The sequence below is a fragment of the Schistocerca nitens genome, chromosome 4, assembly GCF_023898315.1.
Source record: "Schistocerca nitens isolate TAMUIC-IGC-003100 chromosome 4, iqSchNite1.1, whole genome shotgun sequence".
Lineage (NCBI taxonomy): Eukaryota > Metazoa > Arthropoda > Insecta > Orthoptera > Acrididae > Schistocerca > Schistocerca nitens.
The window spans coordinates 83783819-84072176 of NC_064617.1; the positions used below are offsets into that span (position 1 = coordinate 83783819).

General features: G+C 42.3%; 3 protein-coding genes across 3 annotated transcripts; 1 reads left to right on the forward strand and 2 right to left on the reverse strand.

Moving 5' to 3' along the window:
• Window positions 1-33671: 33671 nt before the first annotated feature.
• On the reverse strand, window positions 33672-110243 carry LOC126253057 (UDP-glucosyltransferase 2-like). Its single transcript, XM_049954144.1, has 7 exons — window positions 110128-110243; window positions 95286-95474; window positions 75561-75742; window positions 65759-66218; window positions 62838-63057; window positions 36468-36687; window positions 33672-35099 (listed from the first exon to the last, which is right to left on the reverse strand). The coding sequence occupies exons 2-7, from the start codon at window positions 95463-95465 to the stop codon at window positions 34823-34825; spliced, it is 1539 nt and encodes a 512-aa protein (XP_049810101.1). The 5' UTR covers window positions 95466-95474; window positions 110128-110243; the 3' UTR covers window positions 33672-34822.
• An 18643-nt stretch (window positions 110244-128886) lies between these two features.
• LOC126252608 (UDP-glycosyltransferase UGT5-like) lies at window positions 128887-166582 on the reverse strand. Its single transcript, XM_049953509.1, has 7 exons — window positions 166527-166582; window positions 155280-155467; window positions 145375-145562; window positions 144804-145263; window positions 141256-141478; window positions 132876-133095; window positions 128887-129419 (listed from the first exon to the last, which is right to left on the reverse strand). The coding sequence occupies exons 2-7, from the start codon at window positions 155454-155456 to the stop codon at window positions 129143-129145; spliced, it is 1545 nt and encodes a 514-aa protein (XP_049809466.1). The 5' UTR covers window positions 155457-155467; window positions 166527-166582; the 3' UTR covers window positions 128887-129142.
• A 38917-nt stretch (window positions 166583-205499) lies between these two features.
• Window positions 205500-265648, forward strand: LOC126252609 (UDP-glucosyltransferase 2-like). The gene is made up of 7 exons (XM_049953510.1): window positions 205500-205609; window positions 222801-222986; window positions 234329-234510; window positions 241014-241473; window positions 246944-247163; window positions 260214-260433; window positions 265002-265648. The coding sequence occupies exons 2-7, from the start codon at window positions 222807-222809 to the stop codon at window positions 265276-265278; spliced, it is 1539 nt and encodes a 512-aa protein (XP_049809467.1). The 5' UTR covers window positions 205500-205609; window positions 222801-222806; the 3' UTR covers window positions 265279-265648.
• The last annotated feature ends 22710 nt before the right edge of the window (window positions 265649-288358 follow it).

Here is a 288358-nt window from a genome sequence, read left to right on the forward strand (position 1 = left end):
ACTATAGGGGAAAGATAAATGGAAAAGGGTAGAGAAATCTTTGCTGTTTTTATAGATTTAGAAAAGGGTTTTGACAGAGCTCAGTGGAACAAGCTGATGGATATATTGAAGAGGAAAGGAGTAGATTGGAAAGAGAGACGACTGATACAGAATCTATATTTACACCAGAAAGTAAGGATAAGGATTGGAAATGAAATGTCAGAAGGAAGCAGCATTGGACGTGTTGTTAGACAAGGTTGTTGCCTTTTCCCACTGTTGTTTAACGTATACCTTGAAGAGATTATTGCGAAAAGCTTAGATGGGAAAAGAGGAATATGTATTGGTGGAAACAGAATAGAATGTATAAGATTTGCTGACGACATGGTATTAGTGGCAGAAAGTGAGCGGACAGTGAATAACATGCTCAGAGATCTGAATGAAGCTTGTGTGGAATATGGGATGCAAATAAACACAGCAAAAACAAAGAGTATGGTCATCAGTACAAGATGCAGACTATCCAATATTAAAATAGGACACTGTACCATTAGCCAAGTAAGTGAATTTAAATATCTCGGAAGCACAATAACTGAAGACTTGAGATGTCACCAGGAGGTGAAAACTCGAATTGCCATATCGAAGGAGGCATTCAACAGAAAGAGGAGACTCTTATGTGGCAAATTAGATAAAGGACTAAGGAAAAGGCTTGGCAAATGATTTGTCTAGAGTGTGGCACTATATGCGGTAGAAACATGGACACTGAGACGAGAGGATGAAAAAAGGTTAGAAGCATTTGAGATGTGGATGTGGAGGAGAATGGAGAGAATAAGCTGGATGGAAAGAGTGAGTAATGAAAGAGTATTGGAAAGTGTTGGTGAGAGAAGATGTCTGCTGAAGGTTGTAAGAGAAAGGAAAAAGAACTGGTTGGGACATTCATTGAGAAGGGAGTGCTTGCTAGTAGATGCTTTGGAAGGATTGGTTTGTGGGAGAAGACTGAGAGGAAGAAGGAGATACAAGATGATAGACGACATAAAGGGAAGAGGAAATTATGCAGACCTGAAGAGGATGGCAGAAGACGGGACAGCCTGGAGGACTACCATGCGAAAACCTGCCTTTTGGCAGAACACATGATGATGATGATTCCCGGGTTCGATTCCCGGCGGGGTTAGGGATTTTCTCTGCCTCGTGATGACTGGGTGTTGTGTGCTGTCCTTAGGTTAGTTAGGTTTAAGTAGTTCTAAGTTCTAGGGGACTGATGACCATAGATGTTAAGTCCCATAGTGCTCAGAGCCATTTTTTTTATGATGATGATGATGTGGGCCTGCGCGGAGACGAGCGTGCGCGAAGTGTGGCGGACAATCCGACTAGTGCGACGTCGTAAGTTCAATGAGGGGTCCGTGTTTTTCGTGGGCTCTTGAGACGCGTAGCGTTACTTTATCACTGTTCACTCGCAGTTATCATAACAAGCAACATAGCCGAGATACTGGGACGTGAAGATACCGCGTGAGTTACGGTCGATGACCGGATGCTACGATAATGTTTTCCGGAACAAACAGTAAAAAGCCCGGTGAGATGATATCACATGCTCCAGTGAATTAGAAATCACTAAATGGAAAGAATACAACTCTAATAAGTGTTGCTCTATTGAAATTTGAATAAAGTTTGCATTTCCTAAGCAACCTGTGATATGCTGAGTGAAGATCAGTTTGGTTTTTAGAAAGGGATTGGGAACAAGAGAGGCGATTCTGGCACTGAGACTCTGTAATGTCCCCACAGAAAATACCCTCTATCACGCACCAATTAATCATTGTCAATCAAACCATCCACATTCATTCACTTTGGAAAAGTATCTGATCTGATTTTCTCGTAACATATGCGGCGACAGCTAGACGACGCCAAAGTATTTTCTAGCGCGATTATTCTTTGAAATAACAGAGATGCATATATGCATTCTCCATGGTTGTTAGAGTGATAACTAGGACAGCTTCTGGAGTAGGGATTGAGGGATTGACGTGTTTCTGAGAGATACATATTCTGATTTTCTTCTCGCTAAATCGAGCGAATTAACTTTTGTGCCACTGATGGTTTGTTTGAATAGAAAGAGAGTGTAAACGGAAAATAATTAAGACGTGGAATCACCGGAGATCTGGACATGTAATGGAGATGGATTTAATACACAATTTCCTTCATAAATAAGGTTTGTGACTTTTTGTTCCGGAGTGAATGAACGAATGTTTTTTCTGAACCATTTGATGATCACGTTGGCCCTGTAATTAGTGGGGAAGTTTCAGCTGTGTCGAAGAGAGCCTGCAATCACTGAGTCTGTGTTAAATCGGCCAAAAAGGCTTCGTACACATCTGGAATTCGCAGTCTTTCGTAAAAGGAACAAATTGTCCACACGACTGATTCTCCCGACTGAATACAGTGTTTAACAGTAATAATAAATGTAAAGATTTCTTATAGCAAGCCAGCCGCTGATTACCAAGACGAAGGACTCCACCAAAGATCCTATTTGGCTGATTTCACGTAATGAAATATTATATTAAAAACTGTACATAGATAAAGGAGAGAAAGAGAGAGAGCGAATGAAAATAGAGATAATACTAATAATCCTCCATTAGTCTAACTTTTCGCCTGTCTTATCACGGATCAGGCAAGACACGGGAGGCCCTTACATTACTGTATAGATTGTGAAGGTGAAAGGGTCTTAAAGGCAACAGATACACGTCTATACAGACAAGACATTACACAAAGTTAGCGGCTAGCTGCATTCATCATCTATTCATAGAGGAAGAGACGACAACTTATTATTCTTGTTAAAACTCGTTATCGAAAAGCAAGTACAGAAAAATAAACCAACTTATATTGCCTTTGTAGACATGGTAAAGGTATTTGATAACGTTATCTGGCAAGAGATGTTCAGAGTGCAGATGTTCAGAGTGCTGAGGAAAAGTGGAATAAAGTACAAAGACATCCGTGTGATACTCAGCTTCTATAAGAATGAGGTGGCAGTGATTAGGAACTGTCAGCAGGAACAAGAAGCAAATATTAGAAAAGGGGTAAGGCAATGATGTGCTCTCTCTCCTCTTATATTCAAAGCTTACATCCAGGAAGCTATAGACCAAGTTCGAGAAACTACTGAGGTGGGGATCAAAATTAATGGGCAGAGGATAGACATGCTACGTTATGCAGATGATATTGCTATAGTTACGGAGACAAAAGAAGATCTAGAGGATGTCATCAGAACAATGGAAAAAATTCTATGCAATCAGTATGGAATGAGAATAAACAAGAAAAAGACTAAAGTGATGGTATGCAGTACAGGAGCAGAATATGAACCTCTGAGAATGAGAATTGGAAGAGAGGAGCTGGAAGTGATAGAGGAATTTACTTACCTGGGAAGCAAAATCACAAGAGATGGTAGAAGTCGGAAAGAAATCACGACCAGAATACAAAAGGCCAAAATTGCACTTAATCGGAGAAGGAACTTACTCACCAGCCACATCAGTCTGAAAATAAGGAAACGTATCATGAAAGGTTTCGTTTGGAGTGTGGCCCTATACGGATGTGAAACTTGGACAATTGGAAGAGAAGAGAAAAGACGGCTAGAGGCCCTGGAAATGTGGTGCTATAGAAGGATGATGAAGATCAGCTGGAGAGACAAAGTAACAAATGAAGAGGTGCTTAGAAGAGTACAGGAAACCAGATCTCTGTGGAGGCACGTCCAAACAAGAAGAGACAAACTTGTAGGGCACATCCTACGACACAACATCATTGGAACAATAGCAGAAGGAGCTATTGAGGGAAGGAATCGGCGGGGGCGACCAAGGATATCATACATGCAACAGATCAAGAGTGACGTTGGATGTAAGACATACGTGGAAATGAAGAGGAAAGCTGACAGAAGAGAGGAATGGCGCTCTGCTGCAAACCAACCTCAGGGTTGAACACTAAAAGAAGAAGAAGCAACCTGTGTGACAGGGATAACGAACGCAAGCCAGATTTTTAATGTTGAGACTCAGACTCATTCGTTTCGAAGTGTGACTGATTGCACCTCTGTGGATGAGTTGAGTAAAATATTATATTCAATCCCAATACACACATACTTTACACCTAGTGCTATACATTATAGTATCACTTCATAGCATGTACTACACACAGTCTCATAAATCTAAATACTGAGTGGAGCGACGGCTCTAAAGACTTCTCCAATTATAAATACTGTAAAAGAGTCTATTTGGAATAGCAAGTCTGTTTCGTGAATGAAACATTACAAAAAACATTCAACGTTAAAACTCTCATTTATAAATAACCTGAGTTGTCTCTTCCGCCTTCGAGAGCGCAGCATTGTGAATAAAATCGTTGGCTTGTAGCGTTCCGTGATTTTTAAAAAACTTGTGTATTCCGTAACTTTACTGACGATTTTTTCCTCCTAAGAGTGACTTGACTAAGGAAGGGAATATTTGCGAAGGAGATGTACTTCTACTACAAGAAACAACAGCCGCCATTGCTTAGAGATATAAGAAAATATTAATTTTTGTCAATATACGCTCTTGTAAGAAGCTGAATACGTAACAGTTGAGCACTGAGAAGAACGTTTTTATGAAATAAAAATTGTTATCGGAAAAGATAAGATTTTTTCTTATTTCTGAAGTGAATATTATGGCCATTTTTCCTCTCCTCGTAATTACGATACAAAGTGCAAGCAAACAGAAGACAGGATTCTGAATGCTAGGTAGTATTGTACGATCCCTGTTTAATAACACGACCTTTTGGAATGAACAGTTTCTCTTTTGTGAAAAGCGAAAATTGCCCTACCGACACAGTCTATCATAGTTGTTGAGAATCATATCCGTCTGACTTGCTCTTCAATAACAGCGTCAAGAATTTTTCAGAGCTACATTACGACACAGATCTTGAAAAGCTGTTTCTTACGCTGGCTACTAAGAAGAGCTTTATTTAACCTTGGGTGCGCTCGACTGAACTCCGGAGACGCCACGCATTATTGCAAAGTTAATAATTTAATATTTTTCAGCCAAGAAGACAGTAATTAAAATCCACATCACTAAATATTTTGCCGGCCGGAGTGGCAGAGCGGTTCTAGGCGCTACAGTCTGGAAGCACGCGACCGCTACGGTCGGAGGTTCGAATCCTGCCTCGTGCATGGATGTGTGTGATGTTCTTAGTTAGTTAGGTTTAAGTAGTTCTAAGTTCTAGGGGGACTGATGACCTCAGAAGTCAAGTCCCACAGTGCTCAGAGCCATTTGAACCCTTTTGAACTAAATATTTTATTTTTGATGAAAAAGTCAGTTTCAATTTTCACATTCAAAAGTAACACCAAAGGACAGATTTATTTAAATCATTTAACACTAGGAAGGAAAGAAGACCTGCTAAGAGTAGGGCACAGTAGTGATAATCAATTTTGTAGTGGAAAACTTCGAGGCTGCCAGTCTATTTGTTCTTTTTGCTCTTATCAGGAATACTTCATAATTTTTCTAGTGTCCAAGGGAGGGTCATTAGGACCTCCATTTTCAAGTCATAGCGCCAGAATTTATAACAAGATTAGTGCATCAAATTTCACCGTTCGTCAACACATTATGCCGTGCCATAAGACCTCTCCTTTTAATTGTTTCTCTGGCAATGAAGTCAGGCGTTATGACGCGAAACTGGACATACACCACCTGATCGAGAGTATCTGGACACCTGTTAGCGGACATTACTAAGGAGTGTCTCCATCCTTCGTCTTTATAATGGCTTGAACTCTGCTGAGGACACTTTCAGTGAGAAGTCTAAATGCCTGTGGTGGAATAACAGCCCGTTCCTCCTCAAGGGGCAAAACAGAGAAAGTCCGGAGAGAAACTGATCTTTTAGCTCATCCCAAAGGTGTTCCATTGGGCTTGGGTCAGAAATCTGGGCAGGCCAGTCCATTCTGGGAATGTCACTTTCCACAAGCGATTGCCTCACAGATGCTGCTTTATGGCAGGGCGCGTTGTCATGTTGATACAAACAACCCTCGTTTCCAAAATGTTACTCTATTGTACGCAGTACAGAATGGTGTAAAATGTATTCACATCCTTCCGCATCAGCCTTGTCTTAATCGCAGTAAGGGAACCACACCCCAGCCACGAAAAACACCCCGATACTGTAACACCATCTCCTCCATAATTCACTGTTGGCACTACACAGGATAACAGGCAAAATTCTCGAGACATTCGTGAAACTCAAACCCTACCATGGAATTGCCATAGATTATAGGGTGGTTCATCATTGCAAATCACTTGGCTCCACTCATCCATTGTCCAGTAGCGTTACCCTTACAGTACCTCAAGCGTCGCTTGCATTAACTACATAGATGGGTGGTTCATGGTGACTCGACCACTGTATCATTCTTTTTAACTCCCTACGCCCAGTCATGGTGACGCGACCACTGTATCATTCTTTTTAACTCCCTATGCACAGTCATTGTGCTACCTGGGGTGCTGGTAGTGTTTTGGACCTCACATGTAATTCCGTCCTCTGATTTCATACGATTTTGCACAACTACTCTCCACAATGTTCGACGGTCCCTATCCGTCGTTACATGACTTCTTCCTGGCTTTGGATTAGCTGTGGTCGTTCCTTCACGTTTCCACTTACGTCACCAGCAGTCGACCTAGGCAGGTTTGGAAGGGCTAAAATGTCCCTGGTGGATTTGTTCTCAGATGACATCCAACGATTACTCCACATTAGAAGTTACTGAGCTATCGTGACCGACCCATTCTTCTACTAGTGATTATCTACCTGACGGTACAGTACTCCCCGCTACCTTTTATACAGGTGCGGCCGCCTCTTGTGGTCTCTAGTAGTCAATTCCGCATCGCATGGGGGAGTTCAGATACTTTTGATAAGATGATGTTTAGTTTTCAGATACTTTGGTAAGACGGAACCTACTGTCCAAAACTAGTTGTTACACTAGAGTATAATGCGACTTTGTCAGAAAAGACAACTTGTGACGAACCTCACAGCACTTCTTGGATTGCAATAATGATAAAGAAATATCCTTCTTTAAAACCAATCGGAAACAAAATTGTGTAGCTATGTTGATTAATTTTAACTAGTTTGCCAAATTTGTTATTAATTATGACACTGTAGTTAATGAATGAAAGTGAGACCAAAAAAATGGTTCAAATGGCTCTGAGCACTGCGGGACTTAACATCTGAGTTCATCAGTCCCCTAGAACTTAGAACTACTTGAACCTAACTAACCTAAGGACGACACACACATCCATGCCCGAGGCAGGATTCGAACCTGCGACCGTCGCGGTCGTGCGGTTCCAGACTGTAGCGCCTAGAGCCGCTCGGCCACTCTGGCCGGTAAAGTGAGATCCAGGCAATACTAAATCATATGGAAAATTTCAAGGCATCAAGGGAAAACCAGATAACAGCTGAATTATGGAAGTATGCTAGCAAAAATGCAATTGTCTTACTCTAGAACCGTTTTGAGGAGTTATGGAAGAAATCTGATGCCAACAACGATAGAGGGATTTCCCTGATGGATGTGACCTACAAGATATTGTCCAGAGCTTTACTAAAAAGAGCAGAATACCGGTTGTATTGCCAGATAGGGGAGGATCAAGCAGGGTTTAGGAAAGGAAGATCCTACCCTGAACAGATCTTAAACCTCAGAAACATTTTAGCATATCAGAAGCAGAGGGCGAAACTGTATATAGTCACTTTTGCAGATTTACAAAACGCTTACGATTCCATATTCCATAGACAGAGAGTCGCTGTTCAATAATTTGGAGGAGTTTAGCTTAGATGGGAACACTCTAAACATCATCAAGGAGACAATCACGAATACGTCAGATGCATGGGTGAACTATCGGAACCTTTTGAGATCAGAACAGGGGTCCGATAAGGGGATGATCTCTCTTCCCTGCTGTTTAACTGTGAGGGAATGGAATGCAAGAACGAGAGGGGGAATAAGACAAGGAACAAAAACAAAGGAATCACGATTAAGTATTTGGCATTTGCTGACGACACGGCCCTGCTCGCGGAAACGTGGGAAGAGGCTAAAGAACAAATCGCCGAGTAGCAAGAGCTGGCAAGGAAGATAGGACTTAAGGTTTCTTACGAGAAAACGAAGATTATGACGAATATCTAGATACTCCTACTAGAATTAAAGTAGGAGCTCAAAAAATAGAGGTGGTTAGGAGTTTCAAGTACCTAGGGAAATGGATTGAATGGAACAACCTAAAGGAAAGCAATGGAGGCAAGAACGAGCAAAATGGAACTAGCTTTTCAGAAAACCAAAAACACATACAAGAAGAAAGCCCTCTCTTAGAGCACCAAAATAAGGCATTATAGCGCAATAATTAAACCGGAAGCACTCTATGCAGTAGAGACACTAGTCATGGGGAGGAAAGGGCAAATGGAGCAATTGGAAATCAAGGAGAGGAAATTTTGAGGAAGACCATGGGTTCCAAATTCCAAAATAACAAACAAGTTTTCTGTAGAAACGAAGCTCTCTATGTGAAGTCGGAGAGTCTCTCGGAAACCATGAGGAAAAGGAGGATTGATTTACATGGACACACACTCCGAATGAATCCCGACAGACTAACTAAAGAAATCTTTGACTTCTTTTACAAAAAAAAGAGGACTAAACCCAATTGGTTTAGAGAAGTGGAAAAGGATTTGAGAGAACTCAAGATTACTGAAGTCATGTTAAAGAATGGTACAGCCAAGACCGTGACCAAAGACAAAACAAAGAGGTTCCAATTTAACATCAACACCAGGAAACCGATTCAGATATCAGAGGAGTAAAGAAATAAGAGATCAGATAGAATGAAGAACTATTGGGAGAAAAAGAGAGCACAAGAAGTGATTGATCTGACATACCCCAAAGATGGGTGATTCGAAGTGAAAAGAAAAAAGAAATATTACGGCCGCCAGTTTGTTTAAGGAAACTAATTATGAAACTGATGTTCAAAAATGTTTAGATGTGTGTGAAATCTTATGGCACTTAACTGCTAAGGTCATCAGTCCCTAAGCACACTACTTAAGCTAAATTATCCTATGGACAAACACACACATCCATGCCCGAGGGAGGACTTGAACCTCCGCCGGGACCAGCCGCACAGTCCATAGCTGCAGCGCCTGTGACCGCTCGGCTAACCCCGCGCGGCATGACACTGATTGTGTTGGATTGAAATTGAACTTACGTAACAATTAATGAAGCGTACATGGGCCACAGCAGACATTACACACCCGGAAACTCAAATAAATTTGCAAGCGATATGATTTTTATCAATTAATTAGCATTACACCGAACAGTTTAGAATCATTTACATAAAAAAAGTTTACTAATTGGGGCACATGATGCGGTAATGGTTGAGAAATGTGACATCACAATTATGTGTACGGTCACTGTATTTTACTAAGCGCTTTTTTGTAATGGTCAAAATTGATTGCCAGGAAATACAATAGTGACGCACAAAACACGTCACAAGTAGCAGCAATTCAAGGCCACGCCGAAAACACTACTGCCAAGATCGTCGCAGATATCAGTAACAGATTATTTTTGATATCTGCGTAATTTTCACTGTTCCTGAACTACTTTCCTGCCTTAATTTCATATCTGTTACTAGTTTTTTTCCAAATCATGTACAGTTTTTATCGCAAATCAACTAAAAGTCGTATTTCAATCAAAATCTAAGCTCCAAAAAGAGAAATTTTATTCCAGGTTATGAAAATTTTATTCTAGTAAGATGGAGTAACTGGCCATACTTGTCACACCCATGTGCCTGTTAGGCGGGAAACTTCATTGTTGACATGCTCTAGTGTTGTGTGGCTTTATTTGTGCTATTAAATGTAGTTTTGCAGTTTTTTAGAAATGTCTTCTCCCAAGTGTTTGGCTAACCCAAACGTATATTTGTGGTAGCTACGTTATTACTAAGCCACTAAGCCAAGACAGGAACATTAAGTACGCCATGAAGAGAAATATGAAAACTTCACAGCTGTGTTGAAATACTTGAAACATGAAAAACATTCTGGGGCAATAAGAGGAGATTTGAAAGTTATTAGCATGTTACTTGGTCAATAATGTGGGCACACAAAAATTGCGTGTTTCATTTGTGAGTGGGACAGCCGAGCCGAAGACAAGCATTGGAAAGTAACTAATGGGGCCGAAAGAAACACCCTCCAGCCCGATGCACAGAATATAATAAATGAACCAATTGCTCAACCAAGCAAGATGCTATTATCTCCTCTTCACATCAAGCTTGGATGAATGAAACAGTTCACAAAGCACTACCAGAAGATGGTGACTGCTTCCTGCATTTGATAACAAGATTTCCAATAATATATTATGAGAAACTCAAAGAAAGGATCTTTGAGGGACTGCAGATAAGAAATTTAATGAAATACAGTTTGTTTGAGAGTATACTGAATCCAGTGCAAAAAGGGCTTGGGTTTCGTTTACAGTGATGGGCACCTTTCTGGTTAACAACAAACATCCAAATTATAAAACAATGGTTAAAACAATGTTCCATATTTTAACATGAGTGTGAAGCTTCATTTTCTACCTTCACATACTGTCTTTTTTTGTGCAAACCTTTGTAATGTCAGTGAAGAAAAAAGAGAACGGTTCCAACAAGACACTAGTGAGACTAGAAAGAAGTACTAGGAAGATGGAATGCTAACATTATGAGTCACTACTGTTTTATGCAAAAAGGAGATGCTACTTGTGAAGGGAGAACGTAAGAGAAGATTCGCCCTTTGTCAGAAAGAACTTGATGCAGTGAAATCAGTGAAGGTAAATTAAATTGTGTTTTTATAATAATTATTAACATTTTTAAGTAAACATATATTATTGCTTAGTCTAATGAAGTGTGCAGTGATTCTATACAAGGTCACAGAATAAATATTTTTTATTGTAATTTTAAAAAATTCTTGTTAGAGGAAAAATTTGATTTCAGGTAAAACTTCAGACATAATTTGTGTGAGAAACTGATACAGGAAAACCATCAAATTTGAAATCAGAATGAAAAATACTTTAAAGATGACCTTATATTCATATAGCATCACTTCAGAAGTTTTAGGATGCAGCATAACGTACCTGAGTAACTCTTTTGAATCCATATGTAAAGTTTTCCATAGTTCGGCAGAATTAATAATTTAATTACTTAATGAAGTTCCTTCTAAAAAAATGAATATTGTTAGAATATAGAATGAACGTAATACTTTCAGTCAACTATTAAAATTGATCTTAGCATTGGGAGAGCAAAATTTAAGTTTTAGTTTCTGGCATACTCAAGATTTTTTATGTAAAAATCTCTTTCTCTTCTGTTAATGTGACACTCGATTGTAATAGTGATAGGAAAACAATTCTACTGTTGGTAATAATTACGTGGGAAAATTGTTGATACAAGAGAAAATAAAAGTTTTACATGCGCAGTATATTGTTTGAGAAAATCATTGTACGACTTCGGCAAGGCTTCTACGTTTCTAAACGTCTGAAATGGTACAATTACTGTAGGACTGTCTTACTGTGAGGCGGGGCTGCTGTTGGCACAAAATAACAGTTTTGTGGCAATATTAATTTCGGCAAAGGCTCTTCTTCGAGTTATAGCCAAGTCTTAATAAACTCGGCCACACAGAACCCTTCTTTTCGTAATCCTCTTGAAAATGCTTCTTGAATAAACGTACGACTCTACGCCCATAAAATCCACACTACCTTTGTGTAAATTACCGTGTACATACACTCAGTTTGGACGAGCTCTCGCAGTCACTTTGGGTCGGACCTCCTTCACTGTTAACTTCAGACTCATAACTCCTCTATCGCTTGCCACAGATGAAGCTCCGCTTGAGACGCGGCAGTGTGTGGACGTGATGTGTATTCCGGCTTCTAGAGTTGTTGACAAGTTTATCTATCTTCCATGTTTACTTTTCGTATGTGTCTGTGTATGTACGTGTGTTTGTTTGCGTGTGTGTGTGTGTGTGTGCGTGCGTGTGTGTGTGTGTGTGCGTGTGTGTATGTGTGTGTGTAATAGTTTCATTCTGTCTACAGTATAGCTGAGAGTTCATTCGCTATTAATCTCTAGGGTTAAGTAGCAAAATGTCTGTAAAGAGTTCAAGTACCTTGCAAGTTCACTGGAAGTACACGCTTGGATAGTAGTTACACTAGGAATTACAAATAATCAAATTCACACGGCGTTTTATAACCTCGACGAATTTTTCGTGGAACTGCCGAATCCTCTATTACTGAACTGGCTATTGATGAAACGCGGAGGCGGAATTGCATTTCACCATCGCGATGAAACTGTAAATACTGTTTCTGTTAGCAGCGCGGACGTTGTTCGTGTATTTAACCTTCCGCCTGAAGTCGAAAACTGTAATGTTAAAGAAGTCCTGTGACGTATGGTGAAGTCAGAAACATTAAAAATGAACGCTGTTCCAGTCAACTTACGTTGTAAGTTTTCAGTGACGAGCGGTCTGCAGAAATGCAGGTAAAAGTCAATATTTTCTTCACGTATGATAATTCGAGGATAAAAGTTGCAGGTATCATACTCAGGCCAAGTTTTTACGTGTGTTATATACAATGAAAGCGGCCACCTTCGTAAAAACTGCCCTAAACTGTTTTCAGCAATGGGAGAAACTGTGCTTTGCAGATCTCGTAACTGAAAATCAGTCACCTGACGATGTTCCACCAGTTCCATCAGGAATTGAGTAAAAATCTGACTTACTGCGTGACAAACATTTTCCGACGCTAGCAAGCAAACCCGACTTTGAACGATCGATATCCATAACCGTTGCTGTAGTGACAGGTACTAATTGACGACGAAGGTAGTAAAATGGCTCTGAGCACTATGGGACTTAACTTCTGAGGTCATCAGTCCCCTAGAACTTAGAACTACTTAAACCTAACTAACCTAAGGACATCACACACATCCATGCCCGAGGCAGGATTCGAATCTGCGACTGTAGCGGTCGCGCGGTTCCAGACTGTAGCGCCTAGAACCGCATGGCCACTCCGGCCGGCCACGAAGGTAGTAGCTGCGACGATATTATCGAACCGGGACAGACGTCTAAAAGGGACACGCAGGACCTGCATCTGACGTAGTATTGAGTAATCCATTCGCCAGGAGTTAAATCAGTTACCGGAACCACTAGTCTATACGGAGTCCCGGTCTCGTCTTCTGCCGCTAGGTGCCGCAGCGCGTCGAACTGGGTCACGCGAGGCAGCAAAACAAGCTCGGAACGGAACCTAATGGCAGTACACAAACATCCTCGTACCAGCCTACCGTCGACAACATTCCGAACAAGCAGCCGGTATACACAAACAGGAGGAAAGTGTCAGTCTTAATGTACTGAGTGATCAAAAAGTATAAATTTGAAAACTGAATAAATCACGGAATAATGTAGATAGAGAGGTACAAATTAACACACAGGCTTGGAATGACATGAAGTTTTATTAGAACCAAAAAAAAAAAAAAAATACAAACGTTCAAAAAATGTCCGACAGATGGCGCTTCATCTGATCAGAATAGCAATAATTAGCATAACAAAGTAAGACAAAGCAAAGATGATGTTCTTTACAGGAAATGCTCAATATGTTCACCATCATTCCTCAGCGAATTTTTTTTGACACAGCTTCGTGCAATGCTGGCGTATATTTGTTTGATTCTTGGAAGCAATGATAATGCATTGGAAAAATTCTTTAAATTGAAATGAATGCTTTTCTTTAAAAGCTGTAGCAAGGTTATGAAATAAGTAGAGTATATGTGATCTCATTCATAAACGACGTAGGTTTAATAAACAACTGCTTATAGCACATTAATTTCATGAATAATTTCTCCCGCAAAATATACATAATGGATTACGAAACTGAAAGAAGAAACGCATATTATGCTGAAAAGTAGTGAACTTCGAATTAACAGGTAGTGAAATGTGTATAAAAATATATATGTTCTCTAGCTGTCCTTTCCAAAACCTTCAGTCATCATACCATGCAATATAAGACATACTGTCAAAACGAACTGCAACAAATACTTAAATAACTACATAGCATCTCTTAATTAACAGCAAATATATAAACTTCATCACTATTTTCATCTGCAAAGAAAAACTTCATTATCCATATTATCATAACTCCATTATTATCATCACCTGTAAAGAAAAAACTTCATTACCCATAGTAGCATATTCTTCATCATTATTCATCACCATTCATTATCATCTGCAAAAAAATCACTTCATTATTCATTATACAACTATTCCTTATTTCTAGCATATTTCATCACTAAAACTAAGATGTGTAGTTCTCTCTGACAGCCTCCATCAATCGCCTCGTATTCTGAAAGAAAAAATTAGTTAAGACTGCTATCATACGATGTGTATAGTGTATTCTTGTTAATGCTATCATACGATGTGTATAGTGTATTCTTGTTAATGCTTGTTAATTATGATCCATTTACTCTTCATCACGAGGTATTGCATCCTCTTTCATTCATTCCGAAGCTGAAATTCCCATTTCTGTTTAATTTATTTCGTTTACACGTTATTTCTTTCTGAAAATGATGAACAAAGATTAATGTCTTGCATTTAATTCATATACCCATTAGATAAAAACTTGTTTATAGTAACATAATTGAGCATACAGCATAGCATGACAGAAAACGTAATATGTCAAAAACATCGACAGTGTTCAGAAGCAAAAATGTACACAGTGTATCACAATGTAGCAGCAAAAAAAAAAAATAAAGTAGTCACGATGTTGAGATATCATATGGCAAACTGGTGTTTGTTATATCTTAACTATTTCATAGTGCATACAAACAAAACAGGAAAACAATCATATGTACATAAAAAAATGGAAAATATGCATGGTCTGATATATATATATATATATATATATATATATATATATATATATATATATATCGACAAGAAATGTGCCCTTCTTTGTGTTCAGTTTGTATGTTGTGTAGTTAATAGAGGCGAGAATTGAAGACTTTAATGGAGAGAGAATTTAATAAAATTAATATGTCACTAGATAAAATTGCATAATTATTCATAAGATACGTAAATTTATCTGGAAAAATGTGCACGGTCTGATGTGTAACGACAAGAAGAGCGACCTGCTAACCTTACCTTGCCGGGCACTTGCCAAGAAAAATACGACAATCATCAGTAAGTAGTCACATAAATATAATTGCATAAGTGGTCATAAAATGTGTAAGTTCATTTGGAAAAATATGCACGGTCTGATGTGTAACGACAAGAAGAGAGACCTGCGAACCTTACCTTGCCGGGCACTTGCCAAGAAAAAATGCGATAATCATAAGTGTTCATGTGAATATAATTGCATAAGTGGTCATAAAAATTAGGAAATGGCATTACAGTGTGGTAAATCATAAAGTATGTTCGTTCAATAAAAGGTTTGATGTTGGATATGTGGTGGTTCCCTTTGGTTTTTCTGGTTCTCAAAGTTTCGACGTGTACTACATTGGGGTGAGGAATGCTGCGAATCCGATATGGAGCTGCGTATAGAAGTTCAAATTTACCACACCTACCTTTTCCTCTATTCAATAAATAGTGTGTACGTACTAATATCTTCTGTCCAATGTGAAAGTCACGGCGTGTACAAACCTGCTATTGCTGTCTTCTCCGACGCTCTGCGGCACGTTTGATGTTGTTCGGCGCAGTGTCTATTATTTCATGGTGTCGAAGTCGACGAGATGTAGGAAAGGTTACTAATTCTTTAATTTTGTTAGGTGGTTCAACATTTTTCAGTATAACAGACGGAAATAGCATAGTAGATTCATTTGGTATGAAATTAATTACATCTTGGAATGAGAGTATGTGTGTGTCCCAATCAATATGTTTTTTATGGCAGTATATTCTACACAGTTTACCAATTTCTTTCATTAATCGTTCACAAGGGTTCGAAGAAGCATGGTACCTGGGTATATAGATCGGAGAAATGTTTCTAGCTCGTAACATACGTGTCCATATAGCAGATCGAAACTGTGGTCCATTGTCGGATATTACTCGTATTTTCAACACATGCCCTACATGAAATAGAAAATGTTTTACAAATGCTTTCGAAACGGTTTTAGCAGTAGCTTTGCGTAACGGAGTGAAGGTAACAAATTTTGAAGTGAGTTCAACAGCGACAAAGATGTAGCAAAAACCTCTATTAGTTCTGGGAATTGGACCAAAAATGTCTACAGCGGCCATATGTCTCAATTTAACAGGTACAGTGGGATATAATGGAGGAATAAGTGAAGTCGTGTCTGATTTAGCTTTCTGGCAGATTTTACATGACGCTAAAACTCGTCGTAACCGTTTCTCCATGTTGGTAAAATAACAGTTCTGTCTCAGTATAAGAAAACATTTTCTGGCTCCGTAATGTGCGTAACTTAAATGAGTATACCAGAGTAATTTGTTAACAAGTTCGTCAGGAATGCATAATAACCAATTGTTGCTGTCAGGATGAAAGCGGCGAAACAGAATGTCATTGCGTACAGTGTAATGGTTTCTAATGGTAACATTATTCCTATCTTGCCAAAGGTGTTTAATTTCTTTCCACACGTTGTCTTTATTCTGCTCTTGTGCTATGTCTTGTAATGACGACGAAATAAAATTTTCAAATGCAACTCGTTGAATGTACATGACGCTGAAATTTGCTTTGCAGAAGTTGGTTGCGATGTCTTGCTGATTGTTGTTAAGAGAACGGGATAGTGCGTCTGCTACAATATTTTGTGTGCCGGGAATGTAAACAATTGTAAAATTAAATTCCTGTAGATAAAGTTTCCATCTACTTAATCTGTCGTGTGTAAATTTAGCCGAAAGTAAAAATTGTATCGCTCTATGATCTGTGTAAACTGTAGTGTGTCTTCCATAAAGAAAGTGCCTAAATCTGGTAAAAGCCCATACAACACATAATGTTTCAAGTTCTGTAACAGAATAATTTCGTTCAGCAGGTGACAGAATGCGACTTGCAAAAGCGATGTTTTTAATTACTGTACAACCATCTTCTTCAATTTCCTGAAAAATATGTGCGCCTAAAGCGGTGTTAGAACTGTCGGTGGCAATGGAAAAATTTCTGGTAAGATCTGGGTGCGATAAAAGTGGTGCATTCAACAAAACATGTTTCAAATAACATTCTCGTGAACAAGATTCTGCGTGTCAAAAGTATTGCTTGTGTTACTGAAATATGCAACCTGTACTGTATCTAGTCAAATTCTATCTGACGTGTTATTATTTTCGGGAGGATGCTGTGGCATTTCGACTATTTGAACTGTTCTATTGTTTCTTCCTGACGTATTACGTTCTGGATGATACCTACTGTCTGGTTGATTCATGATAATATGTTGTTGCTGATGTTCTTGCTGCTCATAAGATCGACTGTTATTAAATGTACGATGAAAATTGTGCTCATTATTTTTACGTCTGTCATGATAGTCATTTCTATACGGCGCATTGCGATAGGAATTGAGATAGTGTGTTTTCTGTACGTAGTTATTTCCTTGTTGCTGTGCGTTACTATTTGTTGGGGCCGACGCTATATGCGAACGCAGCGAAACATTAAAGCTTGGTTGACCTTGTGCATTACATTGTTGGTTAGGTATGCTAACCGGCTGGTTTTGTTGCTGTTGCGGTGAAAAACCTATATTGTTACCATAATGCGTTCGCTGTTGTTGATAATTTTACACATACTGATGATTACAATTTCATCTGTTATTAAAGTCACGGCGATAGTTGTCATTTCGGGAGTGTCTAAAGAGAACTGTCACTTTCGGTAAAATTTGTCTTGTCGGGTTTTCTTTACACTTTTCTTAATTCTAGATAGATCAATAGTTGAAGAGCTGTTTTAATAGATATAAAGGATAGTAGAAGAGAAGGCAACAGTGCAGAAAACTAAGGATGAAACAGCACTACTACGGCTCGGGGCCCTGTGCACGCTACGACACATATTCATTAAAGCGTAATGAATCCCCTGAGGTCAATTACGAGCTGCAAATAAATTTTAGCTTTTGCGTTACAGGCAATGGCGGTAAAAATTCAGAAGCGAATTGCTGTATCCAGTCCAATGCTAGTTTCTGCATTACAGGCAATGCTATTGAAAACACAAAAACAAATTGTCGTATCCAGTTCAATGCGTGTACCTGTGCTCTGTCATTTTTAAATACCTTAGATTTTCTTACGGATAGAAAATGCTTATAATCAAAATTATCGTCTCTGTATGTCTGAACAGGTTCACGATTGTATGAGAATCTATTTGTCTGTGACTGTTCGGAATCTAAGTCACGTACTCTCTGTAAATTACCCAAATTATACCGACTGTGTAAGTGTGAAAATGATCGGAATGTGCCGTATGCTGTGACGTGTTATTAACTGAAACATTTTTCATCTCTGTCACTTCTTGCTGTAAAGTTGACAATTTTCTACGTAATGTATTATTAGACGAATCTATCTCACTGATTGTCTGCTGTGAATTTTGGAATTCAGGTGTTTGATTAAACGAAATCGGTGAAGTATCGTCTGATTTGCTGTCATTATTACTTTCAATAACGTCAATACGACTGGCCAATTCATCATATTTTTCAGTCAGTATTTTTACCTGATCATCGTTTTTAGTGTCACAAGCATTAATTTGTTTTTGTATTTTACGTGTGGTTTCGTTCAATTTTTTAACGTCAGCTTTGATGACATCGGAATCCTGTGTTAGTTCTAATTGTTCGAGTCTGTCTGTCTCTGTCTGAAAGTCTACTGTGTGTGTATCTGTTTTTGATTTTAGATCGGAAATTTCATCACGCAATTCGGTGTTCAACTGTTTGATAGTGTTAATTTCGTCTGATGCAGTAGCAATATTGTTGTCTACGTATGTTTTTGCTTTCGTAAACAATTTACGTTTATCTTCCTGTCTTTGTGCGGTAATTGTTTCCATAACTTGTCGTTTTACTTTATCTTGTTCCTGTATGAATTTACGGTAACGCATTTCACTGTTTTGTAGGTGGTGATTAAAGCGTTCGTCAATTTGACTGTTCTGTTGCTCGAATTTCGCGTCTACCTTTGCATCCAGTGTGCGCGAAAGTTCTGCTGACATTAATTTAAGCTCGTCGCGTAACTGTGTTGCGTTTTCAGAGCATTGTTTACCGACTGCACTAATTTCGTCTCTAAGTGATTCTGTTGTAGCTGTTTGCATATCCCTTAATTCTTGAGCAACAGATCTAATTTCTTCACCATTTTTCCTAGCACAAGCCTCAATTTCCTCACGTAATTGTTCTTTAGTATCATGACATTGCGCGGCAACGGCTGTAATCTGTTCACTAAGCTGTCTGGAATTGTTGTCTAATTTTTCATTAAGGTTGTCTTGTTTTTCATTAAGTTGTTTGTTCTGTTCACTAAGTTGACTGAAATTTTCATTAAGGTTGTCTTGTTTTTCATTAAGTTGTTTGTTCTGTTCACTAAGTTGTTTGAAATTTTCATTAAGTTTGTCTTGTGTTTCATTAATTTGTTTATTCGATTCAGTAACTTGTTTGACATTTTCATTAGTTTGCAGTAGTAATGCCATAATTTGATCCAAGCTAAAATTAGCAACTCTATTCTCTGTGCTATTTGATGGCGTACCTGCAATTGTCACGTTTTGTGTATCCATTTGGATATTCTGTGATTCTTGAAAATGTTTGCTAATCGGATGTGCACTGTTAGTCACTACGTCGGAATTAAATAAATCTGTCCTACTTTGAGTATACTGTTCATTTTCGTTGGAAACAATTATCTGTTCGCTACGTAAATTTTGCAAATCGGGTGTGTCAAGCTGGGCAGCGTTCATTGTAACAGAACGTCCCGCGTCATCAACTGTCGTTAAATTAACAAAGGACACAATTGAATTCGTTTGTTCATCATTAGGATAAAAATCATTACAAGTGGTCGGTACGCACTGATTGTCTGTAAATCGAGGATTGTCATCATTACACTGCATGTGGCAAGTACTATCGGTCAAATTATTTGAGTCGGCTATTTCACTCATTGTACATCGCGATGTACTGTTAACAGTTTTTCGCGGCATTTTTACACAAATCAGAATTATTCACAAATGAATCAAAGACAATGCAAAATGCAACAAACACAAATACAACAGAGAGCAACAAATTGCCGATGATCTGTGGAAGAAAGAGTGACAAATTAGTAAATGCGTTGCGCCAAATGCTAATTACATTTAAGTAAATAAGAGCAGATATATGACTACTTATCAGAAGATTCACAAAGAAATACGATCCTGGTCGGATGTCGCCAAGTGTAACCTCCCCGCAGAAATATTTTACGTATATGTTAAATAAAAAATGAAAAATGTGAGCCAAGTGTAAACTCCCCACAAAAATTAAGTTAAATATAATGGAAATGAAGCCAAGCGTAACCTCCCCTCAGAATTTATGGAATGATAATTGACCATGAAGCACACAATAATATTAATTAAATAATGAACCATGAACCAAATGTAACCTCCCAACAGAAATAATAATGTCTGGTAAATTTTATAAGGACAGCAGCGCTGACCTTCGGCCCTGTATTCTGAATAAAACAAGTAAAAGATCTTACCTCAATAAAACTGCAATTATATCTGCTCTTAATTAGTCATTTTTTTTGACACTGCTTCGTGCAATGCTGGCGTATATTTTTTTGATTCTTGGAAGCAATGATAATGCATTGGAAAAATTCTTTAAATTGAAATGAATGCTTTTCTTTAAAAGAGTTGCTTTATATTATAAAAATTATTATTGGGGCATTTTTTGAACAAATTAAATTACAATTAACATACATTATTAAATATGCGCAATGCTGCTTCTTTACCTTCTACAACAATACTCATCGTCCAGAATCCTGACCAGAGTCGCGAGCAGAGCATACCGCCGACGCATGCCGACTCCCGCAGACTACAACTGTCCACTCACTACTCAAGCCGACCGACTACTACTGTATCCGACTGACTACTACTGGAGACTGACTACTACTGTCGACTCGCTACTAAAGACTCGCGCAGACTCGCGACAAGCAACAACTAACAATAAACTACTCTCTGGTCAGAGATTCTGTCATGCTTCGCCCATCGCCGGCGAAGCATACGCCTTACACCTTCACCGAGGAGTCAAGCAGTATATTGCTCCCTCCTACGTATATCTCGTGAAGAGACCATGAGGATAAAATCAGAGAGATTAGAGCCCACACAGAGGCATACCGACAATCTTTCTTTCGACGAACAATACGAGACTGGAATAGAAGGGAGAACCGATAGAGGTACTCGAGGTACCCTCTGCCATACACCGTCTGGTGGCTTGCGGAGTATGGATGTAGATGTAGACTGTGAGGATGAGAATCAGTTTTGCTTTAAATACACGCTGAAAGGGTGGTAAACATTAGTTACCTTCGAGATTGGACATGATGGGTTGATGTTAATCAACGCTTCTAACGTGACCCAAGATGCAATTATCAACACCTCACTGAGTTTAAACTGGGTCATGTAATAGGGCTACAAGAGGCTGGGTGTTCCTTCCACGATACTGCAGAACGATCTGGCAGGAATATAGCAACTGTACATGATTGCTGACAGCCACGATAATGTACGGTTGCAAGAAGATCGGGCTCCCGATGGTCACGTGGCTCTACGAGAGGGAAGAGCATCTTGTTCGGTGTATGGCTATGGCGCATCTGCATCTGCAGCAACAATGTGAGCAGCAACAATTTGAGCAGCATTTTGCACCACAGTGACACAACTAGCTGTTACAAATCGGTTACTTCAAGGTTAGCTCAGAACCAGACGCCCTGTAGCGTGCATTCCGTTGACCCCAAACTACCGTCACTTGAGACTTCAGTGGTGTCAGGCGAGAGCTCATTGAAGGGCAGGCTGGAGGTCTTCCAATGAAAGCTGGTTCTGCCCCAGTGCCAGTGATGGCAGTGTGTTGGTTAGAAGGAGGCCAGCTGTGGGCGTGCAACCAACCTGTCTGCGTGCTAGACACACTGGACCTACACCTGGACTTACGGTCTGGGTGTGATTTCGTACGACAGCATGAGCACTCCCGTGGTTATCCCATGCACCCTGACCTGTTGTGAACCCATTCATGAACAGCATTCCAGGGGGTGTTTTCCAACAGGATATCGACACACCGCTGTTGTAACCCAACATGCTCTAGAGAATATCGACATTTTGTCTTGGCCTGAACGAGCACCACATCTGTCTCCAATCGCCGGTCGGTGTGGCCGAACGGTTCTAGGTGCTTCAGTCTGGAACCACGCGACCGCTACGGTCGCAGGCTCGAATCCTGCCTCGGGCATGGGTGTGTGTGATGTCCTTAGGCTAGTTAGGTTTAAGTCGTTCTAAGTTCTATGGGATGTTAAGTCCAATAGTGCTCAGAGCCATTTGAACAATTTCTTGTCTCCAATCGAGCACAGTTTCTGCATCGACCGACGAAGGGCAACAGGCATGGAATTCCACGGCACGAACTGACGTCTGGCATTTGTACAAAACAATGCAAGCACGTTTGCATGTTTGCATTCAACATTCTGATGGTTACACCGATTATTAATGTAACAGCATTTCACACTTGCAGCTGCTTATCTCGCACGTGTTCCCGCAATTTCATTACTCTCCATAAATTACACTATTGGCCATTAAAATTGCTTCACCACGAATATGACGTGCTACAGACGCGAAATTTAACCGACAGGAAGAACACGCTGTGATATGCAAATGATTAGCTTTTCAGAGCATTCACACAAGGTTGGCGCCTGTGGCGACGCCTACAACGAGCTGACATGAGGAAAGTTTCCAACCGATTTCTCACACACAAACAGCAGTTGACCGGCGTTGCCTGGTGAAACGTTCTTGTGATGCCTCGTGTAAGGAGGAGAATGCGTACCATCACGTTTCCGACTTTGATAAAGGTCGCATTGTAGCCTATCGCGATTTCGGTTTATCGTATAGCGACATTGCTGCTCGCGTTGGTCGAGATCCAATGACTGTTAGAAGAATATGGAATCAGTGGGTTCAGGAGGGTAATACGGAACGCCGTGCTGGATCCCAACGGCCTCGTATCACTAGCAGTCGAGATGACAGGCATCTTATCCGCATGGCTGTAACGGATCGTGCAGCCACGTCTCGATCCCTGAGTGAACAGATGGGGACGTTTGCAAGACAACAACCATCTGCACGAACAGTTCGACGACGTTTGCAGCAGCATGGACTATCAGCTCAGAGACCATGGCTGCGGTTACCCTTGAAGCTGCATCACAGACAGGAGCGCCTGTGACGATGAACTCAACGACGAACCTGGGGAACACGAATGGCAAAACGTCATTTTTTCGGATGAATCCAGGTTCTGTTTACAGCATCATGATGGTCGCATCCGTGTTTGGCGACATCGCGGTGAACGCACCTTGGAAGCGTGTATTCGTCATCGCCATACTGGATTATCATCCGACGTGATGGTATGGGGTGCCATTGGTTACACGTCTGGGTCACCTCTTGTTCGCATTGACGGCACTTTGAACAGTGGACGTTACATTTCAGATTTGTTACGACCCGTGGCTCTACCCTTCATTCGATCCCTGCGAAACCCTACATTTCAGCAGGATAATGCACGGCCGCATGTTCCAGGTCCTCTACGGACCTTTCTGGATACAGAAAATGTTCGACTGCTGCCCTGGACAGCATATTCTCCCGATCTCTCACCAATTTAAAACGTCTGGTCAATGGTGGCCGAGCACCTGGCTCGTCACAATACCCTAGTCAATACTCTTGATGAACTGTGGTATCGTATTGAAGCTGCATGGGCAGCTGTATCTCTACACGCCGTCCAAGCTCTGTGTGACTCATTGCCCAGTCGTATCAAGGTCGTTATTACGGCCAGAGGTGGTTGTTCTGGGTACTGATTTCTCTGGACCTATGCACCCAAATTGCGTGAAAATTTAATCACATGTCAGTTCTAGCATAATATATTTGTCCAATGAATACCCGTTTATCATCTGCATTCCTTCTTAGTGCAGCAATTTTAATGGCCAGTAGTGTATTTTTTGGTGTTGCGATTTTTTCCATCAGTCTCATTACTCGGCCTTGTGAAGACTTAGCGGCTCAATGATTCATGGGATTTGAAATACATCACATTTGTTAACTATACTTTCCTAAAGTCGACTTCGGACAGCCTAACTGATAGAATGTTCACAACCCAGAACATGCGGCAACGAGTGCCCACTACTGATGTCAACGCTGCTCCATTTTCAGATTACTGTGGAGTATCTGTAACGTTAACTTAGGCAAACGGCCCGCGAAAGGGCATCCAGGCCAGTGGATGTTAATCGTTTCCCGCCTAGCCGACGAAGGCTTACGTGACACTGTCAGAGTAACATGGAACTACCGCCTACGCTCAGGCGATTATTTCACGTCAAAAGCCGACTGTGGGACCCGAATGGCTTAAAACACCCTTACGAACATGTCTAATAACTCATGGAAGACGTAAAACCAATGACGTAAAGGAAACCAACGAATTTTACTTCACCGTCCCTTGAGAACTGCACCAAAAACCCAAGCTTACAAACGAGCACATGCATCTGATAAAGGGAATTGAAGCGAAACTGATTACCATAAAAAAATTGTTAGATTGCCTGAAGATCAAATCAAAAGCGAGATCCATAACTGACCAGCGTTCATGTATCATCTCATCTAACATCCAACCAACAGCAGACGCACATTCCTAGAGGAGCTGCAGAGCATGGGAATAAACTCACTCACCAAAACGAGATGATGAATCAAATACAACGGCATGGTCAGAAGCTCTACTCTGTGAATCACACAGATGAAGATTTGATAGCTGAAGCCACACCCGCTAAGCAGATAAATCACTGAAGAATACAATACAGAGTTGGTAGCTCATTTTAGTGTGGCTGAAGTTTTTGAGTTCATTGTTAAATCATCAGCCCGCAAAGCAGCAGAACCGAATGGAATTCCCAAAGAGTTTCGTCACAAATTCTGGGATATTACCACCGCTGCTTTGACTGCCATTTTAAATGGCCTACTTCGTGGCTGGGTTGTACCCAATGAGATGAAAGAAAGCAAAATTGTTCTCGTACCAAAGAAGAGCGGACTGAACACTTCTAAAATCTGCAGTCTTTTACACTGCTGAATTTTAACTACAAAATTCTCTCCAAAGATGTTAACAGCACTATGACCCAGTCGCTTAAAAAAGTAGTCAACATCATCAGGTTTGCATGCCTGGAAGGACTACAATGTCAGCTGTTTCTGAAATTAGAGAGGTTGTTTCAGTGTGTGCTATGATCAACATCAAATGCGCTTTTTTGACCAATTTCCATAAATCCTTTGGCCTTGTTGGCCATCAATGCATCATGAAGATACTGGAGAAACTGGATCCGGAAAAGAATGTGGTAAAAGTCATGCGCAATTGTTGTCACTGCCATATCCGCTACGGTACAAGTTAATGGCAGTTAACAGTTTCAGTATTCAGCGGGACATGCCAGAGAAGAGTCCGCTCTCTACGCTTGTTTTCGTGCTGTCACTGAAACCGTAGCTACGACTTTTTTTAAAAAAAAAACGTTATCAGTTATTTCAATATCTGATCAAACGCTAGCCGTAAGAGCGTACGCTGATGACGTTGGTAGTATCGGGTGTACGGCTCAACGACCAAAATGTAAAATCGTAAACATTTGGAGATTCAACATACTAGATATACAGTGGTCACGGAGCACAAAATGCTAGGAGTCATCTTGGATAATCATAAATATTTACCTATTTTCCAAAGCATACCTCATCGCACAACTCATTCCAATTCCAAAAAAAGTACCAGGCAACAGGATAATGCTCTAACTAGCAGATGCACATGAAAGGAAAACATATTTAGGCTGTCGTATCGTATGCTAGCCAGATCGAATAGGTCCGACGGGCTGGAACTTGTTCACATCAATACAAAGAGAACGGCTTTGCTCTGCATCTACATCCATACTCCGCAAGCCACCTGACGGTGTGTGGCGGAGGTACCTTGAGTACCTCTATCGGTTCTCCCTTCTATTCCAGCCTCGTATTGTTCGTGGAAAGAAAGATTGTCGGTATGCCTCTGTGTGGGCTCTAATCTCTCTGATTTTATCCTCATGGTCTCTTCGCTAGATATACGTAGGAGGGAGCAATATACTGCTTGACTCCTCGGTGAAGATATGTTCTCGAAACTTCAACAAAAGCCCGTACCGAGCTACTGAGCGTCTCTCTTGCAGAGTCTTCCACTGGAGTTTATCTATCATCTTCGCAACGCTTTCGCGATTACTAAATGATCCTGTAACGAAGCGCGCTGCTCTCCGTTGGAGCTTTTCTATCTCTTCTATCAACCCTATCTGGTACGGATCCCACATTGGTGAGCAGTATTCAAGCAGTGGGCGAACAAGTGTACTGTATCCTACTTCCTTTGTTTTCGGACTGAATTTTCTAAGGATTCTTCCAATGAATCTGAGTCTGGCATCTGCTTTACCGACGATTAATTTTATATGGTTATTGCATTTTAAATCACTCCCAATGCGTACTCCCAGATAATTTATGGATTTACTGCTTCCAGTTGCTGACCTGCTATATTGTAGCTAAATGATAAAGGTTCTTTCTTTCTATGTATTCGCAGCACATTACACTTGTCTACATTGAGATTCAATTGCCATTACCTGCACCATGCGTCAATTCGTTGCAGATGCTCCTGCATTTCAGTACAATTTTCCATTGTTACAAACTCTCGATATACTACAGCATCATCCGCAAAAAGCCTCAGTGAACTTCCGATGTTATCCACAAGGTCATTTGTATATATTGTGAATAGCAACGGTCCTACGAGACTCCCCTGCGTCACATCTGAAATCACTCTTACTTCGGAAGACTTCTCTCTGTTGAGAATGACATGCTGTGTTCTGTTATCTAGGAACTCATCAATCCAGTCACACAATTGGTCTGATAGTCCATATGCTCTTACTTTGTTCATTAAACGACTGTGGGGAACTGTATCGAACGCCTTGCGGAAGTCAAGAAGCACGGCACCTACCTGGGAACCCGTGTCTGAGGCCCTCTGTCTCTCGTGGTCGAATAGCGCGAGCTGGGTTTCACACGATCGTCTTTTCCGAAACCCATGCTAATTCCTACAGAGTAGATTTCTAGTCGCCAGAAAAGTCATTATACTCGAACATAATATATCTATACTCTGCAAACCACAGTGAGGTGCACGGCAGAGCATACGTCCCACAGCACCAGTTATTGGGGTTTCTTCCTGTTCCATTCCCGTATGGAGCGCGGGAAGAATGATTGTATAAACGCCTCTGTGCGTGCAGTAATTATTCTGATCTTATCCTCACGATCCCTATGTGAGCGACACATAGGGGGTAGTAGTATATTCCTAGAATAATCATTAAAAGCCAGTTCTTGAAACTTTGTTAATAGAGTTTCTTGGGGTTTCCGTCCATCTTCAAGAGTCTTCCAGTACAGTTCCTCCAGTATCTCTGTGACACTCACCCACGGATTAAACAAACCTGTGACGAAGAAGAGCGGCGCGTTTCGTCACAGGGTTATTTGGTAAGCGTGATAGCGTTACGGAGATGTTTAATAAACTCAAGTGGCAGACTCTGCAAGAGAGGCGCTCTGCATCGCGGTGTAGCTTGCTCGCCAGGTTTCGAGAAGGTGCGTTTCTGGATGAGGTATCGAATATATTGCTTCCCCCTACTTATACCTCCCGAGGAGATCACGAATGTAAAATTAGGGAGATTAGAGAGCGCACGGAGGCTTTCAGACAGTCATTCTTCCCGCGAACCATACGCGACTGGAACAGGAAAGGGAGGTAATGACAGTGGCACGTAAAGTGCCCTCCGCCACACACCGTTGGGTGGCTTGCGGAGTATAAATGTAGATGTAGATGTAGATGTAGATTCGTGCTGCCCTTCCGTCTTCAGTATCTCCTGTTAATCATGTCTGGTTGGGATCCCACACACTTCAGCAATATTGTAGAACCGGTCGCACGAGTGATTTGTAAGCAATCTCTTTTGTAGACTGATGGATCTTCCCCAGTATTCTATGGATAAACCGAATCTACATACTTCATAACCTAAGCTAAACACAAGTTGAATTATAGCTCGTTGTGGAACCTAGGAATGATAGTGTTTTCTCTGGACATGTGAGTAGATTGCGTAAAACAGGCTGTGATGATCAAATTGCTTACAAAACTAGAACCCAAGAATCTGCCGTATGATGAGAAACTTTACAGACATGTCGGTGGAGAGGAGTTACGAAGCAAAAATGTCAAATGTACGTACGCAGACGGTAACTGGTTTCGATGTAGTGGAAGAGAGGGAGACGCAGTAAAATCGTATAGGAGGTCCTATTACAAGACAAGCTCTCACATTTGTTTCGTAAACGCAGGTGCGATATAGCTTCACATTGGTAGAACGGGACTTTGTCACAGTGCACAAAACAGAACGTTCTCTCGGATTATAGCATCTTGATGTCGAACGTAAAATGATTGTGTTTTTTTCGACATATGAGCCAATGGCGTGGAAGATGGTATTCTCTAATGTTATTTCACGTGAGTGAAATGTTTGTAACACACATGTGAATGACAGTTTATTTGCAGATACTGATTTGAACGCGAGAGACGCTCTAAGGTTGTGTAATTTGTCCATCAAGCTGAAAGAAATTGCTTAACATGGATGTTTTTTCTTCGGAGCTTAAGTTCTCGCTTTTTCTTTACTTTGATGACAGTTTCGAAATAACGACTATATTCTGCGATGATCGGTAGTTTTCGCAGCAAAATACTGTAAGTTTTTTTTTCCCCTGGTGGACGTGTACAGGGGGTGTATAGCCTGATCATTTGTAATCGGTGGTGGTGCACTTCGTTGGTTGCCGCAAAATGAGATGGAATTGTATCTTGCAGTCGATTGTAAAAACCATACCGATTTTGCTTATAAACTAAAACAAAGAGGACTGCACCTTTTTTTGTGTAAGAGAACATTTATTGTCTTCGCGATTGTGTTCTTCTTTTTAATAGATGCTCGATTATAAGAGATGCGTTGACATTAAATGAAAGTGTTCTCAGTCACAAAACTGTGATCACTTGTGGGGGGGCGTTGTTGTGGACTGTCCAGTGTGTGTGAGGACGCCGGCGAGGGTGTAGCGTGTGGGGGCGGTGCTTTGTCGCTGTATTTTAGATGAACAACTTGCATTTGGGCCGGCATTCCATTCATCTCCTATTGTTTTTGTGTTGGCGAACGAGCATCAAGTCGCGTCAAGGCGGTTAACGTCTGTGGCGAGCTCATCTGCCGGTAGAGCGGTAGTAGACCGCAGAAAAACCTCGGGGCGCTCAGTAGTAGCATCGGGCCATTTGAAGAAGCGAACTGGAGTATTCTCCGGAATTCCGTTTAGCAGATTTCGAAAAGCGTTCTAAATGGTTCAAATGGCTCTGAGCACTATGGGACTTAACATCTTATGTCATCACTGCCCTAGAACTTAGAACTACTTAAACCCAACTAACCTAAAGACATCACACACATCCATGCCCGAAGCAGGATTCGAACCTGTGACCGTAGCGAGAAAAGTTCTATTCTTGCCTTTTGTCTGTCTGTGACTGATTTCTACAGACTGGAGACAGTATATGAATGCCACGAGAAGGATCTCTTTGTAGACCACCAGCAGCACAGCAGCAAGATAAAACAGGCCTCTATCCCTGCGTGGGAGGAAGGGATTAGGAGTGGAAGAGGGTTGGGGGGGGGGGGTAAGACTACCTCCAAGTTGGTTAGTTTGTGAGCGCCCATTGAGGAGGACACAGCTGCAACTGCTGCCCTCTGCAATCTTCTGGGGTCGGTTTTTGCGATATTTGCGTTATCATGGTGATTTTTTTTTTCAATTCCTACATTACTGGCCATTAAAATTAAAATTGCTACACCAAGAAGAAATGCAGATAATGAACGGGTATTCATTGGACAAATATATTATACTAGAACTGACATGTGATTACATTTTCACGCAATTTGGGTGCATAGATCCTGAGAAATCAGTACCCAGAACAACCATCTCTGGCCGTAATAACGGCCTAGATACGCCTGGGCATGAGTCAAACAGAGCTTGGATGGCGTGCACAGGTACAGCTGCCCATGCAGCTTCAACATGATACCACAGTTCATCAAGAGTAGTGACTGGCGTATTGTGACGAGCCAGTTGCTCGGCCACCATTGAACAGACGATCTGGACAATGTGCTGGCCAGGGCAGCAGTCCAACATTTTCTGTGTCCAGAAAGGCCCGTACAGGATCTGCAAGATGTGGTCGTGCATCATCCTGCTGAAATGTAGGGTTTCGCAGGGATCGAATGAAGGGTAGAGCCACGGGTCGTAACACATCTGAAATGTAACGTCCACTGTTCAAAGTGCCGTCAATGCGAACAAGAGGTGACCCAGACGTGTAACCAATGGCACACCATACCATCACGTCGGATGATAATCCAGTATGGCGATGACGAATACACGCTTCCAATGTGCGTTCACCGCGATGTCGCCAAACACGGATGCGACCATCATGATGCTGTAAACAGAACCTGGATTCATCCGAAAAAATGACGTTTTGCCATTCGTGTTCCCCAGGTTCGTCGTTGAGTTCATCGTCACAGGCGCTCCTGTGTGTGATGCAGCTTCAAGGGTAACCGCAGCCATGGTCTCTGAGCTGATAGTCCATGCTGCTGCAAACGTCGTCGAACTGTTCGTGCAGATGGTTGTTGTCTTGCAAACGTCCCCATCTGTTGACTCAGCGATCGAGACGTGGCTGCACGATCCGTTACAGCCATGCGGATAAGATGCCTGTCATCTCGACTGCTAGTGATACGAGGCCGTTGGGATCCAGCACGGCGTTCCGTATTACCCTCCTGAACCCACTGAGTCCATCTTCTGCTAACAGTGATTGGATCTCGACCAACGCGAGCAGCAATGTCGCTATACGATAAACCGCAATCGCGATAGGCTACAATCCGACTTTTATCAGAGTCGTATGCGTGATGGTACGCATTTCTCCTCCTTACACGAGGCATCACAAGAACGTTTCACCAGGCAACGCCGGTCAACTTCTGTTTGTATATAAGAAATCAGTTGGAAACGTTCCTCATGTCAGCACGTTGCAGGTGTCGCCAGCGGCGCCAACCTTGTGTGAATGCTCTGAAAAGCTAATCATTTGCATATCACAGCATCTTCTTCCTGTCGGTTAAATTTCGCGTCTGTAGCACGTCATCTTCGTGGTGTAGCGACTTTAATGGCCAGTAGCGTAGTGCATGTGTTGCATTATGACCCATTTTTAATGAATGCTGTTTTTTTTCACGACAATTTCAAAGTATAATTAGAACAGTGGTGCATTTTTTCCATCAGTTGTGGTAGTGTGTGTTGGCTTCAATTGCCTGGGCTGCAGGGTGATCGTCGAGCAGGCATCCGTAGCGAACTTTGTTATCAAACAGTGGAAGATACAGTCCTCAGCTGTATCCTTGCAGGTAATACACTTATTAAACTCCTCTCTGTACAACGCCGGCATCTCAGCAGTTGAATATATTTCCCTGCAAAAATATAAAGATAGTACCTTACACCACAGCCCTTTCCCAGTCAGCTTGTAGGTGAATGGTAGAGTTTGAATGCTGCCACTAGTTTCGAGTGGTATTGTGAAATTTTTTTCCCAGCGGAATAACACCTGCCGTATGGTGTCATCACGTTTCGAGCTGTATTGCGATTTTAGCCAGTCCTGGTGGAGCGCTATGCGAACAGTTGTGTAATTAGGCCAGATCTTTATGACTAATTATGTAATTAGCCCCAATCTTTACTTCAGTTTCCTAACCAGAATAAATAAAGTACACTAACCTAACCTTTGTCTCCTTCACCTGGGCAATTTCCATGTGTTGGGGGGTGCACTAGGCTTTCCGTCCAGAAGAATCAGGGTTCGAATCCCTGGAAGGCCACTGCCGTTTATAAATACCTTCCAGTTCCTGGGTGGGGAATGGGGTGACACGTGAGCATGGCCTGGGACAAAATTCGAAATTCGCGCCAAAGTTCGAAATTCGCGCCAAAATTCGAAATTTCAGCTCAAATTCGAAATTTCAGCTCAAATTCGAAATTCGTGCCAACAGGGAAGTTGGGCAAGGGGACGGAGAGCGTGGGGAGGTGGAAGGGTCATGGGACCCACGTGCAGGCTGAGAAAAACACATGAAATCATCCAGAGGCGGGGGTGAGTGTGGGTGGGGTAATTAAGTGATCAATTTATTTAAATTCATATCAGTCTGATACCAATGTGATACCAAAGTTGGTGTCGTGCCGCCATCTCCCTATTGCTCGACCGCTGTAACCTATTCCTTTCAAATACCCACACACTGAGTGCTAGATCGACTCCTGGTAGCACATTCATTCTTAGGTCTGATTCCATGCGATTTCTTGCAGCCACTCTCTACTAAGCTTGGCTTTCTCTGTGAGTCAAGCATATGATGTCTGTCTGCTGTTCATTTAGCTATGGTGGTTGCCTTTGTGTTTTCATTTTACAATCGCGTTAGCGACTGTCTTCTTGGGCTGCTTTAGAAGGGTTGAAGTGTTTCTGATGGATCTGTTACTGAGATGACATCTGTTGACCAGTACACGTGCGAAGTCAGTGTGGTCTGCTGGCCGACCCTTTCTGTTGTTACTGCTTCTCTGCTTACAGTTTAACTCTCCTCATCTCCTTCTATACCTACGGGTTCGCTTCTCTTAATATCTAGTGGTCAATTTTGTATTAATAAGGGTTTCCAGAGAGTTTTGATCGATTGTGTTGCAATAACGGACAAAGGAAGAGAATATGAAGATGAAGGAAACAGTCAATGCTATGATCAAGGATTAAATATTGTAAGCGGGGAAGCAAATCATTAACACAAAAACTTATTAACAATGTTCCTCCTCTGTTATTGGTATCTTTACAGTAACCCGCCAGGGTAGCCGAGAGCGCTATCGCGCTGCTTCCTGGATTCGGGTAGGCGCACCGGCCCCGGAGCGAAACTGCCCGGCGGATTAACGACGTGGGCCGGTGTGCCGGCCAGCGTGGATGTGGTTTTTAGGCGGTTTTCCACATCCCGCTAGGTGAATACTGGGCTGGTCCCCACGCTCCGCATCAGTTACATGCGTCACAGACATTTGAAACACGTTCGCACTATTTCACGATTTACACTAGACGCAGACAGTTGGGGTACACTCATTCCGTCCTGGGGGGTACGAGGTGGCGGCAGGAAGGGCATCCGGCCATCCCTAACACTAACCTTGCCAAATATGTTGTAACCACGCCCACGCTGCGATCGCTGCGGGGCTATGGCGTAGGCGAAAGAAAGAAGGAAAGAAAGAAAGAAAATTGATATCTTTACTGTGTTGGCAAACTTAAGCTGTGTTCGTGAATTTTCTAGAATGTAGATGAGAAGAAAAGAACTTTTACCAAAGTGAAATGATAATTAAATAGACACCCTAGCTGCAAACAGGCGTTGATACACCAAAGTGTAAAGTGTAAAGTATTTCTGTGTTCAGACGACAACCAGAAAATATGACATACTTACCTTATTAAACGCAATCTGATAATATCTTAACTTGAGAAGTTACATTGAAACAATTTATTAATACTGTATATGAACTATAACATTTTGTCTTTTGTTGTTTATACGATACATGGACATACAACAGCTTTCGCACAGGTACAGTTATTGTATTTTGTTTTGGTCTCATTCTTGGGAGATATGATTACACTTAATTCAACTAACTATCTATTCGATTAGTTTAAAAACAAAAAAATTATTCAGGTAATAAGCTAATTACTGTTTTGTAGGGAATAGATTTCATTCAGTTGAAAGAACACGAAGAAAACTACTACACATTTCGAAATGTTCAGAATGTTTTTATTTAATGAAGTATCCTGAAAAGGATGAAGTATTTCATTTAGATTTAGTATCTAAAAATATATACAGTGTGTCCTTTCTAAGACTCGTCAGCGGAATTTCCTCTGGTATTTCGGTAGATATTTGCTGTTTCGTTTTTCATATGTGTTGGTGGAGTCAGCCAAAACAAATACTGCTCATCATGTCTTTTGCGAGACACCCAGTGTCGACGGAGAGTGTCGCTTTGTTTCATATTACAAAGTCACTTTTCAAGCTAAATTGTAATGCCCATTCGATAGAGCAGTCCCAAATTAGCCTACTGCAATCTTCGTTTCATTGATATTAACACGGACAGTAAAACCCGAAGATTAACTTTTACTCCAGCAGAGAAACAGTAGTGCTGCTACATGGCAGTAGCAGTCAGCATGGGCCAGGGTGGCGTGCCAGTCGCTGATAAGACTACCGTGCTGTTTTACTGACCTTTTTAATGTACGTCGATGAAAAAAAAAAACGAAAATTGCACTAGACTAATATGGGATAGCTCTCTGGAATGGAGTCGTAAAATTCGGCTTTAAAATCATTTTGTTTGTAACAGGAGGCAAACCGACGCTTTCCGTTGACGCTGAGAGCCGCGTGAAAGACATAATAGGGAGTATTTGTTTGCGTCGACATCAGCTACACGTTACAAGTACGAAATTGAAAAAAAATCTTTCGAAATCCCAGAGGAAATGCGCTTGATGCCTCTTACGAGAGATAGTTTTCCCAATTATAACATTATGCAAATGAGAGCAAAACGTTGTATACATTGTATTTCAGGTGACACAATCTCAAGAAATGTTTTACAAATCATTGTCCATGTACCAGTTCCACCATTTCATTCAAGACACTCAATAAATTAGTGTGCAAAGAGACTTCTGTATAACAGAAGATTAGGTTCTCAATTACTTTTCACTTTCTTTGATTTAAACAGTTTGGAGATGAGAAACCTAGCAATAAAGTATAGAGCTATACAAAAGGACACTACAACAGCCAGCACGAAGGCAATGACATCTAGCAGCAGGTATTGGTACCAGGTCAGGTCTCTTGCAGCACTGCGCAGATGTGGAGCCCCGTTATGTCGAAGTACATACTCGATCCACCACATGGCTTTAGGAAGGCTCTCTTCCTTATGCTCACGGTAGACGGCTGAGAACTGCTTCATGTTTTCGCTGAACCTGTTGAAAGAAGGAAGATTGATGATAAAGTATTCCTGCGATGCTTAAAAGTGACAATATGTCACACTTGGGTCCTCAAGAGTGACTAGAAAAATCAAGAAAACTAACTTTTGGTAAGTCGCATGGAGAAATTATGTGAATCAATGAGACTAAAAGTGTGATCGTTGCGGGGCAAGTGGAAAATATGAAAACGTAGGTGAGTGGGATAAAGTTTGGTGCATTAGGGATTTATGATTGGAACAGTGAAAGAACCTGGTCATGTTGCGATCAACTGTGTAACAGAAGATGGAAACCCTATGAAGACATAATTACTTTTTAGAGTGAGTTCCTCCTTCCTCATCCATGGACGCAGTTTTCTAGAAACTGAACAGAAAACAATATTTTTTAGAAGCAAGAAAAATTAGCAAGTATAAAAAATATGCCCATTTTATTTACCCTTTTATAATAATGTATGTGATTAGCTGTGCTCATAATAATTCAGGGAGCATGTGGACAGTTTCATATAAGACGATACGATATCTGACGTAATATAGAGCAAGAAACTTTTCGGCTTTGACTTCTGTGTAAGTCTCTTGGTATCGAGCCTACTGAACGATATAAATGCCAGTGAAAATGATTTAGCGTCGTCAAATATAAACTGTGTGAGATTGTTCAGAATATGGTACGAGACACAGTACATTGATTTTGTGTCTATGTCAAAGTGCAGCTAGAGATTACAAAAAAAGAGCTGTCGTAGCATTACTGGTGTTTATCTGTCCACCTTAGTGGCCTTGGAGGAAACCAACGTCTTGAGTGACGTGGCAACCCTCCTATTACCCAACCTGCCAATTTTCAATTCTCGAAATGGTAGCTAACTGGTTATCAAACCAATAAAACAATTTTGTTTCTTAGTGTCAAACAAAAACTTTAAAGATATTGTAGTATACAAATTGCATCACGTCAAATCACCAACCAAAGTACCTCCCATATAAAACACCAAAGCTGTGTGAAATTCTAGACAGATTGTCCAGTCATCTCAACTCTACTGTAAACGAGTAGAGTGCTGATTATGGTTTATTAGCTTAACAAGTGCATTGCCTCTGATTGTCCTAACTGCGATTGTACTATATAAAGATGTCAAGCCTCTTATTCTCATTTCCTTTCCCATCCATTAAGACTACTGCAGATTTAAAAGCTTTCAGTAACGTCATTTCTCAACAAAAACTCACCATATGTCGTACTTATGAAAAGTATTCTACAGAGCTGCATCGTCCGAACACCAGCAACTGTCACGAAATTCACTTCAGCGTTTTTATGTAAATAATAAAACATTAGTGAGCTTAGGAATCTACTAATAATAACACAATTTCAGAGGGATATTGTTTTTACCTTTTGTCCCCAATAAGCCTTAGAATGGCGTCCGAAATGGTGTCTTTCGTGACGTCCCAGAATTTCAGCTCAATGCCAATGCCAGCGTCGACCATTTTCGCCACGTTATGTTGCTGGTCGCCGAAAAAGGGAATCCCCAGTAGAGGAACCCCGTGATAGGCAGCCTCGTTAAAGCTCTGCAGACCGCCCTGAGTGATGAACACGCGGACACTGGGATGTGCTGGAAAGCAAAAAAACAGCAACAAAAGATTATTGAAGTTGCACAAGCAGTCAGATTTTATAATGGTTTCAACGTCGTCCGCCAACAGATGGCCTAGTGGCACAGCTATCAGAGTACCATCTGTGTCTACCCCATAATGGGGAATGCTCACAGCCAGACGGCTCATTGTTGTGCAAACGTGTGGATCAAGCAGGCTACCATGCCACGGAGATGCACTCGTACTTCCTCTAGCGAACTGTGCAAGCTTGAAAGGAGTCACATTGTGGCCTTCGTAGTGCTGGGATGGTCCTTTCAGAGAACTACCACACAAAATGGAGGTGCTAAGTCAGTTGTCCAAAGATGCTGGCGTCAATGATCACGTGAACATTCTCACACCAATAGACGAGTTCTACGCACCACACATGCCCACCAAGATCGCCATATTGTAAGGGTAGGAGTAGCAGATCGTACAACTACCAGAGCACGAATACGAGGGCTTGTGAACCCAACGCGAACGGTTATGAACTGGTTATTAGCAGTGGGACTACTGCCATGCACACGTCTAGCCCATTTTCCACTCACTTCACAGAATCGATGCGCACGACTCGACTGGCGCCATCAGAGATCACTTGGTCTTCAGTGATGAAGACCAAGTGGGGATTCTGAATGCGTGCAAGTGTCTGTCGTTTGTGCGTACAATGTAGACCTGGTGAGCACTGTCTCGTAGAGTGCATTTGTAAAACACACACTAGCCCCACCCCAGGCCTTATGGTCTGTGGTGCGATGAGCTACAACACTCGTTGAATTTTGATGTTCCTGTAGGTGACGCCAACACTCGTTGAATGTTGGTGTTTCCGGAGGGGACGCTAACCAGGGCTCAATACATGCAAAATGTTGTTAGACCTGTTCTTTTGCTGTTCTTGCAATAGGAAGGACATGCGTTGTTCCAACAGAATAATGCTCCGCCACACACTGCTTGTGAAACTCAACTTGGTCTGCAAGACATGCACCACCTTTTCCGGCCAGCACAAACTCCGGGCTTTTCTCCAATCGAGCACGTGTGGGATATGATGGGATGAGAAGTCATTCGTGCGACTCGTCATCCTGCAACTCTTGCAGAACTACATGAACAAGTGGAGCAGGTGTGGCATAACGTATCCCAGGACAGTATCTATATCTGTACGATCGACTGGTTACCAGAGTGAGCGCCTGCATTGCTGCCCATGGAGGCTACACAACATACTAATACAGGTGTTTCAGCATGGGTTGATAGCTGGGTACCTCAGAACCGCGTGTGCTACTGATCTGTAAATGTAATCATTTCATATACTACATATACATTGTTGCATCATTATCTCTTCAGTCAATTGGAAACCTCTAAACTGGTGTACAATTTTTCTTGCACTGTATATTTATACATACACCAATAATCTGCAAGCCACAGTGGACGAATATCATTACAAAAGTTCACTGCCAGTTCTAATTCTGTTAGTGAAAGGGGAAAGGCAAGAATTGCAGTCGATAACCATCTGCATAGTGGTGAATTTCTCCAACATTACTGCTAGAGATGTTGAAAGGTGGCTACACTGAGCCACAGCGCCAGAGATCGCGCTAGAGAGTATTGTTCCGCCGCCTCCACTGGCAGTGATTATTGAGAACTCGTAGTGGGCAGTGCTTTGGGAGAACTCGTGGTAGTCAGTGCTAAGATGTCGTAGTGAGTAGTGTTTGTTGAGATGAGCTAGTAGGCAGTGCTTTGGGAGAACTCGTGGTAGTCAGTGCTGAGATGTCGTAGTGAGGAGTGTTTGTTGAGATGAGCTAGTAGGCAGTGCTTGCTGAGATGTGATACTGAAAAGTTCTTGTTGAGATGTGATAGTAGCGAGTCGGTGTGGAGAGATTGTAATGTCTAGAGTGCTTTTCATCAATATAAATTAAGGTAACAAACTACTTTTCTTTTCTTTCTCATTATTTCAATGTCCTGAATAATGCGTCATTACAGGTTCAGTCAACAAAGCATCTGGCTTGTGTTCTTGTATTAGAGTGTAATTCTGGTTTTCTTGAGTAATTATGGTATTTCTATTTTCTTTAATTAATTCAGTATAAATGATATTTAAAATTTCTTGTGTTGTTGGAGAAGAACCGTGCCAGATGCGTACGTTGAGTCATACTTCCACACACAGAACAGTTACACTTGTGCTTTGGTTTCGCAGGTTTTGTAGTTGCTGGGGACTTAATTAATTAATTGTGTTAATGAAAATTTCCATTTCATTCTTTGTTGTTGTTCTATGCAGTCAGATTGCGTAATAATACTAGTCAGGGCCAACCGTTACGAGACTTCGTAATCGAACAGACAGCTACTAAAGAAAAAAATTAAAAAAGTATTTGCATTTTATTTTAATTAAGCCCCCATGCACGTGGCGACCGCTGCTTCGGATCGTCCCTTGGAATTCTTCTGATTGTAAAAATAGTAGACAGTAGTATTGTTGTAGTACTTTGTAGTTTAGTAATTGTAGTCTATTTTGCATGTGTAGATTTGGTAATTGTCACTCTTCTAATGGTATTTTTTTTTTGCAGAATTTAATTTTGTTATCTTGTATACGGGTTTGACAATTTTGTGCAGTTAGGAAGATTTCAATTGTTCGTTAATCGTGGTTGAGGGAAGCATTTCGTGTTAATGGTATTGTTGGAAATAAAGAGGCATTGTGTGTAATTTTCGTACAGTAACGAGTTTTGTATGTTTTGTAAATTATTACGCGATCAATGAAAAAGGCGAAAATGATGAATAGTGAGAATGACGAAATTGTCGACATGGCGAACTCGCCAACACAGGACAACAGTATGATGAATAATGGAGTTTAAAACAATTTAATAAGTCGGGAAGACAGTCCGGAACCATTTCAAAATTTTTCTCAATCAGAAAATTCACAGAATACGAGATTAACGATAGAAAATTCTGGAATAGCATCGAACACAGGTAGCTTTACAGCTATGACGAATGAAACTGGTTTTGCGGGAAATGTTAGGGGCGAAAGGAATTTCGAACCGGCTATTATGGAGCAGTTGATGGGTGCAATATTAAATTTGGGATCACAAATAGGAACAATTAAAACAGAGATAGGAACTTTGGCAACACGCTTAGACTCACAAGGATCTGAATTAAAAACAGAAATAGGAACAATTAAAACCGAGATGGGAACTTTGGGATCTGAATTAAAAACTGATATGGGAACACTGGAAACACGGTTAGATTTACGAATAGGGACATGTTTCAAAAATATGAAAGATGAATTAAAGAAAGAAATTAGGGAAGAAGTACAACCGATTTTGAATTCTCACAATAATAGATTAATTGAAGTGGAGATTAGACAAAGGGAACAAGATAGAGAACAGGAAGAAAGAGATCGCGTGATAGTACAAAAATTTTCAGAGTTAAATTTACAACGTGTACACGATAAGGAAGAAATATTTGAGAGAATCGAGGAATCCGTACCAAATGACAGAATAAATAATCTAACACAACAATACGAACAGTTAACTACCAAATGTGTCAACACTGAAACCCTAGTCGGGACACTTACGGAAGACGTAAATAAACAGAAAGAAAAAATAGGTGACTTATCGGAAAGAGTTGAGGAGATTTCAGATAAATTGACAAATCTTAGTTTACATGGGGACAGAGAGTCGGATGATACAGCTCCATTACCATTTGCAGAAACCGAAGAGTACCAGAACATAAATAAGCATGTTGAAAATCAGGGAAAATTTAATGAACGTGTTAAAAGGGAAGTTGAGGCATTACGAAAGCAAGTCAAACAAATTGAAGGGGAAATTGTAGGAAAAGACAGCAAAAGAAATTTGGAATCACAGATAGCAGAGGGGTTTGAAGAAAATAATTTGTTTCATTTACGGGATGCAACAAGAGAGCGCCAGGCGCGCGAACTTGACAATAATCGACATTCAAACTGGGACAGACGCGGTAGGTCTTTGTCGCCACGAGGCGAAAACTTTGACTATAAACACTTTTTGACTGTTCGGAAATTTAAGATCTTCCGCAATTCTAAGAATGACATATGTATGCACTCCCGCCAGATTTGCCACTGAGTCACAAACTGAAATTTATGTGCAGCTATTAAAGTCCTCAGGGGATTCACTACACTAAGTGAATATGTGCCGTAGCGCTCACAGGACCCCGAGCTGTAGTGGTGCTATTTCCCTTTTAGTTTTCTGCACCGCTGCCTACTCTTTCACTATTCTTTGCATCTATAAAAACAATTCTTCTACTATCCATCTACCTAGACAGTAGGTAAAGAATAACCGGATTTGACTGTTTTACCCAAAAGTGACTTCGGAAATTACCGTTTGGACTTACTATATTTTCTGCAGCATTAATTCGTAGTTTAAACGAAATCTTACCTGTTTATCTTCGTGACAATATTACTTCATATGTTGACGATATTCTTATCGCTAAACGTACTTGGAGTGAGCATAACAAAATTTTGGATTCATTATTACGTATCTTTGCAAGAGTTGGCATTACAGTGAACTTGAAAAAATCTGAATTTGATCGTTCTCAGGTGAAATTTCTCGGTCACATTATTTCTACAGACGGTATTCTTCCTGATCCAGAGAAACTAGACGCTGTTCGTAATTATGCTGTTCCTTCCACAAAACGTGCTGTTCGTAGTTTCCTTGGTGTCTGTAATTTTCTTAGACGCTTTGTTAGATTGGATGATTTGGCCACACCTCGTTTACACATTTCAGTTATGCGCACTTTGGTCCCAGAAAATGCTTTCATAAATTGCGAGAAAATTGCTACTTCAGTAATATGGAAAAACGTATTCGATCTGTTCTTGCTAAATGCAAATTATGTGAACAGGCTAAGCCGCCAACTGTTTCTCACAGAGCACCGTTGTTTCCTATCATTCCAGCGAAATTAAAGGACATGGCTGCAGTCGATTTGTTCGGTCCAGTGGTTCGTTCTACTAATGGTTTTGCGTACATTTTCGTAGCAGTGGAATTGACATCAAAATATGTGTGTTTTACACCTTTACGCAAAGCAACAGCTCGTTCAGTATCTAACGCTTTCATCAAACATTTTCTTAAAGAAGTTGGTCATGTTGATAAGGTTATATCAGATAATGGATCACAGTTTCGTTCTAAAATTTGGCTTCGTACTCTACGGCGTCGTAAGACTAAACCAATTTTTATTTCACTTTTTCACCCTCAATCTAATGCTTCAGAGAGATGGATGAAGGAAATCAATAAATTGTGCCGTCTTTATTGTCATCAGAATCACAGAACTTGGGATCAGTATCTTCATATTTTTCAAAACATTCTGAATGAACTTCCTAATGACTCAACTTCTTTACCGCCTCTATTGATATTAAAAAATAAAGTACCAACAAATCGCATTTCTGAAATCGTTCCTTTTCCGCCTTCACGGAAACTGCGGCATTCTGAAGTTGTGAACCCGGCTCTACGAAATATTGCGTCTGCGGCTGCAAGAAGAGAGAAATCAGCTAAACGTCCTGGTCGTTTAAAAACTTTGTCTGTTGGTCAAAAGGTATTAATTAAGTCTCACCGTTTGTTTCACAAAGGAAAAGGCTTGTGTCGCAAATTTTTTCTGCTTTATAACGGTCCATATAGGATTCGCAAAATTATACATGATAATACTGTTGAAGTAGAAACTCTTAAATCTCGGCGCTCTAAGGGAATACATCATATATCGAACGTAAAAATTTTTGTGGAATGACATACTTTTGAGAAACCAACAGTTATACGTAAACAGGTGGAGAATGCAAGGATACCGCGCCGTGTTCCGGCGGCGGCAGATACTCAAAGCAACAGTGAAGTCTGCGCGCCGCAAAAGGCAGTCGTTGACCGCAAACAATTACTTCATACGTCACGCGCCTACAGCTGATCGAGCGCACAGTGTGAATGCACTGACAGCCGTAAACAAATACACAGTCTAATTTCTCCGACTAAATTCTGTATAAAGCTATGGTGACTTTATAAATTATGTTATTAACGTTCAGTATTTTTCAGGATACGGTTGTATAAAATATTTAAGACCTTCAGGTAAATTCTGTGCGTGTCCGACGTTAAGACGACTTGCTATGGAGAAAATTTCAGGAAGAATGTAATTTCGAAGAAAAAAAAGTAATAAATTAAAAAGGGTAACTGTTAATTGAGTTTATTTTTCAGGTAACATAATTCCACTTAGGTACGTATTTTAGATGTAATTTGCAGCTCGTGATTACGTGATTCATACTTTGTGCTAAATTTCATGTTCTATGAATTTACTTGTGAAGCGACGTGCTTGTGTACATTTACTGATTTTGACAATGTTTTATTAATGAACAGTGTTGTTAATTGCGTATATTATGCATCGCTTGGCTGCTATGCTTTTTATCACTGGTGTCATATTTTTTTATTATGTGCCTGCTGTGCTTATTTATTTAAATTGTAATTGTCAACTGATTAATTGTGCTGACTGTGGTTATGTATGTAAGTTATACTTTGTGATTTATCTGCTTGCTCCTTCATGTTTACTTATTAAGATTACGTATGAACATTTATTTGCTTATGCTGATATGATGATAATGACCTGTTTATTATGTAAGATACATATTTGCTGCTTTGCGTATGGATTGCATATTTACACATTTCTGTTTGTTGTCATAACTATTCTTTAATTTGCTATATATAGAAATGCTGATATGAGGTGTACGTACATGGAGTTTAGGCCACACTATGGTATTAATTATAGATTGTTCGCTTGACGGAGACTCGTTATAGGGATTGTGCTGCATCCACTTGTTGACATTCTGTTCGCTACTGGTATATTGTCGCGATATTGCATGTATTGCTTACGCTCAGTGCCTGATATTTTTAAGATAAGAAAATGAACTGCTATAATTCTACGAACGACATTGGTACAAGAAACTGCTTAGAAGTCACATGAGCTGGAGGTTTTATGGAAGCTGTATAAATTTATGCTAATAGGAAGGAAGCTAACGACATGACATACCAACACTAGGTTTAGACCATTGACAGTTATTACACTGCATTCTTCGTGAGCAATTGAAATAGGAAGTGACACTTGACACGAGAAATACTCCACATGTTTGCTTCTGTTTGCCATAATTTTTGAAGTGGTGTACACACTGAAATATCACGATCATTAACACTTCGTAATCGTACTTGATTACTGAGAGTTATTCGAACTAAGTCTGTTAGAGGTCATGTATGCATTTCTTTTATTTAATGATGGACAAGGGACCAAAATGTATCTTATAATTTATAATGAGTAGAAAATTTGTGTCAGATGGATTACACAGAGGTTGTGTGTGGACACTGTGTCTTCGGATTGTATGGGATGCTGAATTGAAGTTGCACTAGGATTTTGTCTGTACTTGTTCGAGGAGACTGACTACAGGAAAGAGTTGTTATGGAAGTGAAATGATATTGGTGCTGAGGTTTATATATATCGACGTATTATTGAGGTATTGAGATTATGTGAAGTTGATGATTATTGGAGTTTCGTGGACAAGAGGTAAGGTAAATGAGGTATTATTGAAGTATTGAGACTATGTAATGCTGATGATTATTGGAGTTTGGTGGATAAGAGGTGAAGTAAGTGAGGAGCATATTTTTTTTGTTGGTCTATATGGAACAAGGAGGATGAAGATGGCAGACTAGAACACTCAAGTAGAAGGAAGATTGTCTACACACACACTTTGTTAAATCACTAAGCAGTATATACTTTTTTTTGGAGAGAGGAAGTAATTGCATATCTTGGCTCACTGACAGTTGTTCAGCAACTGTACATTTTGATCTGGCTTGGCAAACATTGGTCTTGACATGATGACTATGACGTTGACTAACTATTATTGACTGTTATACATTGCTGCCACTACCACTTGATACACATGATGAACATAAAATTTTGACAGAATTGCATTTACACAGTTAACACTATTCAACTACACAGTAGCACTAAATGTGGATGAAAGATGAGTGAGTGTGTTTTGTGTGGGTTTTCCTTTTATAATCCCAGAGAAGTGATCTCAACCTATCTCCTAAATATTATTTTACTTGTTTGTTGTGGCTTGCACTGACACCCATAAATATTATAGGTTTATTGGTATTTGTGTATTGTAATAGTTAATAGGACAATTATCTGATATCATTTGTGTGTTTGTTATGATTTGTATGTTTAGTGTAAAAGCATTGTATGTGTATTCAAACTATTGTTCATGCCTGAACTGTCTGATTAGTGATGGTGCTGCACTTTTCAACATGGTGGATGCCACCTGGACATGTTTAATTGCTGCTGATGAACTGTGTGATAGGGAATATTATGGACTGTTATTTGCACTTTTTCTACATGATTGGTGCCACTAGAACATGTTTAATTTCTGCTGATGAACAGTGTGATTAGTGAAAGTGAATATTATGGACTGCGGTCTGCCCCTGCTCAACATTGCTGGGTGCCACTGATGGACTGCTTCTACTGAAAAGATGTCACCTGTTGCTGTGTGCACCTGCTCAACATTGCTGGTGCCACTAATGGAACTGCTTATACTGAAATGGTGTTACTTGTTGATGTCTGCACGTGCTCAACATTGCTGGGTGCCACTGATGGACTGCTTCTACTGAAAAGATGTCACCTGTTGATGTCTGCACCTGCTCAACATTGCTGGGTGCTACTGATGGACTGCTTCTACTGAAATGGTGTTACTTGTTGCTGTCTGCACCTGCTCAACATTGCTGGGTGCCACTGATGGACTGCTTCTACTGAAATGATGTCACTTGTTGGTGTCTGCACCTGCTCAACATTGCTGGGTGCCACTGATGGACTGTTTCTACTGAAAAAATGTCACTTGTTGGTTTTTGCACCTGTTGACCATTGCTGGGTGCTACTGCTGGAACTGTCAACTACTTGTTTCTTGAGCTATGGAAAGCGTTTATGTGAATATTTGTATAAACTGATTTTTTGTGTATTACTGTTTGTGAAAAGTTATGATACTCTTAACTGCACATATTCGTCATTGCTGACGCTATTGATTGAACTGTTTAACCACATAATACTTGTGTAAACTGTTATGTAAAGTCACATGTATGAAAGAATTTGTATTGCTTACTGTATTTTATATATTAGGTTATTGAAAGGTCAGTGCAAAGTCAAAATTTTATCTAGTTATATGATATTTACGCATTAATATTATCTTTTATTTTTGACTGTATTTTTTTGACGAATTTGGTGGTATTTTCACCACCAATGCTGGCAAAAATACCATCAAATTCTAGCCCGTGGAGCAAGGGCATATGAAAGGTAGCTACACTGAGCCACAGCGCCAGACATCGCGCTAGAGAGTATTGTTCCGCCGCCTCCACTGGCAGTGATTATTGAGAACTCGTAGTGGGCAGTGCTTTGGGAGAACTCGTGGTAGTCAGTGCTGAGATGTCGTAGTGAGGAGTGTTTGTTGAGATGAGCTAGTAGGCAGTGCTTGCTGAGATGTGATACTGAAAAGTTCTTGTTGAGATGTGATAGTAGCGAGTCGGTGTGGAGAGATTGTAATGTCTAGAGTGCTTTTCATCAATATAAATTAAGGTAACAAACTACTTTTCTTTTCTTTCTCATTATTTCAATGTCCTGAATAATGCGTCATTACAGGTTCAGTCAACAAAGCATCTGGCTTGTGTTCTTGTATTAGAGTGTAATTCTGGTTTTCTTGAGTAATTATGGTATTTCTATTTTCTTTAATTAATTCAGTATAAATGATATTTAAAATTTCTTGTGTTGTTGAAGAAGAACCGTGCCAGATGCGTACGTTGAGTCATACTTCCACACACAGAACAGTTACACTTGTGCTTTGGTTTCGTAGGTTTTATAGTTGCTGGGGACTTAATTAATTAATTGTGTTAATGAAAATTTCCATTTCATTCTTTGTTGTTGTTCTATGCAGTCAGATTGCGTAATAATACTAGTCAGGGCCAACCGTTACGAGACTTCGCAATCGGACAAACTACTAAATCAAAAAATTAAAATTATTTGCATTATATTTTAATTAAACCCCCATGCAATGTTTATACAGTAGTGGCCATTAAAATTGCTACACCACGAAGATGACGTGTTGCAGACACGAAATTTAATGACAGGAAGAAGATGCTGTGATATGTAAATTATTACCTTTTCAGAGCATTCACACAAGGTTGGCGCCGTTGGCGATACCTACAACGTGCTGACATGAGGAAAGTTTCCAACCGATTTCTCATACACAAACAGCAATTGACAGGCGCTGCACGGTGAAACTTTGTTGTGATGCCTCGTGTAGGGAGGAGAAATGCGTACCATCACGTTTCTGACTTTGATGAAGGTCATATTGTAGGCTATCGCGAAAGCGGTTTATCATATCGCGACATTGCTGCTCGCAGAATATGGAATCAGTGGGTTCAGGAGGGTAATACAGAACGCCGTGCTGGATCCCAACGGCCTCGTAACACTAGCAGTCGAGAAGACAGGCATCTTATCCGCATGGCTGTAACGGATCGTGCAGCGACGTCTCGATCCCTTAGTCGACAGATGGGGTCGTTTGCAAGACAACGACCATCTGAACGAACAGTTCGACGACGTTTGCAGCAGCATGGACTATCAGCTCGGAGGCCATGGCTGCGGTTACCCTGGACGCTGCATCACAGACAGGAGCGTCTGCGGTGGTGTACTCGACGACGAACCTGGGTGCACGGATGGCAAAACGTCATTTTTTCGGATAAATCCAGGTTCTGTTTATAGCATCATGATGGTAGCATCCGAACCACCATGGCTACCTGATGCTCTTTTAGTTTATGTACATTTTATGGACATCAGCTAGCACTCCATCCGTTTTATTACGAATCTGATTCAATTCTTGTTCATACTCATCATCGTATGTTCAAGAGACAATGAAGAGAGTAACGGACTATCTCGAGGTAAATACATTACTGGCCATTAAAATTGCTACACCAAGAAGAAATGCAGATGATAAACGGGTATTCATTGGACAAATATATTATACTAGAACTGACATGTGATTACATTTTCACGCAATTTGGATGCATAGATCCTGAGAAATCAGTACCCAGAACAACCACCTCTGGCCCTCATAACGGCCTTGATACACCTGGGCATTCAGTCAAACTGAGCTTGGATGGCATGTACAGGTACAGCTGCCCATGCAGCTTCAACACGATACCACAGTTCATCAAGAGTAGTGACTGGCGTATTGTGATGAGCCAGTTGCTCGGCCACCATTGACCAGACGTTTTCAGTTTGTGAGAGATCTGGAGAATGTACTGGCCAGGGCAGCAGTCGAACATTTTCTGTATCCAGAAAGGCCCGTACAGGACCTGCAACATGCGGTCGTGCATTATCCTGCTGAAATGTAGGGTTTCGTAGGGATCGAATAAAGGGTAGACCCACTGGTCGCAACACGTCTGAAATGTAACATCCACTGTTCAAAGTGCCGTTAATGCGAACAAGAGGTGACCGAGACGTGTAACCAATGACACGCGATACCGTCACGCCGGGTGATACGCCAGTATGGCGATGACGAATATACGCTTCCAATGTGCGTTCACCGCGATGTCGCCAAACACGGATGCGACCATCATGATGCTGTAAACAGAACCTGGATTCATCCGAAAAAATGACGTTTTGCCATCCGTGCACCCAGGTTCGTCGTTGAGTACACCATCGCAGGCGTTCCTGTCTGTGATGCAGCGTCAAGGGTAACCGCAGCCATAGTCTCCGAGCTGATAGTCCATGCTGCTGCAAACGTCGTCGAACTGTTCGTGCAGATGGTTGTTGTCTTGCAAATGTCCCTATCTGTTGACTCAGAGATCGAGACGTGGCTGCACGATCCGTTACAGCCATGCGGATAAGATGGCTGTCATCTCGACTGCTAGTGATACGAGGCCGTTGGGATCCAGTACGGCGTTCCGTATTACCTTCCTGAACCCAACGATTCCATATTCTGCTAACAGTCATTGGATCTCGACCTACGCGTGCAGCAATGTCGCGATACGATAAACCGCAATCGCGATAGGCTAAAATCCGACCTTTATCAAAGTCGGAAACGTGATAGTACGCATTTCTCCTCAAGGCATCACAACAACGTATCATCAGGCAACGCCGGTCAACTGCTGTTTGTGTAAGAGAAATCGGTTGGAGACTTTTCTCATGTCAGCACGTTGTAGGTGTCGCCACCGGCGCCAACCTTGTGTGAATGCTCTTAAAAGCTAATCATTTGCATATCACAGCATCTTCTTCCTGTCGGTTAAATTTCACGACTGTAGCACGTCATCTTCGTGGTGTAGAAATTTTAATGGCCTGTAGTGTATCAGTAGCGAGACTGAGTGACCCTATCGTGCTTTACACGTATCCTTGTTCCAGGCTCTTGGTCCACTCCCTCAATTCCGACTAATACTGTCTGCCAGAACGGTAGAGCACTTTCCTGCGAAAGTCAAAATCCTGAGTTTGAGTCACGGTCAAGCACACAATTTTAATCTGCCAGGAAGTTTGATTTCAGCGCACACTTCGCTGCAGAGTGAAAATCTAATTCTGGAAACATCCCTCAGGCTATGGCAAAGGCACCCCTCTGCAGTATCATTTCTCTCTGAATTGCTAGTCTTGCATGTTTCGCAGGAGGGCTTCTGTGAAGTTTGGTAGGTAGAACATGAGATATTGGCGGGGATAAAGCTGCGAGGGGGGGGGGGGGGGGGGGGTGGGTGGTGAGCCGTGCTTTGGTTGCTCAGTTGGTAGAGCCATGTAGTTTTAATCTGCCGGGAAGTTTTACTGCAGTCTGCGTTGCACAAAGAGGATGCGTAAGACTACTGTCCCAGTAGTTGATAATAAAATGCCTGAAAACGATTCCAAATAACGAAAACTCTTCTCCAGTCTACAAATGCAAGATATGCATCCTTGTTTTTCCTGAATTTGCCCTCCATTACTAACCGCAGTGCTAAATTGCTTCTCGAGTACGCCTGATTTCCCTAAATCGAACTGTTCGTGATGACTACACTGTGTGTAGCTCACGTTAATACCACTGTAAATTATTGCCTTAATGTCATTACTAAAACATAAGTTTTCTTAAGTGCGATTTAATGGTATTCGTACTTTTGCATCGTTAATCATGTTGTTGTTGTTGTGGTCTTCAGTCCTGAGACTGGTTTGATGCAGCTCTCCACGCTACTCTATCCTGTGCAAGTTTCTTCATCTCCCAGTACTTACTGCAACCTACATCCTTCTGAATCTGCTTAGTGTATTCATCTCTTGGTCTCCCTCTAGGATTTTTGCCCTCCACGCTGCCCTCCAATACCAAATTTGTGATCCCTTGATGCCTCAGAACATGTCCTACCAACTGGTCCCTTCTTCTTGTCAAGTTGTGCCACAAACTCCTCTTCTCCCCAATTCTATTCAATACCTCCTCATTAGTTAGGTGATCTACAAATCTAATTTTCAGCATTCTTCTGTAGCACCACATTTCGAAAACTTCTATTCTCTTCTTGTCCAAACTGTTTATCCTCCATGTTTCACTTCCATACATCGCTACACTCCATACAAATACTTTCAGAAACGACTTCCTGACACTTAAATCTAGACTCGATGTTAACAAATTTATCTTCTTCAGAAACGATTTCCTTGCCATTGCCAGTCTACATTTTATATCCTCTCTACTTCGACCATCATCAGTTATTTTACTCCCTAAATAGCAAAACTCCTTTACTACTTTAAGTGTCTCATTTCCTTATCTAATTCCCTCAGCATCACCCGACTTAATTCGACTACATCCCATTATCCTCGTTTTGCTTTTGTTGATGTTCATCATATACCCTCCTTTCAAGACACTGTCCATTCCGTTCAACTGCCCTTCCAGGTCCTTTGCTGTCTCTGACAGAATTACAATGTCATCGGCGAACCTCAAAGTTTTTATTACTTCTCCATGGATTTTAATACCTACTGCAAATTTGTCTTTTGTTTCCTTTACTGCTTGCTCAATATACAGATTGAATTACATCGGGGAGAGGCTACAACCCTGTCTCACTCCCTTCCCAACCGCTGCTTCCCTTTCATGCCCCTCGACTCTTATAACTGCATATCTGGTTTCTGTACAAATTGTAAATAGCCTTTCGCTCACTGTGTTTTACCCCTGCCCCCCTGCCACCTTTAGAATTTGAAAGAGGGTATTCCAATCAACATTGTCAAACGCTTTCTCTAAGTCTACAAATGCTAGAAACGTAGGTTTGCCTTTCCTTAATCTTTCTTCTAAGATAAGTCTACGGAATCCAAACTGATCTTTCCCAAGGTTGGCTTCTACTAGTTTTTCCATTCGTCTGTAAAGAATTCGCGTTAGTATTTTGCAGCTGTGGCTTATTAAACTGATTGTTCGGTAATTTTCACATCTGTCAACACCTGCTTTCTTTGGGATTGGAATTATTATATTCTTCTTGAAGTCTGTGGGTATTTCGCCTGTCTCATACATCTTGCTCACCAGATGGTAGAGTTTTGTCAGGACTGGCTCTCCCAAGGCCATCAGTAGTTCTAATGGAATGTTGTCTACTCCAAGGGCCTTGTTACGACTCAGGTCTTTCAGTGCTCTATCAAACTCTTCACGCAGTATTGTATCTCCCATTTCGTCTTCATCTACATTCTCTTCCATTTCCAGAATGTTGTCCTCAAGTACATCGCCCTTGTATAGACCCTCTCCACCTTTCCACCTTTCTGCTTTCCCTTCTTTACTTAGAACTGGGTTTCCATCTGAGCTCTTGATATTCATACAAGTGGTTCTCTTTTCTCCAAAGGTCTCTTTAATTTTCCTGTAGGCAGTATCTATCTTACCCCTAGTGAGACAAGCCTCTACATCCTTACATTTGTCCTCTAGCCATCCCTGCTTCGCCATTTTGCACTTCCTGTAGATCTCATTTTTGAGACATTTGTATTCCTTTTTGCCTGCTTCATTTACTGCATTTTTATATTTTCTCCTTTCATCAATTACATTCAATATTTCTTCTGTTACCCAAGGATTTCTACTAGCCCTCGTCTTTTTACCTACTTGATCCTCTGCTGCCTTCAATACTTCATCCCTCAGAGCTACCCATTCTTCTTCTACTGTATTTCTTTCCCCCATTCCTGTCAATTGTTCCCTTATGCTCTCCCTGAAACTCTGTAAAACCTCTGGTTACTCAGGATATCCAGGTCCCATCTTCTTAAATTCTCATCTTTTTACAGTTTCTTCAGTTTTAATCTACAATTCATAATCAATCGATTGCGGTCAGAGTCCACATCTGCCCCTGGAGATGTCTTACAATTTAATACCTGGTTCCTAAATCACTGTCTTACCATTATATAATCTATCTGATACCTTCTAATATTTCCAGGATTTTTCCATGTGTATAACTTTCTTTCATGATTCTTGAACCAAGTGTTAGTTATGATTAAGTTATGCTGTGTGCAAAATTCTACCAGACGGCTTCCTCTTTCATTTCTTTCCCCCAATCCATATTCACCTACTATGTTTCCTTCTCTCCCTTTTCCTACTCTCGAATTCCAGTCACCCATGACTATTAAATTTTCGTCTCCCTTCACTACCTGAATAATTTCTTTTATCTCGTCATACATTTAATCAATTTCTTCATCATCTGCAGAGCTAGTTGGCATATAAACTTGTACTACTGTGGAAGGCGTGGGCTTCGTGTCTATCTTGGCCACAATAATGCGTTCACTATGCTGTTTGTAGTAGCTTAGCCTCACTCATTATTAAACCTGCTCCTGCATTACCCCTATTTGATTTTGTATTTATAACCCTGTGTTCACCTGACCAAAAGTCTTGTTCCTCCTGCCACCGAACTAATTCCTACTATATCGAACTTTAACCTATCCATTTCCCTTTTTAAGTTTTCTAACCCACCTGCCCGATTAAGGGATCTGACATTCCACGCTCCGATCCGCAGAACGCCAGTTTTCTTTCTCCTGATAACGACGTCCTCTTGAGTAGTCCCCGCTCGGAGATCCGAATGGGGGACTATTTTACCTCCGGAATATTTTACCCAAGAGGACGCCATCATCATTTAACCGTACAGTAAAGCTGCATGCCCTCGGGAAAAATTACGGCTGTAGTTTCCCCTTGCTTTCAGCCGTTCGCAGTACCAGCACAGCAAGGCCGTTTGGGTTACAAGGCCAGATCAGTCAATCATCCAGACTGTTAATCATACTCATTCATAAGTCTCCATTCATTTTACATTACTATACTGAAACGCCAAAGAAACTGGTATAGGCATGCATATTCAAGTACAGAGATATGTAAACAGGCAGAATACGGCGCTGCGGTCGGCATCGTCTATATAAAACAAGTGTCTGGCGCAGTTGTTGGATCTGTTACTGCTGCTACAATGGCGGATTATTAAGATTTAAATGAGTTAGAACGTGGTATTATGGTCGGCGCACGAGCGATGGGACACAGCATCTCCGTGGTAGCGATGAAGTGGGGATTTTCCCCTACGACTATTTCAAGATTGTACCGTGAATATCAGAAATGCAGTAAAACATCAAATCTGCGACATCGCTGCGGCCAGAAAAAGATCGTGCAAGAACGGGACCAACGACGACTGAAGAGACTCGTTCAGCGTTACAGAAGTGTAAGCCTTCTGCAAATTGTTGCAGATCTCAACGGTGGGCCATCAATAAGTGTCAGCGTGCGAACCATTCAACGGAACATCATCGAAATGGGCTATCGGAGCTGCAGGCCCACTTGTGTAAACTCGACGACTGCACGACACAAAGCTTTACGCCTCGCCTGGGCCCGTCAGCACCGGCATAGGACTGATGACGGCCGGCCGCAATGGCCGAGCGGTTCTAGGCGCTTCAGTCCGGAACCGCGCGACTGCTACGGTCGCAGGTTCGCATCCTGCCTCGGGCATGGAAGTGTGTGATGTCCTTAGGTTAGTTAGGTTTAAGTAGTTCTCAGTTCCAGGGAACTGATGACCTCAGATGTTATGTCCCATAGTGCTCAGAGCCATTTGAACCATTTTTGGACGTATGATGGCTGGAAACATGTTGCCTGGTCGGACGAGCCACGTTTCAAATTATATCGAGCGGATGGACGTGTACGGGTATGGAGACCTCATCAATCCGTGGATCCTGCATGTTAGCAGCTAGTGGCGGCTCTGTAATGGTGTGGGGGGGAGGGGGGGTGCAGTTGGAGTGATATGGGATCCCTAATATGTCTAGATACGACTCTGATAGGTGGCACGTATGTAAGCATTCTGTCGGATCACCTGCATCAATTAATGTCCATTGAATGTGATTGGAGACTTTCTCGGCGTATTGTATACAATTCACCATGGAGGTGGAAGAAAACGGAAGCTTGCCCTTCCTTGACATTCTAATCAAGAGGCACCCTGATGGCACCTTGGGTCACGCTGTGTATAGGAAGAAGACACATACGGATTTATACCTTCATGCACAGAGTTGCCACCACCCAGCACAACGCAACTCAGTGCTTAACACACTTGTGCACAGGGCCAAGTCTATCTGTGATGATGATAGCCTACCTGCAGAGTTACAACACCTAAGGAAGACCTTCCGCAGCAACGGTTATAATGAGACGCAAATCTCGCGCGCCCTACACAAGAGCAGGAAGGTAGACACACCAGAAGAAGAAGATGAGACCAGATGCCTGGCATTTCTACCATACGCGGGACCGCCAACAGCCAAGATTGCCCGCATTCTGGAGAAGCACAACATCAAGACAATTTTTCATGCCCCAAGTAAAATTAAGGACATACTTGGCTCAGTCAAAGACCACCTAGGACTGCAGACTCCGGGCGTATACAGTATTGAATGTGAATGTGGTACGAAATACATCGGACAAACGCAGCGCTGCATCACGCAGAGGCGCGCGGAACACATTAGAAATGTACGCCTTGGTCAGACAGAAAAATCGGCGGTAGCGGAACATAGCCTTAACGAAGGACACACCTTCCTCTTTGAGGGTACGAAGAAGCTGTGTGACGCTAAAGGATTGTGGGACTCAGTTTTCAAAGAGGCTGTAGAAATTCGGTTGAACAGCAACCTGATCAATCGAGACACTGGTTTCCAACTTAGTACAGCCTGGAATCCCGCAATAACTAAAATTAGAAGAGAACGCTCCGGCACGAAGACGGCAGCGGCCACAGACGTATTAGGAACCGACAGGGACTCGACGCCCGGTCCGCGCCGCGAACCCCCCACCACTGGCGCGGCGGCCGATTCCGCAGGTACCTGATTGGTCGGCGCCCGGAATTAGTCACTGGTCCAGGAGCCTTTATAGGACCGCGCAACACAGCATCTCGACACTTCGCTTGAAGATGATGGGTACGAAACCCTTCGAAACGTTGCGAGAAGACGACGCCTTTACTCGGCTGATCACCCGAGAAGATTTCACGAATGTCCATTGTACATTCCGCCGGACTTGGGCAATTCTAGGAGGACAATGCAACATCCCACACGTCCAGAAGTGCTTCAGAGTGGCTCCAGGAGTTTAAACACTTCCGTTGGCCACCAGAACCCCATACATGATCAAATGATCGCTATTGAGCATATCAGGGATGCTTTGCAACTTTCTGTTCAGAAAAGATCTCGACCCCCTCGTACCCTTAATGGTTTATGGTGTGCGTTACCTCCAGCATTACTTCTGACATTAGTCGAGTCCATGCTACGTGGTGTTGTGACACTTCTGCGTGCTCGCGGGGTCCCTGCACGATATTAAGCAGCTCTTCAGTGTATTAGAAGGTGTACGAAAACTGAATGTAAGTTTGTGAATATTTTAGAATATAAGGCAATGTTGCAAGTTGACTCGAACGAATAAGCTAGCGTCACAAAAAGCGAAATGTAACCGCGGCACAGGCGAGAGAGTGAAGACGTCGCTGGTATAAAGGGACTTTGTCGTTGGCTGATGTGAGGAGTGGACGTGTCCCGAGGTTGTTCCACTGGTCTGGCGCTGACCATAAATTGCGACGTGGTACACCGAGAATGGTGCTGTCTCTAATGAGTCTCTAATGACTTCGTCGTCAACGGCACATTAAGCCCTGATCTTCCCTCCTTTCATGTGCGTTTGGACGATACTGCTCTCACTGCATGAAATTTATATTATGTTATGCTGATTAATTATGCACCACTCTAATGATACCGAACACCAGGTCAGCAACTGGAAGCAGTTAATTCCATAAATTATCTGGGAGTACGCATTAGGAGTGATTTAAAATGGAATGATCGTATAAAGTTGATCGTCGGTAAAGCAGATGCCAGACTGAGATTCATTGGAAGAATCCTAAGGAAATGCAATCTGAAAACAAAGGAAGTAGTTTACAGTACGCTTTTTCGCCCACTGTTTGAATACTGCTCAGCAGTGTGGGATCCGTACCAGATAGGGTTGATAGAAGAGATAGAGAAGATCCAACGGAGAGCAGCGCGCTTCGTTACAGGATCATTTTGTAATCGCGAAAGCGTTACGGAGATGATAGATAATCTCCAGTGGAAGACTCTGCAGGAGAGACGCTCAGTAGCTCGGTACGGGCTTTTGTTAAAGTTTCGAGAACATACCTTCACCGAAGAGTCAAGCAGTATATTGCTCCCTCCTACGTATATCTCGCGAAGAGACCATGAGGATAAAATCGGAGAGATTAGAGCCCACACAGAAGCATACCGACAATCCTTCTTTCCCCGAACAATACGAGACTGGAATAGAAGGGAGAACCGATAGAGGTACTCAGGGTACCCTCCGCCACACACCGGCAAGTGGTTTGCGGAGTGTGGATGTAGATGTAGATGTAGAACACGTAGAGAAGTAACTTTGAAAATTTAGAACTACATGTGCTGCTTTTTTTTCACGCTTAAACTTTGACAAAATAATATGCAGAGTGAAATTTATTACCGCCAAAGCAGTCGCCCAAACGGAGGTTGAAGAGGCACTAAACTCCATTGTTTCACCTTATTCTTAGGCCTGAGTCAACTTCCTAGTTCATAGTTGTTAGCCACAACAAGTTTCTTACACACACGTCTTATTGTCAACATAATTTTTCTAAAGTTATTCAGCTCATGTAATTTTTCATACTGTACAAAAGAACAAACACTACTTAATTTTTTAAAGTGCGTTTAAATGTGTATGTGTAAGAAAATGACGGAAATGATTCAGCGCCATTAGAATCTTGTGACGTGGTGTCTAAGGATACAGTTGAGACCTCGAAGGACGAACCTCTGTGAATATGGAGTGACAATCACGAACTTGATTGTACAATGAGCTGCTGGGGTCAGTGTTACTTACTCGGGAATGTGAAGAATCGCATGAAGTTGCTTGTAGTTGTGGAAACGTGTTTGAGGTTGAAAATATGAACAGGTGTAATGATATCTATCTTGGCTTTCTGTGTGGAATAGTTATCTATTGTAAATCACTTAGGAATGACTGTAAGCTGAATAAAACGTAGATAATTTCCAAACCAGTTTAATCTCAGTGGATTCCTTCCTTGTTGCAAGATCGATTACCTTGTGGTGGCGTTGATGCTGTGATTATGCAGTCATTGGGTCAGTAAGATGTTCAATATTGGAAGCAATAGCACCATATTCTGTTGTCCTTTACGAAAGTTGAGATGTTTAAAAAATATGTATGACGGTCCTCTAGGAGGACTTCAGTCACTTTATGTCTCAGAAGTAGCAGTCCTTTACATTTTTTTCCTTTACTTGGGATTGAAAATCTTAAAATAACCAAAAGACTTCTTACTTTCTGGTACGTAGTCTCGGAGTACCAAGTTGTCGATTTAAACCTGAGAGATGATTGCAGTATTGTTTGTGCTATAGAGAGCCACGTTTGGTGTAACTGATGTCGCAAAACGATCGACATATGGTTATGGAAACCTACAGAGGAATTTTACAAAAATATTGCAGCAACATTTGGCAAGCAGCAACATCCCTACCTGTATAGATGCTGTCTCTGGAAAGAAGATAAGGATCACCAACGCAGTTCAGAGCGGACCACTGCGTTTAATTTGCAAGAGATATGTTGGCATTGCGTTGCTTGCTATTTGTGATGCGATTACAAATTCATCTCCATTTTTATTGAAGCTTAATGGAAAGTACAGTGATTCTTCGGCTTCCAAAGACTTTTGCATCTAACAGAAACATATACGAGAATACGTTACATAATTAGCTGTGCGCGACTATTCAACGAACGTATTTTCGAGATTTTATCTAATAAATGGTAAATTCTGTATCGTCCACTAGAGATACAAACTGAGTATGCGAAAGAGGTTTTTTTACAGATCTGTTGCATAATACACGACTTCATTGTACCAGAGACGGCACTGCAGAAGATGAAGATCTACATAAGATTATACAAACGTACGAAACACCGCAAGATTACAGCAGAGTGTAACACGTCCAGCATCGTATTGAGATATTCTTTGTTTGATATTTTATTGGAGATGGCAAAAGAAATAGCAGTAACTAAGTTAAATCTGTAGGTTGGTGCAAATGTAACTGTCTTGTACCTAGCTATTTTTTTATTCCACATCTGTCAGTCACGTCCAGGGTTTTGCACTACTCGTTCCTACGTAACTGCTTGTTTATATTTGCCAGTATATTCCTTTCTAGAACAGTTCTATATGTAAAGGTCGATCTCTAGTGAAATTATATAAATAATTTGTTCTTTTTATTATGTTTATTAATTATTTTTAGCAATAAATGTCAATACATTCAAATATTACAAGAACATAAATGATCATTGTTAGTGTATATATATTTTCTGAAGGAGAGCGTGTTTTCGAATATCGAAACTAAACAATCGAATAAGAGACGCTGACTGGTGACGTGATAGCATGGCTGGTGGGTTGAATTTCCTTGCGTAAAGATACAGACAAAACATTTAAGTTAATATGTGTACCTTATCAACATCAAATGCATAAAAATAGTGATTAATATTGAATTAACTATGCGCTCCACTTTTAATGGTGGAGGAACTAAGAAAATTTTCGCGTGTGTAATGGACGCGAATCGGTGGGTCACTGGTAAAACGACGAATGCGGACAATATCAGATTTGAACCTTTCGAAGACTGTGCTTTGATGGTCCCAACGATAGCTCTGACGGGGTGGAAGTCATAAGATTACTTGGAATATTTATACAAAAGATGTGGACATATTTTCAACGCAAAATCGTCAAATATTAACATCGCGCGTAATCATCACCACATTATCTCGGGATCCTGCAATGAGGTGAGGTGCAACCAAAGAAGATATTTCTGAAACAGACTCATAAATACGATCAGACTTTCAATTATAAAAGTTGTGTAATGTTTTTTCTTTAAATCAAAATGCTGTTCCAACTGTAGTGTTGTAACTTGTCGATCTTCTACAACATGTAGTTAAATGTAATGTTTGCTACACATGCCTCTCCCTACATTTTTTCTGTTTATTTTTAAGATAGTAGTCATATACGTTCCCATTCATTCAACGCGTTTGTCATGTTTCTTGGTTTCTCGTTACTAATTTAATATTTGCAAAGCCTTGTTGTGATTGCTGTGAACCGCAGACCACACTATATTCGAATCTGACAGCCGGTGTACGCGTATTTGGGGCTGGTTTCTTTACAATATCACACGGGTTGCATGGACTGGGCATGTCAGTGCATTTCGAGCAACTGGGTGCACTTTTAGGCTCATTCACACGTATTTTTCAACAAAATTTGTACTAATACCTGTGGTAGTTGTATCTAATGGCAGAGAATGATGTATGTTTAATTTTCTTGATCCTCGTTCTTGCATGTTTGAGTAAAGGCACAGATCGAGTACGCGTATATGAGTACAGCTTTATTGGTTTTGACTTCACAGTAAATTTAAATTTATTGTTTTCATCTCAGAGTAGGACACACGCAGTTAATGAATGTTAGCTAAGAGGCGTAAGTTATTTTAGTGTAACATAATGAGATTAGGTCTACACCTGACTATATGGTCATTTAACTATTTAAGTCTCGAACGACTGCCACACTGTGTTATACACAGTTATGTTTTATGTATCAGTGGCTTATTTGCACCACTGCAGTTCTCAGATAGCCCCATTCCGAAACTCCTTCTGATTTATTTAATTTTGCTTCCCATACGCGACTGGGAGTATTCTCCCAATGTTTCTCACTGTTTGTTTAGTTGTACGTGGTTGTTCTGCCATTTGTCTGGAGCCGTCGTGAAGCTGACCACAGGCGACTCACCAGCTGCCTTTCGTATGACAATCTGTATAACGTACACCCGCACACAAGTGATTACTTACTACCCGTAAACAATTCGTCGCGTCGGTGTGAACACTACTAGGCCGACCATTGTCCTTGAGGAATATGGAGTTGGTATACGTGTACGTATGCATGAAACTGGGCACCTAGAAGCCACTCGGTGGTACACAACCTCCCAACAGGCCAAAGCAGTCCACCCACCCCACCGCCGCCCCACATCGAACCCAGGGTTATTGTGCGGTTCGGCCCCCATTGGAGCCCCCCCCCCTCCCCCCCCCCCCCAGGGAACGTCTCATACCAGACGAGGGTAAACCCAAATGTTTGGGTGCTAGATTCGTGCCGAGGACCGGCACACCTTCCTACTCGGGAAACAGCGCGTTAGATCGCGCAGCTAGCCGGACCGGCATGGAGGTGGTACCTCAGAAGCACCATTACGCTGGATACGGGCACTGACAATCGAAGCGTTTGAGATGTAGTTCTACAGAAGAATGTTGAAAATTAGGTGGACTGATAATGTAAGGAATGACAAGGTTCTCCGCAGAATCTGCGAGGAAATGAATATATGGAAAACACTGACAAGAGGAAGTAACAGATGACAGGACACCTGTTAAGACACCAGGGCATAACTTCCATGGTACTAGTAGGAGCTGTAGAGGGTAAAAACTGTAGGGGAAGACAGAGATTAGAATAATCCAGCAAATAAATGAGGACATAGGTCGCGAGAACGTAACAAGACTAACGACTGAAAATCTGTCAAGTAGGATTACAACAGTTTGTAAATAAGTTATACAGAACTACAACCAGTCACTTTATTGAATAATTGTGTTTTATTCCATGAACCGGTTTTCGAACCTTTTCAGGAAGTTACATCATTACTGGTAGTAGCATAATGCTGGGTGCTGGCTCTATAGCAGAAAGATGGGTCACACTTCAATGTATCGCCATGACTATAGCTTATCTGTCGATATGGATGTAAATTCAGTTTGTACTTACTGCGACAGTAAAGGTGGCTTTTTCGGTTAGTGTCCATCTGTCTGCCTCCATTTTGATGTCCAGTAGTTATATCAGTACATACACTTCCACACAAACTATATTAATTTACACTTTGACAGCGAGACTTTTCCAGAATCCAGCATGCGCTTTACAACTGTTGCTTGTAACAAAGATCTTGACAGAAAGATATGGCATAGGCCTACATTGTACAGAGATGTAATTTGTTGTTCTTTACATGTATTAAAGTCGATATAAGGGCAAGTATTTTACTAATAATGGCGATAACATGAGAGCACAAGACAAAATAAATAAATAAATTACTACAAGAACAAACTTCAGGTGATCTGATATCTTATTTCTAATTGTATATTACAGGCAGTTTATAGCATTTTTTTATAATAGCAATTATCATGTTTGGCCTATACTGTCGCAGTAAGTAAAAACTGAATTTACATCCATATCGACAGATAAGCTATAGTCATGGCGATACATTAAAGTGTGACCCAGCTTTCTGCAATAGAGCAAGCACCCAACATTATGCTACTACCAGTAATGATGTAACTACCTGAAACCATCTGAAGATGAGCCTGAAAAGGTTCGAAAACCGGTTCATGGAATAAAACATAATTATTCAAAAAAGTGACTGGTTGCAGTTCTGTATAACTTATTTACATTCAGTATACACTCACGGTTCTAAAATATCCGTAATGGATAAGCATAATCTGTTACAACAGTCTGTCAAATGGTTCAAATGGCTCTGAGCACTATGGGACTTAACATCTGTGGTCATCAGTCCCCTAGAACTTAGAACTACTTAAACCTAACTAACCTAAGGACATCACACACATCCATGCCCGAGGCAGGATTCGAACCTGCGACCGTAGCAGGCGCGCGGTTGCGGACTGAGCGCCTAGAACCACGAGACCACCGCGGCCGGCACAACAGTCTGTCGATCACTTCCCACTGCACTTTCCCACGGATCCCCTTGTGCTCTTTTTAGAGCACTCATGGCTACACTCTTCCTGCATTTATAGAGTGTTCTGTTCGCTCTGTTATAAATGAGCGTGTAACGAAGGACAAGGAATAGATGAAACCCAGTGTTGGGATGTAGACTCTTTCTCTCGAGCAAATGCCGGGATGATTCCTTTGCAAGGGCACGGCCGATTTCCTTCTCCATCCTTCCCTCACCCGAGCTTGCGCTCCGTCTCTAATGACCTCGTTGTCGACGGGACGTTAAACACTAATCTCCTCCTCCTTTCTCTCGATTAATGTCAAAGTGACTGTCCAGCTTAACAATCTGATTCTACAGACGGGTTTCAGTGTGAAATGGCGTATGTACTCACACCATGAGACAATATGGCGACATTATGAATTTAGCGGAAGTCATGGCTCGAATACAAGTCAATCATCTTCTCCACACAAACAAATACAGCCGATGAAAACTTTTTTCGTGATAAGCGTGTGAGCCTGTTATTTCGAAAAACAAAGAGCTGCACTACCTGGCAGTAGTAATACACTGCAAAAAATAGACAAGGTAGTTTCTGCTGTCTAGGTCTGCAGGAGGTTTCCATAAATGGTTCAAATGGCTCTGAGCACTATGGGACTTAACTGCTGAGGTCATCAGTCCACTAGAACTTAGGACTATTTAAACCTAACTAACCTAAGGACATCACACACATCCCTGCCCGAGGCAGGATTCGAACCTGCGACCGCAGCGGTCGCGCGGTTCCAGACTGTAGCGCCTAGAACCGCTCGGCCACTCCGGCCGGCGAGGTTTCCATATGATTCTTGCAAATCCAATTAATTTTCAGTAAATGAGGCAGACAAATGTTGTAAACAGACATACGAATAAGCCACGGTATTTGTGATGTGATGCACTAGCTGTATCATACCCAGTACAGACTGCTGCGGCAGCCACTTTGAGACTTTGACGTTGGGTGGCAGGTCGTCCATGTCCTTCTCCCACTTCCACACCACCCTCTGTGGGATTTTCTTGAAACCCTCGAGAAACGCCAGCCTTTTATCTTCAGGCATCATACTCGCTTGCAGAGTAGAACCCAGACTGAAGTAAACGGCGCCGTTTTCTGCTCCATCCAGCCAGTCTTGTATGTCCTGTTCGTGAAATTAAAAAGTGAATTGTAAACACCTAAAATAGCCGATTTTTATGTATTATCGAGGCAGTTGCAAAGCAGACGCGCCATAAATTCTCATGAAAGATACGTTCTCAACACCCTTTCCTACATGCAAATACAGCCATGAAAATACATAGTTCCATTAGTGACCAGCCGTAAAGAGTAAGAAGTGAAAGAGAAATATTCACTGTAATGAACAGTCCAGATTTATCCACCAAATGGAAATGTGACATCTGTATATTAAAAAAGCAGTATCTGCTTTATATTTTAACTAAAGTTCAATCTTGATCACAAGACTTCGTAGCAGCTGAGGAGAGCTCCGCCCACCATTTTCCAAGGAAGCCATGGGTCTGAAGATGGTTATATAAATATAACCGAAACCGGTCACCTATGTTATTGAGACATAAGTGTTGTGATCAAGACTGAACTTTAGTTAAAATATAATAATCTATTGATCACTGTATTCCAAAAATGTTAACCAAAATAATATCTGCTTTGGTTATGCACATAACGAAGATTATGACCTAACATACCGTAAACCATCAGGTCATTCCAGACACAGAACAAAATCGGGTTTCAAATGGGTCAGAAAGGACGTTGGCAGTTTTGTTTTGAGGGTGACCTTCCAAAAATTCACCTTAAGCGATTCATATAATATCACATCACGTCATTTCTAAATCTAGATGGCCGAATGTGGCGTCGAACCATGTTCCACCTGAATGCAATTCCAGCGTCTTAACCACTGCGCTCTCTCGCTATGCCCCACCAGAGCTTAGTCTCATGTCACTGTTTGCTGCAAAAGACACAAAGTGGTCTTTTGGTCCCTTCTGGCGTTTTATGGTCCTTGAATCTGATTAGGCACAGACCACACATTAACAGCGTTCGATGGAGAGTAACACTGCACAACAGTCATCTACATCTGGCCTGACGTACACAACGGAATCCAAAGACGAATGTATGGCATACAGCTGCTTCAGAAGTTTCAGTTTTCTTAGAAACTATCCACCAGAATCACAAGCTGCGACATCTTCGCGAAAAACACAGTGACCCGTATATGTAATAAGTTTCTTTAATTTACGTCTATGGTCACAATCTTTTTTTGTTTAACAGATTACCGGTTTCGGTCTTTAATGACCATCATCAGATCTGTTTCATAAAAACAAAGTCCTAATGTACTGCAGCGATAGTGGAATCGTCAAATGTTAAATGCGGAATCAGCACCAGCATCGGCAAAGCAGCACCAGCATCAGTAAAGTAGTTTTACTGACAACATGACTCGTGCATGTGATGTGATTTATATGTATTTGACGATGCTGGTGCTGATTCCGCATTTAACATTTGACGATTCCACTATGGCTGCAGTACATTAGGACTTTGTTTTTATGAAACAGATCTGATGATGGTCATTAAAGACCGAAACCGGTAATCTGTTAAACAAAAAAAGATTGTGACCATAGACGTAAATTAAAGAAACTTATTATCCACCAGAAGTTCAGAGCAGTTGATCCATGTGCCAGACATCCAGTGGTGTGTGTCCCGATGCCAAAGTATAGAAACGATCCTATTCATCATAAAGTATGATTAAGCGAAGAAGTATGCTTTTTGCAATTGATTCAGACTTAAGTTTTCAGAATGATTATCGATATATTTGACGATTAATAACAAGTAGAGCCTGGGAATGAATCGATTGGATGGCGCTGAGGCCAAGCGTTTGGGGAGGCACCACAGTAGATGAACTTACAGAGCCTGATGGTGGACGGAGTTCAGAGGAAATGATAGGAAGTAATACAATGACGTCCGTGTTTTCTCAGAGTGGCAAGGATCCAGAACTCTCTATGTGGCAACGGTAGTGCCTATTTGGATGTTGCATCTCCGTCGTGTGAAATCCTCGCAAGGCTCGAGAATCAGGTCACCTAATATGAATCTTGTAGAGAATGTATGGGAGTCGAATTTTAATCCTTCACATGTCACTGAGGGCTCTTCAAGATCTGCGCACAGTCCTCGTAGCGGTTTGGGATTTACTAACATTAGAGCTCATGAACCTCGCCATAGAAAGAATGACAATTGTTATTGACTACATGTGACAGTGGTACGCATATCCCTTATGCAAACTTTTCTTTTCCAGTTACTGAACGAGGTGGTACCATGTTTAAGGCACTGGACTCGCATTATGGCGGATGGAGGTTCGAATTAGGATCAAGATCCTATGGTTTCTATAGATCGTTTGAGGCGAATGCCAGGGTGCTTACTATAAAAAGTGCACTGCCGACATTCTTCGCCAGTTCACCCTTTGCCCCAATTCGAGCTTACGTTCCATCGTAATGAGCCCAACGTCGACTGCACATTAGATGCTAATCTTCCTACCGTCCTTCTTGCTTTTTAGTTTCGTTACTAAACTCTTTGTGTCATGTATCTTGTTTCCATAACTACATTTACTGGAGAAAGTCGTACGCCCTACTTTGCTCTTCTGAATTTCTAATTACTTTTGATGAGATATGGCAGTTCGTCGATTGTGCTATGCTTTTAGGAACCTATGTAATATTGTTAGTGTGATAGTCTACTAAAATTATATATTTATGTGTATAATGCGCTTTACACTTGTGATAATTTTGTTATTTTGACAATTCAGGTGATATCAAGGTGGTGTATACTACTGTAACGACAGAAGCAAGCGTAGTTACCTTAGGTAGAGGTGGTGGGTTGGGTTCCACATGCAGTCCAGTCAGTTCTATCATGTTTGGCAGGTTCGGTCGAGGATAGTTTATACTGAAATGATTGTTTATAAGCATCAAACTGAAATTTTTTTCAGTTTCATGAACTGATGGAATGTCAGATCCGAAATATTTTCTCTGGATTTCTTCTTGGTTCGGCATCATTACATAGGAGTAGTAATAATTTGTGCAGAGCCATACATATGTCATGTAAAGTCTTTCCCAGAATGACATGCGGTGTGAATAGCCGACCAGAAAGTCTGGAAGGTAAGCAGGATTACTTGGGTTTCCATCAGTCCAGAGGCTGGGGATAGCGGCGCTTACGGTAACGTATCCGACGAGAGGTGGAGACCCCACTTTGTGAATCAGACCGTAGAAGCACGGTGTCAGCAATCGTTCCAAAATGACCAGGTCGAATTTTGGAGCAGACCTGTAACCAATCTGTGTATTAGTGTGCTATCGCTACCTCAAGTTGTTGATAAATAATTTGATTAACATAAATGGTGCAACATGCGGCTTACGACATACAGCAAAACTTCCATCAAGATAAAAGAAGAAAAATAATGACAGTGACTTGATGAGTATCTGCAGATTGGACAGAAAGTGATTTCATAAATACCTACAGATTAGACAGAACAAAATGTTACCCTGGTATAGACCAACCATTTCTAATGCCTGTTTTCTAACTGCCCTGTAACGCATCGACGGTTTTTGTGATGTCCATTCACCTCCCACTAATTCGACTGGGATGTTGCATTTCAAATAAGCATGATAGAGGGCTTTTATTTCATTCATTGTTTAATGCCCACACTTTTGCTGCGACATTTCGTTCAACTGTTACAGTTAGCTGGTATTATACTTCACCTTCTCTTTCTCTGGTCAACACTTTCGAAAGGACACGTCTGGCTACTGCTGCTGCTTTGCTATTGCGTCAGAGGCAGATTAATGGTTAAAATGGCTCTGAGCACTATGGGACTTAACATCTGTGGTCATCAGTCCCCTAGAACTTAGAACTACTTAAACCTAACTAACCTAAGGACATCACACACATCCATGCCCGAGGCAGGATTCGAACCTGCGACAGTAGCGGTCACGCGGTTCCAGACTAAAGCGCCTAGAACCGCACGGCCACACCGGCCGGCGGAGGCAGATTAGTAATAGATGGGAACTTTCATTTATAATGTTCCAGATATTTAGTTAAACTTTTTAACCTTTGATTTACGTGCTGCAGTAGTATAATTAGCATGTAGGGACAGATGATACGATTCAGTGTGCATAATTAAAAACTAAAAGTCATTTCGTAAGTGTACAAGGCCAGAACACTTAGTTTGAGGAACGGAAGAATAGCTTCCTCTTTGTTTCTGTCCTTGTGACATGACACGACAGACTAAAAAGAGCTCCGAGATGGCTTGTTTTGCTTTGAGTGCCTTGGTGTCAGGATGAATCGGTAGCAGCGGACCACCCACGTGCTCGTGTCAGGTTTCCATCGTTTGGAAGTGACGTCACGAGAGTTGATACTAGATTGCACAAAGACAGTCACCGCAATACACATATGCGCACTTAAAAGGTAAACCATTAAACGTACATCACAGTACGACACACCAAATTAGAAATCGCAAGGAGACGATTGGTATGATGTACGTATAGTTGACTGTGGAAGTGAAGTATTTAATTACTTAATGAGTGGAGAAGTAATCTGTAATGGCTTCTGCGCTAACAATATAACATTTGTAGTAATTAATGCAGATAGGAGATCGACGCAGCGTGTCAAAGCGCTCATGGACATAAATCGAATGGGTTAGTCACAGTTTTATTTATGCCTTTATACATCCAATGAAAAGTGTGTGACTTGATGATTCTAATAAAATGAAATCAGAGCTCGGTCGAAAAGATTTAAGTGTTCGTTTTTCCTGCGCGCTTTTCGAGAGAGGAACGGTAGAGAAATAGTCTGATGGTGGTGCGATGAACCCTCTGCCAGTCAAGTAAGTGTGAACTGCAGAATAATCATGTGAATGTAGATGAAGAAGTAGAATTTTTAAACTGTAATCAGTTTACTAAAATCACTCCAATTCATGTTTTACCATTTTGTTTGTTTCTTTCCCCTCTACCATTCCGTTGTCTTCAACTGTCCTAAATACAAAAAAGCATCAACTTCTTTCACAAGTTCATTGTTTATTTTACTATTTTATTTTCAACGAGGTCACGAACCATGCCTTGCCTGGGTATATATTCGTCGCACAAATAAATGTGCATAATGTACAAATTTTTAAGTACAGGTCTTTCGCGCTCCTTAAACGAGATTTTTTAAACGTCTCTGTGGCAACGCCTCTTCACAGCTCTATAGAAGGCCGTTGTTTTCGCCTGCAGCCGTTTGCGCTCTACAGTTGAAAGTAGTCAAAAGCGCTGCCAGGTGTGAGGGATTTCCTTAAGTTGAGTCGACTTGGGAGTGTCTTAATAGTAAAGAATAAGTGTATTAAACCTTTGTGCACGATGTGGCATTTTTTTACGCAAGTCAGTGTTTACGATGCCATATCTCTTTAACTACGTGCCGCGTAATGATAGGTACATTCAGCGGCATATCTGGATACTATATGCGAAATATGTTGCGAACAGAATTAGTATCAAAGAAGTAATAAATTTAAAAGTCATGCACAATGCGACAGTTTCTCACGCATCTAATTGTTTATGACGTCATATCGTCGGAACTAAAATGGGGAGGTGGTTCTTACGCAAACAGTGACTGCTGTCTGACAACAAAGGGTGTGTGTACAATGTTTGGTTGAAATCGGAGTGGAGGTTTAGGATAAGATGCGAAACATATATTCACACACATATACACATACACTCATTTTATAATATGTATACAGGGTGGTCCATTGATCGTGACCGGGCCAAATATCTCACGAAATAAGCGACAAACGAAAAAACTACAAAGAACGAAACTTGTCTAGCTTGAAGGGGGAAACCAGATGGCGCTATCGTTGGCCCGCTAGATGGCGCTGCCACAGGGCAAACGGATATCAACTGCGTTTTTTAAAATAGGAACCCCAATTTTTTATTAGATATTCGTGTAGTAAGTAAAAAAATATGAATGTTTTAGTTGGACCACTTTTTTCGTTTTGTGATAGATGGCGCTGTAAGAGTCACAAACATATGGCTCACAATTTTAGACGAGCAGTTGGTACCAGGTAGGTTTTTAAATTAAAATACAGAACGTAGGTACGTTTGAACATTTTATTTCGGTTGTTTCAATGTGATACATGTACTTTGTGAACTTATCGTTTCTCAGAACGCATGCTGTTACAGCGTGATTACCTGTAAATGCCACATTAGTGCAATAAATGCTCAAAATGATGTCCGTCAACCTCAATGCATTTGGCAATATGTGTAACGACATTCCTCTCAACAGCGAGTAGTTCGCCTTCCGTAATGTTCGCACATGCATTGACAATGCGCTGACGCATGTTGTCAGGCGTTGTCGATGGATCACGATAGCAAATATCCTTCAACATTCCCCACAGAAAGAAATCCGGGGCGTCAGATCCGGTGAACGTGTAGGCCACGTTATGGTGCTTCGACGACCAATGCACCTGTCATGAAATATGCTATTCAATACCGCTTCAACAGCACGCGAGCTATATGCCGGACATCCATCATGTTGGAAGTACATCGCGTTTCTGTCATGCAGTGAAACATCTTGTAGTAACATGGGTAGAACATTACGTAGGAAATCAGCATACATTGCACCATTTAGATTGCCATCGATAAAATGGGGGCCAATTATCCTTCCTCCCATAATGCCGCATGATACATTAACCCGCCAAGGTCGCTTATATTCCTCTTGTCGCAGCCATTGTGAATTTTCCGTTGCCCAATAGTGCATATTATGCCGGTTTACGTTACTGCTGTTGGCGAATGACGCTTCGTCGCTAAATAGAACACGTGCAAAAATCTGTCATCGTCCCGTAATTTCTCTTGTGCCCAGTGGTAGAACTGTACACGACGTGTAAATTTGTCGCCATGCAATTCCTGGTGCATAGAAATATGGTACGGGTGCAATCGATGTTGATGTGGCATTCTCAACACCGACGTTTTTGAGATTCCCGATTCTCGCGCAATTTGTCTGCTACTGATGTGCGGATTAGCCGCGGCAGCAGCTTAAACACCTACTTGCGCATCATCATTTGTTGCAGGTCGTGGTTGACGTTTCACATGTGGCTGCACACTTCCTGTTTCCTTAAATAACGTAACTATCCGGCGAACGGTCCGGACACTTGGATGATGTCGTCCAGGATTCCGAGCAGCATACATAGCACACGCTCGTTGGGCATTTTGATCACAATAGCCATACATCAGTACGATATAGACCTTTTCCGCAGTTGGTAAACGGTCCATTTTAACACGGGTAATGTATCACGAAGCAAATACCGTCCGCACTGGCGGAATGTTACGTGATACCACGTACTTATACGTTTGTGACTATTACAGCGCCATCTATCATGAAGCGAAAAAAGTGGTCCAACTAAAACATTCATATTTCTTTACGTACTACACGAATATGTAATAAAAATGGGGTCCCTATTTTTAAAAAAAGGGCCGTTGATATCCATTTGACCTATGGCAGCGCCATCTTGCGGGCCAACCATAGCGCCATCTGGTTTCCCCCTTCAAGCTAGACGAGTTTCGTTCTTTGTAATTTTTTCGTTTGATGCTTATTTCGTGAGATATTTGGCCCGGTCACTATCAATGGACCACCCTGTATATTTATCTATTGCTTCCTTCAGACATACTCAGTCTGTTTACATAACAGGTCGTGTATTTAACATTTTTTAAAGTTGTTACATGTTTTGATTGATTACAGTTCTGCGTCTCAGCATAATAATAATGTTAATAATAATAATTCAATAATGATAAAACAAAAGAGATGTGTATATATTTATAAATGTGTTATCTATCAGTAACAATATCAATTGAGAGACTACGCAAGTTTTGGCTAAAAGCAGAGAAAAAGAAAATGAATAGTGGGCAGATGATATTTAATAATAAGAGCCATTTACACTATGTTCTAACAAGTTACCTGGGATCTTAACCTCCATAATTGTATATCTGGTTTCAAAAAGTCGATCCCAACACTGGGGACCTCTGCTTGTTAAGAGGGCTTCGGACAGAGAGTAACTGTTAGAATGCATATTATTCTTTTATAAAAATGTAAGTACATTTACGTATAAATTTGTACCAGAATGAAAAATGCTCCTATCATAGCGCGAAAGAGATAGTGATGTAAAAGAAGGGAATGTAAAGAAACGTAATATATGATGTCATGTCCTATAACATGACACATGCCATCATGTTATCCAGCGTGATATTTCTCATGTTGTGCAATATGACACAACATGAAACTTCCTGGCAGATTAAAACTGTGGGCCAGACCGAGACTCGAAGTCCGGACCTCTGCCTTTCCCAGACAAGTGCTCTACCAACTGAGCTATCCAAGCACGACCCATTCTCTAAGTTTTGCTTCCTCCAGTTCCACGTCTCCTACCTTCCAAACAGGAGCTCAGTTGCTAGAGCACTTGTCTGCGAAAGGCAAAGATCTCGAGTTCGAGCCTCGGTCTGGGACACAGTTTTCATTTGCCAGTGAGTTTCATATCAGTGCACACTCCGCTGATGACACAACATGTTATTAGAGTTTAGGACGCATGCATCCCCATTCTGGGATACTACCTGCTCTCGGATATTTCCTATTGTAGATGCATCCTACTCACTAGAAGGAAATACATTTGTGTCTATTTGTTGTTACACCCTTCGCTGTACATGCATCAGAAGGAAGAAAGATTATGGGCTAACGTCCCGTCGATATCGAGGCCATTAGAGACGGAGCACAAGTTCTGATTGTTTCAAGGATGGGAAATGAAATTTACCGTGCGCTTTCAAAGGAACTTTCCTGTCATTGGCCTGGGGAGATTTAAGAAAATCACGAAAACCTAAATCAGGATGACCGGACGCGCCACCTCGCTCGGTCAAGCATGTAACAGGGTTGGTTTGTGGGAGAAATAGTCTCCTCGGGGAAGAAATCAAACCCCTCTACCACACAGGAATAAATCTATCCCCAGAAAACCTTTTTTAACTATTACATGTGTGCTCCTCAGCCATGTGATATTATATATTGGTTACTGTGGCTGGCGAATCTTCTGCATTTTGGGAACAGTGTCAGGGACCTTAGCCTACAAATTACAAGATGCAGGTGTGCCAACAGCTTGCAGCCAAGGGACCTCATTGCGCTGGGGAAGTAGGGTACATCGTAAAAAAACGGGAATGTGTCAAAATGAACCGTTTCCGCGCACTCAGTTCACGTGAGAACGAATTTTATATGCTACATTTAGCCCGACTTTAAACCAAGGTATGCCGACAACGGATAGAGTTTATTGGGTATTAATATTTTCGTTTTGACTTTATCCATTGATCTACTTTCGTGCGAAGTTTGGACCATTTTGTAAAAATTTAAAGTATAGAAGTTTGAGCGTTCAAAAACCTCCGACGAAAACGTATTTTATGCACATATGCTTCGTCTTGTGTACAGTATACTTCTAGGAACGGTACGTTGGTGGTTCAAGGTGCAAAGATAAAGAAATAGATTGGAATACAAAACGTAGCTCTGCAGAAGTGTAACTCAAATACCCCATCATTTCTCTCCTAGTTACCAATCACGGCATGCCACTGAACCAGAAAATTCACATCCAGCCGACCCTACAACTGTATATTCTTTAAATCCTCTCCCTACGTAGATTCCACAATCTCCCTGTCCCATACGACGAAATCCGACCTAATAATTTTATTTCCTGTTAGCTTCAGCTTTCATGGGTTCTTCCCCCTTGGACGACATTCCCTACGTGCCAATTAATGTTCAATAACTTACCTGAATACCAACAAAAGCAAAACGAGAATAATGGAATGTAGTCGAATTAAATCGGGTGATGCTGGGGGAATTAGATTAGGAAATGAGACACTTAAAGTAGTGAATGAGTTTTGCTATTTGGGGAGCAAATGTAGACTGGCAATGGCAAGGAAAGCGTTTCTGAAGAAGAGAAATTTGTTAACATCGAGTATAGATTTAAGTGTCAGGATTTGTATGGAGTGTAGCCATGTATGGTAGTGAAACGTGGACGATAAATACACTCCTGGAAATTGAAATAAGAACACCGTGAATTCATTGTCCCAGGAAGGGGAAAATTTATTGACACATTCCTGGGGTCAGATACATCACATGATCACACTGACAGAACCACAGGCACATAGACACAGGCAACAGAGCATGCACAATGTCGGCACTAGTACAGTGTATATCCACCTTTCGCAGCAATGCAGGCTGCTATTCTCCCATGGAGACGATCGTAGAGATGCTGGATGTAGTCCTGTGGAACGGCTTGCCATGCCATTTCCACCTGGCGCCTCAGTTGGACCAGCGTTCGTGCCGGACGTGCAGACCGCGTGAGACGACGCTTCATCCAGTCCCAAACATGCTCAATGGGGGACAGATCCGGAGATCTTGCTGGCCAGGGTAGTTGACTTACACCTTCTAGAGCACGTTGGGTGGCACGGGATACATGCGGACGTGCATTGTCCTGTTGGAACAGCAAGTTCCCTTTCCGGTCTAGGAATGGTAGAACGATGGGTTCGATGACGGTTTGGATGTACCGTGCACTATTCAGTGTCCCCTCGACGATCACCAGTGGTGTACGGCCAGTGTAGGAGATCGCTCCCCACACCATGATGCCGGGTGTTGGCCCTGTGTGCCTCGGTCGTATGCAGTCCTGATTGTGGCGCTCACCTGCACGGCGCCAAACACGCATACGACCATCATTGGCACCAAGGCAGAAGCGACTCTCATCGCTGAAGACGACACGCCTGTCGCGACACCACTGGAGGCGGGCTGCACGATGTTGGGGCGTGAGCGGAAGACGGCCTAACGGTGTGCGGGACCGTAGCCCAGCTTCATGGAGACGGTTGCGAATGGTCCTCGCCGATACCCCAGGAGCAACAGTGTCCCTAATTTGCTGGGAAGTGGCGGTGCGGTCCCCTACGGCACTGCGTAGGATCCTACGGTCTTGGCGTGCATCCGTGCGTCGCTGCGGTCCGGTCCCAGGTCGACGGGCACGTGCACCTTCCGCCGACCACTGGCGACAACATCGATGTACTGTGGAGACCTCACGCCCCACGTGTTGAGCAATTCGGCGGTACGTCCACCCGGCCTCCCGCATGCCCACTATACGCCCTCGCTCAAAGTCCGTCAACTGCACATACGGTTCACGTCCACGCTGTCGCGGCATGCTACCAGTGTTAAAGACTGCGATGGAGCTCCGTATGCCACGGCAAACTGGCTGACACTGACGGCGGCGGTGCACAAATGCTGCGCAGCTAGCGCCATTCGACGGCCAACACCGCGGTTCCTGGTGTGTCCGCTGTGCTGTGCGTGTGATCATTGCTTGTACAGCCCTCTCGCAGTGTCCGGAGCAAGTATGGTGGGTCTGACACACCGGTGTCAATGTGTTCTTTTTTCCATTTCCAGGAGTGTAGTTTAGACAAGAAGAGAATAGAAGCTTTCGAAATGTGGTGCTACAGAAGAATGCTGAAGATTAGATGGGTAGATCACATAACTAATGAGGAGGTACTGAGTAGAATTGGAGAGAAGAGGTTTGTGGCACAGAAGAAGGGATCGGTTGGTAGGACACATTCTGAGGCATCAAGGGATCACCAATTTAGTATTGGGGGGCAGCGTGGAGGGTAAAAATCGTAGAGGGAGACCAAGAGATGAATACACTAAGCAGATTCAGAAGGGCGTAGGTTGCAGTAGGTACTGGGAGATGAAGAATCTCTCACAGGGTAGAGTAGCATGGAGATCTGCATCAAACCAGTCTCTGGACTGAAGACCACAACAACAACAACAACTATCTGCCTACACGGGACCGCAAATTTCACAACACTACTTTACTTTCTCCGACTGAGAGTTCGCGACTGAACACATCTGAAGACACATCAACGACTGCCGCTCTGGCGCACGCTCTCAAAAGGAAGCAACCTTAACGCTCATTGTTAAGCGCAGAGAGATGAAAATGTAATGATCGTATGGCATTGTTAGCCGAGAGGCCCCGTTTAGGGGAGTTCGGCCGCCGGATTGCAAGTTCTCTTTAGGTGACGCCACTTCGGCGACGTGCGAGCCAATGATGATGAAAATGATGATGGCGAAGACTCACAACACCCAGTCCCCTGCCGGGAATCGAACCCGGGCCCCCTGGGTGATAGGCAGTAGCATTACCGCTACGCTACTGAAGCGGACAGCACAGAGAGATGCGTAACAGCGAGTCGTCGCACCTCGCAAGGTTGTATTTGTACTCGTATCGGTCGAGATGCAGCAGCGGTGACCTCACAACATCCTACAACTTAGTGTAGTGAATTAACGTGGTTAGGTCTCATCATAACATTCGTCAGTTTTGTGTTTCATGAAACAACAAATAGTTTTTATCACCTTCAGTGAGCAATTTAATTTGTAGTAATTTGTAACTTTTTTTCCTTTTTCATGTTAAAAACTCAATTTGCATGCTTTATGAAATTACAACACACTATTAAAAACTGAAACTTAAACAGGCAGAACGTATGTTTACTACTGTTGGCCTCGGAATTGATCAAATGAACAAGCGGAAGAAGGAGGAGGCGCCGAGGAGAGAGGAAGAACAGAAGACTGAGAAAGAGGAAGACAGACAGAGCAGGTACGTACTTTATGAATTCCTGCATCTCCGGAGCGCTGAGGTCGCCCTCACAGATACCACCGCCTAGCCGCTTCCATGAAAGTATCATGTCAGTCGCCGTCCAATGGGCCATCGCCATCCAGTCAGAGGTTGTTCTCAGATACTTATACGAGGCAGATATGTCAATTTCTGTGAAGTTGGCAATGCTTTTCTGGAAGCAGAAACAATCATAATGTATGAAGGGGTTCTTGATGATATCTTCAGAGAAAAGCTATTGAATTTCTTACCTTTATAGAAGTTTAATAATTGCAGGTAATGTAGAGCTCTCTATTCTGTATACTGATTTAATGTGTATGTAATAAGGAAACTTTTTCATGGAGTCTGGCATACGCCATTGTCGAGTTGTAAGAAAGATTTTCTCAGATGACGAAACCTATGAGAAATGTTACCCCTTAATGAACTTTCATTGCACGTAGACAAGATGGACAGCGATAATCTTTAGCAGGTATATACTTGCCATTAAGGGAAAAAGTTCAATGTTTAGGGTCAATATGCGCATGGACACTTGGAAGAAATTTTTTCACACAAGCGACTCGTCATTTGGCACCTTTCACCTATCTCAGTTATCGCTACTAGCTACTGTATGACAGCTACTACTGTATAGAAATCTTACAATTGTAGTGTCTCTGGTGCCATCTCAGCTTGGCGCACCAAGTGGCGGCTTGAGTCTCTTGGGCTTTAAACCGGCCTTGAATATACGATATTACGACACTGCAGTGCCTGTCTTATTCTGATTACGATGCAAAGGCACTGCGGCGACCTCAGCCGTTATAAAAGACATCAAAGGATTTCGCAATTGCGAATAGGGACAACCATCAGCTGTAGAGTGGAATGATGATGATGAAAACTTGTGCCGGACCCGGACTCGAGCCAGGATTTCTCGCTTATCGCAAGCGGGCACTTAACCATTTTTTTTTGGTTGATCTCACTTTGTTCGCTATAGTTCGTACTATTTGTTCGGGGCGGACGCCCTAAGGCGTCAGTTTAAGGTCTTCGTTGATCCATTCACTCAGTTATTTTATTGCAGAGGGCAGATACTCCTCTGACAGAGCACGCTGAGCTACCGTGCTGACACCATTTGGCTATCCGTGCACGCCTCACAACCACACCCAAACTTTCATATGTCATCAACCATGCGTCTACGACCTGTAGTCGTACATCTTTTACATACAGTCTTAGACATAAAAACTGACCGCCGGCCGGCCGCCATAGAGACTAAGTCCGAGTCGTTCACTTAAGGTGGCCAATAAAACTGACCGCCCCTGACAACTCTAAGTCCGGCCATCTGCACAATCTGGCAACACTGTAAGATGCGGCAGTGATAGGACGAAGTGTTCTCCACTTCCGAGTTGGTATAGATGGAGTGAGCCCGTGGTCTTGCGGTAATCGTCGTGCTTTCTAAACTTAGAGTCGCATGTTCGCGTCCAACTGTTTTTTTTTTTTTTTTGTCTAAACACATTTCGATCAAAAGTTATGAGTCTGATTGAACATCGAAGACAATACGCGTAACATTCTACCCACCCGCAATAACAAGTAATCCAGAAACAATTCCGCAGGACAGCTCGTGGCTGCGTCGCGATCATAACAGCTTACGCTCGAGCGTTTCCTCGCGCTGCAGCGGCTACCGTCCACCGCCAGACGCCACCCGCCGCCTGAAATCCGGCGCCGCCCATGGGAACGCGGCGCCACGCTGTCAGTGTATGTATCAGCTGCCATTGTCGAATTTCAAGTTCTAGTTATCATCTTGCAGTTAAGCATTGGATTTTGCATACTTGAAAATCATGAACTACAGTTAAGCATTGCAAAACTGAGTCGCAAGTCGAAAAAGGTGTAATATCTGCAACACAACGTTTACTTTTGGTATAACAGAGGGGTGAATGTAGAGGAGACAGCTAGAAAGATTTGAACTGTGCGTGGAGCGAGTGCTTTTGGGAAAAATACGCCAGAAAAAGATATTCTTGTTTCAACAAAGATCGTTCTGGCATGAATGATTTTCCACATTAAGGAAGTCTCGACTACTGATATATGTGACATTTTACCATGCGACATTTGCATTCAACAGGCAAAGTTTAGAAGTCTGGTGTAGGAGTACTGCATGCTCTAATTCGAAACAACAAAAATCAATGGAGTGACTTTTATTGAACGTCAGGTCGCTCATTGAGCATTCCTTTGCAGTACTGTTACTGGTGACGTGTTATGATGTCTTTATCGTTAACTTCCTAAGAAGAAATGAAAGGCTGAGCCCCACCAAAAGACGTAGACTAGAGCAAAGAGTAGTGTGAACATAATATTTTACATTTGGTAGCTCCATAAGTGTGTTTTGAACTACGAATTCTGCCCCAAGGGGTGTGTGCTACACAGCTGGAATTTGTTGTCAACAACTAAGACACCTTTCGGCTGCAGTGTAAGAAAGTCGAGCAACAAAACTACATCACCTGTGCTACTGCATGATAACTGTTGATTTGAGAAACAAAACTATCAAGGAGGTTGATAGGAAAGTCGTCTCTCAGGCACTTGTATTGATAGGGAAGTCCTCTCGCAAGCACTTGTCCCTCTCGTCATACACTCCTGGAAATTGAAATAAGAACACCGTGAATTCATTGTCCCAGGAAGGGGAAACTTTATTGACACATTCCTGGGGTCAGATACATCACATGATCACACTGACAGAACCACAGGCACATAGACACAGGCAACAGAGCATGCACAATGTCGGCACTAGTACAGTGTATATCCACCTTTCGCAGCAATGCAGGCTGCTATTCTCCCATGGAGACGATCCTAGAGATGCTGGATGTAGTCCTGTGGAACGGCTTGCCATGCCATTTCCACCTGGCGCCTCAGTTGGACCAGCGTTCGTGCTGGACGTGCAGACCGCGTGAGACGACGCTTCATCCAGTCCCAAACATGCTCAATGGGGGACAGATCCGGAGATCTTGCTGGCCAGGGTAGTTGACTTACACCTTCTAGAGCACGTTGGGTGGCACGGGATACATGCGGACGTGCATTGTCCTGTTGGAACAGCAAGTTCCCTTGCCGGTCTAGGAATGGTAGAACGATGGGTTCGATGACGGTTTGGATGTACCGTGCACTATTCAGTGTCCCCTCGACGATCACCAGTGGTGTACGGCCAGTGTAGGAGATCGCTCCCCACACCATGATGCCGGGTGTTGGCCCTGTGTGCCTCGGTCGTATGCAGTCCTGATTGTGGCGCTCACCTGCACGGCGCCAAACACGCATACGACCATCATTGGCACCAAGGCAGAAGCGACTCTCATCGCTGAAGACGACACGTCTCCATTCGTCCCTCCATTCACGCCTGTCGCGACACCACTGGAGGCGGGCTGCACGATGTTGGGGCGTGAGCGGAAGACGGCCTAACGGTGTGCGGGACCGTAGCCCAGCTTCATGGAGACGGTTGCGAATGGTCCTCGCCGATACCCCAGGAGCAACAGTGTCCCTAATTTTCTGGGAAGTGGCGGTGCGGTCCCCTACGGCACTGCGTAGGATCCTACGGTCTTGGCGTGCATCCGTGCATCGCTGCGGTCCGGTCCCAGGTCGACGGGCACGTGCACCTTCCGCCGACCACTGGCGACAACAACGATGTACTGTGGAGACCTCACGCCCCACGTGTTGAGCAATTCGGCGGTACGTCCACCCGGCCTCCCGCATGCCCACTATACGCCCTCGCTCAAAGTCCGTCAACTGCACATACGGTTCACGTCCACGCTGTCGCGGCATGCTACCAGTGTTAAAGACTGCGATGGAGCTCCGTATGCCACGGCAAACTGGCTGACACTGACGGCGGCGGTGCACAAATGCTGCGCAGCTAGCGCCATTCGACGGCCAACACCGCGGTTCCTGGTGTGTCCGCTGTGCCGTGCGTGTGATCATTGCTTGTACAGCCCTCTCGCAGTGTCCGGAGCAAGTATGGTGGGTCTGACACACCGGTGTCAATGTGTTCTTTTTTCCATTTCCAGGAGTGTATATTCCTAAAATTTTACCTTTCCCGTTCTTGATCGATCAACCGTCAAGGCAATTCACTTCTAGACGAAAATACTCTTAAAACTACACTGGTTTAATGACATCGTTAGAACCAGTGGTTTTCTACAAACGTAGAATTTGCAAACAACTTTAGCATAGTCAGATTGTTGTATATATCGTGAAAGAAAATTCAGCTGCTGATTAATTTCTCTTTGATGATTAATGTTGCGATTAGAAAACTAATGGAAAATGCAATTAAAATATTCACTGTGCCAAAAAAAAAATAAATTCAGCTTACTACAGAAACATCACGAAGGCAATCTATCTTAATAAAGCATTATGTGTCTGTAAGACAATTGAGCCTATTTTAACACGAATTAGTAGGATATTACCGACTTTTGACTTCGAAAAGATCTATATTTACTTCATTTCCTGTATCATTCGCAAGTATTATGAAAATGTGGCATTTCATAGATAAAATTATGTGTTCACAACAACAAAAAATATGTCGGTAGAAAACAAAAGTGGCATTATGAAATTGGCAGTACCTTAGGTTTCCACTCTGACACTAAGGGTTACTGTAAGTAGCAAACCGAATTTTGCTCGAGCGTTATCTTACGATTCCCTTATTGAGTTTGTATCTGCCTGCTTGTAGCTCTACCAAAAAAGAATTTAAAAAATCTGGCTTTCAGCGAGTCTAGCAAGGCGAACGACAGCAGCTTGCACCTGGTAGCCAAGAATGTTACCTGAGAGATGGTATTTTCCTGTAGTGGGAAGACATCCTTTTGTGGTTGAATTGTTGGAAAATATCAGTCAAACGTGTGCCGTTGGTCTAAGCGTTTCGGTGTGTTGAATTTGTACCAATGATTTTTCTATAGGTTTTTTCTGTCCCAAATAGAGAGTTGAAGTCTCCCTTTAGTATTTTCACGTCATCTTGGTGAATTTTGCTCATAGTATTTTCGAGTGTGCTCCAGAATTTTTCGACATTTTTGGTGTTTTTCTTATTTTCGATGTTGGTGGGGCCATGTGCATTGATGAATGTTTATTTTTTACTGGGGCTCTGAATGAGCATAGTCATAAGTCGATTGTTGACGGGTGTGATTTCTTTGACGGAACTGATGATAGATCTGTGTTCGAGAAATGCCATGGCCAAGATTGGTACGCCTGTCGCTACCTTTTGTTGCATTTTGCTCTTGAAGGTGCAATGGTTTCCGTAATGCAAGGTTTCATTGTCAGTTAGTCGTGGTTCTTGAAAAGCAATGATGAGAATTTTTTGTCGGACGATTTATTATGTGAGATTATTTAGTTTTCGTATTTGGATCAATGTATCGATGTTTTGTAATAAAAAAAAGTTCTTATGTGTGTGAAATCTTACGGGACTTAACTGCTAAGGTCATCAGTCCATAAGCTTACACACTACTTAAACTAAATTATCCTAAGGACAAACACACACACACACACACACATGCTCGAGGAAGGACTCGAACCTCCGCCGGGACCAGCCGAACAGTCCATGACTGCTGCGCCTTAGACCGCTCGGCAGTTTGGTATGTGTGGAAACAAAATATCTCCAAAGTATCCCTCCACACGGCGACTTTGGAGAGGCAAAATGAAGGACTTGGAATTAAAGTCGTGCTTTTAAACTAATACATGCCACTAAGACAGGCATCACGAAACTTCTGATCCTCTCGTTAGATCCTGGGGATAGGAAAGCTCCTGTTAATGTAGCATGCCAGCCTAGATTACGTCCGAAAGCACAATGGCGATTGGAGCTGTATAAGACTTCCACCAGCACAAACCAACACTAGAACCGTCTATGATTGTATTACCACACATCGTCTTCACAAAGCAATTCCGGTAAATTAACCTACAAAAAACTGGAGGAACGTCTGGAAAAATATCAACAATAAAATTCTACCAACTAGAGTCAGTGCCGTATGGTGCGACGTTGTACACGAAACCATACCCTCAGCGGAACGATTATGGAAATTCAAATTGAGACCATCTCCATACTGCGACAAATGTCGGCTTGTAGAAACTGTAGCTCACATCTTCTTGTGTGAAAACAGAATCAGAATTTGGAACTGGACTAGGAAGAAATTAGCACTATCAACAGAACCGCAGAAAGTCATATACCGATAACTGAAGCTTTACAACCCGACTGGAAATGTTACCCGTCCGCAAAGAATAACACTTATTCGTGGCTTCTGGGACAGTTTGTGTTTTACGTCGTAACAAACAGAACTTAGAAGAGTACATGTTTTATATTGCAAAAGAACATTTTACGCTGAAGAAGAATAACAAATATAAGGAATGGTTTCAAATTTTTTTTATCTGTTGCATTATGTGGACTACGAAGAGGTGGACAGTTTTTTTTATTAGAAGCAGAATACTGTTCTTTCACTTTTTTTTATTCCTGGAATATTCTTTTACGTTGGCTCTAAAATCAGAACTGTTCTAATTTGCCAAAACCCCTCCAGCTCCGAAATGCTTTTCGTTTGTGGAAAAATATATGGCTTCCTTACAGACGTCATATGCATCCAGCGCAAAATAACTTAAATTGCGAATATATTTCTGAATGAATGTTTGTTATGTATTTTTCCGTCACCCTTTTCACTGTTATAAGTTATGTTCTACAAGGAACGCACGCCATTGGAGGCGGCAATCTGTAATTTATTTTACCTTAATTACTACTTCAATTTTTTCCACAATTTAAAGGTATATATGGTGAAACACGTATGTATTCATTACCAGCGATGGCGAGGCATGACAGAATCTCTGACCAGAGAGTTATTTATCATTGCTTGTCTGCGCTTGACCGCGAGAGTCGTCAGTTGTGTAGCGAGTCGGCAGGAACAGTATTACTATGTAGCGAGTCGGCAGTAGAAGTCAGTCTGCGCGAGTCTGCAGTAGTAGTCAGTCGGCAGTAGTAGTAGCGAGTGGACGGTTGTACCGAGCAGGCGTCGGCATGCGTCGACGGCGTGTTCTTCTTGCGACTCTGGTCAGGATTGTGGTGGACGATGAGTATGGTTGTAGAAGGTAAAGAAGCAGCATTGCGCACATCTAGTAATGTATGTCAATTGTAATTTAACTTGTTCAAAAAAGAAATGCCCCAATAATAATTTTTTTTATAAAGTAACTCTTTTAAAAGAAAAGTATTCTTTTCAACTTAAAGAATTTTTTCAATCTTTTGAAGGAAAAGCATTCATTTCAATTTAGAGAATATTTCCTATGCATTTCCTCCAAGAATCAAAATTAAATATACGCCAGCATTGCACGAAGCTGTGTCGATAAATAAGAGCAGATATAGATGCAGTTTTTTATTAAGGTAAGAATTTTTGCTTTTTTATTCAGAATACAGGGCCGAAGGTCAGCGCTGCTGTCCTTATAAAATTTACCAGGTATTATTATTTCTGCTGAGAGGTTCCATTTGGTTCATGGTTCATTATTTAATTATTATTATTGTTGTTGGTTTATGGTCAATTTTCATTCCTTAATTCTGTGGGGAGTTTAAGCTTGGTCCCATTTCACATTTTTATTAAACATTATTTTGTTGGGAGGTTAAGCTTGGCTCGATTTCCAATTTAAATTTAACAATTATTCGTGTGGAGAGGTTACACTTAGCTCAATTTCCACATTTATTTACTTGCGGGGAGGTTACAATGGGTGCAAACATGGAATACATGGGAATAATGCAGCTGCTCAGTGACAGGTATGGGGGAGACATTGAGGCCAGGCCTCGGATCTTCGACCCCTGCCCTCTTTGCCTCCGCCTACCTGGTGCTGAAAGTCTTCTCAAACTTAAAAAAAAATAATAGTGCAGTGATCAGCATGTCTGTCTAGTAAGCAGGAGGTCCAGGTTCGAAGCCCAGTCGGTCACAAATATTCATCTGCCGTCTTAGCTGTATTTCAACGCGCTGTGACAGTGTGGACGTCGGTCCTTCGATATTTAAGATGCAATTGTTTTTTGAGGCAATACAGGTGGTTTGCGGACATTTGTCTTGCCATCAGTGTAACGGGACTTCAACGGCATCCAACCCTTAGTCATTGCTTTGTGCCGGCGCTAACCCATGTCATATATGTGCGAATCAGATTATAGTTCATATTTAGTCAAATAACGAATGGTCAGTATACAAGTATGCCGGCCGGGGTGGCCGAGCTGTTCTAGGCGCTACAGTCTGGAACCGCGTGACCGCTACGGACGCAGGTTCGAATCCTGTCTCGGGCATGGATGTGTCTGATGTCATTAGGTTAGTTAGGTTTAAGTAGTTCTAAGTTCTACTGGACTGATGACCTCAGAAGTTAAGTCCCATAGTGCTCAGAGCCATTTGAACCTTTTATGAAGTATACAAGTATTTACGAACAGTAGAAGCAGGATTGCAGCGAACTGATCCCTTAACCAAGTGCAACACAGAGTACCTGTGTAATGAGTCATTCCAGCTGCATAGCTGAGGGTAATATTGTTAAGCAATTCATTGCAGAATTAATGTAATACCCGCACGATGATCTCTGTAGTCATACTGTATCATTAGCAGCTCGCGAATGGAGTACTCCTTTCGTTAAATCGGATTACTCAAGCTGAGGCCAAATAAAGAGAAGCGACGACGTCACAACACTATCTTTACTTAAGTAGGTAGTCAGCGCTAAATTATGTGTGCCACCATTAACGTTACTGTAAGCAGTTTGACAGCATAACACCACCACAACTACTAACAACCTGAGCCATATCATCACGCAGTTGTAACTCGCAGTGATTACAAGTTGCTGATGTTTGTCAAGAATAGCGGAAAGCGCCTCTGAAGTTCCATTTGCATTACGAATAGGACGGAGAGAATCCTAAATAACAGTAATAGGTCACCCAGAGAAGAGAAGAGTCCACGTATTGTCTCAAGTTCTTGCAGTTTGATATTAATGCAGTTCCCGATAGTTTCACGCTAACAGGTTCTTTTGGCTATCGGAATACTCATATGGGAATTACAAAAGTGTAATTGCTAGAACGCTCAAATACCTTAATAACACCTCATTCTGGATTGAATACGACTTGGAATGCGACGTTAATTTGACGTTTCCATCCATCTCCTGACGTCTTACTGAATGAAGTCTGAAGTGCACGCACAGTTGTGTTGCCTGCCGCATGGATTCTGTGAAGCGTTGTGGCAGCTAGCAGTCATTGCTGAATACAGACATTTGCAAATATCCCCACTGCTTTAGGGGAAATCGTCTTTGTTGCTTTTTTTCCATACCGTAATTAGGACAATAACATAAGGCTTCTTCTGCTGAAGAACTTGATGCCCACAAGTACTTAAATAAGAATCTCCTAGCGCGAGTAATGCATGAAAGGAGACAGACTGTTGGACAAAAGAATGGACAGCTCCCTGCTTCTTGCGTTTCCAATAGCGCCTACGATAAGAATCTGGTGTCATACATAGACTTACTAAGGTGTCATATTATGCTTCACAACCTTAAACTGTTTATTTTTTTTACTTCATACTAAAACAAAAGTTATGATATGGGAAGAGGAAATAATTGATATGCATCTTAGGAACTTGAGTTTTTCGTGTTTTTTTCTCACTTCATACTAAAACAAGGGCGTTACTTTGAGACGAGACAATGAAATATACGCTTCCAAGACATAATATTTCCTTGTGTGCTACTACTGCATACATGAAAGCCCTGCAGTTAATTTTTGTATGTTGGATAAATTTTGATATCACCTCACATTCCTTTGTGAGAAAGTTCCTATTTTCTTGGGATTCAAATAGAGTGGACATTTCATCAATGGTTAATATTCTGATGACTAATGACATGATATCCGTTGCAATTGCTCCATGGCACCTGTGAGTAGAGTCTCACGTTGGTTACTATAAGAACACGCAGGCAGTGATATCCGCTCACTGCAGTCACAGCCATGGTGATTTCTTTCTGTTTATGGCGAAGCGTCTGCTGCAGTGTCCACGCTCAGCCAGTGTAAACAGATCGCGGCGGCATTGGGCACTGCTAATCACTGCACTTGTCGCGAGCCTCGACAACAAGAGCGCACTGTCTCTGCTAACGATACTATGGAGTTAATACATCTTACTTAACGTAACGTAATATGCAGATCGTGGGTTGGGTAAAAATTCAGTTTGTAACTTCTCATCGTATTAAAATACTTTACAGTCATATTTGATGCAATATTTATTGTTGGTTGTCTCTCTAATGTTAATAGTATTGATTCAGATTGTGCGTGAACACGAAAACACACACACACACACACACACACACACACACACACACACACACACACACACACACACACACAAAAACAGTCATTGATTCCAGTGAGGGTGACAACTACTGTGTGTTGAACAACACATGCGCCAGTCAATTCCTCAGTTGGCGTCGAGTGGATGAGATTTTTCAATTACCTTGCTTTGCAAGAATTGTAAGGAGGAGACTGAAAGTAAATGAACTTGTATCTAAACAGCTGCGACAAAGCAAAGCTTGACCGACTATCAGATAATTGTCCACATGGGTTGTGTGGACGAGTATACTTTTAGTAACCAACCCACCCACGATCATTACGTAAGATTTCTCGAAGGGTAGGGGCATTGATTTCATTAAGTCGTCGACAGTGTAGCATGATGGCTTACTTCCCACCATACGTTTTCTATATTCGTCCAAAGGTCGCTTGCATTTGTAGGTCCACATGGCAATGACCTTGTTACCTCTGCCCACATATTCTCTATCTGGTTGATATACGGTGATCGTGGAACAAACGGCAACAGCTTTATCCTCTCTTGGCCATGAAACCAATCTAGCACTGCTCTGCTATGATGGATGGGGCTCTGCTCCTGTAAATAAACTGTTATCTCGTTCGTTCATATATTTATATTTAAATAACATATTAGTAATAAGCACATGGTATTATTATTTTCCACAGTGTTTAAGAATTCAGGCCCTGACATAAATAAGTGATCTAGATTCAACCGTCCGATTAAGAATGTGGTTTACCCAGTCTATCAAATGATGAGAGTCGTATTCGGATATCCACATTAAGCCTGACTGGCTGAATCCGATTAGACCGATCTGGTATCGAAATGGAATTACAGAAATCGGATAATTTGAACGTCTGTATTGCAACAATGCTGCGCACATAAATTCCTATGATGGAGTAACAGGTAGCAACTGCGCAAGAAAGTGAGAAATATGTCTACTAGCAGCAATGTAACGTAATTATAATCCATATTTATGTGATGGAAATACTGAGTCGAACAATACACATCTATTTCAGTGGTGGGAAGATATACCATATCGGATTTGCTGATGACAAATGACAATAATAATAATAATAGTAATAATAATAATCGCGTGTGGTGGATAGGGGAAACCCTCCCCCATATGGGTGGTACCGAGGAAATCAAATACTAGGGGTGAACCAAATACTAACACTATGCTGAACGGCTACTCAATCCATTGAACCAAAATCCAGACACGTCTGAGTGAAAATCACCGCTACTCTGGTCACCGTCAGTTAGCTCAATGAGCTCGGCTGAAAATATTTGCTTCCAAAGGCTTCAACACCCTCTGGTCCTGTCCGGTCCTGGAATCACCGAGGCCAAACCAATGAAACACAGGCAAACATGAACTATGCAAACTGTCGACAGGCGGCATTTGGAATTTCGGATTCTGGGGAGACCAGGTTAGCACGGCAGAGAATATTGAAGATCTCTTGTAAATTTCCCCACAAGCAGAAAACATGCATTTGAAAACTACACGCCGCTCGGGATTAGCCGAGCGGTCTAAGGCGCAGCAGTCATGGACTGTTCGGCTGGTCCCGGCGGAGGTTCGAGTCCTCCCTCGGGCATGGGTGTGTGTGTGTGTTTGTCCTTAGGATAATTTAGTTTAAGTAGTGTGTAAGCTTATGGACTGATGACCTTAGCAGTTAAGTCCCATAAGATTTCACACACATAAGAACTTTTTTTTATTACAAAACATCGATACATTGATCCAAATACGAAAACTAAATAATCTCACATAATAAATCGACCGACAAAAAATTCTCATCATTGCTTTTCAAGAACCACGACTAACTGACAATGAAACCTTGCATTACGGAAACCATTGCATCTTCAAGAGCAAAATGCAACAAAAGGTAGCGACAGGCGTACCAATCTTGGCCATGGCATTTCTCGAACACAGATCTATCATCAGTTCCGTCAAAGAAATCACACCCGTCAACAATCGACTTATGACTATGCTCATTCAGAGCCCCAGTAAAAAATAAACATTCATCAATGCACATGGCCCCACCAACATCGAAAATAAGAAAAACACCAAAAATGTCGAAAAATTCTGGAGCACACTCGAAAATACTATGAGCAAAATTCACCAAGATGACGTGAAAATACTAAAGGGAGACTTCAACTCTCTATTTGGGACAGAAAAAACCTATAGAAAAATCATTGGTACAAATTCAACACACCGAAACGCTTAGACCAACGGCACACGTTTGACTGATATTTTCCAACAATTCAACCACAAAAGGATGTCTTCCCACTACAGGAAAATACCATCTCTCAGGTAACATTCTTGGCTACCAGGTGCAAGCTGCTGTCGTTCGCCTTGCTAGACTCGCTGAAAGCCAGATTTTTTAAATTCTTTTTTGGTAGAGCTACAAGCAGGCAGATACAAACTCAATAAGGGAATCGTAAGATAACGCTCGAGCAAAATTCGGTTTGCTACTTACAGTAACCCTTAGTGTCAGAGTGGAAACCTAAGGTACTGCCAATTTCATAATGCCACTTTTGTTTTCTACCGACATATTTTTTGTTGTTGTGAACACATAATTTTATCTATGAAATGCCACATTTTCATAATACTTGCGAATGATACAGGAAATGAAGTAAATATAGATCTTTTCGAAGTCAAAAGTCGGTAATATCCTACTAATTCGTGTTAAAATAGGCTCAATTGTCTTACAGACACATAATGCTTTATTAAGATAGATTGCCTTCGTGATGTTTCTGTAGTAAGCTGAATTTAATTTTTATTGGCACAGTGAATATTTTAATTGCATTTTCCATTAGTTTTCTAATCGCAACATTAATCATCAAAGATAAATTAATCAGCAGCTGAATTTTCTTTCACGATATCTACAACAATCTGACTATGCTAAAGTTGTTTGCAAATTCTACGGTTGTAGAAAACCACTGGTTCTAACGACGTCATTAAACCAGTGTAGTTTTAAGAGGATTTTCGTCTAGGCGGCGGGTGGCGTCTGGCCGGTGGCCGGTAGCCGCTGCAGCGCGAGGAAACGCTCGAGCGTAGCTGTTATGATCGCGACGCAGCCACGAGCTGTCCTGCGTAATTGTTTCTGGAATACTTGTTATTGCGGGTGGATAGAATGTTACGCGAATTGTCTTCGATGTTCAATCAGACTCATAACTTTTGACCGAAATGTGTTTATGTAGTGTTACTTGGTTGAGGAGGCCGAATGCACGCGTTAACTCACGCAGGCTGGCGTGAGGTCTGAAACAGGATACGTAATGAATGCTATAAAGAAAAGTACATAGCTGCTGGAATACTTAACTTTAATCCATCATTGTTGTACATCGCTCTTGACGATACAAGTGAGACTCTGTAGATACATGCAATGTAATGGTAATGGCGCCTTGCTAGGTCGTAGCCATTGACTTAGCTGAAGGCTATTCTAACTATCTGCTCTGCAAATGAGCGAGGCTTCGTCAGTGTGCATCGCTAGCTAAGTCGTCCGTACAACTGGGGCGAGTGCTAGTCCGTCTCTCGAGACCTGCCGTGTGGTGGCGCTCGGTCTGCGATCACTGACAGTGGCGACACGCGGGTCCGACATGCACTAATGGACCGCGGCCGATTTAAAGCTACCACTTAGCAAGTGTGGTGTCTGGCGGTGACACCACAGTTAAAAAAAAAAAAAACTGTTGGACGCGAACATGCGACTCTAAGTTTAGAAAGCACGACGATTACCGCAAGACCACCGGCTCACTCCATCTATACCAACTTGGAAGTGGACAACACTTCGTCCTAACACTTCCGCATCTTACAGTGTTGCCAGATTGTGCAGATGGCCGGACTTAAGAGGCGGTCAGTTTTATTGGCCACCTTAAGTGAACGACTCGGACTTAGTCTCTATGGCGGCCGGCCGGCGGTCAGTTTTTATGTCTAAGACTGTACATTCCTGTGCAGGCCATGAAAGTCGCTTGCCCAGTATCGACAGATAAATACGATATTGCAGTGCCTATGTTATTATGATTACGATGCAAAACTCCTTTGGATATGTTTGGCTGTCCAAAGGAACAGGCGCTTCGGTGACAAGAGCCGTTATGAAATACATAAATGTATTCGCAATTGCAAATAAGGACAACCAGCAGCTGTAGAATGGAATGATGACAATGAAAATTTATGAGAGACTGGCCCCCAAACCCGGATTTCCACCTTATCGCGAGTGGTCGCCTTACCATTTGGCTATCCGTGCACGAATCACGGCCAGACCCAAACTTGCATATGTCGTTCACCATCCGTCTGCGACCTATACGCGTACATCCATTATGTATTATATCGTACAGGTCAGACTTGTACTTGAAAGTCGCTTGAACGGTATCGGCAGATAAATATGATTTGCAGTGCCTATGTTATTCTGATTACGATGCAAAGTTCCTTTGGACATTCATGCACGTCCAAAGGAACAGGCACTGCAGCGACCACAGCCGTTACGAAACACATCATACGAATTCGAAACTACCAATATGGACAGCCATGAGCTGTACAATGGATATATGGTTGACGACGTATGGGTCTGGCTGGTAGTTGTGTTCGGATAGCCCTATGGTAAGGTGATCGCTTGCAATAAACGGAAAATACGGTTTCGAGTCCCGGTCCGGCACAAACTTTCATTGTCATTATTCCATTCTGCAGCTGATGGTTGTCCTTATTCACAACTGGGAATTCATTTGATGGTCTTCAATATACGTTATTAGGTTATTAAAAAGTGAGCGAAGCAGATTCACCAATGCTTTGCAATCATATTTTGTGATACACAATGGTGCGGAACTTCTTAGTAACAAAAACTTCAAATTTGGTTTGTTGTACAGTATACCCCTTTGTTTCTACTCGCTCGCGCTCCCGCTCTCTGTAAGAAAACAACCGGCCTGGTGCCTAATGGTAGTAACTGAATGGCTACAAATTAAGTGATGGCGGCATATATTGAATGCTCTGTGGTCTCTGTTAACTTTATCACCGTGTTTAGTGGATGTAACATATTGAAAATGATATGAGGTCCCATGCTTCTTTACAGAGCGTAGGGGAACGATGCGGGAGACCCGCACTGCCTTACTAGGCAAGGTCCTAATGGAGGTGGTTTGCCGTTGCCTTCCTCCGACCGTAATCGGGATGAATGATGATGATGAAGACGACACAACAACACCCAGTCATCTCGAGGCAGGAAAAATCCGTGACCCCGCCGGGAATCGAACCCGGGACCCTGTGCTCGGGAAGCGAGAACGCTACCGCGAGACCACGAGGGGCGGACATGTAACATATTACTGAGTAATATTTTTTTAATATTAGTGCCACGTAGCTCTTTAGGTATCGCCAGCTACAGATGTCGCATCTGCTTTTGTGTCGAAGCAGACACAATAAGCGGGCGGTTCCTGTGATCTCAAGCTAGAAGCAACCGGAAAACAGTGAGTACTGGCCGATGTCGTTCGACCTGTACCAGTTCTGTTATTCCCGCCAGCCACATCACCGAGAGTCCTGTGTACAGCAGTAGTAAAGATGGCGACAGGCGCTGAAATCGTTTACGACGCCGTCAAATTTCATTCACATCGGTCTGTTACAGCAGCACAACATTTAATTAAGGTCTTCCACAAAGATGCACCGAGCGCCAAGTCTGTGAACCAGTGGTAACGCACACTTATTAAAAGGCAATGACATCCTGTAACTGAGCATTTGGAAGACTGTACGGGAAATATTGAAGTAGAAATGTTACTTCCTGCAATTACTACAAATTCTGACATTCGAATACAAATACAGGGCTATTACAAATGATTGAAGCGATTTCATAAATTCACTGTAGCTCCATTCATTGACATATGGTCACGACACACTACAGATACGTAGAAAAACTCATAAAGTTTTGTTCGGCTGAAGCCGCACTTCAGGTTTCTGCCGCCAGAGCGCTCGAGAGCGCAGTGAGACAAAATGGCGACAGGAGCCGAGAAAGCGTATGTCGTGCTTGAAATGCACTCACATCAGTCAGTCATAACAGTGCAACGACAATTCAGGACGAAGTTCAACAAAGATCCACCAACTGCTAACTCCATTCGGCGATGGTATGCGCAGTTTAAAGCTTCTGGATGCCTCTGTAAGGGGAAATCAACGGGTCGGCCTGCAGTGAGCGAAGGAACGGTTGAACGCGTGCGGGCAAGTTTCACGCGTAGCCCGCGGAAGTCGACGAATAAAGCAAGCAGAGAGCTAAACGTACCACAGCCGACGGTTTGGAAAATCTTACGGAAAAGGCTAAAGCAGAAGCATTACCGTTTACAATTGCTACAAGCCCTGACACCCGATGACAAAGTCAAACGCTTTGAATTTTCGACGAGGTTGCAACAGCTCATGGAAGAGGATGCGTTCAGTGCGAAACTTGTTTTCAGTGATGAAGCAACATTTTTTCTTAATGGTGAAGTGAACAGACACAATGTGCGAATCTGGGCGGTAGAGAATCCTCACGCATTCGTGCAGCAAATTCGCAATTCACCAAAAGTTGACGTGTTTTGTGCAATCTCACGGTTTAAAGTTTACACCCCCTTTTTCTTCTGCGAAAAAAACGTTACAGAACACGTGTATCTGGACATGCTGGAAAATTGGCTCATGCCACAACTGGAGACCGACAGCGCCGACTACATCTTTCAACAGGATGGTGCTCCACCGCACTTCCATCATGATGTTCGGCATTTCTTAAACAGGAGATTGGAAAACCGATGGATCGGTCGTGGTGGAGATCATGATCAGCAATTCATGTCATGGCCTCCACGCTCTCCCGACTTAACACCATGCGATTTCTTTCTGTGGGGTTATGAGAAAGATTCAGTGTTTAAACCTCCTCTACCAAGAAACGTGCCAGAACTGCGAGCTCGCATCAACGATGCTTTCGAACTCATTGATGGGGACATGCTGCGCCGAGTGTGGGAGGAACTTGATTATCGGCTTGATGTCTGCCGAATCACTAAAGGGGCACATATCGAACATTTGTGAATGCCTAAAAAAACTTTTTGAGTTTTTGTATGTGTGTGCAAAGCATTGTGAAAATATCTCAAATAATAAAGTTATTGTAGAGCTGTGAAATCGCTTCAATCATTTGTAATAACCCTGTACTATGGGACTTTCTTTGGGATATCCACAAGCATGCGACACCGTATGGAACAGGTTGGTCTTAGTGAAAAAATCATTGTTGACGCGACAATTGTTAACTGTACGCTGAAGAGACACGACCTGATGCATACAAAGTTCCACACGTTATCGTTCGACACGTTCACCAACCACATTAAGTTCATCCGTGAGGTGGCGCCTTACAGTTTAAAAATTTGAGGTTCCTTCTCCTTCATGGAACAGACCATTACAGGCGGTGTGAATGTGGACATGCTGAGTTTGTTTCATTCTGCAGCTACTCAACCCCTCATCTAGATCGTGAGTTCTGAAACTCATTGGCGAAAACCGATGGATTGATCGTGGTGGGCATATTGATCAGTGAATGTCAGCCTTCGGTCTCACCCATCTTAACATAATGTGGATTTTCTGTGTAGGGTTCCGATCTTTGCGCCATCTTTACCAGCACACCTGCCAGAAGTGCGATGTCGCTTCAACTGGACCTTAGGAGAGAGGGAAGCGAATGTGTTACATCGACTAACGCTGAACTTGATTACTGATTCTACTTTTTCGGAGTCCTAAAGGAAAAATACATTTAGGACTTGTAACTAAAATCTGATAAGTTTCCGAGTGTCAGCAGAAAGTTGTGACAGTTTCTCTTCTTCATTGTCCCATGATTTGTCAATTTGGTTTTACTTCGTGGCTAGATGCCATTCCTTAAGACGTTGGTAAAGTTAAGGGATGAAAGACCGAAAGTCGTGTGATCCATTTGTCTGAGAATCGTCTAAACTTTGCTCGTTCAGTTATCTTTTAAAATGCAAAGTTCTGGAATATTGTGTCAAATACATTGGTGAAATAGGTTCACTAACTTTTTGATAACCCTGTATCAAATTGGTTACTCAGAAAAACATAGTTTATGAGGACTGAAATAAAAGACACATTACATTACTGAGGAACTATTTGCCACTGTGGGTTAGTGCATAATAATCCTTTTTCAGTACGTGTGCTCACCTATGACAAGCTTCATTAAAGTCGATCAGTTCAGTTCTTGCGTTCTACAAGAAAGAAGGGTGGCGCAAAATAAACGACTCTGATGTTTCATAATTGTATAATAATCAAATATATGCAATTATTGACAAGTACGATCAAATTAAGACCTGTTTGAGTTCAGAAATGTCAGCATTCATTCCATCTAAATTCTAAAAATAATTCTGGATGTCGCCTTCCGTGAATGGCCACAGGAGCTGCACCATTTTCGCCTTGAGGCGGAGTTGCAGAACACGACTGTAGCAAGCTGCTCGGCCACTGCCGTTGAGTTGATCCAGCTTGACGAAACTTGTCACAGCGTCCAAGTCCAGTTCAAAGTCGAAAGAACGGCCACAACAAATATCGGGTGACAATTATTGAACTATATGAAAAAATAACGTAAATCAGTTACAAACTACCGCGTCCACACACTTTATTCAACACGTAAAGTTCACTACAGATATTCAAATATAGGTTGTGACGTGTTCGGGACGCCTACCATCATTGACGATGATGTGCCGCAGACGAATAATGAAATTATGCATAACCCGCAGAAGTGTCGGAATATCGATGACGTCGATGACCTCCTGAACGGCTGTTTTCAGCTCAGCAATGGTTTTTGTACACCTTTTCTATAATATAGCCCCACAAAAAAGAGTCGCATGTGTTCAGCTACGGAGAATATGGGGGCAAATCGTGGTCCATTCCAGTGGCCTCTGGGTACCCCAGAACCAGAATTAGGTCCCTAGAGTGCTCCGCCAGGACATCAAAAACTCTCCTGCTTCAGTGCGATCGAGTTCGGACTTGCATGAACCACATCTTGTCGAAACCAGGGTCACTTGGGGATGACATCAGCTTCCAAAAACTTCACGTACCATTCGGTAGCCATAAAGGAATATCGTACTGATTATTCCGTGACTGCACATTGCACACCATATAGTCACCCATTGAGACTTCTTAATAGCGAAGTGTGGGTTCTCAGTCCCCCAAATGCGCCAATTTTGCTTATTGACGAACTCATTCAAATAAAAGTAGGCTTCGTCGCTAAATCAAACTGCATGTCCATACTATGTCCCTCACGATCCGAGGCAGAAGTTATGACAATTTTATTTCATGTAGTTCAATAATTGTCACCCCGTAGTTGCTTAATACTGCGAGGGGGCTCTTATCATCTGTTCCTTCAGACCACTGTGTTTCCGCATTTACAGTTGTTACATTTTTCTGTTATTTTTAAGTGATTACTGGTGTTGCGACCGTCATTTAAGTTTGCCCCTCGTGACTTTGAAGAGATGGGAAATGAGTACCTTGGACGGGTTGGTGGTGACGAAGGTGACCTGGTGGCCCCTCCTGGCCAGCTCGAGACTCATCGTCTTGAGTGGTCCCTGGTGGCTGACGGCAGGGAACGGCACAATGGACAGGATCTTGGCTGCCTCCGAGGCTCCCACCAGCACCGACAGCATCACCAGCGACAGGCCGGAAATCATGGTGGTCACCTGCCAACAACAGATATCTCTACTGCACCCGTTACATACGTTCACGTCGTCATGACAGCTTACAGGGCTGTTATAAATGATCCAACAAATTCCAACATATAATCTTAACAATGGATTTATGTATTAAACCGGGGATCTAGAAACGACGGAGAGGCTTCTTTCCGGCGTAGCCCTCAGTGGTTCACAACCCCACAACAGGACACAGCAGTCCACCCACCCCACTGCCGTCCCACACCGAACCCAGGGTTATTGCGCGGTTCAGCCCCCCCCCCCCCCCCCCAGTGGACAGTGGACTCCCCCGGGAACGTCTCGTACCAGACGAGTATAACCCCAAACGTTCGCGTGGTAGGATAATTTTGGTGTACACGTATGCAGAAATGGTGTTTGCGCAGCAATGGCCGCCACAGTCTAACTGAGGCGGAATAGGAGGATGCTAAGTTCACCGGACTTGGATACGATGTGACGTCATTATGACGTATACACGCTACATCGAAAACGATAGAAACCGTATATCGACTATTCGACTTTTGTGAACTTTCGAGTGGTTGTGACAGGGTAGCGCTGTGCTCTGCGCCATTCGTTTAAATGTGTTTTGCGTTCCTTGCGTTTAAATCGTGTATTGTACTGTGTTTGTGTCCTGTGCGTTGTTTTTCGTTTGCTCGTCTCTAATTATGTATTCAGCATTCGAGAGACTAATGAGAGAAAAGCTGAAAGAGTTCAGCATCCATGACGACGGGAAATTGCGTTGTTATTGTGAATCTCAAGCAGATATTGATGTACTTCTGACCCAGCTGAAGTGTGTCGGTTATTCGTACTCGGTGAGAAGAAGCACTCAGCAGCCAAAATCTTTAGATGCGTCAAGACACTAACCTTTCGTTAAAATTACATTGAGAAATCCACTTCCCCTCGTATTTCATCTCCGTAAGTTCGAAATTCAATCATTCTACACACCAGTCATTACTGGACACTAAGGTACCTGTCTCTGCAGTCCGAGTGTAAAATTACTTGGAATTATGGTTGATAAAAGACTATCTTGCGATGGACATATAAATTACTTAGCTAACAAACTTGCACGAGTTCTCTTTCAGCTATATGAATTAAGAAAAAAAAGTCAGCAAGAGTATGCTGCTACAATCTAATATGTACTGACAAGACCAATTGTATGAAACCATACTAAAATATTGATAATAAATAAATATTATTTTCGGCGTAAGCGTTCAATACAACAATCACACAATCTAATGTGGTCGGGACATAAGAAGGCTTCACTTTTTTACGAAACGTGTTGTCCATGGTGTTTTCAAGGCCACGGTCAGGAATATTTATATTAATTTCCAGCTCTTTTATTTTGGCGAAATACATACACGCTGCCACACTGAGCTGTTATCAGAATCGCACGTGTCAAAACAAACCACTAGCTGTCGACAGTTTAGAATCTCGAACGTTCGTAAAAGTCGATAGGTGTGTTAATCGACTAAAGTGTATATACGTCAAAATGACGTCACATCATATCCAGGTTGGGTGAAATTAGCGTCCTCCGGCGGAATAAGGGGAACCAGCCCGCATTCGCCGAGGTAGACTGAAAAGCACCTATAAACCATCCACAGACTGGCCGGCACACCGGACCTCGACACTAATCCGCCGGGCGGATTCGTGCTGGGGACCGGCACGCCTTCCCGCGCGGCTTAGTGGGCGGGCATCTTAACAATAGTACAAGTACAGCAGAAACAGAGGTGGTCAGATGTAGTATCGATTGTGCAGTAGCGTCGCATCTCAACAAAGAGCGCTGGTTCAAGGAGTTCTAGGTAATGTGTTAGAATAACTTTAGATAGAGAGATATATGGAAGACTGTCAAGTGTTGTTTCTGATGTGTGCTAGATATATACTACTCGCTACGGGCCATAATGATTTTTTATTTGCAAATGCAAAGAGCGTATTCATAAGTGATGATTGAGACAATGTATAACACTTGCGCCCAATGATTTTGTAAAGCTAATTGTTAATGTTTAATCACTTTATTGTTTGTTAATTGTGAGCATTATTAATTTTCGAAGAGCGAAAATACAAGTTTTAAAGTTAGTGCCATGTTGTTCCTTACCACAAGTTAATACCAGTTTCCAGATCCATGTCGTTTTTGATGAACTATTTTGCTCAAGAAGTTATTGCCTCAGTAATATTCGATTTAATTAAAATGTATGATAAGCAACAGCCTTGCACAGTAGCTATATGCTAACTATACAATTTAAAGTACTAACAGAGAGCAGTACGAAGAGCATTACCATTGCGCAATTAGAGGTAAGAAATTTTATTTTTTGAGGGATAGCATTCATTAAACACAGGGACCACTATTTTCAAATTCATCAAGTTTTGTTTTATTACTAGGACCAATTTCAAATCAATAATGTTGCGTCACATTCAGTTTTTGTGCTACGTAAATTCATGCAGTTTTGGTTTGACTTAAAGTTATTGACAGTCTGCATTCTCGCAGTCTGAACAGTTCAGTACAGGGCAAAGCGCATAAACGACAAGATAAAATTCACGTTCGCATGCCATTCACATTCAAACAGATGTGTTGCAGGCTATTGTCACTTACGTTATTTCAAATGTACATGTTTCATTGGGACTGGGGACATAATTGAAGGCTGGAAAAATGTTGACTGTGGAAAGGTCAATGAAGGAACAGGTAGCATTTGAAATTTGTGTTCCGCAAGGACGCAGAAAATCAATTGGCTAGACGTACTAGGAATTCAAGAGGCATGAAAGCCCTTGATGGGAGACAGGGCGCCACCATCAGCCATTTTACGTACAATAAGCCCCTTCCAGACTTGCTCTGCAGCCACAGGCAACTAGGTAGTTAGTGCATATTTTCCTATTTCATCTACACAGTTTTCGTATGTCGTCATCATCGTCTTTTCTTTATCTCTTGGACGCCAGCAAGGTACTTCCTTGGGTCACTTACCATCCATGCGTCTGGCTGCAAGTCCAGCTCACCCCATTTCATTTCAATGGCGCTCATAGTTCCTATCCCCTGTCCCCCAACACACTTTTCACTCACCTGTTTCTCCTAGTAATTCTCGACAAGTCTTACTCCAAAGCTTGAAAGACAGCTGTTGTTTCAGACAACCTCCATTTCAAACACGACTCACGCCCTGTCCTCACAGCTTTAGTTCTGCTAGTACCTCGTCTCCTACCTTCCAAACTTCACAGAAGCTCTCCTACGAATCTCGCAGAGCTAGCACTCCTGGAAGAAAGGATATTGCGAAGACACGGCTTAGCCATAGCCTGGGGGATGTTTCCAGAATGAGATTTTCACTCTGCAGCGGAGTGTGCGCTGATATGAAACTTCCTGGCAGATTAAAACTGTGTTCCGGACCGAGACTTGAACTCGGGATCTTTGCCTTTCGCGGGCTAGTGCTCTACCATCTGAGCTACCAAGCACGACTCACGCCCCGTCCCTACAGCTTTAGTTCTGCCAGGTTTAGTTCTACAAGGTTCGCAGGTGAGCTTCTGTGAAGTTTGGAAGGTAGGAGACGAGATACTGGCAGAATTAAAGCTTGTACAGGAGAGTAAAGATCGGTTTTGCGTTACACTTTCAGTAACGTTACGTTTACATGTGTGATACATGGTGATACGTCTTCGAACGGGTTTTGATTAAAAATTATAATGTGCTCTTTAAAAAAGACATACTGCTGTTCGTAACGAAGACGTTAGAAGAGAAGCAGTCATGCTCGTTAATGATCCCACCCCCCTCCGTTAGTAAAAATTATTTTCTTGATACATTTTTTACTTTTCTTCTGGACAGAGTTATTTGTGAAAAAAAAAGACCGCTCAACGTATCAAAGTAAAATGCGCTTTATTTTGAAGCTTAGGCATTGCAGTTATGCTTTAAACAAAATATCGTTCAAATGTTAACCACGGCCTTTCTTTGTTAATCACACTGCCCAACATTAGTGGATTGACCTCTTGAGTTACCACAACTTTGTACGGATACAGGCCCAAATTCATTCCCAACATTTGCCACGTTCATATCTCAGACAGGCACAATTGTTGATTTCGTCTTGAAACTGACACATTCTTCTCTTTCTCAATACTGGCCGCTGCTGCCGAGATATTGCCCCCACTTTGCGCACTACGTTGTCTTTTTAATCGCTTCTGGTCGTGTTGAGTGAAATGCCGCTCAAACTGCCATACACGCGCACACACACACACACACACACACACACACACACACACACACACACACACACACACACATACATACATACATACACAAAATAGACAGCTTTAAAAAGTATCACTCTTAATGAAAGACCCTATGCAAAAGGAGGCAGCAGCCGAGTACTGTCATGAAGATAATAGCACGCCGAAGATTAACTTTGAAAAAATATACCATAAACTAATGGTGACCAGAGAACCTCAAAGTAAGTGTTATCTTTAAGACTGAAATCGTAAAGAGTGTCGGAAAACAGATTTAGGTACAGCACACGGGGAACCACATTAGGATTAGAAATTAAACAACTTCATGTTTTGGATGAGTGGTAGTGTGGAAGGAAAATATTTTTTATTAATGAGATCCGTACAGTTCAAAATGGTTCAAATGGCTCTGAGCACTATGGGACTCAACTGCTGTGGTTATCAGTCCCCTAGAACTTTGAACTACGTAAACCTAACTAACCTAAGGACATCACACACATCCATGCCCGAGGCAGGATTCGAACCTGCGACCGTAGCAGTCCCACGGTTCCGGACTGCGCGCCTAGAACCGCGAGACCACCGCGGCCGGCAGATCCGTACAGTATTTTCAGCAGAATTTGACAGTATTTTTCTATATTAGTAACAGACATATTATTTATTTTGAGTTACTGAGATACCTACTTTGTTTTTAACGATATCTGACAAGCGTTGAAGGAAAGCTTGTTAACATTCGTAGTTAACAGTTTAGGAAATGAAAGCGGTAAACATGCACGTGAACTTCTGCTGGGAAGAGCAGTTTCAGGCCCGTCAAATGATATTTACACAGCTTTGCAAGTGAATTATTTTCCTTTTGTGGACTTTCTTGGCCAACGGTGACTAACCGAGTGATGCCATTGAGCTATCCATAAACATAGTCATAACATAAATACAGGGTGTACATAAAGTCTGGGAACACTCAATTATTTATTGCACAAGAACTAAACATTGTACAGATGTTATACATATTACATTTTGAAGAGAAACTCTGAAAGTTTTTTTTACAAACATTCGATATGCGAACCATGAGTGACCTGACAGACGTCAATACGGTAATCGAATTCTTGCCATACCCGACCCAGCATGGCACCGTCGACTGTGGCAGCCGCTTCCCGTATTCTCTCCCCGAGCTCTGCTACATCACGTGGTAGAGGCGGTACATACACCAGATCTTTAATGTGTCCCCACAGGGAGTGAGATCTGCTGATCGGGGTGGCTATTTCATAAAACAGCTCGCTCCGCACCTGAACTCGCCATGTTGGCGACTAGCGCTAACTATCGGCAAATTACGAAACTACGCTGTGACGGTATACACGAAAAAAAAACTTTCAGGGTATCTCTTCAAAATGACATATGTATGATATCTGTACAATGTTTGTTTCTTGTGCAATAAATAATTGAAACTGTTCCCGGACATTATGTACACCCTGTACTTTCTAAATGACATTCGATAGCTCTTGAACGGTGATTATAGTGACATTATGTCTCCTAACATTTGTAGTTAAACATTTCATAAAAATTATTGGGAAATATTTAACGATTATATCGGTCGATCGTCCGCTCCAAGCTGGATTATGGGAGCTTCGTATACTCCTCTGCACGGCCATCCATCTTACGCCGCCTCAGCTCCATACAACATCGGGGTTTACGTCTTGCGATCGGAGCGTTTTATACCAGTCCCGTCGAGAGTCTTCATGCTGACGCTGGTGAATTGCCACTCACCTACCGGCGCGATATACTGCTTTGTCGGTATGCCTGTCGGCTACTGTCAATGCCCGACCACCCGTCTTATCGTTCAATTTTTGACGACTCTCTCGACCGTCAATACGGGTTGTATGTCTCTGCCCTGCTACCCCCTGGAGTTCGCTTTCGTCGCCTCCTTCACCACCTTAATTTTTCACTCCCTGCAACCTTTCGAGTGGGCGAGAGCCAAGCGCCACCTTGGCTCCAGGCTCAGGTTCGCGTTCACCTTGATCTCAGCTCACTCCCATAGGAGGTTACCCCCGGTTCGGTCTACCACTCCCGTTTTGTCGAACTTCGTTCGAAGTTCATTAATATGACCTTCATTTATACAGATGGCTCTAAGACCAATGACGGGGTCGGGTGTTCTTTTATCGTCGGGGCACAAAGTTTCAAATACCGGCTCCATGGCCATTGTTCGGTCTTCACAGCTGAGCTCTTTGCCCTCTACCAGGCTGTTCTTTACATCTGCCGCCGCCGACATTCTGCTTATGTCATCTGCTCCGATTCCCTGAGCGCCATCCAGAGCCTCAGTGATCCGTATCCGGTTCACCCTTTCGTGCACCGGATCCAACGCTCTCTTCAGCAGCTGGTGGACGTCGGTTCTCCGGTTAGCTTTATGTGGGTTCCTGGCCATGTCGGTATCCCTGGGAACGAAGCTGCAGATGCCGCGGCCAAGGCTGCGGTCCTCCAGCCTCGGACAGTTTCTTGTTGTGTCCCTTCGTCAGATTGTAGCAGGGTCATTTGTCGGCGCATTTTATCGCTGTGGCATGCCGATTGGGCTGCACTTACGGACAACAAGCTTCGGGCCTTGAAACCTCTTCCCGCGGCTTGGACGTCCTCCTCCCGCCCTTCTCGGCGGGAGGAGGTCGTTTTGGCCCGGTTACGAATTGGACACTGCCGGTTCAGCCATCGCCATCTGCTGACGGCTGCGCCGGCGCCGTTCTGCCCATGTGGGCAATTGCTGACGGTCCGCCACATTTTAACGTCCTGTCCGGATTTTAACACTCTGCGTCTAGATCTTGGCCTGCCATGTACTCTAGATGCCATTTTAGCGGATGACCCACGAGCAGCTGCTCGCGTTCTTCGTTTTATCAACTTGACAAACCTCTCTAAGGACATTTGATTATGCTGTTTTTTTTTTTTTTAATCCTATGCCTGTCAGTCTGTCTTTTATCGTGTTTTCCATTTTAGTTGCTGTTTTAAACTTGTGCCTCGCGGTGCATTCCTAACGTAGTCTGGGCGCTAATGACCATTGAAGTTGTGCGCCCTAAAACCACAAAAAAAATTAACGATTAATATCGAAAGGCGTCAATCAAATAGCCTCGTATATAATTTTGCAGTCCTGCTTTATCAAATTAGGCAGAGTACCTTTGCTTTGCCTGCATTTGCTCATATTTTCCATGTAGAAGTAGATCACACTGCGAACCTAAACTGAGAGTGTTTCAAATTAATTTTATTGCAACTTATAGTTAGCACAACATTTACCCATAACTACCTTCCTGAACATAGATGATCGCTCATTTTGAATGAATGTGGCTATAATTACAAACGCATGCAACCGGGTAAGTTCATGTGGAAATTGTTGGTTTAATTTTGTGGTAGCAGACTGGAAAGTCAGTTGAATGTATTCTTCGAAGCCAGCTCCAGAGGCGACAGTCTGTCGCGACACTGTGTCACAACAATCGGTCGCGCGTACCTAACCGAACAGTTACGCGATTAGCCCTCTGAGCCTAGAGACGCCGTCTTCGAAATTTCAGCTGCTGAACCGAGTGGAAAATTTTGGGTCGAAGAACGAGGCGCTCCCTCCTGTTTTCTGATAGGAGGAAACTCCTGGAACATTGCTGGCTGATCAGTGCGCCTCCACCATGTCTGTTCGCTCTCTGTAAGCACAGGCGAGGCAGTTTGGATTTTGAACTGAGGTAAGGATGAGTCGAGTGGCAGCAATCAGTCGCTGTTTCATGGTCAAGTAAGTATAAAGTGCTGCTTCTGTGCACACATGAATAGTGATTTTTGTATTGGAGTTTAGGTCAGTTTTGAGTCACAGGAGTTTAGTTCGGTTTTGAGCTGGCATTCTTTGTAACGATTAATCTGAATCACTAGGAGCAGTATGGGATTCTCGCGACTGAAAATTTTGTAACATTTTATGTAGATTCAGATGGCCATTATTCACTTAATGTATTGCGTGGCGAGTTACTTTCCTCATTATTTTCGCTATGAGTCACTAGCCAGCTTTGACGATTGAGTTATAATGGAAAGTGCCGACCTTTGCCTTCGATTACTCGGTGAGTTTGGTTCGTTGTGTGTGAGGAACTGTGCGTCCATGTCGCGGTCCTTAATCCACCCAGTCCTTACTGACTAATATTGATCGGTACGTTATTACCGCGTGCTTGTGTGGAACCATAGCAGTAGTATTTTTAATGTTTGATCCATGTAAATGCACTTTTAGGAGTATGCTCCATCTGTTAAATAAATGTTCATTATGCACCTACTTAGTTCGTTAAATTGCGCCACCATGTGCAGACCCTGGTCCTCCTGAAATGTTTAACCTCATGACCACTTGTAAGAGAAAATTACTTGGAATGTTTAGTAAAGTGCAAACCCTGATCGGTCGCTCTGGAGTTCACGTATTAAATTCCCGTTGTGCAGATTCTCCTTAGTATATAAAACGGGGCTAATACTCAATTAACGTTCATCGAACTTCAGACGACTAGGCACACAGGGGCAGGCAGATAATGCTAAGCACTTTATTTATACAACAGAGAGCTCTTAGCTACGAAAAAACCTTGGTGTGAAAGACTGTCCCACCATAAAACAGGGGGAGTCTTTTAATATGAATATTTTCATTTTTCATGGACGCTTTGTAAGCAGAAACACAGTAAAGACCGCCTTAAAAACTCACCTGGGATTACTATTTCAACTAGATGTCACTTTACAATATTTCGGCTGACTTCGGCCTTTCATTTTTACACAATTCCCAGCCATTTATATACACATAACGCTTAAAATCGTTACAGTATTATTCTGCTTGGTTAAAGGGCTACCGAATGTGATAGAAAAGTAGTATTTCGGTACGTACAGAAGTGACAAGTAACAATGGGAGAGCAAAAGTACTCCTCACTTTTTAGCACGTCATGTGCCAGAAACCTATTTCTTAGGTGCGTGCATCTAGAGTGACGAGAAACGATTCTACAAAAAATAGTTGCAGGAAAGGTAGATGACAGACTTCACTTCCAGAATGAAATTTTCACTCCGTAGCGGAGTATGCGCTGACATGAACCTTCCTGGCACATTAAATCTGTGTAACGTCCCGAGACTCGAACTGGGGACATTTGTCTTTCGTGGGCAAGTGCTCTGCCATGTGAGCTGCCCAAGCACGCCTCACGACCCCTCCTCACATCTCTACTTCTGCCAGCATCTCGTCTCCTACCTTCCAAACTTCACAGAAGCTCTCCTGCAAACCTTGCAGAACTAGCACTCCTGGAAGAAAGGTTATTGCGGTGACATGGCTTAGCCACAGCCTGGGAGATATTTACAGAATAAAATTTTCACTCTGCAGCGGAGTATGCGCTGTGAAGTTTGAAAGGTAGGAGACGAAGTACTGGCGGCATTAAAGCTGTGAGACGGGGTCGTGAGTCGTGCTTGGGTAGCTCACATGGCAGAACACTTGCCTGCGAAAGGCAAAGCTCCCGATTTCGAGCCTCGGTGCGGCATACAGTTTTAATCTGCCAGGAACTTTCAGACTAGACTTTGCTGGAAGAATCATATGCAAAAGTAATTCACAAGCAAAAGAGGTAGCTCACAAAACACTCGTCTGAGCCGCTCTTTAGTATTTGCTAGGGAGGACCATTGGGGAAGAAAGCGAACATCCGAAGACGGGAGTCTCCTTTCAGAGAAGTTTGTTCAGTAAACTCAAGAGCATCGCGGGATGTGCATCAAACTGAAATGGTAGGTGCTACGAGAGAGACGTTGCCAATCACAGAGAGGTTCACGATCCCAAAGCTATATGTAACCAAGAAGAGTTTATCGACATATTACTTCCTTACGCATATATCTCGCAAAATGACTGAAACCATAGAAATTTGGGTTTAGCGACAATTCTTCTCGTGCATCGTTCGTGAATGACTAAGGTAAGGTGCAGGAGAGGGAGGATGACAATATACTACGAATTACCCTTCCCCAGACAACGTAAGGTGGCTTGCAGAGTGTGGCTGTAGTTTTGATGATATTTTTATCCATTGTTCTGAGTGTACTTGGAGCATCGTACACTAGTGATCAAAAGTATCCGCATACCCCCAATAACATACGTTTTTCATACTAGGGGCATTGTGCTGCCACCTACTACCAGGTAGTCAATATCAGCGACCTCAGTAGTTATTAGATGTCGTGGGAGAGCAGAATGGGACCCTCTGTGGAACTCACGGACTTCGAACGTGGTCAGGTGATTGGGTGTCACTTGTGTCATATGTCTGTACATATGATTTCCACACTCCTAAACATCCCTAGGTCCACTGTATCGAATGGCAGAAAAGTGGAAATGTGAAGGGACACGTACAGCACAAAAGCGTACAGGCCGACCTCGTCTGTTGACTGACTGCCGACAGTTGAAGAGGGTCGTAATGTGTAGTAGGAACGTCTATCCAGACCATCACAGAGGAATTTCAAACTCCATCAGGATCCACTGCAAGTACTATGACCGTTAGGCGGGAGGTGAGAAAACTTGGATTTCATAGTTGAGCGGCTGCTCATAATCCACACATCACGACGGTAAATGCCAAACGACGCCTCACTTGGTGTAAGGAGGGTAAACATTGGACGATTGAACAGTGGAAAAACGTTGTGTGGAGTGACGAATCACGGTACACAATGTGGCGATCCGATGGTAGGGCGTGGGTATGGCGAATGCCCGGTAAATGTCATCTGCCAGCGTGTGTAGCGCCAACAGTAAAATTAGGAGGCGATCGTGTTATGGTGTCATCGCGTTTTTCATGGAGGGGGCTTGCACCCCTTGTTATTTTGCGTGGCACTATCAAAACACAGGCCTACATTGATGTTTTAAGCACCTTCTTGTTGAAGAGCAATTCGGGAATGGCGACTGCATCTTTCAACACGATCCAGCAGCTGTTCATAATGCACGACCTGTAGCGGAGTGGTTACACGACAATAACATCCCTGTAATGGACTGGCCTGCCCAGAGTGCTGACCTGAATCTTGTAGAACACCTTTGGGATGTTTTGGAACGCCGACTTCATGCCAGGCCTCACCGGTCGACATCGATACCTCTCCTCAGCGCAGCACTCCGTGAAGAATAGGCTGTCATTCCCCAAGAAACCTTCCAGCACCTGATTGAACGTATGACTGCGAGAGTGGAAGCTGTCACCAAGGCTAAGGGTGGGCCAACACCATATTCAGTTCCAGCATTACCGATGGAGGGCGCCGCGAACTTGTAAATCATTTTCAGCCAGGGGTCCGGATACTTTCGACCACGTAGTGCATATATGCGTATATTAGTCAACATAGCAATGCTTTGCAATTGCTAATATGTATGGGAATTGGATATACATCCTCATCTCTTCCGCCTCTCCGCCCATCACCTCCTCGCCCTCTTTCCAGCCACCTCCTCCTCACCCCTGTCTTTGTCCATGACCTTGTCCCGCCTCTCTTTTCAGCTCCTCTTTGCCCCTCTCTGTCCACCTTCACCTTCCCCTCTGTCCATTTCCACCACCCCCCCACTCCTCTCTGTGCATCTATTCTTGCCTCTTCTCTCTGATCCTCAGCTTTGTTTATTGTTAAGTCAAACGAAACCTTGATTGGTCGTTGAAGCCACTTAAAATGAATGGGTAAATCGGTTGCGATCACTGATATACGGGGTATGAGAGAGAGACGTCTCCAGCTGCTAGATCTGTGAGGATAGTACCTAGAATGACAAAAAATGGCTCTGACCACTATTGGACTTAACTTCTGAGGTCATCAGTCCCCTAGAACTTAGAACTACTTAAATCTAACTAACCTAAGGACACCACACACATGCATGCCCGGGGCAGGATTCGAACCTGCGACCTCAGCGGTCGCGCGGTTCCAGACTGTAGCGCCTAGAACCGCTCGGCCACCCCGGCCGGCCCTAGAATGACAGTATTTTACGTAATTCAAATTGGGAAGCAGTATTCTAATCATAAGCCGACAAGCCATAAATATAACTTACTTCTTTTCAGTTAAAACCGACTCCAAGGAAGAAAACAAAACACCACATTCTTGTGTATCCAATTTTTGTTTAAAATTCTATATAAGGAGGAACAATATATATGGGGAAACAATTTTTCTTACTATCGTAGTTAAAACTGACTGCAAGAAAGAGAACAAAACGGCACAGCACAGCATTTTCTTTGTCGCAGTCTGTTTCAACACAAAACCTGTACATTGTTATTTAAAAGAAATGTGCAGCCTACACCTGTCCAAATGTTTACTAGAGTATCGCGTAAAAATTTCAATTAAATGAGTCGAGAGCTTATCGAAACTTTTGCCAACAACGTTTCCCTTTTATACATTTTATGTACCCAATTATATATTATATATATTAAAAGATATTTAGCCTTTAACTGTGAGAACGTTCGTTAGAGTGTTGTGTAAAAATTTGAAGTAAATCAGTCAAGAACTTTTCGAGACTTTTGGAAGCAGTCTTTCCCTCTTTATATATTGTACATATAATTGTAAATTATGTGTATTTAAAAAGTATGTAGCCTATGTCCATCTGCACGGTTATTAGAGTATCGTGTAAAAATTTGATGTTAATCGGTCAAGAGCTTTTCTAGACTTTTGGTAACAACATTTCCACCTGATGAATTATATATGTATTATATATATTAAAAATTATAGTCTGTGTCCGTCAGAGTGTTTATTAGTGCGTTGTGTAAGGATACGAAGTAAATCGGTCGAGAACTTCTCGAGTTTTTTTTTTATGTAGGAGGATATTTATTATGTAGCAGGATATACACTCCTGGAAATGGAAAACAGAACACATTGACACCGGTGTGTCAGACCCACCATACTTGCTCCGGACACTGCGAGAGGGCTGTACAAGCAATGATCACACGCACGGCACAGCGGACACACCAAGACCCGCGGTGTTGGCCGTCGAATGGCGCTAGCTGCGCAGCATTTGTGCACCGCCGCCGTCAGTGTCAGCCAGTTTGCCGTGGCATACGGAGCTCCATCGCAGTCTTTAACACTGGTAGCATGCCGCGACAGCGTGGACGTGAACCGTATGTGCAGTTGACGGACTTTGAGCGAGGGCGTATAGTGGGCATGCGGGAGGCCGGGTGGACGTACCGCCGAATTGCTCAACACGTGGGGCGTGAGGTCTCCACAGTACATCGACGTTGTCGCCAGTGGTCGGCGGAAGGTGCACGTGCCCGTCGACCTGGGACCGGACCGCAGCGACGCACGGATGCACGCCAAGACCGTAGGATCCTACGCAGTGCCGTAGGGGACCGCACCGCCACTTCCCAGCAAATTAGGGACACTGTTGCTCCTGGGGTATCGGCGAGGACCATTCGCAACCGTCTCCATGAAGCTGGGCTACGGTCCCGCACACCGTTAGGCCGTCTTCCGCTCACGCCCCAACATCGTGCAGCCCGCCTCCAGTGGTGTCGCGACAGGCGTGAATGGAGGGACGAATGGAGACGTGTCGTCTTCAGCGATGAGAGTCGCTTCTGCCTTGGTGCCAATGATGGTCGTATGCGTGTTTGGCGCCGTGCAGGTGAGCGCCACAATCAGGACTGCATACGACCGAGGCACACAGGGCCAACACCCGGCATCATGGTGTGGGGAGCGATCTCCTACACTGCCCGTACACCACTGGTGATCGTCGAGGGAACACTGAATAGTGCACGGTACATCCAAACCGTCATCGAACCCATCGTTCTACCATTCCTAGACCGGCAAGGGAACTTGCTGTTCCAACAGGACAATGCACGTCCGCATGTATCCCGTGCCACCCAACGTGCTCTAGAAGGTGTAAGTCAACTACCCTGGGCAGCAAGATCTCCGGATCTGTCCCCCATTGAGCATGTTTGGGACTGGATGAAGCGTCGTCTCACGCGGTCTGCACGTCCAGCACGAACGCTGGTGCAACTGAGGCGCCAGGTGGAAATGGCATGGCAAGCCGTTCCACAGGACTACATCCAGCATCTCTACGATCGTCTCCATGGGAGAATAGCAGCCTGCATTGCTGCGAAAGGTGGATATACACTGTACTAGTGCCGACATTGTGCATGCTCTGTTGCCTGTGTCTATGTGCCTGTGGTTCTGTCAGTGTGATCATGTGATGTATCTGACCCCAGGAATGTGTCAATAAAGTTTCCCCTTCCTGGGACAATGAATTCACGGTGTTCTTATTTCAATTTCCATGATTGTATATTCAGTACTAATACGCAAAAGATACAAAACGGCTGTGAACGGATGGGGGGGAACATAGTGCGGGGATACTATTTTGACGAGTTGAAGTAATAAATTGAAACCTAAAGAAGAGAGGCGATGCTAAGCAGAGTTTGACCGAAATGAGTTTATGTGGTGACAGTGTGTGATAAACGTTTATTATCTTCAAGGGCTTCTACGAAGTTAAGCGTTCGTCTCCCCTCGTTACTTGTCCCTGTAAAGCATCACGTATTACAGAGTGTTCACTGACCTCAGTAACTAAGGAAGCTTTTCCGTGGACGTCGGCTACGTACGAGGTGCGAGCACGTGGTCAGTCCCTGCCGTGTGACGTGCACACCCACTTCTCGCACTGCTGGAGGCCCGGCCACTGCCGGCTGCTGAGGCTGCGCCAACTTTTTATAACTCTGTCCGACCTTGAGATACACAGCGCTGCGTCACCGCATGACTTGCAGTTATCGCAACGCACAAAGTGGCCGAGGTACTGGAGCGTGTGTCACCGACCATTCGCTATTGTCGATGACTGAATGCTACGATAAGACTGTCTCGAAAAGTGGTGATTAGATATTACACGCATCGCGTTCTCCAATAACTCGGATAACTGTCTTTCTACGGAAGTTTGACGAAATTTTGCATTTGCTAAGATAGCTGTATGCCGGAGGTAACTAACGCAAGCCAGAGTTCTAGTGGTAGACTCTGACAGAGTCGTTTCGAAACGTTACTGATTGTACTATGTAGGTCTACCATCTTTGTGGATGTAAGGATCAGCGACTGTGTCAACTGTCTGACAAAAAAGTGAAGCGCTAAGAAGAGGAGGAGAAAACGAAATGAATCTTCATGCGTTGAGAGGTTACGTGATTTTATATCAGTGATTAAAAATGCGAGTTAAATTTATCAGTATGACGTTGCACCCCTCTGCAAATGTTCAAATATGTGTGAAATCTTATGGGACTTAGCTGCTAAGGTCATCAGTCCCCAAGCTTACACACTACTTAACCTAAATGATCCTAAGGACAAACACACACACCCATGCCCGAGGGAGGACTCGAACCTCCGCCGGGACCAGCCGCACAGTCCATGACTGCAGCGCCTCAGACCGCTCGGCTAATCCCGCGCGGCGCACCCCTCTGCCTCTGGCCTGGACGCATACACTGATTCTGTTGGGAAAGGTGTCCAAAGCCGTGGTACCCTCTTCTGAGGCAAGGTGGGCCACAGCTATTGTAATTTGTTCCTGGTATCATTGATACTGGGACTGGAGTGGATGTCCGAGCTGTTCCCACATATTTTCTATCACGAACAGATCTGAGGATCCAGTTCAAAAGGGAGTGTCCCAACATTATGCTGACCATTCGTAGAGACACAAACCGTATGTGGACGACCATTATCTTTTTCAAAATTGGCAACACGATACAGCGACGTGAGACGTAACGCATGAGGGTGCAGGACGTCCGAGACGACTTTTAGAGTGTCTTGTCTCTACCAGCTGTAACTTGAAGTTGTGCTCAATGACTCCCCACACCATGACGCCAGGAATAACACCCTGTGGTTCTGCAAAAGATGAGAAGAAAGGGACTTATTACCACGTGGCCGCCAGACTGGCTGACAATGGTCTAACAGGAAAGTGCAGAACAGCAATTCATTGCTGCCCACCGTGCGATACCATTCATCAACAGTCAATGTTTCCTGGGCATGGGATCACTACAGACGCAGCCATTTTTGTTGTGGTGGTAACGGCAGCCCACACATGAGACAGTAATTCCCTAGTCGGCTGCTACTAGTCTTCAACCAATCGTGTGGGATGACACAGAATGTTGTAAGTAGTCCATTACTTATCTCGGATAGCAAGTAAAAAAAAAAGCTAGCTTCAATATCTCCGTTGATACCAGCGCTAAAAACAGTAACAAAAAAAATTTCGTGCCCCTCGACGCTGTAACATTAGCCAGAAGCCGCGTTTCGATATATGTAACCGTTTACGAAATAAATGGGGTGATATGGGGTGATACATCTTACGTGACTCACCCGGTATGTAAATAAGGCAAGGACGGCCAATGATCTCTTCAGTGTAGGTGCACACAAAGCTCAAACTTTTATGGAAATCAACTAGGAGCAATGTCACGGATTGCGCGGCCCCTCCCGCCGGAAGTTCGAGTCCGTCCTCGGCCATGGGACTGTGTGTTGTTATTAGCATAAGTTAGTTTAAGTAGTGTGTAAGTCTAGGGACCGATGACCTCAGCAGTCTGGTCCCTTAGCAATTCACACACATTTTTTGAAATCAACTAAATGCCATGAGTAATTTGAGATAATGGGCAACGGGCACTACGTTAGTAGTGTGTGAATAAGTTGAGACCATGGGTCAGACGGGAGGCATGCTAGCGTAGTCTGTGCAGTTGTGTAGACCACTGAGTGCAGCCGGTGCAGTGGTCAGTGCATCTGCCTAGAAAGAAAATGGTACACCTGCCTAATATTGCGTAAGGCGATAAGTCACACACACAAACCTGAAGGGTGTAGATTCAACTAAATAGTTAGGGATTACAATTACAAATACCCTGAATTGGAACGATCACATAGATAACGTGGGTGGAGCCAACCAAAGACTGTGATTCATTGGCAAAACACTTAGAAGGTGCAACACGTCTACTAAACAGACTGCTTACACCACGCTTGTCCGCCATATTCTGGAGTATTGTTGTGCGGTGTGGGTTCCGCATCAGATGGGACTGACGGATGACATCGAAAAAGTACAGCTCGTTTTGTATTATCGCGAAATAGGGGAGACAGTGCCACAGAAATGATATGCGAATTGGACTGGCAATAATTAAAACAAAGGCATTTTACGTTGCGACGGGATCTTCTCATGAAATTTCGATCACCAGTTTTCTCCTTCCATTCCTAAAACATTCTGTTGGCACCCACCAACATAGGGAGAAATGATCATCACGATAAAACAAGAGAAATCAGGGCTCGCACAGAAAAATTGAAGTGCTCGTTTTTCCCGCGTGTCGTTCTAGAGTGGAACGGTAGAGAGACAGCTTGAAGGTGGTTCATTGAACCCTCTGCCAGGCACTTTATTGTGAATAGCAGAGTAATCACGTAGATCTAGAGGTAGATGTAGGGCCCACGCGAGCATGCAGAAGAGCCGCAGTACGACGTGGCGTGGACTCGATAATGTCTGAAGTAGTGCTGGGGGGAATTGACAACATGAACCCTACAGGGCTGTTAATATATCCGTAAGAGTACGACGGGGTGGAGATCTCTTCTGAACAGCACGTTGCAAGGCATCCCAGATATGCTCGATAATGTCTGGGGAGTTTGGTGTCCAGCGTAAGTGTTCCCAGAAGAGTGTAACTGGATTCACTCTGTAGCAATTCGGGACGTGTGTGGTGTCGCATTGTCCTGCTGGAATTTCCCACGTCCGTCGAAATGCACAATGGATATAAATGGATACAGATAATCAGACAGGGTGCCTACGTACGTGTCATCTGTAAGCCATATCTAGACGTATCAGGGGTCCCACATCACTCCAACTGCACACGCTCCACACCATTACAGAGCTTCCAACAGCTTGAACAGTCCATAGCTGACAGGCAGTGTCCATGGGTTCATGAGGTTGTCTCCATACCCGCATACGTCCATCCACGATACAATTAAGACTCGTCCGACCAGGCAACTTGTTTCCAATCATCACGTCCAATGTCGGTGTTGAGAAGCCCAGCCGAAGCGTAAAGCTTTGTGTCGTGCAGTCATCAAGGGTACACGAGTGGGCCTTCGGCTCCGAAAGCCCAGGTCGATGACGTTTCGTTGAATGGTTCGCACGCTGACACTTGTTGATGGCCCAGCGTTGAGATCTGCAGCAATTTGGGGAAGGGGCTGCACTTCTGTCACGTTGAATGATTCTCTTCATTCGTCGTCGGTCCTGTTCTTACAGATTCTTTTTTCGCCCGCTGGGATGTCGGAGATTTGATGTTTTTCCGGTTTCCTGATATTCACGATACACTCGTGAAATGGTCGTGCGGGAAAATCCCCACTTCATGGCTACCTCGGAGCTGTTGTGTCCCATCGCTCGTGCACCGACTATATCACCACTTTCAGACTCACTTAAATCTTGATACTCAGCCATTGTAGCAATAGTAACCGGTCCAACAACTGCGCCAGACACTTCTTGTCTTATATACACTATGTTATCAAAAATACCCGGCCACCCCCAAAAACATACGTTTTTCATATTAGGAGCATTGTGCTGCCACCTACTGCGAGGTACTCCATATCTGCCACCTCAGTAGTCATTAGACATCGTGAGAGAGCAGAATGGGGAGCTCCGCGGAACTCACGGACTGAACGTGGCCAGGCGATTGGGTGTCACTTGTGTCATACGTCTGTACGCGAGATTTCCACACTCCTAAACATCCCTGCATCCACTGTTTCCGATGTGACAGTGAAGTGGAAACGTGAAGGGACGCGTACAGCACAACAGCGTACAGGCCGACTTCGTCTGTTGACTGACGGAGACCGCCGACAGTTGAAGAGAGTCGTAATGTGTAATAGGCAGACATCTATCCAGACCGTCACACAGAAATTCCAAGCTGCATCAGGATCCACTGCAAGTACTTTGAACAGGTGAGAAAACTTGGAATTCATGGTCGAGCGGCTGCTTATAAGCCATACATTATGCCGGTAAATGCCAAACGACGCCTCGCTTGGTGTAAGGAGCGACTGAACAATGGTAAAACGTTGTGTGGAGTGACGAATTACGGTGCACAGCGTGGCAATCCGATGGCAGGGCGTGGGTATGTCAAATGCCTGGTGAATGTCATCTGCCAGCGTGTGCAGTGCCAACAGTAAAATCCGGAGGCGTTGGTGTTATGGTGTGGTCGTGTTTTTCATGGAAAGGGCTTGCACCCCTTGTTGGCGCTATCACAGCACAGGCCTACACTGCTGGTGGCACAGCATTGAAATCTGCCGCAATTTGCAGAAGGGTTACACTTCTGTCACATTGAACGATTCTCTTCAGTCGTTGTTGGTCCCGTTCTTGTAGGATCTTTTCCCGGCTGCAGTGACGGATTCCTACTATTCACGATACACTCGTGAAATGGCCATACGGGAAATCACCCTATCTCTGAGATGCTGTGTCCCATCGCTCGTGCACCGACTATAACACCACGTTCAAACTCACTCAAATCTTCATAACCTGCCATTGTAGCAGCAGTAACCGATCTAACAACTGCGCCAGACACTTGCTGACTTTTGTAGGCGTTGCCGACCGCAGCGCCGTATTCTGCGTGTTTCCATATCTCTGTATTTGAATACGCATGCCTATACCAGTTTCTTTGGCGCTTCAATGTATATTGTGAATACGACTGTAAGTTGACATTTGCTTAGTGACCTTAACGCTATAATTATGACAATGTGTTTTACTTGCTTTCTCCATTTAGACACCTCATGTATGTATCCTGGTCTGAAGATGACCGTTTAAGCAGTTGAAACTATTAATCACTGTTTCCTACCAAATAAAGATTTCAATATAATCTACAACATTCAAGTGTTCCTTGGTGAGAATGTCAGCTAATTACTACGTCTAGTTTTGACTGTATTCGCACATTAATAGACTTGCCACATAGAAAGAGTGTATTTCTTTAAATAACACTCAGTTTTAACGGTTAAACATAAAACTAAGGGATATCTGTGTAATCTGTGCATAGCAAGAGTGTATTTGTTTGAGTAATGCTGCGTGGCTGTGGTGGCATTCGCTGTGGCACACACTACACCAAGTGGCCCACGCTGAGATTCAACAATTGACACTAACAAGTGCCTGTACAGAAAACCAGAGTGAGGGCAATGGATCTAAGAAACAAGCACAGGAGGCTCCACATCGCTATTTGCATACAGCGCCGGGAGCCTGTCTTCATTTTTGTTTTAGCTTTCAAGCGAGCTTCCTCGAGTTTATGTGGCACTCGTTTCTGTGATTCTAATTATGACGAGAGCCTGGACTTATTCCGTTTACTGGAATTACGGATTGGACTTGAGGTTACTGCAAGCTGTATTATGAGAACTAGTGCTGTTCATGCCTCTTGTTACTGTCGTGTCACTGAGTTAAGTAGTCTGCAGCTATAAATATCAGTGTGTGTCCCACATGTGATGTCCTATTTGCTTGACGGTTCCTTACTCACTGCAGCCAAATTCACACGATACGATAGTTTAAGACGAGGTACTTTTTACCAGCTCATTGTTTCAGTGATTCCTGCCACATAGTCGGATGACGAACAGTTTCCAAGGGCTTATTTGACAGTGTGTGTGTGACTCCCTTACATTTTGAGGGACGATGGAAGCAGTGGAACAAAGCTGCTACAAGCCTAAATAATTTATTCAAAATGGTGGTTGTCACCCCAACGCTCCTATGATGTCACCCAGCCCCCTCCATCCCCTAGAAATGACTGGAAATTTTGATGGGACAAGGTCAATTGGGCTGTCTTCACTAACCAAACTATGCCCCCTCTCCCTACCCCCCCCCCCTTCACCCCATCTACTCCATGATATCAGTCACAACCCTCCACCTACTGGAAATGGTGGGAAATTATATTGGGCAAAGGTCAATTGGGCTATCTCTACTAACCTAACTTTCCCCTCCCCCTCCAACTTCCTCCCACTCCTCCTATGACGCCATGCCTGGAAATGGCACTGAAATGTCAGTTGGGCTAACATAACTTGTGGGAGTGGCGGGAAACAGTAATACTGTGCTGAAGACGAAGGTTTTATTTATTTATTTATAGCTCAGTTGGGCTGCCTTCAGTAATGTAACTTGGAGGCATGTGGTTTTGCCTCAACATGCAGGGACCGACTGAGCTAATTCACACTACATCCACCAGAGGGTGCTGTTGGCCTCTGCCTCCTCCCCCACTCCCCTCTCTCCTCTCCCTACTTCCTCCACTCCTCCACTTGTGCAGAAGCTTCAGTCTATTCTGAGCTCTTGGATGAGATGACATAGGTCTTTGCGATGTGTTCGATGTCGTTGGTGTCAGAAAAGGAGGAGTTCAACATCTGTATCACCTGTCATCTTGAGGGCAAGAACTGTATCCAAAATTCCCTGCACGTGGGTTGGATGGGGAAGAAAATGGTGGAGAGGAAGGAGAAGAAGAATCCAGTTCATCAAATAGCGATGATGCAGTGGGACAGTCGGAGTTACGTTTCACAGCTCATGCTAACAAATGCTTCTGCTCGAACTGTCGACCTTACACGAGAAGTTCAGTCCGGAACCTCGCAACTGCTACAGTCGCAGGTTCGAATCCTGCCTCGGGCATGGATGTGTGTGATGTCCTTAGGTTAGTTAGGTTTCAGTAGTTCTAAGTTCTAGGGGACTGATGACCTCAGATGTTAAGTCCCATAGTGCTCAGAGCCATGAGAAGTTCAGTCAGTAGTCCAAAGCAGAAGAGACGAGATGTTCACCTGCTTCAGCATAAGCATTCACTATAGCAGATCCATTGCATCTGTGCATTGTGGAGGCGTTTACAAAATGAAACACCCCTTACTGTGGGATATACTCGTCAGTGCATTGACTTATGGCTAGACCTACATAATTTTTTTACGGGAATAGTAGTCTTATCACTTCACACACATGTTTGGTGATATGTCGGAACGCTAACAACAATAACCTAACGTTGCAAAAGCATAAAATTTCCGACAAGTAACTTGATTGTACGTTATACGTGTCTAGTGTCCGAAAAATTATGGTATGTCCACACCCACACCAACTGAGTGTTGTTTCGCATGGCCTACCATATCTTCCCAGTAGCAAAATCCTCCTACCATATCGTTTTTATCAAGTATTTGTCGCGGAATAAAGGGCATAATTACAATTAAAAAGCCCTTGAATCTTTTATTTATGTTACGTACGTTCTTGAAAGATATTCGGCATATGCCAGACCAGGAAGAACTGACACAATGAATAAAGAGTAACTTAGAAGGGTCCCGCTAACTTGCACGAAAACATCACCTCAGCCCCCCAGACGCCTAACCCCCACGTGATGTCTCGATTTCGCCACTTCCACGAAATGATTTAACATATAGTTCTTCCAGTCTCTCAGAATAGAGAACCTACTGTAGGTATTCTGCTCTTGTAATGTCGTAAATAAATGGATTGGTCTCCAGATTTCATCATGAGTGCTGTGCCATCATACATATAGATAGTGGCTATTGGTATATCCCCATCCATTGGATTGATCCATGGTTCAATGGATGGTGTGTACGTTGGAGTCCAGTGCTGACCTGCACCATGCTGTTTGAAACTTTTAGCGCACTTCTATTAGCTAAAGCCTCCACAACAGAGAGAGGACTGGAACGAAATGATTTTCATATACCCAAATGAACATTTAACTACCCTTATTCATCCATATTTATGGTGAATTTTCCGTCGGTTTTACGTACTCTCCATTAATTCCACAATTTTACCAGGTTTTCCCGTAATTTAAACGCATTTTATCCAATTACTCGAGTTCAAAATCACTGCTCTCGACGACTCCTCACGTCGACAAAACGTCCTACAGCTTTAATTTCATGAAGCTGTCAGCCAGTGACGTTGCAGCACGCTTCTCAGTTTCTGTATAATTGCTAAATCACCACCTCCACTAGTTTGCGAGTGGACATATCGCAAACTCTGTTACACTGCCCACATCACATGACACAAATACTGTTTCGTAGTGCGGGAAATAGCCAGCAGCAGAGAGGAGGTGCAAAAACCACGTTCCTTGGTCGAAACACTTTACACATTCGACAAGATTTTATTACAACTGACCTTGTCCTTCTATGTGGAAGGGAGTCACAAAGAATTCTCGCACTCGTTGGATAAAGTCGGAGATTGAAAGATTTCACCAACACCTTTGATGATTACTATCCCAACAAATAATATTCTGTCCTCTATTTCGAAACGCGCTTCCCCTTCATTAAACCTGTTGGCTAAGGATCCTGAGCAAAACTCTAGATGGTCTCTCTCTATGCATCCGGTAACTCTTCCTCTGTCTTTAGTCAACCCTCTCTGAAATACTGTCCCCGACTTAATATGGAACTAACCAGAAGTAGTAAGGTACTATACCAGCTACATTCGACATCTCGTGAAGAAACAGAAAGAGCATAGTTTCACTGGAGTCAAAATTAACTAAATTCTTGCTTTAATCAAAAAATTAAGAATAAATTTTGATGTACAGAGGCTCATTATCATACATGCATTTCAATTAGTGAACGGAACCATTTACTCACTCGGCGATGCATCCTTGGCTTCGTCGGCCTGCATCATCATCAGGACGTCGTCAATTTCGTCGAATATATCATCCAATCCTGCAAGTAAGAGCAAACTCTGTATTACATCACACCTCAAAATTACAATTATACCTACAGATAAAAGCTGCTATTGATATACAACAGACACACAAACACACACACACACACACACACACACACACACACACACCTTGAATGAACAGGAATTCCTCGATATCCGTATTTGAGATGGTGTCCACCCACTCATTATCACCACCACCCCACGTAAGGAAGTCATGGTTGGTCTACACCGGTATTGGAAAAGAAGATTAACAAAACACAGACAGTTTCATCAAACTACATACGTATACATATATGTTGCTGTTATATGAATAATTACAGAGACTTAAAATAAATCCTCCATTACACATTCAGAGCAATACAACTGAACTGGATTATAGGGGAACATCGCCTCTCAGAAGACGCTGTCATTGACCTTGTCTGGAAAACCCACTACAAGAGCTGTTGTAAAGTTCCGTTCTGCCTCAGGGGAGGTTGGCCATTGGTGGAAATCGTAAGCTGCTAGCCGCTGTCGCGAGCCTGTCGACGAGAATTTCGAGACAGAAGACAACAGAAAAGGTTCCCACCCCAGTCATATCCTTTGTCGTGCACAGTAAGTGAAAAAAAAAAAAATAGAACGGCTGCAAACTTGTATTGAGGTCTTGCACCCACCTACCTCTGATCTACACACATCAAAAAAAAGTTTTGCATCACCTCGGTTCCGAGAGTTCTGGGATCTGTACAGAAAACTGGAATAGAGAATAACATAAACATCATTTCCATCCTTTTTATTGCTTATGAAAACCACATATCACATGTTGTACCAGCATACAGAGATGGTGGTCCAGACTGCTGTACACACCAGCTCCTCTAATACCCAGTAGCACGTCCTCCTGCATAGATGCACGTCGGTATTCGTCATGTCATACTATCCGCAAGTTCATCAAGGCATTGTTGGTCCAGAGTGTCCCCCTCCTCAACGGCGATTCAGAGTAGATCCCTCAGAGTGGTTGGCGGGTCACGTCGTCCATAAACAGCCCTTTTCAATCTATCCCAGGCAAGTTAGATGGAGTTCATGTCGGAACATTCTGGCCACTCTAGTCGAGCGATGTCGTTATCCTGAAGGACGTCATTCACAAGATGTGCACGATGGGGGAGCGAATTGTCGTCCATGAAAACGAATACCTCGCCACTATGCTGCCGATATGGTTGCACTATCGGTCGGAGGATAGCATTCACATATCGTAAAGCCGTTACGGCGCCTGCCATGACCGCTAGCTTGATACGTCGGCCCCACATAATGCCACCTCAAAACAGCAGGGAACCTAAACCTTGCTGCACTCGCTGGACAGTGTATCTAAGGCGTGCAGCCTGACCGGGTTGCCTCCAAACACGTCTCCGACGATTGTCTGGCTGGAGGCATATGCGACACTCATCGGTGAAGAGAACGTGATGCCAATCCTAAGCGGTCCATTCGGCATGTTAGTGGGCCCATCTGTACCGCACTGCATGGTGTCGTGGTTGCAAAGATGGAGCTCGTCGTGGACGTCGGGAGTGAAGTTGCACATCATGCAGCATATTGCGCACAGTTTGAGTCGTAACACGACGTGCTGTGGCTGCACGAAAAGCATTATTCAACATGGTGGCGATGCTGTCATGGTTCCTCAGAGCCATAACCCGTAGGTAGCGGTCATCCACTGCAGTAATGGCCTAAGCGAGGCATGTCATCGACAGTTCCTGTCTCTCTGTATCTCCTCCATGTCCGAACAACATCGCTTTGGTTCACTCAGAGACGCCTGGACACTTCCCTTGTTGAGAGCCCTTCCTGGCACAAAGTAACAATGCGGACGCGATCGAACCGCGGTATTGTCCGTCTAGGCATAGTTGAACTACAGGCAGCACGAGCCGTGTACCTCGTTCCTGGTGGAATGGCTGGAACTGATCGGCTGTCGGATCCCTTCCGTGTAATAGGCGCCCCTCATGCATGGTTGTTTACATCTTTGGGCGGGTCTAGTGACATCTCTTAACAGTCAAAAGGACTGTCTGTGATACAATATCCACAGTCAACGTCTGTCTTCAGGAGTTCTGGGAACCGGGGTAATGCAAAACTTTTTTTGATGTGTGTATAATGTACCAAATTGCTTTGATATCTTCCCAGCCGATCTCTCGATCGAAAATACGTGTGGCACTATCGTTTTTCATCCCTCTGTTTGGTAGAGGAGCAGGGTGATGGAAACCAACACTACTACTACTAAGCATGGTCGACACGGCAAATGAGATTGATGGAGTGCAGATTCCCGACTTAAAAGACGAATAAAATTCTTTTTGCCTAAGAAAGTAACTTCTAATTACTTTGGACCGAGCGAGGTGGCGCAGTGGTTAGCACACTGGACTCGCATTCGGGAGGACGACGGTTCAATCCCGCGTCCGGCCATCCTGATTTAGGTTTTCCGTGATTTCCCTAAATCGCTTCAGGCAAATGCCGGGATGGTTCCTTGAAAGGGCACGGCCGACTTCCTTCCCCATCCTTCCCTAATCCGATGAGACCGATGACCTCGCTGTTTGGTCTCTTCCCCCAAACAACCCCAACCCCCTCTAATTACTTTATAAGCGTATAAGCGATACTTTCATGATGTGGAGCAGCTCGGTCAGCTCCTACCATACATGTATGACAATTTACTATCGAGGTACAAAAGGACCAGCAACTACCATTGAGAGATGGTATTTGGGTTGTTCTTCGTCTTTTTAATATAGGAGGTGTACTGGATTGTATACACATCTGTCGAATTTATAAAGTGCTCTGACTAAGGAATACTGTAGTATTAAGCTGACATTTTCAACCATTCGGTACTCGTGCTAGTTATTCTCACTAGAATGCATAATACTGTTCTGCACCGTCTCCACCAAAGAGCACATAACACATCTAGAAGCTGTCAAGCAGTTTACTTGATAAACGTCAACGTATATGTGGTCATCCAGAACTCCACTGACAACATTTCGGATGCTGTTCAGGGATATTTTCTGAATATTTTGATATAAGGGACTTGGGTCCTGTGGCTTGCTACAGAGTAGTAATGGGACCGTTTCGTCTGCGTTATAGGAATTGTATCAATACTTATTTTTATTTGTTCCCACCAGACGTAAGCTGATGTGGTTAGACTGAGAAAGATCTCTGTGAGTCCTGCCTCTACTCCTTGTATAAGGTTAGATGACTGTTAATTGCATAGGTTTTGTGTGTAATTTTAACAGTAATGGTTTATATTCACGAAGTAAATTCAGTTACTCTCATAAAACTATACTGACACTCGCTCCATGCTCTCTTGTCAGATCATTTCATGACGTTAGCGGTGGCACTGTTGTGTTACTGAGTTTGCAAGAAACTTAGTCCTGCGTTGAGGGGACATAATTATTTCGAGAACTGGTGTGTCTTACAGCTCGCTGGCCAAAAGAAACATAATCTGGCATACCCTGCCTATTGTTCAAGAACATATGTAACATAAATAACATACGCGACTATGTCGCAGCTGGTGAAACATAAATAAAAGATGCGAGGGCTTTTGAATTGGAGTTATGCCCTCTATTCCGCGACAAATATGTGGTAACAGCGATACGGCAGGAGTGTTTTGCTTTTGGGAAGCTATGGTAGGCCGTGCGAAACGACACTTAAGTGGTGTGGGTGTGGGCATACCATTATTTTTCGGACACTGTACGCTTACAAATGACAATAACGCTACTTGTCGAGAATGTTGTGCTGTTGGAACGTAAGGTTACTGTGGTTAGTGTTCCGAAGTATCACCAGACATGTGTGGGAAGAGATCAGAATGCTATTCCTGTAAAAAAAATGTATATGTCTAGCTGTAAGGGGTGGACAGATTTGACTTGGAGAATTGCGTTTTTAACGCGTTGGCGAGTGTATCCGACCATAAATGGTCACAGATTCATTTCGTAAACACCTTCACAATATACCAATACAAAGGTTCCATTGGATGTGCTACGTATGCTTATGCTGGTGAGGGTGGACGTCTCATCTCTTGTGCTTTGGACGACTGACTGGACTTCTCACGAAATGCTGACAGATCCAGCACAAGCATCAGTGAGCATGGATTGCGAAATGTAACTCCAGCTCATTCCACTACATCATCATTATTTGATGAATTGTAGGCTTCTCCTTCTTTTGATCCAGCATTTTTTCGTCTTCCGACCCACACGGAGGGAACTATGGACACAGTTTTTGGCCGCATGATTGCAGGTGGTATAGCTGGTAAGCCCCTCCTTAACTGACACCAATGACATTTCTTACACTGGACACATCGCAAAGACTTCTTTTGCCCTATCAGGAGCTCAGAATAGACTGAAACTTCTGGACAATTGAAGGAGTGTAGGAAGTGCGGGTGAATGGGATATTTCTCAGTAGACAAGTTATGATACTAATTTACGTATATGCAACAAATTAAATGCACTGAAACGAAATGGATGGGTTGGTGGAGATAAAATCAATGAAGATGCAATGACGCAAAATGCGAACCTGGAATGTAGTGAATAAGATGTGATAACCGAATATTCGTGTCATTCTGGGATGTATGTCGAGATTATAGTGTTAGTTACTTTAGAATATAAACCACAATGGTGCATATACACTTTGTAGCCTGGGATATAACCTTTTAGACTCAAATAAGGCAGAAGAGACTTGTCTGTTCACAAAACCACTGTACCATCTTCTCTCAAACTTCAGTATTCTCTGTTACAGCCTCTCCACTTCAACAAAATGGTTCAAATGGCTCTGAGCACTATGGGACTCAACTGCTGTGGTCATAAGTCCCCTAGAACTTAGAACTAATTAAACCTAACTAACCTAAGGACATCACACACATCCATGCCCGAGGCAGGATTCGAACCTGCGACCGTAGCGGTCGTGCGGTTCGAGACTGTAGCGCCTTTAACCGCTCGGCCACTCCGGCCGGCTCCACTTCAACACTCCTTCACTTTGTGAACAACACAACTGAGAAGCAATTGACTCATGTCTTTCAAAACTACCCACCTGTCGGACAAAGAGATTGAGTGTAACTCACAGGACGAAGACTAACAATGTCTTAGAGTAAGGAAAATGAATGCCTTGTAAATACTCCTAAGTGTTACCAGATTAGTTTGTAAATGTGTCATAGTAGATATCAGTATTGACAGTGTAACTTTCAGAAGGAAATAGGATTGATGTTTTCGTGTTCACAAGTAAATGTGTAGTATGACTGGGTTTTCCATTAACTATGTTATTAATTTCATGTTCTTGTTTACATAATATTTTGCTGTTGCCTTACATTAAGAGTTTAGATGGTACTACGAGTAATGAAAGTTCTACTGAAAAATATTATGAAATATAAAGAAACAATGAAGTGTGGATATTGTAGTGATATTTTTTGTATATGTGGGTGCGTAAATTTGTTGTAGCGTCAATGTGGTGTCTTTTATGCGTCTGTGTATCGTATGTGGGCACGAGTCGCTGAATAATACGTGTGAGTACACTTGTGCTGTTAATAACACATCGTAAGATCACATGAGGCTATGTCCAACATACTTACTACAGTTTCATTCCATGGGCAAGAAAATTCTATCTTTGATATTGTTAAGGCTCCCTATATTCAAGTACACGATAAATAAATTACTTTGGAGTGTCTGTATATACTTAAAATAGCTTAGGAACAGATCGGTGTGAAGGACGTTAGTCGTTTCCTCTTAGAAATATCTCAGGGTTATAATGGAATGTCTTTTAGCATCATTAATAATTTATACTTTCGTACGTTCGTACTGAGAAACACCTTTTGCGTGGAATACTTACTATTAATTCAGAGCGGAGCATTTTCTTAACTGTGTAAAATCTCTTCACTCGAACAAAAAATCGCCGTGAAGCGGCAACCACAAGAATCTGTTTTGATATCGATACCACTCTTTGCAAAAAGTATGAAATTTACTTTAGTCTGTTTATTCAAGAAATTAATTGTAAGCCGTCTCCTTTTGGCATTACGTCACGCAATTTTGGAATAATTTGAAAAAGAATCTGCCGCCTGGCAAATGGCGGCCAACAATACTAATTCCAACTCTCGCTGTACCGCATCTTATTAATCTCTGAAATATGTACAATTTTTCGAACATGTAGGGATGCTAATGCTATTGAAATAGGTGGTTTGGTTATCAATAACGGCATATATACGTTAGGAGATGTATACCTCTCCACTCACGTCTTTCTCGTAGGAAGATTCCAACCAGGGTAAAAATTTTATGAAAATCTATGTCTATTTTTTTTTCATTGTCCTCAGTATCTTTACTAGAAAACAGAGATTATCATGAAATATCGATGCTCCTTCTCATATACATCACAGTTATATATATAGGGTGTTACAAAAAGGTACGGTCAAACTTTCAGGAAACATTCCTCACACACAAACAAAGAAAAGATGTTATGTGGACATGTGTCCGGAAACGCTTAATTTCCATGTTAGAGCTCATTTTAGTTTCGTCAGTCTGTGCTTTACTTCCTCGATTCACCGCCAGTTGGCCCAATTGAAGGAAGGTATTGTTGACTTTGATGCTTGTGTTGACATGCGACTCATTGCTCTACAGTACTAGCATCAAGCACATCAGTACGTAGCATCAACAGGTTAGTGTTCATCACGAACGTGGTTTTGCAGCCAGTGCAATGTTTACAAATGCGGAGTTGGCAGATGCCCATTTGATGTATGGATTAGCACTGGGCAATAGCCGTGGCGCAGTACGTTTGTATCGAGACAGATTTCCAGAACGAATGTGTCCCGACGGGAAGACGTTCGAGGCAATTGATCGGCGTCTTAGGGAGCACGGAACATTCCAGCCTATGACTCGCGACTAGGGAAGACCTAGAACGACGAGGACACCTGCAATGGACGAGGCAATTCTTCGTGCAGTTCGTCAGGGGGCGGCGACCGGCGCAGCTCCGTCCAGCTCGCCCTCTCGGAAGCAACTCCCCTCTAACTTCTCCTTACTACAATTTACCGAAGTTGGTTAAAAAAACTATCTGGCTGTGTTTTCATCTGACCAATCAGAGTCTCAATGTTAACCTTAAGCTCCGCCTACAAAAATTCTGTCTATCCAATGAGAAACGTTATACTTTTCGTGGTGGGGCAATGTTTTTAAAGTTTGCAACGTAACAGAGAAGCGAAAAAGTCTCACGCTAAAACTTGCAGCTGGTGTGGTCCTTTTAGCGTTATCGTAAGATCTATACTGTTTTTCTGGAGGGCTCTATCTTTTAACATGGGCTGGGGGGTGGTCCTAACGTAACAGGGACGCGAAAAAGTCTCACGCTAAAACTTGCGGGTAGTGTAGCCCTTTTTGTGTTATCGTAAGATCTATACTGTTCTTCTGGAGGGCTCTAGCTTTTAACATTGGCTGGGGGGTGGTCTTGACGTAACAGAGACGCGAAAAAGTCTCACGCTAAAACTTGCGGGTGGTGTGGCCCTAGCGGTTACCTGGCGACGTGGGCGTCCGTCCGTACCTTATCGTAGGGCCTTCCAGCTTAACACGGTTCTGCTCTCGGCTTCTGTTCTCGTTTCTCCCCTCGGAACTGCGTCTCTCTCACGGTGGGAAGGTATGACATGCATTTAGGCATTCTTGTGTTAGTCTGTGGTATTCCATTTGCTCACTCGTTACTCGTATTACTTTGTTAATTTAGTGTCACGATTTATTCGGAGCTATGTGACATACTACTGGATTTGCTTATCATGTCAGGGTTTTCATGGAAGGTGTTGGATTTGCCTGACACCTTACATGTGGGTGTGTAAATTCGTTACAGCGTCTATGTTGTGTCTTTAGCGCGTGTGTGTATCGCGTGTGGGCACGAGTCGCTGAACAATAGTTGTGAGTACAATTGTGCTGTTAACAACACTTCGTATGATCGCATGAGGCTATGTACAACATACTACAATTTTTAATTCCACTGGCAGGAAATTCTATCTTTGATATTGTTAAGGCTCTCTATATTCAAGTGCCCGATAAATAAATCACTTTGGAGTGTCTGTATATACTTAAAATAGCTTAGGAACAGATCGGTGTGAATCATCTTAATTGTTTACTCTTAGAAATATCTCAGGGTTATACTGGAATGTCTTTTAGTATGATTAATAATTTATACTTTCGTAGGATGGCGTGGAGAAACATATTTTGCTTGTAACACTTAATATTAATTGAAATCTGAGCACTTTCTTAACTGTGTCAAATCTCTTCACTTGAACAAAAAAAATAGCCGTGAAGCGGCCAACACAAGAATCCGTTTTGATATCGATACTACTCTTTACGAAATGTATAAAATCAACTTAATTTTAGTCTGTTTATTCAAGAAATTAATTGTAACCCATCTCCTTTTGGCTTTACGTCACCCAATTTTTGTGTAGTTTGAAAAAGAATCTGCCGCTTAGCATATTGCGGGCAACAGTACTAATTCCAACTATCGCTGTACCGCACGTTACTAATCTCTGAAAAATGTACAATTTTTCGAACATGTAGGGATGTTAATGCTACTGAAATAGGTGGTTTGATTACCAATAACAACATATATGTACCAGAAATACTTTACAAGATGTATACGTCTCCACTCACGTCTTACTCGTAGTTACACAGAATAATGGTTCGTCTTATTGCACACCAGTACAATATTACAAATGTTGACGACACCATGAACTTACGATATCTTATTTTCTAGAAGCCCTATTGGTGGCGACATTATTTAACGAATAGTTCTTATTTAAATCATCATTTTATGTGTGTGCAAGGCACTATAGCTGCATAAACACTGAAACGACAAGAGCGTATATACACGACCTCAAGAACATCTCAGATTGCTGTCAGCAAATGAGACAGTAAATGTTCCAAATGACTGCCATTTATTGGCATGGAACTAATATATTGGTTGTCTTCTTCAATTGTGAATATTGCCCACACTACCCTGCTCATTGCCATTTAGTCTTTTGTGTCTGGTGAGTGTCAGTTGGTTTCCACCACCGCTCACTAAATATATGCCGAAGCTGCACGATGTAATTCTCCCAGATTTTGAAATGTAAATTGCATATGAAGATCTGGTAATCGCCTTATGCTGTGTAATTAGTTAAAATTCTCGGGCTCCTTGTCGGAATGACTGCAGGTTCAGGTTGTACAATCAGCAAAAAAAAAAAAAAAAAAAAAGATGATGTTGAAAATTTATAACAAAGTCACGTCAGTGATGGATCAGTGCCACTTGGATTGGTTGCAGCTCTTCCAAAAGATGATGATGATCGAACTAGGTCAAAAGAGGAAAGCAAACAGCCAGGCATCTCTCAGCTGCCCTAGAAAGAAATGAAGGCCTCGCCTTCGTTTACTTGTACAGATAATGTACGTCTTAACATATGAAGTCTTTCATCTGGAATCGATACACAGAATTTTATACAAAAAATAATTCTTAGAAAGGGGTATTACATGATCTAATTAACTTTCATTGTCTGTCACAAACCAAATTAAAAATCGTTTATTTTGTTGCAAGTGCTCATGAAATCTGACTTTACACACATATTTATAACATACGCACATAGCGATCATTTGAAAATGGCCATTTTGATGAAATTTGACATGCAATCTTTATGTAACCAGTGAAGCAAATAAAATATATGAAATAATTTTACTTAGAAACTTAAATATCTTTTATTTTAGTAAAATAGTCGTAATATAAATAGATGGTGACCAAACGTCTACTAATCATAAAAAGTGGGATTCCACTAGTCTTCATTTTACATCAAATTTTTGACCTGCTATTACTCTCTCTCTCTCGCATGCATACACACACCACAATATGAACAACAAGAAAATAAGAACATGTGTTTATAAAATATCAACTTTAATCACCACTACCATCACTATTGGCTACTGGCTTAAGAGGTATCAGAATACTTTCTAAGAAAATGAGCACTCATTTCTCAGTGGGTCTTAAGTTTTGCATCCTTAAAGATGACAGAAATGAGATACCTTACCAATGAATACATCGCAACACAACAGATTACAGTGACACACAGCACAAAGGCAATGACATCTAGCAGCAGAAGCTGGTACCAGCTTAGGTCCATGCCTGCGCTACGCAGATGTGGAGCTCCATTGTGGCGCAGAACGTATTCTATCCACCAGATGGCTTTCGGCAGTGACTCTGCCTGATGCTCACGATACACTGCTGACAACTTCTTCATGTTTTCCCGATACCTACGGCATCAAGCGATTTCATGAACACAAATAAATAGTCGCTTAATTTATAGTACAGAGTTATATTTAAATTAGCAGATTATGAATGTATGGTTACAATATACTAAGAATGTAGTTTTACAAAACTGTCAGATTCATAGTTAAAGACATAAGGTAAGGTTAAAAGAGAAATGAAAATATTTTTTCCTGGTAATTGTTTCTACTGTTCGGATGAATTTTTAATTACTATTTTGCAATACAATGTGCAAAAGCAACATAATGAATTTTATGTTGCTAAAATTGCATTGACAAACCGGTTGAATTTACACAAAAGTTCAGTGTTTTAAGAAGTGACAGAAATATAATTTGATGCAAAAAATTTCATAGAGACATGTCGTGTGTCGAACTGGTCCTTAGATAAACAATTGAATATATGTATTTTCACTATCAAACAATGGAAAGTCCAGGATGGAGTAACAACAGCATTATGAAAAGAACAGATTACTATTCACCATAGAGATGGACGCTGAGTCTCAGACAGGCACAATGGAAAGATTGCTGTACATTTTAAGCTTCTGACGAAATGGTCTCCTTCCAAAATAGAAACCATACTCACAGTCACACAGGCACAACTTCCACACAAATGAAAACTGTCTCTGGCCACTGTGGCCGGACTGCCGTCTGAAGTCTGGTAAAAGAGTTGTCATATGTGTGTGTGTGAGTTGTGCTTGTGTGAATGCGTACGTGTTTTCTACTTCATGAGAATGCTTTTTGCCTGAGAGTTTAATTACAGAGCAGTCTTTTCGTTATGCCTGTCTGCGACTCAGTGTCTCCTCTACATGGTGATTATCGTCTATGTTTCACTTCCATACATGGCTACACTTCATACTAATACTCTTCAGAAAAGACTTCCCGACACTTAAATCTATACCCGATGTTAAAAAACTTATTTTCTTCAGAAACGCCTTTTTTGCCATTTTCAGTCAACATTTTATATCCCCTCTACTTCAATCATTATCAGTTATTCTGCTGCCCAAATAGCAAACCTCATCTACTGCTTTAAGTGTCTCAATTCCTAATCTAATTCCCTCAACATCGTCTGATTCAATTCGACTACATTCCATTAACCTCATTTTGATTTTCATAATATTTTCATTCTCAAATAGATTTAAGTGGTTGTGGTTTTAAGTTTTTGTATTTATCTTATGTAATCTCAATTTTTTGCAGTGATTTATAGTAAATTTTAAACAGTTAATGTTTTCATAATCATGAAAATATTAGATAAAAATGTATTTTTCTCCTAATTACTGTCAGAACATCTTTACAGTATCAGGGGAAAGCTATAGTTTTTGCTCCATCATCTCATCTATAACTCTGTGTTGCCTATACCTTTACTGCTGAAGTTTATCATGTATCTCCAACCTTCGAACATTTTTTAAATTCTTTCCAAATTGAACTAATTGGTGCAGTTCCACGTTTGACTGACAAATCTACATATGCATTTAATAACACATTTATAAATTTCCAGTTCGATAATCTGACACTAGAATTTCGTAGTTGTGTCAAACTCTGTATTTGTACAAGTATAAGAATGTAAATGATAACTGTAGAAGATTATCGATTAAAATATTTCTAGTGTACTAACAATTTATAAAATGAACAACGTTGTTCTCATGTACACGATGAGTAGCATAAATTCAGACCATAATAGAAATACCTGCGTAGAGTATCACTTAATCCTGCATGTTAAAAGTGATATGGTCTAAGATCACATTTTATATACATGTGTTAGAAATTTTTTAAAAATAACTTGAAACATTATTTCACTATATGTTAGAAGTGGAAAAGAAACAATGAATTGTGGTGATTTCATATATTTTTTAAGGAGTCAGATCAAAATCAGTTATAAAAATGTTGAATAGTACAACATAAGTCACATTAACATTCATCAAGGAATAAATGGTCGTTTTTAAGATGACTGTCAGTCAACCACAGTATAGAGTATGACAAAAAAAAAGTCAGTTGTGAAATAGAAAATGATGTATAAGGACTTAATGTTTTCACTGTTATTAATTTTAGGATGACCTACTCATTGTCAACTGGAAAATGTGTACAATTCCATGGGTGTCAACTTTGCTTCTTTTCTCAAGAAATTTTTCACAGATAGGAAATTAATTTTCAATACAGCTATGGAGGTCATAGGTCACTAAGGAAAGGGCTAGAATAAAAAATTTTCAGGAAGTGAAATTACATATGAATGCTCTGCAACATGCTCTTTGTCATTAACTATATAGGGGGAAGCCATAATTTAATCACTAAAAAAACTATTTTTAGATAGCCATTATATATTACATAGTGGATGATGGCTCATTTCAGTACACATTCGATTCTGTACAGAAATTTTACATCCAACAAGTAACTTGAATTGCATTATAACAGAAAACAATATTTTCATATCTGTAATTACTGTTCTTGATTTTGATATGCACATCCAGAATTAAAAAGGACTACTCATTAATATCAAATGACCACTAAAATTGCACTTCTGACATATTTGTTTTCCAAAAGCAATATTATATTATCACTTATGTAAACAGTCTGATATCTACAACAAGAGCTAACAAGAGCTAATGTTCTATAAGACTGAGCATACTGTGAATCAACGAGGCTCAAGATAAATGAAGGAGGTGAATTTGTTTTCATAGTGAGAAAAGGTGAATGATAATTGTTTTGAGAACATAGCTTTATATTAGAGTGAGTTGCTGGAGCAAAGCAGTGATGTACTGGCAGTAAAAAGTGAAATTTAAACCTACAACATGAAAACAATCACATGGCAGAGGGTAAATACTTAACAATGGGTGTAAACAAAGCTTGTTGACTCGACTTGCAGCAGAGAAAACGAAAGAATACAACAGAAACGAAGTGAGTTCATTCATTTGCCTAAAATAAGAAATGCCTGATAAAGAGGATATATATGTATGCATGTGTATACATCTGTAGGAATAGAAGACAAAAGGTAAGAACATTATAAAAATATTTTAAGAAACTATGATACATATTAAATGAAAAGATGAAAAAATCTGATAATCAGGTATAGCAGAAAATTTTCTGAGCAACCTTCATCAATTATGTTATGTCAAATTTGATAATATGAAATTTAATAATACATATTACTCTTAACTAACAACAAAGGATTGTTTACATCGTTGACTTAGAGATGAGGAGTAGTACAACCAACTGTTGCCTGTTGCTGTCTTTGTAGTGGTGACTTAAAGTCAGGCAGGCTAAGGCTATAATGCCTATACAGTCTGATAGACCCATCATGTCGATAACTAATGAATACTGTGTAATAGAGTAACTGAATTTTGAATTGATATGACTCAGACATGGAGACTGCAAGTGATATTATAGATACCAACACTGACCACTAAATATAGTGGTGAGAACATTTGAAAATCTAAAAGAAATGTTGCTTACTTAGGATCACCGAGAATAGCTCTAATAGCTTTTAGAACCACATCCTTTGTGATACTTCGAAACTGCAGCCTGTAACCAATTTCAGCAGATACCATTTTTGCTACTTTGTAATGCTGATCTCCCATGAATGGAATCCCAATTAAAGGGACACCATAATAAGTGGCTTCATTGAAGCTCTGCAGGCCTCCTTGTGTGATGAAGATTCTAACATTTGGATGTGCTGTGGATGACAAACACATACATTACTAATGATATAAAGAGTAATTTCATGTATCATATTTGTCAGTTTATTTCTGGAGTTATAGTTTTTTAAGAATCTGTAGGAATTAGTATCTTCCGCTTCAACTCATCACCATTTTCAGTTTTGTATACAGAAACATAATGTGCAGATATTATTTAGCTATAAACAAACTAAAACCAGAGTAATTCTCAGTAAGCTACCATAATTACTTTAGAGGAAAGTTTCATGGACAAAAGCAGTCACTGGAGAGGCTAGTGACATCGAACATGTGTACGGTTTTAAGTAAAGTACTATACTGAAACTGGATTCAGAGTGCATAGTGTGCCTAAATGATGATGCGACAAACTTTCTAGGGTTGCTGAAGAAGGATGAAAGTGAAAAAGTGTGCGAAAGTTCTTCTGTCCTCAGAAGTTCCAGTCAAACATTACACTGCAGTAGCCAACAGGGGAAATAGTTCATTGGGGTTGCCATTCTAATGTTTGCTGTATGGTCTGAATTTCTGCTGAAAGATACCAAAACAAATATTTTGAAACGCATAACACTTAATACAGAAGTGTGCGATTATGACTTTTCCATAATTGCAATTTATGTCAGATCTGAATGATTGTCTACCTCTACTGTAGAAGAACTCTGCGACCAAGTAATGGAAACATGTAATTGGTACCACAAACACACTTACAGTTAACATAATTATGACTTCATTAGGTATAAAGGTATTAACTGGAATGTGATAATTACTATTACTTTCAGAAAAAGGCTACTGCTGATAGGTGTGAATATAATCGAACCAGCAGTGTAATAGGACATTCTTATAAAACCAGCAACACAAATTATTTGTGAAGACTGGAAAACTAATAGAGTCGACCACATGGATGTTCAGTTTGGATTTAGCAGAAGTGTAGGAACAAGTCAAGCAATACATTTATCCTAGAAGGTAATTTATAGATTTAGAGAAATCTTTTGCAATGTTGGCTGGAAGAAAGCCTTTGAACGTCTGAAGGTACCAGCGATAAAGTACAGAGAGAAAAAGCTTACCTAAAATTTATACATTAACCAGACTCGAGTTGTAACAGACAGACATGAAATTGAGGATCAAGCTGAGAAGGGAGGGAGACAGGTTTGTAGAGTACTGCTGATGTTACTCAGTCTGCACACTGAGAAAGGTGTGAAGGAAACGAAAAAGAAATTTGAGGAGGGCGTTAAAGCTCAAGAACAAAAAATTAAAACTTGGTTTTTGCTGATTATATTGTAATTCAGTCAGGGACGACAAAGGATTTGGAAGAGCAGTTGAACGGAATAGGTAATGGTTTGAAAAGACATAAAAAGATGAATCCCAACTAAAATAAAACAAGGATAATGGGCTCTAGTTGAATTAAATCTGGCGGCGCTGAGGGCATTAAACTAGGGACTGAAGCACTTTAAGTTGTTTTGCTATTTGGGCAACAAAATAATTCGTGATTGGTGAAACAAGGAAGATACAAAATGCAAACTGTCTTTTTTGAAGGCATTTGTCTGTCTTATATGGAAGTGAAACCTGCACAATAAACAACTGATACAAGAAGAAAATAGGAGCTTTGCAAATGTGGTACTGAACATTAGATGAGTAAATCATGAGGTATTAGCTCTAAAATTGGATAAAAGAAAAGTATTTCACAATTTTACTAAAAGAAGGGTTTGGTTGATTGAGCACATTCTGGGGCATAGAATAATCGTCAGTTTGATAATGGAGGGAAGTGTGTGTGTGTGTGTGGGGGGGGGGGGGGCGATTGGAGGCAGTGAGGCCAAAGCTTGTCTGTGGGTAGCAGGTTCAAATGGCTGCAAAGGTTTTGCACAAGTGAGGCTAACGTGGAGGAGACTGCAACAACGATGTAGAAAATGTCTGATGACTTGTTTGAAAGAATTAACTACATTCCTTCCCTGTCCCTAGGTGACAGAATGTATGGTACACTGATATATGAAATACATTGCAACTAACATAGTAAGAAAAAACTAATAGGCAAGCATTTCACAGCTATCTTAATTAAACAAAAATATGTTCACCATATTAAGTAGTGAAATAGGAAACAAGTACACTCATATCTAGATAACAATATGTCTTTTGTGCATTTGCAAATGCACACTAGGAAAATAATCAATTTTTGTAAATATGTGCTTCACGTTTGCTGCTGAAAACTTTGTACAAAATAGTTTGAGGGGTATATGTATTATGCACATAATAAGTTTACGCAGCTGATAAAAAGATAATGGGCGCCCTTGACACAGATGAAAGATGTGGAAACGAGCGAGAAGAGATCAATACTGACTGACAGAGGTTTGGGTGTATACGTGGTGTTTGTTATTCACAGGTGTGCTGTCTTTGACAAAGAGAAAACATTTTTTCAGAATTCTACGTCTAGCACTCTTCACAAACTGAAAATACTGTGAGATCTGGCAGTTTATAGTTGAGGTGTTGTCATCTGATCAGGCTGTCCTTTGCTTTATAAGTGCTAAATAGATTGCAGTGCCGATACAATTCCCAATGTTTGATGCCATCTTCCATCACTGAAATTCGACCAAATACCACATTTGCTTGTGGTGAATAGAGGTGCAGAATAGTACACACATATTGTACTGAAATTTCCCATGTATGTCTATCGTTGTTCTTGCGCCATAGGTATTCGCCTCACTATTAGAGGCTAACAGTCTAGACTTGAATAAGTCTCCTACAGCACGTGTCAGGTTGGGGGTTTTGAATTTTTCAGTGAATCCACCTCAAGTTGCCGCCGGCAGTCATTGATATTTAGCCTCCTTCCATGTATACTGTCATGAACAATGCTGGACAATGGTACTTAAATTAGTCGAGATAGCACTGTGGCCACACCTGAGTGGCAACGCAGTTTCATTCATTTTTATACGCAACAGCACTTTTTCATTATTGGCAACGTGAAAGATGTCTACCCATTTCTGCCATCACTTGTAAACAGAAACAATCGCGCTCCTCGCCTTCGTAATAAGGCAGCTCGCTGTGAAAACTTTCCTTATGAGCGAATTTTTTCCCAGACACGAATCTCCACCAGGGCTGCGTGTCTAAACTGATCACTATTTGAAAACCCGGATGCTTCGATCGTTCTCAGATGCAGATCTCTTACTGCAGCCTACAAGTCAAATTAGACCCAACTTCAGTGTCCAACACAACCTTCAGATGTGTCACACTGTAAAATTTTATGTTTCCGTTCTTACGAAGGCCTTCTTTCCTGAGAAAATACATCACTTTCCTCTCGCTTCTGATGCCAGGGGTTAAAGCGAAGAGCTCCATCGGCACTGAACGTCATTATTTCCTCATTGACAAGTCACATGTGTAGCACTTACAAGGGGAGGACGCCAATTGTGAAATTCAGATCCGATTCATACTATGCATAATAAAAGCTCATGGCCAGAGGTGTAATGTGGCAAAGCACCAAGATGCACTTCTCAGCCATTGTCGAGAAAATCGACAGTTAAAAGAAACCGTTGCGGTGAAATACTCTCTACGACTAACAGCTTTCTACAGCGTCGTGGCGCAGCGGTAAGCGCTCGGGTTCGTAATCCGAACGTCGCCGGATCGAATCTCGCGCCCTTCAAATTTTTTTTTTTAGTGTTTGTTTTTTGTAATTCAAATGTGTGTATACACACACACACACACACACACACACACACACACACACACACACACACACACACACACACACACATATATATATATATATATATATATATATATATATATATATATATATATATATATACTCCTGGAAATGGAAAAAAGAACACATTGACACCGGTGTGTCAGACCCACCATACTTGCTCCGGACACTGCGAGAGGGCTGTACAAGCAATGATCACACGCACGGCACAGCGGACACACCAGGAACCGCGGTGTTGGCCGTCGAATGGCGCTAGCTGCGCAGCATTTGTGCACCGCCGCCGTCAGTGTCAGCCAGTTTGCCGTGGCATACGGAGCTCCATCGCAGTCTTTAACACTGGTAGCATGCCGCGACAGCGTGGACGTGAACCGTATGTGCAGTTGACGGACTTTGAGCGAGGGCGTATAGTGGGCATGCGGGAGGCCGGGTGGACGTACCGCCGAATTGCTCAACACGTGGGGCGTGAGGTCTCCACAGTACATCGATGTTGTCGCCAGTGGTCGGCGGAAGGTGCACGTGCCCGTCGACCTGGGACCGGACCGCAGCGACGCACGGATGCACGCCAAGACCGTAGGATCCTACGCAGTGCCGTAGGGGACCGCACCGCCACTTCCCAGCAAATTAGGGACACTGTTGCTCCTGGGGTATCGGCGAGGACCATTCGCAACCGTCTCCATGAAGCTGGGCTACGGTCCCGCACACCGTTAGGCCGTCTTCCGCTCACGCCCCAACATCGTGCAGCCCGCCTCCAGTGGTGTCGCGACAGGCGTGAATGGAGGGACGAATGGAGACGTGTCGTCTTCAGCGATGAGAGTCGCTTCTGCCTTGGTGCCAATGATGGTCGTATGCGTGTTTGGCGCCGTGCAGGTGAGCGCCACAATCAGGACTGCATACGACCGAGGCACACAGGGCCAACACCCGGCATCATGGTGTGGGGAGCGATCTCCTACACTGGCCGTACACCACTGGTGTTCGTCGAGGGGACACTGAATAGTGCACGGTACATCCAAACCGTCATCTAACCCATCGTTCTACCATTCCTAGACCGGCAAGGGAACTTGCTGTTCCAACAGGACAATGCACGTCCGCATGTATCTCGTGCCACCCAACGTGCTCTAGAAGGTGTAAGTCAACTACCCTGGCCAGCAAGATCTCCGGATCTGTCCCCCATTGAGCATGTTTGGGACTGGATGAAGCGTCGTCTCACGCGGTCTGCACGTCCGGCACGAACGCTGGTCCAACTGAGGCGCCAGGTGGAAATGGCATGGCAAGCCGATCCACAGGACTACATCCAGCATCTCTACGATCGTCTCCATGGGATAATAGCAGCCTGCATTGCTGCGAAAGGTGGATATACACTGTACTAGTGCCGACATTGTGTATGCTCTGTTGCCTGTGTCTATGTGCCTGTGGTTCTGTCAGTGTGATCATGTGATGTATCTGACCCCAGGAATGTGTCAATAAAGTTTCCCCTTCCTGGGACAATGAATTCACGGTGTTCTTATTTCAATTTCCAGGAGTGTATATTAAATTCCCGGCAATCTGTTGCAACTATTATGCAAAAAAATGGTTCAAATGGCTCTGAGCACTATGGGACTCAACTGCTGAGGTCATAAGTCCCCTAGAACTTAGAACTACTTAAACCTAACTAACCTAAGGACAACACACACATCCATGCCCGAGGCAGGATTCGAACCTGCGACCGTAGCGGTCGCGCGGTTCCAGACTGTAGCGCCAGAACCGCTCGGCCACCAGCGACCGGCAACTATTATGCATATAATAAGTTGTTGAAAGTCGTTTGTCTTGGAAAAACTGGCGACTTCGAACATCATTATGTTTTCCGCAAACAAAGTTGTATTTCACAAATGTTATTAATTGTCTTCATAATGTTAACCATGTATAGTTAACGGAAGACGTAGAAACGATATTCCGAAACGAATAAGTATAGCGTAAGTCAAACGTTCGAATTAGAATAGAGACCCCACGAACACAAATTGGCTGTGGCAGATATGAAATATAAACTCCGTTACTCGCTCGTTACACTTGAAGGACAGACGTTGAATTGGCCGAAACGAGCTGCCGCATAACTAGCGTAGTTGCCTGCTAACTTCGAAAGAAGGTAGATGCGGCCCCTAGCGCAACTTATAACATCGTCGAAAATCAGTGCGGACGTGAGAGCTTTGGTACACCCTGTTAAACAAACGGAAAAATGGAGGCGGTACAATTGGAGAGCGACCCGCCTTCACCAACATGCATAAGCAATTCATTAATAGTTTATATATATATATATATATATATATATATATATATATATATATATATATATATATATAAATTACTAAAAAACTAATAATAAAAAAAATTGCATGGCGCGAGATTCGATCCGGCGACCTTCGGATTACGAACCCGAGCGCTTATCGCTGCGCCACGACGCTGTAGAAAATTTTTAATCGTAGAGAGTATTTCACCGCAACGGTTTCTTTTAACTGTCGATTTTCTCGACAACGGCTGAGAAGTGCATCTTGGTGCTTTGCCACATTACATCTCTGGCCATGAGTTTTTATTATGCGCAATATGAATCGAATCTGAATTTCACGATTGGCGGCCTCCCCTTGTTAGACAACATACATTTGAGACACTAGCTCAAGGAGTGTCTTTAACAAAAATAACGATGACAATAATAAAAAGCCAATTAAATACTTGGCTACAAGACAAGGGTCTTTTTAAATATTTTAGCTTTTCACAATTTCCATGCTGGGAAAAAAAGTCTACAAACTGTCTGCCTTTGTGCAAGACCAAATTCACTGATTTTTCTGTTATTCATACAAGTTCTGGAACGGATCTTCAGAAGTTCTTTAAAATTATTATTCTGTCTCAAAAGATTTTGAGTATCCTATGTGTGGTGTCACCGCCAGACACCACACTTGCTAGGTGGTAGCCTTTAAATCGGCCTCGGTCCGTTAGTATACGTCGGACCCGCGTGTCGCCACTATTAGTGATTGCAGACCGAGCGCCGCCACACGGCAGGTCTAGTCTAGAGAGACTCCCTAGCACTCGCCCCAGTTGTACAGCCGACTTTGCTAACGATGGATCACTGACTACATACGTTCTCATTTGCAGAGACGACAGTTTAGCATAGCCTTCAGCTACGTCATTTGCTACGACCTAGCAAGGCGCCATATTAAGTTACTGTAATCTGAACAGATAATATTGTGAATCATGTACCGTCAAGAGCGACGTTCATCATTAGTGGATTAAAGTTAAGTATCAAACTAATTACGTCCGCTTTCTGAATTCTAATTCCTTGTCATGTTCCAGACCTCACGTCAGTATAGTTCTTCCCTCCTCACGCCAGCCTGCGTGAGCTAAAACGCGTGCATTTCGGCCTCCTCTAGTAACACGGTGTTGGCTCTTCTGCCAACACAACACTATGAATTCGACTTGAAGCTATTTCTTAAGGAGTAATAATTTGATGTTATTGACGTCAGTATACATATGCAGTAGAGCCACATTTCGTAGTTCAGCCATGAAATATTATACATCATATTTATAGTTTATCAGACCTACATCAAGTTTTTTGCAGAAAAATATAACTTTAGTGTTATATTCACGACACATAACGTCAATAATTATTTTAGGCTGGATACAACCTAAAAAAAAGACGCGTCATGAAGGAGTTATGCAAATTGGTCAAAAGTGATATTCATACAGGTATTGACAGAAAATGCAAAATTGTAAGCTTTGGCACCCGATGGACGAACGTGTGACGCTGCAGCACAATTTCACTGCGCAGCTCGCAAGGATAGTAAAGGAGGGACATGTCGACACCAGGGCATAATGTCTTCGCGAATTTCATTCCGTGTACTCAGGTGGACAGTAGCTATGCCTCACAGACGGGCGCGTGGACAATATACGCAGATATCAGTGTACAGTTGGGCTCAAACAAGTGGGTTAGAGTAATCGGTGAATCGTTCGAGATTTGAATAGAGGCAAGCAATCGTCAGAGAGGCACCCAGAGCTCCGGATTCATGATTACCATCCATCTGACGTGTAACTGGTGCCTCAGTGATCACAAGGACCATTAATAGGCGGCATACAGAAAGGGGGATGAGTTTATTGCGCCCTTTGTACAGACTACCATCGTCTTCTGTACACCAACAAGACCAATTTGCCGTGGTGTCGGGCGTATTCAGTCTGGACTCTCGTTTACTGGAGTAGAATTGTCTTCAGAGAAGAGTCTTGCTTCGTACTGAGAACCGGTGATCACCGAAGACGTGTTTGAAGATGCCCCAGGCAGTGGTGGGTTACCAAGCTTCTATCATATCACAATAACGTATCAGGCGGGAGAAAAAAAGAAAAGAGAAACACTGACATAGCACTGAAACTGCTGAAACAAGTGCTAGTAAGAGAAAATTAAATGAATTTTGTCTTGCATACTATGCAAATTTTCTCCAGTTTGACTACATATACCGCATACCTAGTACAGATTGTTGTGGAAGCCATTTGGACATTTTAACGTTAGGCGGCAGGTCAGTCGCGTCGTCCGCCTCCCACTTCCAGAGTACCCTCTGCGGCAGCTGGGAGAAGGAGTCGAGGAAGGCCCGTCGCTTTTCTGGTGGCATTTTACTGCTCAGTACGTTGGTGCCCAGGCTGAAGTAGATGACGCCTTCAGTCGCTCCGTCCAGCCACTCCTGTACGTCCTGTTTGTGAAACACAAAGTCCATTGATACATAATGTTACTGTAGTTCACGTACTACTGAATTTGTATTAAATCTGACATAACCTTGAATTTAGTTAGTTGTATCAGACCGTTCTGAACACAGTGACAAACAGTAAACCCGAACGAAGTAAAGAAAGAAAACACGAGTTGCACTTAAGTGGAGAGTAGATCGTTCCAGGAATTCTAAAAATAAATGCTGGCTTCGGTGAGCGTGTGGTAAGCCCGTAATGGTTATCTTTTCAAATTAGTCTTAAATATTTCATTGCAAGCTGCGACATTGTCGCGAATAAAACAGTGACCCGTATATACAATAAGTTTCCTGTAATGTACTGCAGCCATAGTCGCATCGTCAAAAGTTTTTATAAAACAAATCTGATGATGGTCATTATAGACCGAAACCGGTAATCTGTTAACAAAAAGTTTGTGACCATAGACGTAAATGAAAGGACACTTATTATTTGATTACAATTAAAGAGGATAATCACGTTAACATCTTTGCTCAAAATTTGTATCGCTTGTCTTTGATTGCTTTACTGGGTTTCAGTTCAGCGGGCGCCTACCTACACGCATGGGTTCAAAATAGTTCAAATGGCTCTGAGCACTATGGGACTTAACATCTGTGGTCATCAGTCCGCTAGAACGTCGAACTACTTAAACCTAACTAACCTAAGGACATCACAAACATCCATGCCCCTGGCAGGATTCGAACCTGCGACCGTAGCGGTCACGCGGTTCCAGACTGAAGCGTCCAGAACCGCACGGCGAAACAGGCCGGCACGAGCATGGGGATGGGAAAGTTTGTGTCTGTGGAAACACTAACGAATTGAGAGCAGTCTCGGTGCAGCAGCTGCTCATGTTTTGTAGCTGAAATGTATGTGAATGTCGAATAGGCACAGGATATATATGTTTGTCTCTACTGCCTTATCTCACTCCTCATATGAAAAAAAAACTTTATATGATAACTGCGCATCATCAGTTCAGTCACGTTTATTTTTCTTTTTATTGGGTCACAATGTTCGGGCTGGACTGATGTGGACCACCATGATTTACTCTCCTTTACTTCTCTTCATCTCAGAGTAGCCCTTACATTTAAACACACACTTAACAATCAGTCATGAACTATCTGGAGGCCGGCCGATGTGGCCGAGCGGTTCTAGGCGCTTCAGTCTGGAACCGCGCGACCGCTACGGTCGCAAGTTCGAATCCTGCCTCGGGCATGGATGTGTGTAATGTCCTTAGGTTAGTTAGGTTTAAGTAGTTCTAAGTTCTAGGGGACTGATGACCTCAGATGTTAAGTCCCATAGTGCTCAGAGCCATTTGAACCATTTGAACTATCTGGATCTAATAATCTCGATAGAAATTTTGCCTCTGTCGTGTACTCGAGATCAAACGCCTAGACCACTTTGGAAAATATAAGCAGGGACCCAAAGCTAGCAAGGATTCATTTTCCATAGACAGAGAGGTGTGGATGTCACTAAAGTTGGTTTGTAGTTTTGACAAAATCAGTATAGGCAGCGGGAGTGAACGACCAGTTTACTATCTTACAACAAAGACTTTCTTGTACCCAGCCAAATAGCATATACGATGGAGTTTCCTCCAAAGGCCCACGGAAAACGAAATACATAAATGTTCTGAACAGTGATAGGAGCGAAAGCTCTACGCCAGAAGCAGTAATAACGTGTATATTCCAGTAGCTTCTGTTGCCCATGTTGACAGAAATATTCTGAAAAAGGTGTACAAACATCGTCCGAACTCCTACGGAAATCAGGATTTACGGGTAGAGATTTTAATGTGCGAGGGATGCTGCAATGCAACTTGCGATAAGTTGGAGATTTGAGTCGATCAGGGACCGTGTCCGGATGGCCGAAGAGGTTAAGAAAACAGCTCATGACAAGCGGTAAATCCGGGTTCGAATCACGGTCGTGAACAAAGTTTCAACTTTCGGCATTGCATTATCACAATGTCCTGTGCGACTAGCCTTCATGATTTCCAACCCAACTTTATAGCATTTCCTTCTCTTCGTCCTTCCTACATTCCATGTTTACATATTATTAATAATGTATTGTTGTTGTGGTCTTCAGTCCTGAGACTGGTTTGATGCAGCTCTCCATGCTACTCTATCCTGTGCAAGCTTCTTCATCTCCCAGTACCTACTGCAGCCTACATCCTTCTGAATGTGCTTAGTGTATTCATCTCTTGGTCTCCCTCTACGATTTTTACCCTCCACGCTGCCCTCCAATGCTAAATTTGTGATCCCTTGATGCCTCAGAACATGTCCTACCAATCGATCCCTTCTTTTTGTCAAGTTGTGCCACAAACTCCTCTTCTCCCCAATTCTATTCAATACCTCCTCATTAGTTATGTGATTTACCCATCTAATCTTCAGCATTGTTCTGTAGCACCACATTTCAAAAGCTTCTATTCTCTTCTTGTCCAAACTATTTATCGTCCATGTTTCACTTCCATACATGGCTACACTCCATACGAATACTTTCAGAAACGACTTCCTGACACTTAAATCAATACTCGATGTTAACAAATTTCTCTTCTTCAGAAACGCTTTCCTTGCCGTTGCCGTTCTACATTTTATATCCTCTCTACTTCGACCATCACCAGTTATTTTGCTCCCCAAATAGCAAAACTCCTTTACTACTTTAAGTGTCTCATTTCCTAATCTAATTCCCTCAGCATCACCCGACTTAATTCGACTACATTCCATTATCCTCGTTTTGCATTTGTTGATGTTCATCTTATACCCTCCTTTCAAGACACTGTCCATTCCGTTCAACTGCTCTTCCAAGTCCTTTGCTGTCTCTGACAGAATTACAATGTCATCGGCGAACCTCAAAGTTTTTATTTCTTCTCCATGGATTTTAATACCTACTCCGAATTTTTCTTTTGTTTCCTTTACTGCTTGCTCAATATACAGATTGAATAGCATCGAGGAGAGGCTACAAGCCTGTCTCAGTCGCTTCCCAACCACTGCTTCCCTTTCATGTCCCTCGACTGCCACCTGGTTTCTGTACAAATTGTAAATAGCCTTTCGCTCCCTGTATTTAACCCCTGCCACCTTCATAATTAATAATATCACCACAGAAAGTTTTTAGAAAGTTGCTCGATCACTGCCACGATGTAACATGTGACTCAGGAAGAATCAGATGAAGGAAAACGATCCCAGTCGTCTCGCCCTAAACCTCATGGAAGACCTTTTACCATGCAAAAATCTGTCGAAACTGCTATATGAATGAACGAATCAGTCCTTCTGGACTGTGTTTAAGGAAAAAGTGAATAATTATATACTATACCTGAGGAAGAGGTTTAGTGTCTGGCTGTATGTGTAGACCAGTCAGTTCAACGAAATTTGGGAGATTCGGCCTGGGATAGCATTCAGTGAAGTGGTTAGAAACGAGCATCAGGCTGAAGTTTCTCTCGAGATCGAACACCGATGGGACTGAAGGACCGAAGTAGCTCTTCTGTATCTCGTCGTGTCTCGGCAGCACCACACTGTGCCACACAAAGTTAAAGTAGAGCCATATGTAGGAGCTGTAGAGCCTCTCCCAGAAGGACATGTGGTGGGAGTACGGCAGGACCCAGAGTGGCAGGTACGCCGGACTGTCTGGGTTTCTGTGGCTCCAGTGGGTGTACGGGTGCGCCCCGTGGGTGACGAGACCCACCATTGGTGGAGAGCCGACTGCGTGCACCACACCGTAGAAACAAGGAACCAGCAACCTCTCCATGATGTACAGGTCGAATTTGGGCGCCGACCTGGAACACCAGTGCGCGACACGCTTATTATTGGTACACTGTGTTAGAAACTTACGTAGCTTGTACTCTACAACCACAATTTCTTACTTTTTTTTCCAGTAGTACACATACTTTATAAAGCTGATCATCTCCGGACTATTTAGCGCGTCTTCGCAGATGGGGGCTGCTATGTCCTCAATGCGCGAAATCATCTCCACAGGATCCCAGTCGCGCATTGCCATCCCCATCCAGTCAGAAGACTTCCTGAGGTATCTGTAAGCCGGAGATATGTCCACCTCCGTGTAGTTTTCTATATTTTTCTGTAAGTGAGAGGAATAGATCGAGTTATTGGCTTTGATTTGAAACTTATTACTACAGCTGAAGGATGAAGATGATACTGTAGCATTCTACTGAGTAAAAGGTACTTGTGGCAATTACAGTTTCAGTATTTCACTACAAGTTCGAGGGATCATCCGTTTCGGCCATTAGCTCGTTATTTTTTCTAGAGGTTTTTCTTTACCTTCGATAAGGACAGAAGCTTGAGTAATGAAGATAAAGCTGAGATTATATTAAATTTCAGCCTCCAGTTGTATTAGCTAAGAAACATTACCTAGGTTTCGGCTATAGCAATGTAGCCTTCTTCACAAATGTCAAATACAAAATTAAATTTAAAACATGCCAAATATTGGTCCTTGTCAAACTTAAAATGTTACCAACATTTAAAGCGAGCGATGGCTGGCTCTGGAATTTCAAGACAAAGCACGGTATTCAAGAGTTTTGTTTAAGTGTTGAAAAACTACACTACTGGCCAATAAAATTGCTACACCAAGAAGAAATGCAGATGATAAACGGGTATTCATTGGACAAATATATTATACTAGAACTGACATGTGATTACATTTTCACGCAATTTGGGTGCATAGATCCTGAGAAATCAGTACCCAGAACAACCACCTCTGGCCGTAATAACGGCCTTGATATGCCTGGGCATTGTGTCAAACAGAGCTTGGATGGCTTGTACAGGTACAGCTGCCCATGCAGCTTCAACACGATACCACAGTTCATCAAGAGTAGTGACTGGCGTATTGTGACGAGCCAGTTGCTCGGCCACTATTGACCAGCTGTTTTCAGTTGGTGAAAGATCTGGAGAAGGTGCTGGCCAGGGCAGCAGTCGAACATTTTCCGTATCCAGAAAGGCCCGTACAGGACCTGCAACATGCGGTCGTGCATTATCCTACTGAATTGTAGGGTCTCGCAGGGATCGAATGAAGGGTAGAGCCACGGTTCGTAACAGATCTGAAATGTAACGTCCAATGTTCAAAGGGCCGTCAATGCGAACAAGAGGTGATCGAGACGTGTAACCAATGGCACCCCATACCATCACGCCGGGTGATACGCCGGTATGGCGATGACGAATACACACTTCCAATGTGCGTTCACCGAGATGTCGCCAAACTCGGATGCGACCATCATGATGCTGTAAACAGAACCTGAATTCATCCGAAAAAATGACTTTTTCCCATTCGTGCAGCCAGGTTCGCCGTTGAGTACACCATCGCAAGCGCCCCTGTCTGTGATGCAGCGTCAAGGGTAACCGCAGGAATGGTCTCCGAGCTGATAGTCCATGCTGCTGCTAACGTCGTCGAACTGTTCGTGCTGATGGGTCAACTGCTGTTTGTGTATGAGAAATCTTTTGGAAACTTTTCTCATGTCAGCACGTTGTAGGTGTCGCTGCCGGCGCCAACCCTGTTTGAATGCTCTGAAAAGCTAATCATTTGCATATCACAGCATCTTCTTCCTGTCGGTTAAATTTAGCGTCTGTAGCATGTCGTCTTCGTGGTGTAGCAATTTTAATGGCCAGTAGTGTATCAACGGACTTACAAACAACAGAAAATTTTATTCAAATGTTCAAAATTGTGGCAGAATCTCATGACCCTGAATTTATATGCAACGCAATGAGACAGGCTTTATTTGGAAGTCTTTGCCTGAAACATCTGAAAGGGAAACTAGTACTCTTGGGCGTAAGGTTAGTTGAGACCACATTACAGTGCCGAAATATACTAATTCTACAGGAAACCACCAAAATGCAGTACCCCTTCTGTTGATAGGAAAATTGAAAAATCCTCAGGCTTTCAAAAATGTGAAAAAGCTTCCCATCTCTTACAAGAATCAACCAAAGGCTTGGATGACTGCTACATTGTTTTTTGAACGGTGCGATTCAGTTTTCATACATGAATTAAAAAAAAGTACAAAAAGGAAGTAAGGAAAGAAGGCAATAAAGGTTCTGGACAGTGCATCCACCCAACCCACAGAAAGCCTTCTTGATACAGAAGATGGACGTTTCAAAACACTCTCCCTGCCGCCAAACGCAACGAGTTCGCTGCAACCAATGGACCAGTCACTTGTCGAAACTATGAAGTGACATTATAGAAGAATACTATTGAGGAAGGTTTTTATAGAAGTGGAAGTGAAGAAGGCACTGTAGCTCATCACCAAAAATTAAATTTAAAAGACTTCTCTTACAATGTGGCGGAAACATGGAATTTGGTGAGGACAACCACATTAAAAATGCTTCAAATAAACTGAAAGCCGTTTAAACCAAAGATGAGGTACTGAAAGACGAAGGTAGAATCGTAAAGGAATATGGAGAAAGAGAAGCGGCTAAGGACGGAATATCAGATATTAGATTATCCGGATCGGGTCTAGTCCCGACTCATCTGGATAACTGGAGTTCTACGGTCGCAGAATAACACCCCAACAGACGATCATCAGTACAGTGCCATAGAACTGCTTTCCCTTCACTCTTCCGTGATCCCCTCCAAATAACAAGTATCCAGTCACCCAAACACCTAGAACCTTTTTACTCTCTGATAGCTATTAGATCGACATTCAACTCTCTACAACCGCCTCCCTGACTAGTTGCAGTCACAACGTCTGAAATATCTTAACACGTTATTAAAAAAAATGAACATTCATACACACACATAAACATACATATACACGCGTACTCAACCGCACACGCACATACACGTGCAAGCACGCATTCGTACACGTACACACATATACATATAGAGATACAAAGAGAAAAGAAGTGAACAGTCAGATATTCATCCCGTATTTTGTTAGGTTGGCAACAGTTATGTAAACAACTAAGCGACACCATGTTATACGAAACCAAGAGTTACACTTACTTTCTACTTTAACCGATGTTTGCGGTTCCACATTCTTTTCAATAATGTTTATTCCGATTTTGGGCAACAAAGTACGAGATTCATGTTCTTCAAAAAATGGTTCAAATGGCTCTGAGCACTATGGGACTCAACTGCTGAGGTCATTAGTCCCCTAGAACTTAGAACTAGTTAAACCTAACTAACCTAAGGACATCACAAACATCCATGCCCGAGTCGGGATTCGAACCTGCGACCGTAGCGGTCTTGCGGTTCCAGACTGCAGCGCCTTTAACCGCACGGCCACTTCGGCCGGCCATGTTCTTCAAATAGCCAGGCTATACATTTGTGCATTTACCAAATTTTATATCTTTTCAAATTTGGCCATAACGTAATAACATGTTTGCATGTTTCTGTGAGATAATGTTGTGCCATGAAAATTAGTTATCCTATGGATTCCATTTTACATGAGTTACAACTAATGCCAAATATTTCGAATATCTTTCCAAATGTATTTTGTTATCCACAAAATAGAAAACTACTGCTATGTTGCAAAAACTCACTTAACTTTTTCATTAATAACAGCGTCATTTGTAAAAGCTAAATATTTATTGTCGCATACACGCGGTATACTCCATTATTTCAGACATTATATTTCGTTATAATTTAAAACAATCTAGGTTACTACTTTCAACCTTATTTTTTATAAGCAGTGAAAGATGAAGGTAAATTTATATTGCTCACTTACTTAAAACATGAAGTTCATGTAATCATTAATTTGATCAATTACCGCTTCGAGAACATACCAGAAGCTCATGTTATATTTAGTAGAATCCGCTCCAAAGTGACCACTTCAGTTCGAGTGTTCATTTTCCAAGTCAGTGCAAACATGTCTTATCAAATTGTGAACGTACTGCGCAGTTAGTCTTTGTTTCATAACTATGAAAAACGCGCGTGCGCAGGTAACTGAAATCATCTTTAGGTTGTTCAACACATCTTGTCTTCAGTGTCAGAGTATCTTTGCTCCGCAGACGTGATTATTTGTGTAATGTAAAAATTTGTATAGTGAGCATCTCAATAAATGTAAGTTTTGCGGACGATGTTCATTCTGGCACGTATCCCAGTGGCGACACCAGCTATCAGTTTAATGTGACTGATTATACTGTTCCAGAGCCGTTCCCTACGATAACCTTGCTTCCTTGTCGCACGGTGCACCTAAACTGCGTTGCGCATGTGCAGTTTCTGGTCCTGACCTTCATAAAAAGGCTTCTGTAGTGTCGACACCACAGTCGTCAGCTGCAACCATCTAAGTGTCACGAAGACGCCTAGATGAAATATTGAGGGATTTAGGTAACATGCTTTGGTGTCACATACGAAAACCCCACATTCAACAGATCCGCCAGGAAAGATCGATGTGTGATAAATAGGTTGTGACTAATGGGTAACTGTTCAGATCTAGACGAGATCCTGGAACTCCGACCTGCAGTGCGCGATCACCTTGACAACCGTGCTCTCTGAGCACATCTCTAGGCCTGATCCAAAGCCACTGTTTCCACCTACGATTTACGAACCTGGAGTGTCAGGACTTTTACGTATTTTATCCTCTTCAAAAATTTTAAAATATTACTATAAGTTTTCATAGTCATGTAAGCTGGTAAGCTTAGGATTGGAAGTTGGCATCCCATCCATGCTAATGAAATCGAAGAATCTTACTTTTGGTTTTTTTTCCCTGGCCTCATCCTATATCATCACTGAGTGTGCACGCTAATTTTTGGATTTGGCAATGACACTTGTTAAGGTTGCGCAGATGCCCTTTCTGTTACCAACCTATTGCCCATAGGGACGAAACTTGTGTTCCTCAATTCTCGAGTGAAAGTGCGCCAACGTTTTCTAAATCGTGTAACGGAGGCGGAATATGGGTACCTATTTGGATGTGGGAAACCGCATAAAAACCACATCCGGGCTGACCAGCGCACCGATGTTGTTGTTGAACCGCCGGTCGTATTCGATTCGGGGCCGTTGCGGCTCCCCGTACAGCCGAATCCGCGTGTTAATGAGGGCAGCTGTCCAGGTGAATTAACGAAATGGAAAGATAAAAATAAAGCCCTTGACTGTGCAGTACCTCCTACTGTCACCACGTGCCAGGAAGTACAGGTTGGGCGAGAAGTCCCACGTGTTAACAGCGTAATACCGTTAGACATGTTGGTAAATACCGTTCGAAAATGAAAGAGTATGTTTTTACGTTTCAACATTTATTCTGAATAAACAATGTCTGGTTATTATAAATATTTAATGTGAATAAAATTCGAACATTGTTACAAATGTTCGTTAATGAATGTCAGTGTGCAGTCTTCGATGTGCCATGCAAAGTTTGATGCGACACCATGTTCTTGTGTGTATCCACCGCAGCATATCAAGGCTAACCCTTTCAAATGTGAACTCAGCCTTTCAGCTGATCGTCGTGCACATATCGTCGCTTACTAACGTCTCCTTTCACTATGTCCCGCAGTGTGTTGTCGGGTGTGGTCACGTCTAGGCTTTGTGGATGTCGTGGCAACAGTGTTGACGCCTCTCTTGAACTACGTCCAATCCAGCGATTTGAAAACAGTTCACCTTGCAGTTTGTAGACACAGCAAAATGTGGTGAAGCGCCTTCTCATTGAAGTTTAACGATTCCTCCAGCTCTTCATTCTGGAAATAACTACGTATTCATCATGTGAAGATAGGTGTGTTGGTTCACACAACCATCAAAGAAATACGATCTAAGCAGGCAGTCTGCCCTTAACGCTTCCCAAGTCATAACATGGGATGGATTGCATCCAATTTTCTCATAAAAGTGCGGTTTGTCTTTTGCCCAAAGAAAAAAGTTACGGACCGATCGAGGTGGCTCAGTGGTTAGCACAATGGACTCGCATTCGGGAGGACGACGGTTCAATTCCGCGTCCGGCCATCCTGATTTAGGTTTCCGTGATTTCCCTAAATCGCTCCAGGAAAATGCCGGGATGGTTCCTTTGAAAGGGCACGGCCGACTTCCTTCCCTGTCATTCCGTAATCTGATGAGACCGATGACCTCGCTGTTTTGTCTCTTCCCCCAAAACAACTAATAAAGTTACGATTCCGTGAGTTACGATGAATCGTACACTCTTCAGACAACATAACGTTCTTCTGATCATTTGCATGCGAAAAGCTCGGGAGCAGTATTGCACGTTCATGCATATGTTGCTCGAAGTCACAATCACTCTCATTCACTGACGATGACCGAAGACGTGAAACATTCATGTCTTTCCGCATGTAGCCGCGCTTAGCCCATCCCTGGATGGCTAAGTGTGCAGACCGCTTACACGGGTTCATTTCAGCGGCGAGTGTTCACTCGCAGTTCTGTTCAAGAATAGTGCAAAGTGTATCGTTTCCGTATTGCTTTGTATTCACAACAGTGTTCATGTACATGTCTAACTGTATTAATACGTGGAAGAACTATCTGCTTACCCCGTACACACACACATAGCGAATGGTCGGGTTGTATCGGACAGCTGATTGTATCAGGCGATACCTGTTTCTAAGCTCTAGCACAAGTGACAACACCTAAATCGCGGCTGCAGTGTGAACCACAGAGAAACAGGACCTCACACGATTTTCAGTTGAAGCTACACTGCGTTTCAGTGTGACAAGTCACTTGTTTCTTTGCATTTTCGATTCATCAACTTTGGAGTGTTATGGTTTGTTTGCAAGTAAGTAGCATAATATAATTGGTCTCGTACAGTAAAGCCTTTTTATCTCTATATGGGAACAGTTCCTCATTGACGCAACCCTGGCAAATGTGCCATTCAATTCACCGTTCTTCGAAGTTTTCATTCATTGCACAATATTGTTTCCGTTCATCATCGTCACGTGCTGGGAAAGACATGTAATTTCCTAAAACTGGGTTCATGGCTACCTCTCTGTTTCCCCGTAAAGCTTTAAGGATATCACCTAATGTACTTCTTGAAACTGAGTATTTCTCACTTGCTTCCTTAATTGTCATTTCAAGAACTCTGATCCTTTCCTATGGTTTCCTTTATGTAATTTTCATCCCATTTATGTCATTACTTCTCCATATTTGTCTGTTAATGAAATACGTAAAAAATTAAGCCTTTATGGTATATGTTTTTTTTCTGTTCAGCCCCTAAATTTCTTTTGTATGTCTATCCTTCTGATCGGAGGTTTGAGGGACTTAGGCCGTTCACTTATGTAATAAAATGAACCACCTACAGCCGACCTTTATTATATGGTTACCAGTTTCGGTGCTTCACTGCACCATCTTCGGACCTTAATTGACGCTGAGGAGTTTAACTCCAACCGTATACACTATTCTATCAGTGGTTAACATCTATGAATTGATTTTCAGAAACTGCCGGTAGCAACGATGTTGTGCTCCAACCGTCAACTGCCAAGTGAGTGACGTACCGTATAGCACTCAAAGCTGCCAAACGCCAGGCGTGAAGAGGAGCCCACCAGAATTTCAACAAGCATTACTATGCTACATGCCAACCATTAGCTGATGGTTGGAGACACAACATCGTTTGAAAAGTCCGTGCAAAGTCCGAGAGATGGCACCACCGGCGCGTATCGAGGTCATGCTTAGTTAGTCGCATCTTTGGAAAGAACATACACCAAGTTTCAGCCATATTGGTGTGTTTCTTTGTGTTTGGCATTCGTGTCAATCAAGGAAGTCGAGTGATTGTCAAAAAATGGATGAAAAAGAATTTCGTCTGGTGATTAAACATTACTTTACGAAAGGCAAACCGCCTCAGGAGACTAAAGAGAAGCTTGATAAACATTATGGTTACTCTGCACCTTCTGCACAGTTTATAAGTGGTTTCAAAATTTTCGGAGTGGCAATATGGGCACAAGTGATGCTGAACATTCTGGACGCCCTGTGGAGGTTACGACTCTAGAAATCATTGATAAAATCCATGATATGGTGATGGATGACAGAAGAGTTAAGGTGCATGAGATTACTAGTGCTGCGGGCATCTCGAATGAATGGATACATAATATTTTGCCATAAACATTTGGACATGAGAAAGCTATCCGCAGGATGGGTTCCGCGATTGCTCACGCTTGACCAAAAATGGAATAGTGTGAAATGTTGCAAGGATGGTTTGCTGCTGTTCAGGAAGAATCCACAGGACTTTAAGCGTTGTTTCGTCACTGTGGGTGAAACATGGACACATTACTATACTCCTGAGACCAAACTACTATCTAAACAGTGGGTTACCAACGAAGAATCTGCACCAAAAAAGGCGAAGACCATTCCATCGGCTGGAAAGGTTATGGCGACTGTCTTTTGGGATTCGCAAGGGATAATCCTCATTGACTATGGGAAAAAGGGAACAACTATTACATGTGCATATTATTCATCGTTATTGGACCGTTTGAAAACCGAGTTGCAAGAAAAACTCCGGCGATTGGATCGGAAAAAATGTTCTTTTCCATCACAACAATGTACCAGCACACACCTCAGCAGTTTTGGTCGCAAAATTAATGGAAATAGGATTCCAACTCGTTTCACATCCCCCCTATTCTGTAGACTTGTCTCCTTCGGACTACTATTTGTTCTCCAATCTGAAGAAATGGCTGGCGGGACAAAGACGTTATTCAAACGAAGCGGTGATTGCAGCAAGCATTAGCTATTTTGCAGACTTGGACAATTGCTATTATTCGGAAGGGATCAACAAATTAGAACAGCGTTGGACGAAGTGTATAAGTCTAAAAGGAGACTATTTCGAAAAATAAAAAACGTTTACCCCAAACATGTAAGTAGTTTTTATTTTCGCACGGACTTTTCAAACACCCGTCGTACACAGGACTTCCAGTGATCTATGAGTCCATGCTGCATCAAGTTGCCGCACTACGCTGAGCAAAAAGAGGTCCGACACGACATTAGAGGGTATCCCATGGCCTTTGTCATCTCAGCGTATAAGGTCACGTGTTAATTTAGTCTCAAATCTTTGCTTAACAAAAGTTTCGCAATAGCTGGGAGTAAATGCCAGGTGTTTGTCATATTTGGCAGTGTGATGCCGGTCCTGTTTACGGTATGTGTGTTGTCTTTCGATATTAGTCTGGCATCCCGAGGTTTTAAATTTCTTTGCACAGCGCTCTGTGGTTGCTTTTGCGCCTTGAAAATGACAGGGTGTGCACCCGCCTAAATATTGGCGGTTGTCGAAGGCGTCACCCGACTGCAGTCCTGTAAGTTGTTCGAGCCTTTCAAACGCTGGGAGTAGTCCTAGTTTCATATGTATGTCCCGTTTCAATTGGCTTTTCTAATTTTTATTCTGTTTCTGTTTCACCTTCCGTATTTAATACGACTTCAGGCTATTCTTCAGTATTCTTGTCTTGTGTTAATTTTATATCATTATTAATATTAATTTAATTTGGACTGCTATACAGGCGCTGTTTTTTGGACGTTTGATGCTAACGTTTCTCTGATTGGTTTTCTTTATACTTATTTACTGTTTAACATTTTTATTTGCATTGCTACTGCACTCTCAAAGATGGCATTTACTCTGTGTCTCTACTTCACTCTTGACGGTAGCATCTTTTGCATTGTTGTTCACGAATATTATAGTCTCTTTGACGACGACAGTCAAAGTTTGATAAATTCTAAGCCGATAACAGCTAAAAAAATTAAATCTACACTGTGTGATACATCCAATATTGTGCTTTTTATTTGCAATTCTTAATAATAACATACATTTGGCTAGAATGAAACCTATATCTCTAATATAACTAGAAAAGTAAGTTGAATCAAGCATCAGTAAACGACTTAGGATGAAACGTGGGAGATGTGATCACGAGTTAAGAAGATAGTAGGTAGTATTAGTATACACACCTTGATAGGATCCGTTGTGATATGCGTGACTTCGTGGCCTCGCTTAACCAGCTCGAGAACTATATGTCTCATAGGTAACACGTGGCTGATGGAGGGAAACGGCGAAGCGGCCAGAATCCTGGCACACTCAGAGCCTCCTAACATGGACAGAACGACCAGAGGCAAGATGGCAGCCATTCCTGCGCCCCCTGCGGAATAAAAATAGTGACATATTCACACTCTTACAGCTCATGCAGAAGAAATGTGCCACAGGTTGCAATTGTTTGTGTGTGTATTATGATTCCTTGTGCCAATTGTAGTTAGTACGTCTGTTATTCATTCTGCAGTCATCAAAGGCATTAACAGTTATACCACAGGGATACATTTCTTTACTGAAGGGTGTTAATGTTTCTTACACGACTGCAAAATGAGATACTACAAAAAATCGGGAAAAGACTAACGGAACGAACCATGTATATATCTCAATGTCCAATGCAGGCCATCTCTCCGCACCGATTTCAGTACCCAAACGATGTAACAACGTTGGTGAAGCGCCGTATGGGAAATAAATACGCATGTGGTACTCGCCCTGCAGGCCTCATGGAGAGCAGAAATATATCCAGGGGACTGTATGTTTTACGAGTCACACAATGAGTGACTGACTGATAAATACAACTGCAGTGACAATAGTGCCTGCTGGCTATAAACTTGAGAACTGGTCGTGTTGACCATAGATTCTGGCAAATGGACTCATTCAAGCTATGATCATGGCTATGCCGAGATTTAGCACCATTCACATGTCACGACAATTTGGTGGGGTGGGGACCCTGGTGTAACAACCCTTGGACTGTCAGAGGCCCTATTGTCAGGTACAAGTGTCTCGCCACAAGCAATGAAAATTTGAAGTAGTGGAGTAAGAGAACTGAGGCAATGGTTTCGGGCAATAGGATTGCCTAGTTACTTTTAAACCTGCTACTACTAAGTTGGACTATGAAGCATTAACATAGATCTCAAACCTCTAATTGTTTTGCTGCTTTTTGTTTCGAGACAAGAAACCGCAGAACTTTACTATCCAAAGACAGTGCAGTAGGGAGATGTGTTAAATTAACATCATAGCGCACAAAAATGAAGCCCAAAGAGAACTAATACAATGTCAGCCTTTAGAGGAACAGCGCTGGGATGAAATTTTTTATATGTACATAATCATAACTAAAAAATGAAAGCAATATTTAGATAGTGAAGGAACTTGAGACAAAACAGGAAAACTTTTATTGACACGTATACAAACGGCATTCCAAGTAAATCATTTAAGTCTATGCACTAATATGTACATTTTGTTACTTACAGAAACTGATAAATGATAGCATATACCACTGAAAAATAGTGAAGGACGATTTTTGCATGAAAGAAATTTTAAAAAAGTATTTACGATAGAATATGATGCTAAACGGTGGCAGATCATTCGTTAATAATATGCTGAGAAGAAAACCTAGCTAGAACCAAATGCAACTATCAGTTAAACTGACTATATTTTAACAAACAATAAAGAAAGTGTATAGAGTGTAAAAATGGCAAACCACTAACGAATTTCAAGTGATGGAAGAGTCGTAATAAGTAGTATAAAAAAGGTAGAAATATAAAAATAAACAGAATCATAACACAGTAGGTTATAGATTTAGATTATTTAAGAATACTTAACCAAAAATTTCAGCATATTAAACAATTAATGGTACAGAGGTGTAGACAAAATAGTCAATTTGCAACTTATTAAATGTGTTTATCCAAGCAACAAAATTATGAAAAGTCCAAGAAAAGGATAACACAATAAAAATCTCAAACCGAACGATGCATGTGTATGGGGGGAGAGTTTTAAACAAACGATAATGCAAACATAACTAAATATGCTGATTTGAAAAAAAAAACTGTTCGAATATGACTTGAATTTCCTTCAGCATGCGCATTTTAATGATTTAAATAATGAAATACTGCGGCAGTTACGTTTTTCCACGCATAACATGGCGTTTTTCAGGGATTTACACCAGTTTAAAAGTATTGTTGGAGTTCACATTAGCAATGAACAGTCTGTTTAAAACCTTGATGGAGTTTCAAATCCAAAACAAACTCAAAAAATGATTAATTTGTGGGGGAATCAAGAGCGATAGTACGAACTGGTGCAGCATATTGACAACTTTTCCCCATAAGAACTGAATAAACGTCACTGTTGACTTAGACTTAAAAGGAAACTAAGTTTAAGAGTGCTATGGGCTAAGAATGGAAGGTGGCAGATTTCAGATACCTGCTTACGCAGACAACGTGGTGTTGGTTAGTGAGAGCGAAAAAGATGTCGGAGAGATGTACTGAAGTGTTGCCGTAGCAGCAAGTAAAGCAGGACTAGTCACCAATAAACGAAAAGCAGAACATGTACTAGTAGGTAGAACTAAATAAGCACAAGAGTATTTCACAGTTGATGAAGACAAGTTCAAGTCTGTTGTTTAGTTCAAGTACCTGGGAAGTTGGTACAGTTTTATAATCAAATACCCATTGCTGTTGCAAGTCGGCAAGATTTTGCCACCACAGATTTAATATTCAGTAAATTTTTTTGATTTATATTTATATTAGGTCATTTTTATGATGTACAATCGAATTATTAATCGTTGCGTTGGCTGATACTGGCTAGCATTATGTAGCAACAGTTTCTGTAGCACTGCACGTCTGGGAGTTAAGTAGAGCTGAGCACAGAAAAAAAGGACGGCATTGACCACACGTTCCTCAGATGCCACTATCAGTTAAAGAGGGGCTGGGAAGAGAGTTGTCTTATTCTGCAGGGGCGGACATTTACTGCACTGAGACCAGAGTGAGGAGGTGGCGGTTTACAACGCTGGACGCCTGCGGACAGTGCAGGTTGGACATTGCCCTCTGGTGAAACGAAAAAAAAAATAGAATAAACCGGTGATAAAGAACGTTGCGGACAGAACAAGGCGAAAAGACATTCTTCTTAGTGCGAAGGAATGCGTGAGGCCACAAACGATGGTCGCGAGCTGACCCCCAAGGAATCTTCTCATGGGAAGTGCCGGGACGTGCTTCCCAACGTAAAGTAGAGACGCGAATTTGATTGAAGGAATGAGTAAGAGGGGAAATGGAAACTTCCAGAAAATCTTTTGAAAGGAGTATGAGATTCGGAGTTGGAGAAGAAATTAAAACTTTGAGGTTCCCCGATGACATTGTAATTCTGTCAGAGACAGCAAAGGACCTGGAAGAGCAGCTGAACGGAGTGGTCAGTGTCTTGAAAGGAGGATATAAGATGAACATCAACAAAAGCAAAACGAGGATAATGGAATGTAGTCGAATTAAATCGGGTGATGCTGAGGGTATTAGATTAGGAAATGAGACGCTTAAAGTAGTAATGGAGTTTTGCTATTTGGGGAGCAAAATAACTGAGGATGGTCGGAGAGGATATAAAATGTGGACTGTCAATGGCAAGGAAAGCGTTTCTGAAGAAGAGAAATTTGTTAACACCGAGTATAGATTTAAGTGTCAGGAAGACTTTTCTGAAAGTATTTGTATGGAGTGTAGCCATGTATGGAAGTGAAACGTAAAGGATAAATAGTTTAGGCAAAAAGAGAATAGAAGCTTTCGAAATGTGGTGTCAGAGAAGAATGCTGAAGATTAGATGGGTGATCACGTAACTAATGAGTAGGTATTGAATAGAATTGGGGAGAAGAGAAATTTGTGGCGCAACTTGGCTAGAAGAAGGGATCGGTTGGTAGGACATATTCTGAGACATCAAGGGATCACCAATTTAGTATTGGAGGGCAGTGCGGAGGGTAAAAATCGAAGAGGGAGACCAAGAGATGAATACACTAAACATATTCAGAAGGATGTAGGTTGCAGTAAGTACTGGGAGATGAAGAAGCTTGCACAGGATGGAGTAGCGTGGAGAGCTGCATCAAACCAGTCTCTGTACTGAAGACCACAACAACAGCAACATGATATTCAGGTGATTGGCTGGCAGATTCATTACCCAAGTAGTGGGAAATAATGTTTTCGTACGAGCCACTAGGCTTTGTCACCTGTGCACGCACATAGTTGCTGCCTATGGCATGTAGACACTTCCCTGCAGGGATCGACACTTCCCTCCAGAGTTCGAGCTAGAGACTTCGCTGGCGAGAGCCACAGAGCAGAAACTGGCGGTTAGATTTTGAGAAATGTTACTTTTAACACAAGGATCATGTGAAGTCGTTTCTCTGTGAACATAGTCGTAATTCTGTTTACTCTCTGTGGAGTCTGACACACATTGAAGTGCTTCTTTACAGAAGAATACTTGAGTCGAATTTCTGGTCCTGGCTAGTGAGCAAAGAGAAATATTGCCCGGTGTTCTGTCTTGTACTAACGTAATTTAGCTCTTGGAGTTGGCAGACGACACATTTCGTCCACTGCGCAGGCAGAGAATTACATGTACGCCACGTACGCCATTTGCATAGCGGCCAACGACCCGAAGAGCAGATCATCCGTGTAGTACACCTGCTGTCCGTAGCTCTGCACGTGACATGTGCCCTTCGGTTCAGCGGATAGAGAAACATCCACAGTAAATGTGTTGGGTTCCACTTGCTTGCCCACTGAGTTGTTTCTGAAAGTGCCAGTCAGAGTATAGGTCTTCTGTTTTTCACTGCCAATCACTATCAGCCACTATTAAAAACAATGAAGGGGGGAGAGGGGCGGTCTAATGAAAGTCAAATATATGTTCTGCCACTCTGAAAATTACGTTTAGGATAGAATCTGGCATTGTGTACTTCATACTTACACAATTTTTGCACTTTTTTGAGAATAAATCTTTTACGATATCCAAGTTGTGATTCATTTAGTAGCATACCGAAAGAAATAACTGCTTTGATTTGCTAAATAGAATTGAAGTAAAAACACAACACGATACCTCGTTTTAAGGGAATCCCTAGGTGTAGACTGTCAACAGCAACGTGTTTTTAACCATTTTTAGGCGTGGGAATCCATTGCGGAGACAATATTACGCAACTGCTCGTACACAAGCCAAAAGTTACAAACACGACGGGGGTTCACATGAAAATGTAAATTACTACTGACTCGAGATGTCTAGATGGAGATACGTTCAAATCTGAAACCCTACCACGTTCTGCGAAAGTGAAGATCTACAATACCATTATATGCACCATTGTCCTCTATGATGCAGAAAAATGAACACTAACCTAAAGGGAGATGCAAAAGCTTCTAACATTTGAAAGAAAGGCGGTGGCTCCTGGTGAGTGACGTACGTATTAGGAAGACAAGAACGAATTACAAAAGTCATGAGATCAAGAATCAGCCCAACGTTTTACAATATCAAAAGAGCAGACGACTCCAATGGGCAGGTCACGGAATCCTTGAGCCAGAGACCCGACATCCTAAGCAAGCTTGCCGACATTTTAACAAAAAGACCCCTGAATAGGCAAGAAACAGATGAGAATACGACTAAAGAAAGTTGCGGAAGCTTAGAATGTAATCAATTGGGAGGAAATGGCAATGGATAGAATGCTACGGGGACTGATTGTTGAGGCAGATCGGCTGGTGACCTCAAGAAAAGTACGTAACTGCATGTCATGGCTACGTATGTGTTGTTCTGTCTCTCTGTCGTTGCAGCCGTCTTCATACGTTCTCACTGCAACCGAAACACGGAAAAATATAAATTTAGGTGTTTCAGATGCTGATAGGATGATTTTATTTGTACGTTTCGTATTCCCGACTCACATAAGCGAACATGACGACTACGTGCCAGGGGGTAAGGGACTGCCTATATTTTAAAGTCGTAGCACACGTTAGCTATCATAGAGGAAAATATTTTGTAAATGCTTCTTAAAGTATGTTTTAACTATCCACTGCAAAGATTTTGATCGTAGAATGGTATGACGTTGGTAGTTAGTACCGATACCGGTAGTCATTAGACAAAGCAGAAGTATTGCGCCTCCTTCAACACACAGAAATTCGCACATAGGGACACATCATTCAGAGAGTTTTCTTGTTTTAAATTGCAGCTCGGTACAAAGATATTGCGACGTTGTTGCTTACCAAAGAGTTTGGATACAGTCAACGGTTTTGTATTTTTGTTGATATCGTTTATATTTATAATCAACTGTTATACGCTATATGACCAAAAGTATCCGGACACCCACAAAAACATACGTTTTTCATATTAGGTGCAGTGTGCTGCCACCTACTGCCAGGTACTCCATATCAGCGACCTCAGTAGTCATTAGAGATCGTGAGAGAGCAGAATGGGGCGCTCCGCGGAACTCACGGACTTGCAATGTGGCCAGACGATTGGGTGTCACTTATGTCATACGTCTGTACCCGAGATTTCCACACTCCTGGAAACTCCTACGTTCACTGTTTACGATGTGATAGTGAAGTGGAAACGTGAAGGGACACGTGCAGCACAAAAGCGTACAACACTTGGGAGCATGTTACCCGCTATAGACCAGCGTAGTGAATTATCGGAAAGCACAGGCAGCTGCTTTCTATGACGATGGTGTTGGAAATTTGGTATAACGCTCTGACAAATGTCTAAGTCGGAGTGGCGACTATGTAGACAAGTATCTGGAAAGTGTAGCTAACTCTGGCAAATAGAATGTTTCTGATTTTCGCTGTGGTTTCCATTTACCTACCGATGTTTTCTTATGTGACTGGCGAGTATTGCACCTCCTTCAATACATTTGGAACCTGCACATCATGCAGAAATTTGCGTTCCTCGATATTTTTGAAATCTTTTTTATTTATGCACTGCTGGTATGGTAACTGGAAAAATTTCATTCACTTGACGTTCAGCAACTCAACTTTATTTACGCGTTTCGAGTAAGTTCGTCTTCAGAATATGTGCAGCAAGGCTACAAAAGACATGAGTAACACGCTGTTTCAAACAGTTAACAAATAGTAAAGTAACTAAACAAACACTGTTTTCAGCCTTGTTTAACAATTTATTATTAATGTTGTTTCACAACCTAGGTTTCGGGTTATAAGCCCATTTTCAAGTACATTACTGATTCTCAAAGATGATACCCGAAACCTAGGTTCTGCAATAACATTAATAATAAAATGTGAAACAAGGCTAAAAAACAGTGTTTGTTTAGTTCGATTTGATATTACGGAATGGCCACCAAGTGGCTTGGAAGGTAGCACTGTATGGCGCTGAAGACGTTCGACAGATCAAACACAGATGTAAAGACATTAAAAACAAAGCGTATTAAAGAGGAAGTAATACAACATCATTACAGATATCCCGAAACAAGAGAATTACAATGAATGTAAAACCGAAACTTATGGTGAAGAGTGGAGGTGAGGAAAAAGCGAAGAAAGCCGGGTGGCACAGTAATCACATATCATATTACACAAAACTAAAGATCAAACATGCATTATATTTTACAAAAAAGAAAGAGTATAACAGAGTAAATGTAGCTAAAATTAAGAGTAGGGCGGTGAGCCTGTAGATACAGGCCCCTGTAGAGATCTACATCTACACCTGCATCCATACTGCGCAAGATATCTGACGGTGTGTGGCGGAGGGTACCTTGAGTACCTCTATTGGTTCTCCCTTCTATTCCAGTGTCGTATTGTTCGTGGAAAGAAAGATTGTCGGTATGCCCCCGTGTAGGCTCTAATCTCTCTGATTTTATCCTCATGGTCTCTTCGCGAGATATACGTAGGAGGGAGCAATATACTGCTTGACTCCTCGGTGAAGGTATGTTCTCGAAACATCAACAAAGCGCTGCCCTCCGTTGTCTCCTCTCTATCTCTTCTATCAACCCTATCTGGTACGGATCCCACACCGGTGAGCAGTATTCAAGCAGTGGGCGAACAAGTGTACTGTAACCTACTTCCTTTGTTTTCGGACTGCATTTCCTTAGGATTCTTCCAATGAATCTCAGTCTGGCATCTGCTTTACCGACGATTAATTTTATATGGTTATTCCATTTTAAATCACTCCTAATGCCTACTCCCAGAAAATTTATGGAATTAACTGCTTCCTGTTGTTGACCTGCTATATTGTAGCTAAATGATAAAGGGCCTTTCTTTCTATGTATTCGCAGCACATTACACTTGTCTACATTGAAATTAAATTGCCTTTCCTTGCACCATGCGTCAATTCGTTGCAGATCCTCCTGCATTTCAGTACAATTTTCCATTGTTACTACTTCTTGATATACTACAGCATCATCCGCAAAAAGCCTCAGTTAACTTCCGATGTTATCGACAAGGTCATATATATATATATATATATATATATATATATATATATATATATTGTGAATAACAACGGTCCTACGAGAGTCCCCTGCGGCACACCTGAAATCACTCTTACTTCGGAAGACGTCTCTCCATTGAGAATGACATGCTGCGTTCTGTTATCTAGGAACTCTTCAATCGCCGGCCGAAGTGGCCGTGCGGTTAAAGGCGCTGCAGTCTGGAACCGCAAGACCGATACGGTCGCAGGTTCGAATCCTGCCTCGGGCATGGATGTTTGTGATGTCCTTAGGTTAGTTAGGTTTAACTAGTTCTAAGTTCTAGGGGACTAATGACCTCAGCAGTTGAGTCCCATAGTGCTCAGAGCCATTTTTGAACTCTTCAATCCAATCACACAATTGGTCTGATAGTCCATATGATCTTACTTTGCTCATTAAACGACTGTGGAGAACTGTATCAAACGCCCTGCGGAAGTCAAGAAACACGGCAGGGTTATGTATGCAGGGGTTTTGAGAAACACATACACTGGTATGTACAAAAACTGCTACTAACAACAATTGCTAATTCCACTTTACTCGGTGTCTAATAAGAAGAAGAGGTCTGAGTCGATTACATTTGAACTCGCAGCTCTGTCTCACGTAAGCTGACTTCGATATAAACCAAAGATTGTAGATTATGGAGACTAGATCACTGTATCCAGGACGCTGGAGTCTGAACAATGGAGCTTGAATACTGGAGACTGGAGGCTCCTTGCAAAGGCCTCTTATTGGTGTGGTGCTTGACATTGTCGACGCCAGTCCAAGGGGGCATGTCCCTCAAGCAACTGGCTGTTAGTGGAGGTGGTCGCCCTTGGTTGCCTCCCACGGTAACCTGCATAACCGTTATTGCCAACTTCAAACAGCAGTACGATGCCTCCTGCGTGGTATTCATTACTTATGATACCAGTCTCCACACAGTGCCTAGAGAGCCTGCATATATGGGCACTCATAGAGAGCTTGCACACATAGCGATATGCAGAGAGCCTGTGTACACAGGGGTTTTGAGAGCTTGTATACTCGTACATAGGCATCTGTAGAGCCTGTGTACACAGGAGACTGTAGAGTGCCTGATTAGACGGTGCCCCCTAGAGAGGCTTTTCACACAGGAGTCTGTAGAGAGCCTGTGAACACAGCGGCCTCAATAGAGTCTATGTACATAGTCACGTGTAGAGAACATGTACAAGCGAGGGTCTGTAGAGAGCCTGTATACACAGGCACCTGTAGAGAGCTTGTATCCACAGGGACCTACAGAGAGCCTGTATACCTGGGTGTCTGTAGAGGCTGTACATACAGGGGCTCTGAGAGCCTATATACACAGATGCCTCTATACAGAGGATCCTGTAGAGAGACTGCATACACAGAGTGCTTTAGAGAGTTTGTATACACAGCCGCTGGGCTAAGACATGTTTCATTTATTAGTGTGTATGACTTCTGAAGAAGGCTATATTATTATAGCAGAAACCATGGCCAAAGTTTAAAATAAACATAATTTAGTGCAACTGTGGGCTGTTTTTCATTCGAGACAATTTCGTAACGGTTGCTGTTGTCTCTGCCATGATGAAAATAATAAAATAATATTGAATCGAAAAATACACTGAAGAGCCAAAGAATCTGGTACACCTGCCTAATACCATGTAGTGCCGCCGCCAGCACGCAGAAGTGCCGTAACACGACGTGGCATAGAGTCGACTAATGTCTGAAGTAGTACTGGAGGGAACTGACACCATGAATCCTGCAGGACCGTCCATAAATCCGTAAGAGTACGAGGGGTGGAGATCTCTTCTGAACAGCACGTTGCAAGGCATCCCAGATATGCTCAATAATGTTCATGTCAGTGGAGTTCGGTGGCCAGCGAATGTGTTTAAACTCAGAAGAGTATTCCTGGACACATTCTGTAGAAACTCTGGACGTGTGGGGTTTCGCATTGTTCCGCTGGAATTGCCCAAGTCCGTCGAAATGCACAATCGACATGAATGGATGCAAGTGATCAGACAGGGTGCTTAAGTACGTGTAACCTGTCAGAGTCGTATCTAGATGTATCACGGGTCCCATATCGTTCCAACTGCACACGTCCCACACCATTACAGAACCTCCATCAGCTTGAACAGTCTCCTGCTGATATGCACGTTCCATGGATTCATCAGGTTGTCTCGATACCCGTACACGTCCATCTGCTCGATACAATTTGAAACGAGACCAGTGATCAACAGTCCAATGACACTGCTGACGGGCCCAGACAAGGCGTAAGGCTTTGCGTTGTGCAGTCATCAAGGGTACACGAGTGGGCCTTCGGCTCCGAAAGCTCATATCGATGATGTTTCGTTGAATGGTTCGCACGCTGACACTTGTTGATGGCCCAACATTGAAATCTGTAGCAATTTGCGGAAAGGGTTGCACTTCTGTGACGTTGGACTATTGTCTTCAGTCGTCGTTGACCCCACTCTTGCAGGATCTCTTTCCGGCCGCAGCGATGTCGGAGATTTGATGTTTTACCGGACTGCTAATATTCGCAGTACACTCGAGCAATGGTCGTACGGGAAAATCCCCACTTCATATCTCAGAGATGCTGTACTCCAAAGCTTGTGCGACAACTATAACATCACATTCAAACTAACTTAAATTTTGATAACCTGCCGCTGTAGCAGCAGCAACCGACCTAACAACTGTGATAGACACTTATTGTCTTATACAGGCGTTCCCGACCGCAGCACCGTATCCTACCTGTTTACATACCTCTGTAGTTGAATACGCTTAACTATAACAGCATCTTTGGCGCTTTAGTGCATTTGTAATGCAAAACTTCAGCTAGGAATGTTCAATAATGTTCATGTCTGTGGAGTTCGGTGGCCAGCGAATGTGTTTAAACTCAGAAGAGTATTCCTGGACACACTCTAACATTAAAGCCTCCTTTTGTTTGAAAAAGACAATATAGTGACACAGCCATTTAATGTAAAGCGCACATCGTTATGAACGCAGCTATACTTACGAAGTCTGAGCTTACAGCTGTCTACCCTAAGAGTCCGCCACAGATAAACAGCGCCTGCTGTTTCTCTCTCGCTCTAGCCATCGCGAGTCTTATTATATCACCCCCATGGGCACCGCACGTGTTAGTCAAGAGACCCGCTATCGTCGTAGATGCCTGACACAAAGTGCATCCGCTCACACCGTTATCGCTGTTTGGTAATCATTCACTTCTCCTCTCACTGCGCAGGCGCCTTATCGCAGTGCTGTGTAGCTATCTCACCTGTAAGTGCTGAAACGTTCGCTATAAATAGAACAGCATTGCATAACATAGCATCATGTTGCGCCACCAGATGAAACAAATCTTTGTTAGTCTGGATTCTCAGCAAAAACAAAATAAAATAAACAAAAGCTTCTGGATTTTGTTGGTTCGCCACAACCGCATCCAGACATCCACGCTTCTATATCTAAATCTATAGTACCGAGGGCATTCTGCAAAGTAGCACCTCCGAATTTTTTATTTACACACTCTTAAAGTTTTTTGAATAAGACAAACGTTACTAGCAGTCTATATTCTTATCATTCATATTTAAGTATTTTCAGCCCACTGCCGCAAGAGTGCTCCGAAATGTAGCGTGTAACATGGAAGAGCAGTTGAACGGAATGGACAGTGTCTTGAAAGGAGGATATAAGATGAACATCAACAAAAGCAAAACGAGGATAATGGAATGTAGTCGAATTAAATCGGGTGATGCTGAGGGAATTAGATTAGGAAATGAGACACTTAAAGTAGTAAAGGAGTTTTGCTATTTAGGGAGTAAAATAACTGATAATGGTCGAAGTAGAGAGGATATAAAATGTAGACTGGCAATGGCAAGGAAATCGTTTCTGAAGAAGAGAAATTTGTTAACATCGAGTATAGATTTAAGTGTCAGGAAGTCGTTTCTGAAAGTATTTGTATGGAGTGTAGCCATGTATGGAAGTGAAACATGGACGATAACTAGTTTGGACAAGAAGAGAATAGAAGCTTTTGAAATGTGGTGCTACAGAAGAATGCTGAAGATAAGGTGGGTAGATCACGTAACTAATGAGGAGGTATTGAATAGGATTGGGGAGAAGAGAAGTTTGTGGCACAACTTGACTAGAAGAAGGGATCGGTTGGTAGGACATGTTTTGAGGCATCAAGGGATCACAAATTTAGCATTGGAGGGCAGCGTGGAGGGTAAAAATCGAAGAGGGAGACCAAGAGATGAATACACTGAGCAGATTCAGAAGGATGTAGGTTGCAGTAAGTACTGGGAGATGAAGAAGCTTGCACAGGATAGAGTAGCATGGAGAGCTGCATCAAACCAGTCTCAGGACTGAAGACCACAACAACAACAACAGCATGGCGGTATGTCGGTGCGCCAGACAAAGCGTCCTGTAATGGAGTTCTCTCCTTCAGCATGACAATGTCAACTCACACACGAGAGCTGTGACATATTCAACAATCCGACGCCTTAGCTTCACTATCATCAATCGTCCTTTATACAGTTCCGACTTGACCCCATCTGATTCTCGTCTGTTTCCTGAACATAAAAGACGTCCGAGGACTCCACTTTCTCAGTGAAGAAGCGATGCCAGCATAGGTGAGGTTGTGGCTCCGTCAACAAAGTCAAACATTCTCAATTGATGTTATCAACAATCTGGTCTCTCATGGGAAGAAACGTATTCGTCGCTAGGATAACTATGTTGAGAAATAAATGTGTACCGTATTTTAGGGACTATAAGACGCACTTTTTTTCTTCGGAAAATTGCCTCCAGAATTCAGGCGCATCTTATACTTGAAATTAATATAAAAATGTCCATTGTTTGATTTAAAATTTCCACCAGTCTTAAAAATGCTCGAAATTTAGCGCGGATTTCAATGCGAGATGCTTTTAATAATTTCCGCAACCAAACTTTGTCTCGAATCCTGGCAGAAAATCCAAAGAAATTCTGGTCGTATGTGAAGTATGCTAGCGCAAAACACAATCAATGCCATCTCTGCGCGATAGCAATGAAGATACTATGGAAGACAGTGCTGCCAAATCAGAGTTACTAAACACAACCTTCCGAAATTCGTTCACCAAAGAAGGCGAAGTAAATACTCCAGAATTCGAATCAAGCACAGCTGTCAACATGAGTAACGCAGAAGTAAATATCTTCGGAATAGCGAAGCAATTTAAATCACTTAACAAAAGAAAGTCTTCCGGTCCAGAGTGTATACCAGTTAGGTTCCTTTCAGACTATTCTGATACAATAACTCCATACTTAACAATCATATACAGCCGTTCGCTCGACGGAAGATCTGTACCCAAAGACTGGAAAGCTTCACAGATCACACCAATATTCAAGAAAGGTAGTAGGAGTAATACACTAAATTTACTGGCCCATATCATTAGCGTCGATATGCAGCAGGACTCTGGAACGTATGTTATGTTCGAACTTTATGAATTACCTCGAAGAAAACTGTCTATTGACACAGTCAACACGGATTTAGACATCGTTCTTCTGAAACACAACTAGCTCTTTACTTGCAGAAAGTGCTGAGTGCTGTTGTCAGGGGATTTCAAATTGATCCCGTATTTATGGATTTCCGGAAGGCTTTTGATATGGAATATCGTCTCAGTTACGTGATTGGATTCGTGATTTCCTGTCAGAGAGGTAACAGTTCGTAGTAATTGACGGTAAGTCATCGAGCAAAACAGATGTGATTTCTGGAGTTCCCCAAGGTAGTGTTATAGGTCCTCTGCTGTTGCTTATCTATACGAGGTATAGCTAGAAAAAAACCGGACTAGTACTGGTGAAACAATAAAACGAATGCAATAAGGCTGAAAGTCGCGTGGCCTGTCACGTGACTCTCGCTCCGCCTACTGCTCGAGTTTCATCTGCCTCCTGCACTCAGTCTGCCCGTGGCGTCTGTTTTAAGTAGTTGACGTTTTGTCTGTGCGTCGGAAAATGTTGAGTGTACAGAAAGAACAGCGTGTTAACATCAAATTTTGTTTCAAACTAGGAAAATCTGCAAGTGAAACGTTTGTAATGTTACAACAAGTGTACGGCGATGATTGTTTATCGCGAACACAAGTGTTTGAGTGGTTTAAACGATTTAAAGATGGCCGCGAAGACACCAGTGATGACACTCGCACTGGCAGACCATTGTCAGCAAAAACTGATGCAAACATTGAAAAAATCGGTAAACTTGTTCGACAAGATCGCCGTTTAACAATCGGAGCAGTGTCTGAGTTAACAGGAGTTGACAAGGAAAGTGTTAGGCAGATTCTTCATGAAAGTTTCAACATGAACAAAGTGTGTTCAAAAATGGTTCCAAAGTGTCTCACAATTGAACAGAAGGAACGCCGAAGAATGATTTGTTCTGACATCCTGGAAAACATTGAAAGTGATCCTACCTTCTTACAAAATGTTATTACTTGCGATGAATCGTGGTTTTTTACTTACGATCCCGAAACTAAACGCCAATCGATGCATTGGAAAACTCCTGGTTCTCCACGACAAAAAAAGCACGAATGTCAAAATCGAAATTCAAGGCAATGATGATTGTTTTTTTTTGACATCAAAGGGATTGTGCACATTAATTGGGTACCAGAGGGACAAACAGTGAATCAGCATTACTACATTAGCGTCCTGGCTACCCTAGGTGAGCGAGTACGGAGAAAACGGAACGATTTGTGGAGAAAAAAGTCACGGATCCAAGACAATGCCCCAGCTCACAGTGCGTTGTCAGTGAAGACGTTTTTGGCAAAACACAACATTCCCATCTTAGATCATCCACCCTACTCACCTGATTTGGCCCCCTGTGACTTTTTTCTTTTCCCTAAAGTCAAGTCAGCTTTGAAAGGAACTAGATTTGAGACTGTTGAAGCAGTAAAAGAAAAAGCGACGGAAGTAATGTATGGACTTACCGAAAATGATCTGCAGCATTGCTATGAACAGTGGAAAATTCGTATGGAGCGGTGTAGAGACCGAGGAGGAGAGTACATTGAAGGAGATAACATGAAATTGTAAATAATTGTAAATAAATGTTTTTTCCAGCATCAGTCCGGTTTTTTTCTAGCCGCACCTCGTATAAACGATTTGGGAGGCAATTTGAGCAGCCGTCTTAGGTTGTTTGCAGATCACGCTGTCATTTATCGACTAGTTAAGTCATCAGAAGATCAAAACAAATTGCAAAACGATTTAGAAAAGATGTTTGTCTTGTGCGAAAATTGACAATCGACCCGAAATAACGAAAAGTGTGAGGTCACCCACATGAATGCTAAAAGGAATCCGTTAAACTTCGGTTACACGATAAATCAGTCAAATCTGAAGGCCGTAAATTCAAATAAATACCTAGGAATTACAATTACGAACAACTTCAATTGGAAGGAACACATAGAAAATGTTTTGGGGAAGGCTAACCAGACTTCGTTTTATTGGCATGACACTTAGAAAATGTAACAGACCTACTAAGGAGACTGCGTACACTACGCTTGTCCGTCCTCTTTTAGAATACTGCTGCTCGATGTGGGATCCTTACCAGATAGGACTGACAGAGTACATCGAAAAAGTTCAAAGGAAGGCAGCACGTTTTGTATTATCGCGAAATAGGGGAGAGAGTATCACTGAAATGATACAGGATTTGGAGTGGACATAATTAAACCAAAGGCGTTTTTCGTTGCGGCGGAATCATCTCACTAAATTTCAGTCACCATCTTTCTCCTCCGAATACGAAAATATTTTGTTGGCACCGACCACCATAGGGAGAAACGATCATCATAATAAAATAATGGAAATCAGAGCTTGCACGGAAAGTTATAGTTGTTAGTTTTTCAGCGCGCTGTGCGAGGTTGGAATTATAGAGGATTGTGAAGGTGGTATGATGAACCCTCTCCCAGGCGAGTAGATGTGATTCGCAGAGTATCCACGTAGATGTAGGTGTATATATTCGATGCCGTGGGAAGTCTATCTCTATCTGGCAAAACTGGATTCAATTGGCAGCAGCAGTGCACCGATGCGACGAACATAAGTTGCAGGAATTCACAAGCTTGCCAACACTATTTCCCTGCCGCCCCGCCATCACAAACCCAGATCCCTGTCTAGCGTATGATGCGTCATTGTAGTCTACGGTACGAGTGAACTTGAATTGAAATAGCGGATATGGACGAATCTCCTCCTGCATTTGATGTTCCGAGTAACAGAACTGTTGCCGTGAGAGGCGCTAAAACTGTAACAGTGGAAACAAGTGGACATGGAAAAATGCACTACACTTTTGTCCTTTCATGGCGTGCTGACAGTACTTAACTTAATCCAATGATCATTTACACTCGCAAAATAATGCCAAAACCTTCTGAAATACCGCCAGATGTTGTTCACATACATGACAACGGTTCGATGGACTAGGCTGGTGTGAGATTATGGATTAACAGAGTGTGGGAGGGAAGTAAAGGTGCTTTGTTGAAGAAGATTTCTCTTCTTGTGCTAGATCAGTTTAGTAATCATTTGAAAAATTCCGTGAAAGAGGAATCGAGACAGGGAAATACAGAACCCGATGTTATTTCAGCAGGACTTCTTTACAATTACAAACTATTGATGTCTCGATAAGTAAACCATTTAAAGTGTATATGAGAGAGGACTGGATCAAATCGATGATGGATGAAAGCCAACATGAATTCACACTGGAGAGAGGTTTAAAACGACCTACAGTCAAACAAGTGCGTCAGTGGATAGAACAGCCGCGGTCTCGAGCGAGAGAAGACGTTTGTTAAATCTTGCAAGGCGTGGGGCGTAAGTAACGCTTCGATGCCAGAGAAGACCATCTTCTGTATGCAGAAGACAACAATATGGTGATGAAGAGGAAGAAGAAGAAGAAGAAGAAGAAAGTATAGATGGCGATTTTCAGGGATTTTAAGTCAGTTCCGTTTTATAAACTAAGAATTTTTTTAGTATGGCTTTGCAATCTAATAATAAAAATAGTAAAAATGTTGTTTTTTTTTGAAAATTAAGGAGCGTAATATAATCAGTAGCGTCGTATAGTCCGAAAAATACAATAGACATGAAGAATAAAGAGCTAGAATGTTAATAACTTTTGTTTCATTTTAAAAAAATTAATTTTTCGCACAAAAAATTCAAGAGTCATTACTTTTCCGCACATCCTCGTTTATGCATACCTGCAGAAGTCCGACCAGTTAGTGCAGCGTGTCCAAGAAGTCCCTGTAGGCCTCTTGACCTCTTACAAATAGGGAAATAAATTATTATTTTATTCGTATGCTTCCGATGCTAATGACGAAAAGTATTGCTTTCAGTTTATGGAATATTCTGTCTTTACTTGGAAGAATATACACATATTAATAACTGAAATGCATACGCAGTATATGACGTGCGTTTCAGTTTTTAGTATTTTTTAGTATTGCTGTCATTTGTGAAGCCATGGTTGATGTGGGCGGCTGCAGCTACTCATGACCAAGCCAGATAACTCACTATGTCGAATTATCGAGTTGACAGGATGTTTAGGAAGGCCTTCGAATCAGATCTCCTATTACGGTCCGTGTGGAGTGGTGTCACGAAAGTCCACAGACACGATAACAACTACGGATTCGAGATTTTATAATTTTGAAATGATGTAGAAATGTATTGAGATAACCTACTGAATCGGTAAATGTGTCATTTTGTAACAAACAAGTTCCATATAAAAGCGTCATTTTGGTTCGATGTGAATACCATTTGTGATGCGGAAACATCCCACCTGTAATCAATTTCTTCGCACACTCGTTGCAGCAAATCGGCCATAACTTGTGCAACGGCAAAGTAGATTCGAACTTTCAGGTTGGATAAACTGTTTGGTGGGAATCAAACGGACAGTCTTTATTGAAACTCCAGTTACCTGGGAAGTGATTATCGAGTAAAGCTTGGACTTCCATGAGCAAATGAGGTGGTGCACATGTTCATCGACCTGTGGAATTATAAAATTTTCAAGCATATTCAGATAAGCTATACCAGTGACGGTTTTCTACATGAAGAAGAAAGGCCCGTACACTTTCAATTTGCTAAGGACACAAAACACATTAACTCTGGGACTATCAAGAACGTTTTCCAGGGTTGCACGTGGATTTTCGCTGTCCATTTTCTGCAGCTGCAGGTGTTCGCCACACCACTGATATGAAATGTTGCCTCATAGGTGAATACTATTATATTCAGGAGTATCTCGTCGTTCTCTATCCGATGCATTTCCGCACAGAATTCCCCACGAACAATCTTATCTGAATCAGTAATGTACTCTGAATGTAGTGTGAATCTGTATGATTTCAAATGTAAACCTCTATGCAGGACTCACCAAATAGTGTTTTATGGAATGCCAGGACGCGAGAAGCACGTCGCGTTGATTTTTGTGAACTGTGGGCAAAGCTGTCCCTAATCTGACCGACATGCCAGGGATTTGATGATGTATCATGCCGCTGTGAACAACCTGTCTCTTGTTCTTGAGCCAACATCAAATTGTAGGCCTGCTCGGAGGTTATTTAAAGTAATTCGGTGAAGAATTTAGGCCGAACAGTTGTTGCAGAGTTCGTTTAATGAAACGAAAACACACAGCTCCACTCCAGTGAAAATAACCATTTTAACTGTGCAGTACCCTGGCGCTTCCTGTTGGCAGAATAGCGTACTGATGCACTTCATGAATCAAAGTGCATGTTGTTTGCCACTTAAAATGACGCACTGCCGATTCTGTAAGTTACCTCAACAAATTTCAAAATCATTCCAAAGTTGTAAAGTACTTTCGACTCACTCTGTAAATATGCTTGAACAGGAGAAACGTGTTTTTTTTTTTTTTTCCAAATAGTGTCAAATACAGGCCGCATAGTCGACGTAATATAGCGAGAGACGAAACGCCAGTCGCCATCGCTCAATCAAGTGAATAGTTTCCAGGGAAATCTATTCGTAACAGACTAACTGAACTTCAAGTAATACAATCAAAAGTGCATGAGCACGTTAAAGAAGAACTTAAAATGAAAGGATGTCGGCTGGTCCCGGCGGAGGTTCGAGTCCTCCCTCGAGCGTGGGTATGTGTGTTTGCCCTTAGGATAATTCAGGTTAAGTGGTGTGTACGCTTAGGGACTGATGACCTTAGAAGTTAAGTCCCATAAGATTTCACACACATTTGAACATTTTGTTGAAAGGATGTAAGCTAGATGTTTCCGAATCAATTACCTGATAGCGACATGGAGTAGCGAGTGGGCAGGCTGCTGTGCTTATTTGCCATAATTTGCAAATGCAGTGCCTCGCTCACAAGAGTTTCTTTCTGGTTCATGTATCAAATATTGCAGCCAACACAGGAGGAACGCATTTTCTTGGTCTTAGGAAAATTAGCAAGAGATGTTATGATGTGATCCAGGATGTCATCACAATACCTTTTCAGACTGCAGTTTACTTTAAACGCATGTGAGTAACAATAATTATTTAGGAATGGCCAAACGTGGTCAATGATTCAGCTGAAAGTAAGTCAAGGCTATAGTGGATGATATGGACTTACAGTGGGATGGAGCTCCAGCAAAGTTTGCTAATCACGTGCATCAGCTACTTGATGAACAATTTTGCGGTGGCTTGGTTTGGGGCGTGTTTCAACAACAGTTGTGTACACTTTGAGACGCACAATGCATTTTTATGGTTGATGAATTTCAGGTATTATGGGATACCATTTACTTTTGTATTTATATCCCAAAATAGAACTAATTCTTGGCTTTCAAACACACTTTATCATAAACTCCCACCCTTTGGTAGTAAGTATTTCTACGTTTCTGAATAAAATGTAAAAAAACCTACAAACACATCGAGGCTTACATGCATAGTCGGGAAATATGAAGTGAGGTGAGCAAAAACATATTCCATGAGCATAAAATACAGTTCTGAGATTGATTTCAATTTAAATTCTTAAAACAATTACCTATCAAAAACAGAAAATATAAGTGTATTCGATAATAAATCTGTTACATTTAATAATTTCAAAACAAAGTTCGGAAACAATTATTTATTCTTGTAGTATAGGTGATTCGTTTCACATTCCTCTAGTTGCATAAGTCACAAATCTAATTTCCGTTTCCAGTTCCTGCACAGTCTATCTGGCTTTATGCGAAACAAGGTATTCCATGTTGCCTGATATGCAATGTTTATTTAAACAATTTGAGAAAGTAGCTCAATCGAGTGTGTTCACCATGAGGCCCGGAATCCAACTGACTTAGTACCCAGTACTGTGCGGTTGTCCCTTCTGCAACATAATCCAAGATGGCGGTATGGAGGGAAAATGGCGGACTCAGCACGTTCTTGGGGGTTGGAGAGAGGAAGGAGTTTATTTTTTTAGGGATGGGTTTCACATCGTTCATTTATTACATTGATACAAAACACTCGCTCTGATGTGCATGGGTTTACAATACACAGCCTACAGACCTGCAGGCTGCTCGTAAATTATCGAAATAATGTAGTACACTGATGTATAGACATGCAAACAACTCATAAATTACCGAAATAATGCATAGCACCGCCTACAGACCAGTTCACAAAATAATGCAACAGACATGTTCACTACTACTTGAAATTTTCGAAGAATAATGCATGCACAAACACTCACTGCAGATAAAAACCACTTTCGGACTATCGTTAAGAAATTCGACTGCGAAGTATCAGCAAACTGTTCTCTACAAAGGTTCCTACTCGTGCACGCGCCGACGCAGCCGACTCTGGAGTTGAGCCACCGCCAGGGGGACAAACGCAGGGGTGCGAGCCATCGCTCTTAGGCTTCTGCCGGTTTCAGCCAGCAGGTGAAAGTCGCGTCTACTTTCGGGTATACAGTTAGAGTTCTTCGAGTGTTACACTGACGTCACATGTCCATGTCTATGGATCCGCACGTATTCACCTAACCACCGATGCTGGCATGATGACGTGTAGGTGCGGGTTGAGTGCCAAGAGAGAAGTTTGCATAGTGGCTCAGCCTCACAGATGCAGCTAATAGTTTCTCAATGCTATACTGACATGTCTATGTAGATGACAGCCAAGTTCCCCTATGGACGCGTTATAGAAATCTGTTGAAATGCTTCCTAGAATAATATGGGGTGCCTTCTCCATTTGTTGTTGTTGTGGTCTTCAGTCCTGAGACTCTCCATGCTAATCTATCCTGTGCAAGCTCCTTCATCTCCCAGTACCTACTGCAACCTACATCCTTCTGAATCTGCTTCATCTCTTGGTCTCCCTCTACGATTTTTACCCTCCACGCTGCCCTCCAATGCTAAATTTGTGATCCCTTGATGCCTCAGAACATGTCCTACCAACCGATCCCTTCTTCTAGTCAAGTTGTGCCACAACCTTCTCTTCTCCCCAATCCTATTCAATACCTCCTCATTAGTTACGTGATCTACCCACCTAATCTTCAACATTCTTCTGTAGCACCATATTTCGAAAGCTTCTATTCTCTTCTTGTCCAAACTATTTATTGTCCATGTTTCACTTCCATACATGGCTAGCCTTCTCCATAGCAATCCTAATGGGACATCCCATTCCACATGAGAGACGCATCTACTGCGTGGACGTGTTTACCTGCCTGGTACGGTTGATGCATAGACATGAGAAGTATGTGTAGTGTGGCTGGAATTTTCGGTGTCTACAATTACTGGTCAGGAGATGTCCTAATGCCTCAAAGACAGATGCAGGACAGCATCACGCCAGAGATGGATGGTCTGCTTCAACCTGTCTTTGAACACCTGAACAAAGAATACATCACCTTACACTCAGAACTTTCCGTAGAGAACTTGTCCCCCCCCCCACCACCACTCCATTTTGTTTGAACCAGTCTGTGGAGGCTCGTATCTCCCAGAAAAAAGGATGTCTTATGAATGAATGGAGCATTCTGACTGGCTCTTACTGAATTTACCTGCCAAGTAACTGATGCCACTGGTGTGGAAGCACTGTCTGCCTTTTTTTTCTGCATATGAAACTTTCAGCAGCAAAAAACTATTTTGTACAGATCACCATATTGCACAGACAGTTGAAACCCGCAAACGTGGTCTACAGATCATCAAATACATCCGCACATACTCACCATGCCGCAGTGCACCGCCAACCGGAGAAACTGCCGCCGTAAACAGGGTCCATGACCACAGCCATGGAAGCGTATGTCAGGCAAAGACAGGCCAGCCGGCCGTGCACGACCCTTTCCACCCCAGGAGTATTTGAGTGGTGGGAGTTCAAATGCTGTCAATAATCCCAGCGCAAACACTCATCATATTGAATCTTCTCAAATTTCTGCAGAGTATACACCCGATACACACGGTCCCAAAGGCAACTCAACGCAAACTGGGTATCAGTTCACTATGTACCCATCTAGGGGGAGCAGCGAGTCAAATCGTCATAAGTCGGAAGCGTTCTCAGAGTCTCTGAACCAGTGTACAAAGGATGGGCGAGCCCTGGTTATGAACAAAGGCGTCAGCTGAGAGGCTGTTTCCGGCCCCAATCGGCTTGCTTGCTGCTGTGCTTTCTACGGCCAACTCCAGACTCAAAAGAAAACTGGGAACCACGCACATATTTATCAGTGTAACTAAAATTAAATATTGGGATTGCTGCTGCAGCCTGACGCCGAGCAATGTACTGGAAATGTCTCCTCTTGACAGCCGTGGTTCTGGAACGAATCTCAATATGTATAGCGCACATAATTTTCCACGAGACACAGTAGCACCCACCAGACACTCGTACATATACCTCAAAGACTGTTGTAGAAAGGCTGGGTCGGTTCCACTCGGCACAAAGGCATCACTGTTTCTGGGTCCGACCTGTTTTCATGATTTCTACCCCCATGTCCAGTCTCTGGGATTACAAGAAATGGAATTTCACATGGTTCGCCAGATTATCATACCATTTTCGCGATACTTCTCGATATCAAGCTCATAGAAATATCGATTGATTAGCAGTATCGCTTGCGCAGTATAATTTCGAAGATACAGACCGGAAATTATTTCTCTAGAAACAGAGTGAGATGCAGCGTGCTGCAAACCACTGAGTAACCAGAAACTGATCTCGTCTGCGAAGACCTTTACATGAAACCTCGAAAAATTGAGAGGAAACTGATATTTCCACTTGCGAATACCGATGTCGGTGATATAACTGATTCCAAATCCTCCTTATAATTTACAAAGTGAAGGTGTTTCTCATGTATAGCGAACCAGCAAACGTGTCTTGCACCTGCCTTTCACCTGCTAGATGCGCACACCACAATCGCTGTTCTCTCAACCAAATAAAGATGGGAAATGTGCAGAAGCAGGCAGCCGGACAGTTTACATGGGAGGGAATAATAGTTCAGGGCGAACACGTGTCCATATTGAATATCCTCAAATTTCCACGCGATCATGAGGACTGTCCAACACTTACTAAGTATTAGTTCGCAATACGGCTGTCTAGAAGACTACGCGGTTAAGTCTGCTACATTTCTGCATCCCAACAGGCCTTTCCATTTGGACAGCTTCTGCCGTTCACGGGAAACGTGAATCATTCCTGAAACAGGTCACTGACGCCGCCGCACCCCTAGAAAGAATCGTCCTATGAAACTGCCCACATACATATTTGATTGCTATACTTACAATTAAATATTACGATCGCGGCCTCCATTCGACAACATTCGACAATGAGCGAAGAATTGGAAATACACCCTGCTGATGGCTGTGGCCCTGGAAATAGAAATATCTGTACCATTCTTATGACTTCACATACTTTTCCCTTTGCTATCACAGTATTCCATGTCAAATCCATACGACTGGACATAGTCATTTCCTTTACACATATGGAACACTCACACACACTTTATAAGCATGATGCTGACATGTGACGTCAGTATAGCATTGAGAAACTATTAGCTGCATCTGTGAGGCTCTCTTGGCACTCAACCCGCACCTACACGTCATCATGCCAGCAACGGTGGTTAGGTGAATACGTGCGAGTCCAGAGACATGGACATGTGACGTCAGTGTAACACTCGAAGAACTCTAACTGTATACCCGAAAGTGATAGGTTCTCCTTGAGCATCCCCTACTACTAAGCATAATACTTCACCAATAACTGATTGCTGGGGATACAAAATAATACTGGCTGAAAATCAGCGATGGGTGGGTATGTCTCATATTTCTAGCGAGTGGTACCAATGTGTCTTAAAAAGAGAGGTGTAATCGTCTTACGTACCCTCAGATGTTAATAAAACACGATCGCAACAACTACTGTATGTTACTGTCACAAGCGGTCTTGGTTCTACAGGTGCAGACAAGTATCCATGTTAAAAGCTATACTGCATTTATAAATCGAGTTATGGCATTACCTCCGAATGAACTGATTTTTCAGACAAGTTCCGCGAGACTGAATATAGACGGTGAATGCCGGAGTGTATAGTATCAGACCAACAGTGAGGTTTCACCACGCCGATGGTACAACCTCATAATAAAATTACCAAATTTAGAAAGTGATTTGGCTAAGAAACGTGGTATGAAACTGGTATTTGCAACTCCGTCATGCAGCCACTAGATCTTTCTCCAATATTTGCAGTGCATTCTGTCTCGATGTCACATCAGAGTTTTGGTGATATACACTCCTGGAAATTGAAATAAGAACACCGTGAATTCATTGTCCCAGGAAGGGGAAACTTTATTGACACATTCCTGGGGTCAGATACATCACATGATCACACTGACAGAACCACAGGCACATAGACACAGGCAACAGAGCATGCACAATGTCGGCACTAGTACAGTGTATATCCACCTTTCGCAGCAATGCAGGCTGCTATTCTCCCATGGAGACGATCGTAGAGATGCTGGATGTAGTCCTGTGGAACGGCTTGCCATGCCATTTCCACCTGGCGCCTCAGTTGGACCAGCGTTCGTGCTGGACGTGCAGACCGCGTGAGACGACGCTTCATCCAAACATGCTCAATGGGGGACAGATCCGGAGATCTTGCTGGCCAGGGTATTTGACTTACACCTTCTAGAGCACGTTGGGTGGCATGGGATACATGCGGACGTGCATTGTCCTGTTGGAACAGCAAGTTCCCTTGCCGGTCTAGGAATGGTAGAACGATGGGTTCGATGACGGTTTGGACGTACCGTGCACTATTCAGTGTCCCCTCGACGATCACCAGTGGTGTACGGCCAGTGTAGGAGATCGCTCCCCACACCATGATGCCGGGTGTTGGCCCTGTGTGCCTCGGTCGTATGCAGTCCTGATTGTGGTGCTCACCTGCACGGCGCCAAACACGCATACGACCATCATTGGCACCAAGGCAGAAGCGACTCTCATCGCTGAAGACGACACGTCTCCATTCGTCCCTCCATTCACGCCTGTCGCGACACCACTGGAGGCGGGCTGCACGATGTTGGGGCGTGAGCGGAAGACGGCCTAACGGTGTGCGGGACCGTAGCCCAGCTTCATGGAGACGGTTGCGAATGGTCCTCGCCGATACCCCAGGAGCAACAGTGTCCCTAATTTGCTGGGAAGTGGCGGTGCGGTCCCCTACGGCACTGCGTAGGATCCTACGGTCTTGGCGTGCATCCGTGCGTCGCTGCGGTCCGGTCCCAGGTCGACGGGCACGTGCACCTTCCGCCGACCACTGGCGACAACATCGATGTACTGTGGAGACCTCACGCCCCACGTGTTGAGCAATTCGGCGGTACGTCCACCCGGCCTCCCGCATGCCCACTATACGCCCTCGCTCAAAGTCCGTCAACTGCACATACGGTTCACGTCCACGCTGTCGCGGCATGCTACGAGTGTTAAAGACTGCGATGGAGCTCCGTATGCCACGGCAAACTGGCTGACACTGACGGCGGCGGTGCACAAATGCTGCGCAGCTAGCGCCATTCGACGGCCAACACCGCGGTTCCTGGTGTGTCCGCTGTGCCGTGCGTGTGATCATTGCTTGTACAGCCCTCTCGCAGTGTCCGGAGCAAGTATGGTGGGTCTGACACACCGGTGTCAATGTGTTCTTTTTTCCATTTCCAGGAGTGTATATGCTTGGGGTAAGACGATGGTTGATTGAAAAGGATTACAAACAGTAGATGGAGTGCTGATTGAGGTGAGAAATATATACTAGCTTTTAAGATCTCTAGTCCTACGCTTTCTGGTAGAAATGATGTCTATGATTTGGAATCAGTTCTTTCCATTCAACCACATATTTGAGTTGTATCCAGTGGAGAAGTGCTTTAATGATTACAGCCACTAGTGAATTATATTTCTGGCACTCTCATATCTCGAAAAGAGTCACCTTTTTCGAACCTGTCTGTTACAGTAAAATTCCAATGTGGCTTTTTAAGCAGTCCCTATGCTTCTTGCAGCTGTTGAAATTCCTGCAGCTTTGCGCATGTGATCATTCAAATTCAAATCGGAACTGGGCAGAAGTCGGAGGGAACTACATCTACCTCCTCCTGCAATCCGTGTAGAAACAGCGTGACCTGAGTTAGTGCGACAGGACCGTGTTTTGACTATTCGGTGGAAATGGGAACATGTTGTTATAGCTCTGCCAACAGTATACGATGTGTAAGGTCAGCGCCAAATGAAGCCTGCTCCTGCAACACGAGGCAGTATAACAGACAGTAAGGCAACTGGGAGATGAATGAGGATTTTGCTACTGCATTGTGGCGTGTCCTCAAACCATGTACAGGTACTGCAGTCCAAAGCAAATCCGTGTCCCTCAGGGTCCATTCAAGTCTATCATTGCTGTCATTGTTATCTGTACCATCCAATTACGAACTGTAAGAGCTCCACTAACTTCATCCGATAGAGATCTCGATTTTTACTGCATCTCTCTCCTCCCATATATCGGAAACAAACACTGTGTGCATGCTGACATCAAGCACATGTGATGATCCTATTAAATCTACAGGTATTGACCCACTGCACAAATCAGTTTAAAGTTGCATCGCCTGTACTGTAGAAGGATGACCGTATCCCACAAACTATACTATAAGTCGCAATAGATGCTCCCTGTGACCCATCGTGCACAGATCTTCCGATAGCCAAGCAAACCAATAATGTCACCCACACGTTCTTGTTAAATGCCGATTGTGCTTGCAGTTTCTCTCTGAGTGATACGACGATCGTCCTGAATTAATCTGACAACATTTTGCTTGTGAAACTCGGTGGTTGCTGTCACAGGACATCCAACTCTTTGTTTGTCACGCAGGTCAGATGTTCCCGCCTCAACATCTTTAAACTTACTCGCCCAACGACGCACACTACTCACATCAATACAATCACCATAAACTGCTTCCATTCTCCTTTGGGGTGACACCTTCTGGGTTTCGTACTTTACACTGTAACACCACAACCGTTCTATGCTGAGGTTTTCCGCCAACTGGAGCTGTAGAGAAGATGCTACAGAACAAGCCAGTACCTGGCATATACCAATGCTGCCAACTTTTGAAGAGTTACGAAGTTGGAGGCAGTACTTTTTAGTCAACCCTCGTGTCTCTGAACTGAAAAACGTCAAAATTTATATCAGAACGAGCATCAGATTTAAAAACCACCACATGAGAAGTCTAGTGGCTAGCGTTGCTACCTCTGGACCACGAGGTCCCAGGTTCGATTACTGGCCTCGTTGGGGATTTTCTCTGCCCGGGGACTGGCTGTTTGTGTTGTTCTCGTCATTTCATCATCATCCTCATCATTCATACAGTGGCTAGAATATACTGTGAAAAAATTGGGACTTTGTACGGGCGCTGATGACCGCGTAATTCAGCGCCCCACGAACCAAACATCACCACCACATGGGAAACAGGACAACAGTGAAATTGCTCTCCAATCGTGACAGAAGATGTATAATACACAAAGCTGAGTCTTAGTGAAGCAGTGGTCCCAGTAGCGCCTATTGAGTCACAAATCCAAACAACAAATGTTCCACAAATTCGGTTACACAAATTCTACCCAAACTCTTCCGTGATCATGGCAGAGACGACTGCCGCACTGGAAGACTTGATTTTTGCACAGAACACAGCACAACTGTCGTAATGAGTGATAGCACATCAGCCATGCAATCAGTTAGAAACCACGACAACAGTCCTATAAATCAAGTAGGTAACGCCATAATTGACAACATGCGAGGAAACATCGAAAAATACGAATTTAAATATGATTCAATCGGGAGAAAGGCTGTCTTTCTACAATATTTTAAAAGGGGTCAAGATTCCCAGAGTCATCATCCCTTCAATTAAATATATTTTGCCACCAAAATATCGTGAAGTAATGTTGAAATATAGAGGCAGTTCAGTTAGGAGTGAGAAAATGACTACTTGATTCTTCTCGAAGATGGGACATTCGACCACCTTTCCCCTACCAAGCTCATAGTAACTGCTAGACAATTTTTGACAAGCTTTTTGCCTCACGTCATTGCGTCTTGGACGCTGGAACGCCAAAATGAAAGGAAACATATTTTATTTTGTTCTCCAACAACGCACAATGTCAAACAGCAGTGAAGTGTTCCAGAATTGTCTAGCTAGCAGATTAGGTGTGTTTATTTCACCAACCAGCTTTCTCGCTACTATGTTTCAGAAAAACATCTGCGCAATTCAACAGGCTGCTGTGCGTTTGTTGCAACATGATGATCCATCTGTTTAGACGGACATACTCCTTCGAAGTAGTTAGTTAAGTGGTTGATGCTTACTCGTTTGTGTAAGATGCAAACAAAGGACACTTGTATGATCGATTCCCATCCTCATATTTACTAACTAAACGTGTCTCCTTGTACCGTTCCACGTGCACCCCCAAGCACTGTTTAGCACTGCTTTATTGTCATGACGGAGCAGAACTACCGGTTCTTTACAACTGCATTTCTTTTAACGTGACTAATTCCTAGAAGCCAGTCTTTCATTTATGAAGAACAGTGAGCTTACGGCGTTGAAACATCGACACCAAAGCAACAGTCTTTTACAACCACTCGTACTTTTATTGCGAGAGACTGCGTAGAAGGAGAGTTACTTCGCTTGTGCCGACAATGTCACTGTGATAAGAGTGCTGATAAAGTCACTGTTGTAAGAGGTCCATATCAGAACAACCCGCTTCGCCACTCAACGTGCTGTAACCGGAACGGAAGTGCACGTTCGTGGTGATGACATCACACTCACTTCAGCTCCCGTTATCTGTTAATATCTATGAGCTGTATCACGCAGCTTGATTCACCTCAATTAAGATAAGAGTAACAGCTTACAATTCTTCGTGAATCAAGATAATTATTTTAAAATCAAAGAGAATGCTCTCGACGTCATACATATTTTAATAAAGATCCCTACAGGAATAGATACTCGGTAAGTGCGTGGACTTCAGCGGTCTGGTATACAGTATATGAATAAAATTCTTTCAGGTGTCAGGTCGCTGCATAGTGAAACACTAAAGCAATTATACAAAAACCTTCATTTCAATTGTCTCTGTCGCAGTAGTGTTAACGGGCTAGCATCCTAAACCATTTAATTCAACTGAATACTGTCTTCTGAAATAATGCTATCCCTTCTACTCTTATTTTCAGTTTCAGTCTGCCATCCATTATAACTTTGTGTTAATGATATTGTAATCCTATCCTTTAGGGTTTAGATCATTCAGCTGTTTAGGACATTGAATCCGTCGTTCCGTCGAGAAATTGTTCAAATGCAGACGTCAAGGAGCATTCACATGGCGAACCAAACATACCACATCCTGCATAAAAACCATGGATACATAGTGTAAATACCTGTTATCCATGAACTGTTAAAACTGTAGCCAAATATAACAGCGAACAGAAGCTATTTCATCTTCAGTCCAATTCCTTTTCTGCTGAATGCAGTCCCAAACGCAACTCGAAGCAGGTACATTAGAAGGTTACATCTCAGTTGAACAAGGATAGATGTGGGAAGCAACTGTAGCATTATTTAAAAAATCACTGCCGCTGAAGTGTTTAGAAAAATCACGGAAAACATGTCACGACAGCTAGACGGAGATTATATCGCCACCTTTCAATATGAGATTAGTATTTCCACTCTCCCCGTGTCAATTGCTACTTCGGCTAGCTTCTGAGTGGAGAATGAAATGAGTAAGGGGACAAATTATATTTTTTGGTTCTTGTAAGGCTATCTTTGACGGAAAAACTCTATGAACTGATGTAGTGTCTGCATTACAACACTGAAATATGTGATTTCTCAAATCAATGTGCCCAGATGGGAAGCCTTATAGAATGTGACCAATGGTAAGACCAACGTTGACTTTCGTTTTTTTTAGAACACAGAAAATGTAGTTGTGCATTCGTAAATCTCTGATACTCGAGATACATTGAATTGTAAATGTTTATAAGACTAGAAAGATTTTAATAACAGCAACACTGAATTTGTTATCAAGAGTCCTTGTTTAGATATAAATGAAAATGAAACTGCTCACAGCTTCCTACCATGAATTTCACCTAATTCTCTCATTTCTATACACTTTCCAGTTTGATAAGATATTCTAAATTGGTTAATATTGCGCTCTTTAAGTGTGCATATTGAGTATAATTCATGGTATTTATATAAACCTAAAAGTTTGTTACATCAATTTACAATGAGAGATCCAAAGAGATGGAAAGGCGCAAGACCTGATGTTAATGGCAAGCTGCTGCTCCGTGAGCCCTCACGTTATGATAACATACTGGGGCTTGGACTCTATGATGTGCTGGAATAGTTATAGAGAGATATTAACTCTTACTGCATAGCGGTCAACATACGATGCAAACTGGAAAATTACTGTGTACTTTTGGCATGAACTTTTTTTATATACGGGGTGTAAATTTTAAGCTGACAGACCAGAATACTCTAAAAATAAGCTTCACACGAAAAATAGTGTATATTCGAGGGGGACATCTGCTGGTGCTAAAATTAGCCCGCCATCATAGCCCCCCGGGGGCGGGGCGGGAGGCAACTTTAAAATTTCAAATAGCAGCCCCCATTTTTTATTGCAGAATCAGATTCTACATCATTTTGTCTTAAACATTTGTTTTGATTCTTGGTAGTTGGTGCTGTAATTCAAGAAAATCCATGTTCTCATTTTTGCATGGAAAATAGTTATGGATAAACAAAAAATACTTATTTACTTCGTAAATTTTGATTGGCTAAAACTCTCCATCGCCCCCCATAGGGTGGGGTTTGAGAGTGAGGAATTAAAGTTTTACAAATGCTCACCCAAATACTGTATTAATTTTTTCCGCAGATTTGGATAAGTTTTGTTTGTTTCGTGGTCATGAGGCCAGACAACTTTAAATTATAAAACCCCACCCTGTGGGGAGAAAGGGAGAGTTTTAGTTTTAGCGAACCAAAATTTACGAAGTAAATAAGTATTTTTTATTTATCTGTAACCATTTTCCACACAAAAATGAGAACATGCATTTTCTTGAATTACAGCCAACTACCAAGACTCAAAACAAATGTTCAAGACAAAATGTACGTAGTTTTTTATATAGAATCTGATTCTGCAATAAAAAATGGGGTGGCTAGCTAGTTTTAGCACCAGCAGATGTCCCCATCAAAAATAATCAACTTTGGATTCTACACATTTTTTCGTGTGAAGCTTATTTTACGAGTTATTCTGGTTTGTCAACTTAAAATTTACATCCTGTATAATTCATGTAAGGTGCAGTAGGTAGCAGTTCAGTGTTTCTTTATCAACACTGTGTGAGATAAAATAACCCATACTGTCGAGTGGCACACCCCCTACATCAATAGTACTTTACTCATGCAATATGAAACATTTTAAAACAGTTTCCCTGGTACCCCAGTCCGATGAATTCGAAAGCCCGCCAGAATGCATGGACATAGACGGCAGCCGCTAGGTGGAGCTCCTAACATTTGCGAGTGCTGGGCGGAGCCAGGCCCACGCAGTTGGCATCAGTTCTTGTTATCCTCCAAGGTGACCTTGTTCCCCTCCCACACCACACCCATCCCGAGACTAACTCAACCCCCGATGTCGTCCTCGCTTCCCCCAATATCCTTGGTCATATAGCCGTGGACGTCCTAGACTCCATCCAGCTCCTTAACGTTACCCACCTTCTTTCCATCTGAGCACAGTATCTGTTACAAAATCCTACTGCAAATCGATATATGATATAAGTCTGTAGTTTGGCGGATTACTCCTATTTTCTTTCTTTGGTGCTGGTGTGATATTTTTAACTTTCCAGTCTCTGCGTACAGACCTTTCTATGAGCGAGCGCTTGTATATGAGTGTTAAGTATGGAGTTAGTGTATCAGCATAGTCTGTAAGGAACCCGACTGGTATACAATCTGGATATGAAGCCTTGCCTTTTTTAAGTGTTTTAAGCTGCTTCGCTACGCCAGAGCTATCTACTTCTAAGTCAGTCATGTTAGCAGTTGTTCCTGATTTAAATTTTGAAATATTTACTTCGTCTTCTAAGGAATTTCAGAAAACCGTGTTTTTCTGCTTTAGTGGCGCTGTCATCAATAACATCACCATTGTTATCAGGCATTGAAGGTACTGATTTGCGTCTTGCCACCGGTGTACTTTACTTATCTCTTTGTGTTTTCTGCCAGATTTCGAGACAAAGTTTCGTCGAGTAAAGTATTATATCTCATTGAAGTCCACACTAAATTTAGAGCTCATGTAAAACTTCGTCAGTCTTGGGGATTTTGCGTTCTTTTAAATTAATCATGCTTTTTTCGTTGCTTATGCAGTAGTGTTCTGACCTGTTTTGTGTACCAAGGGGGATCAGTGACATCTACTGTTAATTTATGTGGTATATACCCCTCAACTGCCGTCGATACTATTTCTTTGAATTTAAACTACATCTAGTCTTCGCTTACATAGTCAGACTGGAAGGAGTAGAGACTGTCTCTTAGGAAGGTGTCAAAAGAATTTATATCTGTTCCTTTTAAAAAAAAATAGACGTATTCTGAGTTACTTTTTGGTGGGTTTGGAAGTTACGGTATTCTACATCTACATCTATACTCTGTAAGCCACCTGACGGTGTGTGGCGGAGGGTACTTTGAGTACCTCTATCGGTTCTCCCTTCTATTCCAGTCTCGTATTGTTCGTGGAAAGAAAGATTGTCGGTATGCCTCTGTGTGGGCTCTAATCTCTCTCATTTTATCCTCATGGTCTCTTCGCGAGACATACGTAGGAGGGAGCAATATATTGCTTGACTCCTCGGTGAAGGTATGTTCTCTAAACCAACAAAAGCCCGTACCGAGCTACTGAGCGTCCCTCTTGCAGAGTCTTCCACTGGAGTTTATCTATCATCTCCGTAACGCTTTCGCGATTGCTAGATGATCCTGTAACGAAGCGCGCTTCTTCCAACACAGATTAATTTTAGCTTGCCTTTTTTGCAGCAATGACAACTTGTCATCAATATTTCTTCGAAATTTCAATAAAAACTGGTGAGATTCTTTTGTATCCAACATTAGACACAGCTGGATCATGGTCTGAAGCTGAGAATAACATATCTCCATTAAGGGACAGAAAGAGTTAATATTCCTTTTATTGTTCTTTTAGATACTGATCTCTGTGTTTGTTGAGGATGACAACGGTAAATTTGAAAATTATTTCACATTAAAATTTTCACTCAGTTAGTTAACATCAACGTTTTCTTAGCGAATTAAACTGTACAATTATATGTAACTACAGGGTGGTCCATTGATAGTGATTGGGCCAAATATCGAACGAAATAAGCATCAAACGAAAAAAACTACAAAGAACGAAACTCGTCTAGCTTGAAGGGGGAAACCAGATGGCGCTATGGTTGGCCCGCTAGATGGCGCTGCCATAGGTCAAACGGATATCAACTGCGTTTTTTAAAATAGGAACCCCCATTTTTATTACATATTCGTGTAGTATGCAAAGAAATATGAATGTTTTAGTTGGACTACTTTTTTCGCTTTGTTATAGATGGCGCTGTAATACTCGCAAACGTATAAGTACGTGGTATAACGTAACATTCCGCCAGTGCGGACGGTATTTGCTTCGTGATACATTACCCGTGTTAAAATGGACCGTTTACCAATTGCGGAAAAGGCCAATATCGTGTTGATGTATGGCTATTGTGATCAAAATGCCCAACGGGTGTGTGCTATGTATGCTGCTCGGTATCCTGGACGACATCATCCAAGCGTCTGGACCGTTCGCCGGATAGTTACGTTATGTAACGAAACAGGTTCAAATGGCTCTGAGCACTATGGGACTTAACATCTGAGGTCATCAGTCCCCTAGAACTTAGAACTACTTAAACCTAACTAACCTAAGGACATCACACACATCCATACCCGAGGCAGGATTCGAACCTGCGACCGTAGCGGTCGCGCGGTTCCAGACTGAAGCGCCTAGAACCGCTCGACCATACTGGCCGGCAACGAAACAGGAACTGTTCAGCCACATGTGAAACGTCAACCACGACCTGCAACAAATGATGATGCCCAGGTATGTGTTTTAGCTGTTGTCGTGGCTAATCCGCAGTTCAGTAGCAGACAAATTGCGCGAGAATCGGGAATATCAAAAACGTCGGTGTTGAGAATGCTACATCAACTTCGATTGCACCCGTACCATATTTCTACGCATCAGGAATTTCATGGCGAAGACTTTGAACGTCGTGTACAGTTCTGCCACTGGGCACAAGAGAAATTACGGGACGATGACAGATTTTTTGCACGCGTTCTATTTAGCGACGAAGCGTCATTCACCAACAGCGGTAACGTGAACCGGCATAATATGCACTATTGGGCAACGGAAAATCCATGATGGCTGCGACCTTGGCGAGCTAATGTATGGTGCGGCATTATGGGAGGAAGGATAATTGGCCCCCATTTTATCGATGGCAATCTAAATGGTGCAGTGTACGCTGATTTCCTAAGTAATGTTCTACCGATGTTACTACAAGATGTTTCACTGCATGACAGAATGGCGATGTACCTCCAACATGATGGATGTCCGGCACATAGCTCGCTTGTTGTTGAAGCGGTATTGTATAGCATATTTCATGACAGGTGGATTGGTCGTCGAAGCACCATACCATGGCCCGCACGTTCACCGGATCTGACGTCCCCGGATTTCTTTCTGAGGGGAAAGTTGGGGGATATTTGCTATCGTGATCCACCGACAATGCCTGACAACATGCGTCAGCGCATTGTCAATGCCTGTGCGAACATTACGGAAGGCGAACTACTCGCTGTTGAGAGGAATGTCGTTACACCCACTGCCAAATGCATTGAGGTTGACGGACATAATTTTGAACATTTATTGCATTAATGTGGTATTTACAGGTAATCACACTGTAACAGCATGCGTTCTCAGAAATGATAAGTTCACAAAGGTACATGTATCACATTGGAACAACCGAAATAAAATGTTCAAACGTACCTACGTTCTGTATTTTAATTTAAAAAACGTACCTGTTACCAACTGTCCGTCTAAATTGTGAGTCATATGTTTGTGGCTATTACAGCGCCATCTATCACAAAGCGAAAAAAGTGGTCCAACTAAAACATTCGTATTTCTTAACGTACTACACGAATATGTAATAAAAAATGGGGGGCCAACCATAGCGCCATCTGGTTTCCCCCTTCAGGCCAGACAAGTTTCGTTCTTTGTAGTTTTTTACTTTGACGCTTATTTCGTGAGATATTTGGCCCGGTCACGATCAATGGACCACCATGTATAAATGTTATTACTGGAGGGATCAGCTTTCATTTGTTGACAGAACTGCAGTAGCATCATGAAATTTATTCCACATTTGTTAACACCCTCCATCAATGACGAACCAGCTATTACTTCTTCTGTCTTTTGGTGTTGTGCCTCTTATTGCCTGTTTTTGTAATTACTCATGCTACTTTCACAAGGAAAATCAGGTTGTTATGCTACAACAAATCGCAGCAACTTGTGACAAATGACCCATACGTCATCATTTTATATTCAGCTACAGATAATCATTGTCCCATAATTAGCAAAATATTACATGCTTGCAGGTTGTTCCATTCATAGACATCATAAAATCTAGTTTTTCTGTCGACTGAGGAAGGTGTGACTTGTTCTAGCAAGTTGTGACTTGTTCGAACAAGTAAAAGTGAATAGTCTGAAAGATGGGTCTAATCAAGACAACATTTATGAGTTGGAGAGGGCAGTCAGTTACTGAAGGAAACTGTATTCCTTTCATTCCCTCTGTGATATACTAAAATGTTGTTTTCTCGTTACAGAAACAGTAACACAGAGATAGATGATATATGAATCAGAGAGATAAAATATACTAATTATGATTATCATAAGGCAAATGCAGGTATAGTGCATACAATTTTTTCGTGTATGTGGAGACACAAGCAGTACTAACTTGTCTCAAAACTTCATCCGCTTGTTCCAGTGCTGTATCAAATTGTCCCACAAGAATAACAACTTGCCGTAAAAGTGTATTAACATGCCCCCAAAAAGAGTAGCAATTTGTCCCACAACTGTTACAACCTGCACCTCAAATTGTATCAACTTGCCTCATGAAACTGAATCATCTTACCTTGCAATTTTAAAACTTTTCCTGTGACTGTAACAATTTGCCTTGCAACTGTAACAAATTATCCCCTGAAACTGTAACACTTGCCTTGCAACTGTAACTATACACCCCACGACTGTAACACTTACCCTACAACTGTAACAGCTTGCTACCTGAGACTGTAACATCTTACTAAACAACTGTAATAACTAGCCCCTAGTGTAACAACATGTCCAACAACAGTATCAGCTTGCTCCACAATTGTGACAACTTGCCCCTGACACTGTAACTACTTGCCCCCAATTGTAACAACTTGTCCCACAACTACAACAACGAGCCCTCTGCAACTGTAACAATTTGCTCCACAACTGTAGCAATTGGCCCAACAACTATAACGTCTTCCTCCACAATTATAACAACTAGTTGCACGTGAAGATCACATACACACACACTAATGACATTGAATTGAAATATCCCTAAAAGCATTCTGAAGCATGAAGGCATTCTGGTTTAATGAGAATGTTGTAGTGCTGGAGTTCTGCAGCTGTGGAAATAGATTTTTTGTTATATATGTCTTTTTAAATTGAATAGCTACATCCATTTTCCTAGCCGTTGCTAAGTTAGCTTCTTTGTCCAATGCATTTAGTTGTATTGTTACACCAAGATATTTAAATTTTTTAACCTTTTTTATTGTTCCGTAATCAATTTCCATGTATTTCTGTACCTTCTTCCCACTTGTCATATAGTTTGTCATATAGTTTTTTTAAAAAAAGATATACATAGGCCTGCTTTTGAATCTGTCTATTGTAGAAAGTTTATCTACACTTTAGCATCTTCTATAGATTTAGCTAAGACGGCAATGTCGTCTGTAAAAGACAAACAGTCTCTGAAACTACACATCAGATCAAAAAAAGCTATAATTGCAGTTTGTATATCTCGGAGAGGGACATCCAACGATACCACACACTACCCCCCTACTCTGTGGGTGGATGGCGGGGGCCAACTTTGAAATCTTCAATATGATCCCCCATTTTTTATTGCAGATTAAGATTCTATGGCAAAATCTACATACGTTTTGTCTGAAGCATTTTCTTCGCTTCGCCACAGATGGCGACGTATTGGAGGAATAGAAAAGGGTACATAATCATAATCTACGAAATATTACTCAATGGCATGAGGAATCCTACCTTCATGCAGTGGGTTCCCTACAGGTCAGCCCAGATCACATTTATATAATTGCACAGTATCAGCAGTGCAGTATGAGTACACATTATTCTTCATTGCTTCCTCTATGTTGCCTTAATGATCTGTAACAGTACACACTCATGAAGATTAAACGTATACTGGGTCAGATTTACATTTGTGAGTCTACTCGGCAATTTTTGTGTTTATCATAAGCTAGTAGTATCCTCTAATATTGGGTACATTTGTTAGCAGTGATACTTACCTTTTTGGAGATTCTCTCAGCAATTAAGGTTATAAGTGGCTTACAAGTTAACAATGTGATATCGCATGTTTTTATTTATGGTTTGATTTCCTTTTCTCATCCGGAGCGGGTTACCTTCATTCCCAATTTCCTATCTGTAAATAACGTGTAAATAGTAAGGTATGCATTTTGCAGTTAGTGTATCTATTTTTATTATAGGATAGATAAATATTTCGTAATATTTCCTGTAGTTTGGGTTTAAAATTAGTTTATTTTTCTATATGCATGTCTTTTCGTAAGGGCTCTCTTCATAGTCTCTTTGTAGTATATATCACTAGAAAATAAATTTCTCACAAACACTTCCTTGTATGTTAGGTACTAATGTCACTATATACAGCGTCTAAATTGGATGAATTTTTCACATTTTATATATACATTTGAACTAAAATAATGCTTACATTCCATAAGCGCTCGTCGTACAAATTTCTTTAAGTCTTTTTGTGGGAATGAACCTCGTGTCTATAAAGAGTTTAAATATGCTAATAGATGATATCCTGGGTGTGGAATACCAAAGATCACATATGGATCTGAGTACAGTAACTGCCATTTACATTTTAACCTCTTTACTTTAGTTGATTTTTTATGTGTTCTAAGTAGCACTTCTTCTCTGATCTGATATTCAGATGTGAGTGGTAGCCTTTTATCACATAGTTCCTTCCTCTGTCTTGCATTTTACTTAAAGTTAACAGGTCGTGACGAACCTTTTCTTCTGGAGGAACTTCGTCAGGTGGTATTCGAGGTAGTGTTTAAACCACTCGTTCACTTCTGACTTACACAGCATCAGTTTTATTGGAGTAACTCCTATGAAAGAAGGTGGAAGATTATCTACAGTTTGCTCAAATTAAGCTAAGTATTATACCCATTTAGTCTGTTTTGTAGCAACATATGTCCTGATAAACATATTGGGTTTCTTGAAAATCCTTGCTACGAGATTTCCTTCCAGATAGAAATGAGAAATTAAAATGTACTTTATTTGTTTGCGTTTCAAGATGGTTATCCACTTGTCATTCGTAAAATTCGAGGCATTGTTTGTTAAGAAATCTGCTGGTTTACCAACTCTAGGCAACTGGTCTTTTGAGATACTTTTGATGGCAGTGGCTGATGTTATGTTCTTAGTAGTATACAGCCGAAGATATTTTGTGGAGAGATCATATAATGCAATCACATACTTCACATCTCCTCTAGTCTGGGGAAAAGATCGCATAGGATCTGAGGATACTAATTCTGAAGTATGTGTGGGATGTAATTCAATCACACAAGATTGATTCGAATGTTTAGCTTCCTGGTGAACAACACACGATTCCAAAACTTGCTGAGCTCGACGCTGCACATTAGGAAAGTAACAGTAGGCTACAATTTTGTTCATACACTTAGAAACTGCATAATGTCTCCAAGCCGGATGAGTATAATTAATGGAATCATTTACACACGTTTCAGGTAAGCATATGCACCACCAAGAGGATTTACGTTTGCTACGGTGAAACAATATTCCATTTTATAAGGTATACTATTTACGTAGTTCATTATCACTGTTTCCTTGAACTTTGTGCTGTATACCTTTTCATCGGGGATCAGCATCTTATAGTACACATCTTTAAATAACAGAAACAGAGGGTGCCATCATGTATAAGTAAAATGCGGAAGTCAGATGTTAGCTCAGTAAGCTCCACAAACTCATTAGGACTTCACGAAAGAGATGAAAGAGCGTCTGCAACAGTAGTATTCTGTACTCCACCTACACATGCAATTTCAAAAATAAATTGTTGAGGAAAAAGATACCATCGTGCTGGTCGTGCATGAAATAGCCTGCAAATGAAATGACAATGCTTGGACACAGAAATCTTTAGTGTGTCTACTTTACAGATAATACTGCAATTTTCTAAAAGCCCCAATAAGCGCTAACGCTTCCAACTCCGTCACTGAATACGAACGTTCACACTCCGTGAAAATTCCGCTCGCAAAACTTACCAGCGCCGACGATAGGTCTTCCGTCAACATCTCTCATCTGGAACCGTCTCTAAGCAGCTGTGTTTCTTACTTTTTGTTTATTTACTTCAAGGCTTTTTTTTCGTTCAGTTAAGCTTGGTAAGTGATGTCATAAACCTCTGCAAATACACTGAAGCGCCAAAGAAACAGGTATAGCCATGCGTATTCAAATACAGAGATATGTAAACAGGCAGAATAGGGCGCTGCGATCGGCAACGCCTATATAAGACAATAAGTGTCTGGCGCAGCAGTTCGATCGGTTACTGCTGCTACAGTGGTGTGAACGTAGTGTTATAGTCGGCGCACGGCGATGGGACACAGCATCTCCGACGTAGCGATGAAGTGGGGATTTTCCGGTACTATCATTTCACGAGTGTACCGTGAATATCAGTAATCCGGTAAAACATCAAATTCCGATATCACTGTGGCCGGGAAAATATCCTGCAAGAACGGGACCAACGACGACTGAAGAGAGTCGTTCAACGTGACAGAAGTGCAACTCTTCCGCAAATTGCAGCCGATTTCAATGCTGGGACATCAACAAGTGTCAGTGCGCGAACCATTCAACGAAGCATCATCGATGTGGGCTTTCGGAGCCGAAGGACTACTCGTGTGACCTTGATGACTGCACGACATAAAGCTTTATGCCTTGCCTGGGCCCTTCAACACTGACATTAGACTGTTGATGACTGGAAACATGTTGCCTGTTCGGACGACTATCGTTTCAAATTGTATCGAGCGGATGGACGTGTAAGGGTATGGAGACAGCCTCATGAATTCTTGGACACAGCATATCAGCAGGGGACAGTTCAAGCTGATGGAGGCTCTGTAATGGTGTGGGGCGTGTGCAGTTAGGGTGATGTGGGATCCCTGATACGTCTAGATACGACTCTGACAGGTGATACGTACGTAACCGTCGTGTCTGATAATCTTCATCCATTCATGTCTATTGTGCATTCCGACGGGCGTGGGCAGTTCCGGCAGGAGAATGCGACACCACCTCCAGAATTGCTACAGAGTGGTTCCAGGAACACTCTAGTCAGTTTAAACACTTACGATGGCCATCAAACTCCCCAGACATGAACATTATTGAGCAAATCCAGGATGCCTTGCAACGTGCTGTTCAGAAGAGATCTCCACCCCCTCGTACTCTTAGGGATTTATGGACAGCCCTGCAGGATTCTTGGTGTCAGTTCCCGCCTGCACTACTTCAGACGTTAGTCGAGTCCATGCCACGTCGTGTTCCGGTACTTCTGCGTGCTCGCGTGGGCAGTACGCGATATTAAGCAGGTGTACCAGTTTCTTTGGCTCATCAGTGTATACAGTCCTGTAGCAATCCACCATTCATTTATATGGTATTACGACCAAAGCACCGAAAAGAAAAATTGTTATCCATCGTGGCACATGCAGATTAACTCGATATTGATCATGAATTGTTATATCTGACTTTAAGTGGTAAAATGCGTCTTATTATAGACTTATAAACTTTAGATCTTTCGCACAACAATATTTTTTGACACACTCTATAGATCCCACACCGCAAAACGTCATGACACGTTGACTGGGAAAGCAGATCGACATTGTGCTTAGCGGTGGAAGCAGTAAACCTAACAATGAAACATTCGGGGGGGGGGGGGGGGGGGGAAGAAGAACACGCACGTGTTCCTTAAAAGGTGAAACATTAAATCATCTACGAAAACTTCACTAGAAAGCATTGCAACATGATAGATAAATATACTGTGAGTGGACGTACTGACTCAACTTAAAATTAGTAAGCAGGATGTAATATAGGATCAGCAAAAGAACACTAAATGATCTTGGTTGTCGCTGACCATAACACAAACGATTAGCTTCTGACTTTAGGTGTATTGAGGTTGTCCGACTGTATCACTTAGCGACCTACATTGTTAAGTGCAATTACATATCCACAAACTATTTTTAGGCAAGCTTTGTAACTGATGTAAAACAAACAACTGTTCGCAACATTGTAACGCAAGTCGTAATAAAGCGCGGAAGATCATAATGTAACAGAATATGTAAATATAAAGTACAGAAGATCATACTATAACAGAATACGTAAATAAAACTTTTTTCAGTTTTAAAAAGGTAAATTGTAGGTTAATAAGGTAGAATCACGACGAAGCTGTCATCAAAATGTTCACAGGCACAATACGTGTAAGACCTCGTACCGCATGATATATTCAGATCTGACCAGTGAGATGTTCCTAAACTCATAGTATTCAGTTTAAGATCGTCTACTGGCTGTATGATTACCGAGCTAACCCATGGAGCTCCTTATATTTACTAAAACATGCCTATCGTACACATAACATTGTATACATAAAGCAACTATACGTTGCATCTGTCTGAAAATGTGAGCAGAAACGTTATAACCCTTACCAACAACCAAGTTGTCTAATATAATTCCTCACCACTTCGAAGAAATTTACCATACTTACCACTCCTTCTTATGAAGCCTAAAATAATTTGGAAAAAAACATTTTAAGGGGAGCCGTTTCGAGAATCAGTCCAGTGTTGAGGTACAGATATGGTCTCGCTACATTATATTTATCAAAGCGAACGCGCTATTCTTTGGCTCTCCATAAACGTCTAGTCAGAAGGTGGAGAAGAGTGTTAAGTTTAGTCTCTCTGATTCTGTTCATAAACATACAATGCATTAATTGAATTTCAGCACTGTAAATATATTTAACCAGTACTGAAAGCGGCGTTATCAATTTCTCTCCAACAAAGTCGGCTTAATCTGTTAGTAAACATCTGTTGGATGTGAATATGATAAGCCGCAATAAATCCTTCAAAATGTTTGTAAACGTAATAGGGGCCACACCTGTCAGGCTCAGTTAAAAAAGGCTGCGTTAACATGGGAGTGCCTTCCGCCTGAACATCAATTTAACCTAGTGTGAGCTATAAGGCGTGTTTTTTTCTCATTAATTTCATATTTGATTAATTTTTATCCAGTTGGATCTCTCTGTTAATGACACAAGATGTTAGTACACGCAATACTTATTGAAAGAAGAAAAAAAACATAACAGATTAATAAAGTTTTGAACAACTATTGACCTGTTGTACAATGTTGAGATAAATTCAGGCATAGCTAACCGAGGAACAGGCTAATCACGGTACAAGGTAGAGTGCGTTGTAACGGCAGTTTATTCCCTGGTCAGTTATTCATGAGATAGAGTTGCCATCCAGTTAAATTGGCAACAGCAGTAGAGCACGAATGGATATTTTCGCTTCTGTCGTTTCATATTTATTTTATCATCATCTGCAGAAATAGCTTGTGTAACGTCAGCGATAAGCCTTCCAATCCGCAAAATGAATAGTTTTGAGTGTGTATTGAAGCGGGAACCTGGAAACAATGGAGAGGCTTCATCCCGTCGTAACCCTCCGTGCGTGGTTCACAACTCCACAATAGGCCACATCAGTCCACCCACCCCACCGCCGACCCACACCGAACCCAGGGTTATTGTGCGGTTCGGCCTCCCAGTGGACCACCATCCCCCCCCCCCCCCCCCCCACCCCAGCAACGTCTCATACCAGACCAGTGTACCCCAAATGGTTTGCATGGTAGAGCAATTTATGGTGTGCGCGCACGTGGAGACAGTGTTTGGGCAGCGATCGCCGACATAGTGTAACTGTGGAATAAGGGGAACAAGTCCGCATTCGCCGAGGTGGATGGAAAACCGCCTTAAAAACCATCCACACGCTGGCCGGCACACCGGACTTGACACTAATCCACCGAGCGGATTCGTGCCGGGGACCAGCACGCCTTCCCGCTCGGGAAGCAGCGTGTTAGATCGCGGGCTAGCCGGGCGTGCGGTGTTAACGGTACTTTGAGGCTGATCGATGCTGTAAATAACTTCAAGAGCGTAGAATACGAACGCTGATGCGGTCTCATGCAATGGGAAGATTAATGTAAAACATGTAACTAAGCTTGGAAGGTTCTTGAATGTATAACATAATGACCTGTTTTGAAATTAGTTAAAAGATCGAGTATTTATTGTTTGACCAGTAAGAGATCTTTCTAAATTTCCAAAAAATCGTGAGAAAAAATATGCAACTTCCAGCTCTCAAACAACCTCACATAGATCGACAGAGTGATTACAACAAATGATTTTTTGAAAGAAAGACACACATAAATATTATGCCCAGTAAGGGTAGCCTGGTAGTGCCTCCTGGTACCTGGAACAGTTGGGTGGTTTAAAATACACGATTTGATAAAGCTGTCAACAGAAGGACGCCATAATCAGTTCGATTCATATGCAACATTTCTAGGCAAGATAATGTTCCATCAAATGTAGCTGTATGGCAGATGAAGAATTGTCAGTAGCGCCGAAATATGGTAGCAGGTGTGAAATGCGGACTGCTTTGTGAAATATTTGATATTTTCAGTCTCCACCGAACTGTAACAACACAGACAATATGGAGATTGATGTGATTAACAATTCTGTGAGGTGTTACTGGCCCCGACTTGCTGTTGTGTTTACGTCTTAGAACCATTAATTCATTACAGTAGCGATGGTCGTTCTACAGAAAGTTTCTCTGCTGAATTGTTGAACACTATTTGTACATCAACTTTTGAAGTTCTTGGGTGTGTGATGTGTTGGTTATTAATAATTATATTAGGGGCATATATGAAGAATAAAATGCCAACATTTACAATGAACATCCATAGTCTTTTTTATATCGCAGGGGTAAAAATGTAACTATCATACAAATACACACTGGACGCTGTTGTTATTGCATCTCACCCTAAATATTTGAGAAGCGGTAACTATTTTATACATAATTTTGGCTTGTGCAGTTATCTCTAGCAGCTATTTGTAGTCTGGCAGGGAAGGAAAAGTTCAAAAAGGTTCAAATGGCTCTGAGCACTATGGGAATTAACTTCTGAGGTCATCAGTCCCCTAGAACTTAGAACTACTTAAACCAAACTAACCTAAGGACATCACACACATCCATGCCCGAGGCAGGATTCGAACCTGCGACCGTAGCGGTCGTGCGGTTCCAGCAGACTGAAGCGCCCAGAACGGCTCGGCCACTCTGGCCGGCGAAGGAAAAGTAACTGGAGATGTGACACCTTCACTATGTTCTCCCTTCTTTTCTACAATCTTATCGGCTTAACACGAATGATCCTTCGAATCATCTGTATTAAGTACAGAAATATTACCTTTTGATGACACTCGAAAGTTTGTACCGGATTTCCTGTATATCATGGACGTTCGCCTTGACCATCTCGGCTATCGATACACACACCTGCACCGATCCAGACCTGCATGTACCACACTGTTTATAGTCCTATTGCTCGCAACTTTTCTTGGATTCGCACAACAGGGCTAATGAATCAAACGAGTTCGTTGTTAGTAGTATTGTTGTCATTTTGCCCATTTAGGCTTGTTATACTTATTTTATAATGTCTCTTTCTTCAAACAGACATGCAGACATTTATCAAATGCGATTTACGAAAGGAACAACACGAAATCGTAGAAGTGGTGGAAGCAAACAGGCGAACCAGCAGACACAGAGTATGTTTGGTAAGGAAGGACAGAGTCGTTTGTCGTTTCGGAACATGCTAATATTTAACTTGTTCAGCGAGGAACAACAAATTGCTGAATTCTTTTGGAAAGTAAGCTGTGTAGTAAGTGGATAGCAGAGGACGTGATTTATGTTGTCCTCATCATCATATCATCGTCATCGACGCGCAATTTGCCGAACTGTCGTCAAGTAGAAAGACTTGCAATACCATAATTTCAATACAGAAGCACGCTGAACTGTGAACTGAGGAGTTAGATGATAAATAGTTCATTTTTAGCTCATATAAAATGACGATAAAAAATTGCAGAGGATAATATTCTAAGGATAATGTGTCTGCTTTGTACCAGAATATTAAAATGGCTGACAGAGTAAATAACAGAGTGTTTGACAAGTGCTTATATGGGCAAAATAACCCCTGGATCGATTTCAACTACAATTAGTACATATATTACATACTGTCGGGAAAGAAATACTGTCGGAGTGAGAACTAGCATCCTCCTATTAGGGCAGGGGTGAAAATGATGGTACTATGCACAGAGAAGGACCGAGCGAGGTGGCGCAGTGGTTAGACACTGGACTCGCATTCGGGAGGACGACGGTTCAATCCCGCGTCCGGCCACCCTGATTTAGGTTTTCCGTGATTTCCCTAAATCGCTCCAGGCAAATGCCGGGATGGTTCCTTTCAAAGGGCACGGCCGACTTCCTTCCCCATCCTTCCCTAATCCGATGAGACCGATGACCTCGCTGTCTGGTCTCCTTCCCCAAACCAACCAACCAACCACAGAGAAGGGGGAGGAGGTGACAGACAGAGAGAGGGGCAGGGAGAAATGGACGAAAGAAGGAGAAGGAGAGAGGGTAGGAAGAGATGAACAGAGAAAGGAACGAGTAGGATACGGATAGAGGGAGAGGGTGGAGGAGATAGAGGGGGGAAGGAAGAGATGGACAGAGAGAGGGATAGGAGGATGTGGACAGACAGAAGGGCAGCAAATGGATAAAAAGGGAGGAGATGAGGCGTGAACAGGGAGAGGGGTAGGAGGCGATGGAATTAGAGAGGTTGAGGAGCAGACAGATAGAGGACAAGCAGACACAGTGGGAGGATCAGATGGGCAGAGGGGAAGGAGCAGATGGACAGAGGGGGAGGTGCAGATGGAATGAGAGAGAGTGGGGAGGGAAGAGGTGGACAGAGAGAGAGGGGACAAGAGGAGATGGACTAGAAGAATACTGGAATAAATACGTACTCTGGCAAGGCCGGATGTTTAGCTACTGTTGAAATAAATCCAGATACTATGACTTGAAAATGGATGTATATTACTTGTAGTGTACAGTGCATCCCATTTATATTGACCACCCTAAATAACTGTTTGTCCAGATGCAAATTACAAAATGTTTCAAGGAAATGTTCTTTAGCCATCAGGGGGACATCAATCAGCATGATTGCCTTAGTTGTAGGTTTTTTTACAAAGATATGAACGTCTGTATGACTTTTTTAAAATGGGGCTCTGTATTTTTTATTCGGTAATTCATTTCTTCTCCTAAAGAGCTATTCAGAAATGTATCACAGTGTACCATTCACTGAAACAAAACGTTATTAATTACATAACACAACACTGACGTTGACGCTCCCAGCGCTTAGTGCAGGTACTCGGGGTAGTGGAACACATCCACGTGCTGACGTTGGCAGAGGACATATGTAAACATCGTCAGTTGAAGAGCTGTGTGAGTAGAATGCACACCAACGAAGGGAAGACAGAAATGCAACTCATGTATGGGGACTTGTAAGTTAGTAGAACAGTAATTGCAATACTGTTTTCTTATGTACCAGTACATTTAGTACAGTAGTTTAGTCCTTTTAAGTACTGTTGTGTAGGGTAGGCATAGAGTAAAGTGCTGGTAAGAACCAGAATTCTTCTGTGCTATCAACACGACGGATGTCCAGCACATAATGCCTTGCGTGCACGTCGTGTTCTGAACCGAAGGTATCCTGCCAGATGGATTGGTCGAGGAGGAACAGTTACTTGGCCTGCAAGGTCTCCTGATTTAAATCCCCTGGATTTTTTTCTTTGGGGATGCATTAAAGAAGTTGTCTATCGCGATATTCCAACAACTCCAGAGGACATGCAGGAACGTATCGTGCTTGCTTGTAATTTTCTTCAACAAGCAACACTGGAAGCAGTAAATAACTTTTTCGTTCAACGAGTGCATCAGTGTATCGGTGTCCAGGGTCATCACTTTGAGCACCTTTGAATGTTCTACTTCTGGGCAGTGGTACAGGAGAGTCAAAGTCAATTTTATGTTATGTTTTTACTTGGTTTTCATTTGTTTCCTGACAACTCCAGCAAGTGGAAGAGTTTTTGATCCCGGGCTCAAAGTCATGTATGTAATTAATAACGTTGTTCACATGGTTCAAATGGCTCTGAGTACTATGGGACTTAACATCTATGGTCATCAGTCCCCTAGAACTTAGAACTACTTAAACCTAACTAACCTAAGGACATCACAAACATCCATGCCCGAGGCAGGATTCGAACCTGCGACCGTAGCGGTCACGCTGTTCCAGACTGAAGCGCCTAGAACCGCACGGCCACACCGGCCGGCCAATAAACTTGTGCTTCAGTGAATGGTACACTGTGATACATTTTTGAGTAGGTCTTTAGGAGAGGAAATGAATTACCGAATAAAAAGTGCAGGGTGCTATTTAAAAAAGTCATACGGCTGTTCATATCTTTGTAAAAAATAAAGCTACTGTAGTGGACTGACAAGGTAGCCAGTCCACAGAGACGGGTAGCCGAGAGGGCACACGTACACACACGCTGACTGGCGCGAAGTCTGGAACAGGATACGTGATGAATGTGATAAAGAAAAGAACGTAGCTACTACTTTGGTATACAGTATTCTAGATGATACAAGTGAGACTCCTTAGATTCATGAAGTAACTAATGGCGCCTTGCTAGGTCGTAGCCATGGACTTAGCTGAAGGCTATTCTAACTGTCTCTCGGCAAATGAGAGAAAGGCTTCGTACGTGTAGTCGCTAGCAACGTCGTCGTACAACTGGGGCGAGTGCTAGTACGTCTCTCTAGACCTGCCTTGTGGTGGCGCTCGGTCTGCGATCCTGACAGTGGCGACACGCGGGTCCGACATGTACTAATGGACCGCGGCCGATTTAAGCTACCACCTAGCAAGTGTGGTGTCTGGCGGTGACACCACAGCTACAACAAAGGCAATCATGCTTATTGATGTCCTCCTGACGTCTAAAGAACATTTGCTTGAAAAATTTTGCAGTTTGCATCTGGACAAACAGTTATTTAGGGTGGTGAAGATAGCGGAACAAACACTGGTAGCAGTTACTTCTGTAAAATATCTGGGAGTATGCGTGCGGAACGATTTGAAGTGGAATGATCATGTGAAATTAATTGTTGGAAAGGCGGGTACCAGGTTGAGATTCATTGGGAGAGTGCTTAGAAGATGTAGTCCATCAACAAAGGAGGTGGCTTACAAAACACTCGTTCGACCTATACTTGAGTATTGGTCATCAGTGTGGGATGCGTACCAGATCGAGTTGACGGAGGAGATACAGAAGATCCAAAGAAGAGCGGCGCGTTTCGTCACAGGGTTATTTGGTAAGCGTGATAGCTTTACGGAAATGTTTAGCAAACTCAAGTGGCAGACTCTGCATCGCGGTGTAGCTTGCTGTCCAGGTTTCGAGAGGGTGCGTTTCTGGATGAGGTACCGAATATATTGCTTCCCCCTACTTATACCTCTCGAGGAGATCACGAATGTAAAATTAGAGAGATTCGAGCGCGCACGGAGGCTTTCCGGCAGTCGTTCTTCCCGCGAACCATACGCGACTGGAACAGGAAAGGGAGGTAACGACAGTGGCACGTAAAGTGCCCTCCGCCACACACCGTTGGGTGGCTTGCGGAGTATAAATGTAGATGTAGATGTAGATGAAGATGTAAATGGGATACCCTAGGACATGGAAGAAAGAAAAAGTATACGTAGTTTACACGAGCCACTCCTTACTTCCGGGAAGGTGGACATATACAGTGCAAAGAAGCAAGATTCGGAACAACTGAATCCGAATCTAGCACTAGAACTCTGGCTTGCAATAGTTACCGCTGTTAAACAGCCAGTTTGGGAGCTGCAACATTTCGTCAATTTTCTATACTACGACAGTTGTTAGAGTTGCTGTTTGTATGGTGAGTGCATTCCTATTCAGTGGAGAACGCGATATTGTTGCACAACAGCATGTCATATCATGTCAGCCATTGTATGTTCTAGACAGTCGACTGTAGCATCGAGCCATCGACAGTACCCTGACCGCGGTAACACGCTATATCTGAACAGTCCCGTATCTCGGCTATCTTGCGCGGTGTGATAATTGCGAGTGTGCAGCGATGACGTAACGCTGCGCATCTCAAGGTCGCTCCGAGTTATAGAAGCTGGCGAAGCTTTCGTAGCCGGCAGTGGCCCGGCGGACAGCAGAGCGAGCAGTCGCTACACACAGTCCACAGCAGGGCCGCACCTCCACGTGCTCACATCTTGTGCGTAGCCGACGTGCGCGAAAAAGCCTCGTTACTTACTGAGGTTAGTGAACACTTTGCAGTACGTGACGCTTCATAAGTACAAGTAATGAGCGAAGGCTGAACCTGACAGAAGTCCTCGAAGAGATAACAAACATCTGTCACACCGTGACCATGTGACTTCATTTTGAAGAAACTCTGCTTAACACCGTCTCTGTTGTAAACTTCACCTTTTTCCCGCAGTACCTTTAGACCCTACTCCTTCATTGCCACCTCGTATTTTTGCGTGATGTTACTATTAATCTGAATAATCTTCATTTTAATATATGTTAATATGCTCTGCACTTGTTCCTCTTCACGCACATTCATAATAATTGATGAAAATATCATCAAATGTGCAACCATTCTCTGCAATTCATCTTAGGTCGTGGCAAAATGTACTTCATGTATAACTGCCTCTTCTCCCAACGTTTTATCATTTTAATTCGAGAATGGTACGACGTAACAACGACTGTTGGTAAACTCAGATTTCTCAGGTTTTACTGTCGTGGTAATTTTGCTAGATACACAGGGTGAGTCACTAACTATTGCCACCAAGAATAACTCCGAAAGTATGATAGTAGCTGAAAAGTTTTTTGGGACAAAAGTTGCATGGGACAACGGGGGCCATAATATGAAGTTGGTTTTTTGTTGCTGCAGGTGGGGTCGCTTCAGAGATATGAAGGTCAACTTTGTTTTTTTTTTTAAATAGGATGTTGTAGTTTGGTACTTATTTTCTGATAGTGGCTATCGAGACGAATCCAGTTATGTGTTATAAGGTCTTTGAAGGTCAACGAAGATCACAAACGTGGCATGAACGTCCATTTACAGAAGGGGTTCGAAGTGGTGACCATTGATGTCAGTGCTGTGCTGCAATCTTGTTATCATGGATTGAGTCGTATTTCTTATCACATCGGCACTTATCAAAGTACATGCTCTGACAGTTCTCCCTCGCATATCTTCAGGTGTAGCTGGAACGTCTTTATAAACAATGTCTTTTACGAATATCCACAAGAAAAAATCCAGAGGCGTCAAGTCTGGCAAACGAGCCGGCCACGACACATCTCCTCCGCGTCCAATCCAACGATTTGGGAATTGTCTCTGCAACTCATTTCTAGCCATCAGCGAAAAATGTGCCAGACATCTATCGTGTTGATACCATATTCTGTTCAAAAATGGTTCAAATGGCTCTGAGCACTATGGGACTTAACTTCTGAGGTCATCAGTCCCCTAGAACTTAGAACTACTTAAACCTAACTAACCTAAGGATATCACACACATCCATGCCCGAGGCAGGATTCGAACCTGTGACCGTAGCGGTCGCGCGGTTCCAGACTGTAGCGCCTAGAACCGCTCGGCCACTACGGCCGGCCCACATTCTGTTCCTTGTCCCTAAAGTTATTTCTTACAATAACAGACCTAATATTTCTTGCACGAATGTCGTATACTTCCTACCATAAGATTTTCTTCGATGAAATAGGGGCCTATAATTCTGACCTCCAGAATCCCACACCACACATTCACCGACCACGGGTTTTGGTGTGCAACTTGCCGCAGCCAACATGGATTTTCAGTTGCCCAATAATGCATGTTATGTAAATTAACATACCCATGGTTTGTGAATGTAGTCTCGTCAGTAAATCAAATCAAATTAATAAATGTGTCATCAGTCTGAATCTGAAGTTGAGCCTATCGGCAGAATTCAATGCGGCGCATACAATCTGTACCAGTTAATTCTTGGTGGAGAGTAATATGGTAAGGATGATATTTATGGCGATGCAGAACACTAAGAACAGTACCCTGGCGCATGCCAGAGTCCCTTGCGATTTGACGCCGACTAACACAAGGGTCTCGAACCACAGTGGAAATAGTACCAGTTCCCGTTTCCTCATTACTAACTTTCCTTTGTCGGATAAGTTTCCTATGCGTTAAAGATCCAGTTGTTCTCAATTTATCATACACATATTTAAATGTACGACGTGTAGGGTGAGTACGTTGAGGATATATTTCAGCGTGTGAGTCTCTAGCTCTCACTGAATTTCGTTGGCATTCGCCGTAAATGAGAAGCATATCGATTTGTTCTACATCACTCACATTCGCTTGATTCGACGATACTAGCCTTACCGTTCCTATTAGTGTTGTATTGCGAAACCGTCGATTGGTGTTTACATGTCAATGGCACGTTAGATGGATACGCTGTATTCGGCGACTATTTACTATTTGCACGATATATGAGACAGAATTGTCAGAGCATGTGCTTCGATAGGCGCCGAAGTGATAAGGAATACCACACAATCCATGATAACGAGACTGTAGCACTGCATTGATACCAATTGTCATCACTTCGAACACCTTCTGTAAATGGACGTTCATGACACCTTTTTGACCTTCGTTGACCTTAAAAGACCTTACTGTTACACATCACTGGATTCGTCTCGATAGCCGCTATCAGAAAATAAGTACCAAACTGTAGCATGCCATTTAAAAAAACGAAGTTGACCTTCATATCTCAGACGCGACCGCACCAAGCAACAAAAAGCCATCGTCATATTATGGCCCCCGTTGTCCCATGCAACATTTGTCCCACAAACTTTTCAGCTACTATCATACTTTCGGAGTTATTATAAGTGGCAATAGTTAGTGACTCACTACGTATATTTAAGGAAGTAAGATGTCAGTAAATTCTTACTCGTTATGTAGGGTCTCGCGGTTTCAACAGTAAATCTCTGTGATTGGCTACACTTTTCTCGCAGTGTCTGCCACTTCATTTTGATGAACATCTTCACGATTGTCTCAAGCTTACTGAATGATCAGCTGTGGGAATCCGTGTATCTTCTATGGATCTCCACCATCTCCTCCATTAGGCCTCCCTGGTAAGTGTCTCAGACTGACTAGCAGTACCAAAGAATTACTCTAACGAGTGTTTTATGACCTACTTCTTTCTCTTATGATTACCTTTGCATACGACTCTTCCGGTGAACTATAGCCTGTCATCCACCATTCCTACAACTACTTTTATGCGACTGCTTCTCTTCACTCTGTCTTTATGATCCTAAAAAAAATATGTTTTTGGCAATTGATAGTATTCTCAGAGGCGAGTACTTTGGCTATCCTAATGCTACTGGTGGCCTTTATACTTACCAAGAAATCAAACTACTGGGATTCGGTCTTGTTTTACATTCGCTACCTCTGGTCCTGTTTTAAACACATTCGGTAGCTTTTGGGCTAAGCAGAATAACGGTTAACGATCATTAATACTAATGGCTGAGCATTTGGTATGTGTACATAAATGGTAGGCCGAAGTCTACCGTCACATTGTAAAGACACATCTAGTTGAAGCAGAAATTCCAGGCAAGTTTTTAAAGGTGGCATTACTTCGTTTGTCCTGCGTACAAACAGTTTACGAGAAATGAATATATTGATATCAATCGACTAACAGGGTGATTTAGTTGCCCCTACCGAAACATTTTATGCAACCCACAATGCCTTAAAAAACCACACGCGAAATTTTTGTGTACCCTCGCTCGCTGTCTGAACTCAAGCAATTCGCAGTGTTCCAAAGTGGAATGGTGATATATGTAAAAACTTTAATGCTTATATTTGTGACAGAATTGATCTCAATAAGGACTTGGAAGTCGAATGTAAATTAACTCCATGAGAATATTGTTTTATATGTCTCAAGACAAAAAGATATATAATTGCAGTATGCCTCATACAGGGTGCCCCAGAAGTCCGTTAACATTTGAAAATGTACTAACTCACATGATACTCTGGGTGAAGAGGTAAAACTTGACACATGTTAGTGAAATGACATGGAAACCTAAAACGAGTGCAAAAACCGCTCAACAGATGGCACTGGACAGAACACGTTAGCGACGCCACATGAGAACCGTGTATAAAATTTATTTCTCCGTAAATGCTTCTCCTCCCAGGTCATCAGACTTCAATCCGTGGTTAGTGGGGGTTACCTAAAGTCGTAAGTCCACTGCAATCATCCAACCTCATCAGGGATGCTAAAAGATAACATCCGACGGCAATTTCTCAAGATGCCTACGGACATGCTGTACAGTACCGCTCAGAACATTGTCCCTGGACTACAGGTAGTGTTGATGAATGACAATGTTGTAGTGCTGGAGTTTTGCAGCTGTGGAAATATATTTTTTGTTATATATGTGCACCTGTGTTTGGTTTCAATAAAACCCCATGTCATTTGAAGCATGTGTGTCAATTGGTACTTCTCAACCTACATTATGCCGTGAGGTAACGAATTATCAAATTTTAATAGACTTTTGTGTCACCCTGTACATCGATCAGCGACAGCACCAGTCCAAGTAAAAGACAAAAGTGAGAACGAATAATTTTTCTTCTCTTTCTCTATTCCGTCTTGCACCCGCCTTTTTCTCTGTTTTCTCCTGGTCCGAACTTTTCTCTTTCTGCTATTTTTTCCTCAGTTTTTTTCCATTTCCCTCAGATCTGATTTAATTTCTTTGTTCCAGGCCATCCATCGGGTTTCAGTCAAAAAAGTTAAAAATTCTTTTTAAATCCTTTTTTTTCGTCTACCCTTTCTAGCTGTCCATAGAATACAAGTCTTGTCTTCCTCATTGTGTCTAATTTTCGTTCCATTTTTCCACAAACTTGTTTATTATTTCTTAATTTTCATTTGCCATTGTCATATATTGGTCCCAAGACATTCCTTTCCTTTTTTTCTATTATCACCCAATAGTTTGATTGTATTGTCTTAAACGAAAAACATTCTGAAGCATGGAGGCATTCAGGTCTAATGAGTCTAATGACAATGTTGTAGTGCTGGAGTTTTGCAGTTGTGGAAATAGACTTTTTGTTATATATGTCTTTTGTAAATTGGAAAGCTGCCTCCAGTTTCCTAGCCGTTGCTAAGATAGCTTCTTTGTCCAATGCATTCAGCTGTATTGTTACACCAAAATATCAAAATTTTGTAACCTTTGTTATTCTTCCGTAATCAATTTCCATATATTTCGGTACCTTCTTCCCAGCTGTCCTATGTTTTTTTTTAAGATAAATATAGGGCTGCTTTTGAATATATTGTAGGAAATTTATCTTCATTCTAACATCTTCTATAGATTTAGCTAAAATGGAATGTTGTATGTAAAAGCCAAACGTCTATTTCAGAGAATCGCGGTTTCTTCCAATTGTGATCTTTTTTAAATTTCTTATACTTCTGTTCTTTTCCTCCATACGCTGACTACCTTTCCTAGTACACAACTGAACAGCAGTAAGGACAAACTGGTTCCTTGTCCTACGCCACTTCTGATCTCAAAAGCTTCGGAGATTTTACCAAAAATTTTAATTTTGCATTATGTATATGTTAGTGTGTTTTTTAGAATGGCCACTGATTTGTTGTCATCTCCAAACTCTATTAAGGTGTTGAATAATGTTTCCTATTCAATCGAATCGTACGCTTTTTAAAATCTACAAATGTTACGTAAATAATTTTGGTTCTCATTTTACTATGCCTGATTATAAATTTCAGATTTAAAAGTTGTTCTGAACAGCACCTCCCTTTTCTAAACCCTTCTAGGTACTCTCCTACCTGCTGATCCATTTGCCTCTCCACCCTGTGTTGTAATGCTTTTGAAAGAATTGTGCAAGTCAATGGAAGCAGGGAAAGTCCACTCCTGTTGTCGGGGGACAGTTTTATACCCTTTCTTGTGGACTGCGTGAGTTAAGTAAATATCCTCGGAGTAGGGAAGCAACTCAAATCACTTAATAAAAGCAAGTCTGGTACAGACTGTATACCAATTCGGTTCCTTTCGGAGTGTGCTGATCCATTAGCTCCATAATCGTCTCAGTTATGTGACTAGATTTGCGATTTCCTGTCGGAGATGTCACGGTTCGTAGTAATTGACGGAAAGTCATCGAGAAAAACAGAAGTGATTATAGGCCCATTGCTGTTCCTTATCTATATAAACGACTTGGGAGACAATATGAGCTGCCGACTTAGGTTGTTTGCAGATGACGCTGTCGTTCATCGACTAATAAAGTCATCACAAGGTCAAAACAAACTCCAAAACGATTTAGAAAAAAAATATCTGAATGGTGCGAAAAGTGGTAGTTGACCCTAAATAACGAAAAGTGTGAGGTCACCCACATGAGTGCTAAAAGGAACTTCGGTTACACGATAAATCAGTCTAATTTAAAAGCCGTAAATTCAACTAAATAACTAGGAAAATGTTATGAGGAAGGCTAACCAAAGATTGCGTTTTATTGGCAACACATTTAGAAAATGTGACAGACCTACTAAGGAGACTGCCTACACTATGCTTGTCCGTCCTCTTTTAGAATACTGCTGCGCGGTGTGGGATCCTTACCAGATAGGACTGACTGATTACATCGAAAAAGTTCAAAGAAAGGCAGCACGTTTTGTATTATCGCGAAATGTGGGAGAGAGTGTCACAGAAATGATACAGGATTTGGGCTGGAAATCATTAAAAGAAAGGCGTTTTCGTTGCGATTCTACTCCGAATGCGAAAATATTTTGTTGACACCGACCTACATAGGGAGTAACGATCACCACGATAAAATAAGGGAAATCAGAGCTCGTACGAAAAGATATAGGTGTACATTCTTTCAGCGCGCTATACGAGATTGGAATAGTAGAGAATTGTGAAGGTGATTCGATGAACCCTCTGCCAGGCACTTAAATGTGATTCGCAGAGTATCCATGTAGATGTAGAATGCTGTTTTCCAATCTTCTAGCATAGCTTCTGTTGCCCAGGCTTTTTGGAAGACAATATTATGTTATGTTATACACGTGATACAACAATCTTCAGTTGGCTTTCTGTTGAATTCTTTTATACAACGCATCTACGTTTCTGGTCATCCCCTGAAACGTACAAACACATAGGAGACATTGATTTTCTTGTACAATTTGCCTACTGTTGTTACAGTCTTGCCAGCCATTTCAAGTGATCAAATGGTTGTATCTCCTCACTTCCTCTCAGGCATATAACATAACTTTGTGTAGATGTTTACAGTCTATTACATTCCTGTTAATAGCTGACTTGTTCCACGAGAGAGTTTTTTCTTCTCCTTTTTTCGCACATGCGACAGTTCTTGTTCTTTCCCTATCACCATTGTTCAAATGGTTCAAATGGCTCTGAGCACCATGGGACTCAACTTCTGAGGTCATCAGTCGCCTAGAACTTAGAACTACTTAAACCTAACCAACCTAAGGACATCACACACATCCATGCCCGAGGCAGGATGCGAACCTGCGACCATAGCGGTAGCGCGTTTCCAGACTGTAGCGCCTAGAACCGCTCGGCCACCCCGGCCGGCATTGTTAAATAATTGTCACTTTTTATCTGTGTCTGTATCATCTTCATTTCCTAAGATGCAGAGAAAACCTAAAAACTACAGACCGATCAGCCTTCTCTCTGTAATTTACAAATAGTTCACCCAGCGCACAGAAAAAAACTGGATTTTAATAAGTAATGGAAAAGCTGGCTTTGAAAATCATTGAAATTCTATTAGTGTATATAGAGGGAATGAAAACTGACACAAAATGCTACAGTCCAATATGTTTGACTTCAGAACTTGGAAAACTACTGGAGAAAGTAATATTAAATCAATCTGAGGCATATTTCATCGAACACAATCCATTCAACAATCTGCTACATGGTTTCAGAAAAGGAAGATCTACTGTAACAGCAGTAGCATTATTTATTCATGTAATATCAGACAATGAAGACAAGTTAGCAGACACTTTTCTGGATATGAGTAATGCTTTAGATACTGTGAATCATACAGTTCTACCCCACTAATTAGAAGAATAGGGCATGAGGGGGAGGGGTAGCCTTACAACTACTTACCACCTATTTGAAAGACAGGAAATAGTGCATCAAGCTAACTTATAAAAGGAATTAACAGTTGGTAAGAACTAAATCAAAATACAAGATACTTCAATTTGGTGTGCCTCAAGGAAGTATATTTGGACCGTTCTGTTCCTTGTGCATGTTAATGATTTAAGTGAACCACAAAACTGCAAGTTATGATGGGGCCGTGATGTACAAACTGCTGCCAAGAGAAGTGAAATCAACTAAAGTTTTCTGTCAGCTTACCTTACTGCAAATAAGCTGCTTGTAAATAAAGAGAAGACAGTGACAATACAATTCATGCTTAGCTATAATCAGAACATAAACGATGCACAATCTACACCTCCATTGGCACATATACAGGGTGTTTCAAAAATGACCGGTATATTTGAAACGGCAATAAAAACTAAACGAGCAGCGATAGAAACACACCGTTTGTTGCAATATGCTTGGGACAACAGTACATTTTCAGGCAGACAAACTTTCGAAATTACAGTAGTTACAATTTTCAACAACAGATGGCGCTGCGGTCTGGGAAACTCTATAGTACGATATTTTCCACATATCCACCATGCGTAGCAATAATATGGCGTAGTCTCTGAATGAAATTACCCGAAACCTTTGACAACGTGTCTGGCGGAATGGCTTCACATGCAGATGAGATGTACTGCTTCAGCTGTTCAATTGTTTCTGGATTCTGGCGGTACACCTGGTCTTTCAAGTGTCCCCACAGAAAGAAGTCACAGGGGTTCATGTCTGGCGAATAGGGAGGCCAATCCACGCCGCCTCCTGTATGTTTCGGATAGCCCAAAGCAATCACACGATCATCGAAATATTCATTCAGGAAATTAAAGACGTCGGCCGTGCGATGTGGCCGGGCACCATCTTGCATAAACCACGAGGTGTTCGCAGTGTCGTCTAAGGCAGTTTGTACCGCCACAAATTCACGAAGAATGTCCAGATAGCGTGATGCAGTAATCGTTTCGGATCTGAAAAATGGGCCAATGATTCTTTTGCAAGACATGGCGGCCCAGACCAGTACTTTTTGAGGATGCAGGGACGATGGGACTGCAACATGGGGCTTTTCGGTTCCCCATATGCGCCAGTTCTGTTTATTGACGAAGCCGTCCAGGTAAAAATAAGCTTCGTCAGTAAACCAAATGCTGCCCACATGCATATCGCCGTCATCAATCCTGTGCACTATATCGTTAGCGAATGTCTCTCGTGCAGCAATGGTAGCGGCGCTGAGGGGTTGCCGCGTTTGAATTTTGTATGGATAGAGGTGTAAACTCTGGCGCATGAGACGATACGTGGACGTTGGCGTCATTTGGACCGCAGCTGCAACACGGCGAACGGAAACCCGAGGCCGCTGTTGGATCACCTGCTGCACTAACTGCGCGTTGCCCTCTGTGGTTGCCGTACGCGGTCGCCCTACCTTTCCAGCACGTTCATCCGTCACGTTCCCAGTCCGTTGAAATTTTTCAAACAGATCCTTTATTGTATCGCTTTTCGGTCCTTTGGTTACATTAAACCTCCGTTGAAAACTTCGTCTTGTTGCAACAACACTGTGTTCTAGGTGGTGGAATTCCAACACCAGAAAAATCCTCTGTTCTAAGGAATAAACCATGTTGTCTACAGCACACTTGCACGTTGTGAACAGCACACGCTTACAGCAGAAAGACGACGTACAGAATGGCGTACCCACAGACTGCGTTGTCTTCTATATCTTTCACATCACTTGCAGCGCCATCTGTTGTTGAAAATTGTAACTACTGTAATTTCGAAAGTTTGTCCGCCTCAAAATGTACTGTTGTCCCAAGCATATTGCAACAAACGGTGTATTTCTATCGCTGCTCGTTTAGTTTTTATTGCCGTTTCAAATATACCGGTCATTTTTGAAACACCCTGTATTAGCCGTACTACTAAATACAAATTTTTTGGCATTGTTGCTGATGAACACCTGTCATGGAAAGAGCACATAGATCATATCTCTAAGAAAATCAGTGCGAATGTGTATCTACTGAAAGGGATCTGAGCCTTCCTGGGCAATGGTAGCTAAAGACAAATATATTTTGGACACACATTCATATCTTCAGCCTGCTATCGAGATACAAGGTGGGGCACCAGCGGTATATACAAACAGGCTTTTTAGAATACAAGAAAAGGCAGCAAAAATGGTAGATAGGGTAACCAAGAGACAATTTCAGAAAATGTAAAATACTTATCATCTACTCTATGTACGTCCCGCAGGCAATCATATTTGTGAAACCGTATCCAGAACATAATGTATTAAACAGTAATATATATCTACAGTACATGGGAGGGGGGAGGAATTTTCACAGAATTGCAAGTAAAAAATAGGAGCTATGGACTGTAGTCCACATACAATAGGAACAATTTTTTGCTACAGACTACCAAGTGATGTCAAGACGGCTAACTTTAACCCCTTAAAGAATAAACTGAAGCATTTATTAAACGAGAAAAGCTGTTATTCAGTAGAAGATTTCAAGTTGTAATGTGTGATTTTAAAATAGTGTTTACAGCCATAAGTTAGTTGTTGCAAGAAAAAAAATCTGCTTCTAATGATTTCCGGTTGTGCAACCGGATCCCGTCCACATTCTACCAAGACATTTCAGCCCAGAGACATTCGGCCATCTTCAGGTGAGCAGACAACTGCTGAAGAGCCCAGGTGCATTCAGGGTATTTATGCCGTATCTCGCGCATCCGAAATGTGCTGGCGTCTTTGGGCGCATGCGTCAGGCGATGACACGCGCGGGACAGCCGAGTTGTGTGTGCTGCCGTCGGTGGTGGAAGTGAGAAATGATCTAATCCTGTCGATTCCGCTGTGACTGGACAATTCTAATTATAGGATTCCAATTTTTATCCAGTTGAAAGCCTTTGTCACGATTTATTAGATCGTTAAGGTGTATTTCCATCGCTTCTTTGATTACTAAATACCAGAAACTGGAAAATGGAGCTGAACTTTTTGTTCTATTGTATTCCATTGAGTGTCCAGTGGAAATACAGTGTTCTGCTATTGCTGATGTAAACTTTTGGTGTTCTGTACAATGCTCCTGGATAGTTCGTGTCGTCTGGACTATATATGCAATACCACACTCACAGGGGATTAGGTAAACGCCCGCTTTTTTTAGTTGTTAGCCGTCTTTGATGGATCCAACCAGGGTCAAGTTCTTAGCTGTAACAGCGTATACAGCCTTAAGTTTGTTTTTGCAAGAAAAAGCGGATAATTTCAGATGTTCACTCTTTTTATCAATGTACGCATTTATACTTCGAATTGTAATCTTGCTTTGTATAACAGTAAATTTAACCATAAGCTTGTTTTTGCAGCAAAAAGTGATAGTTTCTGATCTTCATTCTTTTTATCAATGTATATATTTATACATATGTGAACTAAGCTTCTTACATGCGAACTAAATTTATGACAATATCCGAAAACTGATTGTTATATAGAGCGAAAATAAACAAATAAAATGTTATAGCACACTGGATCATTTTGAACGGAGTTATCGAGTAGAGCAAGAGGTATGAATTACTTCTATGTCGGGGGTCTATAAACTTCATGAATCCTTTTGAACTACTTTCAACCAAATGTATAGTGATAGCCCTTGAGAAGCAACGGTTTGAGTCAATCAATGTTGGTACACTGAAGAACATGTGTATAAATGTTACAATATCGAATACACTTCATCAGAATAGTGAGGAACACATAACTGAAGAGAACTCAGACAAGGAGATCCCTTAACATCAAAAATTTTTGCACCAGTCCTGACGGGAGTTCCTGCGGTGCGAAAACAATCAAGATAAATATGTTAGTTTTCCTGACGACATTACAGTGTTTGCATGTGTTGCAGATGAAAATCAGTGGAGAGTGAAAGAACTTAACACAACAAGTTTGTAAGTAGGCCTGTAAGTCAGTTACATTTAATGTAATGTGCAAAGAAGACTTGTCAGGAAAAAAGTACAATTTAATAATGAATTTGTAGAACAAGTTGATGAGTTTTTGCACTTAGGCCAGCTGAAGACGACACTAGAGTAGACACGAAAACATATAAATAAAATGGTAAAACTTACTGGAGTGTTTTTAATAACCTGTTTACAGTTTAAAAATTAAGATTATATGCCGGAAAAGTTTCGTTTGTAATCAGTGGGTATTAATAGATTTACCTAACTGCAAGGAGATCTGGGCTGTAAATCAGAAGAACATTCAAAAACTGGGAGTTTCTCAGCAAGCAGTAGAGTGACACATATCGGGAGTTACTAATAGAGACAGGAAGACAAACAGGATGCGGGAAACAGGAACACTAACGAGTAATCTTGAAAGTCATTAAAATGAAGTGGAGATGAAGTGAACACTTAGCCATAAAAATGGGCGGTAGGTGGCTCAAGAAAGTTCCTTGATGGCTTCCAATATATAAGAAAGGACCACGAAGATGACGTAACCGAAAGTGTTTGGATGAGATTATAAAATATACAGAAACAACCTCGTTGCTTCCACCTGAAGTCTGGAACAGGCCTTTATGCAGTATTCGATGTCAAATGACTCATGGTAATGATACCCTCTTCTATAATGGTATTTTACCTCCTCTTGAGTTGCTAACACATGTAACCAAATAATTTCTGACGTTCTTGCACGAGACCTAATACAACACTTTTTTTTCTGAAAGCAGGTCGATTTTGTTCAGGATTACAACTGTAATGCCACTTCCTCGGACGAAAAATGAAAGAAAAAAATAGCAACCAATACCCCAAAAATTTCCCCAAAACGAGTTCCAAATTCCATGGGAAGTGAACAAGTAACCAAAGTTCCATTTAACAGTATTATTTGGATAATAACCAGTAATTGAAACAAGAACCTTATACTTAGTAATTTATCAACTTACAAAAGAAAGATAGAATCTCAGTAAACTCAAACTCAAAATCATAGTAAATCGCAAAATCATTACAATTAAAAATAGGCAAAGTAGAACCAACGATCTCAAAGAATACTTCGTGTGAGTACTCTTTGAGAATCGTGAGTAATGGCTAAGGAAAATTTGATCCATTGTCACTATGTTACGAGAGTTGCCGAAGCTAGTCAGACTTGTTTGAATACTCGTATATGTAGGCGCGGTTAGATTGTTTTTCGAGGACTGATAATTGCGATCTACTATGACGCAGTGAAACGAAACATTGATTTCAACTACAACATCGTTTAGAATTCAGAGGACTACCTTATTTTAGAATGAAGTGAACTTTTTAATTAAATAACTCGAACTCAACTCTAGTTAGGCATTAAACAGTGATAGACAATTAACTTCACTCGTAATTGCAAGTGGACTCTGGAACTTGGCAATAGTTTTAAAGCAGATAATTTATAAATCCCCCCCACCACCTGGGAAAGCTTCTTCCTCACGGCCTTGTTAGGAAGTGATAGTTATTGTGAAATAAATCACCCTTTTGTGGGAATTTACGCATTTGTGATTCCAAATTACAAAATTGTTTAGGGACATAAGTGTGATCTTTGGCGTGCTGTGATAATATTTGACTGAAGCGCTCAGCGCATATATACAAACTCTTTGACGTTAGGAAGCAATCACAATGTTACGACTTATTAGAGATTTGAAATTACAACCAAACTATGGGGAAGTTGGTGTCGGTGGAACTGAATAGAAATTATATTTAATATTTTAATAACAACTGTTAAACCATCGAATATAAACGAGTTAATTACGACCAGTAGCGTAATATTGGTCACAATTGGTGAAGTAAATATCACGCACACGTCGAGAGTTCAGTTTAGTAGTGTTTTTTGTAACGTCGTCTTTACCTAATAACAGTATCATCGCTCTACCGACTATCGCCGAGTTTTAGCCAGAGCCGATCAATTTTCTAATCTATCAACTACCAACTAGAGAAACCGGTGACGTTACAGAACACACGCTATTATTCCCCAATCTTTTGGCTAAAAAACCCTATTTTTAGCAAAACCTCCGTTCAAAACGACGGCCTTACAGGGGCCCTGTCTGCCGGCATGGTAACACTCTATGGTCGACGTCGGACCAACGTCTTGCTGCATCAATAACCTCTCCATTATCCACGTACTGTTTCAATGAGCCAAACATATGAATGTCGGAAGATGCGTTATCCGAACTGTAGAGTCGACGAGGAACAATCCATTGAAGTTTTCTGAGTCCTCTCGGGTGCGCAGATTTATGTGAGGCATTGCGCTGTCATGGAAAAGGAGACGTTCGTCTGCGTTTTTGTGGCGACGAACACGCTGAAGTCGTTTTTTCAATTTCCTGAGGTAGAACAATACACTTCAGAGTTGATCGTTACATCGCTGCACCATGAAGGAGGCAAACAGGGCATCTCCTTCAGAGTCCCAGAAGACTGTCGTCGTAATTTTACCGACTGGGGCTACAGCTTTGAAGTTTTTATTGGGAGAAGCAGTGGTGTGGCGCCACTGCATGGACTGCCGTTTTGTTTCCGGTTCTGAATCCATGTTTCATAGCCTGTGACGAAATTCGACAAAAAATTGTCACGATCACCTTCGTAACGGTCAAGCAATCCTGCACAGATGGACCTTCGTTTCTCTTTATGGTCTTCCCTTAGGCAGTGAGGAATCCAGCGGCCACACGCCTTTGAGTACACCAGCTGGCGGACGAGTGTGTCATCACTAACAACAGAGACGTCCAGTTGAGCAGGGAGGTGTTGTCTCAACTGCGATCCGTCGGCCACCTTGCATGAGACTGTCCGCACGTTCCAACATTGCAGGAGTCACAGCCGTGTGCGGCCGGCAGGCGGGAGGAATGTGGGACAGGTTTAAGCGACCTGGTTGCGATGATGACAGGCGCTTCACCCAGCGACTTACCGTACTCGCGATTCGCGGGTTTTCCACCGAAAACAACTCAATGACGACTCTCTGCCTGGAACTCGCCTCCTTTATAGAAGCGATTTTGAAGGTTATGACAGCGTAATTTCATCATTTAGACGGTCTACATTTTTCCTTCAGATTAACAATGCACACATTACTGCACTGAAATTGTGCAGAAGTTATATATATATATATATATCTGCAGGGTGTTACCAAAAGGTACGGCCAAACTTTCAGGAAACATTCCTCACACACAAAGAAAGAAAATATGTTATATGGACATGTGTCCGGAAACGCTTACATTTCATTTTAGAGCTCATTTTATTACTTCTCTTCAAATCACATTAATCATGGAATGGAAACACACAGCAACAGAACGTACCAGCGTGACTTCAAACACTTTGTTACAGGAAATGTTCAAAATGTCCTCCGTTAGCGAGGATACATACATCCACCCTCCGTTGCATGGAATCCCTGATGCGCTGATGCAGCCCTGGAGAATGGCGTATTGTATCACAGCCGTCCACAAAACGAGCACGAAGAGTCTCTACATTTGGTACCGGGGTTGCGTAGACAAGAGCTTTCAAATGCCCCCATAAATGAAGGTCAAGAGGGCTGAGGTCAGGAGAGCGTGGAGGCCATGGAATTGGTCCGCCTCTACCAATCCATCGGTCACTGAATCTGTTGTTGAGAAGCGTGCGAACACTTCGACTGAAATGTGCAGCAGCTCCATCGTGCATGGACCACATGTTGTGTCGTACTTGTAAAGGCACATGTTCTAGCAGCACAGGTAGAGTATCCCGTATGAAATCATGATAAGGTGCTCCATTGAGCGTAGGTGGAAGAACATGGGGCCCAATCAAGACATCACCAACAATGCCTGTCCAAACGTTCACAGAAAATCTGTGTTGATGACGTGATTTGCACAATTGCGAGCGGATTCTCGTCAGCCCACACATGTTGATTGTGAAAATTTACAATCTGATCACGTTGGAATGAAGCCTCATTCGTAAAGAGAACATTTGCACTGAAATGAGGATTGACACATTGTTGGATGAACCATTCGCAGAAGTGTACCCGTGGAGGCCAATCAGCTGCTGATAGTGCCTGCACACGCTGCACATGGTACGGAAACAACTGGTTCTCCCGTAGCACTCTCCATACAGTGACGTGATCAACGTTACCTTGTGCAGCAGCAACTTCTCTGACGCTGACATTAGGGTTATCGTCAACTGCACGAGGAATTGCATCGTGCATTGCAGGTGTCCTCGTCGTTCTAGGTCTTCCCCAGTCGCGAGTCATAGGCTGGAATGTTCCGTGCTCCCTAAGACGCCGATCAATTGCTTCGAACGTCTTACTGTCTGGACACCTTCGTTCTGGAAATCTGTCTCGATACAAACGTACCGCCCCACGGCTATTGCCCCGTGCTAATCCATACATCAAATGGGCATCTGCCAACTCCGCATTTGTAAACATTGCACTGACTGCAAAACCACGTTCGTGATGAACACTAACCTGTTGATGCTACGTACTGATGTGCTTGATGCTAGTACTGTAGAGCAATGAGTCGCATGTCAACACAAGCACCGAAGTCAACATTACCTTCCTTCAATTGGGCCAACTGGCGGTGAATCGAGGAAGTACAGTACATACTAACGAAACTCAAATGAGCTCTAACATGGAAAGTAAGCGTTTCCGGACACATGTCTACATAACATCTTTTCTTTATTTGTGTGTGAGGAATGTTTCCTGAAAGTTTGGCCGTACCTTTTTGTAACACCATATATATATGTATATATATATATATATATATATAGATATATATATTTCATTTTTATATCCCCTATGTCTGACACCATTGGCATTGCAAATAGAGATTTGTTAAGACGCTTCAGCAGTTCTGTGGTGTGCTCCTCCCAGTTGAATTTATTATCATGCTGTAATCCCAAGAATTTAACACTCTCCACTTCTTCTTTCTGCTTGTCATCGTATGTTAGGCATATACTCGTGGCACACCCCTTACAAGTTCTGAACTGCATGTAGTGTGTTTTTTCAAAGTTTAGTGACAAATAATTGGCTAGGAACCACTGATTAACATCCACAAATATTTTACTAGCCGATCTTTCTAAGACTACACTTGATTTGCTATTTATTGCAATGTTTGTATCATCGGCAGACAAAACGAACTTGGAATCTGGTAATGTTACTGATGAAAGGTCATTGATATACACAAGAAAAAGTAAGGGCCCTGAAATGGAACCTTGTGGGACCCCACATGTATCCCTATAAGTCTTACTCTTTCTTTTGTACTGCTTACTCTACACCAGTTTCCTGGCAACATACTTTATGCTCCGACATACTCGTGTAATCTGGCCGCACATATACGGTAGTTGTTTCACTGCTTCTACTGTGCATGCAACACAGTGAACATCATATCGTAACGACAGGAGCGTGTGTGACGAATGCAGCAGAGCTGTTGATGTTGACAGGTCACCATGGAGACCCGCCTGCTGCTGCTTCTGGTGCTGTCGGCTCTGGGAGCCCCAGAGGCGGCCAAAATCCTGTCCGTCGTGCCGTTTCCTGCCGTCAGCCACCAGGGACCCCTCAGGACGATGAGCCTCGAGCTGGCCAGGAGGGGCCACCAGGTCACCTTCATCACCACCAACCCCTCCAAGGTACCGTATTTCATCTACCGTCCCTCAAAAGTCAAGGCAGGTAAACTGTCGTTAAACTTATACGGCGGGTGCATCAGCTGTAATCACACAATAATAACAGATAAATGTAACAGCTCTAAAGACGAAAATATGTGATTTGAAGGAAAGGGTGAAGAGAGCCTCCTCGCACCGCTAAGGAAGTAGTTCTTGTGGCCCTTCTGTTGGTCCTGGACGGCTGGCAGGAGTGGCCGTGCGGTTCTAGGCGCTACAGTCTGGAGCCGAGCGACCGCTACGGCCGCAGGTTCGAATCCTGCGTCGGGCATGGATGTGTGTGATGTCCTTAGGTTAGTTAGGTTTAATTAGTTCTAAGTTATAGGCGACTGATGACCTCAGAAGTTAAGTCGCATAGTGCTCAGAGCCATTTTTGGTCCTGGACGGGACTTCGATGCTATGAAAAGTTTCGTCAAACTGGACCAACCTGGTGGGACTGGACTAGCAGCTTCCTGAAGAGTTGTTCCGGAGCTCCGACATAAGACGAATATGCAGCCATTCCTGCGCACATTCGCGGAAGGCGACCCAGCATAAATATTTGTAGAATTTAGGTGGAATGAATGCTGGCATGAGTGGACACAAACAGGTCATATTTTGGTTACTTTCGTCAGTAATTGCATATATTTGAAACTATGCAAATCTGAAATATCAGATTCGTATATTTTGCGCCCAGATTTTGTTATTGTGGAACGCAATATTTGGACAGATCTACTTTAATGAAACTTGTCGTGGCGTGAGCAAACAGTTAAATATTGAAAAACAATTGAGCATAACTCGTAATGTCAATTAGTTCCTCAAGAATGTACTGTCTCTATCCAGTCACGAACAATTGTGATCCGGTGACATGGTGTATTGTCATCTATAAAAATTCCATCATTGTTTGATAAAATGAAGTCAAACGGGCTCCACGAAGCCGAAAATAACCATTTATTTTATTAAATAATTTTTTTAAAGTAAAATTTGTAATGCGTGGACCGCAATTTCAATATCACAATTAAAGTTCGATAATTTCAATGCAGGGTTATTAAAAAGGCAGTGAACCTATATTATATATATTTGACCCAGTACTGCATAACTTTTCAAAAAAAAAAAAACCGTAGATGACAGAAGAAAGTATGGACGATTCTCAGACAGGTGTATCACACGACTTGTCGACTTGTGTCCCTTAGCTTAGCTAACCTCTTGTGTCCCTTAGCTTAGCTAACCATCTAGCCACGAAATAAAATAAGCTACTATATCATGGAATTGTAAATTCCACAACAAGCGAACCCAATGCTTGTGGGACAATGCTAGGAAAAAGAAGACAACCTACAGAACTTTGTAGTCACACTCGTAAACTCATAGTTTCTGTTACTAATCCTAAATGTGTGTTCCCTTTAGGATTCTGCAGGGATCGAACATGTAATCAAGATCAGCAGTACTCGATGTAACATATTCATACCACTGTCTTCTAAAGCCTTGTCGATACGAGTTGGTAGTTTTGTCAGGTCTGTTGATAAAAATGGCGCAAACGCTGTATCTGCCACGTAACCCTACACAGAAAAATCACGTGAAGTTGGGTGAGAGACTGACATTCACTAAATAATATCCCCATCACAATGAATCCATCGATTTCTCGCCACTGTGTTTACGAACTTACGATCTAGATATGACGTGGAGTGCACACCACTGGTCTTTAGATGAAGCATCAGACAAGTTAGCAGCGCGTCCAGATTCATACAGCCTATACAGTGCGGTGACAAAAGTCGTGGGACACCTCCTAATATCATCTCGGACCTCCTTTTTTCCGGCATAGTGCAGCAACCCGACTTGGCATGGACTCAACAACTCGTTGGAAGTATCCTGCAGAAATATTGAGCCATGCTGTCCCTATAGCCGCCCATAAATGCGAAAGTGTTGTTGGTGCAGGTTTTTGTGCCCGATTACGTCTCATAAATGTTCGATGGGATTCCTGTCATGTAATCTGAGTAGCCAAATCATTCGCTAGAATTGTTCAGAATGTTCTTCAAACCAATCACGAACAATTGTGGCCCGGTGACAGCGCATTGTCGTCCATAAAAGTTCCATTATTGTTTGGTAACATGAAGTCAAATGGTCTCCAAGAAGTGGAACATACCATTTCTTTTATTAAATAATTTTTTTAAAGTAAAACTTTTAAAGCCTGGATCGCAATTTTCCTATCGCAATTAAAGTTCGATAAATAGTTTCGGTTGCTATTTGCAACCATCTTCAGATCGTTCAAAATAAGAAAAGTCGGTGAAGAAGCATTGAAGGGCGCCGTTAACTGTAGTCATGCGATGACATGCATTCTAAGTACTGTAAGCAGCTTGTTTGTATGTTGGCAGCGCTAAAGGCTGTGTTAATATCGCTGACAGCGCTCTGCGCCCTCGGCAAGAGATTCTGTGGTTGGACGGACTAGCGATTAGCGAGTGGACAGGGATGTGTACCGACATGATACTCTTAGTGGAGACTCTGTGCTGGTAAGACATGCATTGTAAAGTGAGATGAAAATACGCGAGGTACTGTATGATGATGGATCTTTGGTTGATAATGTTTGGGCAGTGGAATTATTGTAGTAGTAGTAGTAGTAGGCTTCTAAGGGACTCGAAGCTCCCGTGCCGGTGTCACATGATTCCTCCAGATGCTCCTGTCTTGTGCTGCCTGTTGCCAGTTATCTATTCCCCAACTTTCGCATATGCAATCAGTTTCATTGCCCCAAGTATTTCTGAGTCTCTTCCTTCGTCTTTTGCCATATGGATTGTCCCTGGATATTCTTAACACAATTTGGTCTTCTTTCATTCTCATCAGGTGTCTAGCCCATTTATTATGTTTACTATAGTTGGTTGTTGTGATAGCTCGTGGACTTGAAAGAAAAATGGCTCTGAGCACTATGGGACTTAACTGCTGAGGTCATCAGTCCCCTAGAACTTAGAACTACTTAAACATAACTAACCTAAGGACATCACACATATCCATGCCCGAGGCAGTATTCAAACCTGCGACCGTAGCAGTCGCGCGGTTCCAGACTGTAGCGCCTAGAACCGCTCGGCCACCCCGACCGGCCTCGTGGACTTCGATGTTGTGTCTTCCCTTCCAACATTGTAATTCATTGTCATAATATGGACCAAAGAGTTTTCTATAAACTTTATTCTCAATCACTTGTAAATGGTGCTGTTCTTTTCGTTGGGCTCCATGTTTCTGCCTCATAGATTAGAACTGGTCTGATGATTGTATTACACAACTTAGTTTTTCTTTTCAGCAGTTTGGACTCTTAAGAGATTTAGTATTTCATAATAGGCTCGGTTAGCATTTTGTAGTCTCGCTTTTGTTTCTACCTGTCTCTGATCTTGTTTATCTATCACTAATGACAGAGCCGGCCAGTGTGGCCGAGCGGTTCTAGGCGCTTCAGTCCGGAACCGCGCGACCGCTACGGTCGCAGGTTCGAATCCTGCCTCGGGCATGGGTGTGTGTGATGTCCTTAGGTTAGTTAGGTTTAAGTGGTTCTAAGTTCTAGGGGACTGATGACCTCAGAAGTTGTCCCATAGTGCTCAGAGCCATTTTGAACTAATGACAGAAATTTGAGCTGTTCAACACGCTCGAATTTGTCCTCACCGACTATTAGATGTGATTGGTTATCACATTGATGTCTACATGTATGAACTATCATGTATATGGAATTATTGACAACTATATAATTTTTGGAACTGGATGTCACATGAATAAGGTAAAATTTTCAAAATACATTGTTTGCTCTTCAACAAAATCTTTATTTCGATAACTTAAGTCTCCTAGTAGTTATAGTCTATCGTAGTTAGGATCTTTTTATTTAGCTGGCGTAGTTGCTACTTGCTGTAATTGCTGTAGTTCGTGTTATGAAGATTTTCTGTGAGGTAAGTGACTTATGAAAAATAATGGAGTTTGTACTGTGGGGATTCATGATTGAAATGAATTTAGGCAATTAAGAGAGTTGGAGGTAGTTTCATGTTTCTTTAATTTCACATTTTTTGGATTTGTATTATTGTTAGGAATTCTTGCAATTCAGGGTGATTCTTTTGTGTTAATTATTGGAAGTCATGTTGTCAATGTATAGCAGTCAGATTGCGTTGGGCATGTATATTGTGGGTAATAAATGAATAGGTTAAGTTTGAGTTGTCTTTGTCAGCGAAAATTCTGTGGGTCAGTCTTTAATAAAAAATAATTAAGGAGTTAGTTTCAGTACCAAAACAATAACAGTACGTGGTTGCAAATGTCACCGCGAGCAAGCTAGGTTGTGGACGGTAATTTCGCTGGTTGGCGGTTACATGGGAAATTGTCCAGCTGCATGAGTAGAAGCTGGATCAAAAGCTCGTTACTTGCTATAATATAACAGGTATAATCGTGAGACCAACGTATGCCACGGTTACGGAAGTTGGATTTGGCGTGTCTTGTCAGACTGGTGGGCGTGCAACGTTATCATATTATCCTTCAATATGTACATATTTCGTAAAGGTGGCTACGTTATACGCCGCGCAGGATTATTGTTGTGTAAACCAGGCTACGGAACAGCTGACAGGTTTTGGAACTGTTACATATACTTTTCTCACGATACTACATATTGTACTATCGCAAGTAATAAGCTCTTAACTTCTACTCATGCAATTGGGCAATTTCCCTTATGAGCGTCAACCATCGAAATTGCGGTTAACAACTTGGCCTCTTCGCGGTGATGTTTTGAACCACGTGCTGTTATTGTTTTGGTACTTACGAACGCATGTGGTCGCACGACTACAGATGATAATGCTTTTCAGTGCTTATTCACCGCCTTTTCATATTTTGAACGACCTGAAGATGGTTGCAGATACAACCGAAACTTGTTTTCGAATTTTAATAGTGACAGGAAAATTGCAGCTAAGCAAAAAAAGATTTGTTTAAAATTTTTTAAATTTAATAAGTCACAGTAAGACCGTCTTCTTCCCTCTGACCATGTCAGGTTTCCTATTAACCATTTCTAGTTAATGATCGGTTAAATTAGACCAGAGGAGTCAGTCCATTTCACGTAAACACAACCGACAGCATTATGAAGCCACCAGTAGCTTGATCAGTGCCTCGTTGACAACTTGGGTCCATGGCTTCGTGGGGTGTGCGCCACACTCATACACTAGCATCAGCTCTTAACAACTGCAATCGGGGCTCATACGTGTGACCAGGCCACGGTTTTCCAGTCGTCAAGGGGCCAACCGACATGGCCACGAGCCCAGAAGAGGTGCTGCAGGCGATGTCGTGCTGGTAACAAAGGCAGTCGCGTCAGTCGTCTGCTGCAATAGCCCAATAGCACCAACTTTCGGCACACTGTCTTAACGGACACGTTCGTCGTATATCCCACATTGATTTCTGCGACTGTTTCACACAGTGTTGCTTGTCTCAGAACGCTGACAGCTCTACACAAACGCCGCTGCTCTCGGTCCTTAAGTGAAAGCCGTCTGACCCTATGTTGTCCTTGTTGAGAGGTAATGCCTGAAATTTGGTATTCTCGGCACACATTTCATGTTGTGGATCTCAGAATATTGAATTCCCTAACGATTTTCGAAATGGAATGTCCCATGCGCATAACTCCAACTACCATTTCGCGTTCAAAGTCTTTTGACTCCCATCGTGCGGCGACAATCACGTCGCAAAACTTTTCACGTGACTCAACTGACTACAAACGATAGCTCCGTCAATTCACTGCCCTTTTATACCTTGTACACGCGATGCTACCACCATCTGTATGTGTGACTTTTGTCATAACAGTGCAATGCTCTGTTCCATGAAGAAGTGACTATAAATTTCAAATTGTGAGAAGATAAACTTATCGTGGGTGGTGAATATGGTGAGCGATAACTTGGGGATTTTCTAAGCATCAGATAACACATTATATCTGTTCAATGTACAATTAAAATTGTTGTTTCATTAATGTTTTTTCACCCTCTTCCATTCGCTGTCGTATTCTCGTAGAAATGCGAAACCGACTCACTTGGTACTCCGGTGCTAAAATTGTAGTAATTGCAAGCAGTAACATTTCTGCTTCAAAATCCTCGTACTGCCTTCAAACGAGTGATTACAGGATATTTTTTGTCTGTAAATCCTGCTTTACCATTGCCTCATATTGTTGGCGTTTGATGCATCTTTATAAAAGCCTATTCTCAGATGTTATCGTGCTGTCCACGAAGACCTGCCTGCTGCTTCTATGCATCAGATAACAATTTATACTGGTATTGTGCTGTTATAACAGCATCATAAACGATTTCTGCGCCTGTCGCCATCTTTGTTGGCACTATACGCTCACTCCAACGGGACTGCCGGCCGGTGTGGCCGTGCGGTTAAAGGCGCTTCAGTCTGGAACCGCGTGACCGCTACGGTCGCAGGTTCGAATCCTGCCTCGGGCATGGCTGTGTGTGATGTCCTTAGGTTAGTTAGGTTTAATTGGTTCTAAGTTCTAGGCGACTGATGACCTCAGAAGTTGAGTCGCATAGTGCTCAGAGCCATTTGAACCATCCAACGAGACTCTCGGCGACGTGACTGTCGGGAATAACAGAATTGATATTAGTCGAATGACAGTAACATCTGTTTTGCATTTGCTGGGTACTCGAGCTCACAGCCAACAATGAGTTTATAGTGTTTACGCCGACACAGAAGCAGAAGGGACATCTGGAGGTGCCGATAGCTAAAAATCTACGTTTGACTGAGTTAAAAATAATATTATTTAATGGCGTGTTACAACCACTAAAGACATTCGCCCGGTTAGCCGTGCGATCTAACGCACGACTTTCCGGAGTGGGAAGGACCGTGTCGAGGTCCGGTGAGCCGGCCAGTCTATGGATAGTTTTTAGGCGGTTTTTGCATCTGCCTCGGCGAATGCGGGCTGGTTCCCCTTATTCCGCCTCAGCTACACTATGTCGGCGATTGCTGTGCAAACAAGTTCTCCACGTACGCGTACACTAACATTACTCTACCACGCAAACATAGGGGTTACACTCGTCTGGTGTGAGACGTTCCCTGGGACTGAACCGCAGAATAACGCAGAAAGAGTGGTTCGTTGTGGGGCAGCGGAGGGGTGAAGTGGACTGGGGTAGTCGTCGTGGGGTTGTGGACCACTGTGTCGTTTCTACGCCCCCCGGTTAACATACAGTACATACAATACCACTAAAGGCAGAGGTTTCTGTTAGTTAAAGTTACTAGCGGACAGAGAGCAGTCAGTGCGTCTCGCCATCACGAACTTTCTAACGATTTACCTACTGGCGTTAGCTACCACACCGAACGTCCTGTTACAGACAGTGTGTTGTAACTACTTCGCTCAGAACAAATAAAGTTGTATTTTATGCAACGAATCAGAAATTTAAATTTCTGTTACTACGGTGTTCTACGTTATTGTGCGATTATAGTGGTGCATAAGTTCGTAGCGGTTTTGTTTTACATGTTTGTATCCCGGTTGCTATGGGTTCATTAATCGAGTGTCGTCTTTTGTTTGTAGTACGCTGTTGGTATTTTAGTTGACATATTGTCATTTTGTCATTTGGAGATAGTGAATGGATCTGTGGACGCTAGGAAATGAAGTGCCAAGTCAGTGCACTCGAGAACTGACAAATGCGATGCGACATTTGCATGCAGTGGGGAAGGTTCAAAAATCGGGTGTGAGGGTAACGCATGCTCTTAAGCCAAAACCACAAAAATCAACGGGTGGGGTATGTGCATCTCTACCTGCTCACCAACTGGCTCATGGGCAGCGCCGACCATTCGTATCCTGTATCGTTACTAGTGACGAGAAATGGTGTCTTTGGAAAAGGAAAGGAATGGTTGAGCTCAAACGAAGCGGGCACCCCTCGCACAAAGACCTGGGCGCATCCCCAAAAGATAATTTTATGTGCCTGGTGGAACAGCGACGGTGTGGTGTACTGCGAAATGCATCCCCGAGGTGTGACCATCTCTGCTGACACTTACTGTCAACAACTGAGACGTCTTGCAGACATCTACATCTACATCTACATTTATACTCCGCAAGCCACCCAACGGTGTGTGGCGGAGGGCACTTTACGTGTCACTGTCATTACCTCCCTTTCCTGTTCCAGTCGCATATGGTTCGCGGGAAGAACGACTGTCTGAAAGCCTCTGTGCGCGCTCTAATCTCTCTAATTTTACATTCGTGATTTACTCGGGAGGTATAAGTAGGGGGAAGCAATATATTCGATACCTCATCCAGAAACGCACCCTCTCGAAACCTGGCGATCAAGCTACACCGCGATGCAGAGCGCCTCTCTTGCAGAGTCTGCCACTTGAGTTTGCTTAACATCTCCGTAACGCTATCACGCTTACCAAATAACCCTGTGACGAAACGCGCCGCTCTTCTTTGGATCTTCTCTATCTCCTCTGTCAACCCGAACTGGTACGGATCCCACACTGATGAGCAATACTCAAGTATAGGTCGAACGAGTGTTTTGTAAGCCACTTCCTTTGTTGATGGACTACATTTTCTAAGGACTCTCCCAATGAATCTCAACCTGGCACCCGCCTTACCAACAATTAATTTTATATGATCATTCCCCTTCAAATCGTTCCGCACGCATACTCCCAGATATTTTACAGAAGTAACTGCTACCAGTGTTTGTTCCGCTATCATATAATCATACAATAAAGGATCCTTCTTTCTATGTATTCGCAATACATTACATTTGTCTATGTTAAGGATCAGTTGCCACTCCCTGCACCAAGTGCCTATCCGCTGCAGATCTTTCTGCATTTCGCTGCAATTTTCTAATGCAGCAACTTCTCTGTATACTACAGCATCAACCGCGAAAAGCCGCATGGAACTTCCGACACTATACGTATACAGGACCAACCACCAGGGAGACTGTGTGAAGCGATGCTACGCCACGGTAACGCCGCCCGCTTTCTGCTAGACTGACAAAAAACACTATACAGGAGTTGAGTTGGGAAGTCATTCCGCACCCACCTCATTCACCCGATCTTGCGCCCTCAGATTTTCACCCTTTTCCGGCCTCTGCCGAAAAACCTTCAAGGAACCATCCTCCCAGATGAAATTGCGCTCCGAAGATGGCTCGACAATTTGTTCGCCTCAAAACCATGTGATTTCTACAGTCGTGGAATCGAAAAATTATCCCAACCTTGGCAGATACACTCCTGGAAATTGAAATAAGAACACCGTGAATTCATTGTCCCAGGAAGGGGAAACTTTATTGACACATTCCTGGGGTCAGATACATCACATGATCACACTGACAGAACCACAGGCACATAGACACAGGCAACAGAGCATGCACAATGTCGGCACTAGTACAGTGTATATCCACCTTTCGCAGCAATGCAGGCTGCTATTCTCCCATGGAGACGATCGTAGAGATGCTGGATGTAGTCCTGTGGAACGGCTTGCCATGCCATTTCCACCTGGCGCCTTAGTTGGACCAGCGTTCGTGCTGGACGTGCAGACCGCGTGAGACGACGCTTCATCCAGTCCCAAACATGCTCAATGGGGGACAGATCCGGAGATCTTGCTGGCCAGGGTAGTTGACTTACACCTTCTAGAGCACGTTGGGTGGCACGGGATACATGCGGACGTGCATTGTCCTGTTGGAACAGCAAGTTCCCTTGCCGGTCTAGGAATGGTAGAACGATGGGTTCGATGACGGTTTGGATGTACCGTGCACTATTCAGAGTCCCCTCGACGATCACCAGTGGTGTACGGCCAGTGTAGGAGATCGCTCCCCACACCATGATGCCGGGTGTTGGCCCTGTGTGCCTCGGTCGTATGCAGTCCTCATTGTGGCGCTCACCTGCACGGCGCCAAACACGCATACGACCATCATTGGCACCAAGGCAGAACCAAGGCAGAAGCGACTCTCATCGCTGAAGACGACACGTCTCCATTCGCCCCTCCATTCACGCCTGTCGCGACACCACTGGAGGCGGGCTGCACGATGTTGGGGCGTGAGCGGAAGACGGCCTAACGGTGTGCGGGACCGTAGCCCAGCTTCATGGAGACGGTTGCGAATGGTCCTCGCCGATACCCCAGGAGCAACAGTGTCCCTAATTTGCTGGGAAGTGGCGGTGCGGTCCCCTACGGCACTGCGTAGGATCCTACGGTCTTGGCGTGCATCCGTGCGTCGCTGCGGTCCGGTCCCAGGTCGACGGGCACGTGCACCTTCCGCCGACCACTGGCGACAACATCGATGTACTGTGGAGACCTCACGCCCCACGTGTTGAGCAATTCGGCGGTACGTCCACCCGGCCTCCCGCATGCCCACTATACGCCCTCGCTCAAAGTCCGTCAACTGCACATACGGTTCACGTCCACGCTGTCGCGGCATGCTACCAGTGTTAAAGACTGCGATGGAGCTCCGTATGCCACGGCAAACTGGCTGACACTGACGGCGGCGGTGCACAAATGCTGCGCAGCTAGCGCCATTCGACGGCCAACACCGCGGTTCCTGGTGTGTCCGCTGTGCCGTGCGTGTGATCATTGCTTGTACAGCCCTCTCGCAGTGTCCGGAGCAAGTATGGTGGGTCTGACACACCGGTGTCAATGTGTTCTTTTTTCCATTTCCAAGGGCCGGCCGGAGTGGCCGTGCGGTTAAAGGCGCTGCAGTCTGGAACCGCAAGACCGCTACGGTCGCAGGTTCGAATCCTGCCTCGGGCATGGATGTTTGTGATGTCCTTAGGTTAGTTAGGTTTAACTAGTTCTACGTTCTAGGGGACTAATGACCTCAGCAGTTGAGTCCCATAGTGCTCAGAGCCATTTGAACCATTTTTTCCATTTCCAGGAGTGTAGTTTTAAATAGCGAAGGAGTATATATTATTGATGACTAAAGTCTCTGCTACGTGTGTCTATTGCGTTTACTAAACTCATGGAAAAATGCTACCAACTTATGCACATGATATATCACAAAATACAACCACAATGCATCGATGAATCTGCTTCGATCACTTTGTAGGAACCACTTACTGACCTTAAACATTGATACTTTTCCGTTTGATAACTGTTACCTCCATTGCGAAGGATTATCGCTAACCGTCTCGTCCACGTGCGATGAAAATTCATTGGATTTTTAAGGGATAACATCCCTCATATGTAGCCGCATAGTCTGGGAAAACTCTTCTTATGAGTCGACAATGCCACAATGCACGCTACACCAAACACTTTTCTACATATACGTTGAAACTGCAGGGAACTCTACAATAGTTGTAATTATGAAACTTACATAAATGTAACATTTTCAATATTTTTTTCCTCTGAAAATGCGAGTAAATAACCATCATAACATTATGATTATTTCTGCTTCCAGAAAAGCATTGCCAACTTCACAGAAATTGATATATCTGACTCATACAAGTATCTGAGACAAGCCACTGATTGGATGGTAATGGCCAGTTGGACTGGAATCGACATGGTATTTTCATGGAAGCGGTTAGGAGCTGGTGTTTGCGAGGGCGACCTGAATGCTCCAGAGATGCAGGAGTTCATAAAGTACGTAGCTGCTCTATTAGCCTTCAGTCTTCTCATCTGCTTTGCGTTTTTCCTTTCCTCCTCCTACTTCACATTCTTCTTCTTCACCCAGTAAACTCCTCTACCAACAGTACAATACTCACTCTCTACCTACTTAACTTACAGTTACATATAAGTGTTACAGTATGTTTAATACCGTATTTTAATGTTACAAAGCGAACCGATACAATTTTTAATATAAAACAGAAACGAAATACGAGTATATATATTTTTAAAATTATTAGGAGATAGATTGTACTCTGAAGCTGTTAAAAACTGTTTGTTGCCTATTAAAGCACAAAAATTGATGGTAGTTGATATGGTAAGAGCGAACGAAATCAGTTCACTGAACCAGGCTGTAGGGTGTGCTCTGAGGAAGGGTAAGTCGGGAGTAGGAGTCTGGAGTGGTGTTGTAAAGTGATCCGGTAATGGAATTGGTGGGCTAATATGTGGGAGAAGTGACGTGTCGCCGGCCGCTGGTGGCCGAGCGGTTCTGGCGCTACAGTCTGGAACCGCGCGACCGCTACGGTCGCAGGTTCGAATCCTGTCTCGGGCATGGATGTGTGTGTTGTCCTTAGGTTAGTTAGGTTTAAGTAGTTCTAAGTTCTAGGGGACTTATGACCTCAGCAGTTGAGTCCCATAGTGCTCAGAGCCATTTTGAAGTGACGTGTCGGACAGTGGATCGCAGGAGGCATTGAGTTTGGGGTAAGTGCGACTAGGATGGAGGTCAGACCATGGTTATGGAAGTGAAAGAAAAGGATAAAATGGGGAAACAGGAGAGAACTCAGATATAAGAATTGATGGGAAGGTGTGGGTGAAATCTGACAGCAAAATTTTAGGGCGGATTTCGTTGTCTATGACAGGCACACTATGTAAGTTGTGTTGGGAGAGGCTATAAGTGATGTGTAGATTCAGGATCGGTTAGATTTGCATTTGCTGGTTCAGTGACATACCAGTACATCAAACCAGTAAAATTTGTCTCGGGAGGCACTCTTAACCCCGGGAAAAATCAACAAGGAACAGACAGGCACGGAGTCCCTGAATCAAAACACATCGAAACACTCAGGCCACAGACCGATACAAAACTCAAAACTACCGGACCCAGACTTATAAAAGTAGACCAATTAGATGAGGACAAATCTGAGGGAGAGACATGTGACATTTGCAACGATGTCAACGTGCGTCTAGCAACAACCTCCAATCCAAACACAAACAAAGACAACATAACACATACAGTCAGTCCCATACAAATCTCCACCATCGCCGACACCACGCCAGCAAGCACCACTAATATCAGTGAAAAACGTGTGAAGGCAAACCTCATTGAAGAGGCGTGTGACAAAACGAAAAGTAACCGTGTGACATCCCAAAGAGGTCTTAAAATGTCCCCCAATCAGCGGCCAACACCAAGCCACAATCCGTCTGGTACCACCTCAGAGACAGCAACAGAAACCAGCACCAACAGCAAGCCAGCTGCACCTAATTACGATAATTTAGAACTTAACTTACTTTTAAGTAGGCTAGAGAAAAAAGAGATACTGCAGACAGCGCAGCGGATGCTACTTGGATTGTGCCAACCAAAGAGAGATTCTCTCTGTTTTCCAGTAACTGAGCAAACAGACAGAATCATCCTAAAGACAGAAAATATCCCTACATCAGCAGAGCCGCTGCTCGATCTCATGCTCCAGGTCTGCCGGCGCAGGTCAGACTCATTCGACTTGGACAAAATATATATAGATCACGGACGAACATATTTCGATTACTCACAGACTGGCAGTAAATGATTTGTACACGTAAAACACCCAGAACACATAGACAACAAATGAATATCTTACAACATAATACAAAAAATAGTACGACAGTCAGCGCGGAAATCCCTAAAAAGGCACAAGACTTGCAAGCAGACATCATGTGCTTACAAGAACCTCATAGAATGGGATTTTCACTCTGCAGCGGAGTGTGCGCTGATACGCAGGAGAGCTTCTGTAAAGTTTGGAAGGTAGGAGGCGAGGTACTGGCGGAAGTAAAGCTGTGAGGACGGGACATGAGTCGTGCTTGGGTAGCTCAGTTGGTAGAGCACTTGCCCGCGAAAGGCAAAGGTCCCGAGTTCGAGTCTCGGTCCGGCACACTGCCAGGAAGTTTCAAGAACCTTATAATAGAAATGGGCAACTGATACGTCTACCAAAACATGCTACCACAATAACAGGTAGCAATGACTGTAAGGCTGCAATAGTAATTCTAAATAGAACTTATAACATAATTAAGGTAACACAGTTATGCAAAAAATTAGTGATAAGTGCTGACATTAATTCCAGATCGACCCTCTGGAGCTCAGACAGAACAGATGACAGAGGACGCATAATCACCGACCTAATACAAGACACACAGTTACATGTAATGAATACGGAAGGACCTATACCAACATATGCAGGGTTCGAAGGTACCAGCAGTAATATCGACTTGACGCTGGCATATAATGCAGCAATGGCATACGTAACAAACTGGACTGTGCACGACAACGTAACCAGTAGTGATCATAATGTCATAACATACACACTAACTCACACTCAGAACACAATGACCAGCCGGCCGAAGTGGCCGTGCGGTTAAAGGCGCTGCAGTCTGGAACCGCAAGACCGCTACGGTCGCAGGTTCGAATCCTGCCTCGGGCATGGTTGTTTGTGATGTCCTTAGGTTAGTTAGGTTTAACTAGTTCTAAGTTCTAGGGGACTAATGACCTCAGAAGTTGAGTACCATAGTGCTCAGAGCCATTTGAACCATTTGCCACACAATGACCAAATCACACACCAGACACTTGCTGTTGCACAAAGAAGACTGGAACAAATTAACGGAAATTATCTAACGACACGATCTAGAAAACATAAATGGAAGTATCGATTATAGAGCACACAAATTAACACAGGTAATACAACATGCACAAAACACTTCAATACCGACAGCAAAGAACACAAATTGCTCACCAGTACCATGGACCAACGAACTCACGAGACTCAAACAAGATGCAAACGAATATTATATCGGCGATAGCAGATAGGGAAAGACGAATAAGACTTGAAGCATATAGGCATGCACAAGACTTATATAGACAGACCCTATACAACACGCGTAGACAACAATGGGAGCTATTTGTAACAACACAGAGTAAAATATATGGGGGAACCATACAAAATATTGACAGAGAAGATAAAAACCCCACTAGTTCTGGGAACGCTAAGGCAGGATGACGGCACGATGACGAGGGGATGGAGGAATACAGTGGAGTTTCTGCTGTATAAACTGCTCCCTGACGACGTGATCGATACAGACACACAAGATCATGCAACACTAAGAGAAAACCTATACACATCATACAACATTGCAACTGTCACCTGTCCTTTTGCGCAAGAAGAGGTTGCGCTAGCAATCTCAGAGCTCAGAAACAAAAAAGCACCTGTACCAGATGCTATCCATTCGGAAACACTGAAAAAACTAGCACCGCAGATCACCACGTTCCTAACAACGTTACTGAACGATGCCTTACGGCTGCGCAGGGTATCTACAGTATGGAAAACCTCCAAAGCAGTCATTATTAAGAAATCAATGGACAGGGATCCTTCAGATACAAAGACTTACAGGCCAATATGGCTAATAAACACCCTAGCAAAGATTCAGGAGAAGCTACTGTGTAAGCGCCCGTAAACACACAGAGCTCTCAGGGGTATGAGCCAACACCAGTTCGGCTTCAGATCTGGCAGATCAATAGATAGATGATGCCATCAACCAGGCCCTGCACATAGTTAGCACCACAAAACAGAAATACGCCATGGCAATAATGATTGACATTGTCGGAGTGGCCCACACTGTTTCAGAGGCTAAGACATCTGGAGGTACCGCAGTCACTGTACAACAGTTTTCTAGACTACTGTAAAGACCGAGTAGTCGAATGGCAGATGGACAGTCGGAAAGTAATTAAAAGAATTACCAAAGGCTGACCTCAAGGGTCGATCTGCGGCCCCATCTTCTGGGACATAACAATCGAACCCCTCCTACAACTTCTGGATGGGGATGACAGGTCAGACGGAATTGTCGCCTACGTAGATGACCTATTAGTTGTAGTCACTGAAAACAACAGAGCCCAGTTAGAAGAGGAAGCCAGTGGAATACTACAAACAATTACTCAGTGGTGTCACAACAACAAACTCAGGATAGCCGAAAGCAAAACAACATACACTTTACTGAAAGGATCACTCCAAAGGAATCCTTCGGTTAAAATTGGGGACACAAACATCAAACGAGCACGCATTACGCGCTATCTTGGGGTACACATAGATGAAAAATTGAATTTCCACGAACACATAAGGCTAACAACAGACAAATCAGAAAAAATACTACACAAACTGGTGAGGCTAAATTCAAAACAGTACAGACTACCTCTACCGGTCATACGTACATACCACTGTGCGCTCTTCGAATCAGTACTCCGCTTCGCAGCTAGCACGTGGGCACTTAGACTGAACGTGGTCACCAACAAAGCATCCGTCAGACGAGGGCTGAGAAGTGTCCTACTTAGGCTATCTGGAGCCTTCGGTACCACCTCAGCGGATGCACTGTGTGTGGTGCTCGGTATATGCCCCATAGATATCACGATCAAATACAGAGCTGCAAGGTTCTGGTTAAAGGTGGGGAGACTAGATAAGGTACAATAACCGGTGTGCCCATAGAGACGATACGTCACCTTAAAAGTTGGCGTTTGGATACATGGCAAGGTGAGTGGGAGAATGAAACATATCGATCCCAGCCGCAGTATGGTACATTTCTTAACCGGACACAGACCTTATCCCACGCACTTAAACCGCGTGAGTCTGAGGCAGACACCTACATGAACATGCGGGGAAAAAGGTTACCCAGAACACACTGTCTTTTTCTGCGGGCAGTAAGCGAACAATAGACATACACTACACTTAGATTACACAGATACAGACATAGATATATACACAGCAATAAGAGACGAAGAACAATGGGCACAATTAAACGCACTGACAAACAGTATTTAAAAAACAACACATGAAGAGTATATGTGGCCACGACATTACAGACATGCCTATGTGCAATGTAACAGCAATCTCAAGAGGATGGACAACGATACCCACAGTGAAAATGAAAATAGTGACAATGAGGAGGAACAGGAGGAGGAAGCTGAGATGTGACAGTAAATAAGCAAAAGTCCTGGCAATCTAGCCAAGAAAACACCAAATGCTGTACATGGATGGGCACCTAAAGTAGTTAATACATAAGATTAGTAATAGATAGGATAAGCGACATAATTTCTCTAATAATAACCATTTGTGTGTTTGTGTGTTTGTGTGTGTGTGTGTGTGTGTGTGTGTGTGTGTGTGTGAGACTGGCGGTCAACGGCTCGAAGAAACCATTCCGAGGTATTCACCGTCAGTCACATTCGATGATGGTACAGACAAATCTCTCATCCATCCTCTTTTTATATTCTTCTTAAAAAACAACCAAATTTTATTTATATTTCAACCTTAAATTATTGTTATTTTGAAAAGTATCATTCTGTGTAAATGTTGTAGATAAAACAAAAGGAAAGAAAACTGTAAAAAGATGAAAAACGAAAATTGTAAGATGTATGACCTGTTTTAAACATCAGGTAACAGGTCTATAATTTGGCAATAAATAAATAAATAAATACCATGGTCGCTAACTATGGGAGAAATTATAGGGTATTTGAGCAGTATGCCTGGAGACACATCTTTTACCGGCCGGTGTGGCCGAGCGGTTCTAAGCGCTTCAGTCTGGAACCGCGCGACCGCTACGGTCGCAGGTTCGAATCCTGCCTCGGGCATGGATATGCGTGATGTCCTTAGGTTAGTTAGGTTTAAGTAGTTGTAGATTCTAGGGGGCTGATGACCTCAGATGTTAAGTCCCATAGTTCTCAGAGCCATTTGAACCATTTTTGAAATACCTGGAACAACAGAACTATAAATGAAAGCTCACTTCTTTTATTAATCTGCTTTGACGCAGCATTTGCCAGATGCTCTCTGTCGCGAGCGATGACCAGATAAAAGGGGGTGAACTATAATGCCAGCTGTTCATGTCATCTCTTTCATGACAGCCAAATGAGAAGTTGTAGCAAAAGCGCGAAATTTAAAAAAGAATTGAAATCGCGTTATCTGAATTGAAAGAGGCCAGTAGAAGCTATGCAATGCGTACAGACATCACAGACAAAATCAGTGCTTACAGGAGTTATTAAACAAGCAATAGAAATTACGTTACTGCACAAGAGTATTCCTTTTATTCCGTCGCATCCCTGTGAATTGAATAAGTCACTGTCATATTTTTTTCTTCTGTTTTCGTGATGACAGTCTCGCTGTGTATCTTAAGTCGCATATTGTAGTTGTTAGATTAATCCAATATTTCTTCAGTTATTTCAAGAGGCAGTAGCACAGTAATACACAAATCTGTTACAGGTCAGCTCCAAAATTCGACCTGGTTATTATGGAACGACTGCTGACGCCGTGTTTCTACGGATTGGTTCATAAAGTGGGCTCCCCACCTCTCATCGGCTACGTCACCGTCGGGGCGATTATCCCCAGCCACTGGACTGATGGCAACCCCAGCAACCCCGCCTACCTCACAGACGCGCATGTTGCATTTTCACACCGCATGTCATTCTGGGAGAGACTTTACATGACGTGTGTATGGCTCTACATGAATTATCGCTATCTCTATGCAATGATACCGGATCAAGAAGAAATCCAGAGAAAACACTTCGGGTCTGACAGTCCATCACTTTATGAAACTGAAAAAAATTTCAGCTTGACGCTGATCAACAATCACTTCAGTGTAAACTACCCTCGACCCAATCTGCCAAACATGATAGAACTCACTGGACTGCATGTGGAAGCGAACCCACCACCTCTTCCTAAGGTAACGCCTTTTGCTTCTGTCATTACAGTAGCATATGCGACAGTCATATTACCTAATTTATCAAAATAACAAAATCTTCATTATCTGAAAAGTGCAGTATAAACATAAATAAATAATTTTAAAATTGTGTACCTACGTTTCGTCCATCACAGTAACAATAAGACATCAGTGTCCAAAAGTTTATCACAGTCACCAAATGTGGGTATACGAGGGTTGTTCAGAAAGTAAGGAACGATCGGTCGCAAAGTGGAAACTACAGTGAAAATCAAAACTGTTCTCTTTGCACATTTAGCTACACCTTCCAGGTACTTCTGTACATAGTCGCCGTTCCGACTTAGACATTTGTCGGAGCGTTATACCAAATTTCCAACACCATCTTTATAGAAGGCAGCCTCCTGTGTTTTTTGCGATAATTCGCTACGCTGGTGTATAGCAAGTAGCCTGCGCCCAAGTGTTGTCTTCGTATCCAGCGCTTCATGTGAACAGAGATGATACTCAGGACGAGCCAATTAGGGCTGTGTTGTGGGTGATCGAGCACTTCCCATCGAGAAGGCTGCAGGAGTGTCTTCACTGCCCCTGCAGAGTGCGGCTGAGAATGGCCATGAAGAAGGAAGTTCGTGGCAGTTGTGTTAGGTGGGCTGCATTCATTAAGGCGAAGCCTCTCATTGGGACCTCCTACTTGGTGGGAGACATTGTTGTTCTAGGCACCTTTTACTCCCTGCTCACAGTGTGCTCACAACTGAAAAGAGCATCTTGATGCAACCGATGGGCATACTAGAGAAACTGCCCGAAACGTCTATGGAAAGCCTACAATTACACTTTATTATTACATACGTTTTACATTCTCGTCTCTAATTATATCATATACCGAAAATTCATGATCTATAAAGTCTCAAAAATCAAGAATTATTCGTCCTATACCGTAATAACTTCAACAATAGGATTGATTTCAATATCAACCCTGCCGGATTTTCACAGTGGTTTCCATTTCGTGACCGATCGTTTCTCACTTTCCGAATAGCCCTCGTATTTCACCAGAAGTAAGTCGAAATGCAGAACAAGGTAAAGTGTAACATTTTCTGTAGTATATGTAATAAGGAAAGGCAAAAATTGAGGTACATAATGCAAAAATTACAATAATGAAACTAAGGAATAAAGAAGATTATACACTGAAGCGGCAAAAGTCATGACATACCTCGTAATCTCGTCTTCGATCTTCCTTTTGCCCAGCATGTGCAGGAAGTCGACGTGACATGGACTCAACGAGACGCTGAAAGTCCCCTGCCTAGAATTGAGCCATGCTGCCACTATAACCGTCAATAACTGCGTAAGTGTTGCCAGTGCAGGGTTTTGTTCATGAACTGACCTCTAGAGTATGTACCAGAAATGTTCGTTGGAATTCACGCCAGGCCCTCGAATTGTTCTCTTCACTGGTTACATGGCGCATTGTTGCCCATAAAAATTCCATCACTGTTTGGGAACATGAAGTCATGATTGGCTACAAATTGTCTCAGAATTAGTCGAACGTAACCATTCCCAGTCAATGACCGGTTCAGTTGGACCAGAGGACCCAGCACGTTCACATATACACAGCCCATATCATTATGGAACCCCCACCGGCTCGCGCATTGCCTTGTTCACAACTTGGTTCCATGGCGTCGTGGAGCCTGGACCACACTCTAACCCTTTCATCAGCTCTTACCAACTGAAATTGGGGCTCATCTGACCAGGCCAGGTCTTTCTGGTGGTCTAGGGTTCAACCGATGTGGTCACGAGACGGGGAGAGGCGCTGCACGCGATGTCGTGCTGTTAACAAAGGCCCTCACGCCAGTCCTCTGCTACCATAGAACATTAACACGAAATTTCTTCGCGCTGTCCTAACGTATACGTTCGTCGTATGTCCCACTTTGATTCCTGTAGTTATTTCACGCCTTGTTGCTTGTCTATTAGCACCGACAACTTTACACGTGCGCTGCTGCTCTCGGTCGTTAAGTGAAGGCCGTCGGCCGCTGAGTTGTCAGTGGTGAGAGGTGATGCATGAAATTTGGTATTCCCTGCACACTGTTTACTCAGTAGAGCTCTGAACATTGAACTCCCTAACGATTTCCGATATGGAATGTCCTACGCATCTAGCGACAACTACCAAAGTTAGTTAATTCCCACCATCGGTCATAATCTCGTCAGAAGCCTTTTCACATTAATCACCTGGGCACAAATGACGGCTCTGCGAGTACACTGCCATTTTATACCTTGTCTACGCGATACTACCGCCATCTGTTTATACGCGTATCATTATTCCATGACTTTTGTCCTTCTATTGTACGGTCGACGTTGGAACGATCAGATATGGAGCGCGACATCGATTTAGGGAAGCAGTGTACTTTTCGAAGTGATCATCCTGGCATTTGCCCACAGTGGTTTAGGAAAACCCCAGAAAACCTCAGTCTGGACGACTGTATTCGTTCCCGAATTTCCATCCTCTGGATTGTGAGTCCACTGTCTTAGCCTCTTTGCTGCCTCATTCAGTAACTAGTAAATCCTCTTCCACAACAAGAAAAGAGTTCATGAGCAATATGTATGCCACTTTCAAACACGCGCTAGATAGCAATGTGCAATACTGTTTACGAGGAGGTTCAAGAGCTCTGTTGGTAGTTAATTCCAATTCTGAATGAGGATTGTGCGCAGGTCTTCACGAGTCCTCAGTGGCAGGTGAGGGGCTAAAATTCGACACGTACAGAAACTTTGTAGGATTCAGATTAGGTAACCTCGCTGACGAGCCCTGCGAGTATTTCGTCCTCTGGGGCAGCTCCATCCAGACAGGCATTACCGTCTCGAAACAGGGCGTCTTAGCCCATTGTTCTTCTCAGAGGTCGCTGCATTGCCTCAAGTCTGTACCTCTGAAACCCCTCCGACCACCATGGGGCTCTGTAAGCACACATAACGTGTTGCCTCCCCACCTGATGTGTCTCACCACCACCAAACCAATTGATTTCCATGATTTCCCACAATACCTCATACCTGTACCTCTGAAACCCTCCAAACACAATGAGGATCTGTAAGAACATCTGACATGTTGTCTCCTCAATCGACGGATCTCACCACCACCAAACCACTTGATTTTCTTATGATTATATCGGCAACTTATGTCAATAACAATTTTGAAAACTGAAGCGGAAATCATCTCCAAAGACCATAGTTCATCGCCCAATCAATAAAAAATCTGGCTATGTGTCTACTTCCACATGGAGAACACACATTGCTAGATATCTGGGACATTGGCCGCCTGCTCTGAACTCCTTATAGATAGTTTGTTGGGAAACTGAAACTCCTGAGGCAACTGTTTTCAAGAAGGGACGTCGAACAGACGTGTAGAACTATAGACCTATATCTCTAACGTCGATCAGTTGTAGAATTTTGGAACACATATTATGTTCGAGCATAATGACTTTTCTGGAGACTAGAAATCTACTCTGTAGAAATCAACATGGCTTTCGAAAAAGACGATCGTGTGAAACCCAGCTCGCGCTATTCGTCCACGAGACTGAGAGGGCCATAGACACAGGTTCACAGGTAGATGCTGTGTTTTTGTTGACTTCCGCAAGGCGTTCGATACAGTTCCCCATACTCGTTTAATGAACAAAGTAAGAGCATATGGACTATCAGACCAATTGTGTGATTGGATTGAAGAGTTCCTACATAACAGAACGCAACATGTCATTCTCAATGGAGAGAAGTCTTCCGAAGTAAGAGTGATTTCAGGTGTGCCGCAGGGGAGTGTCGTAGGACCGTTGCTATTCACAATATACATAAATGACCTGGTGGATGACATCGGAAGTTCAATGAGGCTTTTTGCGGATGATGCTGTATTATATCGAGAGGTTGTAAAAATAGAAAATTGTACTGAAATGCAGGAGGATCTGCAGCGAATTGACGCATGGTGCAGAGAATGGCAATTGAATCTCAATGTAGACAAGTGTAATGTGCTGCGAATACATAGAAAGATAGTTCCTTTATCATTTAGCTACAATATAGCAGGTCAGCAACTCGAAGCAGTTAATTCCATAAATTATCTGGGAGTACGCATTAGGAGTGATTTAAAATGGATGATCATATAAAGTTGATCGTCGGTAAAGCAGATGCCAAACTGAGATTCATTGGAAGAATCCTAAGGAAATGCAATCCGAAAACAAAGGAAGTAGGATACAGTATGCTTGTTCGCCCACTGCTTGAATACTGCTCAGCAGTGTGGGATCCGTACCAAATAGGGTTGATAGAAGAGATAGAGAAGATCCAACGGAGAGCAGCGCGCTTCGTTACAGGATCATTTAGTAATCGCGAAAGCGTTACCGAGATGATAGATAAACTCCAGTGGAAGACTGCAGGAGAGACGCTCAGTATCTCGGTACAGGCGTTTGTTGAAGTTTCGAGAACATACCTTCACCGAGGAGTCAAGCAGTATATTGCTCCCTCCTACGTATATCTCGCGAAGAGACCATGAGGATAAAATCAGAGAGATTAGAACCCACACAGAGGCATACCGACAATCCTTCTTTCCACAAACAATAAGGGACTGGAATAGAAGGGAGAACCGATAGAGGTACTCAAAGTACTCTCCGCCACACACCGTCAGGTGGCTTGCGGAGTATGGATGTAGATGTAGATGTCCTATATCCTTAGCTGAATTCATGCGCGTAGTTCAAACCAAATGTCGACAGGTTTGGAGTGTTACTAATTGTAGCTTTATACTGGCTTAGAATGAACAATTCCTGTGTCTACAGTCCACCTCTAAAGGCCTTCATGTGGTATGTGGTGATAAATTGAATGCTGTTGAGTATGCAGTTACTGCCTGACAAGATACAAGGATTCTACCCTGCCAGAAGGGTGCACATAGCGACTTCTCTAATCAGTTCTCAGCTTTGACAAGAGACTAACCTTTGTTCACGACGAATTGGAGACAGGACTGAGAAGTCATGAGGAGGGAGCGCAGTGGTTAAGACACTGGACTCGCATTCAGAAGGAACATGGTTCAATGCTACATTCAGCCATCCAGATTCGGAGTTTCAGTGGTTTCCCTAAATCGTTGAAGGTGAATTCTAGGATGGTTCCCCCGACGAGGTAACACCAGACGTCGTTTCGGACCACGTCAAATCAGAGTTCGTTCTACGTCTCGAATGACTTGATCGTGACCTGATGTCAAGCCCTAATCTTCACTATGTGTGTAGCAAAAGCAGAGACTATTCTTTAAAAGCACATGTCACATTCTCGTCTGAACTATTAATTGCATTAATAATTTTCTTTCATTTCTTATTCTTTACGGTTGTTCTCTGATGGAGCCGTGTATTTACATGATTGTATTTGCATGTATGTATCGTTACAGTTTATGGCGCGTCTGCTCTGCAATTGCTTTGATAATACTTGAAAGTTCGGTTATTACGGGTGTTTACAACTCAGTGTTTACTTTTACGAATAGGACATACAGGACTGGCTGGACGGGGCAGAACACGGCGCCGTGTACTTCAGTCTGGGTTCCACTCTACAGGCCAGTACGATGCCAGAAGATAAAAGGCTGGAATTTCTCGAGGGTTTCAAGAAAATCCCGCAGCGGGTGCTGTGGAAATGGGAGAAGCACATGGAAAACCTGCCGCCCAACGTCAAAGTCTCAAAGTGGCTGCCTCAGCAATCTGTACTAGGTATGACACAGCTCAAGCATCAACATCACAAATACCACGTCTGATTTGAATATCTCTTCCCCGCATTTGTGTGCCTCACTGACTTAAAATTAACTGAATTTGCAAGAATCATAGATGTATCATATCCGTATGCAGACCACTTGCAGGTCTAGGCAGTGGAAACTACCCAGTCTACTCTTTGTAATGTATTGGTGCTGCCTGGAAGTGTAGCCGTGTTTATCTGGAAATAACCGGCTCGCTTGCTGACCATGAAACAAATTTTCATCAGCAGTGTTTGATCGTCTGCGGCAGGTGACTGACTGTTAGAATATCTGTCCACCAACGTGGATCATAACCTCCGTTAAATCCAAAATTTCACCATATTGTCTCATGGCGTTAAGGTACGAGACATTTCACATTGTAATCCGTCTATCAAGCCAGAATGTTAAGCCAGCCGTAACCTCAATGTTAATCGAGACGACTAGGCTATGTATTGGTATTTCACCCACTGCCTTTCTTTAGCTACATACTCGTTCAGGCATCAAGGCATACTGTCCAAGCACCAGTAATGGTCGTTCACAAGATACACATACACTCGTCATACTTCAAAGACATATTCGCCAAGTTCTAATAAAGACTCTAACGAACTAAATCCGAGATGGCCTTTTCAAGAAAACAGTGCAAATTATTTCTCTATTGGTGAAGTTCTGATTTTGTTATGGAGATGTGTTTTCGCGATGACTACCGTCTGAACTTGGATTGAACGTCTAGTCACTGGATTCGAAGGTAAGGTAAGCGAAGTAGCAAAGCCAACCTCCTGCAGATTTCGAGCATTAGAGTGATGTGATGGCCACACTTAATTATTGATAAGGGACCGTTGGTGGTCCGAGCACGGGACTCACAACCCGAACCACACGCCACTGTTAAGCACTAATGAAGGACTGGGTCCCTTACTTCGATTGCACATAATTCATTAACGTCAATCCAACACATTTATTTCAAATAACATAAATGAAGTTACATTTGAATCTGTCTGACATTAAACAGGAATAAAAAAAACAATTTCAATATCAGCTGATTTAGTGCGTGAAGCGCGAGTTAAGCCAATAACCAGATAAACTAAACAATTCTCCGTATTTCAAAAGAAAGGGAAAAACAAAATTGAATCAATACACCCCACTGACAAATATCCAAAAAACCTTAGAATACTACTCAAAAGAATACACTGAAGTGGGGAGCAGTCATTCACCCGACACATCACTTCAAGGTGAGTCAATAACACAGCTGCGTGCCCCAGAAAACTGCAAGACATTAAATACACTTCATTTGACGGATAACAAATACTCATCAACATTACGCCACTCCTGTTTGAACTGCAGTGTCCCAAAGAAACAGGCGCTTAATCTGAAAGAACAATTTTTTTATATCTTTAATTTACAGCATTAAGGAATTCCAAGAGATGTCCAATCGAACCCCCCCCCCCCCTTTCAGTTGAGGCACAAATCTTTTCCCTTTCTAGGCGGAGGCTGAGCCAGAAACACAGAATGCCATAAAAACACAGTTTTGCTGTGAAATCTTACAGGACCCACAGGGCACCCGGAAGCAGTAACAGACAATGGGTCGGCACCCACAAATAACACAGGCTAAGAGTCAGGCTGGGAGCACATCGTATGAGAACTTGTTCACATTATGCTCACCACAAACTGTAGACACTCCGGCCGAACATCTGCTTGCGGTGGCTGCTAGAAGGACGAAGTAACCAACAGGCCCACGTCGTGCTTCTCACACAGGCATCTCAATTTGTACAAACATCTAGGCCAACACCAACTTCGGACGCCCCTCTCACTGTGAGGCCTGGCACAGTTTATATGAAATGCCTTCCAGGCAACCAGTAGCCGCCGCAGGAGTTTCACGATTAGCAAACAGCCCCAGCGTAACAGACATCATACATGTGCTTACGCCCGAGCCACAACTCCGCCAGTCTCACCGGTCGCCCTAAAGGCCTAAACCGACTGCCTCTCGCCGTCCCGCGCGCCCCAGCCGAAAACGCAAAGATGCTCATGCCCGGGGACGCGCCAAAGATAACAAGCCGATCGCTGATGATCGACCAGCGATCTGGCTCAGTTGGTGAGTAGATTGAGAATGTGCGTCGTGTGACTTAACACGTAGGGGCAATGTGTTGCACTTTTGAGCAGTCATTTAATGAGTCAGGAAACGCACTTTTTAGGTTTCAATATCATCTGAGAACCGTTCACGACCATAGAAAAGCTCACTGATAAAGTTAGCTGTGGGCTACGCAGTCCTCTGTATGAATTGGCGTACATTAGCTGAAGAAATTTACAGTACTGATAACATAATAGGGTTCTCAGGAGTAACTCGTTACATATGCGGAGAGAAATCTCACTATGAGGACCCTAATAAGATCAGCAGGGGTTCTGTGGGAAATGATTGAGAACCTGGGGTATCCTGTGCTTAGTATTTGGTTTGCCTGGGCTGGTCGGAGTCTGGACCAATGCCCAGTGTTATGGTGCCTCTGGGGAGCCCGCACTGTGTTGTTCCTCACGAACACTGGTGGCCTGTTAGACTGCGTTCACACCGACTCGACCAGTCGTGCTCCGCTAATCACCACCTGCCGTGTGCGGCTGTTGACTGCTCCGTGCAATACGAGACACAGCTTACAGCTGCGATGCGACAGGAGACTAGTCCGCGAGTCAGGCAGCAACGCACGGCTTAACAGACAATAAGAAACAATCGAAGAATATTCACAGCTGCTGCCAGTCGCACAAGGGATGACACATGAAATCAGTGGGAAGTATTTTCGATATGGCAACTTTCGAGAACTGCATTGGTACAAATTTACCGACACCAAAACCAAAAAAATGGTTCAAATGGCACTATGGGACTTGACTTCTGAGGTCATCAGTCCCCTAGAACTTAGAACTACTTAAACCGAACTAACCTAAGGACATCACACACATCCATGCCCGAGGCAGGATTCGAACCTGCGACCGTGGCGCACCAAGACCATATTTGGTGTAACACAACAGCATCATCGACCTAAATTTGAAAATGACCGTGTAATCGGGTGTAGACCTAATCTCGTTGTGTTACACCGAATGAACTTACAGGGTACAATTATTGAACTACGTGAAAAAAAACTTAAACTAGTTACAAACTACGCCGTGAACGCACTTTATTCAACCTGTAAACGTCACTACAGGTATTCAGATTTAAGTTATGACATGTTCGATGTGCCTCCCATCATTGGCGATGATGTGGCGCAGACGAATAGCGAAATTCTGCGTGACCCGCTAAAGAGTCGGAACATCGATGCTGTCGATGACCTCCTGAATGGCTGTTTTCAGCTGTGCAATTTGTTTTGTGGTTATTGCTGTACACCTTGTGTTTATTGTAGCCCCACAAGAACATGTGTTCAGATACGGAGAATATGGCGGCTAATCGAGGCCCATGGCAGTGGCCTCTGGGTACCCCAGAGCCACAATGCGGTTACCAAAGTGCTACTCCGGAACATCGAAGATCCTCCTGCTTCGATGGGGTCGAGCTCCATCTTGTCTGAATCACATCTTGTCGAAATCAGGGTCACTTTGGATAACGGGGATCAAATCATCTTCCAAAACCATCACATACCGTTCGGTAGTCACTGTGCCATCGAGGAATATCGCATAGATTGCACACCACACAGTCACCCGTTGAAGATGAAGAGACTTCTCGGTCGCGAAATGCGGATTCTCAGTCCCCCAAATGCACCAAGTTTGTTTATTAACGAACTCATCCAAATGAAAGTGGGCTTCGTCGCCAAGGCGCAAGCACTTGCACATACTAATTACCATCATGCTTCGCAGCCAACCGTGCAGTTTGAACGTCCTAACGCAAAACGTTCAGAAGTTATGACGATTTCATCTGATATAGTTAAATAATTGTCATCCTGTAAGTATGTTAGTTAACAGTCCTTAATTCCATGTGTGGGATTCCGAAGTTAAGGGAATGAAACTAAATTTATTGTGCTCCTCAAAAGAAATAACGCTTTGCTGATATACGATTAATAGCCCTGTACCTTTACTCAACAATGCAAAAACGAGAATCAAGAAAATTAAATAAACGTCATATTCTGGTATTACATATAGTTGCCACAAGTATATAGTACGAATGTTGTTGAATAATAAGTATGTGCGTGAAAAATGTACTCAGTTACTCGAAATACGCTAACGCATGCAACCCATGCAACTCGTGTCATGTTATAAAAAAACCAGCCCAAAACTACATCTGTCAAACCAGCAGTCATATTCAAACATAGTTCTGGCTGCAATATTCAACCAATTCTTTTATTATAGGTTAGTGCCTATGATTTATAACATCGATTCACAAATTGGCTCACTTCAGAAAGTTATTTATTTATTTTACGTGAGAAGTCAGGATATTCGAAACATCGTAAATGCATATTGATTTATTTTTGTTTCTCAGTCGTCAGCCGTCTGACCGGTGTGATGCAGCCTGCCACGATTTCCTCTCCTGTTCCAGCATCATCTCAGAGTAGCGCTTGCAGTTTATGTCCTCTGTTAATTGCTAGATTGAGTCCAATCTCTATCCTCCTCTGTAGGTTTGACCCTCCACGGCTCCCTCCACTGCGATGTACATTATTCCCAGATGTCTTAACAGATGTTCTACCATCGTGCTCCTCATTGTTGTCAGTTTTCCATACATTATTTTCCTCTCCTATTCTCCCGAGAACCTTCTCATTCCTTACCTTAACAGTCCACTTAATTTTCAACGTTCTTTCGTAGCACCACATCACAAGTACTTTGCCGCTCTTCTTTTCCGGTTTTCCCACAGTCCGTGTTTGACTCCCATACAATGCTGTGCTCCAAACGTACAGTCTCACATATTTTTTCCTGAGATTAAGACCTGTGTCTGCCGGTAGTAGACTTCTCTTGGTCAGGAATGCCCTTTTTGCCAGTGCTACTCTATTTTTTATGTCCTTGCGCCGTCCGTCGTGGGCTACTTTGCTGCATAGGTAGAAGAAATCGTTAACTTCTTCTATTTCGTAATCACCAGTTATGATGTCAAGTTCCTCGCTGTTCTCATTTCATCTACTTCTTATTACTTCCGCCTTTCTTCGATTTGCTTTGAGTCCATATTCTGTACTCACTAGACTGTTCATTCCGTTGAGCATATCCTGTAATTCTCCTTCACTTTCACTGGGGATAGCGATGTCATCAGCGAAGCTTATAATTGATATCGTTTCAGCTTCAATTTTAATTACATTCTTGAACCTTTCTTTTATTTCCATCATTGCTTCTTCGCTGCATAGACTGAACAGCAGGGGCGAAAGACTACATCCCTGTCTTACACCCTTTTTAATGCGAGTACTTCGTCGCTGGTCTTCCATCCTTATTGTTCCCTCTTGACCCTTGTACTTAGTGTACATTACCCATCTTTCCCCATAGCTTACCCCTATTTTTCTCATAATTTCGAACATCTTGCACCATTTGACATTGCCAAGTATGATTACTATTTGAAAAGTGAACAGAAGGATTGTAGGGAAGAATGCGAACCAACACTACATTATGGTGGTACTGTTGCAGCCACAATGTCGTTAATCTAAAAATTGCAATACAACTGCGACAACATTACACTTTAAAGTATTTTTTTTTTTCAGTTTTAAAAACCCCCGCTTTGGCTTCTCCAACGACTTCGCTCATGCTGCTTTTTGGCGATCCTGCTTGAACATGTCGTCTCGAGATCCGTTATACATCTGTTGCATTTCCCACACGTCGCTACAGTCGTGAGTCTGATGTCATGAGACTGTAATTTCGGAATGGGCACTATTTGAAATTCGCGGCAATGGCGTATTTACGGAGTATGTTTGTCTGTACAGTTGCTTACTCCATGTCACTTGCGAAACAGTTTCAGTTCAGTGATACCTTACGGTTCAACGCTTGTTCAGATAAAAGCACAATTATCTAAAGGTTCAAATCTGATGCAGTTCACACGCATAGTTTTACCAGTAACCAACCGATCTGCGTCTATTGCACACGCGAAAACTGTCTTCGTTCATCCACGAATAAACTTGCAGTGACTGCTCGCATTTCGTCCATTATTAATCACTGTATTTCTCCAGTTCACATTGATAAGGTGCACATATTAATTTAAATGTTTGATCCGTGTCTTTACACCCGAAAATTCAACCCACCAGCCGACAGTAACGACAATCACCGTCTCTTGTTCGCCACCACCATATGACTCGATTCTTCGGCATCGATAGTCGAAAACAGTCTCTGTTACAGCAAAGATACATACAGGTACACACAAACGAACGTACATACATACATCATGAAAACGACATTTCGTAATGATGTGGAACGTGTCAGCTTAACATAAGTTTTCTTTACACAAAATAATTAATTAATTAATTTTTTATTACAGTTACTACATCGTATCTAAGAATTCATCTATTGAGTAGAAGCAGTCACCATTCAGAAATTCTTTTAATTTGCTTTTAAATGTTGGTTGGCTATCTGTCAGACTTTTAATACTATTTGGCAAATGACCAAAGATTTTTGCGGCAGCGTAATTCACCCCTTTCTGTGCCAAAGTGAGATTTAATCCAGAATAGTGAATATCATCCTTTCTTCTAGTGTTGTAGCTATGCACTTCGCTGCTATTTTTGAATTGGGATGGGTTATTAATGATAAATTTCATAAGTGAATATATGTATTGCGAAGGTACTGTGAATATCCCAAGTTCCTTAAATAAATGCCTGCAAGGTGATCTTGGGTGGGCTACAGCTATTATTCTGATTACACACTTCTGTGCAATGAATACTTTCTCTCTTAATGACGAATTGCCCCAAAATATGATGACATATGAAAGCAGTGAATGAAAATAGGCATAGCAGACTAATTTACTTGAAAAAAAAGAGACAGCATTGGTCGTATATTTTTTACTATTGCAAAATCGATTTTCTGTCACTGAGTGACCATCTTCAGTGCTATATTGTATAACTTAAATTGGGATGCACTGTTGTCACTAAGCTTACGGCGATCACATAGACATGTGATCGCCGTAAGCTTAGTGACAACAGTGCATCCCAATTTAAGTTATACAATATAGCACTGAAGATGGTCACTCAGTGACAGAAAATCGATTTTGCAATAGTAAAAAATATACGACCAATGCTGTCTCTTTTTTTCAAGTAAACCTGTTATCTGGTCGTGGTGCACAGGACAACATGGAGTCGCCAATCAATAAGACTAATTTACTGTCATGTTTATCACCAACATTTGCAATAATCCTAACAGCATTAAGTAGCTGAGCCTAACCGTTTCAGCAGATCATCGATGTGTTTTAGCCAATTCCATTTCTCATCAATGCACGCACCTAAAAACTTTAAGTATTCTGCCTTAGCAGCAGACTTCCGTTCATAGTCTATTCTGCCTTAGCAACAGACTTCTGTTCATAGTCTATTCTGCCTTAGCAGCAGACTTGCGTTCATAGTCTATTCTGCCTTAGCAGCAGACTTCCGTTCATAGTCTATTCTGCCTTAGCAGCAGACTTCCGTTCATAGTCTATTCTGCCTTAGCAGCAGACTTCCGTTCATAGTCTATTCTGCCTTAGCAACAGACTTCCGTTCATAGTCTATTCTGCCTTAGCAGCAGACTTCCGTCCATAGTCTATTCTGCCTTGGCAACAGACTTCCGTTCATAGTCTATATTTATCAGTGGTGTTATGCCATTTGCTGTACAGAGTTGTTTAAACTGAAACATATATGTTCTTGTAATATTTGAATGTTTTGACATTTATTGCGAAACACAATGAATAAGAGAAAATAATAGGACGAAAAATTATATATATAAGCTCACTGGGGTATATCTTTAAATGTGTAGCTTCTCTATGAAGAAACAGTTCTATAGGAAAAAAGTAGTGCAGAAACTTGAACATGACTGACCGGATCTGGAGTAAAAGTACGCAATTTCTAAGGACAAACTAGTTGTGTACTTTCAGGTGCACATTAACATCAATCTATAGATTTAACCCCGTTACTTTTATTTATTTTGCCATGTCCAATAAAATACCGAGCAAAGAATATCTCAATAAGATGCTGTATGTGTTACTTTCTGGTGTTATGCTCAGCTGCTTCGTATGATCTTGGAAAAAGCGTCATCTTGCCTAATGCCATCGCTGCTGCAAATGAAATTGGGTATTACACAGCATCGATTGCAAAATCACTTTTAGATCTAGCACACGATACAAAATGTGCCATTTCTTAGATAAAATCTGGAAGATACATTCGATGAATAGCTGAGCACAGCCAAACCTACTTCTTCTCGTGTATATTTCTGGCAGATGGGAAGTCTTTGAAAATTGTCGAATCACTGCATGTAACATAGGCTCCGACAGTAATGATGATATCTGTATCACAGATACAAAGCAATAGAATTGCAGAATATCTCCTGCAATTAAAAAAAGTGATTTGCTACGAGTTAGGTGGATGATACTTACGTGTTTTCCAGCGATAGCATCCATACATGTTGGGCTGTTGCATGCCTTTGGAGTGTTCCTCCATTGTTTTCCATGCTCCCTCTTTTGATTTCCGTAACGGTAAGTTGATCATTTTGGACCATTCGGTAGACCAAACGTGGCTCTCTATAGCACAAACAATACGGCACACAACTCTCGAGTTTAAACCACCGAATTCGCTTTCCGAGGCTAGGTACTTGAAAGTAAGAAGTGATTTGGTTATTTAAAGATTTGTAATTGCACAGGAAGAGAAGAAAATTAAAAGACTACTACTTCTTGGAAACAAAACGATTGAGGACCGAGTGAAGTGCACAGCGGTTCCACGTAAAACGCCGTACGTTGCTTTGCACAGCTTCAATTTCGTAAAGTGCAAAATATGGTGGTACGACTGCTTCCAATATTCAGCATCTTACAGAGTCAGTGACTGGAGAAACTCCAGCAGCAGAACCATCACAGAGCAACCGGTCTCGCAAACGGAAAAAAACCACTAAGATTAAATTGATATGGAAATGACTTACAGCTTTTTATCCATCCAACCGTCGAGGGAAGACAGAAAACACTTTCATTCTGAAAAATTGTTCCTACTGCCAGTCCCGGATCACTTACAAGAGATACTAAACTACTGCAAACAGAATGATAAAAAAGTTACGATAAAACGTGTTCAGTATTAGCAGGCTCAGATTTCCTCGACTAAGAGCAACGTCATGTGAGCTCCTAAAAGAGTAACTAGTTGTACAATCAGGCTCATGATTATGACTGCACTCCATGTTGACGGTATTCAGTACCAGAGTCCTCCTTCGAGCATTCTGAATCCCGACTCCATGTCACAAAATTATGAAGACGCTGAATCATTTCCGTGAGTGTTTCGCCTTTAAATGGTCAATAAAAATTTAAGTGCTGTTTGTTCTTTCCTATAGTATGAACAATCGATATGAGTTCTGTAACTTTAAAAAAATCTCCATTTAGAAACTACCAGGGTTATTGTATTGGCAGTAGTAAATTTCACATTGCATATAGTTTTGGATGAGTGTGAACATGAATAAAATTGAGCGCATACAGTTCTAAATTGTCACTATTATTTTTGTATATTTTCACTGGTGTTCAGTGCCCACTTATTCAGTACAACACAATATAAACCTTAAACAATTAGAGCAATATTGTCCGAAGGCACAAGAAAGGGAAGAAGCTTAGGACGTAACGTCCCATCAACGTAGAGGTCATTAAAGATGGAGCACCATTTTCGGTGTACACGTTGCAACTTATCTTCAGAGTTAGACAAACTCTTCAACCGATTTTGGGACACCCGGCTTTCCTCACCACCAACAGCAGAATCCCTTCTTAACAGCGACGTCTTTGCTGTCGTGCATATGCCTCCGTTACATGTCGTTTTCTTTGGCGTCAACCAGTCATTAATCTTTCCTACACAATCTAGTTGTATTGTCAACACTAAAGCGTTCATAGAAGCTGCTGTTCGAGTGTGATTAATGATGCGGAAGCTCGAATAGCACTAAGCGTTGCGCGAAGCACGCTCAATTCATAATTAAGAGGAGGAGGATGAGATTAGTGTTTAACGTCCCGTCGACAACGAGGTCATTAGAGACGGAGCACAAGCTCGTATTAGGGAGGGACCCATCCCGGCATTTGCTTGAAACGATTTATTGAAATCATGGAAAACCTAAATCAGGATGGCCGGACAGGGGTTTGAACCGTCGTCCTCCCGAATGCGCGTCCAATGTGTTAACCACTGCGCCATCCCGCTCGCTTACAATTAAGGAAACTAGAGCACTTAGTTATCAAATATAGACAAAAATTTAAGGTGGTATAAATGTGTTCTAATCAATGTTTAGTCATAAGGAACACTTTGGTTTTACTGAAGGCAGGGGTACTCGGGAAACGATTTCAGTGCTGCCGTCAGCAATGGAGGATATATTTAGTAAAACCAAGGAAACATGTCTTGAATTTGTGGATTTAAAGAAGAGTTTGGATTACTTGTAATGGAGTAAAATATTTTCCGTTTTTAGGCAACTTGATATCAGTTGCGGAGACAGAAGGGTTAAATATTCTCTCTGTGAAAATCGGCCTGTAGTAGCCAGCACATGATATCGGGAATGGGAAGGGTAAAGGGGAGGTGTAGAGTAGACAAAGAAGGAAGATGCTAGACATTCCACAAGGCACAAATATTTTCTGTAATACTTAACAGCTGCTGCTGACATCCGCAAATTCAAAGGTAAGATCAGAAAAAAATACACGAGGAACTAAGAAAAGTGCAAAACATGGGAAATGAGGCAAACGGAAACGAATGATTAGAAACCTTTTAACACGTGGCATTACAGGAGAGTGCAAAAGATCAGAATGATAGAGCGTGGGCCGGCCGCGGTGGTCTAGCGGTTCTAGGCGCTCAGTCCCGCACCGCGCGACTGCTACGGTCGCAGGTTCGAATCCTGCCTAGGGCATGGATGTGTGTGATGTCCTTAGGTTAGTTAGGTTTAAGTAGTTCTAAGTTCTACGGGACTGATTACCACAGATGTTAAGTTCCATAGTGCTCAGAGCCATTTGATAGAGCGTGAAAGCAACACAGACGTACTGCAACGAGTTCACGAGATAAAATGTTAACAAAAACCAAAGTCATATGAAGAGACACAATGGTCCGACACGAATTGTGACATGAGTCATTGCTGAAAACTGAAGGGATAGCGGAAGGAAACAATCGCAGTAACAGGCCTAACAGAACCTGGCATGATGAAACGAAGAGGATATCGTGCGCCAGGAATGTGAATTCAGTCTAACCAGCCTAAAGATTAACGGACGAAACAACAATAATCGAATTCGTGAATAGTGAAATCGTTTATACCGGGAGAGAACTGTACTTGTATTCAGTTGCCACATCCAATTAGCTAGTACACTTCTGTTTAACTGTAATACACTATGTCGGGCGTCGCTTACAAAACTCTCGACCCATCAGTCCTTGAGTTGTTTTAGTCACTACAGGGCCGTCTTGAATTTGGAAAAACTGAAAATCTCAACAGACTCCAATGGTAAATACTACAAGAGAAGCTAACGCTCAAATTACGCGGGAACTCATCCTAGGACTTTTCAAGACATACATCCTTACTTCTACGAACATTTCTCTTGATGATACGAGGGTCACTCCTCTACATGTTTGAAAGTTTTACAGTGTGTAGATACATCCTTTAGGAACAATATTTTCATTTCTCCACATAACTTCCATCCCTCTCAACTGCCTTACGCCATCTTGGAACCAACGCCTGTATACCCGCACGGTAAAATTCTGGACCAACCTGTTGGAGCCACTGTTTGAGAGCGTGCACAAGGGAGTCATCATCTTCAAACCTTGTTCCACGAAGAGAGTCTTTCAGTTTCCCAAAGAGATGATAGGCACATGGAGCCAGGTCATGACTGTAAGGCGGGTGTTTCAGTGTTGTCCATCCGAGTTTTGTGATCGCTTCCATGGTTTTTTGACTGACATGTGGCCGTACATTGTCGTGCAACAGCAAAACATCCTGCTTTTGCCGTTGTGGTCGAACACGACTCAGTCGAGCTTGAAGTTTCTTCAGTGTCGTCACATATGCATCAGAATTTATGGTTGTTCCACTTGGCAGGATGTCCACAAACAAGAGTCCTTCGGAATCGAAAAACACCGTACCCATAACTTTTCCAGCTGAATTTTTTTTCTTGGGCGAATTTGCATGATACCACTCCATTGATTGCCTCTTCGTCTCTGGTGAAAAATCATGGAGACATCTTTCATCACCTGTCACAATTCTTCCAAGAAATTCATCTCCACCATTGTCGTACTTTTCCAAAAGTTCGCTGCATACCGTTTTTCTTGTTTCTTTGTGAGCCACTGTCAACATCCTGGGAACCCACCAGGCACAAACCTTTTTTAACGCCAACACTTCTGCAAACACTTCCTTCCCCTATCCCACCGTAGCGTGATAATTCGTTCACTGTGCCGCGTCTGTCAGCAGTCACCAATTCGTTAACTCTCTATACATTGTCTGGAGTGTGTGCAGTACGAGGCCTGCCGCTGCGAGGACAATCCTGAATATTGCCGTGCCCGCTTTCATCACGTAACCTGCTTGCCCAGCGACTAACTGTACTGCGATCGACTACAGCATTTCCATACACCTTTTTCAACCTCTTGTGGATGTTTCCCACTGTCTCGTTTTTACAGCACAGGAATTCTTTGACAGCCCGTTGCTTGTGACGAACGTCAAGTGTAGCAGCCATCTGCAAGACGTGCTGTGACTGTGCCACTCACGGGAACAGGTTGAACTAAGAAAACAAGTGGGAAGGATCTATCTACACACTGTAAAACTTTCACACATGCAGAATGAAAACTGTATTTTTACAAAAATAGTGTGCATTTCTTTTGGAGTGAACCTCGATATAACAGTAAATTTGGAAAAAGAACTGCAGTACACAAATGGTTGTTAAGTGTTGATCTTCTCTTGCACCATCGATTATTGATGTATTGCGCAATTTCAGTGACCTCTGTTTTCTGGCTTACAGCACATCCGAATGTCCGCGTGTTCATCACTCAGGGAGGCCTGCAGAGCTTTAACGAAGCCGCCTATTACGGAGTTCCTCTACTGGGGATTCCTTTCTTCGGCGACCAACACCATAACGTGGCGAAAATGGTCGACGCTGGCATCGGCATTGAGCTCAAATTCTGGGACGTCACGAGAGACTCGGTTCCGGATGCCATTCGCAAGCTTATTGAAGATAAAAGGTACAATACAACAGCATGTCAGTAAATCAACGTTATTTGTAGTAGGTTATTAAGTTCAATGATCTTCTGTTTCTTGCATAAAAATGCTCGACTGCATTGTATAGCAGCTGCAGGAGTGTTTTGTGTTTTGACGATGCTGCTCTGTATACGAGGGTCATCCCAAAACAAATGCACAGTATTTTTTTAAAAATCCTTCTTTTATTCTACATGTCTGAAAGTTTTACAGTGTGTAGATACATCCTTTAGGAACTATATTTTCAGTTCTCCTCATAATTTCCATCCCTCTCAACTGCCTTACGCCATCTTGGAACTAGCTCCTGTATACCCGCACGGTAAAATTCTGTTGGAGCCGCTGTTTGGCAGCGTGCACAAGGCAGACATCATCTTCAAACCTTGTTCCACGAAGAGACTTTCAGTTTCCCGAAGAGATGATAGTCACATGGAGCCAGGTCAGGACTGTAAGGCGGGTGTTTTAGTGTTGTCCATCCGAGTTTTGTGATCGCTTCCGTGGTTTTTTGACTGACATGTGGCCGTGCATTGTCGTGCAACAGCAAAACATCCTCCTTTTGCCGATGTGGTCGAACACGACTCAGTCGAGCTTGAAATTTCTTCAGTGTCGTCACATATGCATCAGAATTTATGGTGGTTCCACTTGGCATGATGTCCACAAGCAAGAGTCCTTCGGAATCGAGAAACACCGTACCCATAACTTTTCCAGCTGAAGGTGTGGTTTTGAATTTTTTTTTTCTTGGGTGAGTTTCCATGATGCCACTCCACTGATTGCATCTTCGTCTCTGGTGATAAATGATGGAGCCATGTTTCATCACCTGTCACAATTCTTCCAAGAAATTCATCTCCACCATTCTCGTACTGTTCCAAAAGTTCGCTGCATACCGTTTTTCTTGTTTCTTTGTGAGCCACTGTCAACATCCTGGGAACCCACCTGGCACAAACCTATTTTAACGCCAACACTTCTGCAAACACTTCCTTCCCCTATCCCACCGTAGCGTGACAATTCGTTCACTGTGATGCGTCTGTCAGCAGTCACCAATTCGTTAACTCTCTATACATTGTCTGGAGTGTGTGCAGTACGAGGCCTGCCACTGCGAGGACAATCCTCAATATTGCCGTGCCAGCTTTCATCACGTAACCTGCTTGCCCACCCACTAACTGTACTGCGATCGACTACAGCATCTCCATACACCTTTTTCAACCTCTTGTGGATGCTTCCCAGTGTCTCGTTTTCACAGCACAGGAATTCTATGACAGCCCGTTGCTTGTGACGAACGTCAAGTGTAGCAGCCATCTGCAAGACGTGCTGTGACGGCGCCACTCACGGGAACAGGTTGAACTAAGTTTGAAAACAAACGGGAAGGATGTATCTACACAATGTAAAACTTTCACACATGCAGAATGAAAACTGTATTTTTACAAAAATAGTGTGCATTTCTTTTGGAGTGACCCTCATATCACGATTCGCAGTTGTGACACAATGTTAATATCTGTGAACGTTTTTCTATGTGAAGTCAGCATTGATGTCACTGACCGCTGCGAAACCTGCAGTAATCTTAATATATGGGAATGGAAACGAAAATAAGAGGCTAGAAGAGTCTGGACGCCTGTTACAGTCTAATTGCAGTGAGGACAATCAGAGTTAACATGCTGATTAATTATTTAACCGTCATCAAAAATCTATTGCTTTAGTGTGGATATGAAATGACTCCGAAGGACATTCTGCCTACAACTTCAGAACTCACTGAAAAGGTTTGGTTTATGTTCTGGGAGCTGCTCTAGCTGGTGGTATCGACTGATGAAATTTGCATCCCACAGTATCTTCAACATATCTGGTTAAAACTCAAAAACAAAATTGTCTTATTGTTATCATAGACAGGTAGCTACCATATCGAGAATCGTAAATTGGCAGGATGGCTAGCCGCGGGTTGTCGTGTGACTCGTGAAGTTATTTTGCCTTCATCGATACCAAGCGTCACAGGTAAACTCCAATAACGCCAGGATTCTTCTCTTTGTGTGATCTCTAGCTACACTCTAGCGTAGACACAAAATATGTTTAGTGTAGCACGTACAGGGTGGTCCAATGTTCGTGACCGGGCCAAATATCTCACGAAATAAGCGTCAAACGAAAAAACTACAAAGAACGAAACTTGTCTAGCTTGAATGGGGAAACCAGAAGGCGTTATGGTTGGCCCGCTAGATGGCGCTGCCATAGGTCAGATGGATATCAACTGCGTTTTTTTTTAAATAGGAACCCCCATTTTTTATTACATATTCGTGTAGTACGTAAATAAATATGAATGTTTTAGTTGGACCACTTTTTTCGGTTTGTGACTGATGGTACTGTAATAGTCACAAACATATGGCTCACAATTTTAGACGAACAGTTGGTAACAGGTAGGTTTTTTAAATTAAAATACAGAACGTAGGTACGTTTGAACATTTTATTTCGGTTGTTCGAATGTGATACATGTACCTTAGTGAACTTAGCATTTCTGAGAACGCGTGCTGTTACAGCGTGATTACCTGTAAATACCACATTATTGCAATAAATGCACAAATGTATGTCCGTCAACCTCAATGCATTTGGCAATACGTGTAACGACATTCCTCTCAACAGTGAATAATTCGCCTTCCGTAATGTTCGCACATGCATTGACAATGCGCTGACGCATGTTGTCAGGCGTTGTCGGTGGATCACGATAGCGAATATCCTTCAACTTTCCCCACAGAAAGAAATCCGGGGACGTCAGATCCGGTGAACGTGCGGGCCATGGTATGGTGCTTCGACGACCAGTCCACCTGTAATGAAATATACTATTCAATACCGATTCAACCGCGAGCGAGCTATGTGCCGGACATCCATAATGTTGGAATACATCGCCATTCTGTCGTGCAGTGAAACATCTTGCAGTAACATCGGTAGAACATTACGTAGGAAACCAGCATACATTGCACCATTTAGATTGTCATCGATAAAATGGGGGCCAATTATCCTTCCTCCCATAATGCCGCACCATACATCAACCAACCAAGGTCGCTGATTGTCCACTTGTCTTAGCCATCGTGGATTTTCCGTTGCCCAATAGTGCATATTATGCCGGTTTACGTTACCGCTGTTGGTGAATGACGCTTCGTCGCTAAATAGAACACGTGCAAAAAATCTGTCATGGTCCCGTAATTTCTCTTGTGCCCAGTGGCAGAACTGTACACGACGTTGAGGTCGTCGCCATCCAATTCCTGGTGCATAGAAATATGGAACGGGTGCAGTCGATGTTGATGTAGCAATCTCAAAACCGACGTTTTTGAGATTCCCGATTCTCGCGCAGTTTGTCTCGTACTGATGTGCGGATTAGTCGCGACAGCAGCTAAAACTCGTACTTGGGCATCATCATTTGTTGCAGGTCGTGGTTGACGTTTCACATGTGGCTGAACACTTCCTGTTTCCTTACATAACGTAATTACGCGGCGAACTGTCCGGACACTTGGATGATGTCGTACAGGATACCAAGCAGCATGCGTAGCACACGCCCGTTGGGCATTTTGATTACAATAGCCATACATCAACATGATATCGACCTTTTCCGCAATTGGTAAACGGTCCGTTTTAACACGGGTAATGTATCACGAAGCAAATACCGTCCGCACTGGCGGAATGTTACGTGATACCACGTACTTATACGTTTGTGACTATTACAGTGCCATCTATCACAAAGCGAAAAAAGTGGTCCAATTAAAACATTCATATTTCTTTACGTACTACTCGAATATGTAATAGAAAATGGGGGTTTCTATTTAAAAAAACGCAGTTGATATCCGTTTGACCTATTGCAGCACCATCTAGCGCGCCAACCATAGCGCCATCTGGTTTCCCCCTTCAAGCTAGACAAGTTTCGTCCTTTGTAGTTTTGTCATTTGATGCTTATTTCGTGAGATATTTGGCTCGGTCATTATCAGTGGACCACCCTGTATAAGAATCATCTCACGTAGCTTATGCTTTATGATGTCACCTCATTTTCACTGAAATTTATGTTCTTCAGTAGGTTTGATAATGAAAGAATTACATGGAAATGAAAAATCACTTCATGTTACCTCATAATTGGTATCGCGGAATCTGGAACGCTCCAGAAGTTCCTTGAATGATTGTGAGTTAAATAAAATGGAAATTCATTTTTGTACTTGCTTACTTTAGAACATTTTCTCTTCGGTTTGTAGAAAACCAGTTCCATCATTCGTTGTTGATACGTCATTGTAAAAACTAATAGGTCTTCATAGGCTTTCTGTCACCTGTTACCCTGTTACGTCATGGTATGGTGACTGCTCTACCATAACAAGTTTTCCCGGTTTTATTCATAAATCCTTATAGCTTCTAATATTTTCCTACCCATCTTCTGTTTTGTATTATCCGCTTGCACAGCAACGTTCAGACTCAATATTTCTCATTCTAACTTACCAATACTTAGTTGTGTTGACTCTTGTATTTACTCTTGACGAACTGTTACCACTTTTTAGGCTTTGAAAAAAAGCGTTGCCATCTGTTGTCCTCCCTTCTACAGGTTCAGCGAGAAAATGAAGCAGTTCTCAGCCGTCTATCGTGAGCATAAGGAAGAGAGCCTGCCTAAAGCCATCTGGTGGATCGAATACGTACTTCGCCACAACGGGGCTCCACATCTGCGCAGTGCAGCAAAAGACCTGACCTGGTACCAATACCTGCTGCTGGATGTCATTGCCTTCGTGCTGGCTGTAGTAGTGATCTTTTGTATAGCTCTCTACAGTATTGCTAGGTTTCTGATTTCCAAAGTGTTTAAATCTAAGAAATTGAAAAGTAATTGAGAACCTAATCTTGTGATATACAGAAGTGTCATTGGATTTTAATTTATTGAGAAACTGAGTGAGTGTCTCGAGTGGAATGGTGGAGCAGATACATGTATCTGTAAAACTCTTTTCATGATTGTATCATCTGCAATACAATGTATATAAATTTTAAAACTCATTTGTATAATGTTATGAGTGGGAAAAACTGCGATTGTGAACTACATTGACATTTCTGTAATTTAAACTACAGTTTCAGGTTGAATAGCTGATTCTAAAAACCAAAACATTTTTTATGTGTGTTTCGATCAACAACTTTTTTATGTTTGTAGACAATTTTCTAAATAAAATACTTCATCGTGTTATGTCAAGACTGAATTTGTGGAGACTTTATACTCCCATAATTTAGTTTGTTACTGTACGTTTACGAAAGTCTCCAATGTGGAAGGTTAAGAAACTATGGAGATTCTATGATTTCATTAAATAAAAACTTTCAGAACATCTCGAAGAGATTTCTTTACTTTTTTTCTACTGGACAGAACCTTTCCCTGACATAAGGAGGAGCCAGCTTTTTACCTGAATAATTTCTTGGCCTGTAAACTCATTAAGTGAAAAGGTATTTGAATTGAGGGTAAATCATAATATCTGACTGAGCGAGATGGTGCAGTGGTTAGCACACTGGAGTCGCATTCGGGAGGACGATGGTCTAATTCCGCGACCGGCCATCCTGATTTAGATTTTCCGTGATTTCCCTAAATTCCTAGAGGCAAATGCCAGGGTGGTTCCTTTGAAGGGCACGGCCGACTTCCTGCCCTGTCCTTCTCGAATCTGATGAGACTGATGACCTCGCTGTTTGGTCTCTTCCCTCAAACAATCCAATTCAATCCATACTATCCGAGAATAAAACAGCAGAAATTCCTTCGTCATGCAAAACCTTGTGAGAGTTGTGTACACTGATCAGCCAGAACATTATGACCAGCGACCTAGTATCGACATAAACCCGTCCAGGTGCTAGCATCGTCACCTGGCGAGGAATGACTGCCAGTCAGTCACACGCACAGTTTGTGTAGTATCAGTGAGCGTGCGTAGAATGGGGAAACGCGCGAACTACCTGAGTTTGGCCGAGGGCAGATTGTGATGGCTCGGGCACTTGGCACGAGCATTTCGGAAACTGTATGACTTGTCAGTAGTGCAGTTGTGAGTCTCTCCAACACTTGTAGAAACCAAAGTGAAACAATGTCCCTATGTCGTGGGGTTGGGCGACCACCACTCACTACATATGTCATAGGCTGGGCAGACTGGTAAAACAGGACAGGCGGCGAACTGTGGCGGAACTAACATCAGGCTTTAATTATGGGCAGAGTACAAGTGTGTCTGAACACACAGTACACCGAACACGCCCAACGATGGACCTCCACAGCCGACGACCCATGCTTGTGGCAATGTTAACACTACAACATTGGCAGCTGCGACTGAAATGGGCATGCGATCATCATCACTGGACATTGGCGTAGTGGCAGAGCATTGCATGGTCTGACGAATCCCAACATCTTCTCATCATGCCGATGGCACGGCGCGAATCCGTCGTCTTCGAAGGGAACAGCTCCTGGAGACCTGTACTGAGGGACGCTGCCGCTAGCTCCATTATGCTCTGGGGAATATTAATGTGGGCGTGCTTGAGACCAGTGGAGCTCGTGCGAGGCACCATGGCGGCCAAGTAGTATTGGACGCTGGTTGCAGCCCACATGCAGCCCACCATGACTACCACTCCCTACGACAGTGGCACTTTTGAACAGCATAATGCGCACAAGGCCAGCAGTGTGAAGGCGTGGTTGAGGACCACAGTGGCGAGTCCCAGTTGATGTGCTGGCCCCCCAACTCGCCAGATCTGAACCCGATCGAACACATCTTGGATGTGACTGAACGTGGTGAACTCATCAACCCCTCCCCGGAATTTACGGTAATTTGGTGACTTTGAGCAGATGTGGTGCCCGCTCCCTCCAGCGGCCTACCAAGGCGTCATTGCTTCGATGCCACGACGCGTCGCCGGTGTTATTTGTGCCAAAGGTGGACATATCTGCTATTACGTACATTGTGATAATGTTCTGCTGATCAACGTATGAATGTGTATGGTGTAAAACATGAGAGCCAAATGTTGTACTTTATAATTCATAAATGGCATCGCGCCGGCTGGGGTGGCCGAGCAGTTCTAGGCGCTTCAGTCTGGAACCGCGCGACCGCTACGGTCACAGGTTCGAATCCTGCCTCGGGCATGGTTGTGGTGATGTCCTTCGGTTAGTTACGTTTAAGTAGCTCTAAGTTCTAGGGGACTGATGACCTCAGATGTTAAGTCCCATAGTCCTCAGAGCCATTTGAACCATAAATGGTATCAATAAACTGTCCAAAGCAGCCTCTCAATTTAAAATAACACCAGATTTTGTTTAATTTCTCAAATATAAATCATAAGAACACAGCATATTTTACACTTCGGTTCAAATCCTTTTCTCCTCACCTCCATTCTAGAAACTTGAGGAACAGAGCTTACGTCCGTGAACACAGTGACAGTAAGGGACCTTACACATTGCAAAATAAATCAGTAGCAGGGAATTAAATTAATTTAACGCTAATAACGTTCATAACCTTTTTGTGTAAATGATTTATTTTCCCGGTACTGATGCTTAACCTGCCGTCATAACACTGAAGATCCCTGACGACACTGAAAAGGAAACTAATTTTTCATCAACAGTTTGTATCATAAAGGAATTAAAATTAATGGGGAACGAATGCACTGTATTCGTTTTGCAGATGATATAGTAGTACTTGCTCAGTAAAGGAACTGGAGTTAATGTTGCTAAAATTTGCCAGAATCCTAAGAGAATTTAATCTAAAGATAAATAAGAAGTAAACAAAAACTATGGTAGTAGGGACGACAAAAGAAAATGGTAAAGTTAATATTAAACTAGAAGATGATGTTCTAGAGCAGGTTGAGAACTTCTGTTATTTGGGGAGCACAATCGCTGCCGACAATAAATGTATCACAGATATAAAGAGAAGAATAGCCTTGGCAAAGCAAGGTTTCCAAAATAAAAGGAATTTACTAACAGACAATCATAAAAGCCTAGAAAGTAGGAAAAAGTTTGCCAAAAATTTGTCTGGAGTGTCTTAACATACGGATGTGAAGCGTGGACTTTGGGAAAGGCAGAGAAAAAGAGACTGGAAGCAATGGAAATGTGGATATGGAGAAGAATGACGAAAACAAACTGGGTAGATAGAAAAAGCAATGAACAGGTCTTAAGATAAGTGAATGTGAAGAGAACGCTGCTAAATTATATAGGAAGAAGAAAATAAAAAATGATAGTGTTGTGGTTGACAAGAGAGCCAACACCGTTTTACTAAAGGAGGCCGAAAGACACGCGTTTTAGCTCACGCAGGCTGGCGTGAGGTCTGGAACAGGACAAGGAAATCAGAATTTAGAAAAACGGACGTAGCTGGTGGAATACTTAACTTTAATTCATTAATGATGAACGTCGCTCTTGACGGTACATGATTCACAATATCAATAGTAACTGAATATGGCGCCTTGCTAGGTCGTAGCAAATGACGTAGCTGAAGGCTATGCTAAACTATCGTCTCGGCAAATGAGAGCGTATTTTGTCAGTGAACCATCGCTAGCAAAGTCTGTTGTACAACTGGGGCGAGTGCTAGGAAGTGTCTCTAGACCTGCCGTGTGGCGGCGCTCGGTCTGCAATCACTGATAGTGGCGACACGCGGGTCCGACGTATACTACCGGACCGCGGCCGATTTAAAGGCTACCACCTAGCAAGTGTGGTGTCTGGCGGTGACACCACAGATAGGTCACATAATGAGACACAAGCACTTCCTAAAGAATGTATTTGAAGGAAACGTTTTAGGGAAAAAACCAAGAGACAGGCCAAGAGCAAGGTATTTTGATAACATCAAAGAAGATATGGGGATAAAATCGTATGAAGAATTGAAGAGGATGACAGTGGAGAGAGGGACGTGGCTAAATCGACAAGGCATAACCCTTGGTTTATGATGATGATGACGATGTTTGATTCATGCCAGAGCTTTAGTTGACGTGAAGAAATTTTTTGTGCCGGGCCATGACTCGGACCCAAGAACGCCATTTTCTTGGACACCTTGAGAAATTTTGAGTATTCGAGGAAACAACAAATTGGTAGAACTGTATTGTCCCAGAAGGGATCAAATCCTAGCGAAAGGGAATATCCGAGTGCGAATCTCAGTCCGTCACTAATATTCTCAACATATCAAGTTCAAATGAAAGGTGCATGAATAAGGAGTAGTTTCTCAAACATACGACTGGTTTACCTAGTAGAACCCAGTACGTTGTGTTGGTTGTCGAGGGTTCGTCACAATGACGTCACGAGTGTCTCATGGGAGTGTGACCTTCACGACCATTGGCTCACTGCATACAAAGTTTCTAGTGTAAGGAAAGCTTACTGATGACAGAATTGCCGCTTGCCGCGACTTTCGCCTGTCAGGGTCCAGCTTAAACTGCCTCTACTCCAGTCGGTAGTGAAGTAGCATCACGGTTGATGTGGATCTGGAACCACGGCATAGCACTACGTTCTACGCTTTGCGTGACCAGAAATGACAAGGATCTGTTCTTGCTTGTTGAAAATGGTAGCCTGCAATGGGATTCGAGCCCAGATCTTAGCCTTACCAAGCTACCGTCAGTCCAACACTTCACCAAACTAAGCGTTTGGCTTGGTCACGTTTTTATCGGAAAGGAATATGCGCCACTCTGAGTAAGAATTCTGACTCTCTGGAGGGAGATTACAGCCTGTTCACTAAATTCGTTTCTTTATTGCGTTGGGTTGTTTGGGGAAGAGACCAAGCAGCGCGTCATTGGTCTCATTGGATTAGGGAAGGATGGGGAAGAAAATCGGCCATCCCTTTTCAAAAGGTATCATCCTGGAATTTGCCTGAAGCGATTTAGGGAAATGACTGAAAACCTAAACCAGAATGCTAAAGCGCTGCTTCCTGGACTCGGGTAGGCGCGCCGGCCCCGGATCGAATCCGCCCAACGGGTAAACGACGACGGCAGGTGTGCCATCCTGCCTGGATGTTTTTAAGCGTTTTTCCACATCCTACTAGGTGAATACCGTGCTGGTCCCCACGTCCCGCCTCAGTTACACGACTCGCAGACATTTCGAACACATTCACACTCTTTCACGATTTACACTAGACGCAGACAGCTGGGGTACACTAATTCCATCCTGGGGGGGGGGGGGGGGGTATGGGGTGGCGGCAGGAATGGCATCCGGCCACCCCTTACACATTAACCATGCCAAATCCGTACTTAATCCTGCCGACCCTGCGCACAATGCGGAATAAAGGCAGTAGCGAAAGAAAGAAACGAAAGAAAGAAACGGAAAACCTAAACCAGGATGGCCGGCCGCGGGATGGAACCGTCGTCCTCCCGAATGCGAGTCCAGTGTGCTAACCACTGCGCCACCTCGCTCAGTTTTCTTTGTCCGACTGCGTCTCGCATCCCCCCCCCCCCCCCACCACTTGAGCTATCCTGGTAGTATGTATGTTTGTGACCTAGCGGTAAATGTCGCTCACAACAAACGCAAATCTCAGATTTAGAACTCACTCCTTCCTCAACCTCTTATCGGCAAATATAATAGGGCAGTCAAAATCATTGGAACCATTGCTCAAGCAACACATGACGTGAGAAATACTAAACTACATAATCTACCATTGCAGACAAACGTTACCCGAAAAATAAACCTAGGTTGGTGTGGAAGTTCTTGGAGATTTTGTTTGGTGTTTTTTCACACATGTTGCTGTAAGTATATTTACCAGTCGTCATTTTCATTTCAGATTCTAATATTTTTCTTGCGATTACTTACTAAATATTTCATATTTGAAGGTTAATGGGAGCGTTAGAAAACTCTGCGTTTGTAACATTTCGTTTTCTTTGAATTTAATGGATGAGTGAAGACAGCTCGAAATATTTGCGCCAGCTTCGAGGTAAGTGCAATCGAAGAAATCACGTCAGAACACATTTTTCTCGTCTCAAATAGGATCTTTTTGTCGTGAATTATTCTTCACATTCAAGACAAACAATGGGGTTTGATGGCGACGTTTTAATGGTTAACTAGTACGGTACGCGAGAGTGCTCCCGATAATTGACAAATGTGATGAACTGTGAATATTTAGACTTCGTGCGACAAGTCTGTTCCATGTGCAACGTTGAGGGAAAAAAAAGGGGGAACAATTAGGGCTAAACCACTCGCAGACGGCAAGGTTATTATAGTAGATGAAACAGAGGCTCGGACTGTTGGATTGGTAAGGACGGATAAGGAAATCCGTTTTCAAGGAAATAATGAATGAGACGGAACACAAAATATCTGAAAAGGCCAGTGCGATTCCACAAAATGTAATAAAATTTCTCTGTTTTTCTATGTATTGTTCAATAAATTAACAAAATAACCCTACAAAATATGCACTGTACTAATACCATGCAAATGAATTACAATTTTTCACGACGTAATAATGTAGCTGTAATATGAACCCCAGATGTACTATAAAGTGTTTCTGTTTCATAGGGCAAATTATGCCGATTGTTTTCTCCTTACAGCGAAATGAGCGATCTTGGATTGTCTTGCTTTGTAGCCGGAGAGGGAGCAAGGGAGCAGTTTAGTTCCCCCCCCCCCCCTCCCCCCTCACATCAACACAGATGTCGCTGGTAGCTGGGACATCGTAACCTAGCTTCTAGCTTGGTGTGCGTGAGATCCTTATGCACATTCCCTAAGAATCTAAAGAAATAGTATCATACATCATATACAGACTAGTATCATAATACAACTGTACTGTAAAAATATCGGTCCAGTATCTTAAGTACTTTAGGAGATATAAAACGCTACAAAACAGAGCTAAAACTTGTGATGTGCTCATTTATAATATCAGCTGGAACAAGCTTAAGTTCACACAAACTGTTTTCCAGAATTTTGTTTGCTTTCGTTACAGCAGTTCGCTGACGTAAATGTAACCACTTTAAACATTATTATTTATTTACACTGGCCAATAAAAAAATACTTTCGAATATTTCCTTTAATTCATGACTCAAATCTCAGTAATTCTAGGTTGAAAAAAAAAGAATATGAGAAAAAAATTCATTTGCTCTAGTTTCCGTTATTTACAATAGCGGAAGTATTTTATTTTAGAGGATTAACAGCAACGGTAGATTTTAATTAAACATGTCAAATGGCTGGTTCAAATGGCTCTGAGCACTATGCGACTTGCCATCTGAGGTCATCAGTCCCCTAATTAAACACGTCAATTACATTGAAAGTACAGTTGATTTTTTTTTTAATGAACGTTACAATCCACGAGCTCTAAACTGATGGAAAAACCCCCTGACAGCTGATTGGGTCTGAAGAGAATCATGTGGAGGCTACATGGGCTCGTTGCCTTTTGGCTTTCCTCTTGTGAGTTCCGTAACATCCCTATACAGAAACCAGCAGTAATGTGTACGCGTCACTTCATTCCTGTGGCCCTGATACCTCTGTTCCTTTACAGTAATTTCCTGATGGAACCTTGTCCCGTGTTCATGACTGAAAAGTCCGCAACAAGGAGGAAAAAAGTCTAGGTGCGAGCATGGAAAATGCACCTTAAGAGAGATGTTGCAGGCGAGATGGTATTTTTGCAGTACTGCCACCAACTGAAAATAGTTATCGTCTCTTTCGATCCATGGATAACTCCCTGGAAGATATCCCAAGGATACTTTTCTTTCCCCATCAAAAGCCGATCAAACGCTGGATCCTTTACAAGTTGACGAATTTCTGGCCCAACGAAAATACCTTTAACCTTTGCATTGCTTAATGTAAGAAATTAACCTCGTAAGTACGTAAAGGCCTGTCCTTCTTGGTTTTTCGTCAATACCAGCATTGTACGTAGAGTTAGAAGAATATCATCTTTTGGGTACATGAGACACTCAGTAATGTCATTTTTCTCGCTAGGGGTAAGATTTCTTGCAGGCCAGTGTGCTTTAATATAATGTGAGTTTCTGTCCCTACTGATCCACATGTATAAGAAACAGTAGTACTTAGTGTAGTCTAGATACTTTCGTAAGACAACAGCAACGACTTTTAGGTCGTCACATATATTTCATTTTGTGTTCACCATACCTGATTGAGTAGAGGAGGGCTTTCATGTTTCCATGAGTCTCTGTTATGTGACTTACACGAGGAACAGGAATATAAGGAAGGCGATTACCGTTGTGAAGTAATGCAGGTTTCAAACGTAGCTTGAATGAGTCTATGAATAGCCTCCATTCCAGAGGGTTCAAATTCAAAAATTTCGTGAATCCATTAATATCTCAGCAGACAGCAACAAGGGGGCAAATTCATCTGTCTTGTCTGTAATGCGAGACCCTTACATCCATTGCTGTATTCTTGACTGGAGAAGTTCTGCTTTCTCCTTTGACAAACCAATTCCAATTGACTGAGTCTGCTATGTCCTTCCTTTTCTTTGACTGTACGACTTCTCACTTTCCTAGCATCACTGACTTTGGTCTGCTGACCTCGCATCTCCTGTCGTTGTCTCATAGATCCCGTCACAACTGGCTTCTTCTCCAAATAGGTGCAGGATTCGAAGTGCAAACAACAAACTGTGCTAAACAGAAATGGCAGTGTGGGATAACATCCATTATCAAAATGTAGGCCGCCACTTGACTTTTATTCATCAACGTTTAGCAGTGATCAAGAAACGCAAGTAAGATTCTATTATATTCATTTATTAAATCAAATTCCGCAGAAGCTACCTGTGTTCAGACCATCGCAACAGGACCTAATCTAATGATTCACAGCATTACAAGGTGCTCAAACCTTCACACTATCGATCACTAAGGCACTTTTCAACCATCCAAAGCGCGTGTCACGTTTGTTCATAGTCAATACAAAACTTCTAGTGAGTGTTTGCTGACAAATGTTTTCCTAGGCAACCGTAATTTCGACTATTCATTAATTATGGGCATCATATTCCGCTTGACCATACGATACGTATTGCCTCACTCGTACCTGGTAGAAAACTCATAGTGCGTTAGAGTCTGGCGCCTGCTTCATTTTGTGCGGTCCTCTGATTTGTTCCTGTCTTCCACCAGTAATGACTACGTTAAAGTGTTCTCATTTACGTATTTCATTTAATTAATGAGTTTATGAAATTATTATTTACCATCCATCAGTGCAACTAATGCTGTCGGTGTGACTGTAGGAGCACAGCAGTGTTCGAATAATAAATATTAACTATAGCTCGCTTCACGTAAGATGGCGCTTCCGTGCACAGATGCGGAGCAGCGAAGGGATGAGAACAGCGCATGCACAGCAGCAGAGAGCGGGCAAACAAAGTCCACGTTGCCGATGTGCATTGCTGTGGAAAACAGTCTGGCTCATTTGCCTACGGTACATCATATTATACTTTCAAATCTATGAGGGGAATAGTAAATATTGAAACCAATTTCGATCAGTCGTCATGAGAGAAATATTAATTCATATCCTGGCGACATTGCGTCCACTGTTACACAGAGATACTATGCGTGACATTTGGAGGCGAGAACAGCTGACACAGCTTTGTGAAGACGTATTTCTCAAAATGACAATTGTCTAATGACAAGATCATTGAAGCTGGTTGCAATAATTATCATTTATTGCGGTTAGAACTGTATTATAAGTAAAAATTTAATACACGCCAAAATTAACTTCAAGCACAAACCGAAATCATTATATTTGCTGGACAACTGATGCTACTCCATATAATTTTTAAAAATTTGCATAAGGTGTGTGTGTTGATGTGTTTCACTGTAGTTAAGTGTAATCACCGCTCATAAAAAAGAATTAGTGGTAGAAAAGACTATCGTAAAAATGGTCAGTAAGTAGTCATATTTTTCGTTGTTATTGGGTATTATGAGTGTAAACTAATGTGTTCAGCATTACAGTGACAGGCCGCATTTATAATCCATCGAACAAGCAAACAATTAACCATCATTTGCGAATAACTCCAGGGAATGATGACCTACTGGCCGGTGTGGTCGAACGGTTCTAGGCGCTTCAGTCTGGAACCGCGAGACTGATACGGTCGCAGGTTCGAATCTCGCCTCGGGCATGGATGTGTGTGATGTCCTTAGATTAGTTAGGTTTAAGTTGTTCTAAGTTCTAGGGGACTGATGACCTCAGATGTTATGTCCCGTAGTGCTCAGAGCCATTTGAACCATTTTGAATGATGACCTATAGCATCGAAAACGACTGATATCTCGACAAGTAACAGTTACTGTCGTTTTATGGCCTTATCCAATTCGTGCCTTGAAAATGGCAGGGGCTTAGGATGTGGGAATATCAGACTTTTGACGAATTTATCCAGCTGCATTGTCGCGTCTTATTAGAGCATCCAACATGGTGGGAGAAGCTTAACTTCTCCTTGGGCAATATGTTCAACATTACAACCTGCATACAAAGACCTAATCAAAAAGGCTAGGAAGTTCTTATTATTGTGTACGCAACTGATGTTGACAAACACATTTTTCAAACGACGAGTCTTTAAAACTAAGAAATATAATTACTTTGCTTCAAAGTCTACATCGCAATACCATTGTCACATCTATCTGAATCTGTTTCCGAACGACCTGATTGTAAATTTAAGATGATAGGTTCAAGACATATCCATCATCACTTCCCTGCCAAATTATTCTTTCTGAAGCTTTTCAGCGTGCCGCACAGACTGTGCTCATACTACAGGTGGGATTCTAACATTCTGCGTGGTTTCTATTTGTTCTAAGTCGCGTCTCCCTACCACTTCCGCGCAACGACGCTCTGAGCGTGTTTTTTAGGGAATTGACTAGTTTGGACCTGCGACCTATTGCTGGTAAGGAGACGCCAGACCACACATGACATGTAGAGTTTAGAAGAGTTCAGTGAGACTATCGATGATATAATCAAATCCTTCATGATTTCAGCATCAGCTCCACTGCACTCCCTGTAAAAGAATCTTCATACTAACTAAATTTAGTGGGAGGGGTTCAAGGCTTTCCTATTTTTAGTTAGCTGGTAAAATAACGTCGAAAAAGCAGTTAAGTTTACCACTGGAATTTGTTTCTACTCACAAAACAGTGTTTATAAATTGCACTATTGATAAAAGGAAATATTTTAATACAGGATGATAAAAACGAACTGCGTTCAACAAAAATGTGAACGAATATTCCCTGAATGGGTTTCCAAATTCTACAATGGATCGAAGGATGACCTATGCCATGTTGTTGTTGTTGTGGTCTTCAGTCCTGAGACTGGTTTGATGCAGCTCTCCATGCTACTCTATCCTGTGCAAGCTTCTTCATCTCCCAGTACCTACTGCAACCTACATCCTTCTGAATCTGCTTAGTGTATTCATCTCTTGGTCTCCCTCTACGATTTTTACCCTCCACGCTGCCCTCCAATGCTAAATCTTCTAGTCAAGTTGTGCCACAAACTTCTCTTCTCCCCAATCCTATTCAATACCTCCTCATTAGTTACGTGATCTACCCACCTCATCTTCAGCATTCTTCTGTAGCACCACATTTCGAAAGCTTCTATTCTCTTCTTGTCCAAACTGGTTATCGTCCATGTTTCACTTCCATACATGGCTACACTCCATACAAATACTTTCAGAGCCGGCCGAAGTGGCCGTGCGGTTAAAGGCGCTGCAGTCTGGAACCGCAAGACCGCTACGGTCGCAGGTTCGAATCCTGCCTCGGGCATGGATGTTTGTGATGTCCTTAGGTTAGTTAGGTTTAACTAGTTCTAAGTTCTAGGGGACTAATGACCTCAGCAGTTGAGTCCCATAGTGCTCAGAGCCATTTGAACCATTTTTTTTGAAATACTTTCAGAAACGACTTCCTGACACTTAAATCTATACTTGATGTTAACAAATTTCTCTTCTTCAGAAACGATTTCCTTGCCATTGCCAGTCTACATTTTATATCCTCTCTACTTCGACCATCATCAGTTATTTTACTCCCTAAATAGCAAAACTCCTTTACTACTTTAAGTGTCTCATTTTCTAATCTAATCCCCTCAGCATCACCCGATTTAATTTGACTACATTCCATTATCCTCGTTTTGCTTTTGTTGATGTTCATCTTATATCCTCCTTTCAAGACACTGTCCATTCCGTTCAACTGCTCTTCCAAGTCCTTTGCTGTCTCTGACAGAATTACAATGTCATCGGCGAACCTCGAAGTTTTTACTTCTTCTCCATGAATTTTAATACCTACTCCGAATTTTTCTTTTGTTTCCTTTACTGCTTGCTCAATATACAGATTGAATAACATCGGGGAGAGGCGACCTATGCCATATCACATCTATAATCTAGATTTATGTTAAGTTTCATAAAAGAGAAAACTATCAAAATGGTCTACAGTGAGCCTCAATTATCTTTAATTACTTATTTAACTTGTCGTAAAGTACAGTGGCTGATGTGGCTTCTCAATAATTATATAACAGAAAAATCATCGCGTTTCAGATTTTTACTTCACGTAGCAAATGAGAATACCATGAGCTTCAATTGACGATCGACACTAGTATTACGTAAAAAGGGGATGTAACAGATGAGACTTCTGCAGTTCTGAGTGAAGCCTTATGCGCTCAAAAATGCAGCATCGCGTGCGCTCATTACCTTTTCGGTGTTCGTCAGGGGGCGGCGGCCGGCGCAGCTCCATACAGCTCCCTGTCTCGGAAGCAACTCTCTCTGAACTTCTCCTTACTACAATTTACCGAAGTTGGTTTAAAAAAAAACTATCTGGCTGTGTTTTCATCTGACCAATCAGGGTCTCAATGTTTACCTTAAGCTCCGCCTACAAAAATTCTGTCTATCCAATGAGAAACGTTATACTTTTCGTGGTGGGACAATGTTTTTAACGTTTGCAACATAACAGAGACGCGAAAAAGTCTCACGCTAAAACTTGCGGCTGGTGTGGCCCTTTTACTGTTATCGTAAGATCTATACTATTCTTCTGGAGGGCTCTAGCTCTTAACATAGGGGTGGCCCTGGTGGTTAGCTGGCGACGTGGGTGTCCGTCCCTTATCATAGGGCCTTCTAGCTTAACACGGTTCTGCTCTCGGCTTCTGTTCTCGTTTCTCCCTTCGGACTGCGTCTGTCTCACGGTGGGAAGGTATGACATGCATTTAGGCATTCTTGTGTTAGTCTGTGATATTCCATTTGCTCACTCGTTACTCGTATTACTTTGGTTAATTTAATGTCACGATTTATTCAGAGCTATGTGACATACTACTGGATTTTCTTATCATTTCAGGGTTTTCATGGAAGGTGTTGGATTTGCCTGACACCTTACAGAATGTTGTCTATTGCCTCATGCACAAGCGATTCAGTAAATGTTACCTTAAATGTCTTTTTTTCTCCCACATAGCCTTATCCTTTGGTCCAATTAATTAAAATGTACATACGGCTGCACTGACAGTGACACCTGGGTAAACGCAAAAGTTTGTGACACCATTCACGTGCAAGCAAGTCAAGTTTGTACGTTCTGTCACGTGACTTGTATAAATTAATGAGCCGCAGGAGATCGGCACGAGTCTGTTTTATACTGCACTTAATATTTTTATTTTTAAGCCAGGGAAAAATATCCGCTTTTCTGGTGTTTGTACTTGGTGTTTTCTCTGTAAAAGTTGAATTATAACTGGCAATGGCTGACTTCGAAGCAAAGTTTGACAAGAATTCTATATCACGTCACGGAACTGACAGCGTTCATTTACGAATGGTAGCCACTGCTGTTTTTCTCACACGTAAATACAAGTCTACTCTCAGAAAAAAAAACGAGATGAAGAGTCAGCATGCAGAATAATTATCCGAGAACCTATTCCTACGAAAACTTTAAAAGTGCCAGTACCATCACTCATTTTCCAGCAGATCTTCCTGGAATAATTCTAATTGATTCTTGCGTCACAGTAATACACTGTTGAACTACCTCCTTCTCTTGCATCGTAAATCATTATGTGGGATATAGTTCATGCTGCATCTATGTCGCTTCTTTGAACTAAAAACTCTCTTGTTAATATATCAGGAACCAACGTCTTTTAAAATTCTTTATATTGACCAAGCGCTTACCATTGAAGCTAATTTTCTCCTTGATAGCTGTAACACGATTTTTTTGTGATGTCGGGCATTCATCATTCACACTGAGCACTTTGAAACATCGTTGTTAAAACCATCTATTTGAGTTACAGGTTCCTTGCGATTTCGATGCTTTCCAGGAGATACGAAGCCAACTTTTTCTACGGTTCCTACAGCTCTGACACTTTCGTTTACAATTCTCTTTACAGTTCTCTTGCCGACACCACATGGTTCTGGAGTCCGTTATTGTGTCTTCAGATGTCAACAGTAGGACACCAGCTTCCAAATTCACGTTTGAAAAAGTTATGATTGCGGAAAATAATCCCCATCGCCTTCTTGTGAAGCACTTCACATTTATTGCAATCACCTGGCTGTTTTTTTTTTTTTAATCGCACTTAAACATTTACAGATACACATTCACACCTATACTGCTACAAGAAAAAAAAAGGATAAAAGAAAACTGACGATTGAATGAATAATTCGGCTGTAGCGAAGTACGGCAACAGTGCAGTTCTCGCTGTCTAGCTGTAACTCGCTGCTACCCGTTCGGAAAGAGAATGAATATCTTTGGTTGCCAGTCGCTAGTGGAGGGGGATGCGCAGAACGGCTGAAAATTGGGCCGCCTTCCAACATGACGCAGACTTCACCAACATTGTACTGCTTCGCGCCACGCACAGCATATGATTCCCGGCTGCCTATACGGTGTTCCAGCATGGTACAGCCACCACTACCAGGCACGTTCACACACTCTGAAACCATCTGCCACACAACTCAATGCACGGCAATCTCTCCTCATCTTGCTGCTACTGAATGTTCCTGTCCGACTGACAGCAAACAAAAGTAAAGTGAAAATGTAATGCGGGAGAAAAATGTGACAGAAACGCCACAAGTCGGTGTGGTTTATTATTTTTTTATCAGGCTCATGGGTCGCATGAAGCTCCATAGGTTCTTTTTCCCGCACTGTCTTCATCTATTTGAGGGTGGAGCAGGAACTGGTAAAATGTCTGCTTGTGGAATAGCTCTAATAACAATGGAAGATTCGGGTATTGGATTGTTCTTTTTTTATTGACAATCCAGCTTTTATAGGTGGAGTCGAGCAGAATTAGCAGTCGTCTATATGGCTTGTAGGTTCCCGCCAAACCGTAGGTACAATAAAAACTATAGATAGTTTTTTATTTTTCAGCCATTTTCATAGTGTAACAGAACAAGTGTTGCAGCATACGTAAATGTGGAACTCATGACTGATCCTGGTCCCCTGCTATCATACCAAAACAGTGTCCAGTTCCGTTTCTGTGATAAAAATTTTACTTCACCACAAATGTAACCGAAGTTATTCACTCAGCTTACACATTTTCGTGACATTTTAATTTTGTTTCCACCTTAAAAGACTCAAAACCCCAGAAATTTTGCACTAATTACAACAGAACCAATATTAAACCTACATTCACAGTAACAATATGTACATTTATTATGTACAAGCAGCTGAAGAACACTGTGTTTTGTCAGGTCACAAGTGTGCCAATTTCAAAAATAAAGTTTTCCCCAAGCAGAAAATGTAGGCTCTAAAAATATAACTTGATACTTTATTGCCAAAAAAGAGTCAATGGGTCATTTTTATGGTGGTTTATGAATTCAGCAGGTGGAAATACATAAGAATAAGCTGTTCTTGAGCCTGAAATATTTTCATTGCTGGCCAGTGTTATATTTTGTTGTGTGAGTGTTGTGTAGAGGGTGAGAATGTGTATCGAGGACATATGTAAAGAGTAGATGTTTTATTTTGTTAAAAACTATGTAAAATATATGCGTAGGAAAGTTCTTGAGCAGTCATGATTCTTGTGATGCGTGGTCAGTATCCATGCTTCTCTGTAAGAGCAGCCAGCAGAAAAGCTAGGTGTTAAATCAATTAGTATTTTTTCTGGATATAAATCGTACTTTTTTATTTAAATTAAGTTTGATTTCGTACATTCAGAATTTCATTTATTCGTTTCTGTCTGTAGTACTGGTTAGGTATTACTCTGAGTATTTGACGGCTGGAACTGTTCCGGTTGGCTGCTTAAATCATCATCCAATAAGAATGAAGCATTTCCCGCGCTTTATACAGTGTTTTGTGCTACAGTTATATATCTCTAGGACTCGCTCGAGAACTGACTTTCTGTATAGTTCAGTGTGGAACAGCGCCACACAAATTATCATTAAAATGAAAGAAAATCTTACGTGTTGTTAGTTCTTTTATAGTAGTTGTGAATCGATTACAGTTTCAAACTTTTTAGTGAAAGTTTGGAAATTTTAAGTAAATTAGTTTGGAAGTTATTTGCGTGTCAACTTTTTTGTCGTACTTAAAAAATTCCGCGTTGCGTGTTCCGTGAACATCTCGGAACATTTAGGCCAGCACTTCTTTTTAAGAAGACCATTGAAGAAATTGGTGTAGTAACTCACCAACAGCTGTGCGTCAATGACTGTCTAGAATGTGAATATCATTCGTGTTGGACTGATAAACTTCTGGCTGCTTTCGTGTGAAACTTGTAGTAAATAGTAACTAATTTGCATCATTAATACTTTTGACAGTAAACACAGACTTAATAGTCATTTACCACTGGTTGTGCAGGCAATAAGGCCTTTAATCGAACTTTAAACCTTTTGATGCAAGTTATTTAGATTTCTGCACGCCCGATATTTTTACCAACTTACAGATTCTGCTTCCAAGCGTGAGTTATACGGTCATTGTTTGGTTGGTATTTTGATGAATTTTCGTCAGCGCTCCCTCTGTCGGCTGAACCAGTACCTATCAACGCAGAGTGGAGGGGACGGACAGCAACAAGCTTACCGAAGGAGGAGGATTGTGTTGTCAGAGGAGTAAAGATTGAACCTACCCCGCCGCAAGTTTTGGTACTGTTTTTGCACGCATAATGAATTCTTTATTCACCTAATCTCGTAAATGGCAGTTCTGCATGTTGTATGACAAAAACACTGATCACGCTGCACTGCTAATTATGTATTACTGTTTACTAAATACATATCAAGATCAATTTGAAACGAACGTCTCTCATACCTGGTAACAATTTGAATAGTCTGCCTTTAATGAAAGTATTTCTCAGTTCGTCAATTACTTATGGCACAACATAATTCATTATTGCGATCATGTATCGCTACACAGAGTCTATATCTTACAGTTAGTCACTTCAGTCGTGTTTTAGTTGTTCTGAAATTTATTAATCACTAGTTTTTCGAATAAATATGCGCTGCCCTCTGATTCATTCGATGTGGACTACGCCATCACAAAACAACGACTAAGGAAAAGGTGACTTCAAGGCTCTATGGGGGAAAGGGAAATGTTTGTAAATCATGTGTATTGTCTCAAAAAAAAAAAAAAACCGGCCATCCACTAAATTGGAATTCAACAAGCTTTTACTAAAGTGGATCAAGGTGCAATTGCTGATTGAATATGATTGCGGATATGGCTCCCACTGATAAAGAACAACGTGTATATTACATTCGAGAGGTTGTGGTTTACCTTTTATCGCTAGCTCGCCATCCACGTATTTCTTGAAAAATATAAAATTTTGCAGACATCTTCCAGTTTGCATCTAAAGACTGCACAGTGCATATGTTGAAACATTGAAATGTTGTGAACCTGCACGGCTTACGGTCTGTCATATGGATTGAAAACGATGTGGCTGCCCCTCTGTTAGTGGCATACAAAACTATAAAGGATAAGAGAAACTATAAATGATAAGAGAACGAAAATAGAAAGACGATGAGGATGCTTAAATATGCTAGTAACAGAACACTTATTATAAGATAATTTTTCCTCAATGGCTACTCGTGACTATAGCTTTAAATACTTGAACACGATGCCCCACTGTCCTTTTTCACCCCAATACGCTGCCCATATCAAATTTTCAAATTTTTTTCACCTTTTCCAAATCTTGTACAGCCGATTTTCTACCTGTCTGAAAAAAAAAGACAAGGTAAGTTTACAGAGCGATCAACACATGGATTTATTCAACAACTGTGTGATACAAATGAGGACTTTCCTTGGGCACCCAATTATCTCCACTCTTTAATTCGATCTGCAGTACATTATGGGGTATTTTAAATTTTTCAGCAGCCTTTTTAATGGATAAACTTCTAGAAAGAGCCTGTTTCGCTTTTGTCAAATATTCAACTGTCGATTTAGCTCGCTCTGTCTTCCTTATACATCTGCTAATCATCTGAAATATAAAGAAAATTGATGCTATAGGGGAACAGATGGGATGAATCCCCAAAAGCACGGTTTCACTCAGTTATATGGGATATAAGGTAGGGCTTACCTTGATGCACTGTGATCACCTGTAAAAGGCAATTAATTGCGGTCTGTACCATGGTTTCAGACACTCTTACTCGCTCAAGATCCAAACAACTGACAAGATACCTCACACTATGCCTCATAAGTACAGAAGACCCTTGCATTCATCATGGTAAATGACGGGTTGGCCAATAACATTTACTTACATTTTTTTGTCCAGACGTGCTAGTGGCTGATCTTTTTTTCATGACATGGCAACACGTGGTACATCATCTTGATGAAGACTTTCTGGGAGTCGAATTTCATGCGGTTTGTAGATAAATACTGATGTTTTAAAACTGGTTTGATTCGGTTCACCATTTTTTTTTTAACTGACGCAGAACGCCTCCTCATCTTGAGGCTGGAGCTGAGTGGTACAAGCCCACAAGATACGTGTGGTACAGAGATGTATGTCGGCTTATCTGTCTGCTGTTTGCTTGAGAGAAATGTGGTAGGACCGTCGGACTAGCGTGTTGGAACACGCTTGGTGTCGGAAAATGACATTTCTGGGAATGTCCCGCAGTAGGCACTGATTCAGCAGCAACTGATGACAAATTTAGGGGATTCCCCCCTGTCCAACATGCCTATTGGAATATGCTTGAAAACTTGCATAGATATTTACTGAGTAGGCGTTTCTCACGAGATAAGAAATTTTCAGACAATCCCCTCTCCAAAAATTTCAGGATATAAAAGTAGAGCTTCCAGCTCGCTGAAAGTATTTCTGTTTCTTCAACGCAACTATCAACATCGTGATCAGTTGGGAGTGAGAGGGTAGAGCCGGAACTTCGACAAAAAATGTAGGTCTTCTGCTGCTTATGCATTCCATCGGTCAGTCATTGTTGTACATGTCTTATAGCCATGACTGCAGCTCAGATCTTGTTTCATTCAATGTTACAGACTCTGTAGGGGATCTGCACTCTGGTGTTCTCTTCCTTCTAATCAAGCAGCTGGACAATCAGCGAGAAGTATCATCATTATCAGCAGCAGCATTGGAGAAACCGCAGAAGAAGGAGAAAATCTCTGTAGGCTGAGCTTCATCGACTAACAGTGAAACAGTAGGGAGATGGTCAGGGAGGGTAAGGTGCTTGGGAAACTAAATATTTCCGTAAACAGAAATGTATTATCTCTTAAACAAAACACTCTCTTAACAGCAAAGATTAACAATGTTGAGGAGTCAGTGACCACTATGAAATACAACTAACTACAATGCAATTTTGTCGTATGGTTACATGGTTGCAGACAATGGCTGCTATTAGAAAACAAATGTTGATGGTGTTGAGACAGCAACCAGCCACAAATTTACTTTAAGTTCCTTTATTCAAAAGGTACCAGTGCCGGTTTTGAATCATTACAATTCATCGTCAGATGGCTTTCATGCTTTCATTAGAACCAGTGGTGAATTTTGTATTGATTAGTTGTTCCCAAATATAAATAATACATAATTATAACCACGCCACACAGATGGTTGCTTTACAGGCAATGCAAATCTGTAACGCAACAATCTGTGTGGCGTGCTTATAATTATCTATTATTTATATTTTGGAACAACTAATCAATACAAAATTCACTACTGGTTCTAATGAAAGCATGAAAGCCGTCTGACGATGAACTGTAATGGTTCTAAACCGGTAATGTTACCTTTTGAATAAAGGAACTTAAAATAAATTTGTCGCTAGTTGCTGTCTCAACACCATCAATTAACTACAATTTTCAAAATTGCACAGAGCAATTGTACAAGGGCAGCAGAGCCAAAAATAAATATCAAAAGAACTCAAGACAACGTTATCAATTTGCCACCAACAGCTTCAGGTCAAGTGTAATAATAATTAGATGGTATTTTAGAGAAAATACCATCTAAGAACATAAAGATCCTACTAGGTGACTTTAACGCTTAGCTGGGAATAGAACCGCAATTCAGATCAACAATTGGAAATTATCCTGCTCACAAGATGTCTAACAGAAATAGTATAAGACACGTCAATCTGTGTCGATCCTTCAACCTTTAGATAATGTTAACATTTTACACACACAAGCCAAGTAAACAGAAGACTTGGCGATTACCAGACAATGTGTGTCGAGAGAAACAGATTGATCATGTAGCAATCTCTAGGAGAGCAATTAAGGAAATAATGAATGTTAAAGTACAGACAGGTGCCCAGTTTGACTCGGATCATTACCTCTCCAAGATCAAAATGAATTTCATCCCTCTCAATAAGGCCGTGAAAACCGGAAATAAAATTCATAAATATGACGTTGCGAAGCTCAAAATCAATCAAAACGTATTGGAATAATACCACCAGCAACTGACATTTGAATCCCATAAATGGACGGACATTGCCTCTAAGAACCAACAAGCAGCTAACACTGCAATCCTGACAGCTAAAAAGAGAAAGCATAGATGGTAGAATGAGGTTTGTGATCAGCTAATAGCCCAAAGAACAAAAGGAAAAAGAGAAACTCGACCAGGAGATCTGAAGATTTTGATGTTATCCGTGATGTTTGAAAGTATACAGCCAAAGCTGTAGAAGGGCTAAGCGATTGTATGAGAAACAGCAGTTAGAACAGATCGATCAGGATTTCCAGAAAAACAATTCCAGAGACTTCTATCAGTCTTTGTTTTAGAGACGAAAATGGAAAGCTCGGCCTGACCAGCAAAGAAAACTGCATCATGTCTCGTTATTTTGAAAACCTACGTAACTGTGATGAACCGAAAGAAAGATTCCCTGTATGTGCCCCGATCCACATACTACCCAACTCATCTCCACCTAGTAAAGAGGAGATCAAAGAGATCATCAAGAACCTCAAGAATAACAAGGCAGATGGAGAGGATTCAATAGTGGAGGAACTACTGAAGCTGGCAAATAATGAAACTTTAGATGTACTAGTCCCACTTTTTGAGGAGATCTGGAGAATTAGGATGATACAACTGAATGGCAGTCAGCGTTAATCCATCCTCTACACAAAAAAGGCGATAAAAAGATTGCCAATAACTATAGGGGCATCTCGTTAGTATTTGTTCCATATAAGATTCTCTCCAAAGCGATACAGAACAGAATAGAAGGTCATCTTGACCAACTGACTGGGGAATATCAAAATGGTTTCCGAAAGGGCCGTTCATGCCCAGAACAGATCTTTAACCTGAAGAACATCATCAGGTACAAAAAAACTGGAGGAAATAACTTTGTGGTCATGTTTGTTGATTTTCAGTAGGCATACGACTCCATCGACCGACAGGCATTAATGAATATTTTGGAAGAGTTTGATGATACATCAAGAAAGCTGATCAAACAAACTTTCACTAAGACAGTGTCAAAAATAATATTTATGGGTGAGATATCAGAACCCTTTACAATCAGAACAGGTGTAAGACAAGGAGATGGACTAGCTCCACTAATGCAGTTGCAGAATATTAATTCGCAGTTCACACTGAGGATGCACATAAATGGAAATCTGCCACTACACTCAGCTGCACAAAGAAGTTCTAATTTGTAAATGACTACCAGTGAAGAAAATATTAAATTATCCCCACAAACTTGCAAACACAATTGATAGCTTCTTTTTCCAGTAAATTCAATGCTAACAAGTACTAAACAAATGTACCAGTCTCCTCACTCCATCAATTCACCCCACAAAACATGATTTGATTTCAGAAAAGTGTAAGAACATGATAACCAATGAGTTACTCCACACAGAAACAAACTTCACAGGCCTACAGAGAGAATATCGAAGTTAAGACTCACTGAACTAATTTATTAACCAGATAACGCACCTGTTTTGGCTCAGAGTACCCACACGCACTAGAATGATTACTGATTAGCACAGTTTCCACACCCCTTTCACATCATAAATATACTATCTCAAAATGATCCAACCATTACCTGGCACAGGAATTGCATCTTCTCAACAATCCCTTAATAAATGGAATGTTAACATCAATTCCTGCATCATAAAAATAGCATTCACAGCATTCTACACGAGGAAGTTATGACCTTGTTAGCACAGTAATGTATTTCTCAAAAATTGTCAACAAGGTCAGTACTAAACGCACTTACAAATAAATATCTTGACCAGTTCACAAGAAAAATAGATATTATCTCAGCTTTTTGACACTTTTAGGAAAGTCTGCCAGAAGAAAAATGAGCATGGAAGGTCTGGCACTGGGGTTGAGGAAGTAAATGTTTCACACTGGCTCGCCTTCAAAGTGTTTGAATTTCTCCACTACAAGTATCAGCCACAGAAGACTACCAACACATGAAATAAGTATTTATTTTGGGAAAGGAATAAAAAACTTATTAACGAACTTGATGGGGTTCAACACCTTTTGGATTTTGTCTTCATGGCTACTTGACTTTTCTTTTGTCACAGCTTATATTTCAGTTCTTGTTTATCTGTTGTTTCTAAATTTTTTGGTGTTATTCATTGGTTCAAATGGCTCTGAGCACTATGGGACTCAACTGCTGAGGTCATTAGTCCCCTAGAACTTAGAACTAGTTAAACCTAACCTAAGGACATCACAAACATCCATGCCCGAGGCAGGATTCGAACCTGCGACCGTAGCGGTCTCGCGGTTCCAGACTGCAGCGCCTTTAACTGCACGGCCACTTCGGCCGGCATATTCATTGATATATT

What these genes read in the sequence shown, in the direction of transcription:
- LOC126253057 (XM_049954144.1), bottom strand. Translation starts at nt 95,465, where the DNA reads ATGATTTCCGGCCTGTCGCTGGTGATGCTGTCGGTGCTGGTGGGAGCC. An exon ending in GAGATGCAGGAATTCATAAA is followed by an intron (nt 66,219 to 75,560) that starts GTACGTACCTGC and finishes GATTGGTTACAG; the next exon opens with GTCTGCTCCAAAATTCGACC. An exon ending in GCCGCAGCAGTCTGTACTGG is followed by an intron (nt 36,688 to 62,837) that starts GTATGATACAGC and finishes TTTGCTTTCCAG; the next exon opens with CACATCCCAGTGTCCGCGTG.
- LOC126252608 (XM_049953509.1), bottom strand. Translation starts at nt 155,456, where the DNA reads ATGGCTGCCATCTTGCCTCTGGTCGTTCTGTCCATGTTAGGAGGCTCT. An exon ending in TCACAACGGATCCTATCAAG is followed by an intron (nt 145,563 to 155,279) that starts GTGTGTATACTA and finishes TCTCACTTACAG; the next exon opens with AAAAATATAGAAAACTACAC. An exon ending in ACACTAAACCTCTTCCTCAG is followed by an intron (nt 141,479 to 144,803) that starts GTATAGTATATA and finishes TTTCACAAACAG; the next exon opens with GACGTACAGGAGTGGCTGGA.
- LOC126252609 (XM_049953510.1), top strand. Translation starts at nt 222,807, where the DNA reads ATGGAGACCCGCCTGCTGCTGCTTCTGGTGCTGTCGGCTCTGGGAGCC. An exon ending in TCACCACCAACCCCTCCAAG is followed by an intron (nt 222,987 to 234,328) that starts GTACCGTATTTC and finishes TTCTGCTTCCAG; the next exon opens with AAAAGCATTGCCAACTTCAC. An exon ending in ACCCACCACCTCTTCCTAAG is followed by an intron (nt 241,474 to 246,943) that starts GTAACGCCTTTT and finishes TTTTACGAATAG; the next exon opens with GACATACAGGACTGGCTGGA.